Genomic DNA, 266,814 nt, shown 5'->3' on the forward strand with positions numbered 1-266,814 from the left:
AGGTGGAGCACAGAGGATGTTTAGAACTGTGAAACTACTCCACATGAAGTCTAATGGTAGATACATATCATTACATTTGTTCAAACCAACAGAATGCTCAACACCAAGAGTGAACCCTAGTGTAAACTTTAGATTTTGAGTGGTAATGATGTGTCAGTATAGAGTGATTTTAACAAATTTACCATACTGGTATTGGATATTCATATTGGGAGAGGTTGTGCATGTGTGGAGGCAGAAGGTAAATGGAAGCTCTTGATTTTCTGCTCAATTTCACTATGAATTTAAAACTATCTAAAAAATAAAGTCAGTTTTTTATAAAGTATGCTGCAGGAAATCCACATGTGATAAGAGGTAACTAAAGGCACTTACTTTTAGGTAGGGTGAAAAAGAAAGTACTAAGGCTGTTTTCTTGTGTCTAAAACAGAGGTGAGGATATTTGTCTTCACAGGGTTGCTCTGAAGTTGAAATAATGTATACATGAAAATACCTCTGGGCTGGGGCTGTAGCTCAGTGAGGTTGCGGGTAGAGCGCATACCTGGCATGTGTGAGGCACTGTGTTCAATTCTTAGCACCACATGCAAATAAATGAATAAAGTAAAGGTCTATTAACATCTAAAAAAATTTTTTTTAAAAAGAAAATGCCTCTTAAATTACTCTATCTCTTCTCATGTGACAAAATATGGAATAGTATCCATAATGTATTGGTAAGCCCCCTCAGGGACCCCTGCCAACTAGTATTCGGGCCCTGATGTAACTTCTATTCAACACTGAGTGTGGCCTGGAATCAGTGATTCCCTTAAGAATAAAATGCAGCAAAAGTGATGAGATGTCACTTTCAAAATTAGATTACAAAGAGACTAACTTTTATTTCCATCTCTACTCCTCTCTGAAATAAGCTGCCATGCTGTGAATGGCCTTATCAAAGAGATCCAGATGCAAGGGGCTGATAATCCAGCCAACAGCCTACAAGGACCTAAGTGAGTGAGGTCTCACAAGATGCAACTACAAGATATAATGTGTGTACACTGTGTGGTCCTCAAGTGCATACTGATTGGGATTTATCAGCTGTAAAAGACATTTTGGGGCTGACTGGGAAGATTTGAACATTGATTAGAATTAGATAAAATAAAAATGAATGAAATGGAAAGGTGGAGATCATTGACAGAAAAAAAGAAAAACAAGTCCAAAACAGCATGTGTATTATGATCTCATTTTGCAAAAAAAAAGCATTAATGTATTCAAGCTTAAAAGGAGATACAGCCTATTCTATAACCACATAGTTTCATTTCTAGATAAATATTCAAGAGAGAAATGAGTTTATATGTATGTCTACTAAAAAATATTTTCAAGAATGTTCAGAGCAATTTTATTCATTATAGACCAAATTGGAATCACCTTAAATGTTCCCCAAAGCCAGAAGAAGGGATAACTAAATTATGGTATATTCTAATAATAGAACACCACTACACAGCAGTGAAAAGACCAAATGCTGACAAGGATAAATCTCAGAAATACAATGCTGTGTGAAAGAAGACATATACAAAAGAGCACAGTACACACTGTAGCATCCTTTTATATGAAGTTCAAGAACAGGCAAATCTAAGATGATAGGCATCTGATGGTCCCACTTGATACTAACTGGAAAAGGGTATGAGGGAAATGTCTAGGTTGAAGATAAGGTCTTCTATCTTGATTTGGAAATGGTTACATTGATGGTAGATATACAGATAAAAATACAAAAAAAAACACAACTTGATATTTAATATTCGCGCACTTAAAACAACGGTTATATCTCACTTTGGACATCTTTCCTTTTTTTTTTCCTGCAGTGCTGGGAATCAAACCCAAGACCTTGCACATATTGGGTAAGTTCTCTGCCACTGCCACTGAGCTACAGGCCCAGTTTCTGTACATTTTTCTTCCTTTTTTTTTTTTTTTTTTGATACTGGGAATTGAACTCAGAATCTTTGAACTACTGAGCCCTGTCCGCAGCCCTTTTTGCATTTCATTTTGAGATAGGGTCTGCCTAAATTGCTGAGGCTGGCTTTGAACTTGCAAGCTCCTGCCTCAGCCTCCCCAGCCACTGGGATTACAGGCATGCACCACCAAACCCAACTTCCAGTACATTTTTCTTAAGAAAAATATTCAGGGGACTGGGGATGTAGTTTAGAGGTAGACTGTCTAGTATGTGGGAGGCCCTAGATCTCACCACTAAATAAAAGAAAAAGAAAAAAGATCCAGATGGATTACACTAAAACTGTGAATAGTAGTAATTTCTTAATGGTAGGAATATGACATTTTGATTTATTTTATTGCTTATCTGTATTTTTCTAATTTTTTACAATATATAGGCCCTGCATCTGTAATAATAGGTTTTTTATAAAAACTACATTCCAAATCCTTGATATTATTCATGATGCCTCAGGGTAAAGTCAAGAAATGTACTTACTGCATCATTCCTGAAGGAAAGAGGGGTGTGGTCACACATAACACAAAGGAATGAAGTGCTAATCACTGTGGCATCTGCTCTGGGGGACTTTTCAGGGGAAGTCCCAAGTCTTGAGTCTGGAGCATGTGGAAGGTCCCATTGGACCAGACTATCCCGCCCACACACTGTAATGGAAAGAACCCAGGAGGTAGAATCTGAAGATCTAGGTCTGAATCCAGATCCAACCCTAGATCCAACCAAATTGTGGTCTCTGGCAAGTCATTTAATCTCAGAAGAGGAAGGAACCTTTAAAGTTCCTTCTGTGGGTTAGTCATAGGGCAGGAGCTAAAACCCCAGACACTGACCTGTGCAGGTTCTTTCCACTACGTGCTGCTTCCCTGCCTTTTTTTTTTTTTTTTTTTTTGTACAGGGGTGCTTAACTGCTGAGCTATATCCCAGCCCCACTTCTTTTTGTCTATTCTGAGACAGGGTCTCACTAAGCTGCTTAGGGCCTTGCTAAATTGCTGAGGCTGGCCTCAAACTTGTGATCCTCCTGCCTCAGCCTCTTGGGTCTCTGGCATTATAGGTGTGGACCACCATTCCAGTCGCTTCACTGTTGATACTCCTCCCCCCAATAATAACTAGCTTTGATATAGCAACTTACTATTTTTTTTTTCTTTTTTTTGGTGGTGCTAGAGATTGAACCCAGGGCCTTGTACTTGCAAGGCAAGCACTCTACCAACGGAGCTATACCACAGTCCAGCAATTTACACTTTTGAAACGCAATGCTCCTGTTGAATACTCCCAGAACCTTGTGATAAATGAGCGTTGCTTTTTCCCCCTTTTTATTTTTTTCAAAGATAGCTTTAGCCGAGCATGGTGGTACTCGCCTGTGTTCCTAGAAACTCAAGAGGCTGAGGAAGGAGAATTGAAGTTCCAGGCCAGTCTCAGCAATGTAGGAGACCTTGTCTCAAATTTTAAAAAATAAATAAAAAGGTTTGCAGGTGTAGCTCAGTGGTAAAGTGCCCCTGAGTTCAACCCCCGGTACCAAATAAATACATAAATTTCAAAATAAACAAAGATATCTTGCTTGCTGTATTTATTTATCTGTTGTGGTGCTGGGATGGAACCCAGGGTCTTGTGAATGCTAGGGCAAGCACTCTGCCCCTGAACCACATCAGTCGTTCATTGGCACATCAGTGGTTTCTGAGATAATAAGTGGCTTGCCCACAACTAGTAAATGGTAGGATTAGGACTTGCCTTCTTGTCTTCAGACTCCAAATCCTGCCTTCTTCCCATGATACCAGGTGGCCTGTATAGATCCCTGATGCTTAACTGCCCTCTACTCACACAACACATGCCGGACCTCATTTGGAGCAGAGGCAGGAGGGCTCTGCACAGGGCATCCTTGATTAGCTAACATACCATACTGGGGCTGACCTCAGGTGGTTGAAGGAAGAACCCAGACTCCTTCTGGCTCTAGTACCCCAGATGCTTACAGGAATACAAACTTCCAAATCTGGGCAGCCACAAGGGGCAAGAGTCTTTCAGTTCCAGTTCCCAACCTGGTTCCAGGATGGCTGCCAGCTCTCTCTGTTCTAAGAATACCCTCCTTATTCATGATGGAGGGCCACAATTTTTTTTAATTAAAATACTTTTTATTTTTACAGACACATTTTGATTCATTGTACGCAAATGGGGTACAACTTTTCATTTCTATGGTTGTACACAATGTAGATTCACACCACTCATGTAATCATACATATATATAGGGTAATACTGTCTGTTTCCTTCTACTGTTTTTCCATCCCCACCCCTCCTACCCCTTTTTCCTCCACACCATCCAAGCTTCCTTCATTCTTCTCTTCCCCCCATCACCCCTCCTTATTATATATTGTCACACACTTATCAGAGAAAACATTTGGCTTTTGGTTGTTTGGGCTTGGCCTATTTCACTTAGCAAGATATTTTCCAACTTCATCTATTTACCAGCAAACGCCATAACTTTATTCTTCTTTATGGCTGAGTAATACTCCCTGTGTATATATGCCACAGTTTCTTTATCCATTTGTCAATTGAAGGACATCTAGGTTGGTTCCACAATCTAGCTATTGTGAATTGAGCTGCTATGAACATTGATATGGCTGCATCACTGTAGTATGCTGATTTTAAGTCCTTTGGGTATAAACCAAGGAGTGGGATAGCTGGGTCAAATGGTGGGTCCATTCCAAGTTTTCTGAGGAATCTCCATATTGCTTTCCTGAGTGAGAGCCACAATTTATCAGCCCACTTGCCTCCTCCCCAAGGCCCTGCTGCTTCCTCATCCATAGCATTTCTGCCTTTCCCTAATACTCCCTTCTCAGGACCCCAGGACTCATCACCCCTTGAAGTGGTGAGAAGCACAGCAAAAGGCAATGTTGGACCCAAGGGGCAGCAGCTATGAGCAGCTGACACTATGCCCTCTTTAATAATTCATTACTGGGGAGGCTGTAGGCACTATGCTCTCATTCTGAGTCAAAGATGGCTACCACAGCTCAGAGCCTTACACTGGGCGAGTCAGAGGTGAGGCAGAGGGCTGGTGGAGCAAGTAGAAGGTACCCAACTACCACGTCCATGCTGGTACCTCATCCCCTGCTCTTTGTTAGAAGGGCTCTGGTCTGGGTAAGAGGAATCACACACTGTAAAGAAACACACACTGCAGTGAACCAGAGAGGACGGATCATCAGAGAGCCTCAACCCCACTCAGTCCAGCTGTACATGCCAGGGTCAGCTTCATACCCCATGTCTCTGAGCTTTCTCTAGGATATACTCCTAAAGGATGCCCAAATCCCTTCTGTTCCAAGTTTATGGAAACCCTGGCACATTTCAGCTGCTCCCACTTGGGGAACTTTCCCCTAAAAGCTCTGTAATCTGACTCAAACGCTGCTGCCCCTATAGTTTTTTCTGCCCCAGCTTCCCTGACTAGCCTCTGAGGTTTACTCAGCTTATAAACCTGCAGGGGCGGGTAAGGAGGTGAACCAATCCCTTGAACGGTGCTATGATTCAGAATCCTAAAGTATTGGGTGTTTGGCAAAAGTGGTTCTTTGCCTCCAGGGAGGAGAAAGGGTAGTAAAGTGTAGCCAGCCTCCTTTCCCATCACCCTAGGGATTCTGCCTTCCATGCCACATGCTGAGGCAGCCCTAGAATTCTGCTCCTACCCCAGCCTGGTTCCCACTCCAACCCATTCTGTGGAATTGGAATCACATAACACATGCAATGGAGCCAGAGGGGAAACTGAAGTCTACGACTAAAACAAACACATATCAAGCACCTACTGTGTACCAGGAAGAGCCAGACTCGGGGCAAGTGAAGGATGACAGTCAAGCATCTCAGGTTTCTCACCTTCCCCTTCAAAAGGAAGAACTCCCAAGTCCACAGAGCAGTCACACTGTCTGTCCCAGAGCGGGTAAGTGTTAGGTCTTGAAGCCATAGCTGACTCCTCAGTCCCTCGAGGCCTGGTTGCAGGAAGGAGGGTGTAATCTTTCTGGGCACTGTCAGCAAGAAACTCTACAGATATATTTATAGCAAATGCTGCATCAGGAGATGGAGACTGAAAGTGCCTCAAGGCATCAAATAACACCATGGACCCAGAGGCAGGAGGCCAGGAAAAGAAGACTGATTGCAGCAGGAGAGACTGAGGTTTGATGTCGGAGGAACTTCCCCAGAGTAATATCTGGAGTTGGCAAAGGGGATTCCCTGTGGAAACTACTGCCAAATTTTCTCAGAAGAGTTAGACATCTTTTTTGGTCTGGTAGAACAGATATAAAGGAATGGCTGTGGTGATCTCTGTCTTCATGGTGCATGGATTTTTCAAATGCTAGGGCCACAAGCACAGGTGTATAGGTTATGCCATGCTGAGGAGGCAAACAGAGGCTGAAATTCAGCTCCATACCCTTAGGGCAAACTCCTGATGCAGAGCTGCATCAGTGCAGAAATTAGCCAGACAGACCAGCACAGGCCCTGCCAAGTATTCTGAGTCCTGACTACCTGGGAAGTCAGGGGACAAGGTGAGTAGAATCCAGGGAGAAGGGATAAGGGCTGCTTAGAAAGTCCTCTGGTTTGTATGCTAAAGTCCAGGGCCTGAACAGGCAAGTTAGGGCAAGGGTCCCAGGAATGTATCCATGCTAGAGGCCCCTCTTAGGATGCCCTGCCCAGATACTGTGAGGTCAGAGCCCAAAAAAGGAAACCTGAGGGACCTCTCTTAGGAAGGAAAAGGGTATATGTCCCAGGCAGGTCCCAGAGAGGAATGATCCTACCAGTCAACTCACACAAAGGGGCTTGGGAAAGGGCAGCTTAGGAAATCTAGATACTGGTCACCTGGCTGTAGATCTCAAGTTCCAACCTTCTCTGTAGCATATGGATATGTGGGCACGATCCTGTACACCTCAGATTCCCTCTGATAGGCTCAGAAAGAAATAATTGATATTTCTATTTTAAAGAAGGGGAGATGGTTTCTAACCATAGGTTCAGGCAGAGGGAGTAGAGGGAAGGAAGGAAAGCGGGGGAGCCAGGGACAATTGCTTCTCCTTTGGACACTCAAGCTGCCCCAAGGCCCAGAGGAGCTAGTCCATTAGCCGTGGTCAGCAGGGGGGTAGGGGAGGGAGGGGGAGCCTCTCTCCCTCCAGGTCTTATTGCCAAATGAAAGGCAAGGCTTTTGCTCCATTAGAGCCCCCAAACAAAAACTAAACAAAAAAACCTCCACACACATTGTGAACACTCACACAACCATTTTATCTCCTCTGAAGGGCTGAAGCTGAGTAACTTGGGCGTGTTGGCAGTAGGGGATCCTTGGATCCGCTAACTGGACCAAAAAGGGAGGGGAGGCAGCACCTTCACAAAGCACTTTTCAGGTTAAATCCAGTCCCAGGAAGAGCTGAGCGTGGCGAGTTGTGAGAATGGACTCTCCTACAATGTAGCTCCTTCTGGAATGGGGACAAACGGAGGGGCAGCTGGGCAGAGAGGGAGAAAGAGTATCCGGAGATCCTCAGGGAATGAGAAGGTTGAAAGATGGGGTCCTGGTCACCCGAGAGGAAGTGATCCGAGAGGGTTTAAAGAAGAGCTGGAAAAGGGAGAGTTCTAGTTGTGCTGAGGTGAAGTTGGAGACGCAGGTCTTTCAATCTCAGGCCTGCTACCTTGAGACCGTCTGTCGCCCCTGCTCTTTGGTATGGAGAAGGGTCCAGCCTGGGTGTTTGGGGTGAGGAGGAACCAATGAGAGGTTGGACCGCTGAGAAGGGTGCAGGGAGAGAGCCAACTGGGACTACACCCCTGCTCCCCCCCTCCCCCGCCAGAACTTGGGCTTGTCCTATTTGACGTGCCCGCCGGAGGGGCGGGAGGGGGTACTGACCCGAGAAGCTGTCCCTAGACTCTGCTCCAGCGGTCCAGTCCCGACTGGGACGTTGCCCGCTTAACCGGACGCCCCTTTAGACCAGGATGGAGGTAGGAATGATCTAGAGTCCGGGGATCAAGGGTGCCTCAAAGGAGCCCCACGGGGATGGGTATAGAGTATAGCCCGGAATCCCTTCCTGGGAGTCTGGAGGTGGGACTGCAGTTCCCGGAAAGAGGGAGTGGGATTCGTCCCAGGCTTCGGCGGGATCTGCACAGGGGCTGAGACCAGTTAGGGCAGCGCCTCCTGCTGGCAAGAGACCGGACCCCCGGTGGGTGCCGCCACCTGGAGGGCGTGTGCCGCCACCCGGTCAGCGAGCCCAGAAGGCGCTGCAACCAGTGGGGAAGGAGCCAACTCGCTTCGCCTTGCCCTTCCCCTTCGCGGGGTGCCAGGACCCAGGAAAAAGGGATGACACTAGAGACTCTCCGGGAGCAGGGCGCGTCGCGGCTGGACTCTCTCCAAATGAACCCGTCAGAAGCCCCAGGGTCTGGCTCTGGGAGGGGTGGATGGACTTGGCTCTCTTGGAGCCCTGAGAGGGCGCCTTGAAGCTTCGGCAAGCAAGCCGAGCACTATAGCATTCTTCCTTCTTGGTCCGTTCCTCGGCTGAAGTAGCGGTCGCGGCCGCCGCAGGGACCGCGGCGCCTTTCTTCCTAGGGCGCAGAAATGTGGGCGCTGAGCGCGCGAAGCAAGGTCGGGGACAGAAGAACCTTTCGCCTAAAGCTCAGGTGCCAGGGCAGACTTTGAACTACTCCCGCCCGTTTGCCTATGGCGGTGGGAGCTCCAGGGTCCCTACCCTTTCCCAGGAGGAGGTATAGGAAGACGTGTAGGGGGAGGGAGCGCGAGAGATCGGGACGGAAGGACAGTGGGAGGCACCCAGATGATCACAGAACAGGGATCTTAGAGAGACGGAAGTGGAAAGAGGCTGGACTGAAAGGCGAAGGGAGGCGGCGAGAAAGGGAGGGGGAAGGGAGGGAGGAGGAAAAGGGGAGGAACCAGGAGCGAGGGAAGGGAGCAGGCGGCTGAGTCGGGCGGGCGTGGGGCGAGGCCAAGCGTGCAGGCGGGAGCCAGTGTGCAGAGCGGCGGCTGGGTCCTGCTCCCGCCTCGGAGCCCCTGGCCCGGGGGAGGGGGAGAGGCCGCTAACTCGGTCTATGTCTTTTTCTGACTCCAGTGCAACCTTCCTGCTGAACGAGGTAACTACGGGGGGGCCCCCCTTCTCAGTGGGTGGGAGGAGAGCTCTGCTTCAAGCTAAGGAGAGGGCCCGCATTTAGGGGAGACTGCAGCATGAGGAGGGAGGAGGGAGGGGAATCAGAGGTGAGGCCAAGGATGAAAGGCCCACTGGGTAAGAGAAGAAGGGGCGGCCAGAGCACCCAAGTATTGGTACTGGAATGGGAGGAAGAATTGACTGGGGAGCTAGAAAGGGGGCTGGATTAGAAGACAGCCTCTCGCAAGTTCCCCTGCTGCCCACTCTAAGTTCCCTGGGGGCAGCCTACCAGCTAGAATGCTGCTGACCTCCATCTAGTTCAGAAGTCCTGCTCCTGCCTCAGTTTCTCCATTTGATGCCTGGGGATAGGTTATGCATAGATTAGATAAGCTGTAAGGCATTCTAGAGACTCTTAAGAACTCCAGCTCCTTAAACCTGGTTATTTCAGCTTTGCCTCTTAGGTCTTGCATCCATGATTAGGTTGGTATGAGAAATGGAGTAGGCAGGTAGGTGTGGGTGAGGTGAGAAATGAAAGGGGCATTGAGGAGCAATCTAGAGTATGGGGAGGTGGAAGGGAAGCTCTGAAGCACCAGAGGGACCCAGGGGATGGGTCCAGGTATAAGGAACTTGAACCCATCTCCTGGGGTTGGTTGGCATGTCAACTCATGCCTTAGGAGCAAACTTAGACATCATTGTCCCAGCTGGGAATGAAGGCAATAAGTGTGTGAAGAAGGACTACTACTAATGGCAGATCCACTGTTACCTACAGTCCCAGGACCCCATGTACCTGGGGAGAGTCCCAAAAGAAGAGACCAGGAGAGTAGGTTCAGGGATGGGAGAGAACCATAAGAACAATCTCCCAGGAGTGCACTGTTTCACACCTCTCTACCCTCTGGATGGAGAGAAGAAATCAAAGTGACAGAACAAAAAAGGAGATACAAGGAATAGTATGGAACTGGGAGAGGATACAAAAGTGAAAAGACAGTGTCTGGGAACTTCCAGTACAGGAAAACCAATAAATCACCCCAAACCTGCATAAGTCAGAGGGAATTGTGAAATCAGACTGCCTTCCCAAGTTGTGACCAGCACCCTCAGCCACAGGGACTCCTACAAAGTTGTCTGCCAACCCCAGCAGGAAGAAGATGCTGAGCAGGGCTGCAGTGGCTCACCCAAGGGTGTAGGCAGGCAAAAGACAATCTTAAGATGAGTCCCCTTCTCTTTTTCTTGCCAAGGGAATAAGAAATGATACAGGTGGGACGTTATATGATTCGTGGGGTCTTCCTCTCTCTCCCACGCACCGTGCCTTCTGCTATGGATCTCATCAAACGCATTACAGTTTTGGCATTCTGATTTCCCTCTAGCCCCCAAAGGTAAAGGGATGAATGCACAGATATCTGAACTCACTCTTCCAGGGACTGGAAACTGGGAATGGAAAAGACTGAATTTAGGCACAAGAGCATAGATTAAAGTGCATGTTTCAAGTGTAACTCAGGTCTAAGACATCCTCCTCTTGGGGTGCCCGGTGGTGAGAATTCAAATGAATAATTATGCTCAGGAAATGCAAAAAGGAGGAAACTTAAGTGGGTAGACCTTGGGGAAATTTCTTCAAGATAAGGGCTGCTCTCTCAAATCGCAGTGCTCCTTTGAATGAGACTGAGTGATGCAGAGCAGTATTGTGGCTAGAACCAAGATACTGCCCACCCTACCCGGGGTCTTTTGCAAAGCGGGAGACTTGCAGCTTCCTCCTCTCAACCCTAGTGTGCCACCTTTTGTCTCACCCACAACTATCCCCCTACCGCCACCCTCTGGTTTCTTCCCCTTTCTCTTTAGGCTCACCTAAAACAGCCCCTATCTGCCCCAATTCCCATAGATGCCTTGGCAATGCCTGGCACGATCCTTGGCAAGGAATTTAGGAAGGGAACCTCCATCCTGGCCGGGCTAGGATGAAATCTGCCCGCGCAACAGGTGTAACGGGGCCTACCCGGCTCCACGAAACTCCCCAATTCTCAAGGGTTGGACTACACCACCCTTTGCTGCAGCCCAGTACAGACGAGGCTGATCACCTATCTGCCTTGTGACAGGGGCTGCCTTCATGGCATGGGCCTGGGGTCGCCAAACCCATTTCTCCCCACTATTATTACGGGGTTTGCATTTGGAGTGTCACAGGGAGCGGAAACACTCCAAACACACAGCCGTCTCACCTGGGACCTCTTCCCGTCTGCCGCCCGACCCCCTCCCCCATCCCCGTTCCACCTCCCCGGCCTCTTCGGTGTCCCTCAGTCTTCGCATTTTCTCCCCCGACCCCCACACTTCCTCCCTCTGCCTCGACTGCTGCTTTCTTTCTCTCCAGCCTTCCCATCACCCCTGTTCTCTCCGGTCTCGGCTCAGGTCGCGTCTCCTCCCTGCCCGCGCCCCCTCCCCTCCCCCGCACCAGCCCTTTGTTTCCCCGCGGAGTAGTTCCTGGGTTGCTGAGCGTCTCAGTCTCCGCATCTCTCCTCGCCCCGCCTTCTCCTGCCCGGATCCGCCCCGCCGCAGCCTCTCCTGCCTCCCTCCCCGCCGCCCCTGCCCCAGAGGTGCTGGGGGACCCACCTTCCCCCGCTCGCGCCCGCCGCCTCCCGGGCCCAGTCCCCTGCTCCCCGGCCGCAGCGCCCCCGCCGCCCCCGCCTTCCCGGGAGGGGGTCAGGTGGGCGGGCACTATTGTTGTAGGAGCCGGCGCCAGATTCCTCAGCCGCGCTCGGGGTGGGACCGGCTGGGTTTGGGGGGTGGGGAGGGGGGGAGCGGTGATTTGAGCTCCGAGCAGCTGGTCTTCGCGGCTCGTTCCCTCCTTCGCGCTCTCTCGCTCTCCGCTGCCGCCCGCAGGGCTGCGGGGCTCGGTGGCATCTCGGGCGCGGCCCGCTGTCCTCGCCCCTGCCTCCGGGCCGCTCCCGCCCTCGGCGCCGCTCGCTTCCCCCACCCGGACTCCCCCATGTATGACGACTCCTACGTGCCCGGGTTTGAGGACTCGGAGGCGGTGAGTGCCCACGGGGAGGGTGGGGGTGGGGCAGTTGGGGTGACACCTCCTCCCCCTTCAACCCTTCCCCCAGTTCAGGACTTTGAGAAAACGCCTCAGTGGCGGGTCAGGGAGCGTAGTGGGGAGCTCTAGAAAAGTGGGGAGATGGGTTTTCATGCCAGGGGCTTCCAAGTGCCCCAGGCCTAGACCCAGGGGCATCTGATATGTGTGGAGGGGGCATTGGAGTGGGGGGAGACTTGAGCAGGTGGCTCCAAAGCCCAGGGCAGAAGGGGCAGAGGGAGAAAGACCTGGAGGCTGTGGTCACGGAGGCTTTAGAGAGGGAACACGCAATGTCTGGAGTTTCAAATTCTGGGTTTATGGGGTCTGAACATAGCAGGAGAGAAATTGGTGATCCTGGGCAGGGGGACACTCCAGACCACTGCCCCAAGTAAATGACAAATTGGGGAGTTAGGAGAACATCAGAGAGTCAGGTACTAGCTTCTTCAGAAAGAGGAATCCTAAAACTTGCGGAGCTTCATCATTCCCCTCTGCTCTCCATCTCTGCGAATTGCCTTATCTCCTTACCCTTCCTGTAGCCCAGTTTCTCTCCCAGGCTGAAATCTGGACACCCAGCACATGGGTGGCCCAGCTGACTGAGCCCCATCCGTTACTCAGCCCCCTGCGGAGGCTTCCTCAGAGCAGTGGGTGTCCTGAGCTCCTGCTCAGCATGGAAGGCCTGGAGGTGAGGCCAGAGGAGCTGAGGGCCTGGGGATGGAGAGGAAGCTCTTTGCTCAGAGAACCAGGCAACCAATAAATATTTAATTCTTCTCTTTGCTTTTATCTCCTGACCCACTGAGACAAATCAGCTCATTAGGCAGTGATTCCCGGAGCAGGAGCTCAGAGAACAGGGAGTATCCTGGAAAGATGAAGCAAGAGTGGGAAGCAGCCTCAGTCCCTTGGAGCTGCCAGCCTTCCCTCAAACATCCCACAAGAAGACCTTAGTAAAAGACCACTGGCTTGGAGGGGGCCTCTGATACGCATGAAGGGTTGAGCATCCCCAGGTCTGAAAGCACATTGAATCAAGTCTTCTCCCATCACTCACCACCAGCCCCAGGACAGATGATTGTTGCGACTCAGAACAGGCAACTGTCAGTCTTTTTCTGGGACTGAGCTCCTCCTGGGCCCAATTTTCCATGGGGCCTCTTGGGCTAATTACATTGCAGCTAGAGCATATGATTTTCAAGGCTCTGGTGGACACCTCTTTCTGACAGTTGAAGGGACAGCTGGTGTAGCCCAGGGTGCCAAGGTGAGCTTGAGAACAAACCTCTCTGTGGGGCTGCAGGGCCCTTAGGAGGTTCTTCCCATCCCTGGTGAGAAGGCAAGGGCTACTACAAGGAAAAAACTGACACTGACACATGGGTGGTATTTGAAGGAGCCTGCTGACCTATTGCTCCCTTACTGTCCCTTCTAGTTCCTGGATCACCCTCCCCCACTTTACTTCCCCTTGCCTGGCTCCTTGCTCTCCCTGAGGCCCCCTCTGAAGCAGTAGGAGGGAGATCAGGCTCTAAATAAATCCACCGGCTCATCTCCCTCCTCTCCTTCCCCCGTGCCAGGCAAGAGAGGAGCTGCAGCCTGCCCACACACTCACCAGGCAAGGGGGGCACCACCAGGGCACTGTGCCAACCCTGGCAGCTCCCAAGTACTGAGCCTCTGGCTGTTTTGGCATAGCAGGGAATGGGGAAAGTAAGACCCCACTATATACTTGACAGTACAGGCCTGACTTTCCCAAAGTGATACCATAGCATGAAAGATGAACAAGCCCTGAGGACTTGGGAAGCATGGAGAGGGGCTCCATTCTGAGCACAACTCATTAAATATTTAGGGAGAGATTCTGTCATTCCCTTCCCAGTGTGAGAGGCCAGCTAACTGAGATGCCCCAGATAGGGGTATTAAGATCCCTAAATTAGGCTGAAAGCCTGGGAAGCAGGGAATAAAAATGGAACTCTTCTCTCAGCACCATGCTGGGCATCTAGGAGGTCTCTATCTGACATATGCCAAGTGAGTGGTCATCCTGCCTTGCCTCCTGCCTCCTGCCCTTTTGGCCTCCGTCCACTCACTCAGCCAGCCATGTCTCACAGAGTTAGCACTTGTCTTCTAAGACCACTAGGAAGGAGGCCCCTCACACTATACAAAGGTTCTTTCTGAGGCTCAGCCTCTCATTACCCTGCCACCAACCCAGTCTTATTTTGTTTTCAGTAAATATGGAGAACAGCAGGTAAACTCCGCTCCTTTCAAATGAAAGGCTTTGCCCCTGTGCTGTCTCCACGCTTGGGGTCTACTGTAGACATTTGCCTTAGCTTAAGCTGTAGGCTCTTCACTGACACTGAGCTGACCAGCCCTCTTGTTCAAGGCAGTGATGAAGAAGGCAGATCAAATGGGCAGGTGCTTGATGTTGCCTTCTCCACTGCAAGTCTAGCCTCTGCTGGCTTCTGGAGGTGGCCATGCCCCATAGGCTTGAGGGAATGAATATTCCTCAGCCCAAGTATATCCTAAAACCTCTTCTCCCACACATTCCTGCATGAACCCTTTTATCTAAACTCCTCCCTTCTCTCTGCCACTGGCATCTCAGAATTGAGTAAAGTACCCCTTCAGACTTTTGCCTGTAGAGAGGGAAAACTGAGGTAGAAAACAAGATTTCATTTTCCCTAGACTTGTGAGGAAAACAGACATCCTAAATTCAACCACTTGATTCAAACTCTAACTTTTCTCATTTGTTTGAACACTGTGTTGAAGGTGGACTCTGCAATCCTTCAAATGCACCCTCACTGCTCAAAGATCCTTCCTATAGGAAGAACTCTGAGACTCCTTTCTCACATTACAAGAGATACCCTTGCACATCCCCAGGGTCCTGCACCTCAGCTGGGTTGCTTGGCACCAGTGTGGTCTTCCTCCAGGGCCTGATATCCCCCTGGGTCCAGAAAGGGGTGGGGAGATGTAGGCCAAGCAAGTGTGGCCCAGGTTTCCTGTGCCCAAGAAGATAGCTTTGTGTTATCCTCTTAGTCTGTATTATTTGATGCTCACACCTGGCCATTTGCCTCAGCAGGTATGAAGTGAAAGAAAGTGGGTGGTAGGGATAATAAAGGGGAGGAAGCTTCCAAGAGTTGACAGCTCAGTCTCCACAGGAGAAGAGCAAGGGCTTACCATTTGGGAGCCTTCAAAAACCTTGTTGGAGTAGGGAAGGTAGAACCTAAGAGGGCAAATGGCTACATCCTGACACTTAGGCTTGTGAGGTGGCAACCAGCATCTCTTGGTTGTTTCTGGCTGTACTCCTCTCAGGCATCTTAAGGGATGACGTCCAGGCTGCTTTGCAATGGTAGAGAAGAGAAAAAGGGAGGAAGGAGAAGTGATGCCTCTATACAAAGCTGCAGTGTTAATAGGCTGGGAGGGGAGAGGCCCTGATCTTTGCATATGTGGATCAGACCAGCTTCCTTATAGGTTCAGAGGCACGGTTCCTTCTCAGTGAATAGAAGAAACATGGGGGTCCAACCACCCACTGGGAGATAGAGAGACTGTGAGTAGCAGAGGCACCAGTATAGGGTTAAGAGGGTGCCTTTATGATGTCCTTCACACCTGAGCCCAGGGATCACAGCCTCTCTCCCATCCCAGGGTTCAGCCGACTCCTATACCAGCCGCCCATCTCTGGACTCAGACGTCTCCCTGGAAGAGGACCGGGAGAGTGCCCGGCGTGAAGTGGAGAGCCAGGCTCAACAGCAACTTGAGAGGGCCAAGGTATACTTTCTGGGCAGGAGGCCAGACTGGGCGGAAACCTGTACTGGGTCCTGGGTCCTGTGTCCTGCAGATTTAGGCAGGATGAACTTGAGTATGAGTGTGTGAGTGTGGGTGGGTGGGTGTGTGTGATGGGCAGAGGCTCAGGCTGACACCAAACTCCTTCACTGGAGCTTCCACCTTTCCCTGATGGTGTACGAAAACTGGAAGGGGTGCCTCTGAGGCGCCTCTCACTTGTACTGACTGCTGAATTCTTCAGCATAAACCTGTGGCATTTGCTGTGAGGACCAATGTCAGCTACTGTGGTGTACTGGACGAGGAGTGCCCAGTCCAGGGCTCTGGAGTCAACTTTGAGGCCAAAGATTTTCTGCACATTAAAGAGGTGATCAGCTCCCCTTCCCCAAAAAGCTTCTAGCATTTAATTTTCCTGCTTTTCCTCCAATACCTGTTACTTTAATTCTTAGTCTATAAATAAGAAATCCCAGACTCTTCCATTTTTACCTTTACACGCACACCTGTACACCCTTTACACCCTAGACCTGATCCTAAGGTCTTTACCCTTCTGAGATCTGGCTTCATTCTCAGTTTTTTTTTTAATATGTATTTTTTAGATGTTGATGGACTTTTATTTTATTCATTTATTTATATACAGTGCTGAGAATCGAACCCAGTGCTTCACATATACTAGGCAAGGGCTCTACCACTGAGCCACAACCCCAGACCCTCTTTTTTTAAAAAATATTTTTAGTCGTAGATGAACGCAATGTCTTTATTTTACTTTTTCTTTTTTTTTTTTTTAATGTGGTGCTGAGAATAGAACCTAGTGCTTTACACGTGCTAGGCAAGTGCTCTACCACTGAGCCACAGTCCCAGCCCTTGATCCTCAGTTTCTGTATCTGTAAAAGTTAGCATTCAGACTAGCTGCTGAGGTCCCCTGAGGACCACTGTAATGCTGCACTCTGAATTCCTGTGGCTTAACCCTGGCTGCCCTTCCTCCCACAACACCTTTTGTCACTGCCCCTGGTGCTACTTTCCTCAGACCAGATCAGCCTGGGGCCTGGGCTGGCTCCTCTCACTGCCCCTCTTGCTCCACTCCAGAAGTACAGCAATGACTGGTGGATCGGGCGGCTAGTGAAAGAGGGCGGGGACATCGCCTTCATCCCCAGCCCCCAGCGCCTGGAGAGCATCCGACTCAAACAGGAGCAGAAGGCCAGGTGAGAGCAGGCTGTAATTCAGTAAACACACACCTGAACACATGCACTTCACCCACGATACATGTCTCATGCACTACACGTGTATATCCCACCCCTCACAAATACACAGCTGTACATATTTACACCAGATTTACACATACACCCACAGATGCATGCTTAGCAGAGATACTCCATTTTCATAAGTAGATAATGTAGAACATACACAGGTACACATTTATATTCTTCTTCCTCCTTTTCTTCCCTCAGGAGATCCGGGAACCCTTCTAGCCTTAGTGACATTGGCAACCGACGTTCCCCTCCTCCGTCTCTAGGTAGTTTCCCCTAACCCACCCACCTTGGGTAGATGGGTAACTAAGACACAGGGGAAAAGAGGATCCTCCGCAGTGAACGTGTGGGAAGGGGCTGGTGGAAGGTTCAAGAGAACTGGGAGAAGCCCAGTCTCCCCTGGGGAAGGGAATACCATGCTTTCAGGCCCTTTTCCCTTCACCAACTTTAATCTTTTATTTCCTTTTCCAAAAAGCCAAGCAGAAGCAAAAGCAGGTGAGTCAAGAAAGGGAGATGGGCTGGGGGGCTCATGGCTATAGGGACACTTTTCTGGGCAGTCATTGTTGGAAGGGAAGAACAGAGGGGAGGGAATCCAGAACTTCTGACTATCCCCATCAGTCAGGCATAATGCTGGAGCCAGGGCCATAATTTTGTTTGACCTCCTGTTCATTCTGCAGGCAGAGCATATTCCCCCATATGATGTGGTGCCCTCCATGCGGCCTGTGGTGCTGGTGGGACCCTCTCTGAAAGGTTATGAGGTGAGAGGAAATCCCTAACCCCAAAGAGTCACCCCTAGCAATCCTACCATACACAGACCCCAGAGGAAGGAGAAGACTCTGGGACCATGTATGGGGATACTGCCTCTTTTCAAGACAGCTTGCATTAGTACTGTGCCCTCCCTGCAGGTCACAGATATGATGCAGAAGGCTCTCTTCGACTTCCTCAAACATAGATTTGATGGCAGGTAAGCTACCCTGACTTGGCCTGACCTGACCTGAGAACCAGGGAGAAGATCACTGACTACTTCCCCATGCCTAGAGCAACTCTCTAAAGGGAAAGCTAGAGAGCTGGGTAAGGAGAGGCTGAGGCTTTTTATGGTTAGAGGTTTGAAGCCAGCTGTGGTTTCCCACCCTACCCCAGGATCTCCATTACACGAGTTACAGCAGACCTCTCACTAGCAAAGAGATCTGTGCTTAACAATCCTGGCAAGAGAACCATCATCGAGCGCTCCTCCGCCCGTTCCAGCATTGGTGAGGAGTCCCCATCTCCTGCCTCTCTGTCCACTCTAGTACTAGTGAGAACCTTCCTTCTCCCTTTTCTCTTCCCCAAGTCCTTGTTTTTCTGCCCATCTCCTCTGCCTGCCCCAAGATAATCAGGAACCCACCCCCTTCCTCAATTCCCTGGTCCTCTGCCTGCATAGGCCTCTAGTTCCTTCTAGATCATCATTCGGGAGCCTTTAAATCCCTGGGAGTAAGTAGTGGGTGGATCCCCTGATGAGCACTGTGCTCCCCTCCTTAGCTGAAGTACAGAGTGAGATCGAGCGTATATTTGAGCTGGCCAAATCCCTGCAGCTAGTAGTGTTGGATGCTGACACCATCAATCACCCAGCACAGCTGGCCAAGACCTCACTGGCCCCCATCATCGTCTTTGTTAAAGTATCCTCACCTAAGGTAAGTCAACAGGGGGCTGGGGGAGGCCCAGAACTGCTTCCTTGGATGTGGCACACCTCTGCTTGGGCCCTACCTAGGGAACCAGAGTTCCCTTTTTCTGTTGCCCCTGAATACCACTCTTTGTGTTCCACCCTCCCCGCTTCAGGTACTCCAGCGGCTCATTCGCTCCCGTGGGAAATCACAGATGAAGCATCTGACAGTACAGATGATGGCGTATGATAAACTGGTTCAGTGCCCACCGGTGAGTGCCTGGGTCAGTGATTCCTATACCCACTCTTCCTGGGCAGCAGATGTGGTAGAGATGGACAGGGACTGCTGCCAAGAGGAAGCCAACATTCTCCCTTCACCCTCCCTCCCCAGGAATCATTTGATGTGATTCTGGATGAGAATCAGCTGGAGGATGCCTGTGAGCACCTGGCTGAATACCTAGAGGTTTATTGGCGAGCCACCCACCACCCAGCCCCTGGCACTGGACTTCTGGGCCCTCCCAGTGCCATCCCTGGACTTCAGGTAACCATTTCCAATGGGTAATCATTTCCGGATGTGCAGGCTAAGTCAGCCAAACACATACCCTTTCTGCTCAAAGGATCATCCTTGGCCTGCAGTTCAGAAGGCCAAGGGATTGTTGAGCTCTCAGCTCTACTTCTGCTTTGCACAAAGCGAGTGCACATGGACCAAAGAACTTCCTGGTTAGAGAGTAAATCAATGAGATGGGTAATCAAGGATTTGTTTTCTAGGGGTCAAGAGAAACATTATCTCCAGGAGGCTGAGGCAGGAGGATCGCAAGTTCGAGGCCAGCCTCAGCAACTTAGTGAGGCCCTAAACAACTTAGTGAGAACCTGTCTCAAAATAAAAAACACAGAGGGCTGGGGATGTGGCTCATTGGTAAAGCCCTGCTCTGGGTTCTTGGTTTAATTTCCAGTAGCAAAAAAAAAAAAAAAAAAAAAAACCAGAAAAAAAGGAAGGAAAACATCATTATCTCCAAACCCTCCTCCCAGTCAGTTTTGAAGGCAGAGCCTGAATTTTGCAGAGGTCAAAAGCTCCAATATTCTTTATCTGGCCTGGAAAAATATTCCAGTATGCTTCTTCCTCACACCAATTCCTCCTATACCTGGAAATTGAGTTGAGAGGAAGAATCTTCCACTCTGCCAGAGGTGGGAGGGAGGCAGAGGCCAGATCCCGTACTGCCTCACTTAAAGCTGTTGTGTGGCCCTCAGAACCAGCAGCTGCTGGGGGAGAGAGGTGAGGAGCACTCGCCCCTGGAGCGGGACAGCTTGATGCCCTCAGACGAGGCCAGCGAGAGCTCCCGCCAGGCTTGGACAGGATCTTCACAACGCAGCTCCCGCCACCTGGAGGAGGACTATGCAGATGCCTACCAGGACCTGTATCAGCCTCATCGCCAACACACCTCGGGGCTGCCCAGTGCTAATGGGCATGACCCCCAAGACCGGCTCCTAGCACAGGACTCGGAGCACAACCACAATGACCGGAACTGGCAGCGCAATAGGCCTTGGCCCAAGGATAGCTACTGATGGCCTCCTGCTGCCCTACCCTGGCAGGCACAGGCACAGCTGGCTGGGATGCCCACTCCAGGCAGGTTGGAGTTAGACTGGCATTAGGCTGCCACTAAGCTCAGCTCCCACAACCCCCTGCCCAGCCCCAGGGCTGCCTGTGGTCCCAAGGTTCTGGGAGAAGCAGGGGAACCCCTCACCTGGGCACAGTGACCCCCTAGGCTCCCATTCCAGGTACTAGCTGTGTTCTGCACCCCTGGCACCTTCCTTGCCTCCTGCACAAGAAGCTGCCCCACTGGGCAGTGCCCTCAGGCCAGGATCCCCTTAGCAGGGACCTTCCCATCAGGCTCAGGGGAGGGATGCCCCCTCATAGTGACAAGAGGGTGGGGCTGTGGGCAACATGGCACAAGGAAGAAACAAGATTCCCAAGCAGACAAGTCTTAACAGTCAAGGGACTGAGGAGTTGTGCTTTGGTCCAAGGGTCTCCATTCACCTCACTGCCACGCATCAGAAACCAGACAATCAAAGCCCAATAGGGTGGCACTTCCACCCATCAGCTGGAGTGGGGCATCCACATCCAAGACTAGAGCAGCAGGCAGGTGAGGCTGGGCCAGAGAAAGCCCTCCCAGCTGAGGCTCTTCGAGGAAAGGGCCCTCCTCACACCTCCAGGAAGCTTAGCATCTGACAGGACCAGGGATGAGAAGCATGGTCAAGCCAAAAGGCAGCAGAAGCCAACCTGGATTAGAAGTCTGGGGAGGGAGGAACAGCTTGGGGGCCTCCTTGCCTTTCTCATCCTGCCCTTGCATCCTGTCATTTCTATTCTCACCCTTCATGCCTCCTGGAAGGTGGGGGCTCCAAACTATTCCCTGACTCATAGCTGCTGCTTGTTAGGTTAGGGTTAGATGGGGAGACATAGGACACAGTGGACAGCCCCCAGAGGCCCTGGCTACCCTTGCCTTATGGCTCTAGTGTGTGATCTACAGAGCATGCTCCACAAGACCCTGTCCCATTTCACTGTCATCAATAAAACACCATACACAGTCCCTCAGGTGTGTATTCTATATCTGCTGGCTCAGGTGGCTCACCATGTGCTCCAGCTCTGACAGAAGTAGGTATTTTGTCCTCCCGCTCTCTCCAACCATCCATTGAATGGGAAGAAAAGGGCAGAGCTCCAGGAGACCCTGTGCTCCCAGGCATCCCCACCCTCTCATCCCCATGGTGTCTGGAGAGAGACACTTGGCAGCACTTGTTCTGAGAGGTGGGGAAGAGGCTTAGTCAAGTTTTCCACTGTCTCTGCCTCAGGCCAGAAAAGCCCTAAAAGTAGCTACACTTTGCCCAACTGAGGGGTAGAGTATTTTCATAAGAGGGGCATGGATGGGAACAGTGCCACCCCTCCTTCACTGTCCCCTCCCATGAGCAAATGTATCTAGTAACTGCGGATCCACAAAGGTACTATGACAAGGTGTCAGATGCATAGCGACAGGGTGCATCTGAGTGGTTCTAATTGCCTTACCTGCCCAATTTCATATGCTTTCTTTTTTTCCCTAGGTGGCATCCAGGCTAGGGCCACAAGTTACATGAGGTTCAAGCAGGAGAGGGGAGATGCATTATGATCCTGCTGTCATGGCTTGTCCATCTCCCCTCAAGTGCTATTTATGACTTAAGAGTATCAGCTGAGACCCTAGGTTTCCCACTGATGTGACTTTCATTTTCCCAAACAATCTGCTGTGCCCAATGTTGTCCCTCCTATCCTATGTATCAGGGAACCTAGGAGATGAGTTTGGTTAGAACTACACACAGCCTTAATATTCATTATTTATTCTCAGAACATACAAACTCATCTTCTCAGAGAATAGAAAACAGAAATTTCACTCAGTGACTTAAAGATGGACACAGCCAGCTCACCCTGTCCCCACATCTACTAAAAAAATTCCCTGGGGGAGGGATGCCTAGAGTGCACAGCACCCTTTGGCACAGGGCTGTGCACAGTACTAAAGGCTCTCGACTTGTTTTATATGCCAAATGGGAAAACAGCTGTCAAAATGACAGAGTCCAAGGTCCACAGTCCTCATGGTGCCAGATCCCCTGGGTCATCTAGGGCGACAGCATTGCTGCAGTGCACATGGTTACACTGTTGAGTCCTTGCAGAAGGAGGACCTACCCAGGCAGCCAGGTGTGTGTTCAGTCTTGGGGGTAGTGCCAGTAGGTTGCCCTATAACCTGGGAAGAGTTCATGGCCCAGTACAATCTGAAAGCCCCCCCAAGGGGCAAAGGTGGGCCTAAATCTGTGCTTTCCCTGCCTCCTACAGTATCCTGTCCTTTTATAGCCTCATTCAGGCCTCCAGACTTGAGGGTCTAAGTCAGGGAGTCTGACTGTTTCCAAAGCTCCCATAACCAAGACTGAATACCTGGAAAGAGGAATGTGAGGATCTTAAAGAACAGGCATCACGCAACTTCACAGCATGCCCTTAAACCCATGGGAGGAGTACTGTGTCAAGCAAAGATGGTCTCTTCTCGGCGCTTCTTGGTGAGGATGGTGCCTGGCTTATGCTGGGCATCTGGGTGGTTGGCTAGCTCTGGGGGACAGGAAGACACTGGGCTCTCCAGGATGGCTTGCTTCAGCTCGTAGAACACAGCCGAGTCCTCTTTGGTGAGGAAGGTGATGGCCACGCCACTCTTGCCTGCTCGACCCGTGCGGCCAATACGGTGGATATAATCTAAGGAGCAGGAGGAACATTGCCTTGGGACCAGGCCAGAAGCCCTGGTGAGCACTATCTGAAGCTCGTATTCTTAAAGGCATCCGGTTCCCTGTGAACCTCTATGGGCAGAGAATCCACTTTACCCTGCCCATATCTGATGCTCCCACAGAGCCTTCTGCTGTCTCCCCACTCCCACTGCTGACTGTTGTCATCCTACCACACCAAGCGTCACCTAGTCCCATTCTTTTCCATAACCCTGAGGACAGAACTGTTATCTCATGTGCCAGGATGACAAACCCAGATGAGCTAAGGGGCAAGACTTTTCTCATCAGGACAGGTATCCCCAGAATGGGAGCAGGGAGCTCCTCAGGATAGCATTAACCCTAAGGGAGGAGATATGGAGTCTCACCTTACACTGGACTGAAGCTGCCTTCCCCTCCACTTACCTTCAATATTTTTGGCCATATCATAGTTGACAACCATAGACACATCCTGGATGTCGATACCACGACCAGCCACATCTGTAGCCACCAAAATATCCTTGGCCCCAGCCTTGAGGTTGGACAGTGCAAATTCTCGCTGCTCCTGACCTTTTCCGCCATGCAGTGTACAAGCATTGTACTGTTGGAAGAATGGTAAGGTGGACAATAATGGGAATATGGGAAGACACAGAAATAAAGAGAATGGGGATGGAGGAGAAGGGTTGGGGACAGTAGCAGGTAGGAAAAGGGAAGGAGGCAAGAGAAAGAATGAGTACAATTGAAGGGGAGAATGAATAGGTGACTGAAAAAAGGGGTGGGAGAGAACAGGGTGTGGCAGAGACAGTAAGGTCAAAGGCAAAGCAATCTGGTGAGATGTAGAATCAGGTGAGAAGTTCTCCGAGAATTAGAAGGAGAGATTAGCATGGAAAGCAGGTTCAGGAAATTTAAAGGTGAAGAGTTGAGTGGTAAGGACACACTCTTTCCCACCAAGGGCAATGATTATCAATATTTGCCTCCTGACCCTATCATCTCCACTCCCAAACATACACAAACAACATGGACCCAACTCTATTTCACACCTTCAGACTCTGCTAAGGCTGTGTCTCAAAAACCTCTTTCTGCCCACACCCTACTTGGATGAAGACCCACAGTAGCTTTTGGCTGGTACTGCTAGAATGGACAGGGAGTCACAGCAACTGCCTTGGTTCTCCTCGAAACATCCTTTTCTCTTTGGTCCTGACTGGCTGAATACTAGAAAGGTTGAAGAACGAGTGAGAACTGAGAGCAGGTGCCTAGAGGACTCCTCCACCCCACTTCAGAAAGCAGCCATAGAACCTGCTCTCCCTTGCCAGACATACCCCCATCTTCTCCAGGGACTTGGCCAACACATCACAACCCTTCTTCTGATTGACAAAAATGATGATGGGTGGATCAAAGCCTTGTTCCAATATTGCCAGCAGCTTTTTCCTGGGGAAAAATGAGATGCATATTTCCTACTCCAAGTGAAACACCCAACCCTGATCTTTGAACACCAATTTCAGGCATTCTAAAGAAAACAAGCAGAACAATTGCTCAGCAGACACTGCACTAAAAGAAGTTCTCACAACTTTTCTCTTGCCACCAGTTTCCCCAGCTCAGCTGCCCCCATACCTCTTTTCTGACTCTGACATGAGGAAGACCTTCTGTTCCACACGCTCATGGGGCTTGCCTGCAGAGCCAATGTACACCACAGCAGGTCGCCGAAGATAGCTCCTGGCCAGACGCTCCACCGCTGGGGGCATGGTGGCCGTGAACATGACTGTCTATGAAAATAGGAGGCTCAGCCCTAGCCCCAGGCAGATATAATCACATATCCCATTGTCACCACTGGCTAAAGAATCTAAAATGAGTTCTACTATAAGTTCTACTGTAGAAATAAGTTCTACTGTAATGACAGCTTAGGAACAGTGTCCTTTGCCTTCCTATTTTTCCCAGTACCTGTTCATCCAGGCATTTTACATCCTACAATAACAAGAAGGGCTAGAGCATTTGCTACCTGTGGTCTAGATAGTAGCATGATTTTTTTTTTTAAATCATTTTTCCAGGACTAAGTTAAATAGCTCCATCCCTAAAGACTGTCAGAGGATTGTACCTAGGCATACCACATCATTCCAGAAACAGGTGCTCTGAACCCATCTAAGGCAAAAAGGGTCTAAGAGCAGGTATAGGAACTTGCCCAACCAGGGAAGCAGTCTTACTTGGCGGTACTTATGTTTTCCTGACTCAAAGTTGGCCAACATCTTCTCAGGGTCCTCAGCCTCATCCGTGTCTGGTTTTTGGTTGCTGACAGGCATGTGCTCCAGGATCTTCTGGACATCTGGCTCAAAGCCCATGTCAATCATCCTATCTGCTTCATCCAGAACCACATAGGTACAGCGGCTCAACACTAGGTAACGGTTCTCCAGCACATCAATCAGACGTCCCGGGGTAGCAATCACGATCTAGGGAGTACTGTGTAATTATATAGGGCCCCAGAAGGCAAACCCCTTCTTTTCTCTGATGTGAACTATCCACCCAGTTGGGTAATAGACCTCCAGTGCTAAAGGACTTGGATTTCAACCACCAGACAGGTTTGGCAGTTCATGGGAACTTTCATGAAATCATTTGTTGCTTTTGATTTTTTTTCAGGAATAAATGGAGTCTCTAAAGTAAGGGGTTAGACAGAAGGCAAAATCAGAAGGAACTTTCTATATAGGAGAGAGACTAAGGAGTATTTTGGAAGTGGCTCATGAAGAGATGACACTGAGAAGTCTATACATGACTCAATTCCTACAGAGTTTTAAAAGGCTCACTTCCCCTTTCCTGAGAGGAAGGTAACATGCAAAGTCAGTGACATGGGCTGGCAGAGTAATAGGAGCACAGGCTTTGGATATGAACCTCCATTATATCTCCTGCCAGCCTGCTGTGTGGAACTTCAGGCAATTTATTAACTCAAGTCTCAGCTTTATCTATAAAATGGAGATACCACTCTATACTCTCATATACTTGTGAGAATTAATAAGCTAATATTTATGCATTATGTGCAGTATGATCCAATGGTATGTAAGTTCTAAATAAGTAGTACATATACATAAACCAGGCCCTTTCTTCATTTTACTGCACATCTATTCCAGAAACTAGGACCAAATCCCCAAGAGAGGGAGCCTTCCCAAATAGCAGGTGGCTGCTGGCTAGGGAAACAAACCTCACAACCCATTCGCAGCCTGAAGCCCTGGTCTTCTCTGGAGATGCCACCAATGACAGCCACAGTGCGGATGCCAAGCGGTTTCCCAAACTTGATGGTCTCTTCCTCAATCTGCTGAGCCAACTCACGAGTAGGAGCCAGGATGATGGCATAAGGGCCCTGGTCTGACTCTTCGATCCTGTGGTAAATGGGGTGTCCCACAGCTTCATGAGCTTTGGTTCTTATTCAACCACAAACAGGAGCAAAACAAAATCACTTTTAAGGGTAGCTATGGGAATAGGGAGGCTAGTGGGAAAAAGATGTGGGGATCCCACTTAAAAATTAAAGACTCCAGAATAACAAATTTCTCTAAGGAATGATCCCTGCCAGCAACAAGCATACACTTCTTTGATATCACAATCCAATTATTCCCTCATATCCAACCCAGAATAAAGAAGGGAGTTTTTGATTATAGACTTAGAAAGACAACACTAGGGACTGGGATGTAGCTCACTTCTAGAGCACTTGCCTAGCACTTGCCTAGCACATGCGAGGCCCTGGGTTCAATCCCCAACACTGCAGAAACAAAACAAAAAACCAAAAAACCTCACCAAACATTCGTTTGCCATTTTCACTTCTCCTACCCAGCCAAACTCACTGCAACTGAAGCCAGCTGAACCTACCTGTCAATTTTGGGAAGTGTGGTGATCCACACCAGCAAAGGGATGAGGAAGGCTGCCGTTTTACCACTGCCAGTCTCAGCCACACCAATGATGTCACGATTCTGTAACCCAATGGGAATTGCCTGGCGCTGGATAGGTGTTGGTTCCTGCAGTGACCCAGAGAAAGAATATGGGTACAGGTACTACCTGGGCTACTGCTAACACAGTGGGCCTATGTGCCCGCACAATGTATTTGGGAGGACACAGAGTACCATTCAGAGGAAAGAGGGCACAAAAAGAAACACAATCCCTAAAATGGAAAATACTTCCACCAGAAAGTGACAGATAAGGTCATTTTGGTGCCCATGTGCAGAGAAAATACCAAATAATCAAGGAACAAAATTCTCTATTCACAAACTAAGATTGTATGCCCAGATTGTAGGAACATGGCACGTATCCTGGGCTAATCGTCCCTTCTTACCTTATAGCCACACTTATCAATGACCTCCAAGATGTGTGGGGGCAGAGAAGAGTCTTTCCAGGATCGGATGGGATTGGGGATTTTGCCACCTTTGGTGGTGATGCTATAGTCTTCACGGAAGATCCGCCAGTCCCTGTCTGTCATCTCATCTAATTTCTTCTGCGACCAGTGACGATCATCCCAGCGCTGTTTGGCTTCCTTCTTCCGAAGTTTGCGAAGTCTTGCTCTGGAGCAGAATGCAAGCAAGAATCAGTAACTTCTGCCTCCTTTCTGTAGAGACCCTGGACTCTGTCCAATAACCTTAACTACTCACTCCTCCTGCTCCTTTTCTTCCAACGTTCGCCTCTTCTCCATTAGGTCTCCATAGAAGCGTGACTGCTCTCGTTTCTGCTGCTTTAGGTCAATGCCTGCAATGAAGCCTCGCCCTAACAACTGCACCTGGTGGCGTTCTTTGTACCTAGAATTGAGACAAAGGAAGAAAAAATAGAAGGAGCTATTACAGCAGCAGGGGGTAAAGACAGACTGCCAATATGCATCAGTTCTCTAACCAGCATCTTTCCTTGCCCAAAGCTGGTTGAATACTATTCTACCAATTTCTCCGTATCAGTTTATCCTACTTCTACCTTTGTCATCGCCAGCTCTCTCTCTCTCTAGGGCTGCCTAGTGTCAAAGACAAAGTACTCAGGCCCAAAGTCACTCACAGGGGGTTGTAATCAATGGATGTGTCCTCAGATGCATCCCACTCAAAGACAAACTTTCGATCATTGAGATGCCTTGTTCGGCGCCGCTTTTTGATGCCACCCAGGTAACGTTCCTGCCCAGACAGCACAAAATCAGTCAACTTACCACATCCAGAGAACAGAATGGCCAAATAACCAAATTTCGTGTGTGTGTGTGTGTGTGTGTGTGTGTGTGTGTGTGTGTAAAGCCAAGGCCTGCACCTTAATAGCATGCAGTTCCTTGCTCTTATCCTTCTCTTCCCGGATCTTCTGCCGACCTTCCTCATCCTCATTTCCATTGGTCTCCCGCTCCATCCTCTCTCTGCGTTCCCGACGTTCCCGTTCCTGAGGGTCTTCTGCAGACCAAAGAAAGAAAAGTTGCAGAATTTAGTGGAAGAAAAAAGGAAAAGGAATGAAGGGAATCCAGATGACACAAAATGAGGAAAAAGAGGGGTAGACTTATGATACAAGGGAGATCGAATAAGATACTTTTCTCATAAATTTCCATCATCCTTCCCTCTTCCAAATTCTGGAGTAAACAGGTTTCTCTCTTTCTAAGTGACACCATAATCCCACACTTTCCACACAGCATAGAAAAACGAACCCAACATCTTCCTGCCCAAGTCTTGGAACTGTTTCCTTTTCTTCCTTTCTTCTTCAAGCATTCTCTGCCGCTCTTCCACCTCCTGCTGCCGTCGCTTTAGAGCTTCAGCTTCCCGCTCTGCTTTGGAAAGGAACTTAGGCTACAAAATAAATGGGAGGGTCTGGGGATGTGGCTCAGTGGTAGAGCATACCTGCCTATAACATGTGTGAGCTCCTGGTTTCAGTCCCCAGCACCACAAAAAATAAAATAAATAGGGAATTGTGATCTGGGAGCAGGGAATAATCACATTAGTGCTAGGAAGACTGCATGGAGACCCCCAAAATATTTGCAAAGGCATTAAACCTATTAAGGAAAATACAAATAGGCCTAGGACCTTGTTGTGGGCTGAACTATGTGCACCCCCAAATTCACATATTAAATCCCTAACCCCCAGTACCTCAGGATTTGTGTATTTAGAGACAGAGCCTTTAAAGAAGAAATCAAATTAAAATGAGGCAGCAGAATAGGTCCTAATCCAACAGGACTGGGGACCTTATAATAAAAAGAAGAAATTTGGACACATAGAGACACAGGGGCACATGTGCACAAAGAGACGACCATATTCCTGTGAATACAGCAGGAAAAAAATCTACAAGCCAGGAGAGAGACCTCAGAAGATATAACTCTACTGATATCCTACCCTTGGGCTTCTTTTTAAAATCTTTTTATTTGAGATTAGTGAAATTCCAGATTTTCTTCTCTTTTTTTTCCTTCTAGTTCTGTAGATTGAACACAAGTTCTCACATATGCTAGGCAAGTGCTCTACCAATGAGTTACATCTCCAGCCCTTTTATTTTATTTTTGAGACAGTATCTAAGTTACCCAGGCTGGCCTCAATCTTGTGATCTTCCTTTCTTGGTCTCTTAAGTAGCTGGGATTACTGGTGTGACCACCCAACCCAGCTTTGACGTAGGTCAAAATAATTTCTATTGTTAAAGCCACCCAGCACATGGTATTTTGTCATGTCAGTCAGAGTATACAAATAGAGACCCCCAAATTCTTACCTTAGCCTCAGCTTCTTCCTCAGCCTTTTTCTTGGCTAAAAGTTCCTCCAGAGATAGTGGCTGGGCCTGAAGATAAAACACAGGATTTCATTCCATAGAAGCTCTCTTCCATTGGACCAACAAAGCAGGGCTCAACTTTGGAGGAAGACAAAAAAATTAGTTCTTTTTTTTTACCTTAGGCTTCTTATCACCATGCTCATCATCTTCATCCTTTTTAGAGTCTCTGTCCTTCCGAGATTTAAAATCTTTTCCTCGGCCAGGAGATAAACTTTAAGGGAAAAGAACAAGAAAGGTCCATATTGCTGTCTTACTCTAGTCTTTTTGGATGAGGTACAGACTGAGCCCCAAGAAGAGGACAGAAGTTTCCCCACAACTCAACAAGACAGAAGATAGCCTGGCCCATGGTTATCTATCATGTCCTAAGGCTCTCTTAGTAGGCAAGGTCCCCTCTCTGCCTACTCTGAAATCTAACTATTGTCCTGTCTCAGCCCTATTCTACCTGAATCTCCTTTTCTAAGACCAGTGTCTTCTGGGAAGGGCCTTCTCTATTAATGTCAAAAATATTACCTCCAGTTCTGGAGGTATAGCTCAGTGGTAAATACTTGCCTAGCATGCAAGTATTTACATGGTTGCATGCCTAGCATGCAAGTAACCATTGAGCCACATCTCAAGCACCCCCCACCCCGTTTTAGGTGTTGATGGACCTTTTTATTTATTTATTTATATGTGGTACTGAGAATTAAACCCAATGCCTCACACATGCTAGACAAGCGCTCTACCACTGAGCTACAATCCCAGAGTAACAGCCCTTAATTTTTTTGAGATAGAGTCTCACTAAGTTCCTGAGGGCTTTGCTAAATTGCTGAGGCTGTCCTCAAACTTGCAATCCTCCTGCCTTAACTTCCCAAATTGCTGGCATTACAGGAGTGTACCACCATACCCAGTGACATTAAGTTCTTTTAACAAATATATGTTGTATATCCTGGGTAGGAAATTGAATGGTATACTAGAGCTATAGGAGTGTTTTGTAGACTGATAAACTTTTCAAACTAATTTCTAAGCATAAGTTGAGCCTCAAAATGTTGTGACTTTACTATTAAACTATTACTAACTCTCTAAAGAAAACACATACTTTCTTAGAAAGACAGTTCTGCAATACTGCCAACAAGATCTGCTATGAGAAATTAATTTTCCTATGAAGCTGAGCCAAAGGAAATGCAGAAAGGAAGAGATAAGAACACCCCCTAAAACCCACTCTCATTCCCTCAGGTACCTGGATCGCTTACGGTCCTTGTCTCGCCTGTGCCCATCCTTGTCTCGATCTCGGTCCTTCTTATTCCGATCTCGTTCCTTATCTCTTTCTCGTTCTTTGTGCCGTCGTTCTCTGGAAGACAGCAAATTTAAGAAATCACTTGATATTTCCATAGTACCTTACTTCACTATAGCCCTAATAAGGTTTTCATGCACTTTCCTCTCCAAAGTAATTTTCACAAATTGTGGAATGTATTTCCCAGGGCAGTAACAATGAAATTCAAAGAATATCTTACAGATAAGAGTTGCAATTCTAAGTAATAATGGCAATGACAGACCACAGACAACCATGCAAACATGTGAACTACCTTCCCTGATCATCTGGACCTTCATCTCTCAAGTTCCCCCTCAACTTGAGAGCTGAGTCACTGAGGAAAACTGAAAACACTTGCAGGTTCAACTGGAATGGCAGTACACTAATGTAGGAAAAGTAGATGCCTAATACCAGAGGCATTGAAGGAACCAAGAAAGAAGTTTGAAATGCATCTTCCCTTCTCATGTAACAAACATGCAAAGTCACTTTACCTCTCTGTAGATTTAGAACGGGATCGGGAGCGAGAGCGGCTGCCTCCTCGACGTCTATCCCTTGACCGATGCCGCTTCCTATCTTTAGATGGGGAGGACTTCCGGTCCCGGTCTCTATCCCGCTCTCTCTCAGGTGTCCGTGATCGCTTCCTTTCTTCCTTGGAAGGTGACGCATCTCGGTCCTTTTTATCAGCCAGTTCTCCTGCCATCTGTTGTAGGCAAAAGGAGGGCTTAATACACATAATTCACTCAATCTCAAAACAACTCTGAGGTAGATATACTAGTCTACTTACTTTACAGATGAAGAAATTGAAATTCAGAAGCATAAACTCACTTGACTGGGGACACAGGAGCAGTTTGGCTCCAGAAGTTCCCTCTTACTCACTGTACTGTACTGTCTCTCTGGGATTATTTTATTTTTTGAGGGGTACTGGGGATTGAACCCAGGGGTACTCAGCTACATCCCCAGTCCTTTTTATTTTTTATTTTGAGATAGGGTCTTGCTAAGTTGCCAGGCTGGCCTTGAACTTTGAGATTTTCCTGCCTCAGACTCCCCAGTAGCTGGGATTCCTTGAGTATAGCATATTTCTAGAGACTGCAAGAGTATTAAAATGTTAGTGAATGAACAGTGTACCAACAATTTCTAGAAATATCCTATATTGCTTATCTTAGTAGGACATTAGGTATGCTAGCCTGCCAGGATTAGTCTATAGATAGATAGATTGATATAGATATAGTTATAGATATAGATATATATCTAAGGGAGATAAATTACCTTGAGCTTAAAAGAGAAAAAGTTCAACTCTGAGATTTAGATTATAAACACCACAAAGAAAAACCTAAATTTAAAAGGAGAAGCAACTGTGCATGGTGGTGCATAATTCCAGCAACTCAGGAAACTGAGGCAAGAGGGTCACAAGTTCGAGGACAGTCTCAGCAAATTAGCAAGGCTCTAAGCAACTTAGTGAGACGCTTTCAAAAAAAAGGTGTGGGGGGTGGCTGGGGATGTGGCTCAGTGATCAAGCACCCCTGAGTTCAATCCCTGGTATCTAAATAAATAAATAAAAGGAGAAACAAAGGTGGGCACAATGTTGCATACCTCAAATCCCATCTACTAAGGAGGCTGAAGCAGAAGGATCACAAGTTAGAAGCAGTCTAGGAAACATAGTAAGACTCTGTCTCAAAGTAAATGAAAAAAGGTTTTGGGTTATAGCTCAGTGGTAGTGCCCCTGGGCTCAATTCCTAGTACCACTAAAAAAAATAAATAAATAAAATAAAAAAAATAATAATAATAAGAGAAAGAGAGAGAAATGATCACACTTATACATAGATTTTAAAAACTGTAGCTTCCCCAACTGGAGAAACTTGGTGAAGGGTACACAGGACCTCCATGCATTTTTTTTTCCAACTTCCCATGAATCTACAATTCATAGATTCAAAATTAAACATTAAAAAAAGTACCAAAAACTAGAAGTTCTAACTGATATTCCCTACACAGTTTCTCACAGCCTTGATCATCTATGTTATCCAGTCTCATGAAAAGTTTGAGTAGGAATTTGATCTGTTCCCCTCCTATCTGGGGAACGCTGAACACCATGCTATACTGTTCCTTTGACTATAAAATCCAATTCAGTCAGGAGCTAAAATGATGTCAAGTCTGAATTTGCTTCTACATCATCATCATCATCACCACCATAATCATCATCCCTAAGACTTGGGATACATTTCTCAGAACATATCCTCTAAATGGGCCAGCTGGAATATCAGTTTCCTAAGCTTTTGTGTACAATCCTCCTTTCCTATGCCATTTCTTGCCACATAGTCTTAAAAAAGGAAAATGTGTAAGAATGAGAAAACAAAAATGAACAAGTAGTACTTTCAAAAGGTGCAGACAACCCATTTTATCTTAAAGATAACTGTTCTATATGTGCAATCACACACACCATATAGAAATATTTACACTTCTTCCTTTAATAACTAAGAAAATCCAAAAGAAAGGATATAATCTCTATAAAGCATCCTGGGCCTTATTCATTCTTTCAACAAATATTCATTTAGTACCTACTGGGTGCCAGAAATTGTTCTAGATACTAGAGATAGAGTAGTAAACAACATAGATAGAACCCTGACTTCATAAAACTTAAATCCTAGTGTAGTAGAGAGAATTTCAAATAGTAGTAAGAGCTAATAAAGAGAATAAAACAGGGTGATATGATGGGGAGTCCCCCCTCTCCTGCCTTCCTGGGTACTGCAAATTGAACCCAGAGGTACTCTATAAGTTACATTCCCAGTCCTTTTTATTTTTTATTTTGAGACAGTTTCTAGTTAGGTTGCCCAAGCTGATCTAGAACTTTTGATCCTCCTGCCTCAGCCTCCTGAGTAGCTGGGATTATAGGTGTGTGCCACTGTACCAAATGGGAAAAATACTTTAGTAGATTGACATTTAAGCAGAAACCTGAATGATGGAAGAGAAAGAATCACACAAAGATCAGGGAAAAGAACTTTTAGATAGAAGAGACAGCAAGTACTAAGGCACTGGGGCAGGAACTAGACTTAAAAAGATTTGAGAGGCTGGGGTTGTGGCTCAGTAATAGAACACACTTCCCTAACACATGTGAGGCACTGGGTTTGATCCTTGGCACCACATAAAAATAAATAAATAAGGTTTAAAAAAAAAAAGGATTTGAGTGATTGACTGGGAATGAGCCTGGCAGGGAGGGGGGTAGTTGATTGGAGATGAGTCTAGTGAGGTAGGCAGGAGTAAATCATGAAAATGTGTTAGGACAGGGCAAAGAAACTTGAATTTCAAGTTAACTGCAATGGAACCTTAGAATGGCTTTAAGCAGGATGTGGTGAGATCCAATTTTACATTAGGAATTACTTTGGTAACTTACAAGACAATATATAGTTTTACATATAAAACCACTGAGAATGCTATTACAGTAGTCAGCCCTCTATATCCATCCAAGGTTCTATATCTGTGGATTCAACCAATCACAGATGGAAAACATTTTTTAAAAGTTACATGCTTGCGCGCGCGCACACACACACACACACACACACACACACACACACAGTAGAAAGAAGCAGCAGCCAGTAAGGAAAAAAAAAATTTTTAAGTAAACTGTAGCAATGCAGAAAAGGGGGGTGTGGTCAATTGTGTCAGGTACTACCCAAGTGGAGAAAGACTACAGGGTAAAGAAGCAACCAATACACTTGGAAAAATGGAAATCACTGGCAACCTTGACAAAAGCTGTTTCAATGGCAAGGAGGGAACAGAAAAGAAGCATGACTAGTGAATCTGGAAGAGGATGAGAAGTGACAATAAAAAGACAGTAAATATAGACAACTTTATTACAGATAATCAGGCCACCTCCGGCTATGCTTCCCAGCAACCTTCCACTTAAATCTCCACACCTTTGAGTTCCTCTGATCTTGTAGGGCAAAGGGCGGATTCTTTTCATTCACCGAAGTATTTATCAAGCATGTACCATAAGCATGGCTCTGTGCAAGGCGCTGTGTAAGTTACAAAGGAAATTCTGTCCACAGGAAGCTTTTAGAACAACAGAGGGCATAAGACATATACCAAGATGAAGGCTCAGATGAAGTATTACAGGAGTTCATTTGTAAAGGGGGATCTGGAAGGCTCCATTGGGTAAGTGGCTTTTGAGCCTTTACGTATATACAGAATTTGAAGATGTGTAATTGAGGGCGCGGAAAAGAAGCAATTCCCCTCAAAATAATGCAGGCGGTGCAGAGGCGGGAAGGTATGGACTGGTTTGTAAACGAGTTACAGTTTAGCTGGAGCACGGGCTACTCGAAACAAGAATAGGTCAGACTACGGGTATCACAGGCGCTGTGCCCATGGGCAAAGGTCTAGGCCCATAACATCGTCCAGAGACTAGGGGGTGAGACCTCAGCAGTCAATACTACCCCTGGGGCCCGCGCCCCTGCACTCCTGCCCGCCAGAGCTTCCCGGGCTTGTGCCCCTTCGCTGAAGCGTTCTTGCCCGCCTCGTCCCGGAAGCGGGAGCCACTAACGTGGCCCCCACTCTTGCCCTCTCTGCAGCAGCTAGTGGGGACAGCCTCCGCCGCCCGGGACTCACCACCCTGAGTGTGAACCGCCTAACGCGGCCTCAACGTCGCCGAGCCGTCGCCATCTTTCCCATTTCCTGGTTGCGAGGAGCACCCCGGCCGCGCGGCAAACTGGGAAGGCGAGTCCGCTGGTCTGCCCGGCTCAGGCAGACAGTGAGGTCTGGAACTACCAATTCCAGTATGCACAGCGCGCGCGCCGACCGAGCCGCGGGGTCTGCTGGGCAATGTGGTCCGCCAAACCTTTGAGTCTGCGGGAGTAAGAGATTTCTGTGAGCTAGTAGCCCACCGCGCAGTCTTCTTCGAATGTGCTGATCCTGTTAGAAACTACAGTTAATGACTATCATGACTGGTGCCTGAGGAATTTAGGGCTTTTTTAGTTAATGCTAGCACACGATGAAGTAACAGGAGTTGTGGAAAAGCAGAATTTACGAAAATTCTGCGAGATAATTCGTCCATGTTACAGAAATTATTAGTACACTTTACAAGACAAACTAAAGATTAGGTTACAGGAGTAGACTAGTATTTCACAATGTAACCCATTGTGTGGAACTACCCCAGGTTTAGGAGGATATTTTAGTAACCCTGATCCCGCAACAAGGTGAGTGCTGAACAACCCGTAATTAGGACAACTCAAAATGAGCCAACACAATGGACTCCAAAAGCCTCCAGAAAGGAGCTGGGGCACCTGTTTTCCCAACATTCCAGATAGGACCCTGGTTTCCTCATTTTCTTGCTCTTTGGGATCTGGATTATCTCATTATTGTTGCTTCTTCCTCCTAGTTCCCCCTACTTAAGTCCTCCACTGAGCTTTTTTTTACCCCAAATCATGCTCACTTTGGTCTCACAGGTTCAGAATTCCCGCCCCCTCTTTCACCCCAACAAGCGCATACAACATACAAGCACATAGTTGTCACTGCTAAGATGGTTGAGATAACTTACATTTTACAATATTGTAGCCTTTGCTCTTTCAAACCTGCATGACTGCAGGTCTGTTTTTTTCTCTTCGAGCATACTTAGACTTCTCAAGCAAGGTCTTAAGATAGATAACCTTGAGCATAACGCACAATGGACCAGAGTAACTCAAGGACACGCACACTTTCTGTTCTAGCCCAGAAGGAACAGAATGCAGTTTATCTATTAAGTCTAATACATGCAGTGAACACTAGAGGGCTCTCTACTCACAGAATGGAACGGCAGCGAAGAATCAGACCAAGGAAGCTAGAACCTGTATTTATTGAGAATCTTCTAAGTGCCCAACTCAGTGATGGACTCTTAACATGCCACACTTACTTTACTTATTATAGTTATTTACTTATTAGTTATTTTAACAGTATAACATGTGTATTATCTACATTTTTTACTTGTAACATTATGACCCAAAAGGATGAATTATGCTTTCAAAGTCCACATAGTTAAAAGAATGGCACCAGAATTCGACTCCAGATTCATTTACATTCAGAGTCCATTCTTTTTTCCCTATTTCCGGGGTACTATCTCCATTATCTTTAAAGATGAGGAAATTTAGACTCACAAAGGTGACAAAGATTGTACAAGTTCATGGTGATAGAATTCCCCCCTAGACTTGTGTACACATCTCACAACACATTTGAGACTTTGAACTTAAAGAATACTTGCTGTGGGGGGTGAGGGGGGCGGTGGCACAGTCCTGTAATCCCAGTGACTCAAGAGGCTGAGACAGGAGGATCGAAAGTTCAAGGCCAACCTCAGCAATTTAGGGAAGCCCCATGCAACTATCACAAAATAAAAAAATAAAAAGGGTTGAGGATGTACCTCAGTGATAAAGCGCCCCTGGTTTAAATCCCCAGTACCCCTCACACCCACACACACAAAAAAGAGTATGACTTGTTTATCTTACTTTGCTAATTCTATCACAAACATGCATCTCTGGAGATGGAGATAGGAGTAAAAAGCATTGGTGGTTTCTTATTTAGTTACAACATGGCTAGTAGTAAGGGGTCCATGGGAGCTAACAGTGAGACCTGGATTGAATCCTGATCAAATACTTACTAGCAGCATAATCTTGTGCATGTTATATGACACCTGTTTTTTCTCTCTTTACATTTATAAAATAGAGATAACAATACTTCTTGTCTCACAGGATAGGATAGCAGAGTGCATGTTCTAGAACCAGATTGCCTGGATTTGTGACCATGTTATACCACTTTCTAGCTGCATTACCATGGACACATTAACTAATCTCTTTGAAACTCAATGATTTTGCTGTAAAATGCAGTAGCTAGTACTTCAAAAGGTTAGCACAGGAATAAATCATAATTCAAAAGTACACCAACCCATAGCAAATGAATAGTAAATGTTAGCTGTGATAATTTATAAGGATAGATTTGATAATGTAGGTAAATCCCTTATGTGCTGAGCACATAAGTACACAGTAACTTTTTGGGGGGTGGTACCAGGGATTGAACTCAGTGACACTTAACCACTGAGCCACATCTCCAGCCCTATTTTGTATTTTATTTAGAGACAGTGTCTGAGTTACTTAGCACCTTGCTTTTGCTGAGGCAGCCTTTGAACTTGAGATCCTCCTGCCTCAGTCTCCCAAGCCATTGGGATTATAGGTGTGCCTCACCACACCTGGCCACAGTAACTTAATTTCTAGCATTATACTATGAAACTTGGAAAACAAGAGCTGTGAATCTTTGAGAGGAAGGAAAGACCCCTGAGCTACAATCAACAGGAACAGGAATTAAGTTTTTTTGGTTTGGGTTTGATTTGGCTTGGTACTAAAGATTGAACCCAGGCACTTACCCATTGAGCCACATCTCCAGCCCTTTTTTATCTTGCTAGGTTGCTAAGGCTGGCCTCAAACTTGCAATCCTCCTGCCTCAGCCTCCTGAGTCACTGGGATTATAAGTGTGCACCACTACACCCTGCAGGAACTGCAATTGAAAGGTCAATGACAGAGGCCACCTCTTCTTGAACTCAAGAAACTGGCACCTCAAAAGTCTACACCTGCTTTGGCTTAGTCTGTACATCTTCTGCTGGAGGTGGTATTTAGCTGCTTTCTCTCTCAAGATTTTGTAGAGCAGTGGTCCTTAAGGGGACATTTAGCAATAACTGGAGACAGTTTTGGTTATAACAATTGTCATCTAGTACCTGCTAGATGCCAGGGATGCTGTTAGACATCCCATCTGCATAGGATGGCCCCCTACCGGGAAAAAAAAAAAAAAAAAACATTTTCCATTCCAAAAATGTCATCAGTCAAAAGGTTAAGAATAAGAAACTCTGCTCTAGGACTAAGGAACTCTTCCTTGGCTTAAGAGGACTTGGGTGGGATTGGAGCTGGGAATGGAGGGAAATGAAGAAATTCTTTGTTAGAGGTGCTAGGAAACCATGGAGGCAGTCACTCTGCAACCCCCAGAAAGGGCTCCAGAAAAGTTTTTTCCTGATTATTAATTAATGACTGAGGAAACAGAAACAAACAACAACAAATAAAATAGAGTCAACTTATTATATGTTATATTTTTCATTAATAAATAGGTTTTCTTCTTTAAACACAGAACATATAACAGATTGAAACACTCCCCCCTCCCCCCGATTCCAAAGACAAGAGTCTATAAAACAAATGCCAGCTGTACTGCCCGAAGGGCAGGAAAAGTCTGGTGACCCCCACCCGGCCCTGCCCCTGCAGCACCACCACCCCCACACTCTTCAAGAGAAGGGGGTCTGGGGCTTCTCCCTTGGACCCTGGGGACTTAGGTGAGAAGCATGTGAATGTATGATGTCACCTCTCTATGAGGCTATGCAAAGATGAGGTTTCCTTCTCATCAGCTCTGACCAGCCCCTGCCCCTCTGATTTCATTGCAAAGCACCCGGGCTAAGCTCCCAAGAGAGCTGCCTCTTGGCTTCCCCACTCTTCATTCCTCTGCTTAGAGGGGAAGAGAAGAGCTCAGGGACCCCTCTCATCTCCCAGCCTGCATGGAAACACTGTGTGGAACAGGCATGATGCTGAAGTTGAGGCTCCTGTAGGCCCCCGAGTCCATGAGGCCAACATGCCACCCCAAACCCCCACATCTTTCCTTTCTCTGGAATGAGGGGCACTGGGGCAACTGTCCCCTGCAAACCTAGTGCCTGGCTTGGGGATGATGGTTCTTGCTCAGTGTCAGGTCCTCATGCCAGGCCTGGCTCCTTCCTCATCCCATTCCTTTCTCCTTCCAAGCCCTCACATTGGCCATCTGAAAACTCATGTCCAGTGTCCTAAATTGTCTCATCCTCCCTCTTCCCCGTGCCTCTGCACCCCAAGGGAGGAAGTGGGGGGTTGTCTCCCCCTTCCAACTCCCACTTCACATAATGGAACAGCTTTTGGCCTTTTCCTTCTTGAAGGTAGAAGAGATGAGTTCAGAGCGACTGGGGAGATGGAGTAGTCGCTTGGAGAGGCTTCTGACAGGGCTCTTCGGGGGCACTGGGTTGGGCTTGTTCAAACACACCATGGATGCCATCCGAAAGATGCTGTGGACACTCTTCTCTGAGGTGAAAGCTGAGCCTTCCAGGTAGATTTCTGCACCCAGCTGCTTTGCTATTGCACATCCCTGAGGGAGAGGGTGAGGTCATTAATACAGTGGTTCAAGATGATTGTGAGACACAGTGGCCTTCTATGTGCTACTCCCCAGGGTTATCCCAAATGGCACCCCATTGCCAGCCTCCTACCACCAGCCTAAGCCAGTTATTTATATATATATTTAGTTGTAGATGGACACAATACCTTTATTTTTCTTTATTTTTATGTGGTGCTGAGGATTGAATCCAGTGCCTCACATGTGTTAGGCAAGCACTCTAACACTGAGATACAACTCCAACCCCTAAGCCAGTTATTTTTGTGAAAGTGAAGCCTAACTGCTCATCAGAATCCCCTGAAACACGTTTTTTAAAAATTATTTTTTAGATGTCGATAGATCTTCATTTTATTCATTTATTTATATGTGGTGCTAAGAATTGAACCTAGTGCTTCGCACATTCTAGGTAAGTGCTCTACCATTGAACCACAACCCCAGCCCACCTGAAACACTTTTAAAACTATAGTGATCCTGGACCAAGTAAATAAGAATTTGGGGGGATAGTGTATAGGCATTTGGTTTTTGTTTATTATTTGTGTGGTGCTCATGCATGTGAAGCACATGCTGTACCACTGAGCTACATCCACAACCCCAGCATTGTATATATGTATGTATGTGTGTTCTTTGTGTGTGTGTGTGTGTGTATTTTTTGTGGGGGGTACCATGGATTGAACCCAGAGGCACTTAACTTCTGAACTACATCTCTAGCTCTTTTTATTTGCTTATTTTAAATTTTGAGACAAAGTCTCACTAAGTTGCTGAGGTTGGCTTTGAACTTTCGCTCTTCCTGCCTCAGCTTCCCAAGTCACTGGGATTATAGGTGTGCAGCACTGTGCCCAGCTAGCATTAGTATTTTTAAGAACTCTTCCAGATACTCTAATGGGAAACACTGGCTTAACAGAAATGATTTTATGTGTTAGAAATTATCCAGGATTCTCATTAAAAATGCAGATTTTCATGTCTTTTTCCCAAAGTGATTTTACAGGTATGGATGGAGACAGGAATTGAAGTACCTCTAATATTTTTTTAAAAAAAATTTTTAGTTGTCAATGGACCTTTATTTTATTTATTTATTAATTAATTTCTATATGTGGTGCTGAGGATCGAACCCAGGGCCTCACACATGCCAGGCAAGTGCTCCACCACTGAGCCACAACTCCAGCCCTCTAATCATTTTTTTTTTTCCCTTCATGGTACTACACTTCCATTGCAAGTGGTCTACAGAAAACAATCTTAAAAACCCACACAGGAATTGTTTACCCACTAACCTATAGCATACATCTGGGTAAACAGGCACCCAATACCCCAACCAGGTGATTATTTTGCTAATTACAGATTAAGCCCCTAACACAAATTCCCTCTTGCATAGTGAGAAAGTTTGAGCAAGGACCATGTATCAAGGCCTCTGCCTGTAGCCTTCCTCACCCCACCTTCCAGCTGGTACATACACAAGTGGGCGCACGCACACACACATACACACACACACCTGCTCATAGGAGATAGGTGCCTGCTTCTGGTGGGACAGCTCCATCAGTGTGCTCAGGTCTGTTCTCAGGTCTGTCTTGCAACCAATAAGCAAAACACGGGTGCTGGGACAATAATCTAAGATTTCCGTCCTCCACTGAGGTGCCAAGTGAAAAGAAGGTAAGGGGAAAGGGGAAGGAAGGAGAATCAGTGACAGATACTGGAAGAAGCCTGGTTGGCAAAACCACATACACCACTCAGATTATCACCAACCCAGTCCTCCCTCTGAGTCACAGCATCTCTGCTGCACTAATTACATCATCTTCCTGCCCATGAGGCCTTTGGTGGCACCAGAGTGCTGACCCAAGAGCCTGTCCCTTCAGTCAGCAACTCAGTCACCAAGGAGAACTTAGGGGCCAGTCTCCTCCCACTTCCTGCCAAGCAGAGAAGACATGGATCTATCCCCCAACCTCAAAGGGCCTCATAAGTCCAGAATACAGGTAAAAGACAACCAATCTCTTCCCAAGGGAAGGACATAATCCCAGAGTCTTCTAGGAAACTAAGCTAGTTCCCTAAGATTTCCTGGGACTCCTCAGTATAGGCAGATCTTGCCACCCAGACACAAGCATTTTCTATCACCACTTCAGCTTCACCACTTCACCAAACTGCCTAGCTTAGTGGGCTTGGCATCAAGGTCAATAGAAGCTACCTTCAAAAGATCCCATTCCTAACCCTCATATCACATCACCAGAAGGTTCATTGTCAGTCCTTTATTTTCTGAGTCTTCAACACCACTCTCCCTTGCTAGGCCTCTAGAAAAGCAGTATGGGATAGTGGAATGGTCAGAAGGCAGAGGGGTAAGGAGACCTAGGTTCTAGTCACAGAGCTGTAGCTAATGGTGTGATCCAGGCAAATCTCTCCTTTTCCTGGCCTCAGTTTCTTGATAGTGCATTAGAATAGAAGACAAAGTCCCCAAGATTCCTCCCAGTACTCTTGCTGGGTTCAAGGTTGTAGAGTTATCCACCTTACCTTCTTGAGGGCACTGTCCACTGTCTCTGGACGGCTGATGTCAAAGCATAGTAATACTGCATCTGAGTCGCTATAGCAGAGTGGGCGGACATTGTCATAGTAGGGAGATCCTGGTATAGGGGAGAAAGGGCTGATGGTGAGCCATGGTATTTTCCCTATGTATAGGCCTAAGCCCTATGTATAGGCATGCTGCCTGGAAGCTTGGAACCTGACCACCTGCCAGAAGGCTCTGTAAGAGTATTATCTTCCTTAGTCCTAAAAAAGGGAAAGAGGGCAAAATAAAAGGGATTGAAATATAATTTGACTCTCTCTGCATCTCCTACAGTGGGCTTAATTTAAGGTCTATTAGTTTTCTGAGTCCCAAAAGATGCTGCCAACCCCTGCAGAGGAACCAGGGCTTGTTTAAGGTCTCCTTGTGAGTCTGCTTGCTGCCCAACCTGTGCTCCCTTCCTCTGCCCCAGGGTCTTCTCAGTGAAGAAACAAACCTGACTGTTACATAACTGGCTTCCCTGTTTCTTTGCACAGGGTCAAAACTCTAGGAGTTGGATGGGGGAGAGCATCAAGGATTCAGCACCCCGCACCTCCACCCACCCAAATCAACTTACACTGAAAAGGGCAAAAAGGAAAGTTCTAACCCCTAGCCCTTAAGATCTCAGGGAGGTAATCTTAAAGACGACAACAGCACCAATAGCTGGGGACTTAGGGGCTGGAGCAAGGGTCCTTCATTGGATGGATAGGCAATGCAGATCCAGGGGTCTGATAGGGGTGAAAACTAGGAGCTAAGCCTTCCCCCCTCCACCCTGGGGAAGGAACTGTAGCGGATTTGGAACCCAGACAATCCGTGCTCAGAATAGCAAGCAGCCCCTCTCCCTGCACCACAATCGCCATGGAAACTAGGGGGAATCCAAGCTGGGGTTGGGGGAGTTGGTCATTTAAAAAATAATAATAAGTAAGGGGGAGTTAGGATAGCTGCCTGCTCCTTCAGCAATCCATCCAGTCCCTTTCTGAGGTGGGGTTCTGACCACCGCAGCACTGAGGAGAGGGAGCACTGAAGCACAGGGGAAGGGGGAGGAGGGGAGGTCTCCATTTTGGCTCAAGGGGTCCCCCTCCCCTAAGACCAGCAATTGAATAATGGGAACAGGTCACCCTGGCTCTAATGTGTGGAAGCCCCATTCCACACATTATCACCACTTCCTCCCCTTCTTATGGAAACCTAATTTGAAGGAGGGAGTCTGAGGATGACTGATAACCTTCATCCTTTTAGAAATCAGAGGGCAGGAGTGCAACACAGGATATAGAGACCACACTTGCTGATTTTCCATTATCTGGATGGGGATTCAAGGACTGCATTCTGACTGGGGGGGGCGGGGCAAGGGGAACGGGAGAGACGGTTTTTGGGCGGTGGTGTTGAAAAGAGATGAGATGCAGTAAGGTTCTGAGAAGATTGGGAGGTGGGAGGGTACAGCAGAATAAAAACCATATATCATGCAACTAGGCACATTCCAGTCTGATCCAGGTCAGCATAGCACAGACCAGGATAATCCCAACCCTGCCTCCCCACCTCTGGAACTGCAACTGAGGAAAGCATACCAGCTTGAGGAATTTTTGTTTGGGGAAAAATAAAGTCTCATTTTCTGTCTACCCATCTTCCCACCCCCAATCTTTTCAGACCTCAAAATTGGAAGATGGCAACAACAGTTTTTGGAGGAACAGGGCAGCATTCTTATTACAAATAATAGGAAACCCCTGGTGATTTATAGTTCCTCTTTAAACTCAGCCTGAATATGCCTTTTTCTTTTTTTTTTTTTTTTTTTTTTTTTTTGTCGAGGAGTGAATTTTATTTTCTTTCTTTGCTGAATTCTACTCTGCATTTTGACTCTGAGCCAGTCTATTAAAAAAGATTGGGGGTAAAAAGAAAGTGGGAAGGATGCAGAATCAAAGCAAAGGGTAGCCCAGCACTAAGGGATTGGGGTTGAAAGCCTGGGAAAACATTGTTTCCCACATTTTCAAAAGACAGATCATCTTCTACTTCACCCCAGAAACAGGTTAAATAGTCAGCGACAACCCCCTTCACCCTGCAGGCCACTATTCACAACATGACCAATGCCCTAGATTAAGCCATCTCCCCCACCCTCAAAGACATTGATGATGCATCGCTTCATCCCCAAGCCGCAGCAGTGTGACGAGTAGAGCTGAGCTGCGGCAGGCTGAGTGGTAGCCGGAGATGGAATGCAGGAGAGAAAATTGAGTCTGGGCAATATTCACTCCAAAGCAGGCTTGTCTTCCTGCCCTACCAACCTACCAGCACCCTCCCCTCCAGCAGCACTGCCTCCTGATCTAACTTTGCTCTGGGGAAGTAAAGGTTGTGTGCAAGGATGGGTAAGTGTGTGTGTGTGTGTGTGTGTGTGTGATAGAGTGAGAGAGAGAGAGAGAGAGAGAGAGAGAGAGAGAGAGAGAGAGAGAGAGAGAGAGAGAGAGAGAGAGAGAGAGAGAGTGTGAGTTAAGTAGCAGGGAGTAGAAATGGAGAAGCCCTGACTGCTACCCCCAGGAGTATTCATGGGCCACTTCGCCTCACCATCCCAGCCTCTGAAGGATGGAACTAGACCCAGAGAAGTGAGTGGCTTCTGGGGTTTATTCACATTGCACCCGTGGACCATTCAGCTGAGTTTACCAATGGCCCCCACTCACAATTAAGAAATCTCTAGCTCCCACCAAATGGGAAAATAATTTCTAAAAGACACAGCTGCAGACTACCAGTGGAAAGGGGCATTTGGAATCATAGCCTTACCTGATGTATCCCAGAGACTAAGCTCCACTCTCTGTTCCTCTGTCTCCAAACAAGCTGTGTAATTCTCAAACACTGTAGGCACATAAGTCTGTGAAAAGAGAGGAAGTATTCATACCTGAGCACCCCTGTCCTCAGAACCCTCCAGTTAGTGTTGGTTACAGAAAAGCCACTCACCACCCTCTGAGACACCAAAGTGTCAAGGGGATAAAGAACCAGAGGAGGGGATACATGGGGCAGGAGGGAACACGTGGGACAGAAGGAAAAGGACTATAGAGGCACAGGCACCTGGGTCCATGGAAATAAGAAATAGGGATGAGGGACCCCTTTTCCCAGCCAGGGGCAAGCCCCTCAATCTCCTAGATGGTTACACACACACACACACACACACACACTCCTCGCATCCCCAGATTTTTCTCCCAATTTCAGAGTCACAAGTCAATTCTGACCTCCTTCTTCTCCCCTCAAGCCCTTTGGCCCAGGTGAACAACAAAAAAGGGCAACTGAATCCTGCCTGCAGCCATACTCATGGAACATTTGAGGAGGGGTGAGAGGGTCGGCAAGTATTACCTCAAGAAGAAACCCCAGACTCTCCAGTGCCTTCAGGGACCAAGGAAAGGAGGGGATGTAATAGGTGAAGAGGTGAGGAGCCGGCGGGGCGGCAGAAGTGGGACAGGTCTCAGGGGAAGCCATGGCAGGGCAATCCTCCAGCCAGAAACCGCTGAGGGTGGAGCAGGCTGGGGGTGGGGAAGACGGCTCTCCTGAGCAGGTGGGAATCGACCCCGATGGGCGGACAGGGAGAAAGGCGGGCCGGCGGGCATCTCACCTCCGGATAGCAGTCCTTCGCTAGCACCTGTAACATCGCTGTCTTCCCACACTGCACATCTCCCACCAGCACGAGCTTACATCTGACCACCACTGGCTGAGGCGCCCGTCTCTCCTTCATAGTTGCAGCCTCCGAGGGACGTGGACTCAGATTCAGAAAGGAGCGGGTTGCGCCAGGCGTGCCCCAGCACACCAACTCAGCCGGATTCCCTGCCTTCCTCCAACTGAGGAGGAGAGCAGCACAGTTCCCTTATATCACCCTGGTTGAGCCAATCACAAGAGGAGGCGGACTCTGTCGAAGCCAATCCCTGGGGTGGGATCCCCTACAGCATCCAATGGTAAGAGGATCTGAATCAGTGCCCTCTTCCTCCCGTCCCTTTCTCTTAAAGCTGCATCGTTGCTTCCTCCTGAAAGGGGATTCCCACGCTGTTTTTTATTTGTATTAGGAGGAAGGAGGGGAGTTGAAGCAAAATTAAATAATCTGGAGTATCCACCAGATAACAAAAAACGTAAGCTAGCCACGGAAACAGAAAGTGAAATCAAGCTGGAGTTTTAGGGAATGTCCCAGGAGGAGAACAGGACCTGCCTAAATTATGGACAAGCAGCACCTGGGGTTGGCGGTGGGCAGGGGGATGGTCCCAGAGACCTCTAACTCTTGTTTCCTCTAATTCCTATCCAACCAGTTCCCGCTTCTGGCTTATCCTCCCTATATCAGCTCCTACTTTACCCTTTTAAAGTCTCTTCAGCAGATCCCCTTTTTAAAATCTCTCTTGCTTATCTCTTTTAAAGTCTCTTCCTCAGGAATCACTTCACCAAAAATGAACAAACAGGTCTGGGGTTGTGGCTCAGTGGAAGAGTGCTTGCCTAGCACGTGTGAGGCACTGGGTTCAATTCTTAGCACCACATGTGAATAAATAAAATAAAGGTCCATTGCCAATTTTAAAAAAAAGAAAACCTTAAAAAAAAAAAATGAACGAACAATACAGTTTCTGAACCAGAGATGGGCAGAGAAAAAGAGGGAGTCTGCAAGTGGGGGTGAAGAACAGGAAGAGAGCAAAAGGAAGTCATGCTCTGTTGGCCAGACAACCTCTCACCCCAGACCTAGCAGGAGCTGCTTAAAGTAGTTTGTTCTGCTGCATGGGTTCAGCTTCCTGGATGAATCAGATGCAGGTCCAGTTCCAGGTTGACACCAACTGATATTGACACACTAACGTCTGTTACCTGGGTAAAGTCCAGCCTGGAAGACTAGACCTGGAACTTTGGGACTAGAAGCTGGAGGGTAATCTAAGGTTAGGATGAGCTTCATCACTGCCTACCCACCCTGCCCCTCAGAGCACTTGCATCTCAGGGGTGTCTCTACTAGACAGAACTATGTATATACAAGGCTTGTGTAAATCCCTGACTATCCAGTAACCAAGGTTGTCCAAATAAGGCCTCCAAGGGATTAGGGATTGAAGGAAGGCCAACTTTGGGTAAATTTGAGAGCAATCCAGAGTCTGTCTTTAGATCTCTTCACCTGGACAAGTCTAGTGCCTCTGGAGCTTGCCCTGGGTCTTTGTTGTTTTGTTGTTGTTGTTGTTGTTGTTATTGTTGTTTGTTTGTTTTTGGTTTTGGTACCAGGGATTAAAATCAGGGGCAATTAACCATGGAGTCACATCCCCAGCTCTTTATATTTTTTATTGTGAGACAGGGTCTCCCTAAGTTGCTTAGGGCCTCACTAAGTTGTTGAGACTGGCTTCGAATTTGCAATCCTCCTGCCTCAGCTTCCTGGGCCTCTGGGATTACAGGCCGAGTGCCACCGTGCCCAGCAACATGACCTGGGTCTTATTCCATCTGAACTTTACTCTTAATTCACAACTGTTGCTGTCCAAGAATATTTTCCCTGCAATGGAATATTTAAAAGCCTTCCAAGACCCAAAGGGACAGATCTTTAAAAGTGAGATTTCCAGTGCTCACTGTGGACAGCAGAGAGTGGGGGTTATTTTGAAAATGTCGCCTAACCAGTGTCCTTCCATTCTACCCTGTGGTTTCCAAGTCCAAGCTGCTTAATGGAGGGCTCTTGGGCCAAGGCCCGCACTGCTCCTTGCCCATCTCCTGAGCCCCATCATTTTCAGGGATGGCAATCACCTGAGAGAAACTCTAGGATAGAAAAAGAGTTATCCAGGGGCTACCATTAGCTGGTTATCTTCCTCTTTGGCTCTGGAAGTTTCTTCCCTTGACCTTCCCCTCAGTCTTCAGATAATATTCTATCTATGGAATTTGTCCTCTTTTGGCCCTTTTACAGCATCCTGACAGCTTCTCTGAGCTGCCCATAAGTGTAGTTTGGGAGAGTTCCAGGACAGCTGCTTCACCTGGAGACCTTTCCCTCAGCCTGACCTTCTCTTTCTGTACCTGACTATTCCCCACCCTCTGTCTCATCTGCACTTGGTTCTGGAAACATCAGTAGGATACCTATGCATCATCCTCATAACCCTTCACTGGGTTCCCTCCAATTACAACCCCAAAGGTTTTAGCCCTCGCCTTCTGTCCTCTCCCAGCCTACCCCTCCACATACACCTTCCACCAGCCATTCCAAATAAACATTCAATACAAGTAAAAACTGTTCCTGCTATGCAGATAGCTTCCTCTAACTTCTAACAAGATTTCCATTCCTGATTTCCTCTGAGGTAGAAATTCTGGGAGCTGATGCCAACACTGACTTTTCCCTGGGTGGCTACATTTCAGGATCAGACAACAGAATGCCTGAGCAGTGACACAGAGTAGCCTCCGCCGTGGCTGAGTTTCAAGATATCCGAAGATATCTTGTGGGTCACATGTTTATGAGTCGTGATGGAAAAGGTGTGTGTGGAGGGTGGGTGTGTGCCAGGTCAGAAGGCTGTGTGGCAAGACAAAAAGAGGATGGAGCCAAAGTTCCCCAGATCTGGGTATTGGATTCAGCTCTGTCCTTAAGCTGTGCACCTTGGTGTGAGTCACTTCCCTCTCTGGGCTCTTATTTCCTTAAATGTGAAGTGAGGAGTTTAACTAGATAAGAATTTTTTAGATTTAGGTTCCCTGGCCCAACTTTATTTAAACCTCTTCCAAGTGTCTATTTAAAACTCTCTAAGATGGCTCTTTCCTATCAAGACCAGAAAAGTTTAAAACAAGGTTATACTTGAAAGGATTATGCCAAGGTGAAAAAAGCCAGTCACAAAATACTACATAGTGTATGATTCTTTTATATGAAACCTTCAGAATAGGCAAATCCAAAGAGACAGAAAGTAGATTAGTGATGGCCCAGGGCTGTAGGGTTGGAGGAATTGTACAGTTTAAATTGGTGAATTGTATGGAATGTGAATTATATTTTGATAAAGTTCTTACATTAAAAAATAAGATAATTCCAAATCATCTTTATAAAGTTTCTGTTAATTGTTTTTTTCCTTGTGGAAATGTTCAAACATTTAAAAAGAAAGAATAATGTGGTGAACCCCATGTACCCATCTCTCAGCTCCAACAATTATGAGTACAATCCTGATTCATCTCTTACCCCGACCCACTAGCTCCCCTACTTCTTCTATACTGAATGATTTTTAAATAATTTTTTATCTCTTTTTTTTTTCATATGAGGGATTAAACCAAGGTGCACTTAACCATTGAGCAACATCCCCAGCCCTTTTTATTTTTTTATTTTGAGACAGGGTCTTGTTAAGTTGCTTACGGCCTCACTGAGTTACTGAGGCTGGCCTTGAACTTGTGATCCTCCTGCCTCAGCCTCCCGTGCCACTGGCTTAAAACAAATTTTAGACAGATAGATATTACTTCATCCATATATATGTCAATATTCATCTTTAAAAGAAAAGGACTCTTTACTAACAACTACACACCATTATTACAGCTAAAAATAAATAGCTTATCTCTTCATATTGCCAAATACCCTGTCTGTGTTAAAATTTTTCTTTGCTATATATTGATGTATTCAAATAAGAATCTAAACAAGGTTAACACATTGAATTTAGTTGATATGGCTCTTATTTCATAGACTTTTTCTTTTTCTTCTTTGTGTGTGTGCATGTATGATTCTAGGGATAGAACCCAGGGGCTCTCTGTCACTGAGCAGCACAGCCTGACTTTTTTAGTTCTGATTTTGAGACAGGGTCTTACTAAGTTGCCCAGACTGGCCTGGAAACATGTGATCCTCCTGCCTCAGCCTCCCAGACGCTGGGGTTGCATGGGCATGTCGCCATGCTGGGCCTCATGGACCTTCATTCTATAGGTTCGACCTCCCTTTGTTGTTACTGTTGTTGTTTTCCTTGCCATTTATTTCTTGAAGAAACTAGGTTTTGTATTCTATAGTGTCTTCCATATTCTCGATTTTACTGATTATATTTCCAGTGGTGTTGTTTATACATATAAACTCTTAAAGATTAACATGAAGATGAAAAACAAAACTGGTTGAATCAGAATGGGGACATGCAGTGGGACTCACCCAGTTTCCACTCCCCTCCTTGGGTCCTTTCAAAGGACAAATCTCAGGGAACGCAGTTTAAAAACTGCTAAATCTGCCAGGCTCAGTGACACACACCTATAATCCCAGCTATTTGGGAAGCTGAAGCAGGAGTATCATAAATTTGAGGCCAGTCTGAGCAACTTAGTGAGAACCTTCTCAAAATTTAAAAAATAAGGATTGGGATATAGCTCAGTGTAGAGTGCCTCTGGGTTCAATCCCTACTACTATAAAAAATAAAAATAAAAACTACTAAGTCTCCATAATATCTTCTTTGCTGAATGTGATTGTGTGTGTGTGTGTGTGTGTGTGTGTGTGTGTGTGTGTGTACTCTGTGCTCAAAGCTCAGAACTGCCTTTTTTTTGTTTTGTTTTTTGTTTTTTGGTTCTGATTTCTCTGATAAGTTTCCTATCTAGGACAGTGGCATAATACACAAAGACATTCAGGATGCTAGCAAATTAAAATTCACTTTGACTCTTAGCAGAGAGTACACAACCCCAGTACTTTCTCTGCCTTGGAATGTTTGCTAAGACCTTCTAAGTACCCTGCCATGTTTGTCTCCCACAAATCTGGCAGGGCCCATCCCATTCTTCCCTTCCCTTAATATGGCTCAGGAGCTACACCCGCAGTGTACCTTCTCATGATCTCAAGAATCTCTGGTCCTTAGCACTTGGCAACATCTGACCTTTTGACTGCTGGTATTTAAGCTGGAGTAACCATTTAGAGTGCCAACTAAGTTGGTAAGACATACCCCTGCTTTCAGAGATTAGAGCTAAGAGGGTAGACCAGCAAGAGGTCTAGTGGAATGAGGATCAAGAACAACAGAAGTGCTGGGGGAAAGCAGATCTGGCTAAGTGATCACAGAAGAGGGTGCTGTCATATTGGGAGGTGCAAAGCATAGCCAAGGACTGAAGAATCAGTCCATTGACTGGAATGGACAATTCAGGATGGAGCATGGAACAGTTTGCCTGAGAACATAATTAGGAAGGGAAATCTGCTGCTAAAATACCATAAAAAGCAGTTCAAATACAAAAATACAGGAGTTTGTAGTTTAAAGAAATACAAATAAGTGTATCTATACATTGTTCTTGATTGTTAATACCCCATAGCCAAAGACCACTAGCAGACACCAATAGCTGAACAAAACTGACTCACTTCAACAAGAATACACACAACAGAACGGAGGCACATCCAGTAAAAAGGTATTAGGAAGGGCTTAGAATTTGAACTTAGGTTTGGTGATTTGGGAAGAGGTCAAATAAGTGAGACTTTGCTCTAGATTGGATGCTGTCAGAAAGTGGAATTTCTTACTAACCCTTATCTAGGAGGTAGAGAATGAAGCAAGACTAAAGTTTTGATTGGTAAAGAAGCAGCATTCCCTCAGATTAGCTAAAACAGGTGGGTGTGGACTGGGGTTATGGCTCAGTGGAAGAGCACTTGCCTGGCATGTGTGAGGCACTGGGTTCAATCCTCAGCACTACGTATAAATAAAATAAAGGTCAACTGACAACTAAGAAATATTTTTTAAAAAGATAGGTGGATGTTCAGTTATTTTTGTGATTTCAGCAACGTTCTTGTTTTTGTCTTTGTTCAGATGTGATTACAGCGAATTCTTGTTTTCATCTCAATCTATCCTGGTCCTAGAGTGGTCTTGCCCAATGATGGTATTCTGTGAAATGGCTTATCTTCAACAGGAGTAGACCAAAGCACCCATCACTGAAAGTGTCCCATGGGTTCCTGTCTCTCAGGGGCTGCCTTCGTCCTTCTCAGCTCCTCTTCTGTTTCTCTTCCCAGGAGTTTAGCATGTTACATCTGCTTAGAGAGAAGGGGGAAAATGAAGGCAAGAGGAGAATCTCCCAGGAAAACTTCTTAGAAGAAGTAGTATTATGGTAGAATACAAATCAAGAATAGGATATTGAGAGCTGGACCAGAGTATAGGGAATGTTCTAGAGGAATGGGATGACTTGGAAGAAAGAGATGGAGGTCTAGAGAAGAAGATCATTGTATGCAGTGGATGTGTGTATGTGAATAAATATAGATATAGGAGGAAAAAAGACAAAATCAACCTATCAAATAAATAATTTGAAAGCAAATAAAACAAAAATTTAAAAAATCAAGCCACCTGAGGTGGACTAAGAATTAAGAGGGACATATGGAAATGGCCAAGAATGGGACCACAGCAGAAACAGGGAGGTGAAGAGAGTGGTCCTAAAGCAGCCTGTGTTCTGTCTGGTTTGGGTTGGGCTTGTAGATGGGCGTGGAGGTAGCCAAAGGGAGTTCAGTCTAGTCCCCAGAGGGCAGGCACTTGGAAAGACCATGGTGTGCTCCTTCTTGCCTTCTTTTGCACCACCCAAGGCTTGATCAAGACCAAGGTGTGGTCTTGTTGGGTGATCAAAGGGGAGTTTTGGCACTAGGGAAATCCTCAAGAGGACCAACCTCAGGGACACAGGAATGAGCTGGGAAATTTTGCCAACCCTGGGCCAGTCCTCCAGTTTTCCAGGTCTAGCTACTTCCTCATACTCTGGTGTGCCAACTCTGTTACCCTCCTATTTTTCACCATCCACTACACCTTTACCAGGAATATTGCTTCCACTCTTTGGACTCCTCTGGGAGCTCCTTCTTGAACTGGCAAAGATGTGTGCTCAGTATAATTCTCCCCATCCTGCTCTTGCCCCTATGTTTCCTGCCTCCAAAAAATGAGGTAAGTACACTGTGGCAGAAAAATGACTGTAAGGAGTCTTCATTTTTCTGTTTCCAAATAGATTAGCCAGGTGTGGTGGCACATGCCTGTAATTCCCAGTGACCCAGGAGACTGAGGCAGGAGGATTGCAACTTCAAGGCCAGCCTCAGCAACTCAGTGAGGCCCTAAGCAACTTAGTGAGACCCTGTCTCAAAATCAAAACAAAACAAGAGCAGAGCACAAGAAGGTATGTAGATCATGTCTATCATTGGCTTAAGGTCTTCCTATGGGGTCAGGTCCACTTTGAATAAAATCCAGTTTCTTATTCTGGCTCGTAGAGCTATATATGACCTGCTCTAGCCCCAGCCTGCCCTCATCTTCTGTAGTTCTTCCTCTTTTCACTATGCTCCAGCCACATTGAACTTTCTTTTCTTTTTAAAATTTTATTCCAATTTATGATTTTTTTAAAAAAATTACTTTTTAATTTATTTACTTTTATGGTACTGGGGATTTAACCCCGAACCTCATGCATGCTGGGTAAGTGCTTTACCACTAAGCTACATCCCTAGTCCTATTTTTAATTTTTTAAAAAACAGGGTCTCCCAGTCTTCCAGGCTGTCCTGGAAATCCTTAGCTTCAAGCAATTCTCTGCCTCAGTCTCCTGAGTAGCTGGGACTACAGGTGATTGTCACCACACCTGGCTTATATTTTTATTTTAATTGATATATTAATTGGACATATTTATGGGGTATAGTGTGACATTTTCATACATGCACATAATGTATAATGATCAGGGTAATTGGCATATATATCACCTTAGACATTTATCATTTCTTTATGTTGTAGAACTTTTTTTCATTCCTCCAATAAAGACTTTCAAACTTTTCTGTCGACAAGTCAGTCAGAAATACCTGATAAATAGTGGGGCATGGTGACACACACCTGTAATCCCAGTGGCTGGGGAGACTGAGACAGGAGAATTGCAAGTTCGAGGCCAACCTCAACAACTTACCAAGACCTTGTCTCAAAATAAAAATTTTAAAAAGGGCTCAGGATGTGCTCCTGGGGTCAATCCCTGGTATCAAAAAAAAAAAAAAAAAAAAAAAAAAGAAAGAAAGAAAGAAAGACATGAAAATCATCACAATCCAAAACAACAGATACACATACACAGATATAGATATATGGATTATCATACTATGTCTATGTTTATAAATCTCCTAAAGTTTCCTAACACATTTGCTAAGTACAATGTACTCTCATATTTTCTACTTCATTAAAAAACAAAAAGCACTTGTCAGGACTCACTAAATTGATATTCCTGTCTACTCTGCTCTGGCAAACCAAATGTATACTCAGGGCCTTTTCCCTGGCTCTTCCCTCTGCCAGAATGCCTGTCTCTTTGATTGTCCCAAGCAGCACCTTTTAATCCTTTAGATCTCAGGTTAGTATCAACAGCCCAAAGAGGTCACCAAGACTGGAGCCACTTGATTCTTCTCTTTTGTGTGCTCAGTAAGGCCTTTATCATTGATGTTTTTCTGGTTTATATTTTTTTGTTCACTTATTTTCTGTTGATGGTCTTTCTCCCTCCAAGATGAACTCTGCAGGGACAGTGACCTTTTGGTATCATGCCTAGAACAGTGCCTGTGGTACAGAAGACCCTAAGTTACATTGGTAGAGCAAAGAAATGAGCTTTGTCCAGACTATTCATCTTGTCAGACCTTGGCCTTCTCCTCTATAATGTGTGGCATTGGATCATTCCCAAGAGCCCCTCTAGCTCTACTGACATTCCAGTTTTCTGGGACACATCAGAGCAGGCTCTCCATACTCCCAGAGTCAAGCCTGGGGGGCCTGGCAGAGGTGATCAGGCTCTTTACCCACAATCCTGCACACCAGCTGAGAACAGATACTGAGGAAGGGCCTTACATAGACCCAGAAAGAGAACAACTGATGGAAAGGCAGAACTGGAGGCAGCTGGACATAATGAAGACAACAGAGTTGGTGTACTTCCTGTGTGCTGAATGCTCTGCCTGAATTTTCTCACTCAATCTTCAGTCCTCTGAGGGTGGAAGAGGTGGTGTAGAATATCATGACGCATTCCACTCTGGAGGCAGCCGAGTTGGATTCAAAACCTGACTCCAACACTCACAGAGCTGCACAGGTTGAGATCTGGCACAGGCTTGAGCCACACTGCATGGTTTGAATCCTGGCTGTACCAGCTACTACTGTGTGACCTTGGATAAATCGCTTACCTCCCACTGAGCTTTCTCATGTCTCAGACGATGCCATTAATTACATTACCTCATGTCTTTTCAGCATGTCTCCAGGAAACTTTCCTGGGAATTAGAAATCTGAAGCAAATCAGGAGTCTCCACTTGGCCTCCCATTCCACGTGATTCCACGGGGCTCCTGGCCTTTGAGTACAGCTGGGGGTTGGAAGGTCTGAGTCCAGGGTCCAGCACTGACTACTTGAGACCTAAATAAGCCACAACCTCTGGGAGCCTCAGTTGCCTCATCAAGGACTTTGGATTTCCAGAGCCTGAGTTTCATCCAAAGCTGGGACGTTCTGATGCTGAGACTCTAGTCTCAGTCTCCACCATCCCAACACTTCTACTCCTCTGAAGAGCAAGTCACTTACCACAGAGAGCCCTGAACTCTGAACTGTTTTTTCTTTTTTCTCTTTCTCTTCCTCCCCCCCACTCCTCCTCTTTCTTCTCCTCCTTCTCCTCCTCCTTCTTTTTTGGCAGTGCTGGAGATCAACTCAGGCCTCAGGCATGCTAGACAAGTGCTCTACTACTGGACTAAATCCCCAGCCCTCTATATTTTTATTTTGATATAGGGTCTCACCAAGTTGTCCAAACTGGCGATCCTCTTGCCTCAGTCTCTCCAGTTGCTGGGATTACAAGGGTGTACTACCAGGTTCCAAGTCTATCATTCTTGAATCTCTCCTTTCCTCCTCCAGTTTCCTCCAGGTTGAATAATGAAAATCCCTTTTCCTTGCCCTCACAAGGCTAATTCTCATCTTTCCCGCCTCTCTCCCTCACCACCTCACCTTACCATCTGCTTCTTCTGACTCTAGCAGCACCAGGACCAGCACTATGACCCTGGCTAGGGTTTGAACTGAGTTGAACAAGAGGGCTGTCAAATAACCTTTTGTCCTGAAGGCCCCTAAGATGCAGGGAATAATAGCTCTGTTCTTGAGGCCTTTGTCCTTGCAAGGTGCTATGCAAAGTGCTCTTCTTGAGCAATTTCACTCAAATCCCCCTACAATCCTGTTTATTCAATACTATTTTACTGATGGTGATGCCTGAATATAATAGGGAGGGAACAGGGTCTTACATTCATCCCACTTCACAGCTCCTTCTTTGAATCAGTGCTCTGCAGTGGGTTGAGCCAAGAACCACAGGATAGAGTTGCTTTTTCTGAAGGGAGGGACAAATGCCCCCTTGAGGGGAGCTTCTGGAAACAAGATAACAATATAAAAAGGATAAAAGACCCAGAGGCACTAGCAAACACAGTGCACAGGTTCAGAACAGTGTTAAAAGCCAAATGTATGGGTCCTGAAGGAATGGGATATGCAGAATGTTGGGAGGTGGGTGGGGTAAGTCCGGGAATTTACAAGAGAAAGAATGTGCAGTGGCGGGTAGGCAGGGTTGAAGAACGGTCAGGGAGAGAAGTGTCTTGGCGCCCACGCCTGTGGAGAACCAAAAAGATCAGGAAGGTGCTAGTGTGAACACTGTGTTTATTTTATTTTTTCTAAAGTCTAAAAATAATAGAGAAAAGGAAACACACACACACTAACCTAACCAGAAGTGGGGAAAAGTGGTCACAGCGACAGCTGAGAAATTTGAGACAGGAATTTCAGGAACTGGGATAATTCAGTGACCTGAGCTTGGAAATTCCACCCCATGACGTGACCTAGCTCTTGAAGCTGCTGGCTTCCGATCAGAGTTAGGAGCACTTTCCAGCAACCCAGGAGGGGCAGAGAAGGAATGAGAGAGACTGAGTGAAAACAGAGGGCAGACCTGTCATGTCCAGGACTGGGGGTGCAAAGGATCCAGGGTGGGGTCCTTCATTTAGCCCACTCTCATAGTAATCGTAACCAGTACAACAAAAACAACCCTTTACTCAGTGTTCACCAGATGCCAATAATCTTGTAAAGTAGTATCATTCCTACTTTACAGTTGAGGACACAAGCCCTGAGAGGTTAAGAAATTTGCCTAGCCACTCTGGAAAGCAGTGTGGAGATTCCTCAGAAAACTTGGAATGGACCCACCATTTGACCCAGCTATCCCACTCCTTGGCCTATACCCAAAGGACTTAAAATCAGCATACTACAGAGATACAGCCACATCAATGTTCATAGCTGCTCAATTCACAATAGCCAGACTGTGGAACCAACCTAGATGCCCTTCAATCGATGAATGGATAAAGAAACTGTGGTGTATATATATATACAATGGAATATTACTCAGCTATAAAGAATAATAAAATTATGGTATTTGCAGGCAAATGGATGAAACTGAAGAATATCATGCTAAGTGAGATAAGCCAATCTCAAAAATCCAAAAGACGAATGATCTCACTGATAAGCGGATGATGACACATAATGGGGGGTGGGAGGGGGGCAAGAATGGAGGAAGGAAGGACTGTATAGAGGGAAAAGAGGGGTGGGAGGGGTGGGGGGAAGGAAAAAATAACAGAATGAATCAAACACCATTACCCTATGTAAATGTATGATTACACAAATGGTATGCTGTTACTCCATGTGCAATTAGAAACAACACGTATCCCATTTGTTTACAATAAAAATAATTTAAAAAAAAAGAAAAAGAAAAAAAGAAATTTGCCTAAGGTCTCACAGCTAACAAATGACAGCACTAGAAACCTTGCTGAAACCACAATCTCTGTTGAAGATCTGATGAAAGCTACATATCCAGCACCCAAGAAAAAAATAATAATGAACTTATATACACATTTCTTATTCAACTTCAGAGGGTTCAAAGAGGTAAGAAAAGTAGAGATAGTAGGGTCAATGTTATCTATCTCCAACCCTTATCCTCCATCCCATAGTCCAGTAAACAAAGCAATAGTGTACAAGGGGGATGGCTTATAGCAAATCTGTCTATCGCCCCTTGAAACCTCTCCTTTCCTGGAATAGGGGGTTTGCCCTCCCTGGTTTGAGAGTCCACTTTGGGGTGAGGTGGGGATAGCAGTGGCAGGTGGAAGGGGGCGTGTCAGGAATGCCATAATGGACTCTGGGGAGAAGCCGGCACTGTGCTATATTGGAGGACAACACTTTTCCCTCGCCCCCTCAGGGTATCCTTTTTGGGCTGAGATTTGGAACTGCCCAGCCTAGAAAAGATGAAGGCCTCCTCCCTTAATTAAATGCCCAGAGGTTGCTATGGAAACCAGAGCTTCCAAATCCTGACCAGACAATGGGGAGAGGAGCTGTCTCCAGCCTAGATAAGTGAAGCTTCAGGGGCCTTATTGGGGACAGGGATGGGGGCCAGGCGTTGAGAAAAAAAGGGGGTGTGCCAACCTAAGAGCTCAGCATCCCCTCTCCCTGGAAGTATGGGAAGGGGTGTCTGAGAACCCCAGGGTCTGTCAACCCTCCTGGAAAAGGAAAGGGAGTGGGGGTGAGTAGCTGGAGCCAGGCACTGCCCAGAACTGAACACTGCCTTTGTTCCCAGAGGAGAAAGCCAGCCAAGTTGGTAAACAAAGGGAAGAGGCCAGAGGGCAGACAGCAAAGCGATAAGGCCTGGAACTGCAAAGAACTGAGTAATGGAGCCTGAGAAAGGGAGGGGAAATATCTAGAGACCCAGTGACGGGCAGAGGTGGCAGCATGTTTGCATACATTGTCACCTGAGACACACGGGACACATGTGTGGCAGACAAGCACCTCTATAGAAACTCCATTTCTTGGGGACACTCAGGCCCGCTTCTCCTTTGTCCCCCACTTCTCTTCAGGAGCCCCCTTTCAGTTTCCATTGTTCTGAGTGTCCGTTTAGGGAAGGGTGAGGTGGTCCAATCTTCCCTTTAATAAGTTCCAACCCCCACAAGATGTTTTGGGTACTTCAGTGGGTCATGGGTTATGTTACCTCCCATGGAGAGGAAAATCTCAATTTTGGAAACATTACAATACCTATATTCATGCAATACTTATGTGCCAGGAACGGTGCTAAAGGCCATGGTCCTTCATTTAATGTCCCCTGCAACTCTGTGAGATAAAAATTATAGTCCTGTTCCTTTTTTTATGAGAGTGATAAATCTATAGGGAGTTAGGTACATGAGGCCAGGGTTTAAGCCAGGAAACAGCAGAGCTGGGATTTAAACTCAAGTTCATCTGACTCTTCCCATTTTTCCTATCTTTACTTCAAGAGCTTCTTGGAAACTTTTCTGAGCAAGCCCACTCTGTTCTTATCCCTTCATTCTCCCACTCAGTGCTACCTAAATACATCTATAGAAGCAGCTCCCAGTTTCTAAGCTGGTTATTTAAAGGGTTTATGTATAACTTGGTTGCTTGGAACCAAAAGACAATTTTCCCAGATTAAAAAAAAAAGAAGAAAGAAAGAAAGAAAGAAAGAAAGAAAGAAAGAAAGAAAGAAAGAAAGAAAGAAAGAAAGAAATGTTAAATGGGCCCAGAAAGATCACTTGATACAGAAGGTAGCCAACAGTAGTATGTGTAGTTCAGGACCACCCTAGACCCCTGACCATCATTAGCAACAATATTTCCTAGAGAAATACCTCTGGTTACATATGAGAAAGAAACCATCTTGTTCTCCTCCCTCATCCTGTAGATCTGTTTTTCATCCTGTGGAGTGGAGTGCAGGAGGATGGGAGGTTGGAAACCTGATTACTGATCCAAAGGAGCATTTCTTGAGAAGGGGGACCAGGGTGGAGAATGGTTAAGAAGTCACACCTCTGGAGCTGAAAGAACTATTTAAATGGCAAAGAGAAGACTTGAGGGCAAAGGGTATGAGCACTATGCTGTCTGCAAGTGTTAAAGGAGGAAGTTTCAGGGGCCAACCAGGACCAAAAAGGGACAGAGCAGATTTTTCTTCTGTAAGGAAGAACATTCTATTAAAATCTCCTCAAAAGTAGAATGGGCCTCTTGGGAAAGTAGTGAGTTCTCTGTTACTGGGAGAATTCAAGGAGAAGGAAGATGACTGACTACTGTGTGTATAGTAGAAGGAAAGAACCACTGGACCAGTGGACCTCTGAGAGCCATCTAAATTTATAAATCCATTTAGCAAAATGATATGGAGTATCTCTATGTGCCCAGCTCTATACCAGGAACAAAGATGAGGTCCTTAAGACTGGGATGTAATTCAGTGGTAGAGCACTTGCCTGGCATGCCTGAGGCCCTAGATTCCACCCTAGCACCATATACACAAAAGATGGAGTCCTTGCCCTCATGAGTTTACAGCTGAATAGGAGAATTAGATATTATATTATATTATATACAATTGAATGTATAACTTCAAGTTCTGATGAGGTTTTAAGGAAAATAATAAGAATCCACTATGAGGGACTATCAGAGGGATCTAATTTAGAGATTGGACCTGAGAGGGCCTCTCTGACAAACTGTGTGTGCATGGGGAAAGGGTGTTCAGAATAGAGGCAGCAACAAGAAAGAAAGTACCAGAGAAGGACAGGGCATTGTGGCTGGAAAATTGTGAATGAGGGAAGAACAGTGAGAAATGACAATAAGGGAGACAAGGGCTAGATTTCATAGACCACTGTATAGATAGAGTTACCCTGTTGCCCAATGTCCTGACCCTGTTGACCCTCTCCAGTGCTGACCCGGAGGCCATGGTATCCAGCAGCTCCTCCCAGTTGCAAGCCCTCACCATTTCTCATGGTTCCTCCCAATTCCTGGGACCTCCTTACTAGCAGGTGCTCTTTGTACCTCATCAGTGTCTTGGGAGGTGGAATGGTGGACTTTCCACCTGTCTTGTGGGCAGCCCAGCTTCAATTTTTAACCCTCGCAACTGCTTCTCAAGAAGTAGAGTAGTTTACTGGTGAAGAACTCACTCTAGAGTCAGACTGCCTGGCTCTGTCACTTACTTGCTGTTTGACCTCGCCAAGTTACTTCGAAAGTTTACCTGTGTCTAAAATGAGACTGATGAGCATGCCTATCCCCTAGCAGTATTGTTAGGTAATATTTGCCAAGTGCATAGAACAGTGCCTGACATATAGCAAGTACTATATATGTTAAATAAACTAAATCACTGGCAATAAATCATTGCATCATTTCCTGTTTCCCTGTCTCATCCCATGTTCTTGTAGTCCCATCTCTAGGGCTACAGCACGGAACCAGGTCCAAGCCTACTGCTCTCTCTCCTCACCCACTTTTCTGTCAAGACTGCCTCTGGCCACAAAATAATGCCTTAAAAAAGAGGACAGAACTGAGTTCGCCCCCAACCAACCCTCCTTACCCCCAAAATGAAAGATATTCCTAATGGTAGTCTGTTGTCAAATTCAGGTACCCTTGTGAGGGCCTCCTCCTTCTCACCCCTCCAGCTGTTTTCCAAGACTGAAAGTACTCTGCACTCACTAAATATATCACTAACCCACCTCCCACTCGGAGCCCCACTTCATAGGTCCTAGACCTGATCCCCAAGACTGAGTTTAATCTCCTCCTGCATGCTATCACCCTATGCTCATTACCAGTGTGGAACTTAAACTTGTGTGTGTAACCACCAGCTTTCTTGTCTCTGTCCTTGAGGGCAGCAGCTGTCTCCTGTTCTCTGTTGTACCCCAGAGCCTACATATGGCACTTTCCTCTCTAGCCTCATTTCTCATCAGTCCTCCTGGCATCTCTGAGCCAGCCATGTGGGCCTGCTGTCAGTTTTGCTGTCCTCTCTGCTCAGAGCCTTTACTGGTACTTTCCTCCTTGCCTCCAGTGTTTCCTTGCCTAGACAGCTTCTACTCCTCCAGGTCTCCGCTTACCTGTTACTTTCTTCAGGAAGACTCTCTGGGGCCCCTGGTCTAGGTAAGTTGCCCTCTTTTAGGATGTTCCAGCATCTGCATCTGCATTTCCTCCACTATGTTTTAAGCATCTTTTGTCTGTGCCTCCCACTAGTCTGTATGGGAGGATCACATTTATCTGATTTGCTACTCTATCCCCAGTGCTCAGGACAGGACCACCACATAAAAGACCTAAGAGGAGGCTGGGGATGTAACTCAGTGGTAGAGAACTTGCCTAGCATGTAGGAGGCCCTGGGTTCTGTATCCCCAGCACCAAAAGAACAACTGCAACTCCCCCCACCTGCAAACAAAGCAAAACAAAACAAAAATCAAAACAAAACCAACCTGTGTGTATGTTTAAGATATGCAATACCTCCCCCTCAAAAGAGGTTAAGAACCACTGTGTAGACATTCCATAGATACTTGTTTTTTTGGGTGTATCCATCCACAAATGGTTGATGCTCAATAAACACTTATTAAACGAATAAATAAGCTTCTCCCTCAGGTTACGGTGTTTTTCCATGATTTCCGTGCGTCAAGAATAATCTCAAAAGAAGCTTCAGCCCCTGACCCTGTGGCCCTATTACTCCCTTCTCAGTGCAGCCCACAGCTTAAGACCAACGCTTCGGTGGCTCTCAGACCCTGCCAGAATCCATCTCCCGCCCGAAATCCACCTACTGCGCTTTTGCAGCCTGTCAGCTGAAAATAATCCTTGTGAAAGCAGGGGGGTAGGACGCGAACAGGGAGGAAGTCCAGCAGAAGCTTTAATGAGGGAGACTCTGCCCCCTGCCGGCTGCCTGCTCCCCTTCAACACCTGGTAGAGAGCCAGGTGACTCAAAACCGAGGTCAGAGCCGCGAAGAGGAAAGGGAGGGCGGGCAGAGGACCGGTAGGGGTCGGCCCCCCGCTGGGCAATCTTTCCTTTGGCAAATTTTCTTTATCTTCCAAAATGTCCAGGGAAGCTTTGAAGGCCCCTCCGCTTCCTTCCCAAGGCCTGGGTCTTCCACTCCCAGGCTAGGAGCTTAGGAAGGCAGGGGTGTGAAGTGGGTGGAGACTCTTCTGGAGCTCCAGGGAGGTCCAGTCCTCCAGACTTGGCTTTCTCATCGATTTCTTTTCCCTGAGCCTGGTTACTGCCGACACCTTTGGATCCTCAGCCAATTCTCTGAATCGCCTACACTTGGCGGTGCGGCGTAGCAGCCTCCCCGCATTACCATGGAAACGAGCCTCTGCATCCATCCTAGAGCTGATTTGCGAAGCTATGAGAAGAATCTGGATTTCAGGAAGGGAATGAAGATGGATACAGAAAGGGCAAAAGGGGAACGTTCACCGAAATAAGAGAGACAGAGAAAGTCAGAGTGGTGGGAGGATTGCTTTACAAAGGTTATTAAATAACTTGTACCCTGTGAAGCCGGTCAGCTTCCTTGACAAGACAAAAATGCTGTATTCTCACGGGCCATCAGTCCATCCAAACTGACCAACCCTTCCCCACAGATCGTCATTCAGGAACCACATAATTTTGAGTTAACCCTCTAAAAATATCACTTTTCTCATCTGTAAAATAAAAATAATAGCAGCACTTACTTCACAAGGTTATTGTAAGAATCCCATGAGGTAATGCATATATAACACTTAACTCAGTGCTTAGCACAAAATGAGTGCTCAAAAATTTGGTTATTGAGTGCTCAAAAATTTGGTTATTTTTATACATGCTTATGTATCTGTATTTATTTTATTTCCTCTGCTAAATTGCCAGCCCCTCAACAATAATGCATTTCTATATTTTTTACAATTTTCTTTTCTCTCTTTCTTTCTTTTCCCACTGGTACTAGGGAGGTAAACCCAGAGGATCCTCCACCACCGAGTGACATCCCCAGCCCTTTATATTTTTTGAAATAGGGTTTTGCTAAGTTATCCAGGTTGGCCACAGAAGTTGTGATCAGCCTCTCAGGTAGTTGGAATCACAGGCATGTGCCACCATGTCCAGCTTGTTTACAATTTTCAAAATGCTTTTTTTTTTTCTTTTTCTTTCTTTTTTTTTGGTACCAAGAATTGAACAAACCCAGGGGTGCTTAACCACTGAGCCACATCCCCAGCTTTTAATTTTTTACAAAAATATTTTGTAGTTGTAGAAGGACACCATACTTTCTTTTAATTTTTTAATTTTTCTGTGGTGCTGAAGATCAAACCCAATGCCTCACACATGCTAGGCAAGCACTCTACCACTGAGCTACATTGCACCAACCCTTAATTTTTTATTTTGAGACAGGCCTGCACCACTGTGCCTGGCTCAAAGTGCTTTTTACACACATTCTCACATTTGTTAAGCTCCAGTCCTGAAAAATAGGGAAGGGATGATTCTCTTCACTTTGCAGATAAAGATTTATTGTGTTGGTTCAAAACTTGGTTCTGATCTTGTGCTAAAACACAGGATTTTGTTGAACTGTAATTCAGAGCCCTATCCACTCACTTCCATGTTGTGTGCCTCTGTGTCCAGCATGATATCACAAGCAGTCAGGACCTCAGTTTGATAACCCTGATTTCCTAGAGCAAGAGTTCTGTGAAGGACTAATCCTGAACTATGGGCATTTGGGTTGGACTATGATGGGAGTAAAAACTCTTAATTGAATCTATAATTTTAAAAAATTCCAAACCATGCGTGGTGGCACTCTCCTGTAATCCCAGCTGAGACAAGAGGATTCCAAGTTCAAGGCCAATCACGGCAACTTAGTAAGACCCTGACTCAAAATAAAATAAAAGGCACTGAGAGTGTAGCTCTGTCATAGAGGGCTACTGGGTTCAATCCCCAGTACTCTACCCTGACAAAAATTCTGGGTTGGGGGTATAGCTCAGTTGTGAGCACTTGCCTAGCATATACAAGGCCCTAGGTTCAATCTTCAGTATCCGCCTCAAAAAAAAAGAATTATTATAAGAAAATGTCATACTTAGTAGTGAAATGTTGAAAGCTTTCTCTTTGAGTAAATGGGAAGCAACAAAATGCCCACTATTGTCTATTTAATATTGTTTTACATTGTCCTAGAGATCCTAACCAATGTAAGAAGGCAAGAAAAGGAATAACAGGTTTGAGGAAAAACAGAAATTAACTCACCATTTTAGAGATGATATAATCGTGATATGGAAAATCTAGAGAAACCTACAAATAAAGTACATGGATTAAGAAGTGAGTTTAGGGGCTAGGATTGTGACTCAGTGATAGAGAACTTGCCTCACATGTGTTGGGGCACTGGATTTGATCCTCAGCACCACATAAATAAATAAAATAAAAAACATTGTGTTTGTCTACAACTAAAAAAATTAAAAAAAAAAAAAAGAAGTGAGTTTAGTAATACTGCTGAATCAGGCTGTGGGTATAGTTCAGTGGCAGAGTGCCTGCTTAGTATACACAAGGTCCTGGATTCAATCTCCAGCACCAAAAATACATAATAATTAATAATAATAAAAAGAAATACTGTTAAATACAAGATCAATTTTCAAAAAGTTCATTTCATTCTTACATGTTAGAAACAAAAATGTTTGAAAAAATGCCATTTATACTAGAATAAAATTATCAAATGCCTGAGAATAATTCTAACAAAATATGTTTAAGACCTCTGGCAGACTGGGGATATAGCTGAGTGGTAGGGTACTTGCCTAGCAGACATGAGGCCCTGGGTTTGATACCCAGAACTAACAAAAATAAAATAAAACAAAAGACCTGCATATAACAATATTAAGACAAAGAATAACCTAAATAAATTGATATATCATGTTCATGAATTGGAAGACTTCTTATAAAGTTCTCTTCAAACTCATCTAGAGATTGACTGCAATTCCCCATAAAATCCAAAAGGCTTGAAAACTGAAACTGATTTATAAATGTACATGGAGACTCAAAGACCAAGAATAACTAAGATGCTTTTCAAGAAGAACAAATGTAAGTTTCTTGGTCTAGCATATATTAACACTTATCATAAATCTATGATAAATAAATAAATAATTTATGAAGGGAAGGCAAATCCTGATTTGCCCTTTGTCATGTTTATTTGACATTTGGATACCCTCCTTTTGTGGTGTATCTATTTAACTTTTTTGCTCATTTTTATATTAGGTTGTATGCTTTTATTTAATTGTAGTAATTCATTTATTCATAAATCTATGACAGTGTGATATTGGTACAAAGATAAACAAGGTCAATGGAATAGAATAAAGAACCCAAACACAAATCCACACATATATGTACACTTTATTTATTTATTTTTGGGTACAGGGATTGAACCCAGGGGCACTTAAACCCTGAGCCACATCCCCAGCTCTTTTTATTTTTATTTTTTTTTATTTAGAGACAGGGTCTTGCTAAATTGCTAAGGCTGATTTCAGCTCACTATCCTCCTGCCTCAACCACCCAAGCTGATGGGATTACAGACGTACCACTGCATCCACCTGCTGGACACTTGATTTATGCCAAAGGAAAATATGCAAAGCAGTGAGGAAATATATAAAATTTCAATATCAAACATCAACTCCAGGTGAATTATAGATACAAATGTAAAAGGCAGAACAATGAAGTCTCTAGAAAATAAGGTAGGAACCTACCCTTATGACCTTAGGATAGGAAAAGACTTCTTATCAGTACAAGGAGGAGGGAGCTGAGGTGTAGCTCAATGGTTAAACACTTGCTTGGCAAGCATGAAACCCTGGGTTCAATTCCCAGTACCTAAAAAGAAGTGTGAAAAAGAAAAGATTAAATAGTATGATATGTGAATTAACACTTTTTATCAAAAATTTTAAAAAGTAAAAAGGTAAGCCATAGACTGGAAGAAGAAATTTGGAACATATGCTGATAGAGGACTTTCATCCAGATTATAAAATGAATTACTACAATTAAATAAAAGCATACAACCTAATATAAAAATGAGCAAAAAAGTTGAATAGATACACCACAAAAGGAGGATATCCAAATGTCAAATAAACATGACAAAGAGCAAATCAGGATTTGCCTTCCCTTCACACAATGCTTCTGCCAAAACTACCATCCATGACTTTCAGGATGTCTTATCCACCGTCATGCTATTTCACACCACATGTCATTTGATCAAGGAATTCACTTCCCTGAAAATGAAGTATGGCAATGGGCCAAGGCTTGTGAAATTACCTGGTCTTACCATGTTTCTCACCAATCTGAAGCAGCTGGTTTGATAAAACAATAGAATGGCCTTTTGAAGACTCTGTTACAGTGCCAGCTAGGTACTGTGACTTGCAGTACTGAGGCAAGATTCCTCCATAGGTTGTACAAATACTGTGAATAAACTTCCAATACATGATGCCTGGATTCATGGGTCCAGGAATCAAGGGACAGTTACAGGAGTGGTACCATTCACTATTACCTTTTGTACCCATTAGTAAAATTTTTGTATCCTGTTCCCCTGATCTCATGCTTTGCTGGCCTAGAGGTCTTCACTCCAAAATGAGGAATGCTTCTACCAGGAGATACAATGGTTCCACAGAACTGTCAGTTGAGATTGATGCCTGGTCACTTTGGGCCCTTCTTGACTTGGAATCAACAAACTAAGAAGGGAGTTATGAATTATTGATTGTAAAGGATGACTGATCCTGACTACCAAGGAGAAACTAGAATATTATTACACAATGGGGGTAAGTAAGAGTATGTCTGGATCACAGGAGATCCCTTAGGACATTTCTTAGCAAACGCTGTGACTAAGGTAAATGGGAATGAACAATGCAGGCAGGACTACTAATGGCCCAGTCCTTGAGGAATGAAGGTTTGGGTCACTCTTCCAGGTAAAGAACCATGATCTGCTGAGATTCTGACTAAAGATAAAAGGAACACAGAATAGGAATGGGAAAAGACAGTTGCAAATACCAGATACGATGATGTGACCAGTTAGAAAACTGAGGACTGTAATCATCATGAATATTTTTGTCTTGTTTTGTTAAGAATATGTTTGAATGTATATATAATAAGCAATTATCTTTAGGTTTTTCTTCTTTTATTCCCTTATCAAGTAACATAGATTATCAACTTGATATCCAATATTTAAGTATTGCTAACTTCATGTCATAATATTTGAACTAGGAGATAGTAAGAACAAACATCACTCAAGGACTTTAACCCCTACTGGGAAAGGAGTTAGGGTGTTTTTGGTTGTGTACAGGATAGGTGTATCATGTCAGGTAGAATTATGACCTTATTATTTTCTTTATTTGGAGATTAACTATGGTTTAAGGAGATTCATATGGGGATAAAGTTGACAAGGGTTGGGCTCATGATGGTTAATTTTGTGTCAACTTAACTGAGTGATGGAGTACTGGACATTTGGTCGAATATATTACGATGTTTATGAGGTTGATTCTAGATGAGATTAATATTTGAATTTATAGATTGAGTAAAGCATATAGTCCTCATGATGTGGATGGGCCTCATCCAGTCCTTGAAGACCTATAGACCAGAAAGACTGAGTGAGAGTGAACTATTCCTGACTGTTTGAACTAGTCTTTTCTGAGACATCAGTTCTTCTGAATCTTGAGCTGGTGACTTTCAGATTGAAGTTCTCCTAAGTCTCCAGTTTGCCAATTGCAGATCTTCTCAGTCTCCATAATCACATGAGTCAAATCCTTATATTAAATTCACACACACACACACACACACACACACACACACACACACACTTATTGGTTTTGTTTCTCTGGGGAACCCTAATGTGAGCATTATGTTTCACATTTAAAACAACTTTGAGGCACATTTTGCATATCTGATATAAAATCTATTAATTTCAAATATACAGTTAGATGACTTTTTAACCCAAATTTATGAAGTTGTTCAACATAACTCATGTTTTAGAACATTTCCATCACCCCAATATGATTTCTTATGCACACTTACTATTAATCTCCCCTCCCCCAGGCAGGAGATTATCTTAGTTCAAGTTACCATTACAGAATATCATAAACTGGGTGGCTTGAATAACAAACATTTATTTCTCACAGTTTTGTAGGCTGAAAAATCTAAGATTAAAGCCCTGACAGATCTGGTGTGCAAAAGGAAGTCTTCTAGTGTCTTTTCTCCCCCCAGTATTGGGAATTGAACCATAGGCACTCTACCACTGAGCTACATCTCCAGCACTTATTTTTAAAGATCTTTATTTTTTAATATTTTAAATTATTGATGTACCTTATTTTATTCATTTATTTGTATGTGGTGCTGAGAATTAAACCCAGTGCCTCACACATGCTAGGCAAGTGCTCTACCACTGAGCCACAACCCCAGCCCTCCAGCACTTTTAATTTTATCTTGAGTCAGGGTTTTGATAAGTTTCCCAGACTTGTCTGAAACTTGTGGTCCTCCTGCCTCGACCTCCCCAGTTGCTGGGATCACACCTGTACACCACCATACCCAGCTTCAGTCTTCTAGTATCTTTACAAGACTAAGAGAGACAGCTTGTAGTCTCTTTTCCTTCTAGAACACTTTCCATCATGGGAGCTTACCTTCACATTACTGTCTAAACCTTATTACAGCACAAAGTCTCCATCTCCTAATACCATCCTATTAAGGGTTAGGATTTCAATGGTAATCTACTTTCTGTCTTTACAGCCTGGCTTTTTCTGAAATTTCATATAAATGGTATGATACAGTGGGGTGCAGTGGTTCACGCCTGTGATCTCAGCTATTCAGGAGACTGAGGCAGGAGGATTGTGAGTTGGGAGCCAGCCTGGTCAACAAGGGGTAACCCCGCCTCAACAATATAAAACTAAAATAAATTGAATGATAGAATATGTGATTTTTTGAGGTTTTTCCACATTGTAGCATGTATCCACAGTCTGTTTCTTTTCATTTCTGAATAATATTCCAATGTATGGACATGGCATATTTTGTTTACCCATTCACATATTGATGGACAGTTAGGTTGTTTGTTTCCAGTTTTCCCAATTGGGCCTGCATGAGTGGTACATTTGAGAACACTCCTGTGCAAGTCTTTGTGTGAATGCATTTTTCTTTCAGGAAAAATTCCAAGAATGAATTGCTGGATCACATCATAAATTTACGTGGGTTTTGTTTATCATTTCGTTTGCATTTTTTTCCGCTGTGTTGGGATTCATACCCAAGCCCTTGTGTTTGATTTACTAACAAGCTACGTCCAAAACCCTAAATCTATGCCTTACATTCTGAGAAACTGCCAAACGGTAAATGGCTGCATCATTTTACTTTTCTACCAGTCATATAGTGTTCCTGTTTCTACACATTCCCTCCAAAATTTGTTATTATCTTCTTTATTATGGCCATTCTAAACAAACACAAAGATCTTTTAAAGTGCTCTGTTCAGAAATAAAAATAAATAAAATTTTAAAAATATAAAGTGCACTGTGGAAACTAAGGTTTTTGAAGGGTTGAAAGAACCCTCGCAAAAACTGACCGCGGTCCTCCACGTGGCAGGGGGCGCTCCAAGACAGGGCTCTTGTCCCAGCCTCTCACTCGGCTGTCTTAACGAGTTCTTTGTTGCTAGGAGACGAGACGCATTTTTCCGCTGGAAAGCCGGTGATCACAGACCGCCAGGGTTGCCTCAAGACTGAGAGCTAAGGTCTGGCTACCTTAGTTCCAGGGGCAGTTCCAGAAGGCGCCTTTCTAGGGAGCGTTTTCTTTGTACCCTAACGTAGGCCGAGGCCAGTCGCGGCTCCTTGCCTGGATCCAATCCCCGGCCTAGGCATGCCTAGGAAAGGGAAGAAGACCAAGACACCCCTGTCGGACGAAGAGCAGCTGCTTCTATTGCAGCAGAAGTTGCTGGCAGAAGAGGAAATGGCCAAGAAGAAAGAGAGGCTCCTCAGCCAGTTCTTGAAGGTGACGGCCTGCTGCATTATGTCCTGCCTAACCCCCTCCACTGGCCCTATCGCCTGGTCCCTGTCATCCTGGTGACTCGTTTTCTTTCCCTCCCCCACCTCCTCCGGAAATCCTGAGACCCAAATATACTTCGATTTCAGGCAACATTGTTTGGAAGGTGGGGAGTTCTCTGTGAAGCCTGTAGGAGTGCAGGTGGAATAGAGTTGGCAGTCTCAATTGAACCTCGGAACTAAGTCAGTAGATGGTGTTGGCTGTCTGAATTCAGCTATTTTAAATTCTGATATTCTCCCAGGAGATGGGTCATTATAAGCATCCTGCTCTGATGCTTGAGTGCCTCCCCTTCACTTAGTCTTGCTCTCCCTATAATGCCATCAGGCTGTTCTTGACTTGCTTTGGGCCCTCCCAAAACAAAAACACGACCCCCCTGAGTGTTAGCGGTAAAGAGCTTCAGTCCCTTAGAAAACACAGTAGGTAAGATGTCAGGTGACAAACTAAGAGTGATTTTGTTAATTGTACTGTGTCAGGGCAATAGGCCCTGATCTCCTAGAGGTGAATTCATTCCTTAACACAGGATAAGCTGGCCAAGGAGGAACAAAACAGTGCCCTGAACCTCAATAAGATTAACACACAGTGGAGAACTGTCCTTCGAGAAGTCAAGACTAAAGAGCTTCTTAAAGACATTGAGATCCTCAGTCAAACATTTGAACGAGTGGTGGATTGCAAGGACAGTGTCATCAAGGTAGGCATTCTTTCCAGAGAAACACTTTTGAGTATGGCTTCCTTGACTCTTTTCTGAATAGAATGGGCCCAGGGAATTAAACAGTCTTAAAGTCCTCGAAAGACACAGGCTATTGATAAAGGCAGGCTTTTGGCAATAATAGTTTTTTCTGAGATGAAAAATAAGAGCATAGAGTTTTCATTCATTCCTCTTCCTCCCTTAGAGGAGCCATTCTCCTTGGTAATCTACTGCCCCAAACCAGTACTATACAATACTGCAAGGTTGTTTTGTTTTGTTTTGTTACTAAGGATTGAACCATTGGGCTACATCCCCAACCCTTTTTATTTCTTATTTTGAGACAGGATCTCATTAAATTGCTGAGGGTCTCTGTTGAGGATGCCCCTTAAACTTGTGATCCCTCCTGCCTCAGCCTTCAAAGTTGTTGGAATTGCAGGCATGTGCCACCAAACTCAGCTACAGTATTAGAGTTATAAGGCATAGTATACATCACCCAGTGAATTGAACTTAGTCCCATGCCTTTATTCCAATATCAGAAGGCTTAGTTAGAGAGGGGAACTGACTTGCCCCAGGTCACATAGTCAGTGAGAAAACTAGGAGTATAGCATGGGTTTCTTGACTCCCACTCCAGTGCTTCATTCAACCAAATTGTTTGGCCTCTTTGATTTAACTTCAATAGTCCTGGAAAAGGTTGGGAAGATCTCCAGAGATAAGAAAATTTCTGTATTTCTAAGGAATTCAATCCGTTATACTTATGCTCCTGGGAGGTTCTTTCCCCCTCCCACATTTTTTACTGGTGCATTACAGTTGTGCATACTGATGGGACATATTTGTACATGAATACAATGCACAGTATAACAATATAATTTGGCCAGTATCACTCATCAGCACTTTTTCCCTCCTTCCTCATCTTGGAAGGTTCTTAATTCCATCCTATTTTCAAGGGATTTTTGCTTTATCTTTCTTTCCTTTTCTCTTATTTTGCAGTACCAAGGGCATTCTATCACTAAGCTACATCCCCAGCCATTTATATTTTTTTTATTTTTAGAAAGGGTCTTGCGGGTTGCCAAGGCTAGCCTTGAATTTGTGATCCTCCTGCCTCAGCCTTCTAAGTAGAAGGGATTACAGATGTTCCCACCATACCCAGCTTCTTCTTTTACCCTGCTTTTTAATCCTACCTCTGTTTACTGATTTCTTAGTTGTTTCCATGTCAAAAACAAAAACTCCACAGTAACAGAAAATATACACGGTATTCCTCTTCTAGAAAGCACACCTCTTATTCACAGCCTAATCATGGGGAAAATATTCTGCAGACCCTGGGGAGCTGCCAGAGATACATATTAAGAATCCTCAAATTTGCAGAAAAAAAAAATACATTAGACATTCTTACTCTGCCAGTGTATACATAATGGTTTTTTAAGTGGATTTTCCCAGGCACCTATTGGGAGTTACCAAATAATTCATGAGAAAAGAACCAGTGGTATTCATTAAGGATTTTTTTTTCATTAAGGAATGTTGGGCAGTTGGCCAGGTTACCCATGAGCCAATTATCTTCTTCCTACAAATAGCTTTGTAGCTTACGATTGCAGCCCTTTTCTTATGTAAGTCACACACTGCTAATATTAAGCATTTTCAGGGTAATTCCTGAGTAACCAAGATTGCACATATTAAATATACAATATGCAAATGTTAAGTGATCCTCATTAGCTGCCTCTACTTCATTTCCCATTTACCCTGTATCCCACAATAGCCACCCTTTTCTAGGAAATTGCACCGGTAAAGGTCACCAGTCCAGAATTCTGGCTACTTTTCATCATTTCTCCTCCTCTAATCTGACCTCCTCTAATCTGACCTTTCCATGGTATTGACACTCTTGTTCATGACATACATCTTAAAACTTTTTTTTTTTTTTTTTTTTTTTTTTTTGGTTTCCATACCATTCTGGCATTTCTCCTGCCTCTGGGGCATAGATATCCAGTATTCTTTGTGAATTCATCTTCCTTTCTCCCTCTCCTGAAATTTAACATTCCTTAGATCTCTGAGCCTGGTCATCTCACCCTTTAACCAGTCATCTAGGGCTTAGACAATCCGATTCATTACCCTGGCTTCAAATACCACTTAGCTCTTGGTGCCTCACAGGTCTCTAATACCAGCCTGGCTTTTTCTCTTGAGTTCCAAATTCTTATATTCAAACTTTTAGATATCTATTTCTGGCTGTTGCACTGTACTCACAACTGAACTCATGAGTTTTCCCTTCCCCTAACACTCTCATTTCTCCATTCTTTACAATCTGTCTTTAAACTTTCTATTGGGGTGGTTGGATTCTGGGAAAATCACCTTGCCCAGAGACCTGGGAATTGTCCTAGTTTCGTCTCCATCCCTGACCTCTGTAAACCTTCAGCTTAAGTATTTTTCAAAGCTATGCCCTGCTGTCCTTCTCCACCATCCTGCTGTTTAGACCTGAGTACCATCTCTCATCTGGACTACTGCAGAAGTTTCCTATCTTCCAGCATCATACACAACTGCTTTCAGATGATTCTCTATGCAAATACCAGGATTGTCTTCCTGAAGCAAAAATCTAATCCTGTTATTTCACTCCTTAAATCTTCTTAGTGGCTCACCTACTCTACAGGAAAAAAAATTCCAAGCTCCATGATAAGAACATCAAAACCCTTCATGATCTGTCCCCTGCCTATACCTTTCATATAGCTAGTTTTGTTTCTCACCTGTGTCTTCATACCTGCTGTTCTCTCTATCTGGAATTCTCTTTTCTCCACCTCCCCAGGTTTCCTGGCAAACTTTTACTCTTCCTTCAAGGGTTGATACAAATGAACATCTCTTCAGTGATGCCTTCCTCAATGCTCTTAATCAGATGTAGGCACTTGGTACTTTATATCCCTTGTCATGTAATAAATCATCAATTTCATGGCAATTCCCATGTCATATTGTGATTTTCTCCTTATTTTATATTTTCCCTACTAGACTGTAAGTTCCTGAAAGAACACTGAGCATATCTTTCCTCTCTGAATTATCATCATCTAGCACAATACTGGTACACAGTAGGGGTGCAGTGAACATTTGCTGAGTGAGCAGTAAGTCTTCTGTTATCAGAACCTATTTCACATATATTTTCATTCTAAACATAGAAGGTAAAAGCTAGCTCTCTATAGAGGCTGTAGTAATTTATAGTGAGTAGATTCAAAGTACATGAATCATGTGGATATGATTTAATTTGCTTTACTTTTTTGAAGGTTACACATTTATCATATACCAAATTCAAAAGATAAAAGCGTTATATAGAGAAAAATTCTATCAGTGCCTTTCAGCCACCCAGTGCCCCGCCCAATAATTCATTTCATGCATACATTTGTTATACAAAAGATAGTATTACATATTGTTCTGCACCTTGTTTAATAATATATCTTGGGGATTGTTTCATGGTTACTCATAAAAAGCTCCTTATTGTTTTTTATAACTGCATATTATTCTGCATTGTAATTTTTTATTTTTTTGTGTGTATGGTGCTCGGATCTTGAGCATGCTAGGCTAGTGCTTTACCACTGAGCACATCCCTAGCTGCTCTACCAAAGTTTAACATGTTACACTGTCCTCTCTATTTCCTGTATTTTGGATATAGAAGCTTGGAGATGTATTCTTCTATCAGAAAGTATATAATGTCTATCTTTCTGTGAGGCTTGTAGCTATTGGTGATCCATCAATTCATTGGGAATTACAAAACGCTGATTTTTCTAATAGTATTGTTCCTTTTTTCATTTATTAGTTTGAATATGTCTATAAAGAAATACTTCTCTTCAATTACTATTGAGTTACTCAGTTACCTCAATTACTATTGAGGTATAGTTTATATAGGAAAAGGCAGGATAAATGCTTAAACCCAGGGCCTTGCACATACTAGGCAAGCTCTATTACTGAGCTCTATTACCTCAGCCCTTTTCATTTATTTATTTTTATTTTAAAACAGTCTCAGTAAGTTCCCCAGGCTGCCCTAGAACTTGCTTTCCTCTTGTCTCAGCCTCCTGAGTAGCTGGAATTATAGGTGTGCATGACCATACCCAGCATTTTCTCTTCCTTTTATTTACTAGTTTAAAAAAAAAATGGTTTGTCTGGCATCCTCAGTGGTAACTGATTTTTTTTTAAAAAAGTATCTTTATGAACTCAAAATCAAACATATTTAATATTTTTAATCCAATGTTGTTCTTATCCTTACTAATGCTCAAACTACCCCCAACTTTTTTATTTTTTGCCAGTGGAATCATTCCAGTTATCTATTGCTACAAAACAAGCCACCCCTAAATTGGCGGCTTAAAACAATTTATTTTCATCTCCCATGATTCTCTTAGGTAGACTGAGCTCAGGGTGGTTCTTCTCAGCTTCTTTCAGGCAAGATAGTTGTCAGTCAGATGTCAGCTGGGGCTGTACTCAACTAGGCCCAATGAATAGATGTCCTAGATGGATGGTTCTTGATTCTGACTGTCAGATGGGAGTTCAACTATGCTGTTCACTGTTTTCCTGTGGCCCCTGTGTAAATTGGGCTTCTCACAGCATGACAACTAGGTTCTTGGAGGGAGCATTGTGAAGGGCAGGAAGCAGAATCTGTCAGGACACTTAAGGGTGATGCTTGAAACTGGTACAGTATCACTTCTACCATAATTTTTTTGATCCAGGGAGTCACAGAATCTGCCCAAATTGAAGATGATGGAAAAAGATACCACTTTTTGATGGCAAGGTCATATTAGGGAAAATTGTAAGATGGGAGATACTTTTGTGCTCTTGTCTGCAAAATATAATCTACTATAGTGAGCCACTTCATGATGGTTCCTGAGTCCTTATGACATGACTTTATTGGTTGTTGATAGCTTCTTCATTATCTTTTGTGATAGGATACCATAGGTTCAACTTATTTTCTGCATCAAACTTCAAAGTGGTCATTTCTCCAAAAATCCTGGTTCCTTGTAGTGGTGGCCTATCATTGGAAGTATTTGTTGTCCACAGTATACTGATTGACTTTGTGGGGTTCCTTGACATTATCCTTGCTTTATATTCAAGAATGAGTGGGCGTTGAATGTGGTAGCACATGCCTATATCCCAGCAGCTTGGGAGTCTGAGGCAGGAAGATAGCAAGTTCAAAGCCAGGCTCAGCAACATAGGCCCTAAGCAACTTAGCAAGACTCTGTCTCAAAACTAAAACATAAAAAAAGGGCTAGGGGGCTGGGGCTGTAGCTCAGTGGTAGAGTGCTTGCCTCCCACATGTGAGGCACTGGGTTCAATCCTCAGCACCACATAAAAATAAAATAAAAAGATATTGTGTCCATCTACAACTAAAAGATACTTTAAAAAAAAAAAAAAAAAAGGATTGGGGATGTCATTCAGTGGTTAAGTGCCCCTGTGTTCAATCCCTGCTACAAAAAAAAAAAAAAAAAAAGAGGGAGTAAGTGAGCCAGTACTTGTAAAGCCAGAGTCTGGGCATTAGGAACTGAGGTAAAAAATGCCATCATGCCATCCAGCTAGCCAGCTGAATACATTTTTATTTTCCCACACAGTTGCCACTTGAACAGAATGGTAACTTTATCTTTCCTGTCCAGTCTTTAGCTAAGGACCTATCAGAAGCTGAGGAGCAGTATGCTCATGCCCTGCGCAGCCACTTGCACAACGTTGACCAGCTCTTGGCCCTGCAGAGGTGCAGGCTCCGCCTCCTGGAGGAAAGTTACAACATGGAGCTGGAGGTCCTAACCAAGGAGTTTGAGACAGAAAGGTATGGCTCCTAAGAGAAGATGGGGAACTGAATCCAGGGGAGCAATTAGTCTGTATGAAGGAGCTGCTTGTAAGCAGCTGGCCAGTACCTGGAAGCATTTCACATTGATTATGACGTGACCCACAACAGAGAACATTCTGAGTTTGTTCTAAACAAATTTAGGTTCAGCCTTGCAGCCTTAGCTTTCCTTCCCCCTTCCCCCCACATACACACACACACATCCCTACACACACACCCTCTTACCACCACCTGGCATGGAAATGCCCTTTCCATTCACTTTCAGAATCCTACCCATCTCACAGCAGACAGGTTTGGGAGGGGGATTTCACTGTAACCTTTTGTACTTTTTATATTTGTATTATATGAATGTATTACCTATTCAAAAATCAAAATAAAATAATCTTATTATTTCTGGCCCTAAAAATGTAGAGCCCTCCCTTTCTCTGTTCTCTTTCAGTATCAAAGGATTTGTACCATTCATACAGTTTTATCACATACCGCTTTAAATTGTCATTATTGGTCCATATGCTACATGCATTGCATCAAGGACAGTGTCTTGTCTCCTATAGGAAGACAATTATTGACCAACACGAGGAAGAGATTCACTATCTACAAGATGTCTTCATGGCCATGGAGCAGAACTATATAGATTCTGAGTATGAAAGCAAGTTGGAGTTCCAGAGCATGTGGGATGATCTCAAAAACAAGGTATAGAGGGGGAATAGAGGGGGCAGGAACTGGCAGAAAAGTGAGAGAAAAACTGTTCAAGGCTACTAGAGATAGAATAGAGCCCTGTAATCAATAGTCAGTAAAAGTATAGTTGCTTCTACTGCTTTTTGTAATTTTGTAAAAATTGGTCAGGAAGGAAGATCATTCTAAAATATCAAGGGAATGTATTTTGGAGCTTAAAAAGCAACAAGGAGATCATCTGGCTTCCTCTCTGTGAACTGCAGATGAAGATACTAAGGACCAAAGAAATAAATGACCTGTTAGACTCATACTCCTGGTTTGTGGTAGAGCCAGAAAAATGAATGTAGGTTACCTGCCTCTCAGCCCAGAGTGCTTTCCATCATCTTGGAGATTGTAAACTTAACTACCTTATAGACCTAGGTTTAGATATGGGGTTCTTTTTGTTGTTATTCTGGGGGCTTTTATTTTTATTTTGGTACTGGGAATTGAACCCAGAACACTTTACCACTGAGCTATATCCTCAGCTCTTTTTATTATTTTGAGACAGGGTCTTGCTAAGTTGCAGAGATTGACATGGAACTTAAAATCCTCCTGCCTCAGCCTCCTAAGTCACTGGGATTAGAGGGCATGTGCCACTATGACTCCTGGTGGGGTTCTTGTTTTTATCTTTTTTTTTTTTTTCTTCTTTGGTACTGGGGATTGAACCCAGGGGCACTTAACCACTGAGCCGCATCCCCAGCCCTTTTTTTTGTATTTTATTTAGAGACAGGGTCTCACTGAGTTGCTTAGGGCCTTGCTAAGTTGCTGAAGCTGGCTTTGAACTCACCATCTTCCTGCCTCAGCCTCCCAAGCCTCTGGGATTACAGGCGTGCACTACCATGCCCAGCTCGTTTTTAATCTTATCACAATGTTTTATAAAAACTTTGAATGTTTTCTATATTTAAAATTGAAAATATTTCACATAAAAAAATCTAAATTTTCCTTCCCTTGAAAAATTTAAAGATGTGGTAGCAACACTTGGTCATGTTTCCAAATGGCAACATTCATGTGGAGTTGCAGGAGCTCACTACAGAGGAGCTCCTGCAACTACAGATCCCATTCAGCCCACAATACTTACTTATATTAGCTTCCTGGTCTTTGTAGGCATTTTGATTGGTGACTGCTGCACTGATTAATACTACTAACAGTTCAAAAGGTGAGGTTGCTGGTGAAATGAAGGGCATTAATAGCATAATTCTAAGTATGGGTATTTGGGGGGCATTTCCTAGAATTTAGAAGAGAAGCACTTTCTACGAATACAACTAGAGAACATAGTAGAAGATCTGTGGAGAAGGTTCCAGGATGCACTCAAGAATTACACTGATGCCACAGAGGATCGGAAGATTGCCTTTGAAACCTTAAAGGTGAAGGATGAGAAGAGCTCCAAAGAAATTGAAGCACAGATGAAAAAAATACAGAAACTACAGGTAGTATCACCATCCAAAAATGCTGCTTTAGTTACTCCATCATCCCCATTTTCCCTTTCCCCAATTCCCACTGGGTCTCATTAGTTGTCACTGTGTGGGAAAAGATGATACACTCTGATTTCAGTCCCCAAGCTCCCCTTTTCCTGTCTCACTGAAGGCCCTCCTCTGGTCAGGTTTTCCTCTGTCTACTCTGTCCAGGAGGCCATAAGTATTTCAAAAAGCAAAATCCTGATGCATAGTCGTGAGAGTGAAGATCAGAACCAGTACATCCGTAACGATAAGGAGTTGGTCCTTATACAACTGCGAAAACTTAAAGCTCAAAGGACGCAGGCCCGAGAGGTATCCCAGGAGAACTTAGTCAAACTCACGCTGGAAAGCAATGCTACCCTCAAGGCCCTAAGAAAGATCGTGGATAAGGTAATAAAGGGGAGAGGACAGTCAAAACAAAGCTGAGGGCGGGGGAGATAGCTCAGTTGGTAGAGTGCTTGCCTTGCAAGCACAAAGCCCTGGGTTCAATCCCCAGCACCAAAAAAAAAAAAGACAGGGAGGTTAAAGGAACTTAGGGTTCCTCCTTCTTCCTAAGCTTAGGTGAACTCTAGGTATACCTTTGTTATTCTGTTTCCTCACCTCGTACTTTTTTTTTTTTTTTGGTACTGGGGATCGAACTCAGGGCCTTGTGCTTGTGTGGCAAGCACTCTACCAGCTGAGCTATCTCTCCAGCCCGACCTCATACATTTTAAATGAAATAATTAATAACAGCTTAATTTAATAAAAATATGAAATACTTGGACCAATGCTTGGCACGTGGTAAGCACTAGGTATTAGATGTATTTCTTACTGTTGTCTCTCATTTTAATGAGACGTTTCGCTGGGTTCAAGCAGGGAACAAACTCCACTATCTCCCCTCCTCACCCTTTCCTAATGAAATCTATTCCTACTTCCAATAGGGTGAAAAGATCCTTAAACTTGCAGAAATATGTAGGAAATATGAAACAGAGGAAGAGAAAGTGCTGCCTTTTTATTCATCAGTATTGACTCCCAAGGTTCAGGAGGAGACTGAGGAACAAAACCCTGAAGAACTTACTATGGAGCTTGCCAGGGTAAAAGCTGGAGGATGATGGGCTTTGGGAGAGCATTTGCTAATGGGTCCTGAAGCACACCTTCTGTCTCTAACTCAATTCCCAGGTGATGGTCGACTACACAGGTATGGAGAATTTCTGGAAAAGGTACAATAAGGTGAAACTTGAGCAACTCAGCCTCCAACACAGACGAGCCCAGCTGTTGGAAATTAATGGGAAGCTGCGGGAGATGCTCAAACAGTACTTGGATGGCATCTCTGTGAGTGATGAAGTGTTGAGCCAGTTCAACCCACTCTTCATAGTCAACCATCAAAGCAACTTATCCCAGCCCTTGTCCACACCTGCAGCCCAGTCAGGTGACAAACCACCTTCAACTACTTATAATATCATTGAAGCAGCCCACATCATCTCCCACACCCTGTGATCCAAGGAGGACACTTCTTTCCAATTCCAAGAGATTTTTTTTTTTTTTTTTGAGACCTGAGTGCTTTGCTATTAAAAACTTCCATGGAGTTTATGAACTCCTTATATTTTTACTGTCTTGGACAGAGCAGTCCACTTTGAGGACCCTAGGAATACTGCCATCCCGGGAAGTGGAGAGAATAGGTAGGCAATGACTGGAGGATTACTGCTCAATGAAGCACAGCTCCTTGTGTCATGGCACCACGGGAGCCCATACCAATACCTTAAGGACCTAGAGGTCCTAGTGGACAGATCCTATGGGCAGGTCTTCGGGATAAATAAGGACAGCAAGAGGTGACCTAAGGTGGCCAATCACCACCTTGCCAGACAAGATTCAACTCCAGAGTGCCTTTTTATATCAGCCCTTCACTTCATTACCATTTATAAAAAGCAGCTTCAGAAAGTATCAGGTGAAGAATACAATGTTCTTTAAAAAGTACTATCATTTATTTCTTTTTACTTTTGTTTCGTTTTTCTTCCTTGAGCTTCTTTTTGGAGACTTTGGGTGTGTTGGCCTTTTTGTATAGGTGAAAACCAATGAGACCCAGGAGGCCTGGCACCATGGCCATGCCTACCAGAGGTAAAATGCCCTTCACCAGCTTTTGCCAGTAGTTGGCTCGGATCAGTGCAATCAGCTCCACGTCATACTGCAACACTGCATCCGCTGGAGAGGCAGAGGGGAGGTAAGGATTAGAATCTCTGTGCATTTTATCCAGGACTTTGAATGTGAATGAACAGGAAGGGCTGGCTACAGCAAAGCCAACTATGAAGCTGACGAGACTTAAATGTGGGGTTGAGTTTCCTTAGACAAAGGCAGAAGAGGGTTATAAGCTGAGTCTAGCAATAGTCATGTCGACCCCAACTACATGCTTGGCTTGAATTCAGTGAGGTCTTTGACAGCACAGAAAAACTTTGACAGCACAGGAGAATTAGGAATATGAGATATATAGGCTGTTCTCCATTTATAAAAGAACCCTCTATACTACCTATACCTATTTTCCAAAGAGCTATGTGGACAGAATCTTTGCAGAGTGAAATTAATTGGATTTAAAGTAGACAACTTTAAAATTCCACCAACCAATGAGCACACTCAATGTGATTATTCGAAAAACAGCTAGGTATGGTAGTACACACCTGTACACAGGAAGCTGAGGCAGGAGGACTGCAAGCTAGGGCCAACCTGGGCAACTTAATGAGACCCTGTCTCAAAATAAAAAATAAAAAAGGCTGGGGATGTGGGTGTAGCTCAGTGATAGAGTGCCCCTGGGTTTAGTCTCCATTCCATAAACAAACAAACAAATGGGGGCAGGTGGAAGAGGAGTGAATGGGAAGGGAGAGATATACAAAGAAGCAAGCAAGCAGTACTGTGAATTGGGAAGTAATATAACTTTGGCTAAAATAGTTTCTCTCTAGTCCCCCTACCCTCTTTCCAGGTCTTCCTCTAACTGGAACTAGGATAGGAATTATGTTCTCAATGCTTTGTGGAATAAAACATATTTTAGTTAATAGAACATTTGTTATAATCAAAAGCAAAATATATGTTTCTTGGAAAATCTGTCCAGTATCAGCTCTTCGAGAATAGACACAATAATGATTTATAAGAGTTTTTCAAGTTATGGGGGGCAGACTTGACTTTTTTTCTTTTGGCAGCACTAGGGGATTGAACCCAGAGCCTTAGCATTTGTGAAGCAAGCGCTCTACCAACTGAGCTATATCCCCAGCCCTAGACTTGGCTTTTAAAGGTTGCTTTTGGTCTGTTTTGTTTTGAGTTCCTTGACTATTCTGGGAATAGTAATACATGCAGCAGACCCATGTAGCTCAAGCAGGTATCTCTTCCCTAAAAAGATGCCAGCTGCCAGAGGTCTAGCCAGGTGGCCTTAATAGGTTATGTTTGTAATCTCTATTGGTGATATGAGCAGGGGGAAAAGTAGCCCTGCAGAAGGAGGCCCCAGCCACTCCTATCACTTCCAGCAAACTTGATCTGGACCTTCTCAAGCTCCAGACAAAAGTAAAAAAATAAAAAAAATAAAAAATAAATAATAATTTCTTGTAGGGACTGGGTATTTTGATGGCCTGAGAGAAAGGCCTACTCAGATTTACCTGGGACAGACGGTGGAAATCCCCGTTTTCCATAGGCCAAGTGGGAAGGGATGATTGCCCTTCGCTTCTCTCTGAGGGAAGGAATGTGAGTCACAGCCAGAGGTGGGAAAGTGGGCCAGTAGCCTCAGACCATCTGAAGCTATACCAGCAAAACCCTTTGTATATTCGCACCCAAAACATGAACTTTCCCACCTGTGTCCCTAACAGGGTGACCAGCAAAGGTGTCCATCTCCCCACAAACCTCAATTCCTCCAACAAAACCAACAGCCAGAGAGGTACAGATGGTTTAGATGCCCTCAGAAGACCTACTGACCTGGACCTGTCCAATGTGAAGCCACAGTCCTTTATCCCACATTCTACTAACTCCTGCAGGAGCAGGGTTGGCAGAGAAAACTTCTACCTAGGCAAAGGGGCTACCCACCCTCCCACACCCTCTACCCAGATACTCACCCTACACACATGTCTAGAAGGCTCTGCTCCAGACCTTGAGGAAGAAGACATAACTTACTGGAAGCTACTCACATTTCCCAAATCACCCAAGAGGAAGATCAAAGGTTCCCCTTGACTCAATTGAGCTTTTCTCCACTTCTCAAATTCCTGGCTTCCAATGGGATATGGGGCAAGAGAAGTATTAGAAGTGGAGCTTAAACCTTCGGAAGTAGCTGGAAGAGCCCTAGGGTCTTATTCACTCCAGGGGGTATTTCTTGGGCAACTTTGGGGTTGAAGAGGCTCAGAAAGGGCATAGGCTGGGAAGAGGTGAAATGAGAGGCACAGGTCACATACCTGGAATCACCTGCTTTTGGCCAAGTTCTATAACCAGAGGGTCTCTGGTCAGAGAGGTGTCAATAATGCGTCCATCTACCAAGGTGCCCTAGTGGGGAGAGAGCGTCAAGAGCACACACCTAGTACCTCTCTTTCCTAGCAGGCGGGCAACACACACCTGGACCGCAAGGTGGCGGCAACCCCCTTACAGCTGTAGTCCAGCATTACCCCCCGGGGCAAAAAGGAACAGGAAGTCCCAAAGGGCTGTCACTTATTAGAGACCTCTCCACCCTTCATTTCTCAGTGCCAGGGAGGAACTGGAGGAAAAACGCCAAGGGGAAATAGGCAGGGAAGAGGGGGCGCTCCTCCTCCTCCACGTGCTCTACGACCCCAGCGCCTGAGATTTTCTTTCCAAACTGCTTGCCACGTGTCCAAGCCAAAGCTGACGTGTTTCAGCAATGCCCCGCCCCTCCCAGGCCCCACCCCAGCCCCTTATGCCCCTCACCGTGTAATGTATGTGGAGCGTGTCTCCAAAAGCAGCGGGTTCCGCACACGGCTCGGGGGGCTCCACCTACGACCGGACTATAAGGGTCACGGATGCTCCTCCAAAGATCTAGTTCTCTCCCTTAGACCCAGCACCACCCAACTCATTTCCGCACTTCCTGTCCTCCCCACGCCCAGGTTCGTTTAAATCCTGGAGTTCCCCCACAGGTTCTGGCCCATCTCCTCACCAAAGTCTCCACTTGGAGGGTCCGGACAGGACTTTCGGTTTCGAACCCTGGCTCAGCCCTGCACACCGCCCCACTGAGCAGCAGCAGCAGCAGATGGAGAGGCAGGAATAAGGGACGCAGGGTCATGACTGGATGGGGGCAGGGCACTGGGGCACCAGGACAGGATATTCGAGTGGCGGCGACTAGGAGAGCGTTTCCTCCGCGCCCTGACCAGACTGGACGCGACCGGGCTTGTGGTGATGAGCAAGCTCCTCCTCTCGCAGTCCTTGCTCCACCTTGTCCCCACCTCCTGGAGGGAGGAGGCCGCAGGGAGCCCTCCCTAGCCTCTGAGACAGGGAGTTCGCATCCTGACCCATCTGTCCGTTAGCCGTTCTGTCCCATAGGAGGAATTGCTGCCACACCAGCAGTTGTCAAAGGTGGCGTCCCCCTCCCACCTCTGTACCTTCAGCTCCAATATCTGTAGCAGGGAGCTGTCCTATCCTCTTGCTCTCGGAAAGCTAACTGGAAAGCACAAGAAGCTATTTCCCTGTAAGAATGGAATGAATCCCTGATCTTCCCCTCTGATTACCATTTTTCTGCTTTCATCAACAATCTTCTCAAAAGAGCAGCACATACAACCCTTTTATGTTTGGGCAAGGGTTTCAGTCCTTAAAGAGGGTTTCAAATTATTTCAGGTGATCCTACCAGTATTCATTTGCATGATTTAAAGCTACTCAGGTTTTGGCACTTGGATTCTGCTCACTCAAAGACTATCGGTGAGCTCACATTCACCAAACTCTTGAGGCATTTCTTAGTCTGCTGCCTTTAGCATCATCTTTCTGGTATTTGGTGCAACTGAGCTCTTGACTGCATCTCCACTTGGATGTTCATGACTGAACACACCCAAGAAGTACTCATTCTTCCTCCTTCCACCCAACCTGCGACAACCTGTTTTCCTCCCAATCTCCTCTTTTTGATTGGGGCTCCATCCACATTCTCTGGTTCTTCTCTAATTGCCCACATCCAACCAGTCTCCTTTGGCTTCTCTCTCCAGTCTCTCCTGCTCTCTTTTTCATTCCCATTAAGATTTCATTCATTCATATTCATATTCATTTCATTCTCTCTCTCTCTCTCTCTCTCTCTCTCTCTCTCTCTCTCTCTGGAAAAAAAAACAGCAGGAGGGAATTTCTGGAGTGACTTGAGAGGGACATGAGTTAGATGGATGCAAACACTTGTCAAAACTTAAAACTCTATGCTTACAATCTGTGGATCTCATTTTATGCAAATTACATTGCAAAATTCTAAATACTGAACATATCCCACAAATCTACATTTATATGCCTCCCTTAAAGCTGCATATGGTCACAGGGATAGTGGGGGCACACCTATAATCCCAGGTACTAGGGAGGTTGAAGCAGGCATATCACAAATTCAAGGCCAGCCTGGGCAACTTAGTGTTAAGTCCCTACCTCAAAAAATAAAAAGGGGCTGGGTGAGGTGGCACATATGTAATCCCAGCAGCTTGGAAGGCTGAGGTAGGAGGATCATGATTTCAAAGCCAGCCTCAGCAATTGAGACCCTAAGCAACTCAGAGAGACTCTGAGAGGTCTCTGGGCGTATAATTCAGTGTTTAAGTGCCCCTGAGTTCAATTCCTGGTACCAAAAAAATAAAAATAAAAATGGCAACAGCCTAATGATAGAGTGCCACTGGAATCAAGTCCCATACTGAAAAAAAAAAAAAAAAGAAAAAAAGAAAAAAAGAAAAAACCTGGATATGACCGTCTGAAGTTCTTATTTATTAGTCACCAAGCTTATGTCTAATATAACATAAACAGAGGTGTTAAAAGTATTGTCTTGACCCAGGATCCCCCCCCAAAAAAAAGAAAGAAAAGAAAAAGAAAGTAAGTATTGTTTCAGACTTCCAAGAAAGCTCTTCAAAGGGAGTTAGCTAGGAAATGTATCATTGTATTCCTCTCCCTCCCACAAGGTCTTCCCTTCCTTCTTTCTGCTACCTGGAAGACAGATGAGATGAATTATGCTCTAGTAGCCATATCAGACCATTAGGTGATCATGAGGATCATGAAGATGAAATGTTCTCATGTCCTAGGATGATGAAGCAAAAAGATAAAGCCTGAAAACTGGAGAGTGACCATATCAGCCCCTGGATTGCCTACCATCAGACACCTTTCCCCAACCACCCCTTGGGGAATCACTGAACTCAGGGCCTCCCACAAGTATTCTACAACTGAGATGCATCCCCAAACCATCAAGCATCTTTAAACCGAGATATAAATATGTTTTTTATTTAAAAGTGGAATAAACCTCACTTCCAACCTCTCCCTACTTTAGACCATTCTGTACATTTTTGCTAGTTTGTCATGTCACCTGCCCACCAAAAACCTACTATGGTTCCACATTGCCCAGTGAATAAAATTCTGACTCCTTGACATGCCAATTAAAAACTTTTTGTCATCTAGCACTTATTTATTTTTCTCAGCTGGTCTTTTATCCTATTAAACTGAAAGCCTTTTAGAGACAGGAACCTCATGTTTCTCTTCTATATCCTCACTGCTTCTGTCTGACATACTATTGTTTACAAACTGAACCAAAACCTCTTCCTGCTCATGGACTGTGATCTGACATCAGATGAACCTACATAATGTGTTTCCATCTCTCTGTTTTAGCTCATGCTCTTCTCTTATCTGTCCAGTTCCCTATAGGTTAAGTTCAAGGACCTCCTTGGTGAAGCCTTGATTCTCTTAGTCAATAGTGACTTCTCCTATTTTTGAACTTCAGGTGTACACTTAGGGACATTTTTATATTTTCCCTTATGCTGCAGCTGTTTGTGCATGCCCCACTCCTCCAGTCCCTAGAGCTCCCAAGGTACCAGCTGCACAATAATCTCCAAATAACAGATTCTAGACAAACGTGTTCTTTTTCCTCCTTAGGTATTAGGAATTGAACCCAGGGTGTTTTATCACTAAGCTACATCCCTTGGTGTTTTTGTTTGTTTTTTGACACACACAGGGTCTAAGTTGCTGAGGCTGGACTCGAATTTGTAATCTTCCTAACTTGGTCTCCTGAGTCACTTGGAATTGCAGATGTGTGCCACCACACCCTGCACAAGTGTTTTATTTTGAAGTTATACTACAAAATAAGAAGAAACTATTAAAAATGAAGAACTAAACTAATATGTAAAAACTCTAAGTCAAATGTATATACCCTTAAGTTAAAAAAAAAAAAAGCAGGTAGAATAGCACATGTAACATGAGTGCATTCATATTTTAACCAAAATGTGTTGATACACATATTTTAAAAAGATACTGGAAGGATATACCCAAATAACAGGGTGGTTGGGTTTGAAGATAGGACTGGGAAGAGTAGACATCAAGTTTCACATTACTCTGTATTATTTGTTTTGTTTATTTGGAAGTACTGGGGATTGAACCTAGGGCCACACGCATGCTAGACAAACACTCTACCCGAGTTACATCCTCAACCTTTTTTGTTTTGAGACAGGTTCTTGCTAAATTTCCCAGTTTGGTCTCAAACTTGTGAACCTCCTGCCTCGGGCTCCAAAGTAGGTGGGATTACAGGCTCTATCACACACAGCTCTATTGTTTGATTTTATATGTTACTTTGATTGTAGAAATAATTTAATAAAATATTAAATGAATGAACAAGATAGATAACAATACAAGGGAATGTGTGGGAGGTGTTGACTGAACTATGCTAACAGAGCTAAAAGAACCAGGGTGAGAGAAGAAAAGAAAAAAGGCTGTAGTTAAAGAGGTCATGGGTAGCTTTGTGGAGGAGGTGAAACAGGCTAGATCTTGATGTGAGATTTTTTTTAATCAAGTAAGAAAGAGGGTAAAGGCAGAAGGGACAAGATTTTTGGGAAAAATTAATGGACCCGCTTGGCTAAAATAAGAGATTGGCCAGAGGAGTGAAGTAGTTGGAGAGGGAATTAAGTCGTGGAGGACCTTGAATGCCAGTCTAAGGCAGTAGGAACACTTTGAAAATTCCTGCTACATTGATTGAAATGGTGTCAGGAAAGTGGAAGGCTATTGTCTTGTCCAGGTTCTGTTTGAGAACCTGAATGTGAAGGGGGAGTGGGTATAGTAGAAGGGGGTAATAGTGGAAAAGAAAAGGAAAAAACTAAAACAGACAACAATATCCACCTGCAGAAGGCAGTACAAGCCCACCTGGGCCCAAGAGGGACCAAGGAAGGAGCCTTTTCCCTGGGTTAAGTTAGAAGAACCTGAAAGAGAAAGATGAGATGGTTCTGGGAAAGGTAGGGGAGCTCACTCAACCCTGACTGGAAGCATAACATAAATCAGAGAACCACTCCTAGAAAAGTTTCCTCCTTCAGAGGTGCCAGGAAACTCTTAATGTATCTGGTTTGTACACAGGTAGAACTGGTCAGCTGTGCATTGAAAGCCAGAGTTCTGCCTTGAGCGTCTCTATCCTACTATGTCTAGCTCAGAAGCCACACTGGATCCTCAACTAGGGCCCAGATACTCTCCTGCAGCTCACGGCCAAAGTGACACACATGAGCAGACATCACTTTCACACCTGACCCAATTTCCTCACTGCCTTCAGTGGTTTTGTTTCCTTTACCATACTCAAGGCTTCCATTTCCTCTGTCCTAACCCAAATCACCTTTCTCAGGAACTCAGGGTCATTCTTACCCACACCAGTAACCAGGGTCAGGCAACCCAATTAGAAAGAAAAACCTGCAGAGGAAGGAAGGCATCTGGATCCTGTCACTCCCCCAGTGACCACCATGATACTCCATTCCTTCAACTACTGAGTTAGAAAGTGAGAGAACTGGAAAGAAGCTGCTTAGCATTATTACAGCCTGCCCACATACACCACTTCCAACTCTATGCAGCAGCAAAGAACAGGGTATCCTCTACGGTTATTCTCCAAATGGCACATTATAGATCTCCCAAAGGATTCCAGAGCATCCCAAAAATAGATCCCTAAGTTCCTCCATGAGTCTAGAGGTCTGACCCATTTTAACACAGACCTAAAAACATGGAAAGTACTTGCCACCAAGCACAGTGGCACATGCCTACAATCCAGCAACTCAAGGCTGAGGCAGGAGGATCACAAGTTCAAGGGCAGCCTTGGCAACTTAACACAACTCTGTCTCAAAATTAAAAAGGGCTGGGAGTATAGCTCAGAGGTGGATCACTCCTGGACTCAATACCTAGTACTGGGGCAGATGGGGATAACAAAAAATAAAACTCATCAGCTTTCTAACTAATCTAGAAACTTGAACTGGCAGTGCTGAGTGCAGTGAATGCCCAGAGCCTTCAGACCTTGTACCTCATACTGTTTTCTTTTGTTGCAGTGCAGGGGATTGAGCCCAGGGTCTCACATGCTAGGTAAGTACCTTACAACTGAGTTACATCCCCAATCTCACTACCCCTATACTCTGGAATGAAGGGGACAGCTTTGTTCCCCAGGTTGAATTTCCTCATTCCATGTCCCCCCAAAACTGGATGGTTTAAGAAACTACCACAAGAGGGCTCTCCTCTAGCTTCTTCCTGGCATCTTGAGTATTTGGAACAGAAAGGAATAGGGCAATCTCTTCAAGTTGTTCAGGGGTGAAAAGACCCCCATTGCTATTCAGCTCAAGTGTGCTCATTGTCTGATGAGAAGTTATAGCTCTGGAAGTTTTCTATTTATTAACACACAAATAAAGCACTTGGGAAAAGTGCTCTTATTAGTAATCTGTCACCAAGCAGGAGAGCTTGGAGCAGCCTAAGAGGAAAGTGTCGTCTGATTTGTGTGTGAGTGGAAGGGGGGATACTGGAGAATGATGTCATCTAATTTTGAGGGTAAGTGGGTAATGCCTAAAGCTACAGAGTTGATACAGAGATATCTGGGTGGAGCAGTTTTAAGGGTTACATGTAGGCAGAAGCACTGGTCCTTTAGAGTGATAGCTTATTATTAACAGGAGAGAAGCTGAAAGGAAAACTGGCAGGGAAGGCAACCAAAAGGTAATTGAATACAAATTATATACTTCACACTGGTACTTGGGCTTTCAAGCTTATTATAGGTATAAATTCTGTCCTTTACCTACCACAGCAACCTGGGAAGACCGCTGTCCTCAAAGCTTAAGAAAGTATTGAGAATGAGGGAGGCCTGGCTGGCTTACTTAGCCTAAGAGTAGCTCCATCCCTTTCTTTGCCTGGAGCCAGACAACAGTACCAAGAGAGGAACACAGCAGTGGTGAGAGTGGGGTGGGAAAAAGTAAGCTTTTAGAATAGGTTGATTCCCTAAGACATTTGTGTGATCTCTGAATGGGACTTGGCATCCTGACAATAGGGAACCACAAGCTGGAAGCAGACTTGATATAGGGGCATTGACTCTAAGAAGAATCAAGTTCATTATGCTTCACATATATGCACCCTCCATGCTTATTCACTGCCAAAGTCCAGGCCTAGACATGTAGGGGGACTCCAACCTATGAATGAGGGGGTTCATGTTCAAACAGAAGCACCTGATGTGCAGGGCTGGGGAGATCTGAGAATGGAGGAAGTATGGAAGCTTCCAAGTTTTGGGCCCTCCAGTCACTGAAACCCATAAAGTCTACCAACAGGTGGTAAAAGTGGCTAATTTTAGAGTTATACCCTTTGTATCTAGAGGAGCAAAATCACAGAGGCTTCACACTTCAGTGCCAGATTCATTTGGACTCCCTACAATGAGATATGATGGGAGAGAAATAAGCAGTGTAGAGATGGAACTAAGTTCTTCCATAACCTCACTCTCCACCCATCAAGTGTACCATTCTCCCCTCTGCTAAGAGAAGCAGCAGTCTGGAGAGAGGGACCAGAACCAGAAAGAGAACTATCTTCACCATTAGCCCATTGCCCCACAGCTGCTGCACATTAAGGATGAAGGTCTGCTCCAAAGCTGCATAAAACAAGTTTAATTTCCAACCAGGGTCACAGTCATTGTGTTACCCCACATTTTGAGCAAGGATAGAGAAGGTGAGTTATTAAACATATACAGTCTACATTCCAAAGGAGGAGAAAAGAGAAAAACCAGTTCAGAACTGCAGTTACCACTATAACACCGCAAACAAACTTTGGAGTTTGGGGGGAGGGGAGTCCCCAGAAAGAAAACTGGAACATGGGAAAGCACAAAATTAAACCCACCCGAGGAGCCCAGGAGAGGGAGTGTCCAGAAATGAAATGAAATACCCAATCCTAAAAAAGCTATTAGGTGAATGGGAATGTAGAAAGGACCACCCCTGCTCAAGGACCTGGCAGTCAGGAATGCTACTGAGATCACTTACTGCCCCCTACTGGAAAGATCTGAAGCAGCATGAAGGCAATCTCCAAGGCTACTTCCTAATACCCTCAGTCCCAGATTGGTCCCTGGACCCCCTCAAACACAAGATGGGGATGAAGCCTAAAATGAGAAAAACATGTTTGGAACTGGCATCTAACTAGGGAGGGTCAGAAAAGGAGTGAGGCAGGAGGAGAGGCAAAGTCCTCTCCAACTGCAAAGATACACAGTAGGGAATCAGAAATAGGAAAAAAAAAAAACAAACAAACAAAAAACAAAAAACAAGGAAAAGAAAGACAAACAGGCATTAGTGGTGAATGCACTGAAAAGGGAAAGGAAAGTTCAGAGAGGGAAAGGCAACAGGGACAGCATAAGAAAAAAAACAGGAAATAGAGCAATGAAAAAGTATGGGGGGAATCATCTAGAGTGAGATAGTGAATGCATTTTAAAATGGAAAACAAAATGAAATACAACTTCCAACACCCCCACACACACCAAACACACATGTGCACACATGCGCACGTGCGCGCGCACACACACACACACACACACACACACACACACAAAGGCCTAGAGAGCAAGATACCTGCACACACCCACTGCATTTTAGGAAAGTAACACATCACTAAGTAACTGGCACTGAGGGAGACACCCCTAAAACCTCTTTCACAGTTCAATTTGGGTGGGGACAGGGGTAGTGATCTGCTTGCTGCAGAGAAAGAGGGCAAGAAGTCTGGCCCCATGGAGTGGGGCTTGGGACAGGCCTTCTGGGAAGGGGTCCCTCAGTCTCAGGGTTCAGGTCCTGAGTCCTGACCTTAGCAGAAAGGTTGCAGGCAGCTGTCTTAGAGCTCAGGGAGCAGCCAGCACACACAGGAGCCCACAAAACAGCCACAGCTTCACGGAATCTGCAGAAGTCAGGACTTCAGGGACAAGCACCCCCTGTAGACAAAATAGCAGCAGCTTCTGGACAACTACCTAATAATGGGGGATGGACCCTGAAAACCACTATATCCCATCGCATCAACAACCACCATTCAGAGTCCAATTTCCTCCAATTCAATCCCCAGGTCCATTTATGGGAAATAAGTGAGGACTGGGGAAAGCTGTTGGAATGAAGGGGAAGGGGAAAGCAAGGATAGTTTGAGGGCCTGGGAACAATACAAAATCTTCATCTTTTCGCTTGACCTGTATTAGAAAAAGAGAATTAGAGAATAGGGAGATTGACATTGAGGTCTGCTATGTCAACCCAACTCCATGGCTTCTCATTAGACTACCCAGTCAGTCCTGATCAGGCCAGCAGGACTACTAGGGTGAGAAAACTCCTGAAAAAGGACAAATTAAATAATCTGGGCCCCTGGATCAGAGGGTGGGGCACAGGAAGGCAGGAATAGGACTGATCCATGCCTCACCTCTTAATAACAAACAAGGAATGTAGGAACCCTGAAACCTTCCCCACCACAATGCACCCCACCCCTCTGTACCCTGGGTCCCAAACACACAGAAGCCTTGCTATCCCCACCTCCCCCTCAAGCTCCTGAGGAACAGATCTGAGGATAGTGGGGGAGGATTAAATACTCTGGGCTAACAGTGAGTAGGTTTCTCTTTCCTTCCCACTAATAAGGCAGAGCAGAATGGCATCTCCATGGGAACAGTCATCTAGAGATAAATGCCACCCCCTGTCCTAAGAAGGGTGGAGAGAGGGATAAAAGGAAGATGGTGGCAGAGAATCCATCATCTATCCTATCATCTAGGAACACCTACCTGCAGAGAGGAGAAGGATGAGTCCAAGATAGGCAGTCCTGCCTGAATGAAACCCTCCCACCTTCTTCCCTTTATTTCAGCAACAAGGAAGGGACAAATGACAGGCTCCACTGGGCAGTGTCCTGGCTGTAAGCCCTGAGCTGCATTCCACCCCTCCCTCTTTCCCTGTGAACCCCACATATATATCTCTCTATACATGTATATACAGGCGCACACATGCACGCACACACAGAGGCCCGTGCAATTTCCATGTAGAACAGGGAGAGGGTGTCAAAGGAAAGGAAGACAGGGAATAGGAGAGGGGTCTGTGGGAACAGGGAAGGGACTCAGATGCCAAGAGCACAGTAACCAGTGCCAAATGAACAAACAGAAAGAATACCCCACCCCACCTCCCAAAACCCAGAGAGTGAAGGGGGCACCCCATGAAACCATAACAACCTCGTTTTGTTTTAAATCCAGTAAATTGGAATGATTCATCATCAGGACAGTAATTGGGGACCGGTCATGTCGGTGGACAGGGAGAGGAGAGTCGGGGAGGCAAGGCTCTTGCTGGGCATGCGGACATGATACCCAGGGCCCTAGCCACACTTGCAATGGAAAGGAAAGGGTAGGGCTGGGATAGGGAAACAACAGGTATGTAAGGGGTGGGTGGGGCAGTCGGATAGGGCTGCCTGGCTCTCACTTCTTGTTTTTGAGCTGATTGGCCAGCCAGTCCAGGCCTTCATACAGCCCGTCCCCGCTGGTAGCACAGGTAGCCTGAATGTACCAGTTGCGGTGGCGTAGGGAATGCAGGCCCAGCTTGTCTGTGATCTCAGCAGCATTCATAGCATTCGGCAGATCCTGGAGTGCAAGGGAAAAACACACAAAGGAGACTCAGTATCTTTCAAAAGCTTCTAAAGCACCACCTACCTTTTCCTCCTCCTTCATTTTAGGAAACCCACACTTTAGATTCAGTCATCCTAGACCCCCAGATCCAAGGCACCAGGCAGTTATTCCACAGAGGAGTTAGAAACCAAACACAGAGCTAGAGGTAGAAGTGATTCAGACAAGATGAAAAATTAAGTCTGCCTGAAAACAGGAGTAAGAGCAGTTTCACTAAAGTTCAAAATAGAGAAAATGAAAGAAATATTTGAGATGATGTATCTACCACACTGAACCCTGAGGACTAAAATGTTGCTAAATAAACCTGGGTTTATTTAGGGGGAAAAGAGAGGCATAATTAAGCCAACTGCTTTTATTTTCCACACTTCCAAAATTGAGGGTATAGTCACAGGACTTCCCATACAATAATCTTCAAGGCCCCATGATTTCCACAGACCAGTTGCTCTCTCCCAAATTCAGGCATGAGGAGAAGTTTCACCTGTTTGTTTGCAAAGACAAGGAGCACAGCATCCCGGAGCTCATCCTCTGCCAGCATCCTCATCAACTCTTCCCGGGCCTCATTCACTCGCTCCCGATCATTGCTGTCAACCACGAATATCAAGCCTAGGGAGGCATAGCATGGGCTGCACAGATATGACAGATGCCCCACCCCCTGTGCCAAATAAGCAATACCCTCTTTATCCCCTTTGAATATCTGCTCCTTTTCTTTTTTCTCTACCCATGGGAGATGCAGCAGGGCAAGGGTTGGTTTCCCATAACCAAAAAAAGAACAGTCACACTCTGCTTATACCCAACCAACCCATTCCAGTCCTGAGCAGTTTATCTGTCATACCTTGAGTGTTCTGGAAGTAGTGTCTCCAGAGAGGCCGAATCTTGTCCTGGCCACCTACATCCCACACTGTGAAGCTGATATTCTTATACTCCACTGTTTCCACATTAAACCCTTTGGGGAAAAAACATGTAATAGTTACTTGGCCTCAAATACCAAGCCTGCAAATAATGTCTCAATGAGTTTGGTTGTTTCCCACCAGTCTTGCTCATGACACCAACAATGGAAAGCTAAACCTTCCTCAGACTTGATAGTCTGAAAGCCAATAAGAAGATTTAAGCCGAAGAGTCAAAGAGAATGAGGAGGTCTAGTCAGTAGGTTCATAGCTGCCTGGGAATGTAAGTCAACCTTCTCCAATCTCTCCTTCAGATTCTCTCTCCTACAAAGAAATGACTTAGCCCCACTCTTGTACTCTGGCCCCCAGTGTCTACCTCAGCTAAAATGTGGGGCTGAGAGGCAGTGTATAATGAAAATTGAGCTATAGTCCTGCAGCCCCAGTGCAGCACAAACTGACAGTGATGATCTGGAGCCCTGATCTATGTGGCAAAAGTTCTCCCTCCCATAGGCAGGCCTTAACCAGGAGCAGCCACTGAAGATCTAAACCAAAGCAATTTTAGGCCTCTGGCAGGAACATCAAAGCCCTTCACCTGCTTTCCAAACAACACAAAGAACAAACCAACTCTAGGGCCTGAGGGCAACTGCTGAATGCCAGGCTGTGGAAGTTCCCGCATCAGGGAGGGCCAGGATAGGTGGGCAAACGGCAGCACCAGCACCTGCTAGTAAGTTAAATAGTCATCCTTTTCTGAGGCCCACAAATCACATGGAATTGTCTGGGGAGAAGAGGCCAGGTAGGGGATCTAGGAAAAGACCCTGCCTCACATACAAGTGCCCTTACCAATGGTAGGAATGGTGGTGACAATCTCCCCCAGTTTTAGCTTGTATAGTATAGTAGTCTTCCCTGCAGCATCCAGGCCCACCATCAGGATGCGCATCTCCTTCTTTCCAATCAGGCTCTTGAGAAGGTTTCCAAAGATATTGCCCATGATCACAGCAGCTGCTTTCTGAGGATAGTGGAGCCCAAGTTGGAGCAGTGGCAGTCTGGTCCCTGGTAAGGAAGACTAGATCCTAGGCAAAAGAAATGCAAACTCATTACCACTACTTGTTTGTCAAGACTTTACATAAATGGAATTTGCCAAAATCATAATGGGAGTTCATTCATGATAAACTGGGATCCTGAGAGGACTATGAATACCAAAGCCTATTCAGATATATCCTGAGCCTCTGAGAGCAGAGACAAAGCATGGAACAAGCAGGATCCATACCCTTGCCAGTAATCTGTGTGACTCTGGGAAAGTTATTTCAACTTTCCAGATCTGCACCTGTAACTGTGGGGGTTCAATTTGATGATTTCTAAAAGTTCTTTCAGTTTTGACATTCTATACCAAACCCCAAGGCACTGCAAGATCATTTATGCCCCTCCTTCCCCCAACCTTACTAACACTTCTGGAAAGGGTGGGAGAGGAGGGAGTGGAATGAGGAGTGGCTCCCTGTGACTCCTGACAAGGTTCAGGCTTGTCAGGTTCTCAAAGTTTTGCTCTCAGTTCTCAAGAGATTCTGCTTCTTCCCTATATATTTTTGCAATTCCATCTTCCTTCTACACCAATGTAAATAAAGAAGAAATAAGAAAGACGCACTTCTAAGAGGCTAATTCTTTACACTCTGGACTATCTGCTGCTGAAGATATGCCCTACCCACACAATAGCATACTTAAAAGTGGGAGGTAGAGTGGAGACAGGCCATCCTCTCCTTAGTCAGGCAGATCTTAGGCTCTCTGTGGCCCATCCATAGAGCAGCCAGTGATTTTTTTTTTTTTCTTTTCTGCCTTCCTGGATATTGAACCCAGGGTCTTGCACATGCTAGGAAAATGCTCCTTCTACCACTAAGCCACAGTCCCAGTTCTAGAGTGGTTTTAAAATCAAAATCAGGCTGGGGATATGGCTCCCAACCACCCCCCACCAAATGAAACAAAACAAAACAAAAAACTCTCTTGGCTTCATAGCTGTTTTCAATAAAACCCAAAGTCGGTGCCATGTTTTACAAGGTCCTGCAAGATCTACACTCAGGCCCTAAGATTCATCATATCTCTTACCACTCTCCCCTTTGCTTGCTCTACTCCAATTCCCCGAACAATTTCCTGACTCAGAGCTTTTAAAAGAAAAAAAATTTTTTTGGTAGTTGGAGATAGACAGAATGCCTTTATTTTGTTTATCTTTATGCAGTGCTAAGGATCAAACTCAGTGCCTCACACGTGCCAGGCAAGTGCTCTGCCACTGAGCTACAGCCCCAGCCCAGGGCTTTTGTTTTTGCTATTCCCTCTGCCTAGAATGCTCCCCTACCATGTAACCTTCATGGATCACTCCCTTATTTCCTTCAGGTGTCTGTTTCAATGTCACCCATCAAAGAGGCCTCAAAAGGTCAACATACACACCACTCCCTTCCCCTTTTATCCTACTTTTCTTTATAACATTTATCACCATGTGACACATTATATAATGGTTTCTTGCAGTATTATTTCACTCCTCCTACTATATTGTCAGCTCCTTACATGTTCTGTGTCTAGTACCTAGAATAGTACATAGCACAATAATTGAATAACTGAACCAATTCCTAGGGTCTCTACCGACCTCACTGGCAGCTCACTCAGATTGGATTTTTATGTCTGGTATATAGTAGCACTTAACAACTACCTGCTGAAAGGATAACTAGGAACAGTAAGAACCACTGTGAAGATACAAAATGCCTACCTGCCCATTTTGGCCATTGCTACTAAAAGAATCAGATTCATTCATTCATCTCCCCTCTTCTTTACTGCCTTCCCTATGGCACAGGACAGCCATAGAAATGCATCTTTGAGACAATAATGAAATGGGGGTTCAGAACTGCCCATGTTAGCCAATTCTCTGTGCCTGCAGGAGACATGCATCAGTGGGCAGCTTATTCAGCAATCACCATATGCCAGCTACTGGCAATCTCTCATGGAGTCTGAGAACCAGAGAGACACATCACCCCCCAAACCCAGAAGGCGAAGGAACAGGTCACAACAGAGTGCATCCAAATTGAAGAATGTGAAAGATGGATGTTATGTTTTGTTTCTCTTATTGAATCGGCAGTAAATTCCAGACTAGTACAAAAAGTCAGATCAACATCCCCTGGAGACCAAAGTACTAGTTTGTCCAAAAAAACAGAAACAAGTGCCCATGGAGTGTTTCATCTTCAAAGGCTTCCCCAGACATCCACTAATGAGCCAGGCGTGGCACTCCTGTTAGATTCCCCAGATGAGCCCTGCCCCTGGCCCACAGGGCTTAACACCCAAGAGAGAGGGCCTGGTTCATCCTTAGGACTCAATCTCAGTTAAATGACCCACTAGCCATTATTCCTGCCCTTCTTGCTTCAACCCACCCAGTTAGATAGACTCCTGAGGATCCCTGAGGCAGGAGGGGACACCTGCCTAGCTAATTAGATCAACATTAGCAATTTATAGTAGTAGACTTCAAGTCTGCTACTATCACCTCCAGAAATACAAACCTTCTCCAAGTCTTTCTCATCTCAGGTGAGGTAACCTTATTTCAGCTCTAGATGATACTTTTGTTTTAAAGGTTTGGTTTCAGGTTTTGGTCCAGATTCTGAACTGAATTTATATCACATATATATTTGCTGTCCTTCATGATTGAATCTACTGCTGAGGAAAGGATTACCAACACAAGTATAGCAGTGACTGAAAAAGATATGAGCAGTCCATCCTTTGACCCATAACATGTGAACACTGCCCTTTAGTTTATTTCTTTGCTAAGCTGTCATGATGAAATATTGCTTTAAAAACTGACCTTACAGTTGCTTCTGTTTGTTTCCTTGCATGTCATATTAAGGTCCCTGAATGATGTGAACCACTACTGTGGTACTTACCACCTTCTACAGTTTTTTCCTTCCTTTATGGATATGCACATTTACTATCTCCTCAATTAAATTGTGTACTCCCAATTAGTAAGAACTACATTCCTTATCTTGGACCTGTCCTTGCCCCTAGTGTCAAACCCACTGTAAGAATTCAAGCACACTGGCTTATTTAAGTCTCATCTAAGGATATGTTTATAATTTCTTCAGCTCAGTAGTATTTGATTTCAGATGGTTGCTTAAATATTTTATCCATTCCCAGCCATTTTAAACACAGATCTGACCCCAGGACTAACTCAGGAACACCACAAAAGACTAGAAGGGTAGAACTGATGGGCTCTTCTCTTTGTCACTTAATATGCAATGGAGCTGGTTAATATATGATTAAATATCCAGTAGTTGCTAGGCATGGTGGTGCATGCCTGGTATCCCAAGCTCAGGAGGCTAAGGCAGGAAAATCACAAGTTCAAAGCCAGCCTCAGCAACTTAGTGAGACCCTGTCTCAAAATAAAAAATAAAAAGGGCTGGGGATATGGCTCAGTGACTAAGCACCCCTGGGTTCAATCCCTGGTACCAAAACAAAAACACTGCATGTGTGTGTGTGTCTCTCCAATAGCTAAGATGTGTTTCACCTTGGCCTTGAAATTAATGGACATAATGATTCTCTTTAAATATAATTAGGAGCTTGACTTAGCTGAGTTGTCCAAAGAGGATGCTGGCTTTCTTATCTTAACTTTCTCTGTCCCTGCTGCTTTATCACTGAGATGGTGGCAGCTTTCAGCTTTGTGCCATGAACACGAATTTTTGGCTACACAGCTAATTCTCACTTCCACCAAAATGCATTCCAAAAAAAAAAAAAAAAAAAAATATATATATATATATATATATATATATATATATGAAGCAGAATGGCAAAACACAAACAGACCCCATGTACTGTAGAGCATATACAGTTACTCCCTTTCACCACAGATGGTGAAACACAGGAGTTCACAGGGCAAAATGCCAGGGTTCCATGGGCTGTTGGAAACCAAGAATAGCAGTTAAAACTGAAGGTGAGTGGCTCAAGATGAAAAAATGGAATACAGTAATACTTCCATTAACAAAGAAGATATTTCAACATTCTATATTCCAATAAGAAACTTTGTTATCAGAGATAAAAATAAGCATAGGAGCTACAAAATTTGTTCCAGTATTATCTGTGTGGGGCACTGTAGGAATTCAATCAAGCAGATTTGCTGATTCAAAGCTCATCTGAGGATACTCCCACCTGAGAACCACTCACAACTCCCACTCCCATCCCACCCCCTCAGGAGAGGCAGGCTGTCACTATGGCTGGCTACTCAGTCATCTCAGTTTGTACATATTGCAGGAAAATGCCTGTCTCAATCTCCAGGCCACTCTGAGAGTTGCAGCCCTGTCTGCCATACACACTCCCCAAGCTGATTATAGTGACTAGTCGACTAGCCATGTGTTCTGAAACCCTTTTAAGGGGAGTCCTGATCTGGCACCACCAACCTCCTCTTCAAGGTTCAGGGAAAGGAAGACCAAACCCTCTGCTGTTGGGCAGGGTGCAGAAAAAGCAGTTATGTTCCCAGATAATTTTCAAATTGAGATATCATTAAAGATGGTATTTTTAGTACTGCTAACCAAACAAACAAATACGATTTAAGGAAACAAAAGCAGGGTATGTTTGTATTTAGTTTTGCAAGTACATCATCTGATTTATAATAAATAAACTCCCAGTTTTTGTCTCAAAATCAGAACACAAGAACTTCTAAGTTAGTATATCAGCAACTTCTATTGCATTCAAAGATTTCCCAAAGCTAAGAAATTATTTGTGATGTCAGCTTCTAACCACTCATCAAACATTTATTGAAGCCAAGCACATGCCTGTAATCCCAGCAGCTCAGGAGGCTGAGACAGGAAGATCCTAAGTTCAAATAAAACCTCAGCAACTTAGTGAGACCCTGTTCAAAATAAAAAATAAGAAGGGCTGAGGATGTGACTCAGTGGTTAAGAACCTCTGGGTTCAATCTCTGGTACAAAAAAATATATATATGGAGCGGGGAGTACTGAACTAGGGGTTACATGGAAGAAGACAGTTTCTGCCTTCATGAAACACAGTCTAATGGGAGAGAAAGACTACTAAGTAAAGAATTACAAAACAAAGAATAACAGAGGGGTAAGCACAAAGTTTTATGAGGACAGAAAACCAGAGTAGTTAATCAAGAATGAAAGGTAAAGGATGATTCCCAAACATTATTCTCAGGTCACAACTGAAATGACTGACTCCTGAAAAATAGGAAGTAATCACACAATAAAGATGGAATGAATGAGAGAAAATAGTGGGGGCAAAGGCATAGACTTGAGTTACAGATAGCCCTTTCCTTAGCCAAAACCTTGGATGAAGCACAGTGAGTAAATGAAAGTGATGAGGAATGGGTTGGAAAGAGAAGCAGGGGCTGGATCATGAAGGCCTTAAAAGTAGCATTGCATAACATGATCAAATATGTACTTTAGAAAGACCATTCTGGTATCAGTTTCAGAAGTAAATTAAAAGCGGGAAAGACCAGAGGGAGAGATCACTTGGAAGGTACAGAAATAAAATCTTAAGTTCTTAAAAAGAGGACAGATTTGAAACATCAAAACAGCAGAATCCACAGGATTTGATTACTGATTAATTGTAGGAAGGAAGAGTCAAAGATGATTCCTGGGTTTCCAGCTTAGATAACCATGCAGCTTTTTTCAGGAAGGAAATAAAAGAGGAATAGATCTGAAGGTAAAGATGCTTATTTTTAAATTCAACATTGATTTTGAAGTGATAAGGTATCCAGGAGACAAATTCCAGGCTGGGAATTTGAATGTCATTTGTGCAGATGGTAACTGAAGCCCTTAAGGGGAACCAAGATGACCCAGAATCACAGAAATTACTGGTTACCTACACAATAACCATTCTTCCCCTTCTTCCTTTTAACAGAACTCCTATTTTGTTCAGATGTTGGGGGACAGAAGCAGGATTATCAAGTGTACTTTAGCAGAGATGACCCTTCCTCAGACCTAGGGAATGAAAAGTAATCAGTATAATTGGGTTATAAATGGTCATGTGTTAATTCCAGCCAATAAAATATAAAAGACAGGTGCAGGTACACACCTGTAAACCCTGCTAAGGCAGAAGGAGCACAAGTTGGAAGCCATCCTGGGCAATTTAGTGAGACCCTATCTCAAAATTAAAAAAAAAAAAAAAAAGAGGTGAGGGTTAGATATGTAGCTCAGAGGTAGAGTACTGCTAGGTTCAATCCCCAGTACTGAGAGGGAAAAATATAAAACTGTAAGAGAAGAGCTGAGGGAATGGCTCAACAGGAGAATACTTGTGTAGCATGCCAGGTCCCTAGATTTGATTCCCCAGCACTTCAAAAATAAACAAACAAACAAACAAACAAACAAAAAGGAGCCCAGTTAAAAGTAAAATGCAACCAAGGAAAATGAAGTCAGCAACATCATAGACATACATGAAGAACACTGCAATGAGAGAGGGTAGGGCTGGGAGTGTGGTTGAGAGGTAAAACACTTGCCTAGCATGCTTGATACTCAGCACCAATTAATAAATTAATTAATAAAATAAAGATGGAGGGTAGATGGGCACAGTGGTACATACCTGTAATCCCAGCAACTTGGAAGACTGAGGCAGGAGGATCCTAAGTTTGAGGCCAGCCTCAACAACTTAGCAAGATTCTGACTTGAAATAAAAAAATAAAAAGGACGGGGCGTAGCGGTATATGCCTGTAATTCCAGCAGCTGAGAAGCTGAGGCAGGCTGCTTAGCAACTTTAGCAAGGACCTAAGCAATTTAGTAAGACCCTGTCTCAAAATAAAAAAATAAAAAGAATTGGAGATGAAGCCAAGTGTGGTGCATACCTATAATCCCAGCAGCTCAGGAAGCTAAGGCAAGAGGGTCACAAGTTCAAAGCCAGTCTCAGATTACACTCTATTTATGTATGATCTATCAAAATGTATAAATGCAGTCTACTGTCATTTACAACTAATTAGAACAAATAAAATTTAAAAATAAAAAAAAAAAAAAGACCTTTTAATACTGGAAGAGAACCCGACCCGGAAGGAAAAAAAAAAAAAAAAAAGGCAATCTCAGCAATTTAGCAAAGCCCTAGGCAACTTGGTGAGATCCTGTCTCAAAATAAAAATAAAAAGGGCTAGGGATGAGGCTCAGTGGTTAAGCACCTCTAGGCTCAATCCCTGTTACCAAAAAAATAAAAGTAAAAAGGGCTGGGTAGGTAGCACAGTGGTAGAGCACCCCTGAGTTCAATTCCCAATGGGGGCGGGGGGTAGGGAGGGGGAATGGAGGTCAAAGGCTATATAAAGGTCAAATTATATAAAGCCTGAAAGTTACTTACCAGGTAATCAATGATGACTCTGGTACAAATTAAAATACATCTAACTAGAGTTAGGCACAGTAGCACATACCTATAATACTCAGGAGGCTGAGGCAGGAGGATTACAGGTTTCAGGCCAGCCTGGGCAACTTAGACAGTTACAAAAAAAAAAAAGGGGGGGGGGGGGCGGGGGCTAGGGATATAGCTCACTGGTAGAGTGCTACTGGGTTCAACCCCCAGTACTGCAAAATACACACACACACACACACACACACACACAAATTTATTACTAAAATCAGGCCCCACATAACTCAAGTTTATGCTCAGGCCTTCTAGCTGGAAATAGACTTTTTTTTTTGGTATTAGAGATTGAACCCAGGGGCACTCAACTACTGAGCCACATCCCCAGCCCCTTATTGTATTTGATTTAGAGATAAGGTCTCACTGAGTTGCTTAGGGCCTCACTAAATTGCTGGGGCTGGCTTTGAACTCTTGATCCTCCTGCCCCAGCCTCCTGAGACACTGGGATTACAGGCTTGTGCCACTGTGTCTGGGGCCAGGAAACAGATTTAAAACAGAGTCCTAACTGGGCCTGGTGGCACATACCTGTAATCCTAGCTATTCAGGAGATTAACATAGGAGGATTACAAATTCGAAGTCAGCCTAAAATATTTAAACAAACCATGTCTCAAAAATTTTAAAAGGGCTGAGGATGTAGTTCAATGGCAGACTGCTTGCCTAGCATGTGTGAGGTCCTAAGTTCAAACCCCAATACCACCACTAAAAAAACAAAAGTATCCTAAAGAAGACTACTCCAGTGCATGAAAACCTGAAGGAGGTGATAGCTATCAAGTAAAGAAGGATTGTGAACCACTCTAGCTGACAGAAACCACGAATACCTGGGAGAGCCTGGTTTTTCCCATGGACAACACTCAGCAAGTAGGTCAGAACAGAGGATATATAGGTCTGTTTCAAAATACATGGACTAGGAAGATAAAACAGTAATCACATAAAAACTAGATTCATTTGTTTCCTAGGAATATTCTATGAAACTGCCCACTGACCAAAGTTTTCAGCTTGCCCTTTTCTTAGAATCTGACCAGTTTACAATAGCTGTATATCTTGATATTTATTCTGTGGATGCTTCAATGCATTTATATATAGCCTTGGATATATGGGAGACTATACTTTCCTAATTACAAAACTGATGAAAATCTATCAGTGACTCTGAGTAGTCAGCCTAAATCCCTTTAAACCTTTGCCCCCAATCTGGTCCCACAGAACTGATCAAGGCAGAGTTGACAGCAAACAGGTTAAAGAGGAAGACAGGATTTGGACAAGGTCAACCACTACAGAGCAGCCTAAGAATACAAAAGAATATAAACATGCCTACCTTGGGGAATAAAGAGCTACCTGTGATCCCTCTGCACCTCAAACACACTTCTACTCTTGGACTTACCAGGACATGATTTATTCACATTTATCTGAAACTCCCCAATGTGCCTCTAATGCCTTACAGGTCAGCTGGAGATAAATGATCCCAAGAAACAATGGATGGCTGGGCAGGGCTTGGGGTGGCCAGAGCCCTTCGGCCAATCATCTCAGGTTTCAAGAAGTTGTGTCTATTTTCTGTGTATGCCAAGTTAGGAAAAAGGTTGGATAGTCTTCCACTAAACTGTGAGTCCTTTACCTGCAGGGTCTATGCCTTATTCATGTTTCATGTGCCTAGCATACAGCACCATGACTGACCTGCAGCTAGTGACTGGACATCCTTGCAGGGGAGAACAATTCTACTAAGGATGGCAAAACATCTGTGGAGTCAAAGAAGACAGTATCCTTTACGTATGTGGTCCCTGGTTCTTTTCCTGTATTTGACAAACTGAACAAGTGGTTTCCGTGCTCTCAGAGCCCTCAGGTTCCTTGGATGGGATTCAGAGGCTGACTGGAAAAAGGAGGGGCTCTAATTATGCTCTCCCATCCCCACTAACACCAGAGCAGCTTCATTTTGTTTGTTTGCAGTACTGGCTATTGAACCCAAGGACACTCTCCCACTGAGACACATCCTCAGCCAGTTTATATTTGATTTTGAGATAGGGTCTCATTAAGTAGCCCAGGCTTATCTCAAATTTATGATCCTCCTTCTTTAGCCTCCGGAATAGCTGGGATTTCAGGGGTATACTGCCATACCCAGCTAACTTTTATCCATTTTATGTATTAGACTTCAAATAAGAGTTTATGTAAGGTAAAGTTTGAATGCTTTATTTTTTTAAAAAAGGACAAAAATCATTCCAACAGAAAGCAAACACTTCACAGCATGTTAAGTTCATGTCGAAGTTTAAACATTCATATCTAACACTTACACATAAGATAATAAAGGAAGGATTACACCAGGCTCTCACCAGCAAGAGCTAGAAAGTACCATAAGACCTGCCACACTAAGTCATCTCATCTTTCTTCATGAATATGGCGATAATGGCAGATTCCTGAAATCTTGAGCCATTTCCTTTCTAGTCCATATGGTGTGGCAGATTCTCTGCAGAAGTCCATGACAAAAGCCCTAACACATTCACAGATTTTACCTCAGTCAATTCTTTCTCAGACCACAATACAAAGCCTTTACACTTGTGAGACTCCTTCTAAATGTTTCCCATGTCTTTTAATTATCAAAAAGCTTTATTAGCACTTCACCTATATTTGCCACAGATGTTGGAGTGGTTGGTATGACAGAGAATTACACAGATATCACAATCTGTAGACCTTAAAACAATATATTGTGAAAGAGATACTCAGAGGCAGACATTTTAAAAAGGTATGACTAAATGAAAAGAGTGGCCCAGGAAATGGAAGATCCTGAAATAATGATTGAGACTTAAAACAAGGGGACCAAGGAATCTAAACCTCTGACACAGATCAATCAGGATGTTGAACCATTACCTCAGTCATGTTGACTTTTCTAACAAACATTATTAAGTTCCCACATCCTCACCCTACATCCAAGTTGATGGTACAGGGCCCTGCCTAACTTCAGCTTCACCTCCCACTCAGGCAGAAGAAGCTGCCTCTGTGAGGCTGATGCTGAAAAAAGATTTCACTGTTTATAAGCCTACAACCTGCATAAAAAGTCATGGTAACAATCATCCCTTTACACAGGCACCTTAGATGCCAAGATGTTCTTTTATAAATCTCTTCTCCTTTAAGGCAGCCCTGAGTGATCATGTTATTATTACTATTATGATGATCAATTATTCGTAGCAGCTAATGTTTGGTGCTTCATACAATAGTAAATGCTTTACATTTTTCATCCCATTTAATTTTCATGACAACCACATTAGGTAGGTACTACCACTGTCTTTACGGATAAGGAAAATGAAGCTAGGGGAGGACAAGTGCTTTTTACCAAAAACACGCAACTCAATAAAGAGTAGAGGCAGGATATCAACTCAATTTTATCTGATTCCAAGGGCCACTCTTACTATACCATCCTGCCTCTAAATTTACCTGAAAGTGAAATGATAAGGAGAGCTGAACAGTGATATGTTTTTTGTTTGTTTGTTTGATTTGGGTACTGTGGATTGAAACTAGAGGCACTTTACCACTGAGCTAAATCTCTAGCACCACCCCCTTTTTTTGAGACAGTCTCACTAAGTTGCTGAAGGCCTCATTAAACTGCTGAGACTGGCCTTGAACTCCTGATCCTCCTGTCCCTGCCTCAGCCTCCAATCACTGGAAATAGCTAATATTACAGGTGTGCATCACCCTGTTTAGCGAAACGTTTTGATTTTGACTCTCTCTTTCGGGTTTCTTAGCATCTGTTTCTAAGTTATACGAGGAAGCAGATTCCACAATTTCCCTCAGTTACATACTCAGTTTTAGCAAACCTGGTTTTAAAGAAGTTCCTCCTTTTAACCAATAAATCCCACCCTCTGTTCTAAGTCTATTTCCTTTTATTATAAGTCTAGTGGAAAAGAGAATAGGAAAGATGAACACACCTTATGTCCTTTTGTGAACTTAAGATTTCACTTTCACTCTTTCTAGACTGCTGTCGCTTTCCTTTATACTTGCATTCAGTATACCAGCTACCATTCACAGGTACCAATTCTGTGCCAGGTACTACATAACACACATGGGCCCCTCCTCTCCAGGATCCCAATTAACAGACAACACCACTTTGAAGAACTTTAGGTCTGATGGAGAGATCCCCTCTGCCCACAATGGGAAAGCAGGAAATTTGAAATTTCAGATAAACAATGACGTTGTGTTCTAATAATATTTTGAGGGTGGATCTTGGTTTCCATTATCGATGCCTGTTTTGTGCATCTTAGGAAGGCGGAAAGATCAAGTCTTTTAGTCAGCTATCTTCAAGCACTTTCAGTGACAGCCTAGCCATCTCCTTCCCTTTTCTTAAACTGTTGTTAGAAACCTTATTGAGCCAGGTGTGGTGACACATACCTGCAACCCAAACTACTCCCAACTACTAGGAAGGCTGACAGAGAAGGGTGGCAAGTTTGAAGTCAGCCTGAGCTGACACCCTGTTTCAAAATTAAAAATAAAAAGGGCTGGGGGTGTAGCTCAGTGGCAAAGCATCCCTGGGTTCAATTCCCAGTGCCACACAAAATAAACAGCTTTTAAAGACAGGCTATTCAAACTCAGATCCAATGCGCAAGGACCAGTCCTCTGGCCAGTTCCAGTCGTAACACTGCCCCAACAAACAGGCCCAAGATAAACTGGCAAGAAATACCTGCCTGTCTAGGGACAGGGAAGGAGGTATAAGGAGTCTAGATTCTGTCCTGTTGCACTGACCCAAGCAATCAGACTCCTGCAGCAGTCCTCCTCCCAATAAAATTTTTATGCCATAGACCAGGGATGACCCAATCCAACAGCAGCAGAGACAAGTTTTACATTACACTTCTCCCTCACCCTGATGACCTCACTATTTCTTCTTACTCCTGACCACATACCACACTCCTCCACCTCCATCACCACATTCCTCCTGGCATGGCCAAATGGAGACCGGCAGTAATACAACCCAGAAGGAAAGGAATTCCCCAAAAAAGAGGAGTGACCACTAGCTAATCAAGTGGCACGTTTTAACAGGGAACTTCACCTCCCCACCTCCCCCTCCTTCCCTTAAACGACTGTCGTAAGCAATGGTTCCATTCTCTGTTCCGGGAATCCTGGTACTTCCTAAAGAAAGAAAGCGGATTGGAAGACACAACTCAGGGCCAGCGGCAATATGCTCGCTCCTCCTGTGTGACCACCCCCGCTACGCCCGGGGGAGGAAGGCCCCACCTCTGTTCTCTAAGCAAGCTTGGATCCCCCTCCCCCTTCTACAGCCTCTCTATCCTCTACCCACCTGCTGCCCTCTTCCCAACCTTCAGCTCCCAAGACCCCAACGTGCAACCTCCACCAGAATAGTGTCCCTGGGGTGCCTCACCAGCCTGCCCAGTTGCTAACCTCCAGACCTCCTGCTTGCCCCATGATGCGGGCCGTGTGGGGGTGTAACGCCAACAAGGCTTTTCTCCAGTCTCCTATAGCTACGGTGGGGGAGGGAGAGGGAGAAAACAGCATTCCCTAGTCCCTCAACAGGAAAAAGAAAGAGAAAAAAGAAGGAGAGAAAGATGCTAACAGCCACACCGCCCCCGCATCACCTCTCTCCGGACGGCTTTCCTCCCCTCAACCCCCATCCCTTGAAAGTCCACCTCATGCAGGCTAGGAAAACCTAACTGCAGCCCAGGTGGCCCCCTTGTGAGAGGCGGATGACAAATCCGGTGCGTCCCCCGCCCCCATGCCAGCTTCGCGTCCTTCAAATGCGGGGGCAGGCGTGGGGCTGGCCCGACGCCCCTCTCCTAGCTCTCGGATGGGAAGAGCTACACCGCCCCATGTCAGGCAGTGCCGGGCGGAGCCGCACTATCTCTTCAGTCCCCAACCTGACCGAACCTCTTCTCTCTATAGGGACCCGCCTTCCCTCCCCAGCCCCTCACCTGTTCCAGCTCCCAGCTCTGCCGCTGCTACCGACGCCTCCGCCCCCGCAGGTTCCGTTCGGCTCTCGCTCTCTTCCCTCCGGCTCCCCAAGCCGACTTCAGCGCCGCTGCTCTCCTGGCCCGCTCCCCAGCTCCCTCCTTCTTCCCTCCACCTAGCACCGGAAGCCGCGACCGCGACAGGAGCTGTGCGGCGCACCCCCACCCCCAGCCCGGGATACTTCCCACCTCCACGATCGCGCGATAGCTGCCGTACCAAGCGGCAGTTCTCGCGAGATCGATCACCATGGCAGCGGCTGCAGCAGAGGCAGCCCAGCGCCGGAGCTTGAGTCTAGGTGGGGGCTGGGGTGGAGGCTGGAGGCTGCAGGTGGAGGAGGCGGGAGCTGGGAGCCAGGGAATGGGGATGCGACAGTGGGGACCGAGGTGAAACCCCTCACGCCCAGAGCCATGCCTAGAATCTGAGGACTGAGGTCACTTGCTGATTACACTGGAGACAGGTTGGGCCAAGAGGTACAGGGGCACCTTGAGCAAAGCTATAAATGGAATATGGGTGAGCAATCTTTGCTGCAGCCTGCTTTACTATGTCAGACTGCTTATTTCTTAGCCTGGGCTACCTTCATCCCCCTGACAGCTGCACTGTTGTTGCTCCTCATTATTCCTAAAACTTTATTACAGCAAGACCTGAATAAAGAGATCCTGTCCCACAAGGAAGAGGAGGGAGATGAATGAATTTAAAAGACTAAAGGAAACAACTGGATTCTAGGTCATTTAGGAAGCGGAAACTTGAAAGACAAAGGGCTGAAGACATATGCAGAGGTGTAGTCTGGGGAAATATATCTAGATGAATATGGATTTTAGCATTCTGAGGGAAAGTGAAGGACTTTGCACCCATGTTTCTCACTTCCTACCCATTCCCACTTGCCTCACACTTATTTCTGCACCTGTTCCACACATGCAGAGGTGCCTTGAAACAGTCATAGCTGTGCTAGAAGCTGCACTAGAAGAACACTAGTAATGCTAAGAACAGAAAGTACTTTAGGTGCCTTCTCATTTACAGTAGTGTAATGGAACACATGCCTCATCCTTCAAGTGTGAGCCAAAATTGTCATTCTTAGCTTTATGCCTTGTTTCTTGTCTTCATCCAAGAAGGCCTAGGCTAGTAGATAGCCTAATTATGTCTATCCTCTTGTCCCCATCGGCCCTGATTTACTCACTCACTAGACCCTTCTTATCCTAGTCTTGTTTTCCCAAGGAATAACATGACCCTAGAATGTGAAGCCAAGAAGACCCTAATTTAGAATGGTGAGAGATGAGATGGGTTAACAAGGATAATATGTCCTCCACCATTGCTGTTAAGGGTCTTTACCCTGCTAATTTCTGTGTTTATGGGCACAAGACTTTTTACAGAATTTAAGGACTACTACTAGAGTTATTACACACTACTAGAGTAGGTCCTGTGATACCCTCATATATTACCCTTTCTAGTAACAGAAATACTTACAAGTAACAGAAATTACTAGTAAAACCTCACCAGGTCATACCCCTATGCTAACCACCAAAATAATGCTTTACACCAACCCCTTCCCTGGTGTTCTAACCAGACCAATGTGCCTTGTGAGAGTCTGACAAGGAAATGGAAACTGTTGATAGATGTCTGCCCAAGACTTCAAATAATCTCAAGACTATGTCCCAGGTGTGATAGAAGGGTGGAAATGGTGACAACCTAATATAATTAGCAGCAAGCACCATGGTATTTGACTCAGGACTAATGAATGAGACTAGAAACTCTCCCAATTCATCTGTTCTTCACCTCTCTGGAGTCAGGAGAAGAAAATGTCTGTAGTAGCATAAGAGAGGACTGCCCAGGAAACAAACAGGAGCAGAGATAGGTGTGCTGCCTAGCTGGCAATTAGCTGACCACTACCACACCCCAACTTTCCAACCACTTGGTATAGGGTAAAGAAAGAGCTCATCCAGAGCTGAAAGAAGCCCAGAAGCCTTACCTACAGTTAATCAGTCTTTTTCCCCTCTCTGGATTCTAGTAAAAACTGAAATTGTAGTCCCCAGTTCTGTGGGTTGCATACTCCCACCCCATCTCTGACCCCAGGTCCGGGCCTGAGCCCAGCACATGTGCTGGAAATGGAGCAGGGAGGTGTAGGCCTTCCTGAAAAAATCCATTTGAAATGTGTCAAGGCTGTGATTTGGGGCTTACATTTGCCACAGAGTGTGTCTGATGAAAGAAGAGGGAAAGCTAGAAAAGGTACCAAAAGGACTACAGAAAGAAAAAGGAAAAAGCTGATGTATTCTTGCTGTGACTCCATTGGAAATTCTCCATCTTCTTCTTAAAAGTGAGAAATTCCCATTCTGGATATTCTTTTATCATTATTCTCTCTCATGTCCTATGCCCATTCTAGCCGCCTGCCTTCTCCTTTTCCTTTTCCCCCATAGATACAACAAATGCCTGAAGTAAGGGAGGGCTATCTCCTGGCATCACCGAACTAACAAATCCAGAATTGGCTGTGCTCAAATGGAAATTCAGGACATAAAACATTGCCATAAGGTTGGGGATCTCAGTGGTAGAGTGCTTGCCTAGCATGCATGAGGCCCTGGGTTCAATCCCCAGCACCACAAAAAAGGTAGAGAAAAGAAAAGTTGGACAGGTACCGTGGCACAAGCCTGAAATCCCAGTGGATTGGAAGGCTAAGGCAGAAGGATCGGAAGTTTGAGACCAGCCTCAGCAATTTAGTGAGACCCTGTCTTAAAATTTAAAAAATAAGCCAGGGCTGGGGATGTAGCTCAGTTGGTAGAGTGTTTGCCTCGCATGCATAAGACCCTGGGTTCATTCCCCAGCACCACAAAAAAATAATAGTAACAATAATCATAAGCCAGATGCAGTGGCACAAACCTATAATCCCAGCTTCTCAGGAGGCTGAGGCAGGAGAATCACAAGTTCAAAGTCAATCTCAGTTACTTAGGGAGGCCCTAAACAATTTAGCAAGACCTTGTCTCAAAATAAAAAAAAAAATAGGCCTGGGGATGTGGCTCAGTTGGTAGAGTGCCTGCCTCACAAGCAGAAGGCCCTGGGTTCAATCCCCAGCACCATAAATAAATAAATAAAAGGATTGAGATGTGGCTCAGTCATTAAGTGCCCCTGGGTTCAATTCATGGTATCAAAAAAATTTTTAATGAATAAATAAAAAGGGCTGAGGATGAAGCTTGATGGTAAAGTGCCTCTGGATTCAATTCATTCCCAGTATCCCCCCAAAAAAATTTAAGAAAGAAAAGGAAAAAAAAAGTTGTTATAAATGACTGCCCTATCTCAGCACTACTCAAAATTTCTTTGCTACCCTAGTGCTACTCTTATTTCATTATTAATTAATTAATTCATTAGTAATCTTATTGATTTGAAGGTAATTTGGGTAGCAGAAATATCTATTGCCTAGAGAAGTAGAGAGAACTATCTCTACATTCCCTGGCCAAGGACATGACCTTTGTTAGTCATTTGTAAACTTCTAAATGTGTAATGCATATCCCTTTTTAGCACTGATCATGGGAAGATAAGTTTATTTTCAAATACATTGGACTAGACATTCCCTGGTGGTATAGAGGTTAGGATTTGGCACTCTCAAAGGTATCAGGCTAGAAAAAGAAAGATTGGAACCAAATAATAATAATAATAATAACATTAATAATAATAATAATAATAATAATGGAATTATTTTGCTAAGATTAAATGCGAAAGAGTTCTGAAAAAGACCTGGCAGGGTGGTGTAAAATTTGTAACCCCAAGGACTCAAGAGGTTAAAACAGGAGGATTACAAGTTCCAGGCCAGCCTCAATACTTTGTGAGATCTTGCATCAAAATAAAAAATAAAAAGGGAGGGGGGATGTATCTTAGTGAGAAAGTACCCCTGGGTTCAACATCTAGTCGGCCAACACACCAAAAAAAAAAAAAAGAAAAAGAAAAAGAAAAAGAAAAGGACAAATGCATAGGCAATTAACTCAATGGGAGAGCATGCTGATTTTACTGGATTGGGATGGGGTGAGCATAGGAATCCCTTTTCTATGTTTCCCATCAGTCTTGCATCTACCTCCCAAATTCTCTGGTTTGAAGCCAAAGAAGAAAGTGCCTGCTCTTTTGGGTTCACTCAATGCTGAAACACTTTTAAGAATTTAAAACCCAGAGAAAAACTCATAATATAGGTAGAGGTCAACAAACTAGCCAGAGGACCAAATCAGTCCTGCAGCCTAATTTTGTGAATTAAGTTTTATTGAACTCAGTCATGCCCATTTATTTATGTATGATCTGTGGCTACTTTTTGCTCTATAACAGCAGATTTAAATAGTCAAGACAAAGATCATAATGTAGATAGCCCAATATGTTTACTATCTAGCCTTTTACAGGAAAAAAAAAATGCCAAACTTTGTTTTAGGCAGTGGTCAAGATAATATCTGGAGTTGAGGTACACAGAGAGTAAATAGGGTCTACATTTGGATCTCTAACCCCACCTAGAAGTAACCTCTACCCCTAGTTTCACAAACCAAAAGATGCCAACTAAGTTACTGAGGATCATTTAAAATCCTTTGTAGAATTCAGCAGGATGTGCATAAATAAAATCATTGAGTATAGGAGTGTAGGAGAATTCACCTGGAAAAGAAACTATGGACTAGGATCCCGACTGTGGCTAAATACATCACCATGTACATCCACCAATCAGGTAACTTAATTTATTTTAGTTTCAAACAGGAACCAAGAACAAGTCTCAGTACAATAAATTATCCATTCCCATCCCTCCTGCTACAGAAGGAAAAAGAGGCTCCAAAAGTCTTGGATAAACCCTTTCTTTGGAGGGTCCCCTTTAACATCTGAATGGAAGAAAACAACTTCTTTAAGGATCTAGACAGATAGCTTTTGGGGGATTTAGGAGTACTCTCCAGTACTCTCTTCCTTCCCCAAGACAAACCTCTCTACCCCTACTGTCTTCCATGACCCCACAAGAAAAGGTTCAGGCTGTGGTAGAGGAGTATGGGAAGGCCAATATGAGTGGTGATCCCTATCTAGACAGGTCTTAATGGCTCCATACAATGCTTGAGGCTATCTCTTAAGGGAAAGGAGTAGCCAAACCATAAGGATTCCCCAGCCAAAAGGAGTATGAATTAAGGAGGCCTGGAATTCAGTAGAGGGGAGCATTACAGTGCATTTCATCTTAGTCCATTCAGATATTTAAGGAGCAAAAGAGGGGCAAGTTTCCTCCAACCACCCTGCAATTGTGGGGGAAAGGCTGCACATCACAGATCCCGCCTGACCCCCACCACCCCCATTTCCAGGTAGATACTTTGGGCTTCCAGGGGGTCAAGATTGACCCTAGACAGAAATCAGAGCAAAGGGCTGAAAAGGTGCCCCTTCACAGCGTACCCTTACCTAGTGCTAAGGTGAGGCTGACCCTCACTTACACACGTTGACCCATTCTGTGACTTTGCACTCCTCACACAGCACATAGCAGCACCAGTGGAAACGGCAATGGCAGCGCTCAACTCGTGTCTGCCGGAGCACATTGTGCCCACGGCCACAGCATAAACTGCCACAGCCATCCAACAGGCGGCTGGTCTTGTTGCAGGCCCGGCCCCTTGTGCCTGGGGAGCCCACTGTGGGGTCTCGCTCACAAAAGTCAGGAGATTTTTCAAAGTAGACCAGCTCTCCTGAGAGGCGTCGAGGACGCAGGCGAGGTTGGAAGGCTCCAGAATTGCGGTTGTGGGTATCAATGAAGATGGCTCGACCCAATCGCTCCCTCAGTGCTGCCCCCACAGCCCGGAACTCTGGGGCCGCTCTCCAGCATGTCTTGAACTGGCAGCTGCCTGAAGTGCCATGGCACTTACATTTTTGCTTTAGGTTTTCAGTCACCACCTAGAGCATCAGAGACATAGAGGTGAAGGGGAGGGCAGCAAATGGACAGAGCACGTGGACACAGGAAAGGGAAGGAAACAGAAAACACAAGGGAGGAACAAATGAAATATCAGAAAAGATGGCATTTTAAAGTTAGCTAACAGCCCAATTCCCTCATCTTATAATTGAACTGAAACCAGAGCTATGTGATTGACCCATCTTGTTTGTTGTTGTTGTTGTTTGTGTGTAGGGGGGTATGTGGTACTGGGGATTGAATCCAGGAGTGCTCTACCACTGAGCTACATCCCCAGCTCTTTTTATTTTATTTTGAGGCAGTATCTTGCTAAGTTGCTTAGGCTGGTCTCAAACTTGTAATCCACCTGCCTAAGCTTCCTGAGTAACTGGGATACAGGGGTGTACTACCACACCTGGTTGGATTTGCCCATCTTTGATCACCAAATGGTAACAGAACCAAGACTCAACTCCAGTTTTCCAGTCCAGTGTTCTTTCCAGAGTAAGAATTGGTAAAATGGGGAGTGTAGCCCAGAGCTCCCCTCAGGTCTCTAGGGAAGGCAACTCTAATAACAGCCACCATGTAATAAGTCAAGGACTAGGCACTGTGTGGGGTCCACTATTTACTAGCTCAACTTTAAAGATGTTGTGACATGGTTATCATCAGGTTCCTTGAACAGATGCAGATCCAAGGCTGAGTGACTTACTGATGGCAAGTGGAGATCAGCTACTACACCTCATCCTATTACTCTGCTGGGCCTCTCATACTCTAGCCAGACCTTAAAAGCAAATGAGACCCAAGACAGGGCCTATACACATACCTGTCGTCCCACCCTGTTGTTGTGAATTCGCATCCGTGCCTGGATGTCCCGAGGAGCTTCCCTGGAATCCAAAAAATCCCGGGAAAACTTCTCTCCAAAGTCCATGTCATGGTTACAGCCACCCCATTCCCATGTGTCCTGGGGGCCAGGACTAGGGCCTGAGCCTGGGACAGGGCTGGGCATAGAGTGGGGAAAACTCTTGCCGCGGGACAGTGCCTGCAACTGCAGCAATTTGGCCCTCAGCCGATCCTGCTCACCACTGCTCTTCCAGCCACAGCCGCAGCTCACCAGCTTGCCCAGGCTGCAGGCAGTGGCAACAGCATGCATGACCCCAGCAGCCAGCATGGAAAAGGAGAAAGCACTCTCACGGAAACCTGGGGATGAGAAGGGTATAATGGTGGAGCTAAGGTTGACAGGCAACTGAGAGTGGGGAGGAAATAAACAGCCATCATCCAATTCCAAAATTTTCTAACTGAATTCTGACACTGCCATTTACCAGCTGAGTGATTGGGAGAAAGTTTAACAGGACAAGAAAGGAAACAGCACAAAGCTTGTTTCCTCATCTATAAAGGGAGACTGGTTGGTCAAGATGATCTCTGAGGCCCATTCTCGCTCTGATTTTCAGGTAAGGATAAAAGAGCCAGTATAGAGGGAGAGACCTCTGGGGTTGAGACTCCTCCTCTAGGAGGAGTCCCTGAGAAGGTGAGATGTGTTCATAAAGTTCTACACCTGAAAGTCTTAGAAATTCTCCAGCCCTGCAGGGAGCTTGAGTGGGGTGGGAGCAGACTTTGGGGTTCTTTCCCCCTGCCCCTGAATAATTATTTAAATCAGTCTTTTACCCAATCTACCCTCCATCATCCCATAAAAACCCCAAAGCACTGGAGCTATGGAGTTACTCTTCCCCTTCCCAGGTTCTAGTTGTATATTTGCCCTTCAAGACTGCCCTTTATGTTTATCCTAACCTGCTATTACCCTATAAAACACTGGGAGGGGGAGAGAGGCGGGGGTGATTTTCCCTAAGGCCCTCTTAAAAGGTTGGCCTCATTGTTATGTTTTGGGGGTCATGGAGGCTCAGGATGACAAGCCTTTTCCAGGCTTAGATAGATGTGCTCACCATTTGGGTGTCAAAGCCTTCCCCTAAACCAGGCTCTGAGGAGAAGGAAGAGTTCCTTACTTCATTTAGGCAGGGGCTCTCTGGAGCCCTAATAAGATGAAAGACAGCACCTTCTTAGAGGCCAGGTCTCTTGCCCTGGGATTCAGGGCTCCTGGGCCAGCCTCCTGATCCCCCAATCCCAATCCTCTAAGGGTGAAGCTGTTTGCACAAGTCTTGGGAATTCCCCTGCAGATGGCAGCTGCTTATTAACCCCATAGTCCCCAAAGCACTACCTTCACCCCAGGCTGAGCCCCCATGGATCTTTACACCTCAGGGAGTAAACTTCAGCAGGGCATGGATACGACAGTGAAGTCTCCCAGAGCATCCCTTCCAGATCCGGCCAGCAGTGACCTGTTCTCTGTCCCTCCAGGTTCCTCACCTGCTCAGGTGAGTGACACCTGTGCCCCCCACAGCACAGAGGAGGGGGCTGCTCCCTAGCTTCAAAGCCATCAGGGTCTTTGTTCCCAGCTTTGGCTCCTGGGAACTCCAGCAATTAGGGGAGCAGGTTTAACCCTTAAACGGTTGGGGGCGTCACCCCACCCCCGCTGGGGACACTGGCCTGGGCTTGTCCCGGTAGAGAGGGAGGGGAAAGAAAAATGGGGGAGAAAATGGGGGCAGTTTGAAGCTTCCAGGGCTGGGGGCATCTCTTGTTCACAGGTGCAACCCAGATTGAGCAGGGCAGAGGCAACAAAGGGGGGCCCTAGGGTAGGGAAGCAGGGCCCCAGCTGCCGTGCCAGCAGCGCACAGGTGGAAGTCAGGACTGCAGAGCCACAGACCGGTGGCCAGACCGGACTCAGCGCGGCTGGGGCGGGGGGCGGGGGGGAAATTCCCGGAGAGGCCCCTCCTGAAGCCATGTACGGGTCTCTTCCCGCCTCCGCTCGCCTCGTCCTGCCCCCCCAACCCCCCAGCTTAGGCTGCTGCACAGACCCGCCCGCCAAGCTCACCGCGCTTGAGGATGGCGCTGTGGTGCGGCAGGCGGCCGCCGCCCTCGAGCGCCGAGCAGTTCCAGCGCTGGTCGCGCAACTGGTGCTGACACTCGTGGACAGCGATGTGCAGACCCTGAAGGGCGGACGCTGTCACGTCGGGGCTGCGGAGGCACAGGCCTAGCTGCCTCTTGCTCAGACCCGACAGCGTCAAGCATACGGTGTTGGCCGTCAGCGGCGGCTCACCCGGCAGTTTCAGGCCCAGAATCTCATTGCTTAGAGCCCTAGGAACAGAAAAAAGGCGTCTGGGATCTGTGGGTCAGGTCGCACACCTACCCCAATTTCCCCCACGCCAGCTCGGTGCTTCTCTCATAGTCTGGAGGACAGGGGGATCTGCTCACCGACTGCATAAGGCCAGGAGTAGGAGACCCGCGAAGCCCGAAGGCGGAGGCCGAGGCCGGGGCTCCTCCAGCATGTCGAAGCCCGGAGGCTCCGATGCGCAGCTGATCAGCGCCTGAGGGACAGGGAGATTTGATGCGGGCTCTGAAATAAGGTTGCTCTTCACGGAACCGAAGGATGCCCTACTTCAATCTCTTAAGCCACCGGTTGATCTGGGAGACTTCACTAACCTTTTTCACCCCTCTCCAAACCAAACAATAAGAATCACCTCCTTGATTTTCTGAGTCCCTGAGTTCTGGAGCGCTTAAGAGAGAAAGAGTCCAGGCCACATAACGCAGGACTCACCCGAGGGCCCCTGGATCCCCGTCCAGTTAGACACAATGTCTGGTACACAGACACACTCACATGCAAACGCAGACAGACTGGCAAACACTTGCTCCACGACCTCACCCACTGCTCCCTCTGCTCCCTCTTCGAGGGCCCCAGAACTGGCTTCCCCGCCCTTATAGGGCTAGGGGGCGGGATCAGCAGGGGGTTCCCAACCACCTGGGGGTGGGGGCGTCGCCTCCAGGTGCCATCAATGGCAGGCAAGCTCCTTCAGAAAGGTCGAAGACCGAGCTTTCCACCCAGCTCTATCCCAGCAGCAGGGAAATAAGAGAGGCTCCAGGTGCAGCAAAGGAGAGGAGCGAAACCTGGTGCTCCCCAGCAAGGGATGGTGTGGCAAGCTAAGTCCTCTCCTCTGTCCCCCTTTTCCTAACTAAATGTTACCCTCCTCGGCCTGATACCCATCAGATCCCCAAAGGTCCCAGCCTCGGTCCCCACCCCTTTGCTTTCGCGTTCATTGCCCTCTAAATCTGGAAGCACTCCTTTATTCTGTCTTTATCTCTAGCAACATCTTTGGCTCTCTGCGTGTCTGTGCTCTTGTGGGTGGATGCGTGTCTGTCTGACTACCCGCATGCCTGTCTGGTCCGGGTGTGCGCGTCCCTGCCCTTCCTGCTTTCCCAGGTCCGATTACCTCCAGCGGTTCGAGTGCAGAGTCCGTGACCCACACGGTTGGGTCGCCTGGGCTCCGCTCGGGCTGCTTAAACCGTAGGGTGACTGAGACGGGTTCTGCCCCCTCGGCAGAGCCGCATTCTTCCAGGGCCGGGCCACTCCTCTTCGCCGCTTCCCCAGTGCCGCCGCGGCCGCCGGGAGGAAGGGAGGGAGGAAAAGAGGGAGTGATCGAAAGGGCTAGCGAGCGAGCGGGCGAGCAAAGAACCGGGGGCTCTGACTCTGCTCGAGCCGAACTGACGGGCGACTCTGCTAGGACTGACGAAGCTACCGCCCCTCCCCGAGCCCGGGGCATCCCCACCCCACCCCACCCCCTTGACCAGGGGAACGCCGCCGCTCCCCCTCTTCCCAGCGCGCACACACACCCTCTCCCCAGACGCCCAGGTTCGCGCTTGGTCCTCTTGAAAGAGGAGGTGGCCGGAGTTTCTCTCACCTACTATGGGGTCACTAAGGATGTATAGGGAGGGTGCCTGGCCCAGATTAGGGAGCCAGGACCCAGTTCACGTGACCAAATCTTTCATTTGTCTTTGCCTCAGTTTCTCCACCGACAGCGGGATGGCTGGGGAGAACGCTTTGACAACGGGAGGAGGGAGCTGGCTTCTCTTCTGGCTTTAGGCATTTGACAGTCACTTGTAGAGCCAACAACGTGAGCACACCGCAGGGCACTCAGAACCTGTAGAAAAACCCAGTGAGACCAAGCAGCTTGGCTCCTGCTCACCTCCCAGCCCTACCCGACTCCCTAGGGAGAGGTCAACATTGGCCTCAGAATTTGACCTTAGTCAAAAGGTTCAAATAGCCCCAATGATCTGTATCCTACACTACTATGCTTGCCTTTCCTTATAGGCATCCCTGCCTAAAGAGATCTCCTATCCTCCGGGATTCCTGGTTTTGCACTTAGGGAAGGCTGGATTCTTGCTCCAGGCTCCTAGACTTGCTTCACATGGGCTGAGGAGGGCTTTGGGATACCAAATTAGCTTCGCTCAAGGGCAACACAGAAAGAACCTGGTCTTGGGGTACACAGGCAAGGCAAAATACCTTAGGTAGCTCCAGCGGCAGTGAAGGGGTTAGGCGCCACCGCACTCCCGCCTGACTCACCCTAGTAGCTCTAACCACTGTGGACTATTTTTGCCAGAGAGGGGCCCCAGGCTTCCCAACCACCCCCAGCCCCTGCCAGACCGCAGCCTAAGGCACGGCTGGCCCTGTGCACCCAAGCACATTGACTCAGAGACCACCCCCCCAGTAAGCAGAAGCACAGGGTTGATACCCACAGCCACACACCTCTTCCTTGGTGGTGGCGGTGGCCGCTCTGCCAGGCAGCCAGCCTGGAGTTTTTGCTATTGCAGGTCCTGCCTTGTGCTGAAGGGGGCACTGCTGGCTAGGGGGCACAGCAGTCTGAGAGACATCAGGGACTTAAATCTGCTGGGATGTTACTGAGCACCTTTATGTGCCAGGTCCTGAACAGTCAGGGGAGGTGAGTGCCATAGCTCCTGATACTGGACAGCATGGACCACAAATGGTTGTTTTTCTTTGATTCCCCATCTCTGGGGTGGGGGAAAGGAGGCCAAGAGCTCCTGATCCTCCTTCTCATTTATAGGATAAGATCCAAACGTGTTACTGTTGAGGCCACCAGAATCTGAAAGCCCTATCTTGTAACTTCCATCCTTACACCTGGATTCAGTGATCCCCACCAGTGTCCTCATCTTTTTCCCTCCATGTCATACTGGGATTCCACCCAGGTCCCTGGAGGAGGAAGTAGATGAAGTTTCCTATGCCCCTTTTCTCCTGAAGGACATTTGTATTCTTCATGAGTCTCTGGTCTCCCTCAAGGTTTGGATTTTGTCTAATTTTAGTTTGTTTTGTTTTTGCCTTCTGATTCTGTCCTTTCAGGCTCCAGTCAGGTGACAAAATGAGGCTGGGGTCAGAACTACTGCCATAATTTTCAGTGATCAGGGCTCCTCAAGCTGGATGTTTCAAATCCAAAGATGCATACTCCTGCTCCCTCTCCTCACTGAAGCCCAGCTCTGGGATAGGAGGCCACAGGCAGGCTGACAGGGTGGCCTGAGCTGGCCCACAGTGCCCTCGGCCCGACCGGCTGGCCTGAGCACTGACCCGCAGGCAGCTAGAGGGCGGTGGGACAGGCGGGGCCTGGAGAGGGCTGCGGGTGCACACCCATTGCCTAATACCCCAAGCACGCAGCCAGCTCCAGGAAAGGGGAGGGGCGGGAACCAGAGAGACCTTGACAAGGGTTGGGGCTGTGACAGGAGGGGGTTAGTGGGGGGCTGTCATCTCTGCAGGGAGGGAGTGGGATCAAGCTGGTCCCCATTCCTCTCAATGAGAAGAGTTGAGGGCTGCTCTTCCCATCATGGGGATGAAGGGTGTAACAGAACAATGTGGGAAGAACACTGGGGCCCTGGAGGGCGGGGGTCAAAGAAAAAAGTGGGGGCCTCTCGAGATTGGGGGAATCGAGCAACTGAGGCGGTGGCTAAAGCTAGTCGCAGCTTCAGGAACCTCCTCCTCCTCCTCCCCCCATGTTTGCCTTGGCCCGGGGTCTCGGTGACTCATCTGTTGCTAAGCCGCTGATAGGGGCGGCCAGGCCTGGGGAACCCAAATTATAGGCCCGGGAGGGATGGATGCACCCGCGGTGGTGAGCTCAGCTGTGCTGCCTACTCTCCACCTCACACACATTCTGCTGCAGCACCGCAGGCCACCACCTGGAGGCACCAAAGCATCCACAGCCAGATTCTGCTGGTCTCTAGGGAAGCCCCCCACATTCGGCAGTTGGCCCCAACAAATCTTCAGGATTACCCTAGAGAGAATTTTACTCCCTTCTTTACATGGGAATGATGGATGGGATGAGTCTTCCCAGACTAAGAGGCAGTTGCCTGATGTTACTTCAAAGGAAGCAGACTCCTCTACCCACACATTCTCAACCCTGATCCCTTGCTTCTTTCCCAAATTCCAAGGTCAAAGCAAAGTTCCTCTCTCCTCCAACAGTTCTCCCCTATCCTTACTCCAGGAGGGTGGTTTGCTCCTGATTTTCCATTTCAATTTTTAAGTTATCTGTGGTTGGGTGGGGGATATGGCTCAGTGACATAGTGCTTATCTATCATGCTTGAAGCTCTGGATTTAATCCTCAGCATGTGCACACGTGCACAGGCACGCGCGCGCACGCGCGCGCGCGCGCACACACACACACACACACACACACACACACACAATGTTATCTGTGGCCAAAGACGATACAGAAGAAAAATAAGACAGGGTAAAGGAGATTGAAAATAGGATTCTATTTTATAAAAGGGGAGAGATGAGGGAAGTGAAGGAACAAAAGCATGAGATATCTAAGGAAGGGCATTTCAGAAGACAGGCAACCAGGTGTACAGACACTGAAAAGGTAGCATTCTTGATATTTTCAAGGAATCAGCAAGGAGGTCAATGTGGCTAGAGGAGAGGAATACACAAGGGAGAGAGTGGTAGGCAATGAAGTTGAGTACTAGGAAGGAATAGGGTTATCACATGGGGTCTTGTAGGCCACTGTAAAGATTTTGGCTTGATTCAAGTGAGATGGGGAGTGACTGGAAAACTTCTAGTGGGTAATGAACTTATTTTACTTCCTTTTTAGAAAGGATGGCCCCCTGGGCTGTGTGGAGAACAGACTGGGTGGGGGGGTTGTAGAAGCAGTGAGAACAATAGGAGGCTATTACCGGAATGCAAGCAAGAAGTGATGGTGACTCCTATCAGTGTGTAGCAGTATGGTTGTGAGATTGGGTAAGATTCTACATATATTTTGAAGATTGAAGGACAGAATTTGCTGATGGCTTAACTCAGAGTATAAGGTAGATTGAGTCAAGAATGACTCCAAGATTTTTGTCTTGAGCAGCTGAAAGGATGGAGTTGCCTTTACTGAGATGGAAGTGACTGAAGAAAGAGCAAGTTAGGGCAATGGAAGAATCAATAGTTCAGTTTTGCACAGGCATATTCTGAAATGCTTATTTAAATGATAGGTATGTAATTTCAGATTTTAGGACCAGAGATAAATATTAGGAAGTCTGCCAGGGGAGTTCATGAAAACTTAGAAGAAGATCAATTAAACCTGGGTGTATTCCAGTGTTTAGAAATTCAGTAAACAAGGAGGATCCAGGTAAGGAGACTGAAAGGGACACTACCAGTGAAACAGGAACAGTGTTTCAAAATCAAGTGAGAAGAAGGAAGAAGAAGTGGCCAGGCACAGTGGTGCACCTGTAATCCCAGCAGCTCAGGAAGCTGAGACAGGAGGATCATAAGTTCAAAGCCAACCTCAGCAACTCAGCAAGGTCCTGAGCAACTCAGTGAGACCCTGTCTCTAAACAAAACATTTAAAAGTTGGGTTTAATCCCTGGTACCAAAAGAAGAAGGAGGGGGGAGGGGAGGGGGAAGAGAAGGAGAAGGAGGAAGGAGAGGGAGAGGGAGAGGGAGAGGAAGAAGGAGAGAGAGAAGGAGAGGGTGTTCAGCAGTGTCTCTTATTCCAGGAAGGCTAATTAGGATGAGAACTAAGAATTGTCTATTGGGTAGGGCAACACAGACTTTCATTAATAGTTTTTTAAATAAACTTTAAAAATATTTTTTAGTTGTCAATGGACCTTTATTTCATTTACATGCGGTGCTGAGAATCGAACCCAGTGCATTAGGCATAGCTATGCAAGGGCTATACTGCTGAGCTACAACCCCAGCCCCACAGTAATAGTTTTGATAAGGAAGTATAGTGAGTTCAAAGGTGTGAATGGAGCTAGGGGCAGTGGCACGTACCTGCAATTCAGCTCCTCTGGAGGCTGAGGTAGGAGGATCACAAATTCAAGTCCAGCCTGGGGAATTTAGTGAGATTCTTCTCAACAAACAAACAAATAAACAAAAAAGGGCTGGGGATGTAGCTCAGTGGTAAAGAGCCTCTAGGTCCAATCCCTAGTGCCTAAAAAGAAGAAGAGAATTTTTAAAAAAGAGACCTTGGGCTGGGGATATAGTTCAGTTGGTAGAGAGATTGCTTCGCAAATATAAGGCCCTGGGTTCAATCCCCAGCACCACCATGAATTAAAGAGAGAGAGAGAGAGAGAGAGAGAGAGAGAGAGACCTTATAATGGGCTATGGGTGTGGTTCAGTAGAGCACTTTGCCTAGCATATAGGAGGCCCTGAGTTTCATCCCTAGCACTGCAAAGGTATAACTGGGGTAGAAAAAAATAAATTGATGCTAGCAATTAAAGCAACAATTTTAAGTTTTGCAGTAAAAGAAGAGAAATGGGGCAATCTTGGGCGATAATGTAGATCAAAGCATTTGAGTTTTTCAGATGGAAGATATTACAGTATGTTTCCATGTTTACAGGTGTATTCCAAAAGAGAGGTAAATTAATGATGCAAGAAAGAAAGAGGGGGCAATTGATAAAATATGATTTGATCAAAACAGTAATTTAAGCAGGCCATATACAGTGTGACTCAGACCTAAAGCCTTGCCTGCCTTTTCTCCCTCCTCCTGGGAAATGGAGGAATAAGGAATTACTCCTGGAATAGTGAAACAAAGGATACTGGCTCCTTTCCTGTCTTCCCACCTCTTAGCAACACTTATCATAGAAAGGGCTTTCCTGTCTTCCAGCCTCTTCCCACTCCCATCAGCTTGTATCAATCCACCAGACCAAAAGTTGTGACCCAGGCCCTAGTGGTGAGAAACCCCCAAGGATCAAAGGAATCCATGGTACATTGTCCATATACTTGAGTCATCTATGCCGGTGCTCTTTTAGATCTATGGAGGATGCTGAACCATTCTATCTTGTCCTGCAGGGATGAATCTTTGAAGAGGACTGTTATACTGAGGTGAGAAAAGGGTTTGGGAAGGACATTTCTTAAAAAAAAAAAAAAAAAAAAAAACTCTATCAGGCTTCATTTGGGTTAATAAATATCTCATTTAAATGTAAGTGACCTGGGAATATTAACTGTCTTTCAAGCATTTATTTACTCTTCAGGGTGACTGTCGCCTTAGAGAGAAAAATCTGATCATTTCTGGGACCTGAGACTTTTTAGAGTCAGATCTGGGTAAATTACTCATAAAGCATCCTAAAAAGCCAGACATGATAATGTGCACCTGTAATCCCTGCTATTTGGGAGACTGAGGCAAGAGGCTCTCAAGTTTGAGGACAGCCTAGACAACTTAGTGGGACCCTGTCTCAAAACAAAAAGAACTTGGATATAGCTCAGTAGTAGAGTGCCCCTGGGTTGGACTGGGTTCAACTCCCAGTACCAGGAAAGAAGAAAAAGAAGAAAGTTGCGGAGGGATGGAAAAAAAGATGACACAAAAGATAGGTAGGAAGGCTCTAAAAATCACTTTTACCTCTGTCAATTTTGAGAACCCCCCCCCCCCACCTCCTGCTATGGCTGTACACTGGCAAGCAGTGGGTAAGGTGGAAAGAGCATAAGCTTTGAGTCAACATGGTTTGGGTTTTAATCTGGCTGTACTGCTGATCACTTATTAGCTGTGACCTTGACAACTGCCTCCCTTATTGGTCCTCTGTAAAATGGGAGAGAGGAGAGAGGTAAAAGAAGAGATTTTTCTCTCCCTCCAGGAGCCACCTCTGAGTAGCACTGAGGCATGATAACCGGGCTGGCAGTGCCCCCTATGCTACAGATAGGGAACAGCAGCCACTCTTCAACAAAACAAGGATGGCCATGAAGTTGGGTTGATGTCCCTGGAGAGAAAAGTGTACTATTGTTAAGATGATCTTGGACACTCAAAGCACCACTGTGTGGTGAGAGCAGAAAGAACCAGAGTTTTAGGAGAAGATAGTAACTTGGCAGAAAAATCCAGAAAGAAGCAAACACGCAGAGGTCAAATTTCCTAATCTAGGTTCAGTTCAGTCAGCAGCCTTTTTCTTCCCAGTCCTCCCTTACCTTACCACCAGCACCTGATACTTACTCTACTGTCCATCCTTTCTTTTTCTTCTTTTTTCTCAGTATTGGAGGTTTAGCTCAATAGCACTCTACTATGAGCTACACCCTCAGCCCTTTTTATTTTTTATTTTGAGAACGGGGTCTCACTAAGTTGCCCACCCACACTGACCTCAAATTTGTGATCTTCTAGTCTCAGCCTCCCCAGCATCTGGGATTACTGGCATGTGCAGCCTCCATGGCTAGATCCACTGCCCACCCTTTCTGAGCCTACTCATCAAAGACTCAGTCATTCAGGCCTGGTTCATCTTCATACCCTCTTCACTGTAGGTTCAGCTTTCTCCTCCAATGATATTCACAGGTTGACACATACCACAAGGTGACACACCATATGATGACACAAGATACACAGGGCGACTGTGACACATCCACACATATGTAATCTTCCCAAGCACACACTCATCCACCCACCTTCAAACAGTGCCAGACACTCTGCATCCCTCAGTCAAGTGTCTGGGTTTCTCCTGTCATAGCGGCCACCTCCTTCCTGACACACTGTCCCAGGCAGCAACTATAACAAAAAGACTTGATGATCTCTTCTGATCTTCTTTAAATCCCCAAATTCTTTGGAAAGAGTTCCTAACCTCACTCCTAAGTACTAGGAGTTTCTGAACATACCGATACACAGGCGCACGCACCTTCAGAACACACTGTGCATTCTCACTTGCACTCACATTGTCACACACATGCAGCCGCTTGTGCTTTCCTTCTGGCTCACATGCACAACCTGTTGCTGCTTCAGGTTTCTCTCCACTTCCAGGCTCTGTTTGGTCAGCCCACCCCTAACCCAACCCCGGGATTTCCTTGACCACAGCTCCACCCACGCCCCTGTCTCCCCCTTTTCCTTCTTTGTCCAGTCGTTGGGGGTTCCTGGGTGGGAAAGAGTCTCCCTAGAGTCTCTGGCCAGAACCACAGGTTTCCTTCCTTCCGCCACTCAGGATGGGGGAGCGAAGGGACGCCGGCGGGGCGAGGGTGACGTCGAGGGGACAGCCCCACCACGCGTGGCGAGGCGGTCTGGGCTCCTGGGGGGCTCTCCCCAAGCACATTGTTGCCGCGCCCCCTGGCGGATGCAGGTCCCCGACGGGCTCCGGACGCGAAGAGGAGTGAGGCAGGCGCGCGTGGGAGGGCGTCCCAAGGGGAGGGGTCGGCTGACAGTGTAGGCCTGGAGGCGGGGGCCACCAGGCAGGGGGCGGGGGGTGAGCCCCGACGGCCAGCCTGTCAGCTCTTTGCTCAGACGGGCGGGAGCCACGGCTCCTCTTGCTGCCCATTGTCTGCGCCCCTGACCGGTGCGCCCTGGTGCCACAGTGCAGCCCTGCTGGGCAGCCTCCTCTCGTCACTCCAGCCAGCGCCGCAAGTATAAGAGGCGGTGCCGCCCTCCGTGGCCGCCTCAGCCCACCAGCCGGACCGCGAGCCATGCTGCCCGCCGACCGCCTCCAGGGTTGTTAAAGCCAGACTGCGAACTCTCGCCACCGCCGCCACCGCCGCGTCCGGTCCCACCGTCGCGGGCAGTAGCCAAAGCCGCCGCAACTGCAGCACAGAAGCGGCAAGGCCAGGCAGGCCATGGGGAGCTGGGCGCTGCTGCCCAGCTGGGTTTCTGCTACTCTTCTGCTGGTTCTGGCCGCTCTGCCCGCTGCCCTGGCTGCCAACAGCAGTGGCCGATGGTGGTAAGTGAGCTGGTGCGGGGTGGCCACTTGTTCTGGGGGACAAATGCAGGGGCCAGCCCTATCCAGCTCCTGTGCTCTGGAACCAGTCAGTCCAGAGATCGTTGCCCCGTTTCTGACTTTCTTCTGCCACACCAAAGGTTGCTCTAGCCCAGAGGTGCACCAGGAATTCCATTTCTTTTTCTTTTCATTTTTTTTTTCTTTTTTTTCTTTTTGGTACAAAGGATCAAACCCAGGGCCTCGGGCATTCTTAGGCAAACATTCTACCATTGAGCTGTATCATCAGCCCCAGAGATTCCATATCTGATGAAGTGAGGTCAATGATCTGCCCTCAGAGGCCCACTGTGTAACCCAGTAGGAAAGCCCAGTCATATCTGTGACAGCCATTCCCCTTTTGAGCCCCAGTTTTAACCTCACCCTGGTAGCTGCACTACAGATTTTCAAACATCTGAAGTCAAGGACTAGGTGTTAGCTTAGAAAGGAGTCCAGAAAGGGTGGGACTCTTGGGCATTTCACTCTTAGGCAAGGACTACGGGGCCAGGATTTCTTCCTTGGGTCTGACCAGAAGGAGGCTGGGAAAGTCAAGGTATTCTTGCAGTCTCCAGCTTCTCCATGACTCTTCTGTGCAGTCCCTGGACCTGCCCTAGGTCTATTAAACACCCAAAAGTCTGGATATCCAGTTCTTTAAAACAAGTAAGTTTGGGAGCACAGAGTCATTACCTTAAAATTGATCTCCTGCTGCTCTCTCCTGGCACATATCCCCAAAGGAGAGGGTGGGCTTCCTTCCACCACTTTATGGTTAGGGTGCAGGTCCCCTTCCCTAGTCTGAGCTCCCATTGTGCGTCCCACCAGGGGCATCGTGAACATAGCCTCCTCTACGAACCTGCTAACCGACTCCAAGAGTCTGCAGCTGGTGCTTGAGCCCAGTCTGCAACTGCTGAGCCGCAAGCAGCGGCGGTTGATCCGCCAGAACCCGGGGATCCTGCACAGCGTGAGCGGTGGGCTGCAGAGCGCAGTTCGGGAGTGCAAGTGGCAGTTCCGGAACCGCCGCTGGAACTGTCCCACTGCTCCGGGGCCCCACCTCTTCGGCAAGATCGTCAACCGAGGTGGGTGCCCAGGAAGGCGACGCTTCCGGGACCAGGGGAAATGCAGGGTCACCCCCAGGGCATAGGAGGGTGAATTCAGGGAGAATGTCCCAGGCACCGCAGGGTCACACAATCAACCTACCAAGCGCTTGACGCGGAGCGCCAGCTCCAGGCCAGACTCTACCCGGCGCTTTCCAGCCATACATCTTGGGCACCAAGCTTAACTTTGGCCACTGACCCAAAGAAAAGGAATTCCAGGCTGTGCACGCAGGCTGATCGTCGCCTTCCTCTATCTCGAAGTTCCTGGGAAGCTGCTCTCTGCTCGTGTGTGTCTTGCTTCATGCCCAGCAAAGTTTGCTAGCCAAAAACCGATTGTTTGGGCTGCGCAAAGGTTTTGACAATGCAGAATTCTTCCGCTCACTTCTTTTCTATTTTACTCTCTGGTGCTGCCCCACTTCCGCTCTAGAGCCAAAAGTGCTCTGAAGAGTCTCAGTCAGGCGCGATTACCAGCGTGTTAGTAGGTGCGTGCCCACGCATCTGCTTTCTCTGTGAGACCTAGAGATAAGGTTTCCAACACTACCGCTAGTCCATCTCTCAGGAATCCAAGGATGGAATATGGGGCGTGGAACTCCAGGTTCCAAGCCCTCCAAGGAGGGTGCTGGCCGGGCCACACGCGCCTTCTCATTGACTACTACTCTCTTCACCCACAGGCTGCCGGGAAACAGCGTTTATCTTCGCCATCACTTCCGCCGGGGTCACCCATTCGGTGGCGCGCTCCTGCTCAGAGGGCTCCATCGAATCTTGCACATGCGACTACCGGCGGCGCGGCCCTGGGGGTCCCGACTGGCACTGGGGGGGATGCAGCGACAACATTGATTTCGGCCGCCTCTTCGGCCGGGAGTTCGTGGACTCTGGGGAGAAGGGACGGGACCTGCGCTTCCTCATGAACCTTCATAACAACGAGGCGGGTCGCACGGTGAGTAGCTCTGAGAGGCTCCGCACCAGAAGGTGAATGGCCGGGCTACCCTGGGGCTCCGGAAGTAAGAGTCGGCGGTAAGGTGAGGACACGAGGGGAGGGCGTCCTGAGGGAGCAGGAGGCTTGGAAGGAAGCCGAAGAAGAGATAGTGGCTGAAGGCAAAGGAATTCTTAGGTTGAGAGCAGATAGAACGGAGGAGGATACAAGTTATACAACACATGGAATGGATTACCTACGGCCCCTCCTTTGCAGAGATTCAAAATATAAGGACGAGAGACCGAGAGAGACTCGCTGGTGTGGAGTTGAGTTTGGCCAAGTGTCCAAATCTCAGCGGGACATTTTGCGCCTTCCTTCCCCTGGGCTCCGCTAGGCCTTTGCTGAGGTCCCGACCGCGTCCGGGAGGGGGCGGTATCTGGAATAATGACTGACTGACAATGCCCTGGGACATCTTTTCTTCCTTCTTCTCCCCCCAGACAGTGTTCTCTGAGATGCGTCAGGAGTGCAAGTGCCACGGGATGTCTGGTTCGTGCACCGTGCGCACTTGCTGGATGCGGCTGCCCACGCTGCGTGCGGTGGGCGACGTGCTGCGCGACCGCTTCGACGGCGCATCACGCGTACTCTACGGCAACCGCGGCAGCAACCGCGCTTCACGGGCGGAGTTGCTGCGCCTTGAGCCTGAAGACCCCGCGCACAAGCCTCCTTCCCCTCACGATCTCGTCTACTTCGAGAAATCACCCAACTTCTGCACATACAGTGGACGCCTTGGTACAGCGGGCACTGCAGGACGCTCCTGCAATAGCTCATCGCCGGCGCTGGACGGCTGCGAGCTGCTCTGTTGTGGCCGGGGTCACCGCACACGCACGCAGCGCGTCACCGAGCGCTGCAACTGCACCTTCCACTGGTGCTGCCACGTCAGCTGCCGCAATTGCACTCACACGCGCGTACTGCACGAGTGTCTGTGAGGCGCTGCGCAGACTTGCCTCGGGAACGCTCTCCTCCAGACCTCCCCAGACAGATTCGCTGGCATTCAAGACCCTGACACTCGCCCGCTCCAATACCTCCAGTCACATTCCCCGTGGTTCATACGTGTCCCATCTCTCCCATCTCTTCCTACCTGGGGACTCCTCAAACCACTTGCGTGGGGCGGCATGAACCCTCTTGCCATCCTGATGGACCTGCCGCAACCAACCTACCTCCCTCTCCGCGGGAGACCCCTTGTTGCACTGCCCACTCCTTGGCCAGGAGGTGAGAAGGATTCGTCCCCTCCCCCACCCGGGGTCAGCTCCAGACGGTGTTGCCCTGCCTGTGCCACACCACACCAGCGTCCTCTCGCCCTCTTTCATTTCCCCTTTGTCCTCCCTATTCTCCTGCTCCCTACAGGCGCCTTACCACTCTCCAGCGAAGGGCGTAGACCTTGAACACACACCTGGGCATCAGGGCCGTTTTCCTCCCTGCTTCACTTGAAGCAAGGAGGTTCCAGGGTGAAAGGGCAGCTGTGGTGATGTGGAAGAAGAGGTTGGGGGGCAGCAGAAAGCCCCCATTCTCCCATCCTCTATGGTGGAGCCATTGAACAGCTGTGAGCCATGCCTCCCTCGGTCACCTCCTACCCTTTCCTGTCCTGCCTCCTCATCAGTGTGTAAATAATTTGCACTGAAACGTGGATACAAAGCCACGAATTTGGTTGTTGTAAATAAAACTATTTATTGTGCTGGGTTCCAGCCTGATTTGCAGAGACCACCTTCACCCCAACCCAATCCCTTTCCATTTTTCTCTCCTTTTGCCCTCCAACCTCTCCTGTTTCTCAAAGATGCCTTTGCCTACCGGAATCAGTATTTCCTTCCACTGTAGCTATTAGTGGCTCCTCGCCCCCACCAATGTAATATCTTCCTCTGCAGAATAAAATCTCTATTTTTATCAATGACTTGGTAGCTTTTCCTTGAATCCAGAACATGACATGGTTTGTGGTGTCCCCTTACCTTCCTCTTACTACTCCCAAGCTTGGGTGCTTACATCTCTTAAACAAATAGGGTACATTATTGGGGAACTAGTTTCCTGGACCTGCAAGAAGATCCTGAAATTCTGACCCTTGGATGACCCTAATGAGACCAGCTGGGACCCAGGTCTACTGAGAGAAGAAACTGGTCAGGAGCCTAAACATTCTTCAGGGTTCTTATTCCAGCAGCAACTCTCTTTGTGATATGGGCACGTGCATTCATTTGATGAATGGGGATTAAACAAACTCTGAGCCTGCTTTTCCTGCCTAGAAAACAGTTGAGTGATAGCTCTGAAAAGTAGAAAGAGAAATCCGAGCAGAAAGGATGTTGTTACCCCTGATGTAGAGTTCTAGTTCTCTGAATATTGTCTTTTGCTGGGACCCAGGGAAAGGGCAGTGGTGAAGCACTCTTTCTTCCACAAAGTAGGGAAATGCCTTCTTAGGACATTTATTTAGGTATAGTCCCAGCTATACCATGGACTCAGGAGCATCCAGGTTAACAGGTGGTTGGCTCTATTCCTGGACCCCAGGAATCAGAGTGATGGTGGGAGAGAAGAAAGAAGCAGGAGGCTTAGAATTCAAATGTGGACTAGGCTTAAACCAACATAACCAAAAGGAAACCAAGTGTGATCCATAACCAAATCATTAAGCTACCCATTCCCAGAGTCAGAATGAGAATTCTGTTACTAACAATTCCTACAGGCTACCTCTGTGGGTACATTCACTGGAGTCAGTGAATGCTAATCCTGCCCATAGTCCTAAACTTATGTTAACTCTACTCCTCTCCCTCTAGAGTTAACTTATATTAACTCTAATCCTGTCCCCAGGTTTAGGCCTAAGCCTAGCCTGAACCCTAACTTCAGACAAACACTAACCCTTCTAACCCTTCCTAAACTCTAATGTCTGTCTCTAATCTTAACTCCACCCTTCCAGGAAAGGACCAGAAGGGCAGCAGGAGCTAAGAAACACCCCACCCCCAAAGGGCAACAACTGGTCCCAGCCAACAGGAGAATTTCCCCCTCTCCCCAGGACTCCTTTGCTGTTGTCACTGCCTTCCACCTCTCCCTGGGTGTATGAACTCTGACCCTTGTTGGCCTTTGGGATGTGCGTGGGGGTAGGGAAGTGGATCCAGGACTCGCTCAACCCTGCAAGGACATCCCTTTCCCTTTCTCTTCGTTGGCTAAGCCAGCACCGTCTCAGTTCTGATGGGAAGCCTAGCAGGAACAATCAAAACCTTATTGATCCTGAATAGGAGTCACCTGAAAGACCCTGGGTTTCCAGTAAAGAATACCTTTTGCTTTCTCCACCTCTGTTGCCTTGACCATTAAACAGGAAAGGTTATTGTTACTTATTCTGCAGGGAGGATATGAGGTCAGATGAGATCATGTACACGAAGGCTTCCGTCATTTGAGACTTACTGACACCTCTTCTGTAGTGGGTATATACCAAATGCTGGTGATATAGTGATTTACAAGCCATACTTCCGGCTTAGCGGAGTTTACAGTCCAGCCAGAGAATCAAACACATCAACAGATACTGTCAGTATAAAAGCCAGGGGCGGGGGAGGGGGCGGCGGGTAAGTGCAATGAAGGCTCAGTGAAGTGTAAAGTCTTCTGCATGTACACGAAGCTTAAGGACAGACTCCCATACAAAGGTCCTCAGCATGGAGGCCCTTTCTTCCTGAAGCTGAAAAGTGAAGAATATTCTGGGAATTATAGAACAGGGCTGGGCCCTAAGAGGACACACACTAATAAAAGGAAAAAAAAAGCTCTTAGAAGGGCTGGGGGTCCAGTTCAGTGGTAAGGTGGCATGCATGCTTGAAGTCCTGGATTCTATTCCCAGCTTGGGGTAGGGAGGCAAGTAAAAGGAGTGCAGGGTCTGCAAAGCACGGCACAGGAGCTAATTACTTGTTATTATGATCTGTGATCTCACTCAGGGCTAGAGTGGGTAGATCCTGGGGCAAAAACAGCTGTGCCTAGAAAGAGTCTCAGAAAGGTCTCAGGGCTAAGTGGTTCAGGGCAGTGGCCACAGGATAGTGTCATCAGGAATGTGCCTGATGCTCTGGCTCCCACCCACCTCTGATCTTCAGGTGCCACACATCCAAGGGGATCTGAGGCTGGCAGGGACCCTGGATACAAGGTTGGCCTCAGAAAGTGAGGGAGGTACTAGTTCTGAAATATCCTCAGGGGAGTGGAAAAGCTGAGAGGACTGAGACAGCAGTTCTGCACAGTCCCTGGGGGGTCAGCAAACCAGCACCCGCACACACCCTGCCACACGCACCCTGGAAAAACCCTGTCAGTGGGGCTGCAAATACCCTAGGGTCCAGTCCACTCCCCCCACCCCCTGTCCCAGGCTGGCTCAGTCCTCTTCTCCAGGCCAGAGAGAGAAAAATAACAAAATGAGGAGAAAATAAGCTGTTTGGCTGTGGTGTGAGCAGGAATATCCATGCAGAGCTGCCCACCACTCACCCTTACTCACTCTTTCCACACCCAGCTGGGGCGCCCAGCATGAGACAGACCACCCTCCTGCCCCCTCCCCCGTCTGGGCTAAAAGCAGACGCTGGTGAGGAGCAGCAGGTTATAAATATGCCCAGGGAACTGCCGCCAACTCTCTCCCTTGTCATCCCCTGGGAGGGGGTAGGGTGGGGTGGCTCTAAGGAGGAGCTAGGGCTGCCCTGTTCCCTGAGGCCCAAAAGGAAGTGGGGCTTCCAACAGCCTACTGCCTTTTTTTTTTTTTTTTCCCCTTGCCTTTCCAGGTGAAGAAAACATTGCTACTCAGCATAGATATTTGCTCCTGGATATTTGCTCATCTCCTCAGAAATGGAGTTCCCTGGCCATGGTTGAAAGTTTGGTATAGAAGGGCCCAAAGCCACTCACTCCATGTCAGGGTGCAGCCCAGTGCCACTTTCTCTTCTTCACACTCAGTTACTCTCAGCAAAACAAAAGGTCATTCATTCATTCAACAGGCATTTACTGAGGACCTGTCAAATACCAGGTCCGTACACAGGCATACCTGCAGGAACAAGCTCGTGTGTACACTCACAGTCACCCCTACTCCTGTGTGTTCATATCAATTCCAGTCCTACCAGCCAGGAGGTCCTGACTTTAACCTGGCAGCCTCTTTGGGGAAGGTAAAGCTTCAGGCTCTAGGATCTGCTTCAGAGTAGGTTTTGTGGGGGCTGGGGAAGAGCGGCTGAGAACAGGGCTCCTAAATTACATGCCTGTCTTCGCTACTTCCCTGACAAATGAGGAGGTGCTTTCTCCCCTCCCTGTCCCATCTTCTTCCCAAGTAGGTGCCATGTGAGGAAGGATCATTCTGTGGGATGCCGAGGGTACCAGCCCAGGTGGCCAGTCTCCTGCCTCTTGCCACCTAGGTGCCCAACTGGGCAAGAGGGGGCAGTGCCACCCTGCAAAGAAGCTTCCAGCTCTTCTCCCCCAGGCTTGAGCCCCTCCCTTTTCCCTCTCCCTATTAATCCTCGGAAGTGAAGGGGCCGTCCCTGGCAGCCCCTCAACCCTATTGTGGCCCCTCGCCCTCCTCGGCTGGCGTCTAATTAACTCCTCCTGCCCCTGGTTTTGTGTGCCCCCCTTACCCCACCTTGTCGGCCCCGCCCCTCCGCTCGTCCTGCTCCCCACCACACGGACATTCCAGCCAGGCCGGGCCAGTATGCCAGGGCAACCAGGGCCGGACCGAGGCCTAATCCCCCTGCCGCCTGGCCCGGCTGGGGGAGCCCCACTCACCTCCCCGCTCTCTGGGGGCTGCTCGGCTCTGCTGTGTCGGAGACACACAATTGGGACAAAGACGCAGCCCCCAGGGGGCTAACTCAGCCTTCACGCCCAGGTTGTGCGGCATTTGGGGAGTTTAATGAATTGTCCATCACGCCTTTCAGGGCCCGCCCGTCAGCCTGGATTAATCTTCGGAGCCCTGGTGGGGTAGGAGACACTAAGCCTGTATTTATTACTCTCCCATTGTCACTAATTGAGGTAATTATCTGTGACTCTGGCCTGACCAACAATGCCGCATTCACTCCCTGGGACCTCGATGGGCCTGGCTCCCACTCTCAGCTCTAACTCTCCCTCCCATCCTCTCCCAAACCCGCCCAAGGGCTAAGAAGGGCCCTGGAGCATGTTGGGAAAGTGGACAATGTCCCACAATGCTCCACCTTCAGCCAGTTCTCCCACAGCCAACACCATGATGGAGTTGTGTCTAAGGAAAGGCCTAATCATCTAAAATAGGTCCCCTGTGTCAGAAGACAGGATTGGCTGGCAGAGTCTTGTGACAAGAGGACCATGTTTCTGAAGTTTGGTTTTCTAAAGTCTCCAACTCCTCATTTCTGGATAGGTTTGGATCTAGCCTCATGGTCTTGTAGCCTCCAGAGCTTTAGGTGTTAGGAGGCTCTAGCATATACCAGACCTACTCTGTGGAGGTTCCTAAACCTACCAGACTGGCAGAGTGACTGTGGATATATGATGGGATAGGTTGGGAGAGAGAACAGGAAAGGGCAAGACTGGGAACTGAGAAGAAAGGCAAGAGAAGCCTTTGAGGGAAGGAGCATTCAAGGGTCACTGCTGTGGCAACACTACTGTGGCCACGCAGCAACCTCAAGGAGAAACTTGAATTTGGATGTGTGAGCAGCACCAAAGAGTAGATGTCATGTGGAGATGGCTTCCCAGGTCAAGGGGATTGGCCCTAGTGAACAGGTGTATGTGTGTATGTTCATGTGTGTGACACATGCACAAGAGAAGAAGGGAAGATCAGTACAGGACTAGACTATGAGGTTCTTGAGGCAAGAACGGTATTTTGGTCACTTGCTTTTTCAAGACCTTAACATTGTACATAGTACATAGTTGCACAGTCAAAAGAATGGTTGGATAGATGATAGCTGATACATGATTGAGGTTGAAGTCTGTCAGCGCTCTCTCTCTCTCTCTCTCTCTTTCTCTCTTTCTCTCCTCTCTCTCTCTTTTTACCAGGGATTAAACCCAAGGGGCACTTAACCACTGATTCACATCCCTAACCCTTTTTAGTTTTTATTTTGAGACAGGCTCTAAGTTGCTTAGGCCCTCCCTAAGTTGTTGAGGCTGGCTTTGAACTTGTGATTCTCTTGCCTCAGCATCCAAAACTGCTAAGACTACAGGTGTGTGCCACTATGCCCAGTTTGTCAGCTCTTTTCTGTGACTGCACTCAATTTTTTCATTTTCTTAGGACTAGCTGGAAGGAGGTGTCTAGACCATTCCTGGATAATTCTTAGTCGGGGCTTCACCAGTTGAAACACTGACTCTAGCAGAACCAAGAGCTATAGTTAGAACAGCGCCACCTTGTGGAGTCTGGTGGGAGAGTTCCTGGGGAGACCCCAGTGAAGGAGGATCCTGTCCCAGGAGCTGGAAGGTGGTGGAGGAGAAACAGTAGGTAGAAGCCATCACTTTTCTTATATACCTGATGCTACATCATCTTGCCAGTGTTCCTCTGGCACAGTTTTATCATCTGTTCCATCCTTATGTCAGTATTTTCTGAGCACCTGTTCCATACCAAGCTTATAGGGGATACAGAATTAAATCCATACCTCAGATAAATGTATGATTACACAAATGGTACTTCATGTACAGAGAAACAAGATATATCTCATTTGTTTACAATAAAAATTAATTTAAAAAAAGAATTAAATCCAAGGCAGGACTCTTGAGTAACTCATGTTCCAGCAGAGAATTCCACAAGGTATTAAGACTAAAAGGGTCATAATCAAGCATCAGGAAAAATTTTATTGGTGTTGAGGAGGCACTAGGACATTCCCAGCTCAAAACCTCTATCCCTCACCGCTCCTCAGTTCCTCTCACTAGGAACTAAAGTTCAAATGTTTTTGTTTTGTTTGTTTTGAGACAGGGTCTCACTATATTGGCAAACTGGCTTCAGACTCCCAGGCTCAAGTGATCCTCCAGCCAGGACTAAAGTTGTGCACTACCACGCCTGGTTAAAAGTCAAATGTTTTACCTTTGCTTTCAAAAGTCATTTCATGATTTGATTCCCACACATCTCTCCAGGACCCTACTTCTCTGAAACTCTGTATTCCCCAGTGCTTTTGTTCCCTGTGAAAGTCATGTGTTTTTCCATACTCTGGAATGCACCCCTTTCCCATCTCCCTGTTGAAACTTGTCTCAAATTTTCTTTCCTCCATGAAGACTGATTTCCCTTGGCAGAGTGTCCTTGCCTGTTCCTGAAGCACCTTGCGGGTGGAACTTTCACTACTGGCACAGACAGGCCATCCCATTGGTGGTTATTTGCGGATACTACTCCCTCACCAGGTTTCCAGTTTCCTGAGAACATGGGCTCTGTGTTTTCTTCATCTTGACATCCTTTGCAGTATTAAGCTATACAAAATATGCCTTCATTAAATGATTCATAAATGATGAATGGATGGGTACATGGATGAATACACAGATGCATGGATAGATGGATATAGAGAGATGGCCATATGGATGATAGGTGAGTTGGTGGATAGATGGGTAAATGGATGGGTGGAATACATAGATGGATGGATGGATGGATGGATGGATGGATGGATGGATGGATGGATGGATGGGTGGATGGGTGCATAGGTGGAACATACATCCACAAAAGAATTCATGTGCCATAGGATTCAAGGAAGAGAGCTTACTCTATGTCATGCAAAGGCAAGGACAGCATCTAGACGGAACTTTCTTTCACTATGCACTCTCAGTAATTTGTATCCTGGAAGCCCGGATATGTTCTCACTCCTCATAAGTCCTAGTCTAGTAGCTGCTTCTTCCTTCATGCCCTGTCTCATGAGGAATGCCTTCATGAAGCTTTATTATGCCATCTTTCTGTGAGTCTTCACACATACACCATAGAATGTGGGCTCCCTGAAGGTAGGAAATGTGCCTGAGTCTCTCCTGTATCGCTAGCATGTGCATTTAGTGGGCAAGTGAACAAATGAATAACATTGACCCTATACTCCATAGATACATTCTGCATACTTCTCATGTCCTCATGTTCAATTTTCTCTCCTGATCCTTTCCTCACACACATACATGTTCACATTCCTGACTCTGATAGTCTCTGCAGTCCCAGAGTTATGTCCTGGTTCTTGGTTTCCATTACCCATCTCTGGATGGTCTCAGGAAGTCCCAGGGACTTTCCTGGGTCTGAAAGGAGGAGAAGGTGCTTGGTTCTTCCAAAGTCTTATTAACTGAGGCAGAAAGGTCTTCAGAGGGAAGAGCCTGGCTATTGGGAGGGTCACAGGGAACCACACTAATTTGCTTCAAACTAACCACGTCCTCCTGTATCTGCTGTTCCTACTCATGAACAGTGAGGCAGTACTAAGGTGGGGGGTGGTTGTGGCCTCCATCACAAGGCTGGCTGACTGGCAGACACAGCCGAATTTAGAAGTCATTTTCACAGCAGGGAGCCTTCAGCCTCCCACCCACAGGGCCCTGCAGGGCCAGCATGAGATATGGCTTACCAGGAGCTGGCCCCAGACCTGCAGTCACTCCTCCACCTCTCTTTCTCCATTTTCCCCCAGAACTTTGGCAACTGGTGCTAACTCTATCCATAGGCAAAGATGGAGGAAGTTCTGAGAGAATTTCCTTAACCACTTATGTGTTCCCAGTGCACCATTGGCTCCATTCAAGGAGCTGTTTGAATCCACCCCAGTGCTCCTTTTGTTTTTTGTACTGGAAATTGAACCCAGGAGTACTTAACCACTGAGCCACATCCCCAACCCTTTTTATTTTTTATTTTGAGTCAGGGTCTGGCTTAGTTGCCTAGGCTGGCTTTGAACTTTTGATCCTCTTGCCTCAGCCTCCCAAGTCACTGGGATTACAGGAATGTGTCACCATGCCCAACTCCAGTGCTCCTTTTCATGTGTCCTCTGCTACCCCCTTCTCCTCCTCTTTTACTTCTACTTCTTTCCCCCATTCTTTTGTTTGACAGTCCAGCACAAATGAAATAGTGCTAAAGAAGGAATAGAGCTAATACTTATATATTACTAGATACCATGCATTGTTCTAAGTACCATGCATATTGAATCATTTAATCCTTTCAACAACCCTATAAGAAAAGTGCTTTTAATAACTACTCTCTGACTTTTTTTTTGTTTGTTTGTTTGTTTGTTTGTTTGTTTTTGGGACCAGGGATGGAACCCAGGGGTTCAACCCCAGCCTTTTTTTTTTTTTTTTTTTTTTTTTTTTTTTTTTTTGAGACAGTTGTTTAAGGTCTTGCTAAATTGCTGAGGTGGCTTTGAACTTTCGATCCTCCTGCCTCAGCCTCCTGAGCTGCTGCAATTACAGGCGTGCACCACCACACCTGGCAATAACCTCTTTTTTTATAACTGAAGACACTGAGGCACAGAGACATTGAGTATCTTGCCCAATGTCACACAGCTAGAATGAGGTAGAGGCAAGGTTTAAATATAGGCTGCCCGGACCCAAAGTCCAAGTCCTAAACATGCTACCTTAGTTCCCCAATAATGGTATCAGTGTGGGTCAGCGTTTAGAAATAGACTATTGCATGTTCACCCTCAAATGAGCTCAGGCAGTATAGCCCACTCCCCCATGGACAGCCTCTCCACTATGACACGCAGCTCACCTCTTCTACCTATCTCAGGATCCTGGAACCCCTGGTTGTAGCAAATTCCAGGTAGCTGCTCTCACTTCTGCAGTGGGTTTCCCTGCTTTCCCTCCTAGCCTGAATCCTATCCTTTTCCCAAGCCCAAGGCTCCAATGCTCAGTAAACAGTCGTTAGAATTGGCAACAGTTACAATTGCAATGGGAGTGAGACAGATCTCAGCAACCTTTAATCTCTGCCCAAGGTGGTATGGCCCTCCTCCCCACTTCCTTCACCCGCTCCTTCCAGAACTACTTGAAATCTGCAAGTAAGGGTTCAAGGCAGGCACTGGGGTGGACCTTCCTCGGGAGCTCAAACCAATGCTCTCCCCTCAGGTTCGGAAATCTCGAGAGGAGAGACCCTCATTCACTAAACTAGGGTCAGTTTCCGAGTTTAGGGTCGCCTAGCGTCCTACTGGCAGCCCTGCCCCCTCCAAGTCTTGCCCAGAGTGACGTCGAGATAATTGGAGACTAAAACCAGAAGTGGTTTGAGAGCGGGGCTGGGGACCTGAACGCAGAGCGGAGCTTGGGTTGGCGGGACTCGATGGGAGTCAGGACAGAGGCGGGGCCGGGGGCCGGCCAGGACCTGGCGACTGAGTCTGGGCGAAGCCCCCGCGCCTGCCTAGCCGACGGCTAAATTTACCCAGGCTGACTCAGCCCTTGCCCGGAATGGGGGGTGGGGGGAGTGCTCCTAGGCAGTGGGAAGAGCTAGCAGGGTGGGGTGGGGGGCGAGGAAGAGAGAGTCCTTGGTGGGGAAGATGGGTGGGCCTGGAGCTTCCACCAAAGAAAGGAGTCCTCCTCCCCCTCACAGCGAGCGGGAAGGAGCAGAGCAGCCCTGGGAGAGGGTGTGGAGAAAGGGTCAGTGAAAGGAAGATGCCAGAACTGGATAAAGGGAAGCTTAGATTTATTGAGCGCCAACTGTGTGCCAGGCACTGTGCAAGGCGCTTTACATACATTACCGCATTAAATCCTCACAACAACCCTGCGAGGTAGGTGTTTATAAACCCCCATTTGACAGATGAGGAAACTGAGGCTCAGGGAGGTGAAGTGATTTGGCCAAGCTCACATGGCTAGTAAATGGCAAAGACAGAGGAGGTGTCCAGGATCGGAGAGAAAATAAAGGTTTCAGTGTCTGAGTTCCAAGCCACTTGGCGTGGGTGAGTACAAAGAGGGGCTCGGCGTGCTCCAGTGGTCTGGGAAGCCGGAGGCCTGCTCCCGGCCCCGCACAGCTGGAGGTGGCAAGGCAGGGGACAGGCGCGCGGTAACTAGGGATCAGATAAACCTGCAATGCCCGGATAGGGGGGGCCTCAGGAAGTAGCAACCGGGGAAATCCGCGACCTGCGCGCGCCCCATAGTGGCTACGGTGAGTATCACGCCCCACCCTACAGTCAGTGAGAACAGCTTCCTTTTTCCTTGCCTGGAGGGTTTCTTGAAGAGGCAAAGATGCAGAAATTCTCAGGGTTCTGTCAGGTGGACTATACCACCTGGATGAGAAATCGTAGTAATGCTTCAGTGCATCACTAAGGGACATGGGGGTAGAGGAAAAGGGGAAGGCCTACAGAGGTCCCAAGCTGATTCATTGGCTACCTTCCCTCCCCAGCTTGGACCATCACAGGCCAGGGACAGTAACAGGATCACAATCCTGCCTTGCTTTGGGGAGCTCTCATTTAAACCAGGAAGACCAGGATAGGAGCCCCTCGCTCACTCAGTTCTGCAAATTCTAGACAGTCTCCTGAATTGAGGATGAGTGAAGGTGACACTTGGATTCTGTTAACCTATTCCCAATGCTCTTTCCTGGCTTGTTGAGATGATAAGATAGAGGCCTCCTAAAGATCCCCAAATTCCCGAGATGGAAAGATGAACCATAGAACTCCCTCATTTTAAAAACTAGGAGCCCTGGGGAGGGGAAGTGACAGGTCTAAGTCAACTGGCAAATCAATGGCAGAGTTGGGGCTATAAGTCAAGACCTGTGACACCAATATGAGTCCTTTTCCAGCTTTGCTGGTTGCTTCTGGACTCATTCCTCCTCTGCCAAGGACCCCTCTATCACCTGGCCATTTTGTCCCTAGATTCTTCCTGCCCAGAGGTCCTGCCCTGACATTGCCTCCCTATAATTGCCATCATTCCTGCCCTCTTGCCTGCCTGGCTAGGCCTCTCTGTTCAGCTCCACACCTTGTGCATCAGCCCCTGCTGAAGATCTAAAGGTGTGCCCTGCATACAATACGCATTAAATCTACTGCTCACCCTCACCTCTTCTGAAACAATCATAAAAGGCCACATGCTCCCTTTCCTTTCATTTCTATTTCAAGTATGGGAAGTGACCTGGGTAGGGAAACAAGGAGAAGAAAAGCAGAGGAAGTCTGTGGGGAAGAAGGGGGACCAGTGGGTCAGAGGATACAAATACACGAAGGAGTCTCTCACTGCCTCTCCCTATTTCCCTGTGGGGTACCCTTGGCATCCCTCGCCCCAAAGAGGGCCTGCCCAGTTTGGTTGATGACATCTAGAATTTCCCGGATACTATCGCTCAACTCGGCTGTCTTCCCGCCTTCCCGTGGCCCGTCGTTCCCAACCAACGGCAGGGTCCTCTCATTCCGCCAGGAGGCGCCCGGGACTTCTGTGTCGCTTCCATCAGAGGAACCGCTATGGACGCTGAGCTCTTCAGCTTCGTCCGAGTCCGAGTCTGGGGCGGTATGGCGGCGGATGCGGGACACGGCTTCCCGCAGGGCCCCGGCATAGGGCCCAGGGGTCCGCGCCCAGCCCCCTCCCGCGCGCCGTGGGACCACTTCCACTTCCGAGCCCTTTGCGCTCCCGCCTCCCGGAGCTGCTGGGCCTAAGGTTGGGTGCTCTGAGCTACCTGGCTGCGTGGGGGCGTCCTGCAGGTTTACTTCTCCGACCGGGAGCCCCAGGATGCGCGAGGCGCGCTCCTCCAGGGAAGATTCCCCAGTCTTCCCGTCCTCAGTTTCACACCCGCGCCTCACGCCCAGCTGGTGTAAAAGGAGACTGCTCAATAGCGGTTTCTGGTCGCTGGAGAGAAAGACCGCGGACCCCTTGCTCTCCTCCTTGCATGGCTTGGGTTGCCTGGGAGCATCTCCCACAACGCATGGCTCCCCAGAGGGCAAAAGCTGCACCTTTTGGGCTCGAGGGGTCGGAACATACTGGGACCGTATCACCACACACGTGGCGTCAATGACAAAGACACCTTCTCTTCTAGCGGGGCCCCGAGAACTGCGGGGCAGGGTGTGGGCGCGGCGGGTCGCCTTCCAACCCTCCAAGGTGGATCCTGTTCCCTCTCTATAACCCAGACACTCTCTCCATCCGGTGCCTCCTGGAGCCCAGGGTCTGGGGAGGGTCTGGCTATGCCGGGGTGGCTGCTTTTTAGGGGAAGGAATCCAGCATTTGGGCAGCCAGATATGTTCTCGTCCCTCTTTCCCTTCCCTCGAGCCCTTGTGGTGGTACTTGGACCTGGGAGCTGGACGTGGGGGGCTGGGAGACGCAGTTGCCGACCTCGCAGGAGCTATCTCCGTGCCTGGGCTACCAGTAGCTTTGGCTTGGGAGTGGTGGTCACTCCCACTGTTCAGGCCAGCAGCAGCTAGGTCCAGGCTTTTCTCCGTAGCCCCCTTGACGGACTCCGGCCTCGCTCTGGTCGCTCCACAGCCTGGAGATCCCCCTAAGAGACCCCGCCCCTGTCGGAGACCCCAAGCCCCTAGGACGTCCCGGTAGATTCGAGGATCTAGCCTCTTCTTTGTGCGCCCTCCCTCTGTCCTGGCCGGGGTTAGAGTTGGGGCTGATGAGACGGGCGCCTGGGAGAACTCGGGACCTCGCTTGGTTCCCAAGGTCCTGTGGGGGCCTTCGTAACAAGGTGGAGCCACGTAGGGTGGCGGCCGGTCCCAGCGGCGTCGTGGGGCCGTACCTGCGGCGCCTCTCAGCAGCAGGTGAGTCTCGTAGCTGGGGGGCCCTGGCCTACGACCTCCCCAGGGCCCCGCCCCCGCCGCCCCCGAGTCGCTCTGCGGTTGCGCGGATGGACGAGCTCTCCCCACCTGCCCCAGGCGCCCGGGTCGAGAGGGAACTGGGAGCCCTGCAGGTTGGGCCACCCGAGGAACGTTTCGGGCATCCGGGCGCGGCTGACCCACGGGGCTTCGTCGGACCCCACCAGCTTTGCGCCTTTTTCGCTCGGTCTCCTTCGCCTCCCGCTCCTGCGACGCCGCTTTCCTTTTCTCTTGCTCCCGGGCTCGGGCCTCGGCCGGAGGCCCCGCCCGCCAGTTGGTTGCCTCCTGCAGCACCCTGGAGGCCCAGGGACGGCGGGGCGGCGGCTCGGGGGATCCCGGGCTTGGCCTACACCTGGGACAATGAGCAGGAACCCAGGTGAGCAGTTTGTGGGGGAAGGGAGCCGAGGTCCAGGGAACTGGGAACACTGGAGACTGTTTGGGGCAGCCACGTGAAGGGGTATGTATGAGTGTGTGCGCGTGTGCACGTGCGTATATGTTAGGACTGAAGTCGAAGTGGGACTCCTCGCCATCTCTCCATGCACACTTTAACAGCGCCTGCCCCATTTCACCTCCTGCCCTTTCTCACGCCCACACCTGTCCCCCGAAACAACGCTGAATGAGTCAGGCCCGAGCCCTCGAGGGGTGGGGGAGGGAAGCGCGGGAAAGAGAGTGGGGGCCAGCAGTGTTCACTTGTGCCTGCGGGGAGGTCCGGACCCCAATTCCCGCCCCACCACTTGCTTCCCCTCACCCCTCCTTCACTCACGTGCGATTCTGGGGCCCGCGAGCCCAGTGGCTGGCCTGAAAGTCCATGGGCTGTCGAGAAGGGGCGCGGCGACTATAATGACAGGAAATAGTCTTCACTTCGATCACCAACAGCTTGGACTTCTGCACCCAGAGGCAGCTGCCTGACTCCTCATCCTGGAGCTCCCGGGGGCTGTCGGGCCCCTCGGAGAATAGCGGGCCATCCAGCATCCTGCCCCACCCCACCCCGGCCCCCCACCCTCCCACCCGCCCCTGGAGCCCCCTCCCAGCCCAGGGAGCCGGCGCCCACTGCAGAGCGGCGGGCCCAGGGACTGGGAACTATATATACCCAGGCACACGTGTGTGCCTGTCTGTGTGTGTGCGCGCGCATGTGACACAGCGCGGACGGCTCAGCGCTACCTCCCCCATGTACACGGCCGCCCCCTGGGGCCCAGGATTGGACGCCCCTTCCCACTGCTCTGGTCCCCCAAGCCTGATGGGACCCGCAGTGTGGGTGGAGGAGGGACTTCTGATTCCTACCACGTTGACAGTGCCCCCCTCTCCTGTCCCATTTCTTCAACCTTCCTGCTGTTTTAACCCTTTATTCTTCTGCTTGTCAGATTGCCAGACCACTAGGGCTCTACCCGGGACTTCCTGCCTCGGACTTATTTCCCCAACAGGGAATGATGAGAATGGAACTCAAGGTCTCTGCCTGCCACTCTCTGCTGGTTTCCATGGGGTTGGGGTGCAGGAGGGGCTGGCCCACGGCTGTGGGGGCTATTTTTAGCGGCAGTGGCATTCGGGTGCAGAGATGAGATGAGTAACCAGCTCCCAAGCAGTGGAGAGAGGAGGCGGTGGCTTTCAGGAAGCTTTTGTGTGATCCTGGGAGAGAGCTATTCCCCCAAGCTCAGAAAGGGTGACCCCTACATCCTTAACCCTCACTTTTTCAGTGCTGCAGAGGGGCTGCTGGTATAGCAGGACATACTCTATTTTGGCCATCTAAGCTGTTCCACCACTCCCACTCTAGATATTTGTCCTTGGACACAAATGGAGCCACCCCATCCAGCAGCAGATACTTTCCCCAAGTACAGAAGCCAGAATTTTGGGGTTACACTGTTCTGTGCCCATAAGAGCTCTGCCCAGCCTTATGGAGGACAGAATAGAGTGCTTATGCACTTGTACCCTTAGTGACAGGGATGGAGGAGGAATGGTGTGCTCCCCTGGCAAAACAAATCCCCTAGCAACTGCAATAAAAGTGGCCTGTATTTCCCAGTGTAGGGCTCCCCCTCACCACTACCACAATTCCTAGTTCTCTCAACCCTATCTGAAGTGGAGCTCATTTTTTGGACTCATTCTGTCCTAGGAGGTTGCTGCTTACATCCATATTCCCTCCCCCTAAGCCTATACCAGGTGTCCCGATTCACCATGGTAATGTTGGTGGCAGCACAGCCCACGCCAACCCTTACATGCAGAGACTTAGCAACATTGCCTGGCAACCATGGCAGCAGCTCCAGTGGAGGGGAGGGTTGCAGAGAGGGGGAAAAGAGTGTGTATGGCAGTGGTTCCTAAGGAACAAGGAACAATTTGCCTCTTCTGAGAGGAAAAGGTTAGAAGTCTGTGGCGCTCCCTTATCCTTCCCTCAGTTCCATCCTCAGATTCTGAGACTGATTGGTTGGATTTTAGAGGGAAATAGGAAAAGCAGGAGATCCCAATTTGTTTTCTGCTAAAGGACATGGAGCCCTTTGGGTACAGATCATACCTTTTAAGGTAATAGGAGTGAGAAGGGTTGCATGGCAGAGATGGGACTTACCACTGAGAAACAGCACAAAACTTAGACCCCTTGCTCCCTAACATGGACCCTTAGAGAGAACTCAAACAGCCCCTGTCCCATCTACGTCCCCCCTCCCCCTCCTGATTCCATGCACATACCAGCTACACTGATGGCTCTGCTTGAAGGTGCTTCTTTCCACTCTGGATCCCACCAGAGTCCCAAGGCTTTTTAAAGTTCTTGCCTCCTCCCCAGACATATCTTTGTTAATGAAGGGAATGTGACATAAGGAGACATCTGTCCTTTCCACCATGCATCCACTCCCACATACATAAACATATTCTAATTCTAATAACTTGGAAGCCTTCCTCCCCCAAGTTTGAGAATGTGCTGCCAGAGCTGTGAAGAGGTGAGCACAGAAGCAGGGGCACAGCCACAATGCAGCACTGCAAGCTGAACCCTGACAGGTATCTTGATGCTTTTCTCTGTGTTCCATCAGGAATCCTGGTTTGAAGAAAGTATGGCAAGGCTGGGGGTTCATCAGAAGAGTTAGACACAGTGGAAGGAGGCCCAAGGAATTACCCTGAAATTGATCCTGGTTTGGATGGGAAATTGTATCCTACTGGCAAGGGAATGGTGAAATGGCACCCAGAATCTGGCTCATATCCCGTAGTCTGGCAGTTATTGTGGTGTCTGATGCTGACTACTGTTTCAGTCCATATAATTTCAGCATAGGGAGTGGGTCTGATGGGGTGACCATTAGTCCTGCTGTTCCCTTACCCACTACTATTTAGCTCAGTGTATGTGTGCACGTGCGTGTGTGTGAACACTCATGCATGAGCACTACCAGGGATTGAAACTAGGGCCAAACATGCTAGGCAAGTTTTCTACCACTGTCTAGCTCATTCTTACCTTTTAATTTCAAGGATAGTGCCAGGCCAGCAAATTTCAAACATAGTCCAAACTTCCTTAGGAAAAGTTGCTGATGTTGTAGATCTCTCTGCCCAAAGAAGATCTGTCTATTTTCTGGAGATCTATCACTGTTATGAGATCTTCCTGGGGTCCCAGCTATAGTCCAGGCAGAGGAGAAAGTGAGATAATAAGGGAATAGGGTGGGCAACAGTTGTGAAAGGAGAATTACAGAGGTAGTAAGTTTTGTGTAGTGATTAAAAAAAAAAAAAAAAAGGCATTAAACCTAGATCCAGACCATTTGGATTCAAATTCTAATTTTACTTTTCACTAGCTTATGGTCTTGAGTCAGTTAGTCTCTCTATGCCTCACTTTTTAAAAATCTATCAAAACTGGGATAATATCTAGTAGTAGTATCTGAAGACTAAATGTTAATACAGTAGACCATCCCTAATCAAAAAACTTGAAATCTGAAGTACTTCAAAAACCAAAACACATAGTCTCAAGCATTTTGGTAAGGGATACTTAACCTGTATAGGTAAAGCACTGAGAATGATATGTAGTATGCAGTTATACATGTATGTGTGTTGTTATTACTATTGTTATTAGTGATGAGTTGAAGGGGCCATATGAAATAGAAAGGCTGGAGAAAGTGTCTATCAAGTGTAGAAATCAAACACTGCAATAACATGAGATTCTTGTCATTTAATTAGCTTTGCCGTGAAAAGCAATAACCTTGGCTAACCACTTTGTCCTCCTCCACCACCTAACCATCTCCCTTCATGTGCATACAGCACAAGAACCCAAAATCTTCCTCCCCACAATCATCCCCACTTGGATCACTGGAAGAAATGACACTAAATGGACTCAGCCTCCTCCATACAGCATGAACTAGGATGAATAAAAATATGAAGAGTTTGGTTGTGCTATTAGCTTAGGGTAGAGTCAGAACAGAGACAGAGTCAAACAAGAGTGAGGTCTAGGGATCTCTTAGAGATCAGTATTTGCCTGAGGAGCACAGAGCCCAAAGTATACCCAAAAGGGGGCAATGTCTAAGAGAACAGAGGCTGGGACTGGCTAAGTTAAAAGCTTTTCTCAAGAGTAAATGTGAAGGTGAGGGCAGCTAAAAATCCTTTCTTCTTTCCCCATGTCTCCCCTAGCTCTCAGAGAGGGTAGGGGGCTCTGAATAGAGAACAGTCATTTCTTTCATCAGGCAGCAAGTGAAGTATATCCCCTGATGCTGCCTGACCCCTTCCTCCTGCTCAGGGCTTCTTCTCTCCACCTGTGAGCACCAGGGCTTGCAGGATGTCAGATAGTGATACAATTCCCTTGACCACATCATTCTCATCCACCACTACCAGTCGGTGAACCTGGCACAGAACAAGAAAAATTAATGCTTACTGCCAGCCTCAGTTAGGGTGAGCCCCTTAACCCCTATTCTCCTTGCTAAACCACAACTCCCAAGGCTACCTCCCTCAGCTCCTTTGGAGTCACTGGCCTCCCTACCTCTGCTTCCACCAGCCTGTTGATGATGGTCTCTAGAGTTTCATGCAGGTAGCACTTGAGAACACCCTCAAAATAGTGTGATCGGTGTTGAAGAGCTTTGGTCACAGACACATCCAGGTTGTTGTAGGTCTTTTCTGCTGCCAGATTCTGGGGAGGGAAAGGAAGGGCTTGCAGGGAAGCAAGGGAACCAGTCCTTAAATCTTGGTCACACCCAACCTCACCATAGGGATTTAGGGCAATTGGCAGCCATGTCCACAAGCCATACACAGATCCACTCAATTTCTTTTCAAATAGGATTTGAAAGCTTGGAAGTTTCTAAGACCCAGGTCACAGAAGAGACTCCCTTCTTCTCCCTTTCCACATTCAATATCCCTCCCCTTCCCGACACCCCAACCTCTCCACAATCACTCACGATAACATCAAACTTGGAGTAGATGTCCACCACACGCCCTAGGGAGATAGAGGCAGCTCAGAAAGGAGATCTGGCATCCAAGGCTCTCCCTACCCAAAGAACTGCCCCACCGAGTTGAACCGAAGGGAAAGCAGATTTTCTCCAGCTACCTGACCCCCATAGCCCTCCCTCTCCTTTCCTAATCTCACCTTTCTCATCCACCACAGGCAGGGCTGAGACTCGATGCTGTACAAAGATGCCCAGAGCCACATATACGGGGGTGGTAGTACGGACCATAGCAATATTGGCATAGGTGCCAATCTGCAGCTCTTCCAAAGACTTAGACATGAACTCTGGCTTGGGGAACTCAGTGATCTGAGGAAAGAACCACTGGCTTGACTTTAAAGGCCCCCCAAACCACCCATAGATACCCCTCCAACCCAGCACATAAGAAATAAGAACTGGGTTGAGGATCACTTACAAATAATTTGAGGAACTTCAGGATGCGCTTGTGAGTAAGAATGTACAAGGTGTTGCCTGATTCTGGGTCAATAACTGGCAGCCTGTGGATCTTGTTTTGAATTAATGAAGAGACAGCATCAAACAAGCTGTGAGAAGGTAGGGAGTAATGATAAGTCCATACTTCTAAGATTGAGTTACATAAATCTGTTAAGAGTATTTGTAAACAGGGAAAACTGGTGGTTAGGGGAGGTTGGTAGCTTAGACCAGACTGGGGGTGGGGAGCTGGGGGCGGGGATAGAGTGAGAGTGAGAGAGAGGGAGAGAGAGAGAGAGAGAGAGAGAGAGAGATAGGGATAGAGAGAGAGAGTGTGTGTGTGTGTGTGTGTGTGTGTGTGTGTGTGTGTGTATGTTAGGAGGAGTATCTTTTCTCCCCCTCCCTGGATCTTTGGGTGGTTAGGGTTTTAGTTATGTTGATGGCAAGGCTGTTCCTCTGTTTGGATACATGGATAGCAGGTACTCACCTGGCATTTGGAGAAATACAGACAAGTGGCTTAAAGGAGTCCTGTAGGTACACCTCTGAAGGGAAAAGAGACAGTTCACAAAATACTGCCATAGAAAAAGCATTTTCTATAGGAAACCCTCCATCCCTTCATCCTTTTACAACCCCCAATGCTCCATATACCTCTCCAGGTTTCTATCTTGTGTTCTTCTAGCTCATAGATCTGTACCTAGAAGCAAAAGCAACAGAACTTGAGACTTGATCTCCCTCTTTATTTTGTGGCTTGCATGTAGGAAAATACATGAGAATGAGGGACTTTGGGCAAGGAAATTGGTTTTGGTCTTTGGGCTAAGGTTACTTACCAAGGCTGACTTATAGTAGCGATGTAAGATATTGATGAAATCTGTGATGGTCAGCATGCCTAAAGGTCAAGACAAGAGCCTTCGGCACTGCTCGAAGATTCTCTCCCTGCCCAGCATAAGATGCCACTAATACTGTGTTCTAGAAACTTTTGCTTACCCACAAAACTTTGCTTCTTACTATCCCACAATGGGGCAGCACGTACACCATTAGTCACCAAAGCAAAGAAAGCTTTCTTCACCTGTAGCCAAGACAGTAACAATCATAAAGGGAAATTAGCAGGGTACAGGACTGCTAGAAAAAAGAGGGGCTGGTACTCTGGGGAAAACAAGAGACTAATTCCATAGAAGGGAGAGGCCATTACCCTTAAGATGAGATAGGATGAGAGGTATTGAACCAGAGGCTCCAAGGAAGGGGGAAGGGAAAAGAAGATTCCACCCACCTGCAGAGAAGTATCAAATACAACCAATTTGGAGCTCGTGGGAATCAGGTCATAGCAGCGATGAGACTTCATGAAGGAAGTATACACGCTATTATTGGATTCTGGAGTCTCTGCATAGGGTGGGATAGTTAATAGCTTTCTTCCATGCAACAACTCCCCATCAAAAGAGACAGTAAACAAAACAGTATTCTAGTTTCTCAAACAGTTAAAGCATTTTTTCAAAAATAAGGCTCCCTATTCTGTTTTGTTCCTATCATTCCCAGAAAACCTAAATGAACCCCTTAGAAACTGTTTTATCCCAGGTAAGACTGTATTTATTGGCTCCTTAGGTAAAAGAAGGATGATTAAAACAAAGTCTATGATATCTCTCATTAACCTGTTCTAGACAAATTTTTTTCTCATCCTTAACTCTAAAATTTCCTTCCATATATTTAGCAAACTTTCATTTGTTGTCTTTTCTCAATAAAGATGAAACACCAAGTAAGCTTTTAAAATTCTTCCAAGACATGCAGATGGCAGAGTCACGGTATAAGTTGGACCACTCTTAGCAACACTAAGTTGGAGCCCAGTGCTCAGTCACCCTGAGAGTCCATTCTGGAATTATCTTGTGAATCAGAAATCATCCCACCAACTCTAAACAAATAGAAAAGTCTGGCTAGGTTTACCTCCATTCTTGTGATTATTATTATTATTATTATATTTTGGGGGGGTGGGTCCTGGGGATTGAACCCAGGGGCACTTTATGACTAAGTACATTCCCAGCTTTTTTTTATTTTTAATTTTGAGACAAGGTCTCACTAAGTTACTTAGGGCCTTGCTTAATTGCTGAGGCTGGTGTTGAACTTGCAATTATCCTGACTCAGTCACTTGGATTAAGGCATGTGCCACCGTGCCTGGCTCATCCTGTAATTTTAATTGCTTGCTCAAAACGGGAGAAGTAACCCCTCAAAATAGCAGCCCAAATGTGCTATGTACTAGGCTATGTGTACTTAAACATATTACATCACTTAATTCTTGCAACAAATCTGTTAAGTATTGTCCTCTTGTTTCAGATGAGAAAACAGATGTAGAGCAGTTAAAAAAAAAAAAAAAAACATCAAAATCACACCATTAGAAAGTGGCAAGAAAGACTCAGGTCAGATCTACCTGATTCCAAAGTTCATGCTTATAAATTCTAAGTCAGTTTTTGTTTGTTTGTTTGTTGCTGGGGATTGAACACAGGATCTCTGTTCATACTAAAATGTGCTCTACCACTGAACCACACCCCTACCCCTTCCCCTAGCTTGCTTTTCAATATTTAATTTTTCACCAAAGTTACCCAGGCACACACTTTGAAGAGTCAAATAGCTTTGCTAGTTTTGTTATGAGAAACTGCTGTACCAGGCACCCACCTCCCTGTACCACCCCTCCACAGAGATTTATCTTTTTTAGCTGATTATTTTGGTATTTATTTCTATCTCCTTAAATTATATACATTGTGACTTTCTGATTCTTTTCATTTTTGGTCTTTGTCTACTATCTTCCTAACAAGGAAGATGAGAATTTTTAGTTTTCCTTCCTACCAGGACTCCATCACAAACATGTGCCTTCCATCTCAATTCTTCCAGGAGTTAAACTCTAATGTTGGTTACATTAGTACTTAAACCATTTTGGCTAAATATCCATTATCAGAGCTAAATCAAAATCTGATTTTGCTTTCTTTCACAATTTTGTTTTCCCTGGAGTTAATAATGGTTTTATCCTTGTTTGTTTAATTTTCTATATACAGTACTTATAATTTGATCTCCAAAATTCTTCACAGATTGTTAAAATTTCCTTTCAAGAAATCCAGAAGCATTAGATAACATCAATTTAAACTATCCAAAGAAGTCTCTCTGAAGTCTTCTGACCTGTTCAAATCTGGACTGGTTTGCCTGGTGTGTACTGCTGCCATCCTGGGATCTTCCTTCATCACCATCCAGGGGGCCTTTTACATCTCCTCTATTGGCACTCCTGTTTCCTGTATCTCATGTTTTCATCTTTTCTGATTACTCCCTTGTTTTGGTGGAGCACATCTTCCAGTGGCTTCCTGAGAAAGGATGCATGGGAGGTAAAATGTTTTGAGAACTTGCAGCCTGTTGGTATCATTATTCTACCCTCATCCTTCCTTGGTTTATAAATTGGCTGGATATAGAATTCTAGGTTGGAGTTTATTTTCCTGAAGAATGTTGAAGGCACTGCTTCATTGCCTGTTAGCTGCTAGTATTGTTGAGAGTCCCAGGTAATTCTGATTCTTGTATGTTACTTGATTTTTTTTTCCCCCCTCTGGAAACTTGCAAGATCTTCTCTGTTTTCAATGTTCTGAAGTCTCGTGATGATTGTTTCAGCAGGTTTTATCCACTGTGCTGAACATTCAATGTATTTATTCAGTTGGAAAACTAATTTCTTTTAGTTCTCAGAAATGTTCTTGAATTTTTTTTATTTCTTTCTGTGTTGCCACTTTTCCCTCCAAGTCCTATTATTTAGATACTGGACCATCTAGACTGAGTCTTTCAGGTCTGTCTGGGTTTTTGTTTGCTTTTGTGACTTCTTGTTTTTTATTTTTTTGTTTGTTTGTTTTTTGTGAGTTATAGTTGTATATGGACAGAATGCCTTTATTTTATTTGTTATGTGGTGCTAAGGATCAAACCCAGTGCCTCACATGTGCTAGGCAAAAGCTCTACCGGAGTCATGCCTCAGCCCCCAACTTTTTGTTTTTAAAATATCTCTCCTATTTTCTGCTTCCTTGATTTCTTTTGCAATGCTTTTGCAATGCCCTAGGGATTGAACCTAAGGCTTTCCCTATGTTAAGCAAGTGCTCTACCACTGAGCCACATCCCCAGCCCAGTTTCCATGATGTTTAACTATATTCTGGAAGAATTCCTCTCCTGGATTTTCCAGATCTCCTATTTATTTTTGTTTTTGTTTTGCTTTGGTACCAGAGATTGAACCATTATCTCCAGTCCTTTTTATTTTTTACTTTAAGAAAGGGCCTTGCTAAGTTGTTCAAGGCCTTGCTAAGTTGCTGTAGCTGGCTTTGAACTTGTGATTCTCCTGCTTTAGCCTCCCAAATCACTGGGATTACAGGTGTGTGCCACTGCACCCGATTCCATATTTGTTTTTAAGTTTGGGTTATTATATATTTAATTTATCAGAGTTCCATTTTGTTTTCTGAAAATTTCTGTTTTTTTTTAAAAAAATATATTTCTTGTACTTGTTTCCTGGTAGAAATATATTCATTTAGCCTAAGTATATATATAGATGTTATTATTAAAGTTTTCTTTTCTTTTCTGTGCATTGACTTTTCCTGCAGTTGCTTTTTTTTTTTCCTTTTTGTTTCCTTATGATCTATGTGGGATGGCAAGTGATTTGTATCACTCTTTTCACTTCCTTTAGATGTTTGGTAATTCTTAGTTTAATTTTATTCACTCATCCATCCATTCATTCATTCTATGGTACTGGGAATTTAACCCAGGGACCCTCTACCCCTGAGCTACACTTCCAGCCCTTTTTTGAGACAGGGTCTCTTTAAGGTGCCTAGGTTGATCTCAAACTTGTGATCCTCCTGCCTCAGCCTCCCGAGTTGCTGGGTATTATGGTTTAGGTATTAGGTGTCTCCCAAAGGCTCATGTGTGAGATAATACAGGAAAGTTTAGAGGTGAAATGGTAGTGAGATCTTTAACCCAATCGGTACATTAATCCTGATAGGAAGGTAGGGTATGGCTGGAAAAGGTGGGTCATTGGAGGGCATGCCTTTGGTATATATTTTGTGAGGTCAACTTAATCTCTCTGCTTCCTGGTGCTGTGTTTCCAGCTGCTTTCCCCTGCTACACACTTCTGCCATGATGTTCTGCCTCATCTCAAGGAATAGAGTTAGTCATTTATGGACTAAGACCTCTGAAATCATGAGTCCCAAAATAAACTCTTCCTCCTCTAATTATTCTTGTCAGGTCTTTTGAAAGTATTGAAAAAGTTGACTAGAACACTGGAATTGTAGGTATGGACCATTGGGCATGGCTGCTGGTAACTCCTGGTTTAAACAAGTATTCAAATCATATCTATTTCCTCCTCACCCAAATCTCTCTCTCACACACACACACATACACACACATATGCACACATATAAATGTTAAGCAAGTGCTTATATATATACATATACATATACATATATTTTTTGGAGAGGTCCAGATCATATTATAAGAAGGAAGGATTAAAAACTGGATGCTCAAAGTGTGTAAGTCTTCTGACTGTGAACCATTTAAATAGGGATCATTCAATACTTACATTTTTAGGGCCTTCCCCTCAAGGGGATTCTGGAGAGGAGAGCTATTCAATTTCAAGCTTGCGGGGGCGAAGTCTTTTCTGTCAGTATTCTAGAAGCTGAATCTCCAGGGGAAAGAGGGCTGAAGGGTCAATCCCCAGGGCAGTTCAGTTTAGGCTACTGTTTTCAGTATAGTACCTCAGCTCTCACCTGCACCTCAGTCTTTCTCCTGACCCCCCGGTCTTTGCCAGAGTGGAGACAGGGAGTTGTCCAGTCATACTCAGTAGGTAGAATCTTGGGATCTGTTTGCTTCTTAGGCCTTTGATGATTCTTAACTTTGCCCGCTGCTCAAATTCAGTCTTCTCATATCAGCCAAGTCACTCAACATTCTTCCATCTGCTTTCCAGCTTCCAAAAATTCATTGCTATTCTTCTCCCCTGTTCTGACAGTTTGTACCTTTTTTAAAAAATTCCTTTCTGATGGTTTTATGGCGGGGTTTGTGAAGGATATATATATTCGATCTATCATCTTTAACTGGAAGCCATCTATTGTTTTTCAAACATGAGAACTCACAGACACCCAAGATGTACTTCTAGATACCAGTTGAAAATACACTGCATCAAGAGTTAAACACTACCATTTTAGGCCACAGACCTACACACATATTGAATTTGGCTTTCCAGTGTTTAAAAAAATAATTTAAATTACTTGCTCAATTTAAAAATACTGGAGTTTTACATAAAAACCCCAATTCCCAGTTTCTTTCCAATATCAAAAGATCTGGCAAAAATAGGTAGAGAGCCAGGTGCGGAGGCACACACCTGTAATCCCAGCAGCTTGGGAGGCTGAGACAGGAAGATTGCCAATTCAAAGCCAGCCTCAGCAAAAGCAAGGTGCTAAGCAACTCAGTGAGACCCTGTCTCTAAAGTACAAAATAGGGCTGGGGATGTGGCTCAGTAGTTAAGTGACCCCAAGTTCCATCCCCAGCAACCCCCACCACCCCAAAAAAAGGTAGATAGTTGGTGCCTCCTTTTAAATGTGAAGAAAGGTTTATAGATTGTTCTAGTCATAGTCTGTTTTACTGCTAGGTCCATGTAGATAATAGTTTCTAGCTCCTGCCTTGATGCTACTGTGAATGTACTCAGATACCATGTGATAATACTCGATTTTTTTTTTTTTTTTTTTGGTACTGGGGATTGAACTCAGGGGGGTACTTGACCACTGAGCCACATCCCCAGCCCTATTTTGTATTTTATTTTGAGACAGGTCTCACTGAGTTGCTTAGTGTCCTGCTTTTGCTGAGGCTGGCTTTGATCTCCTCCTGCCTCAGCCTTCTGAGGTACTGGGGTTAGACATGTGCCACTGCACCTGGCTGACAATACTCAATTATGAAGAATCATTTAGATAATCCAATCATAAAATAAAAACAAAAAGTTTTTAAATTTTTTTTTTGGTGGTATTCAGTATCAAACCTAGGGCTCTGTACATGCTAGGTAAGCACTCTACCACTGAACTACTTCCCTAGCCTGACAAATTTTAAATTCTTGTCAAGAACTCATAGACTTGCAGGCTCACAATATGATACAATATACTACCTCTTGAAATTTGTACTCAGCTCCTATTTTAATCCTCTGGAAAAGTGTGTACCCCCCAATGCCATAAACGTATCCTATGAAGACCTAGGAGTGTTCCTGGGAAAAACTGTTTACTAGAGATGTCTGTCAGTTATGCCTCTTTCTAGATGGCCTAGAGTTGGAACATCCATTTTAAACAGGTATTTGGGAATGCATTAGAACTGTCTTCTCCTTCACTCTGGATTTTAGAGGCATAGTGCTTCTACTTCCAGATAAATTCTAAGGACCTCTGAGGTCTTTCCATAGTTTCATGTGTACACTTGAAGGCTCTGTGAGCTTTCTTGGTGACAAAATCCTTGGGGCATTGTTTCTGGACTACTCAAAAATTACCAGAGACTTCAAAAGCATGGCTAGGCAGCTGAGTTGCCTATGCCAGTTTTCCTTGTATCTCAGAAGTTTTTCCCAAGTGGTTTAATAACTGAAGGTATTAATTCTCTCCACTCTGTCCTAGATTTATTCCTGGGTGATCTTGCCAAACAACTATTTCTGATTTGTGTGGTTTGGCGCATTATCTGGCTCAGTTTTGATTTCTCTAGAGGGAACCCTAGGAGATGCAAAACCAGTGTGAAGATAAGTTAGAGTCAAACTAGGGTTTTCATGTTCAGCCTCCTCTGTTCAGTTTATCTCAAAGTAAACTTACCTTGAGGATGCTCATTTTCCAGAGCAGGGGAGCTATCTGAAGTCATCTAGAAAGACAAGAGAAACACAGACGCAATTTAACCTAGGTTCCATTCATTTTAACCTAGCAACATTAGGAAAAAGGCTTGTAAACTAATGATTTCCTTTAAAGCACTCCAAGAACCTTCATAAATACTATTTCATTTAATTTTCACAACAACCCTAAGGTGAATACTATTATTATCCTATTTTCACACAGTAAGAAACTGAGAGTCAAGAGACATTAATCAGCCTGCCAAAGGTCACCTGGTTGGTTAGGGGTAAAGTAGAGAATTGAACCCATCATCTGTCTGGTTTGAAAGTTCATCTGCTTATATGCTACTCTGCCTATGAATCATTAGGTCTTAAAAACTAAGAATAGGGCTGGGATTGTGGCTCAGTGGTAGCATGCCTGCCTAGCATGTGTAAGGCCCTGGGTTTGATCTTCAGCACCACATAAAAATAAAAGTATTGTGTCTACCTACAACTAAAAAAAATTGTGAAAAAAAAAAAAAACCCTATGACTAAAAAAATCTGAACTTAGGACTAGCCTTTCAAGACTCTCACAGATCAACTTAATTAAAATATAGATGCTGGGCTAGGGTTTTGGCTCAGTGGTACCAGTGCCTATCTAGTATGTGTGAGACACTGGGTTCAATTCTTGGTACCACATGTAAATAAATAAATAAAATAAAGATCCATTAATAACTAAAAAAAATTTTTTTTTTTTTAAATAGATGCTGCTGGTCATAGTAACACATACTTGGAATCCCAGCTACTCTGGAAGCTGAGGCAGGAGGATCACAAGTTTAAGGTCAAACTAGGTAACTTAGTGACACTCTATCTCAAGACATAATAAAATGGGCGGGGGATGCAGCTCAGTAGTACAGTGCTTGCCTAGCATGTATGAGGCCCTGGGTTCAATCCCAGTACCTCAAACAAAAACAAAAACAAAAAAAAAAATCATGGATGCCAGAGAGATAACACAGCTCTTCCCCAAACATTCATTAAGCATAGTTGTGGGCACTGGAATCACAGACATATTCCTTACCATTGATAGAAGGCCATATCTGGGGAGATCCTCATAGCTGTCAGTTAGACAGCCAAAGCCTGAATAACTGAGGAGTGGATGAAGAGCATGAATGTTCTAAAACTGGAGACTTGAGTCCTCTCAGCACTCTTGTAAGTCAAAGGGGATGCTGGATTTCCAAGTTTCATTTTCCAAGACAGTGTCAGATTAGAGAGTGCTCTGAATACAGACAAACCTTTACAACCATCTCTGTGCTCCCTCAAGTGGGAATGTTTGGGAATTTCATTGTTATGTAGGAACCCAGGAGGGATTCTGAAAATCAACTGGCATCAACAGTTTTGGCTCCATATTTTTTGGGTAATATCCCCAAACAAACTTAAATCCGTACTTCACGTCCATAACTTTTTTAGTAACATGAAGTTAAAGCTTTGGCTTGAACCTCAGAACCTGGCTGGCAAACAGGAGCAAGTTGGCAGAACAGCCCTAAACTTCCCTCCTGCAATGTGCTGGAGGTTGGGGGAGGGAAGAGAATAAACTCCCTCACTTCTATCTGGGTTGCTAAAACTATCAGCTTGGCCTGGGCATTTTTGGCAAGGCCATCGGAACAACAGCTTCATCACTTAAAAGTGGACAGGGCTGTTCTATAGCAAAGATACACACATGATATACACAGCCTCACAAAGATCTATACAAAGGTACAAAAATAGCTACTCCTGTAAATTACTGCATTCATCATATGATACTTACACACTGCACTGTTATAGTTATTTTTTTCATTATCTATTCAAACAGATTATAAATTCCTGGAAGCCTACAACTATCTTATACTTTGTATCCCCCATCACTTAGCATGGTATACTGGATATCATTCACAATTTTTTTTAATTCTCTAGTAATGATATGAACAGAGAGACCTAAGACTAAGTTATATATAGAGAGAAGAAATATACAGCTTAATGGAAATATAGATAACAATATAAGAGAGTAAGACAATTGAATATATGACCTTATTTTTCAGCCTGTTTCTCCACACAAGAGGCAGATTTACTCCTTTCTACTTTTAATAATGAGGGAAACTAGGAAGATACCACTATATTCCACAAGTACAAAATTTTACAGACACAGGTTAGATCTCACACACAATTTCTTCCAAACTCCTTATCCACATTTCCAATTATCTTGACAATTGATATCACAAAGACTCCTAAAATTATCTTGACATAGACATCACAAAGACTCCTAAAAATGCTTCAATACAAAACAGAATATTATCCCTTCAATCCTCTTACTCTTACTTGATTACTAGGTGCCTAGAACTGTAGTTGATTCCCCTACTGTACTTAACATGTAGAACTCAAGGTGCTAAGCTACTATGTTAGAAATGTCTCATATCATGCCAGGTACAGTGGCATATGCCTGTAATCCCAGCTACTTAGAAGGCTAAAGCAAGAGGTTCACAAGATCAAGGCAAGCCCCAGCATCTTAGTGAGACTGTCTCTTTTTTAAAAAATATTTTTAGTTGTAGATGGACATATCTTTATTTTTTATTTTTTTATGTGGTGCTGAGAATCAAACCCAGTGCCCCACACATGCTAGGCAAGCATTCTACCACTGAGCCACAAACCCAGGCCAAAACTGTCTTTAAAAAGTTTTTTTTAAAAAAAGCTTTATATCCATCTCTCTTACACTTTCACAGTCTTACCTTAAGCTTTTACCTCACAATTCCTCAACAGTCTCTAACCTGGTCTTCTTCCCCCAAATCTATCTCCTCTTTGATTTATCTTTTGTACTTTCACCAAGTTCTCTCACCAAAGCATCTCTAGTTTGAAAGGAATTTTCATCTCCAGCAATCAGAAACTCATTACTTTCTCTAGTGGTTCCATTCATTGACAGAAAGCTGTTAAGAACATTTCCTGCAAAGCACCCTCATCCCTTGCGCATACATCTTCCACAGGTCCTCTTATTAAAAAACAAAATTCAAACTTAGCATGATATGCAATACCTTCAATATGATTTTAGCCTACTCTTTTAGTCTTTTCTCATACTGTGACAAAAATTCAGAGCCCCAGTAACATCAAACCACCATCTCACCTCTAATTATTCTCTGTGTACCCAATTTCTATGTCCTTGCTCAATTTGAATGCCCTCCTCTAGGTCCAGTGTAATTTCTTCCTCATCTACACTTGTACAGTTTTTAGTTTAGGTCTTGATGATGACACAGTCTACGTCAAATAATAGCTGTTTCTGGTTTGCCCTCACCCCCACTCCAGTTAGGCCAAGCACTTTCAAAGCAAGAATTTTCCTTTTCTTCTTTTTAAAAACAATTTCTATATCTAGAACCTAATCCAGTACATAGAGCATGAGGGATAAATTAGAAAATTCATTATAAAATGCTTTGTAAACCATAACTTATTATCAGTAAATTAAAAATGATACATCATTTTGAATTTAATGGAATCAGACTATTCTTGCTCAAAATTCTTATTCTAGAAACTGACTCCCTTACCTGGGTGCCCAGCTGCATATCACTTTACCACTTTGGTCTGTTTTCTTCTTTAGAATCTAAGGGACACCACCTCTCTGCAGGCAGAGAAAGGGGGTGGCAAAGAATTACTCTGGGCAAATAACTAACTGATCCAAAGAAAGTGAACCTGCCGTCCAGTCCTTCCACAACAACAGTAGTGGCTGATTAAAAACCAAGCTGAGAAATTATTCTGTCTGACAGATTAAAAACTCTGGGGAGCAGGAAGTGAATGGGGGGTGGGTTTCTAGAGTGCTGGAGAAAGGATACTGAGAGTGAGGTGGGTCCAAACATGGAGCAGGAAACCTGCAGCATCCATGGGAGGGCAACAGGGACTTGTCACAATTGGTCTTTGCCTGACCATCAAGAATGAGCTATGTTGGGGCTGCAGTTGCAGCTCAGTGGTAAAGCGGATGCCTAGCATATGTGAGGCACTGGGTTCCATCTCAGCACCACATAAAAATCAATAAATAAAATAAAGGTATTGTGTTCATCTACAACTAAAAAAAAAAAAAAAAAAAAAAAAAAAAAAAAAGAATGAGCTATGTCAACACTTCAGCTTGAGTCGCAAAGCAGGACATGACCTAAACTTGTCCAAGGGACATGGCGGCCTAGAACACTCAAAGAGTTCTTCCTTCAAGAAAAACCTCAATTCTTAGTCAATAAAGGAATGGAACCTCGCTGGATACAGTACAAGTCTTTCAGATCTCCCTCCTGCTAGAGATTTTAGGAATCAATCAGACAATCCGGGTCCAGGACTATCTGCAAGCATGGGTCAACCATCAGTAAGGCCAGATCATAATCCTGCTCTCTCATGTAAATTTTTGAAAGGTCTTGAGCTGCTAAGAGGCAAGAAGAGGCTTGAGATAGCCATAGCGTATGTGGGTTCTAAGAAAGGAAGCCAGGAATCAACGCTCGCTCGGGTCGAGGGTACCGCGGACGAACGGAAGGTAGGCGCGGGCGTGGCCCAGTCTTAGAAAATACGCCCAGCAAAGGACCAGAGGGGCAGCGTCACGCAACAGGACAGACACCAGGCTACTTCTTGTTTGGCACACACCAGCGCCAGCCCCTGCCCGCCTCCTAAACTAGGGGGGGTCTCAGGCTCCACAGCGCCCCCCGCCGCCCTCCTGCGCTCCTCACCGTCTCCATCGCAAGAGGCACCGGCTAGATCCTTTCACTTTAGGAAGCTCGCTCGGGGCACGCCCCGCCCCATGTCCGGTGCCGCGACGCCACTTCCGTCTACGTCACGGCAGGACGTAAGCCCAGCGCGGGAGGCGGGGAATCCACCCTTCCGGTGGTGGCCTGGCCTGGATAACTGCCCTCCCCCCGGGTCCTCGCGGACCTCCCGTATCCGGCTGACGGCGAGGGTCACGGAACGGAGCCGCTTATATTTAAAATGTTCTTTTTTTATTTGTCGTTTAAAAACAAACTTGGAAGAAGCAAAATCCAAAACTTGCCCTTTGCCTCTCGCAACATAAATTATGTACAGTTCAGAATGATCGCTGATACAAAACATGCCAAGGACGGGGCGCTGGGGGTGAAGGGAGAGAGGGCTCTTTAAAAAAGGGAACCATTTCATCCGTTGTTACGAAGGACCAACCTTGCTGTACAGGATACACACAACACAAAATAAAGTCTTCACGGGATTCACACTTGTCAGCGATTTATTTTTTTTTAAAAAGGGGGAGGGTCCTGGAGGTGAGGGTAGAAGGCGGTAAAGGGAAAAACTGAAAATTGAGTATGTGCAAGTGTAAACCAACCCAAAATACAAACGGGGGGAGTGGGGTGGGGAGGGAATTCTGATGCAATTATACAGGCAGGGTACTTAAAAAAACCAACAACCAAAATTCCAACCTTGCAGCTTGGGTCTGAGTTATAGTTTATATAAAAATTAAAAACTGTATAAGGTTTCTTCACTAAATTCTACAGGACTATCGGATACCTAGCATATGCTTACAAAGTCTGCCCCATCCCCTTTGCCCAATCTTAAGGCCCAAGCCCCGACCAGAGTATGACTGAAGCCAATCTCCCCCTCCCTATAGCCTAGACCTTTTTGCTCTCAGAAAAAGAGCGACTAAGGGCTGTGACTCTGGGGGCAGCAGCCCAGTCTCCCCACTGTCTGATGTAATTACAGTGATTCCTGTGGCAGTGGGGGGTGTTATTCTCTTAAACATTTGCAGCTTGAAACAGTTGAGGAAGCAGCTTTAAAAAAAAAAAAAAAAAAAAAAAAAAAAAAAGGAAAAAAGAAAAAGAAATCTCCCTACCCCCATCAATCCACAACCCCCCAAATTCAAAACAAAACAAAACAAACCTAAAATCACAACAGCAACCGTGCTCCCCCTCCAGCAGGCCCGCCCATCTGCCACCACCAAGCCCACCCCTACACTCCAGACATCTGATTCTTGAAAATATTAATTACAAAATGCCCTTTGCCCACAGCCCCTAGGAGAGAACTGCATATAAGTTTCATCTTCATTCCCATGGCTCCCCAAGAGAGAAGGATCTGGGGCTTCACCCACCCCCTACCTACCCCTACCCCCAGGAAGAGGTTCAACTGCAGCACAAGCTTGGGCAGAAAGGGGAAGGAAAGGGAGGCAGGGAACCCATCACCCTCTGGCTCCCCCTGGGGCCAGCTCACTTTTGTGCGTTATAACATAGTCCAACATAGTCCAACTATACAACCGGGAGGGGGGCGGCCCAGCCTCTCTCTCTACCCTCACCTTACAGCAGTCACAGCCAGGGGGTGGGGAGGGGGGGTGAGGAAAAGGGCGGTAGGTTGGGTAATGGAGGGGGCCCCCCCACAAGGGGAGCACCATGTGTCCGCCCCACACCCCCCTACCATTTATAAACTGGTTTTGTAAAAAGAAAATAGATATATTTATATAGAATATATAAAGCACAAAAATTAGTAGTTTTACATTTGCTCTCCCCGGGGGTGGGGGGAGAGGGGAGGGTTCTCACCTCCAGCCGGCTCCCCCATGCCCCACAAGACTATGTACAATCCCAAGTATAAATAGATAAATACCCCCCACCCTCCCCGCGCTGACACTAAGCTCCCCACCCCCACATCACCACCCCTTCCCACCAGACCAGCAGCAGTTTGGTGACTGAGGGAAAGTGGGAGCTCCGGGCCACACCCTGCCTCACTGGGTATGGGCATGCCACTCAGGGATAGCCCTCACCCTGCCCCCCACCCACCCATCCAGGGGCTGGAGGGCAAATGGGCTCATGATGAGGTTGGGAAAACAGGAGGGAGACATCCTGGTCCTAGGTTTAGCACACCCCTCCTGCCCCATGTCCAGATGGAGAAGGAAGTCCTAGAGCAACTAGGGCCAGTCATCCCCAATCTTCATCACCATTTGCCTCAACCACCATCCCATGCCCATAATTAAAAACAAAGATGGATTTTTTGTTGTTGTTTTTCTTCCTCCTCCTACCCCCTTTCCACCCACTCAGAAGAGGGCAGTGAGGTGGGGGAGAGGGTTGGGGCAGTAGGGGGCTTGGAGAGGGTCTCACATTTCAAAACAGCAAAAAATCCAACACTTAAATGAGGTAGGTGTGGGTGCGGGGTCTCCTTGCCCGGCTTGCCCAGCTTGCCCTCCTGGGTAGCTGGGCGCCTCTTTCCCGTTCATGTTGCATTTGTCAGAGTGGAAAACAAGGAAACACAACCCATAGAGAGACAGATACACAGAGGAGAAGAGGGAGACAGAGACAGATAGAGAGGGAAGGAGATGGGGGCGAGGGTGGGGGCAGGACCCGGCAGGCAGGGCCAGGTGTGGGACCCGGCCTTTGGGATTGTCAAGCTTAATCAAGTCTCTTTGCAGCCTTGAGTTGGGCCGGAGAGGTCAGTGGGAGCAGCAGGGCTGTGAGGCCCGGCCACACATCTTCCTCCCCACTCCCTGCTGCCTCCCAGATGCTTCTGGGTAGTTCCCGGCCCATATCCCCCTCAAACCTGAGATGCCCAATGGCTGCTTCTGTCTGGCCCCTCCTGGAGCTGGGGGCAGAGATGCCAGCCTGAGGGTCAGTGGCGGGGAAGAGGGTTGTCCCTGGTGCCCAGAATGGGCTTAGCCTAAGGGCCCTCTGCCCCAGCCTCCTGCTCCAGGGGCTCCGGTCAGTCGGCAGCCCCTGCCCTGGGTCCTGGCTCTGGCTGCTACCTCTCTTCCCCCTCATCCCTTTCAGGGAAGAGGTTGTGGGTGGGGGGACTCCCCTGCCTGGTAGCCTCAAAGCTTCTTAGTTCATCCATTTCCGACAATTCCAGGCTCCACAGTGACAGGGGATCTTGTGCTGATCGTCCTCAAAATCAAACTGATAGTCATAGGTCAGCTGGAAAGAGAAGAAGGCAAAATCAAAATTTACTCCCAGAGGAAGGGGGTGCTGGCTGAGATCTGATTTGTGGGTCACGGCCTTGAAACCCAGCTCCTAAGGAATAGCAGAGAAGGGGAAGAGAGGGAGGAGCTGCTTTGTCACTCACTTAGGATGCTTCCTCTCACCTCCTCTCCTTTGGGGATTCGCCGGCTAGAGATGATAATGATTTTGTCCTCCTTGTCAAATGTCACGACTTCTGCCACACAGTTAGGGGCACAGGAATGGTTAATGTACCTGGGCAGTGGGACAGAGTCAGTGATGCCAGGCAACTACTTGAGTAGAGATAATTTTGGTTCATTGTTGACCTATGCTCAGAGGGTCCCCTCCAAAGACCCCTAAATCCCTCCTTCATCTCTCACCTGGCAGGGCCTCCAGTCAATGTAGCATCAATAACATGTTCATTGTTTATTCGGAACATGTAGATGCCTCGATTCTAGAAAGACACAGGTTGCAGAAGGGACAAGATTATTAGATAGCAGATTCAGGTTGCAGACTTATCTACTATGTTCCTCATTTCTCCTGCCCTTCCCCTTTTTCCCATCAGCTTTCCACCTGCCCTCTATACCTGAACCTCCCATACTTAAACCTCCCTGGTTCCTTGGCTGAGTGTGGACCATGTACCACAAAGGTCCCTCAGTCAGTCCATACCTGTTCTTCATATATTTTCTCCCGCCGGTTGGCCACCTCATTGCGAATGATGGTGCCAATGTACTCAATGACCATGGTGTGCTTTTCTAGGTCCTTGGCTGCATAGAGCCCCAGGCCCTGGATACGGGAGCGAGCCAGATACACATTGTTCTTCCACTCGGTGCGCAGGCGCCGGTACTGAGATGACTTCGAGTGCACAAACTGCTTGCTGTACGGGGTGTTGGTTTCGCCTGTGAAGGTGCTCTGATATGCCTTAGACATGCTGGTGCTGTTCAGGGTATGGGGCCTGGGAGGTGATACAGTCCATGACAAGACAGCTCTCCTACAGACCAAGTACACACTACCCACCTCCTCCCTGGGGTGTGCAACACACCAGTTAGGGCATGTGGTCCTGGCAAGCACTGGAAGTGCTGCCTGGGAATGGAGTGGAGGCACCTGGGTCTCAGTTATGGAGAGGCAGCAACTAGCTAAGGGGACCCTTCTTACACCCTGGATGGCACAGCCCAAGACAGGGGATGGGGATGGAGGAGAGGGGCACCAATTCCCCTACACTGAGCCTGCTCTACCATCTCTTCTCTTGCTAACATCCTCTTGCCAAACCATATGCAAGGCCCAGACTCCTCTAGGAGATCTTCCCCAAGCAGTCCAGGCCTAGAATTTAAGCTGATGGTTTGCTCAAATGTCTTTTGAGTTCCACCTCCTGTACATGCTGGGGCCATGTCTACCACATGGGCTGGATGTGGGCTGGATTTTTAAAATTGGCTGTAAATTCGCAGCCTAAAGGTAATACCCTTGCCTTTCTTCAGACTGTCCCATTCTCTGACATAGCATCTGGCTCTCTACAGATGGCTCAGTGCAGGGGAATGACTGCTGCCTGGCAGGATGCCTTTTCACCACCCTAGGACACCAGTCAATTCTTGCCCATCCCAGAGCAGTGGTTTTCAAACATTTGGGTTTTTTGGTTTTTGTTTTTTTGGTGGAATTTTTTTCTTTATTTTTCTTTAACAAAATGTTAACTAACTCCAATCTACGAAGTAGGTGAGGATGCAGCTCTTCTGGTTGAATCCAATTTGGGGAAAGCGGAATTATGCATGGGGAGGGCCAAGTTCTGCCCCTCAGTTTACATGTTCCATGGCATTCTGGAACACATACACTCATAGTTTGAAAACCACTGTTGTAGAGCATCAAGGACTAGGGCTGACTAGGGGTAGAGTCTCTGACGCTCTACGACAGCCTACGAGCTGCCAAAGGTCTTTAAGAAATTCCTGCTACCATAGATTCTGCCTCCCTCTACCCAAGGACCAAGGTCAGGCTACTGTGGTACACAGAAAGAACAGGGACCCACAAGTCAAGAAATAAGGGTCTGGTCCCAGCTGTGTGACCTTTATCTAGTCACGTAGTCTTTCTGGGCGTCAGTTTTCTCAGCTGTAAAATGGGGGTCATACCACCTGCCCTACCTACCTCATAAGGTTGTTGTGAGGATCAAATGAGATAATGGATGTGAAAACGCTTTGAAAAAAAAAGTATAAAGTGCTATACAAATGTAAGGTTTTATTATTTTTCTATTATATTTCTAATTATTTTTGATACCAACTCAGCCTTGGAAAGGGAAGGTGACCCTAGTGCTCATGGGGTGTCTGAGATTTGGGAGAATCATAGGCCCCCCTGGAAGCAAAAGAGGAAAAGGAAGAAGTGACCAGGTCCCTTATATATTTCATAACATTTCACCATTGTCTACCCAGAACCTCCCCAGCAGTCATTCCCAGGGTGCCCAAGATGACTGTTCCACCTCAGGTCAACCCATAATACCTGAACAGATTGGTGGGGAGGAGAGGGATACCCTAATAATAGCTTCCTTTAATCAGAAGGTCTAAGAACGAATCCCCCAGTTTCTCCAAGGGAGCTCTGATTTTCATCCCAAACCCTCATAATGTGGCCAGAAACTCTCTACCAACACACCCATAGCCCATGGCCCCAGTCCCATAAGCTCACCGTTTGTAGTGTGTGAGGATTTTAGGCTCCGATCGGGCACAGCCAGTGGGGTTGATCATGAGTGGCAGCTCCATCAGGGGGTGGCGCCCATAGCGGAATAAATAGTTTTGACAGCTTTCCACCCCAGGCAGCTGTGGGCACAGGTAGTGCTCGCCTTAACCTGAGATCCTTTGCAGCAGGGTCAATGTTCTCAGTGCCATAGCCCCCAGCTCCCAGCCCCTTGCTTACTGATTCAGCTATGCGAAGCACGGCATGCACCGTCAGCCCAAAGAGTTCCTCGCCTTTCAGGTACTCAGGGAAGAGTCGCAGCATATCAGCCTCTTTTCTCATGGCAGCCACTGGCTCAATGATGCGATTCCACACAGCTAGAAGTAGAGAAAGAAAAGCAGCCCTTAGAGGAAACCTCTGCTCACTGACCTCCAGTCCTTAACCCCATTCCTGAGTTGTAGTTGTTTTCTATGGCCTTCACACCTTCCTGTTACAAAGGTGTGTGAGTCTTTAGGACCCCCTCCTGGCCTTCTAGTAACATTCTCTCTTAAGAAACCAGGAGAGACTGGGGATATAGTTTAGTGGTACAGTACTTGCCTTGCATGCATGAGGCCCTGAGTTTGATTCCCAGCACTACCAAAAAAAGTCAGGAATCAACTCCAGATAGGAATTACAGTTTGGAGTACAGAAACAAACAGTTCAGGTTCTAGTGCACTGGCCATGAGACCTTAAACAAATATGTAAGTTTCTCTGTGAGACTCTTTCTTTCCTTCCTTCTTTCTCTTCCTTTTCCTTCCCCCCAGTCCCTCCCTCCCTCCTTTTCTTCCTTTCTCTTTTGTGGTGCTGAGGATTGAACCCAAAACCTCATACATGCTAGGCAAATGATCTACCACCAGAACTTCATCCCTAGCCTACAAATCTATTTACCTCATAGGGATGCACAAGCAAAATAATCTACATAAATCACTTAGTATGTGGCACACCATACATGCTCAATAAAGGGTAGTACCTGCTCTTGTTATTTTCATCATTAACACAAAAACTAAGATCAAAATAATTTTATATAGAGAAAAACACAAGGAACTTAGATCAGGTTGGGTGAACCAGATGATGGGGTCTCAGAACTAAATCCTTTAGTTCCACTGAGGATAGGAAAAGCTAGAATATGTGAGATTAGAAAAATATTTTCAATTACGAAGGAACTGAAAATAACTGAAAGAGTATGAAATACTTTTAAGAGAGGTGGGGGAGGATCACTCACATAGAGGATGAAGATCCTCTTATTGATATTGTAAAGTGACCTCTGTGAGAAACTTACCCAATTCAATATTACCATTTCAAAAACTGAATGCTCACCCTGGGGAGAGGCATCAGTGAAGACCAGGTCTTCCAAGCCCTGCTCCATGACTTTGATTACAAACTCAGGCCGCCCATTGTTCTCTCCAATGGAGCACCGGTAGCAGCAGCGGCGATTGTTAGTGCGAAGGCTCCAGTAGATGCGCGTGGCCTCATAGCCCACAGGATAGAGGGCAGTGGCACTGTGGAAGTCAGCCATCTGGTGAGGGAGCAGCTGTCCAATGGCATGGAACACAAGGCCCCCAACACGGAACATGTGCAGCCGCTCTCCCCGCTGGATGATGCTGGCGATCTGCTTCACCTCATCGCGCTCAATGTACACCCGCCGGAAGACAGCAAATGAGCTGAGCTCCTGCTCACAGGGCCCCTTGATCTTGTGCATAGGACACAGCATGGTCTTGTCCTTGAAGAACATGCACTTGGCGCGGATGGCACAGGCAAAATGGTAGACATTGGGGCAACGCATGCGATTGCAGCTGCTGGTGGCACCAGTTCGCTGGCACAGGGAGCACTTGGTTAGTAGTCCTCGGTGCAGGGCAACTTCCACATTCATCAGTGCCCCACCCTGGGTCTCATACACTTCTGTGGACCACAGAGCACAGTTGAGATGTACCCACAGGTCCAGGTCCAGGTTTAGCAGCCGAGCAGGACCATCAGTGGCCCCATCCCCCTCCTCATGACAGAAGCAGCAGCGCCGCATGTCACGGGGCACCTTGTCAGGCCGCAAGGCTGTGCCAAGTTGTTCCATAAACTCTGCCACTTCCCGTTCATCATCCTGTCGTCCACTGCCCTTCTGGATGGTTAGCAGCAGCCGCAGCCGCTTCCAGCGCACCCCTTTCCACTTCTTGAGGCGAGGAGAACGGGAATCTTCACCTTCTTCAGGGGGCCGGGCTCGGGGCTTAGGCCGGACTGATTCAGGGGATGAGGCCAGTGGCAAGGGTGAGGGCACTGGTGGGTCAGCTGAGGGTTCAGTTGCAAGTTCAACCAGGGGCTCAGCAGGGGGACTGGCAGGGGAGGGTGCCAAGGGGGATGGGGGTGGGGAGGGTTCTTCAGGAGGTGGAGCAGAAAGCTGTCGCACATCCAGATTGGAGACATTGTAGGTATAGCTGTGCTGGGTGGCCAGCTCTGGAGCGGGGTTCTCCTATAAGAGAATGCCCTGGATAATCAGTGCCAGCTACTCGGCTAACTGGCCCTCTATTTCTTCTCTAAAGCCCTCTGCCTTCTTTGCCCTGGGCAGCACCTTTTTCCTATGGTCACCCCTTTTTCTCTCTTGACCCACCTGTTTCAAAAGGCTCAAGATGTCTAGCTGGCTCTTAAGGGTGTAGCCAGGCAACACTGCGTCAAACTGCTTCAGCCAATCAGGGCCAGCATCTGGACTCTTGATGCCCAAACCCTTTTCTTTCCCACCTGTAGGAAGGAATAAGTCAGAGCCTCTACCAAAACCCTTTTCCTCTAGTCCCAAGGCACTTTCCTGCCCCACTTACCAGGGCCCTCAGCTTCCACCTTCTTAGGCTCAATGCCTGCTCGGGCAGGACTCTCTGGAAACAGCACCTCATAGGAGTTGGGAATCTTCATGCTTAGCAGCTCTGCCACTGCCACCATCACACCATTAAGATTCTGCCACAGAAAAAGGGATGGGAGAGACATATTAGCAGAGCATCCTAAAGCATGAGTCCTGGGTGGGTGGGGACAAGTCAGTGCTGTCTGTTCCACTCCAGCTCTTCTCAAAAACCTCCTTTACAGCACCCTTTCCCAAACTGTCGCAGGCACTTACAGCGGTTCTGCAAGAAGGGAACATTAACTGAGTTTAGGAAGTGATGCCCATATGTACCCACAACCTGGAGATTCATCCCATGTGTGCAAATTAAAGAACCTGAGAGGTCTTCTAGTAAAGAAACTGGGTACTGTTGTTTTAACTGCGTTTTCCAATTTTTTTTTTTTTTTTTTTTTTTTTTTTGCCCATATAAACCCTGCTAACATTCAAAATACAGCAAACAAAGTTCCACCAAATTTGAGTAAGGAAATGAAGACTTGTGTCACTTTAGCATTTATCACACAAAACACACTCTGTTGGCTTGTTGGTCTTTACCACTAGATGATAAGCTCTGGAAGGCAGGGACTATGCTTCATTTACCCTCATCCCACAACCTCTTGCCCATCCTTTCACACATGGCAGATATATAAAACAGATTTTTTAGTGATCAGATATATTTATCCAGACAAGCAAAGGGACTGCCCTCTCAGCAAGGTCCTTTTGGCCTCAGGGCACCCCCAGGACACACCTTGGCTGCAGCAGCAGAGACTGTCAGCATGACTGACACCTCACTTCCTTTGCTCTTTTCCCAAGTTGTGGCAGGCAGCTTTCCAGGAACCTCCAGGTCAAGGGTTCCATAAGGTTTGGTATCTGGGAAGACTGAATGAGAAAGGAACTTGTGTAGACTCAGTTATCTTCCTCAGCCACCCACTCCTGCCAGCTTCTTCCAAGCATGCCAAGCCAGGCCTGACTCATCTTCAGAGTAGTACATACCTGGGATGCTAGACCGAGGAATGATTGGGATGACAGGAGAGAGGGCCCGATCATCCTGCTCCCACCGGCCTGAGCCCAGCTGAGGGAAACGAGGGGCCTCCTCCCCCAGGATGCTCTCGGGGGATGAAGCCGGCACAATGCTGTCAGGAGAATCACTGTCCTCGTCACTCTCCATCCTGTACGTCAAACACAGACAACTACTGGTACAGCCCTGTAGACTCTCCCTCACAAATCTAGATATCTGCTACTGGCCAAAGAAAACTGAGGCAAGCTATACCCCATTCAATTCTCAGTTCCAATCTCACCTGACATCCTCGGTCTGATTGTGGGGCGGGGTGGGCAAGGCGGCCAGCAGGTCTACATTTTTCACCTCTGAAACATCTGTGGGTAGGGAGAAGAAAAGTCAAGAGTGAGAGTGTCCAGAATAGATGGTGTTTTCTCCCTGATACTTCATACTTAAGTAGCATGAGATCTTAGCTTAGTTATGATTAACCATGAACTCACCTGTCAGTTTGGGGCAGATGAGCTATATATATTGAGCCTTTCCTATATGCTAGACCCTGAACTTTAGGTACACTCTTTTTTTTTTTTTTTTTTTAAGTTGTTGATGGATCTTTATTTTTATTTACTTATAATGTAGTACTGAGAATTGAACCCAGTGCCCTCACAGATGTGAGGCAAGCACTCTGCCAGAGCTACCCAGCCCCAGGTACACTCTTTATTTCATCTTTTTCTTCTTTCTTCCCCCCCCCCCCCCCCCCAATACTGGAGATTGAACTCAGGGATTTGCACATGTTAGGCAATAAGTACTCCACTCCTGAGGTATACCCCCTGTCCTTTATTTTGTTCCTGGGGATTGAACCCAGAGGCACTTTACCATTGAGCCATGTCCCCAGCCCTTTTTATTTTTTATTTTGAGACAGGGTCTCACTAAATAGCTTAGAGCCTCGATAAATTGCTAAGGCTGGCCTTGAACGTGTGATCCTCCTGCTTCAGCCTCCCCAGTTGCTGGAATTATGGGAATGTGCCACTGCACCCTGCAACCCTAGTCCTTTTAAAAAACTTATTTTGAGACAGGGTCTCTTGTTAGATTAATATTATAATATTCCATTTATAGGAAGGAAATGGGGGCTCCCACAAGGAAATTTGGCTGAAGTAACACAATAAATACAGGTACCAGTGTTCAATTCTAGTTTGGACTACAGCTCCACACCCAGGAAAAACTGCACTGTTTCTTCTATACAAAGATTCATTCAAACTCTCCCTGTCAACAACCTCCCGTTGCCTTTGCTCCATACTCCAGAAGCCCATTCTTGTCCCTAACAAATCTATCCTGAAGAGGCCCTTCCCACCCAGGCCTCCTATCACGTAAGCTCATAGGGCAGTGTGTAACCTACTTGTTTTCTTAAATTGTGTGGCAGAGCACAATAATAACTGCTTAAACCCCAGCCACTGAATCCCGGCAGGTAAGAGAAGTCAACTCTTCACTTACCCCTCAGTGCTCCTTCAGTGTCCCGGGCAGAGGCTGTGTCTTTGGGGTGCTCCCCCAGCTCTTCAGAGGGAGTGACACCGTTTACCATCTTCTGCTGCACCGATGGGGGTGGGGTGGGGGGCAGCGACGAGGGTGGTGTCGGCGGGTTACTCAGGTTATTCTGGGGGGTGGGGTGGTGTTGTGTGCAAGATGGCATAGGGAGACTGCTGTAATCTCCTGGCCCCATACTACATCAGTAAGTATTTCCCTAAGTATTTCATCCCCACCCCCACCTCCCCAAGAACTTCATTATTCCCAAAAGGCAATGCCACTTTTCTGACCTTGGTAAGCAGCTGGGAATAGTAGTCAGGGCTGCTGGACAGTGCCCCACTTCCAAAGGCCCCTCTCAGCTGGCTCTGCCCACTGACTGGGCAGCCACTACCAAAGGGAGCAAAGAGGCTAAAATTGGCAGTGATGGTGGGTTCAGTCAGGGGCAGCAGGGACAGCTCCTACAAGGGGCAAGATAAAAAAGTTGGAGAACTAAAGAATTTGTACCTGTCATTGCACGCTGGGGGACAGCGTTCTGGAGTGGGACCAAGGGACTGGTTCCTGGGAGAAGGGGGTGTCACCTGTTTCAGCTGTTTCAGCAAGGCCTCATTGGCCCTGACCCCGTCCTCCTTCCGCAACTTCTTTCGGGAGCTCACCAACCTGTCGCTTGCTTTCTGTACCCGCTTGGGTTTTGGTGTCAAAGGTTTCCTTGCTGCTGCATCCTAAGCCAGATAAGTTCTGTGAAGACTGCTGTCCTTATCTTTTCTATCTGACCCAAATGGTCTCACTCTTGCACCTCCCACCTCCATTCCAGGCCCCAATGTCTGCTCAACTCTAGCTGGAATACACTCACCTCCTTGTTGCTGGGAGCACCCTGTAGTTTCTGTTCCAGCCCTGCCAGTTTGCTGTCAATGTGCCCGTTGATCTCAGCTCGCAGCCCCTCAGGTCCCCGCCCAGCACCAAGTTGCACATTCTTTGCTCGTAGAAGCTTCTGCAAGAGCAGATGCCCTGCCTCTGAGCGGGAGCCTGCCAGCAGGAGGTGGTTGCTGGTACCTGGTGTCCCTACTGGCTCCCCATTGGTCTCCCTCTTCACTGCCTGGGCTCCCAGGGCACATGGCTCTTCCCGAGGTTCCTGCTTGATGCTGAGTTGGGGTGGCTCAGGTACCACCTGTCCATTCACCTGTTCCAGATGCCCAGGTACCAGGTTGCTCTGCTCTGGCTTCTGGGTTTCTGCTAGGTTGTCTGGGGGATCCCAAGGTCCCTTGCCAAAGAAGGCATCCGCAAGCTGGGCGGTAGCAGGTGAAACCCTCTCAGGAGGCAGCTCTGAGGTTGGCCCCTGGGGCTTTGAGGTCCCTGAATGGGTAGGGGTGAGCTGGGCACTGGGGGAAGGTAATTGTGAAGATCTCTTTGGCTCTTGGGGACTGGATGGTGGAGGTGTGGGATGGACAGGGCCAAGTACTGGTCCTGTGGATAAGGCTCCTTGTGGGGTAGGGAGCCGGGGTGGGCCCTGAGGTCGAGGTCCTGCCCCTAGCTCCTGGAGGGGGCCTGTCTGGGATCCAGGGAAGCCCCCAGGTTGAGGTTGGCAGCCCAAGAGGCCCTGGAGGGGAGAAGGTTGGGTCCCAGGCTCCTGGTAGGGTGGAGTCTGGCGTACCGCCTGACTCTGCTGCAGCTGCCGCTGCATGAGGAGGGCCTGTAGCTGCTGCTGCTGCTGAGGACTCAAGTGCCGCAGCTGGGGGTTTTTGGCCAGAACTCCTTGGAGCTGTGCTCGAAGTTGACCCACTGTAGGCATGACTCCAACCCCAGGCAGACCCTGCCCAGACTGGGGTCCGGGTCCTGCTTTGGAGGGCTGTGGCCCTATATTATTCTGCATGGGTCTCTCTAACCCAAGGGGCTGTTGGGGCCCCAGAAGGTTCTGAGTCATGGGCACGGGCTGCTCCCCTAAGGAAACAGAAGTTTGGCCCAGCAGGTGGGGCACAGATGAGGCCTCAGAGGATGGTCCACTGCCTAGTTGTCCATGACTTCCTGCACCTGCTGTGGGCAGCAAGTTAACTTGCTGCTGAGGTTGTCCTGGGAGCCTCAGAGGTGGCTGCAGCTGCAGAGAGTTGGGCTGAGCCTGGGCCTGGGGTTGGACCAGCAGGAGTTGTGAGTCCCCAGAGAGGGAGGGCTTTATCTCCCCTGGTTCAGCAGTCAATGACTCAGGTGTAGTCCCTATTCCTAATGGCCCTCCCTGATGTATTGAGGGACCTTCAGTGACCTCTGAAGGAGGAAGAGTTGTCTCTACAATGTTCTGCTCCTTGCCCGTCAGGAGGAGTGTTGGGCCCAGGGCTCCGGTGCTCGAAAAATGTTGAAGAGGTTTGGCTGGCATGCCAGGGCCAAGTGTCACCTGCTGCTGCTGTTGTTGCTGAGGAGATAATAAAGTTCGATTCTGGTTCAAAAGGCCCATCTGCTGCTGCTGCTGCTGCTGTTGCTGCTGCTGCTGTTGCTGCTGCTGTTGCTGTTGCTGCTGCTGCTGCTGCTGCTGCTGTTGCAGCTGCTGCAACTGCTGTTGTTGTAGCTGTTGCTGCTGTTGAAGCTGTTGCTGCTGCTGCTGTTGAAGCTGTTGCTGCTGCTGTTGTTGAAGCTGCTGCTGTTGTTGCTGTTGTTGCTGAAGCTGCTGCTGCTGTTGAAGCTGCTGTTGCTGTTGTTGAAGCTGTTGCTGCTGAAGCTGTTGCTGCTGTAAGGAGCCCAGGGGCTGAGTACTCAGTTTGGGCTGACCAGCATGTGATATCAGGCCCTGCTGAAGATGGGAAAGCCCTGCCATGGATCCCTGCTGTTGGTGCTGTTGCTGTTGTTGTTGTTGTTGCTGTTGCTGCTGCTGCTGCTGTTGCTGTTGGGCTGTGACCAGCCGGTGTCCCATAAGGCCATGACCCTGCTGTGCCAGCTGGGGGGAACTCAGCACCCGGGACTGGGTCATAAGCACCTGTCTATGAGGGCCCTGAGGACCTAAAGATGCAGGGTGCTGCTGCTGCAACACTGCCACCTGGGAAGGACCTAGCATGCCCTGGGACCCCTGGGGTGGTTGTGGAGACAACTGCTGCACCAGGAGGCCCTGGTGGTTGCTAGGAGGCAGAAGACCCTGGGGCTTGGGACCCAGAGTCTGGTTTGCCTGTACCCCAGGACCCTGCTGCTGTTGCTGCTGAATTGACACCTGACCTAAAAGGTGTTGTTGCTGTTGTTGTTGCTGTTGCTGCTGCTGCTGCTGTAGTTTCTGGGCCAGTTGCATGCGTTGCTGCTGCAGTTGCAGCTGCCTTTCCTGTAAAAGCCTCGAGTCCGGTCCTAGACTTCGGAGAGCAAGGTTGCCAGGGAAGAAGCCCCCTGAGGGGCCAGCCAAGGATCCAGCCCCACCAGAATGCGGCTGTTGTTGCTGCTGAGCCAGGGCTGTGTTGAGGAATGGGCCACTAGGCTGTCCAGGTAGTGCCATACCCCCAGGAGGCAGGCGAAGACCTCCAGCTTGCCCACCCGGGGGCCCTTGTGGTGGCTGCAACCCATGGCCAGGGAGCAGCTGGCCAGGGAGCTTGGTGAGTAGCCGAGGACTCTGAGAAGGGCTGAGAGCTAGCACAGCTGAGTGCTGTTGCTGTTGCTGCTGCTGCTGCTGCTGTTGCTGTTGCTGCTGCTGCTGCTGCTGTTGTTTGTTTCTATATTCTGCCATGAGATTAGTATGCTCCTTCTGCTGTTTACGAACCTAAAAAGAAAGGTAGGAAAGGTCAGCCTGGAACCTGCCCACCCATGCCATCCCTTATTCCTGGCTTTGGGATGACAAACTTAAGTTTGTTTTCCCCACCTGATCCAGCTGTTTCTGGATCTTGCTCTGCTGCTCTGTAACCAGTTTGAGCTTCTCAGCATCAGCTTCTGGGAATTCACGGCCAGCCTTTTTGGCAGTGCGCTGTTTGGCACACAGAGCCTTCCGGGACTTGCGGTGCACACCAATCTGCTCCTCAAGCAACTTCAATTGCATCTGTAGGAGCTGCTGGGTATGGAAGAGCCACTCCTCATACTGCCGCTGATCAGCCTCATCTAAGAGAAGAAGTGGCAAGTCAGGACCACAATCCCTCTCTCCTAGTCCCTAACCACTTCCTTATACTCTCCTCTTCTGTCTCATACTCACTGATTACTCCCTGGGCAAAAGTGGGTGGGTTGGGACGAGGCTGGGAGGGGTCACTGGCATTCCGCTCCTGTGATGAGAAAGACTGCTAAAAGGTCACTGTTCCACACAAGGCCCTAAGAAAGGTGGCTCAATGTGCATAGCACACAAATTGCTACCCCAACCTCCAGTTTCTGACAACTTACCTGGCCACTCCCAGGTGCCACATGGTTCTGCAGATCACTGCCAGGTCCCCCAGAGAGCCTCTGGGCTAGCAGTGACACTTGCTGCCTAGAGTCCATCAAAGTACAGAGGATTAAGTGTTGATGAAAGGCAAAGAAGTAAGACAAATAGGAAAATGGGGCCAAGAAAGGGAAGGGTGTAACTGGGAAAGAAAAGGGTCAGCCCCAAGTCTTACCTGTTCATACCAGGTGCCACCCCAATGCTGCCCTGAGCCATCACTTTCTTGATGCCTTTCAAAGCTACCATCTTGGCCTTTGCAATGGGATCAATGATGTCTTCTGCAGCAAATTTGTCCAGGTCTAGAGAAGGAATAACCAAATGAACTAGGCTTTGGAGTCAATGCTTCATACATTGTATGACTGCTATTTGTTTTAACACCATGACCTACACCAAGCCATGAAGAACATGGCAGTTGGGCAAAGACGACTGAGATAAGAAACAGCTCTGTTATTCAGAGAACATGTGGTCCAGCTTTTACCTACACAGTACTAGCAAAAGGAACTTGGTAAATATTTGTTGAGTCAATAGATCAATGTCACTTCACCTGTCTAAACCTCAGTTTACCTCTGTTTGAGAGACCACAATCCCTATTCTGCCTATATCATGGAGATGTGGCAAGAACACGAGTACACGTTATGACCTGGAAAGTTATCTTCAAAAGTAGTATTCTTAGGGCAAGAACAACTCAAGAACCCAACATGTGGGCACTGTGGCAAAGTCCTAGAAGTTAAGAGCAGTTTGGGACACAAAAAAGCATCATCTAAAACCAACTTTCCTGCCAATCTAGGAATGCTGGGTTTAAAAAGGTGAAATAAATAACCACCTATAACTCAAATTTTCCAACCCAAATTTTCTCAGCTACTTAGGAGGCTGAGACAGGAAGATCAAAAGTTCAAGACCGGCCTAGGCAACTAAGCAACATCCTGTCATAAAATGAAATAAAAAGGGCTGGGAATATAGCTCAGTGATAGAGTACTTGCCTAGTATTACCCCCAAAAGAAAAAAACCTCAAATCTTTCTAAAACCCTGTTCTTTACAAATTTCCATTGTTCAGAAAACTTAACTGATCCCCAACTTTCTAAAGAACTAACCAAACTCATTGTCCTGGAACTCTGAGGCAGTTAAAAGGAGTACTGGTATTTATTCATATCCAACTCTGCTAGCTGCTGTATAATCACAGACAAGTTACTTAACTTCCTTGCCTGTTTCCTCTTCTGTAATGAGACAATAACAGTACCTATTTAGTGAGTCTGTTGTGATGAAGAAATAAGACAATGAGTGTAAAGCTCTCAACATACTATTTGGTAAATAATTATTACTCAATAAATGTTGTTATAAGTTGAGGTTTCTTTCAATATGGCTCCTCCTCTTACCTCTCTCCAAAATTATGGTAGTGCCTGCTCACTCATCTCACTGTTCTCCAAACATCCCAGATAGGTTTTCCTGTCACTACAGCTTTACTCTTTTTACCTGGATTGCTTTTTCTTATACCACTTCTCTACAAGTTCTAAACTTTCAGCCTCACAACAGTACCATAAAGTCTTTGCTAATTAGACTTCATTCATGCATTTATTCCATTCATTCATTTTACATCTGAATGCCTGCTAGAAGTCAGAACTCTTCCCTCCCTTAAAAGCTATAGTGCTTCTGCCTACACAAGTATGGTATTTTGCCGAAGTTCTGTATCCAATCTTCCTTAACTAAGGCTTATCTTAGGTTGCTAGCCTCAGTGCCCATTTGGTGATAACAATGATCACCCCTGAATAACTCAACCATGCCAGCAGCTAAGGTTACCTGTATCTGGGAAAAAGCTGTTAGCCAGCTGCTGCTGCATCACCAGCTGCTGAGGCTTCATGCACATGGAAGGTGGCATGGTGCCCATGGGCTTCTGTGCTAGCACTGGCTGAGGGCTCTGCTGGGGCACCAAGCCTGTTTGCCCTCCATGCTGCCCACTTAGCATATGCCCTTGGTTGGACCCCATGGTCATGGATGGGGCCAGGCGCTGCTGGAGGGCATGAGCTGGTGTCTGGGTGGGTATCAGTGGTTGGCTCAAGCCTGGCTGTCGGGCACCTGCAAGACCCAGGGCAAGCTGCTGTTGGGACCCAGCCAAATTAGAAGACCCCTCATGTGGCAAAGGCATGGCCTGGGCAGGGCCTGGTGTGGACAGGAGGGGATGTTGTTGTTGTTGTTGTTGTTGTTGTTGTTGCTGCTGCTGCTGCTGCTGTTGTTGGGCAGGCTGTAGCTGTGCAGAAAGCTGCTGTTTCTTCTGCAGCTCCTTCTTCTCATGCTCCAAAAGGTCCTCAATGAGCAGGGGCAACTCACTGGCTACCAGCGAGCTCTCCATCTTGTCCAGTTCATCCCCTGATGTTGCATGTCCGCCAGGCAAGGTCAGGGCCCCACTCTCTAGCTCAAACTTTTCCAGCAGGGAGGATCCTCCTGGGCCACTCAGGGGGCTAGTGGTTAGCAGATGAGCTGATGGTCCTCCTGTGGCCCCAAAGGGGACCTTCTCGACTGCATGCCCACTGCTGGAAAATGGTCCTGTGCCCATCCGGGTGTCCCGGCTACCCATGACACTCTGTCCTGGCTTCAGTCCTAGGCCAAGGGAAGTTGCAGATGCTGACTCTCCTTTGGGGGCAGTAATGGTGAACTGGCAAGGCGAAGGATGGCGCCCACCCTCCTCCACCTTGGGCTTCACCTCAGGAAGTACAGATGCCATACGGGGTTCAGATGCATCAGTGGCAGGGGTAGGGCGCTCCTCAGGGCCAAGGGACCCTGGCTCAACCCCCCGTAGCAGGGCCTCCCGCTCAGCCTTCTCATTTGCTGACTCCACTAGCCTTAGATGCTCATTAAAGATGTCCTTCTTGTCCCCTGTATCCAGCTCAGGGTCAGTATATGCCAGTAGGTCAAACTCATCTCCATTGAGCAAGTCATCCAGGTGGGGATCATTGGTCTCCAGGTTTTCCAGGGTGCCCAGCTCATCATCACCCTTGGCCACATCCACACCCAGACCCAAGTGAGCAAGCTCTTCATCATCCTCTAAGGCCTTATGGGCATCAAAATCGTCATCTAGCTCAGAATCCTCACAGGGTAACTTCCCAGTTTCTAGGGCCAGAGGAGGGGGACGGACAAGCTCAGTGCTTGAGGCGGGCCGGCTGACTAGCTCCAAACCAGCTGGCAGAGCAGGACCCTTGGTGTGGGTCACTGGATGAAGGCTATTGTTCAATTCAGGGACTGGCAGAGCAGAAGGTTTCTGTGGGGGAAGACCTGATATCGCCAGGCCTCGAAGTCCTTCAGGTGCCAGTCGATGGGGGTCCTCATTTACAGGGTAAAAACGGGGCCTCTGAGGGGGGCCCTGACCAGGAAATGGAGCCCCTCCAGGTCCTAGTCCTTTCTGTACATTGTGCCGCAACTCAATGAACTGGGCAGGACCAGCTGGACCAGGTACTGGCTCAGCAGGACCTGGTAGGCGGGTGGGAATTCCCGCCAAGGGAGAACCTAGTGCTTGGCGACCAAGTTCAGGTCCAGGAGTTGATGGAAAGCGAGTAGACATGGCAAGTCTCATGGAGGCTGCTGTTGTTGCCTGCTGCTGCTGCTGCTGCTGCTGCTGCTGCCACAGTTGCTGCTGCTGTTGCTGCTGTAAGGGCAGGGACGCAGGATAGGGCGCTCGCTGATAGAAGGCCTGGGAGCCTCCCACCAGTTGCCTGGAAGAATATGCAACAGTCAGTGAGAGGCAATCAGGACGGAGAGCTAGAACAGGACTTATTAGCACAGTAAGGAAGGATAAAATTAAAGTAGTGAAGGGGATGGAATGATGAAAAAGAGTAAAGATACTGGAGAACTGATGAAAAATCAGAGAACATATAATGGCAGTAAAATCTGTCCCTTTGGTTTACTCCCAGGAAACCTCTTAGAGCCTCACCGGCTGTTCATGTCCATAGAAGAAGGTGTGGCTGGTGGAGGTGGCCGGGACAGTCGTTCATCACTAGGGAAGGCCCCAGGCCCCAGGATGGGACCACCTAGCTTGCTCGGAGGTAACCCCACAAGGCTGCTCTTGTCCTAGAAGAGAGAAGTAGATGAAATTGGAGGCACCTTCACTTCCCTGACCCAACCACCCCATGCACTTTATTTACCTGGGTCGCAGTAAAAGGGGTCTGGCCTCGACTCAGTTGCTCAAAGGCAGGGCTGCTGGGCTCAGCACCCCAGCTGCCTGGGGGTCCTGCTGCACCTGCAGCTGCAGCAGCTGTTTCCTTCTCCTGCCTCAGGGTATTGCGCTGAATCTGCTGTCTAATCAGCAGCTCCCGTAGTCGCTGGCGCTATACAGAAAACAGAAAAAGAATGAACCCATTCTATTCCAATCGTGGGGCTGACAGAGAGAATAGAGATAGGCAGGAGCTGGGGACAGAGCTCAGCTCTAGGATGTCCACTCACCTGCCGCTGCTTCTCCAGTTCTGTCTGGCTGAGGTTGGACATGCCTGGGTCCTGGGTACCTGGGAGTTCAGGTGCCACCAAAGAGCTACTCATTGCAGACCCTGGGTCTTCTCGCTTTTCAACTGGAGAGGTGATGCCTGCCCGTTGTGAGGCTCCATGGGACAGGTAGGAGAGGGATCCGTCGGGCGCAGGTGGTGGCAGAACTGATGCAGGGCGTAGTGGGGACAGCCCATAGCCCTCCCCTGTGGACCCACTGTTGGGCCCTAGAGGGCTGCCTGATGGATGGAAGTTCCCGGTGGCTACTGCGTAGTTTGTGCTTTGTGGCTTGCCCAAGGTGGGGCCGGGCCCAAAATGGCTGTTGATCCCATGGGGTGGAGGGAGACCAGGCTGAGGGACAGGGGGCTTTAGGGAAGGCTCCCCTACTGCCTGAGGGAAAGTGAAACGCATAGGAGAGGGGGTGCCCACAAATGCACCCGTTCCAGGGGAACGGGCGAAATTGGGGGGCTGTCCACTTGGGACCTTGGCATGGAGTTCACCTGCTGGCCCTGAGGGCAGGGCTGCTGGGAAGCCCCCAGCCCCCAGAGGAGTGTGAGCTAGAGGCCCAGCCTTAAAGGCAACTTCAGGGGGCTGGGGTCGGGGTGGCTTATGCAATGGGGCAAATGGGTCACGGGATTGAGGGCGTGAGGGTGGACGAGAATAAGGGTCAGGGGATTGGAAGCGAGGGGTAACAGGGGATGGGCAGAAAGCCTCAGCAGACAAAGGACGAGGAGTTAATGGGGACTGGGAGCTAGACTGGGACTGAGGACTGGCAGGCACTCGGGAGAAAGGGTCAGAGGGCAGTGAGCGAGGGGGCAGGGCACAGCAGCTCTCAGGAGGTGGGGGCTGGGGTCGAGGAGTCAATGGGGGCTGGGCATAGGGATCAGGGTAGGGAGCAGGGCGAAAGATGTCTGGGTGGCTGGGAGGAGAAGGGGCCAAAGCCTGAGAAGTGGGTGGCTCCTGAGGCCGTAGGCCCAGACCCGGGCTCTGGGGCTCTACCTGAGATGCCCGAGGCGTCAGGGGGGCTTTGAAGACATCAGGTGCCTTCAACTCCAGGCCACCCAGGTGGGGGCCTGAGGAGGGTGAGTCAACAAAGCCCAGATTTGGAGGCCCATAGCTGGGAGAGGATGCCCCAAGTTCTTCTTTCTTCACCTCTAGGGTCTTCCGGGACTCCCCAAAGGGTGGGGGCGAAAGCAAGGGCTCAGAAGCCTTGCCTCCCACTACCCCTGGGCTCTCAGGCACAGCCAGGTTGTCCAGTGAGGGGCAGCGGGGCTTGAGGAAGGGGTCAGGCGTGGAGGGCTGATGTCGGGGGGTGCCAGGTGGTGTAGTGTGGAATTCTCCTGGCTGGCCAGTCCCAGGACGAGATGAGGCACCCAACATCGGGGGCTGCGCAGGGGCCCCAGTTGGACTTGGATAGGGGGGATAGGTGGGTGGTGCCACAGGGAAGCGGGGCTCCAGGGTGTAGGCAGGGGCCAGTCCAAAGGGGTCCTGCGAAGGCACTTGGGCAGGCACCTGGGGCGGGAGCTTGAGGAAGAGCTCACCGGGCGAGTCGGGGCCGGGCACCGTGCCCGCTGGTGGCTTCAGGAACCCGTCCGCAGAGGTAGACAAGCCAGCGGGGGTAGTGGGACTGCCAATGAAAATGGTGGGGGCCGCAGCAGGGGGCGGACTGCCCAGTGCCCCTGGCTGAGGGGGAATGCGGAGATGAAGGGCCGGTCGATCAGTCTTACGGGCTATGTCGCCCACCTTGGTCTGCTTGTTGATCTGGCTCTCAGCCTGCTACAGGGAGAGACCAGGCACAGAGCAGTCAGGCTGCTGTAAGCAGGCCCCATGACCCTAAATGGGCCATCTACTATGGGACTTCAATAACTTGGCCCAGCCCAGCCCCAACTCACCTTCTGCACCTTGTTGATGCGGTGAGCCGCTCGGTTATCTTTGGCCTTTTGCTGAGGGACATAGGACACAACATAGGGCCTAGCACTCAGTCTCAAACCTAATCCTTATCCCTCATGATGTTACTCACACTTCCTACCCATAAGCTGGTCCCTCCTGGCCCAGCTTCTTTAGGGATAGGAAATGGAAAGACCTAAAGCAAATGTCCCAGAGATACCTCCCTCCACCTCAATTCCAAGGCTGACCCATGCTCCTTTCTGTCTCACCAGGTAGGGAGCTTTGTCAGCAGCTGGAACCTTTCTCCAAAGCTTCATGATTTGTTTGCAACGGCTAGACCAATCTGGAGAGCAAAGGGATTGTGTCAGACACTTAGCAGGTGACCCCTCCACCTGCCAGGCTGCCAAGTTGTTTCCCTTGCCCTCAACCCACAGGTACCTGGGTAATCTTGCTTGAGATTAGGAAAGTTAATGTTGGCATAGAGCACAGGTGAGATGGTAGAGAGCTGGCCCAACTCCTCATCCTTCTCCCAGCGCTGCAGACTCCGCTGGTTATAGGAGAGCCCGTCGCCCTCACCCTCTGTGGTGGGAGTGGTGGGGGTGGAGGGGGTGGTGCCCCCTGAGCCTGTCCAAGGGCTGTCTGGCTCACCGGGTTCTGGGCTAAAGAAGCCCCCGCGCTCCCTGGGGCGCAGGGGCAGAGAGTCACAGGGGGCAGGGATGCCAAGTCCCGCCCCAGGCCACTGCCCTGCCCCAACAGAGAAGGGACATTAACAAGGAAGTAAGAGGAGCAGGGGAAGTGTTGCTATAGTGACCCAGGAGTTCAAGGCAAGGTATGGACCTAGTTAGAGGGAAAGGATAATGGGAACTGCCCACAGAGATTAAGCATAGATACCAACCTAGAATCTAAGAATGGGGACTGGCAGAGGCCCGGATAGGATTCCATTGGGCTGCTGGAAGGGAGATTGACCAAAGGGAGTCCACCTACAAGAGGGACAGGATCAGAGGAAAGGAAGTGATTGACCTACTCTGGGGGTAAACTTGGCTATCCCTTGGCCACTCCCTACTCTGTATCACCTTGGAGAAAGGGCCTCTGCAGAGGTGTACGGCTGCCTTCAAGGCCAGGGGTTCCACAGCCTAGATGCTGCTCTCGTTCAGAACCCAGGACATCTTTGAAGAGCTGCTGCAGATCCTTGGACTCCATCTTGGGCAGTTCTGTGGGGGAATGATAAAGGATGCTGCTAAGGAGGAAGGGAAGGCTCACCACAGGTCAATAAATGGTTATGACCAGAGAGGGTGCCCAGGACTTCCCACCAGAGAAGATGCACAGATCATTCCACCGGTGGGACTTTTGAAAACAATCATTATAAGCCTCACCTTCCGTAGGAATCCTGTCTAAGTCAGAACTAAGCATCCCTTCACCTGGGGTGCCTGGTTTCTCAGGGTCACTGGGCACTGGGGATGCCTTTACACCCCCATCCTCAGGTCCTGCAATTGTCAGGAGAAACCCATCAGCCAAGGTCACGGAGATATGAAGGTACCACACTGGCTATCCCGAACCACAGAATAGTATGGAATAATTTCCAGCCTCCAACCCTGACGGTGCTCAAGGGCAGACCCAACTGACAGGAACAAAGGCAATAGAGGACAGAGTCCACTCAGCAGCCCTTACCTGGTGTATCAGCCATGCCCTCGGGGCCGCGGGATTCTTCATCTACAACATCTGGACCATCGTCTCCTAAAAGTAATAGGCCCCACTCCAATCAGAGATGCCCTATACCAGAATGGGTCTCCAGCTTCACCAGCCAGGGCCCTTGGTCCACCATTAGCTGCTGGAGGCTAGCCCTTCCCCAGCAGACAACCTCTAGCTCCTAAGCAAAATGCAAGGTGGATCCCCTCAGGCCATTTCACTCCCAAAGAACTAACCTTTCTGTGAAGTGGTAAGCTCCTTCCTATCTGAGCCTCCATCCCCACGGGCTTTTGAGGTTCCTAGCCCAAAGGTTGGCCGGCCTACCCCAACTGCAAAAAGGGCCTTCCGGCTCAGGTCCAGCAGCTCCTTCCCAAAAAAGGCTTCCTGTAATAGGAGTCAGAATAAACAGGCTCTTGATGCCTTATATGTGCAGATATCTCCCTCGCCCTCTCAGAGCCTGAGACTCACCTGCAGGTAAACAGGGAACATATCCTCTAGTTTGCTCTTCTTGCGCCCTCGCCGCTGCTGTTTCTTCTTCTCATCCCCATCAGCAAGGCTCTGTTCCATGGAGCCCTCTGCAGGTAGATCAGCAGGCATCACTGGGGACAGAATGGGAAAGCTCTGGCTCTCTGGGATCACTGGGTATCCTGTATTCAACTGGGCTAAAAGACACTTTCTGCCTACTCTCTCCCCTAAAATCAAATGGGTCCATCACCCTCTTGGCCCTTGCAGTGAGTCCCCACCCGGGCCTCCCTAGCACTTTCCTGTGGGTGTTGTGATCCCCACCTTCTCCCAGGCCCCACTGGTGCCCTCACCCGTCTCACCCTCGTCGGGCTGCCCATCCCCACTCAACACCTCCGCCTGTGCAGCAGGCCCCTTTTTCACGCGTGTGTGGGATTTCCGTTGTCGCACCATGAAACCACCAATGCCTAAGAGGAGGTGAAGCTGAGGATAAGTAGCCGCTGGATCTGGTAAACTGCCCTCCCCGTCCCACTTCCCTATCCCAGGGCCTTACCCGGTCGATAGGGTTTGCGCTTGCGTTTTTTGCTTTCTTCAGTCTCTTCTTTGCCAGGCTCCATGTCAGGGCTTGCAGGGCCCTCTAGTTTAATTTCACACTCCATGTGCTCCACACCACCTGCATGTGGTGACAGAAGAGATGAAGGAAGATCAGAGGCATGGGCCCTTTTACCCTTGTTACCCTGCCCCAGAGCCTAGTACCTTGCCACAGAGCCACCTAGATAAAACCAACAGCGCTGAAAGGTGACTTGGAGTAGCAATGTGGCCCCCACTCAATAGCCCAACTCCCACACATGCTCCCTGAGATTTCTGGCCCAACCTTCACCCTTGAGCAGCTCGTCGGTGTCCAGGTCCCCATCCTTCTTGTCATCAGGGCCAAGGGCATCAGAGGGCTCAGAACCCTCCAGCCCTGCCTCGCCTGGGAGGCCCAGACGGCCTCGCCTCTGGCGCCGCTTGTGCAGTGGCGACATGGTCAGGTTACGCAGCACAGCCATGCCTGTTTCTGTCAGCCACACACCCTCGAAGCGAAAGTACTGGGGCTCTGCACAAGGGGGAAGAGTGTGTGAGCTGTGGGCAGAAGCCCAAGGGAAACCAGAACTCCAAGTTTCAACCTATGTCTCCAGCTGAGACAAAAGTAGTGACAGACAAAAAGTCTACCCTGGGGTCTGAGGGCTGGGAAAAAAGGCCAACAAGGACCACTGATTGAAGCCTGAGTTCTGTCAGTGACCCAGGGGAATCAGAGAGGAGACTGCCATTGCAGAAGCCTGACTCTGCTCAGACTTAACCCCAGTTTCACCAAATAGATTCTCTTAGCAGTCAAGGGGCCAGAAGGACCCCTACTTGCTGACTGCCAACACACAGTGCCCCAGATACCAGAAGTGGAATGCCCATCACAATGGAGATGGCCCCAGACCCCTTCACTGAGGAAGAAAGAGTTGTGCACTCTGGAGATAAAATTCTGGAAGTAAAGATAGGTCATGTTTCCTGGTGAAAGTCCAACAAACTACAGGCACTTTGGTTCTAGTCATAACTTTGCCACTAACTTACTAGGTGACCTTGGGCAGGTCACTCAACCTCCCTGGATCACTTCTCTTAAAATGAGAAGATGAAATTGGGGGGTTGGAGCTAAATTATATGATGTTTAAGGTTTCATCCGGCTTTGGCATGCAAAATCTCTGGAACTCACCTGGCTCTTTCACCTTCATAGGCACCAACTCTGGAGGGGCAACAGGCACTGTGAAGGGAAGGACCAAGCAGGCAGCTTGGGCACTGTTCTAAAACAATGCACCCATACCTTGTCTTCTCCTTCCCCTCCCAGCAACTATACTCACCCACAGGCTTTACCACATAGGGCTGGCAGGAGACACAATCAAAGCCCTCATCAGCTGCCTGCTCTACATCATCCTCAGTGAGGAGACTCTGGCAACGAGCATGCATCCACCTGGGAGAACAGAGACAAGACAGGAGTAATGAGAGTAAAAGCAATGTCAGGCTGACAACAGAGAAGTAGGACCAATACAAGGGGAAAGGGATGCTCTCACCGTTCACAATGGCGGCACTGAATTAACAGGTCCTCTTCAACATATGGTGCATGACAGATAGGACAGGTCACCAGGCTGGCACAGGGCCCACAGTGTGTATAGCTATTCTGCCATTCACAGTGGAAGCCAGGGGAAGCGGCCCCACACTGCATACAAGACACACACCTGATGGGATAGAAAAATAGACCCTTAACACCTAACCTACTCAAGTCAGTCAAAGGCACCCAATCAGAGAACCAAATAAGCAGCATGCCCCCTAAAAACAGCCTCTGTCATGTATGCAACATTACATCCAGTCTAACATCTAAGGCTCATATGCCCCACTGTCTCAAGTCAAGCTCCCCAGAAGACCCAAGTCTCCTTACCACTTGCACTTCCAGCCACCCTTGGGCACGGTGAGCAGTGGGGGGTCCAGGCAGTATGTGTGGTAGCTAATGTCACAGTCATCACAAAGCAGCAGACGTGAAGGGTCAGAGGCCTGGCCACACACCTCACACACGATACACTCTACACAACGCCAGCCCTTTAGCAGCATCACCTTGGTGATCTAGTATAAAAGAGGAGGACTTAAATTGGTGGGGCTGGAGGAACCCCAGTACATAAGTCAGACTTCCATTTGAGCACAGAAAGGCTTATACAGAGCACCCTTACCCCTGAAAACAGGGGCTCTAAACAGGCTTCCAGGGATCTCTGCCACTCACAGAACAGCCTCACCAGTTACTACCTCACTATAAGTATGGAACAGCAATCTTTTACTACCCAAGCCCCCTGAGAAAAATCACAGGCAGAATTAGGTTGTATTTCCCTCAATTTTCCTTGAATATTTAAAACCAGTTACTGAACTAAGTTAGTGGTGACTATGGATTAAAACATAAATTAATATTATTGAAAACCTAAAAATGACTATTCACACTTAGGTCAAAACACTGCTTTCTCTTTGCAGATACATCCTTATGGTTTGATTTTATAGTACAATTCCAGACTACACCAAGTTTTATACTAGTAAAGTTATCATTGTTTATATAATGGGCCAAATTATGTCACCAAGTTTTGGTCTACCACAAAAAAACTATAAAGTCTGTCATAATTTCCAAAAAGATTTTTCACCAAAATAAGTTTAATAGCCACTGGTGACTGATGAACGACTTCCAGAAAATGGTCACTTTAAGAGGTAGTGGGGCCACAGCAGGAGACTAGGGTAAGAAAGAACTGACCCTGTTCCCCTGTCCGTACCTCTTGGGTCCTGAACTCACCTTGCTGTTGACACAGTAAGGGTGATAGCACTGAGAGCACTGGGAACAGGCCAGGAGATGACCCTCTGCCCCCCGACCAAAGCTGCCACACACCACACACATGTCCTGTAGAAACACAGTAGTCTCAATGTCCAAGCCCATCTCCTTATCCTGTCTAGTCCCAGCTAACTAGTAGAACACCTAACCTGAGAGCAAGGAGCCAGGAAATCAGAAGCCCACTCTACATTATTATGACACTTACAGGCCCACCTTGGGACTCCAGCTCCTCCTATTCAACCTATAGGAACTATTCCTCCCTAGGATCAGGTAACTTGAGTTTATAGTCTGGCATGGGTAAAAGTAAGAAAAAATTACAGGAAGGTAAAATGGAATAAAGACTAGTCAGGTAAGAGTCACATATGTGACAAAATTCTGTCAGCTTCAAGATTTTTCAGGTGAGAACATATATAAGCTCCCTAAACAATAAGCTTTGACAAGGCAAATACCATTTCTGCCTTTCTTACTGCTATATGGGATTAATTCATTTTCATTTTCCAGTTACTTTCTTATTATTCCCTGCAATATGTACCTGGTTTCCCCTATCTCACCAAAACGCGCGCGAGTGCACACACACACACACACACACTCTCTCTCTCTCTCTCTCTGCTGGGAATGGGACTATTATAAGTATAGTACCTGCATTAGAACAAATTTGTCTGTGTTGGAAAAAAGAACCACAGTATTTTGCATGGTGTCATCATCTTCTTCCTCCTCCTCCTTGCTGGGAGAGCTATCAATATCAGCCACCTTATAGGCAGAGAGTTGTGGAAAGTGAGGAAGATAAGTCTGCCCCAAATAAGGTTTGCCTCTTTTGCACTGGGGAAGGAGGTGTGAACCCTTGACTAAATGAAGGCCAGATGCCAGATCTAAGAGGAAGAATAACATCCCAACTCCCAGCATGGGCCTCAGCTCAATGGCAAGAATATCAGAGCCTGGGGGCCAAGTGGACAGAAGTACAGACCAGCCAGACAACCTCAGGCTAGTAGGCAGATAGGTGGGCATGCAGGGGACTGGCCTGATACAAAGGGTGTTTAATTCTGAAGGGACCATGTGAAGCATGCTTGGGGAATGGGAGGCCTCTCCTTACTACCAGAGTCTCAATGGAAGAAGTGGTTGATTTTAGCCGGGCCCGCCCTCTCCCACGTCCTCCATGTGCTCCTCCTCGAGGCCGGCGTCTTCCTGGGAAACTACTGCTACGACCCTGAGTGAGGGAAGAGGACAATTACAAGAGAAAGTCAAGGACTAGTGTATTGGCTCCACAGGCTCAGAGAGAAGAAAAGAGACAAATGACAGAGTATGACTAGTAATAAAGCCCAGGAGTCCCACCTACAGCAGGGAAAAGTCAAGCTCCAAATATCAATAAGGAAGTAGCTCTGAACCAAATGCATTATCCTCTTTCAAGAAAGTGACCAACATGGTCCAAGGAGATAAAATAGGAACTTGAAAGACCCAAGTTTCTGATCCCAGTTCTATTACTAAATGACCATGAACCTGGGTAAATCATCTGCTCACTCTATATATCAGTATTCTCCGTAGTAAAATATGCAGTTGGACTAAAGACTCTCTACAAGTCTGGGATTCAATAAGCCAAGTATGAAGGTTATCAGTGGCAAATGACTACCTCTCACAGTATTGTGACCTTGACCACATACAGTGGCTAGATAGCTTCTCACCTGTTTGATTCGAGAACGGGCTGGGGAGCTGCGCCGCCGCCCCTTGTCCCCCTCAGCTTTGCCTCCGCTGATAGCTGTCCCAGCATCACACAATAGTGAGTCATCAGTCTCTGGCAGTGAGTCGGTACAGAGTCGCAGGGAGCCCTCATCTCGGACTGGACTAACATCTGTAGATACCCCCAGCTCCATGGACAAGGAGCCACCCCCCTCAGGGTCAGGAGAACCCAGCAGGGGCTCTGAGCCAGGAAAACTGGCACTGGCATCGCCCTGGCTCAGATTAGAGATCTCATTAACAATGTCAGATTTGATGAGAGTGGGTGGTATAGGGGCCACTGGTGCACGGAGCTCCTCCTGCTCTTCACAGGGTGATCCCTGCCCTGCCTGCTTGCATTCTGGGCCATAGACCTCCATAGGGGTCACAGGGGCCAGCTCCTCGGGGTCCAGGAGCACAGGGGAACCTTTAGGTTCACTAGCCAAACTGGCAGGGGTCTGTCCAGCCTCTGGCTGTGAACCAGGAGCATCAGTCCCATCCAGAGGTGCTGTGTCTTCCCCCAAACCAGAGAAGTCATCTAGAGCTGGGGCAGGGCTGGGCGCAGGGCAGGAAAGATCCCCCATGGGAGAAGGGAGAGGACTGGTGGCACTGGGTTCCAAGGCTGGGCACTCAGGTTCTGGGCCTTTCTCAGTCTCCATCTCATGCAACTCAGTCTCATCTGAGACATCCATTGCCTTTCCCATCGGACTCAATGGGGAGGGAATGGACAGTGGCAGAGCAGGAGGGGAGCACCGGGAAGGAGGGGAGTCTGGGGGAGGCAGGGGATGCTGAAGAAGTGGAGAACACTGTGGAGCAAGAGGTTCCATCAAGATGGGAGAAGCAGGTCCCATTGGAGATCCTGGAGATGGGGGAAGGATCATTGGGGGAACAGGCTCAGGGTCAGTGCAGTTAGCTTCCGGTGGAGGGCTGATGGGTGTCTCTAGGATGGGGGCAGCCAATGGCGACTCAGAGTCACTGTCCCCTTTGGCACCAAAGGGGTACTCTAACTCCCCCAAAGGAGACAGGGCTGGTGGGGCCGCAGCTGGGATAATGGGTGAGAGTGGAGGAGGAAGAGGATCTGGGGGGAAGAAAAAAAGAGGAGCTCTTAGATTAGATGTGCCATAAAGAATTAAGACTGTCCCAGAGTAAGGGGGCACTAACCTCCCCTTACCTGGTGGCATCAGTTGAGGTGACAAGGATGGCTCCCCAGATGGGGACATGGGCAGCTCCTCGGGTAGAGGGGATAAAGGTGGTTCCCCAGGCTCAGACAGGGCCGGCTCTCCAAGCAAGGGGGACAAGGGAGGCTCCCCAGGTGGGGGAAACAAGGGCAACTCCTCAGGTGCGGGGCACAGGCCTGGCTCCTTGGGAGGCTCTTCAGGCTGAGGGGATCGGCATGGTTCCTCAAGCTGGGGGCTTAGGCATGGTTCCTCAGGCATAGGTGACAGGCGGGGCTCCTCAGGCTGGAGGGTCAGTAATTCCTCAGGCCGAGGGGATAAGCATGGTTCCTTAGTCATAGGGGATAGGTGTAGTTTCTCAGGCTGAGAGGATAGACATGACTCCTCAAGCACAGGGGACAAGCATGGCTCCTCAGGCTGTGGGAACAGGTGCAGCTCCTCAGGCTGTGGGAACAGGTGCAGCTCCTCAGGCTGGGGATAGAGTCTCGGCTCCTCAGGCTGCGGGGACAGGTGCAGCTTCTCAGACTGGGAGGAAAGTTGGGGCTCCTCAGGCTGGGGGGACAGGTGTGGCTCCTCAGGCTGGGGACACAGTCTCAGCTCCTCAGGCAGTGGCGACAGAGGTGACTCCTCCAGCGGCAGAGACATGAGCGAGTCCTCCGGTGGTGGAGAAGCAGATAAGTCTTCAGGTGGTGGAGATGTGGGAGAGTCCTCAGGTGGTGGGGACAGGCGTGAAGCCTCAGGTGGAGGTGATGTGGGGGACTCCTCAGGCGGTGGGGACAAGGGAGATTCCTCAGGTGGTGGGGACAGGCGTGACACCTCAGGTAGTGGGGATAAATGTGATACCTCAGGCAGTGGGGACAAGCATGATACCTCAGGTGGAGGGGACATAGGTGAGTCTTCAGGTGGTGGAGACATGGGTGAGTCCTCAGGGGGTGGAGACAGGCGTGATGCCTCAGGAGGTGGAGACAAGGGAGACTCCTCAGGTGGAGGGGACAAGGGAGACTCTTCAAATGGTGGGAACAGACGAGACGCCTCAGGTGGTGGAGACATGGGTGACTCCTCAGGTGGAGGGGACATGGGTGACTCCTCAGGTGGTGGAGACAGGCGAGATGCCTCAGGTGGCGGGGAACTGGGCAATTCCTCAGGTGGGGGTGACAGGGGAGACTCCTCAAATGGTGGAGACAGGGGTGATGCTTCAGGCGGTGGGGACAAGGGTGTCTCAAGAGAGGGAGATGGGGGTGATGCCTCTGGTGGAGAGAAGGGCGACTCCTCCAGTGGAGAAAAAGGTGATGATTCAGGTGGGGGAGACAGAGGAGATTCTTCAGGCGGTGGGGAAAGGGGTGATTCCTCAGGTGGAGAGGACAGGCGTGACACCTCAGGCGGTGGGGATGCAGGTGATTCCTCAGGTGGTGGGGACAGGCGTGAGGCTTCAGGAGGCGGGGACGTGGGTGATTCCTCAGGTGGTGGGGACAGGGGCGACTCCTCAGGTGGGGGCAGCAGTGGCATCTCCTCATTTAGGGAGGCCTCCAACCGGGGCTCAAGTTGGGCCCCTGCTCTCCCTGCAGACACAACATACAATACTCCCACCTAGCTCAGATCTACTGCAGAGGAAATATTTAAGGCAAAGGAAAATCTGTCTCTTACCACAGAATAAAAGGGGATTCATTTCAGGGACCCTCAAACCCTACTCACCTAGTGGTTTGGCTTCACATTGCAGGGGCCCCGATTCCTTGGGTTGCATAGAGGTCACGTGCCCACCCTTTGGCTGCCCTTGGCATGCAATGCACAGAGCATCGGGCTCATCAGTGGGGATATCGCCAGGCTCTGGGGGTGAAAATCTGCAGAGGGTACAGGGGAGCAGGCACTGTGGCTCTCACCAGCTAACAATTCCTAGAAAGTACACTGGGGTGATGCATGAATACTGTGGATTGCACTGCCCCCTTTAGGGCTCCCCTCTAAAAGTCCAAGCTTTAACATGACCCCTGCCAAAAAATCTCAATCTTTCTGACCACCCACCAATCTCAATCTCAGCCAGTTCACACCACTTACCTGCTACAGACAGGAGAATGCTGCTCAGCAACAGAACTGATAGGTTGACCTCCCTGGGCTTTATGACAGCGGTGACAGAGTGAGTAGTTTTCAAACCACTCAGAGTTGGGATTCAGCTCTGCTGAGCCTGCTCCACAGGCCCGGCATACCCGGCATGCCTAGAAGAAGGGAGTGGGCAAAACAGGCATTGGTCAGGCTGACAGGACCAGTCACCATAGGGAAACTGGTGATGCTGTAGAGGCAGAATCAAGAAACACTCACCTTACACTTCCAAGAGTGAGCAGGCAATTCCTCCATGGGTGGTTTTAAGCAGAAGGTATGGTATCCTTTGTCACAAGTCTCACAGACCAACATCTTAGAGTCATTCCCAGGTTTCCTGCAGGGGTGCAGGGCACATTACAGGGTCCTCTCTGCCCTCATTTTCAACCTTAGCCTGTGTTGTGCTTCCCTCTTACTTTCTTAGTCTTACCTGCAGGCTTGGCACACTTTGCATTCAGGGCACTGCCAGCCAGCACGCTTGCGGGGAGTCAAAGCAGTATCCAAGCAGGCCCCATGATAGTGATGCCCGCAGCTGGTACAAAAGAACAGGTCACATAACTCCCCTGGTCCCTCACATACTGCGCAGCGAGCCTCCTCTGCAGAGGGAAGAGACAGACAGCACAGGTCAGCTGCAGATTCCTTGCCAAGTACATAACAAGTATTCCATGGACACTGAATAAATGAATAACAAATAGTTATGCTGGCATATTTGCCAGGCACTATTCTAGGCACTGTGGACACCATGGAAAATGAGACAAGCAAATACCCTACGCTCACAAAGTTCACACATATTTTAGTGGGGCAGACTGACTATGTATAATTACAGATTTGAGAAGTGCTCTGCAGAGTACCAAAATCTGAGGAACACTTGGCCCCTCATTTGCTCTCTGTCCAAAGGATAAGACTTCTCACCCAGATGTACAGCCCCCTCACTGTGCTCTGGGCAAAGCAGCTGCAGTGTTTTCATGGATAAGAAGGAACCACTGGCAGTCGCACAGGGGAAGTGGTAAAGCCGTGGACATCCAGGAGAACGGCAAGGGATGGAGGCACCGAGCCTGGTGCAGTGGGAGCAACGCTGCAAGGAAGAACACCAAGTCTCAGACCAACCAGCTTTCTCCAGAGGAGCAGTTTTAGGTACTAACTTTGCCCCAGTATGTCCACTGTACTTCTCATTCTACCCTAACTCTCAGAAGCCCATCAGCCATTCTCACCCTCTCCAAGCCCAGCCCTGCTTTCCCCTCTGCAATCCCTTGGCTTCAGTTCTACCTGTGAGATCCCTGAGAAGATGGCCTTGTCCACACCACATAGTTCTGGGCCCTCTTGCCCCCATACGCCTGCTGACCATGCAGCACACCAATGGTGTGCCCAGAAGGACCCTTTACAGGTGGGAAGAGGTAAACAAAAAGGAAAGAGTTAACAAGATGACTGCTGGCTTAGGACTACCCACCCTTTACTTGGTTTTCTGCCCTACTCCCCCTCACTTACCTCCAGGTTCTCCTAGGTGGGCAGGTGTAAGGCCCTCAGGGAAACCAATCTGTGATAGATCCTCACTGGGAAGCACTGACTCACTGGGCCCTGGGTTCCCCCCAGGTAACGCCACTGGAGACCGGGGCCAATCAAATGGCAACTCAAAGCGCCGGAGCTCCCGCTGCCCATGCAGACTTGGCTCCCCGCAGTTACAGAGAGCACAGCGCCGCACTGGACCCCCACTGTGGACACACAAGCATCAGCACCATGCCAGGTTCCTGCCACCCAATGAATTAGCATGTCCATGCTTCCCAAATACTCATTTTTCTAAATCCTCCTTCTTAAAACCCCAAACTCTCAAATCAAATTCTTAAGAGCCCTTACATCCTCGTTTCTCCCAAATGAGTTACCTGCAGTCCTGGGGTGGTTCCTGAAGTCTGGGACTCGCAGAACTGGGGACAGACACCTCCACCACATGTGGGTTGGGAAGGTCTGGCTCAGCGGCACCTGGCTCCTCGGAGGCTGCAGGTTCATCAGCTGAATGAACAGAAAGAGCGGAACGCGTATTTAATACTAAGTCCACTTGCCAGACTGTGAGATTATCCAAAACCCACGCTGGACCACAGATTGGCATTTTGATTTTTGTCTCAAAGAACAAAGTCCTTCAATTAGCTGTCTATTACACAGATTTAATTCATGTCCTTGTGCCAAGACCAGAAATACAAGGTTGCCATGAAGAGCTAAAAGTTTTCAGCAAACCCAAAACTTGCCTACTCACCTGCCGGTTCTGAATCTTTATCCTCACCAGGCGGCTTCTGGCTGTCCATCCCTCTCTCCGACGGGGCAGGGCCCTCTCGGGGAGACCTGTTGGTGTCAAGTGATAACTGTATATCCAGTAAGTCTCCCCTATAAGCCCTTGCCCAAAAATCCTAGGAGAAAGTCAGCTAATGGTCTCCAGACCCTACAGATATCAGAACCAAGTCTTACCTACAAACTCCCACATTAATGACAAGGAAAATCATTCTTCTTAACCCTTATCCCACTTTCTCCCCAGATAAACACATACTCTCTTCTCTCACTCTGAACTCTCAGGGGATCTACTCCATTTTCCCATTTCTAACCTCCTCTAACCTCCTCTGGATATTAATCCAGAGCAATAATATCTAACTGGAAGCACATCCAATTTACATTTGGTATTAGCCTTTGCCTTATCTGAGTCCCTGACTTCTCATGGGCCCTATCCCCTGGCCTTTTTCCTCAGGTCTCAAGTCAGCCATCATCCTAGAGGTCTGTCAGGGCCAACTTAAGGGTAATTATGACCCTAAAGTTTGAGTCCAACCAAAATCCCTCTCCCAGAGTCAGAGTCCTTGGGTCTTGCAAGCGATAGAGCACTGAAGTCTAGCTATGGATGGATCTCTCCCACCTCCAATAGTCTCAACCAGGACAACTCAATCCCAACGGAAGAAACCCCAATATCCACCCAAATGCTGCTGAGACCCGCCCCTGCCCTTGTCCTAACTAAACCCTGGGTCTCACCCAACCTGAAGGCCTCAGGTCGTTGCCCTTAGCAACGCCAACTGCCCTTCCTCCTCAGATGCTCCCAGTAGTTAACAGAAGTGGGCCTGAAGAGTTACTGAGCATGTGTAGCCAGGTCTGAGGCTAAGCATGCTGGGAGTTGTAGTCTCAGGAAGCACACTGCCACTTGGAGGAGGTCTAAATGGGGCAGGACATAGCAGAGCAGTTTCCTTCCTCTTCCGTCAAAGAGGGTTTCCACACACACTGGGGTGGTGGGGGGGGGGGGCATAAGTAACGGTCCCTGGTCTCCATTCCCCCTTCTAAAATATAAGATATGCCAGCCTGTACCAGAGCCATACAAAACACACTAAAGTTATACCACCACCACCCCAAAAAAAGTTGAGACACACCTTTGAGCATATTTTCTTCTACCTCGGAGGGAATTAAGCATAGTACAAAAACTCACAGGAGTAAAGAATAAGAAGAATTACAAAGATGAAAAACAGGAAAAGGACCCTACAGAAGAAAGTTGAAAGGGACAGGTACCAGCAGTTGTTAGTGAAAAGGGTAGACCATTCTCTTAATCAGAGATTAAGAGATGTGATAAGGGAGTCCTAAAAAAGAACTGCATATAACAAGAGTCTGAGAAATTTATCTCCCACCTTTTTCACTCCTCTTTTTTAACAAAAGTGACCACACCAAACTTAGTAAGAACCACCCTGTCCTCTCAAATTGGAAGACAAATCCCCCAGTCAATAGCTGAGGGTTCAATGACAGGAACTCTCAAAGGTGCTTAAGATTGGGAAATCAATTCCCTAATTACCAGAGTTGTCCGTCCCTCTTTTCCTAAGCCATGTCACGGGAAAGAAGGTTATTTTACTTTCCCCCACCACTCAGAATCTCTCTGATAGGTAATGTAAAGGATCACCTGATGCCTGTCATCTCCATTCCCAAAGCATCTTTCTTTCACAAACCTGCTACACAACCACACCTGAAAAGAAAGCAGGGTGGGTAATCTGGCTGGCTCACAGGAAAGTTGCTCAGGAACTTAAAGGGGTCATTAGAAGCCACCTATGGGAAGTGGAGTTGGAGGTCAGGGCACCACCCAATATATTCAGTCCCCCTTCCAATATATTCAGTTATTCTAGGCCTAGACATATTGAGAAGTCCAAGAGGGCCTCAAAGTTTCCTAAACTTTTGTATCTCACTATATCTTACTACTATGGCCCAAAGCTCCTCCACTACCTCTGCTCTCAACATTGAAGCCGAAGGAGTCACACACAGGAAGAAATAAAAACAAGTGATAATACAGTGGGTAGGAGGAGGACCGCCTCACACAAGGCCACAGGGACAAATTCCTCTGCCCTCCCCCGAGCACAGCCCTCTCAGGCTAGTACAGTTGGCAATGTTCAAGAAGGTACAGAAACCACCTTCGGCCAGTCTTGAGGAACAAAATACCAATGTCCTCCACAGTCATAGTTCCATTCATGGAGCTATGGAAGATGAGAGATTAAGAAGCAAAATGCAGAGTGTTCTCTAAGTTGTACCAAAAGGAATCTAGGGGCACATCCAAGAAGCTTAAACCCTCAACCCCTACTTCCCCATCCCTGCCATCCAGCATCTGCACCCCAATACTAAGTTCCACAACCTTCAAGCCTTTGAACACATCTAAATAAAGGCACAGGTTCTCCCATCCCATCAATCACAGCCAATAAACAGACATACATATACACCAAGGGGTTTCCCTAAATCTAAAGTGGGACAGTTCCTAGCAGGCTTCCTCTGACCTAGGAAGTAAAACTATGCTGATACCCCCTTAATGCTATGCCCAAAACAAACATCAAGAAAAGCAGGGATTTATCTCAACCTACTATCCTCTCTGCCTTCATCCCAGACCAATAGCTTTCACTGTTTTCCCAGTCAAGAGGGAAATAGAGGCTTGGAGAGGTGAAAGGCTGAAGCAGGTCCTTGAGAGAACAACTCTTCAGTAGGACTCAGGACTTCCTGGTTCCCAGCCTGAGAATCAAACCACACCTCTCTCCACCCCCATTTGGGTCAGCCCTCCAGGAAAGGCTCAAATGGCAACATTGGCCCTGCAGACCCTCCACAATGTCCCTGGGTCACCCTAGGGGTTGCCACACCTAAGAGAAGCCACTGCTAACTTCCCACCTGAGGAAGTTGTTTGGGGATAGTTGATAGGAGGAACCCTTCACAGAAAGCAGGAGCAGAGATCACAGCTGACAGCTTACCTCACTCCACCACCGCCTGTGCCACCTCTCACCCCACAGAAATTATTCAGGGCAAAACCCCTACTTTCTGCTTTCTAAGACCAGACTCAAGGAGATCCAGTATATATGTATGTTGGAGGGGGTTGAGTGAGGGAGCAAAATGCCCTAGCCAAAAGCCTGCTGAGCAGCATGACAGGTGTAAGAGGGGCTGTCCTTGCCTGGAGTTCAGAGTCAGAGGCGCAAGGCTCATGCTGCACCCTCCTGCACATGCATATACACCCCTTCTCCCCAGCGCCACTTGCCAGGGCTCGAAACACTGGCTCCCAGAAGAAAAGAGTTCAAATCAAATCATTTCTCCTCCAAAGAGGTACAGGCCATCCTATTCTGCAAAACTGGGAGAGGATCAGAGGACCAGTTAGCAGGTAGCATTCCCTAGCCAGAAAAGGGTTGCAGAGGTCTGGGAGGAGCCTGCAGGACTGGCCAGGGACTCATGGGCAGCTAGATCTCCACACCAGGTCCAGAGAAAGCAAGAGACAAAAGCCATTTTTTTTGCAGCCCACATTCGCAGGAAACAAATCTCCATGGCCTCCTCTATAATCCCCTGGAGATTATGTCCATCCCGAGAGTAGGGGAGGCAAAGCAGGCTAAGACAGCAGTAGGCCTAGCGGGGGTCACTTTGCCAGACAGGGGTAGTTTAAAGTTGAAGAGCAGGGCCAGAGCTGTCTCCAGTCCCTCCTCCTTTTTCCCCAGTCACCCCTTCATCTCACTAGTCAGTATCCACATACTGTCCCCTTTACCTAGGGAAAGACCTTTGAAGGACCTAGGACTCCTTGACTTTTTCAGAGATTGCTTTGGGTGACTGGCTGAGTAGGAACAACCTTAAAGTCCAATCTGGCAGTAAGTCCGACCTGGCAGAGGCACCCTACCCCCATCCCAAGTTGTTCTGTCCCAAGACCCACAGGAACACTTCGGGGAGAAGCAGCAGGCTGGGACTGGTGCTGGCATCAGGGCCTGGGTCCTAATTTCGTGGAACTCCCCCCAACACAAAAACAAACAAGCAGAAAGGCTATCTGGGCAGGTTCCCAAACTCCCTGTTTCCCTGAACCCCAGTCTTTAAAGAGGCACACCCCAAGACACCAGCCAGGCCTCGGTTGTGCCCTGACGACTGGCTCAGGTTCCCCTGACAGACCCTGCCAAAAGAACCCTCCCCAGCTCTGGCACCCCCTTCTCCAACCTAAGGCCAGCACAGGCCAAGATAGTCCATCTGGCTGTGCCCCCAGTCCAACCCTTTCTGGGCCCTGGCCGGGCGGACTTCACTCACCTCTTCACAGGGCGATCCAGAAATCCTCATCCGAGAACATGGCCAGAGCCCGGGCCGCTCCCCGACCTCCAACCGCCAGAGCGATCACAGTCGCCCCCCGCACGGGGGGGCTTAGAGGGGCCAAGAACGGTAAATCCAGGTCGGAGTGGCCACCCTCCCCACCCCCCAAAAAAAAGCAAGAAGCCAAAGGGGGGGTTCTCTGCCTCAGGTTCCAGCAGTTTAGGTTTCCATGGACAGCCCCAGGGCGGTGAATCCCGAGCGGACACAAAGAGAGCACCGGTGGCTTTGATCTTGGGCAAGAAGGCTTCGCATCCGCGTCGCCGGGCGGCCTCTCAGTCCTAGGGCCCGGCCAGGGGCCCGGCCAGCGCCCCGGCCGCCCGCGCCGGGCTCGGGCGGAACGTCGAGGCTCTCCAGATGGAACGTCGAGGCGCCTCCCCAGCAGCCCGGAAGGAATGCCGCGCCGCCCCGCGCCGGGCCCGGATGGAACGTGAGACCCTCACAGCAGCGCTGAGCCCCTCTCCCCGCCCGGCCGGCGCCCCGGGGCCGCGCGAGCTACCGCGACGCGGAGCCGGCGGGGCCGCGGGACTGAACCTGACACACACCCAGCGCCGGGCTCCTCGACCCCGAGCGCTCGCCTCCGGCGGCTTCAAGCCCCCCACCTTCTGCTCCCCCCGGGGAAGGGAGGAGGGTAGGTGGGCGAGGAAGAGGAAGGGGCGGGCGGTGCGAGCCCTCTGCCCGCTCCCCTCCGGCCGCTCCAGGCCCTGCGATCGCCTCCCTTCCCCTCTGGCCTCCGGAGCTGCCCCGCCCCCGGCCTGGTCGGCTCCGGTCGGCGGCACCCCCTCGACCCCCAGTTGGCTGTGATCGCAGGGAGCCTAGAGGTGCATGGCCCAACCCCGGCTCCCGGCGCCAAGGGGTCAGGAAACTGAGCGGAAAGTGGGGAACGAGGCAGCCATTTGCAACCGGAGAGGAAAGTAGTGCAGCGCGGCGCCGCTCCGCCTCCACCCCCCCCCCTCCGCCTCCTGTTCGGCCGGTAGGGTGGTTCCTGCGAAGGGGCTATTTCCTGGCCCGAGTTTTGGGCAGCAGTCGCGGAGATTCGTGAAGCCTCCGGTGTGGGATCCTTCGGGACCTTATGCCCGGGGAACCCCACTCAAGAACGGGAGAAAGGAGAAGATGCGGCCCTATTTTGTGTTGGAGCGGGGCGGCGTAGGGATACGGCCCTCTCGGAGGAAAGGCTGTGACTCTGCAGTTCTACGCACACGCTACGGGATCCCTCCGCCAGAGGTTAACCCCGACTGCGCCGAACCGGCTGCTGTGCAGACACGTGGGAATGAAGCCCCCCTGCTCGTCGCTCCAGCTCTGGAGCTGCCTTCTTTACCTTCTGAACTTTGAAACTGGAATTCTGACTACTTTCTAATTCCATTCCTTTGCTGTCGTTGGTTTCTGAAACTGCAGCTGCCCCCTCGCCTTGGCCAGGGGCAATCTTTCCCGAGAGGGGGATGGAAGAAGAGCCAGGAGATTGGCCGCTGCTCTGCATCCTGGGAACTGGAGTCCGCAAATGGAGAAAGTGAGGCACGGCGCCTGGAGCTGCAAAGGGTGTGTTCTTGCCACGTTTGGGGGCCCAAAGAACTCTGGACGATACTTAGTCTTGCCTTCTGGCTCCCAGACCCCTTCAAGAGGAAGGACGGTCAGTGCCCTCACAGTCGCCACACACACCACTTCCCCATCAAAACATCAATATAGAACTTCCCTTCCTTTTCAGAGTGCCCTTACCCCAAACTCTAGTATCTCCGAATCTTCAGGACCTCTGGTCCCTTTTTTTTTTTTTTTTTTTTTTTTTTTTTTTTTTTTAAGGTAAAGTAAGGTAGCCTCGCTAGTACCTGGCAGGAGTACTGTGACTCTGAAAAAGATTCCAGAGCACACTCCTGTTGGGCACTCCCACCCCAAGTCTGGATGAGAGGAAGCAATAGGAGTGACTTACTGCATGAGCGGTACACTTGGGGTAGGTAGGAGACAAACTAACCTTGTGTGGATACTTTATATCTTCTTAGTTATTCCTCACCTGCATTATGAGTTACACGGAACTATCTCCATATTACAGATGAAAATATTGAGGCTAAAAGAGATAAAATTGCCCAAGGACTCACATCTAGTAAGAAGTTGAGCTGATTCAAACCAAAGGCCATGTTTTCCCTAAGATTAAAAACATTTTGTGTATGTGTATTTATTTAGCTGTTTTGAGGATCGAAGGGGAAGGGTGGACACTACAACTGACTTACATCTCCAGCCCTTTAATTTTTTATTTTGAGACTGGGTCTTCATAAATTTCCCAGACTGGTCTAGAACTTGATGTCCTCCTGCCTCAGCCTCCTGAGTATTGTTTTGTTTTTAAAGGAAAAGTGGAGAAAGGCAAGCAGAGTAGTTCCAAGACTAGTTTTATGGGAGTTTACAAATGGACCACCGTGCTATATGATATGTTAACTATTAGCCACATTTAGCTACTGAGCATTTTGAAATGAAGGTAGCATAATTGAGGAACTTTTTATTTTAATTAAATTAAATTTATAAAGCCATATGTGACTCGGGACTTCCATATAAGTCATGGAGACTTGGCCATGGTTATAGGAGGCATCAGGATGAGATATGTCCTCCAGTAACTAATTACACACTGAAGTCATGTTCTCTGCTCTAACCAAGTGCATTTCAGAAAAAAACAAAACTGAAAACCTGGGGCTGGAGTTTTGGCTCCGTGGTAGAGCACTCGCCTAACACATGTGAGGCACTGGGTTTGATTCTTAGCACCACATAAATAAATAAAGGTATTGTGTCCATCTACAATTAAAATATTTTTTTAAAAAATGAAAACTTGGGCTGGGGAGATAGCTCAGTTGGTAGAGTGCTCGCCTCACAAGCACAAAGCTCTGAGTTCAATCTCCAGCACCGCAAAAAAAAAATAAAATAAAATATTAAAAATAAAAACTTAGCAATGACCCCATAGCTTCCCCACTGTGGTAAGTTAACTAAGAGATAGAAGTAGGAAAATGGAAGGCGCCTCTCTATTTCTGTACTCAGAGGCAGGGAAAGGCAAACCCTCACCAATAATAGCAATAATAACAGTGACTGATAGCCACCATTTTTTTAATTTTTATTTTTCTTCTTTTCCCTTGTACTGGGGATTGAATCCAAGGGCATTTAACCTCCATGAACGACATCCCCAGCTTTCTTTCTTTTTTTTTGAGACAGGGTCTCACTAAGTTGCTGAGGATGCCTTTGAACTTGGGATCCTCCTGCCTTAGCCTTCCAAGCTCCTGAAATTACAGGTATGGGCCACTGCAACCAGCTGATAGCCATCATTTCTTAAGGGCTTCTTATATGTATGATGAACTATTCTAAGCATTATGTATATTACCTCGTTTAAGTCTCATCTCAATGCTCCAAAACAGATTTAACCACACTTTGTAAGAAACTGAGGCTCAGAGAAGGTTAAGTGACTGCCTAAGGTCACAATGCTAAATGGAGAAGCTAATAACCACTAATAACTCAAGGTTTTCAGGCCCTGAGATTGCTTATTGATAAACATCTAGAAAAAATCTTAGATGTTTATAAAGTCTATCCCAGGCTTCTTGCAAATGGCAGTGGTAGGCTCCTGTAATAAGAATCCCTGCCAGATGTGCAAAAGGACCTAATTGTAATATGGAGAAAGGATGATGATAGTCTTGAGAAAACCTCCCAAGTCACTCAGATTGCTCTTTGGGATGGATATATATATATATATATATATATACACACACACACCCAGAACCCTTATTTCTTTTTAGTTTATATCAGAGAAGCAAAAACAAGATTTTAAAAAAACAGTATGACAAACATCATTTCCAACCATAAGCCTAGCGCCACATACTGACAAGGTCCTGGCTAAAAATTCTCACCTAGCTGGGCATGATGGTGCACATTTGTAATACCATCAACTCAGGAGACTAGAGCAAGAGGATCACAGATTTGAGCCCAACCCGGACAACTTGGTGAGACCCTGTCTCAAAAAATAGCCAGGCCTGGTGACACACACCCTTAATTCCAGCAACTTGGGAGTCTAAGGCAGGAGAATTATAAATTCAAGACCACAGTCAGCAAAAATAAAAAAGGGCTGAGGATGTGGCTCAGTGTTAAAACACCTTTGGGTTCAATCCCCAATACCAAAAATAATATTTAAAAAAAAAAAAAAGTTAGGAATATGACTCAGTAGATGTAGTTCAGAGTGCCCTGGGTTCAATCCCCGTACCACGCAAAAAATAAATAAATATCACACCTAGATTTTTTTCCACCCCCCTACCCTCACCAAGTAAGTGCACTGGGGTACTTCAGCATCCCCCAATTTGCAGAAAAGATCTTTGTCCTCCCTGTAAATTTATGACACCATTCATATTACCCACTTTGTTGGAGAGGACTGGGCCAATTAGGCTCTTGGGCTGTGAGAAAGAGAGTCAAGAAAAATAGAGGCAGCAGGGTAGGGTGGTGCACCCCTCCAATCCCAGCTCTGGGAGGTTGAGGCAGGAGGATCACAAATTCAAAGCCAGCCTCAGTAACTTAGCAAGGCCCTAAGCAACTTCTCAAGACTGTGTCTCAAAATAAAAAATAAAATAAAGGGCTGGGAATGTGGCTTAGTGGTTACACACTCTTGGGTTCAATCCCTGGGACTGAAAATAGAAAAATTAATTTTTAAAAATCAAGACAAAGAGACCCAAACCTTTCTAGCTGAAATATCCATCCTCCTTCTGAGGTGGTGAGTTGTTGAAAAAGGACAGAAACAATATCCTTTGATAGCTAAAATATGTAGCATTCCTCCAAAAGTGTGAAAGCTACAAAAAGTCAATGAACATGAAAAGAGCAAAGAATGCCTATTGTAATGAAAGGGACTAGGGACAGAGAAACCGATATGCACCAGGAGCATTATTTCTTACTTTTCTCCTCAACTTTCTTGGGGAATCAAAATCTTCAAAATCTTCACAACACTTTTGGTCTCTGCCTTCATTTTTACATAACAAGGAGTGAGGAAGTTCTATTTCCCCAGAACCTACCAGGAGTTCTCAGCAAGTGCCAAGGCCCCAGGGACAACAGCTAGGTCAGCATATGGCAGCTGGCCACTAGAGGGTGGTGTTTCTGTAGGTAAGTGAATGTTAAGAGCCTACATACTTGGATGGGTGGAGCAACCAACAATACTGTAGAGGGAGAACCTAGCAAATAGCAAGGTGAGAAAAGCAGGTGGTAAGTCTTAGGGTAATGGTCCTTAATAAATGAGGAGTAAAGAGTAGGAATGAAGTAGGAGGAAATATTCCCCACCTTGGAAAAAGAGATCCTGGCCCTGAGCTCTCCTAAGATATAGAAAAGTCAACAACAAAAGATTTCTCAGTTTATTTGCACATATACATTGTCACAGCAGGGAACCAACTCTTCTTCAGGAGTCCCCAGCTCTTCTTGCCCAAAACCTATACAGGAGGATGGGTCCTGGATAAACAATGCCCAGCACTCATATACCTACCCCACAGGTTCTAACAGAATTCATTTAGAAAAAAATGGGGCTACAGAGGTCAGTGCACATGAAACATCCTTGCCCCTTTGTAAACATTGACACCCAGGCCACTGTAGCCCGTGGAAAGTGTGCAAACATGAGGTACCACACTGTGTGCCCAGAGAGCTAGGAATAGCTGGCAGCTACCCATGAATTCCAGAGGGTCTGCCCCCCAATGGAACCCAGCAAGTGCTAGAGGCAGAAACAAGGGAGTTACCCCACACCCGAGGGCTCACATGAGACAACATCTTTGTTCTTGCCCATAGGAATTCTCCACACGAGCAATCTCCTGGATGACTTTTGTGAAGATGCCTTGAGTCAGCTATAAGGAATAGGTATTCGTGGCAAAAGTCAGTTCGGTGCCATTACCACCCAGCTCTGAGGTAAACACCCCACTCCTCTACTATACCCACCCCCCCAAGCAATGAATAAGAAAGAAAATGCTACCCCCACCACCTTCCTAGTCTTCAGGCCCAGCACCTGAGTCTCTCGAGCAGATGACTCCATAAATGTCGCACCCCAGGACTCTGCTAATTTCTTCCCTTCAACTGCCTGCACCTCTCTGAAAGTAAATTTGGAACATAAAGATGTAAGATAGCAATGTACCCAAGTTCTCTGCAAAATCTTCAGAATCTAGACTTCTCTATACTTCCCATCTCCCCAAAGTTTGAGACAAAGGTTGAGGAAAGAGAAAATACAGGTAAACAAAGGAATGATCAGTGAATCTAGGACTGAGACTTGAAATACCTAACTGTGGTTTTTGCGATAGAAGGGTTATCTTCTCTTACCCCTCTAGTTAGAAATGAAGAGAGGTAAAAATGGTTTATTTGAGTCAGTGGCAGGGCTAGGACTAGAGCCTCGCTGATTTCTAGTCAGCTCACTTTCCTTTACCCTAAGCAGTAGAGGCTTACATACCTGTTTGGAGAGAGATCTGCCTTGTTCCCCACTAGCACCACTGGCAGCCTGTGAGGAGATGGCAGTGACTGTAGGATTCCTGCTCATTCGCTACGGACCCCAACCACCTTTACTTCAAGGCTTGACAAATCCCCATCAGACCAGGTATGGTCTATGTCCCAGTCTCCTCTCTAACTTAAACAATTCACCCCTCTGCTCCTCTAACTCCCTTGTGCCCACTTACCGGGTTTTCCCATGCCCTTCATGTAGCTTTTGGTACAGACTTTCAATGACTTGGAAGCTTTAAACACAAGAAATGGAGCTATAATCTTAGTTTTGAGACAGTCTTCAGGTCCTCCCAAGTACCCCACAATCTTGATTACTTACCTATGTAAAGAGGTGACAGAATACACAAGGACATAACCATGGACCCCAATGATGAATGAATAGGGCAGAATGCTGTACTCATCCTAACAAGAAATAGAAACATTAGTACCTAGATCCACATCACTCTGATGGCAAAGGCCGGTGGGACAGTGTCCAGTGTCCTCCTTGGAGCACTCCCCACTCCAGTCACTTCTATTCAAAAAGTTATGGAACAGCTCTAAGGGGCCCTAAACAATGTTAGAAGCTAAAATGCTTTTCATACAATACTATGGTACACATGAACCATGAAGACTTTACCAGACTTTATCTCCTAGGGCTGAACTACCACATTTGAATACCCTGCCCCAACTGGTACCTGCCCTGCTGTGTCCACCAGGTGTAGGTGAAACTCATCTTTGCCAAGAGTCACTATCTTGCTGTAAGCTGAAAAGAAAAGAAAACTTGACTGTGAGGTGCCTTGTAGAGCCAGTAATATGTACCCCCATACATTCTTAATTCTGGAGGTGACATAGATGGACCAGGTCCAGGGAGCTAGCCAGGAAACTAAAGTGACATGCTAGGACTCTTACTGTCCATATCTACACTATTCTGGACATAGTACCTTGCAAATCCATACTCTGTCCACCCACAGAACAAGATTGCAAGAGGAGATTGGATTTAACAACTAAATAAAGGAGCCCCTTTGCAACAGGAAAATCCCAAATTATGGAGTTGGATGAGGCACCCTAGCCCTCCAGGTTATATCCCCTTCACACCAAAGGACAAACTACTCACTGTTCTCCACTGTAGGATCGTAGCTTTCCAAGAATTCGCCTTTCACAAATTGATGTGCCAAAGATGTCTTCCCTGTAAGGTGCAGAAATAGTTGTCTTCAAATCATCCACCCACATTCACATTCTCTGTCCTTTAGGACTGTGGCTCAGGACCAAATAGCACCCCAAATCAGTACCCTCGTCTGTGAGTGCCCCAAGGAAGGCTTTCTCTTAGCCTACCCTCACCATCTTCTGGCCTTGTCTCTTCTCTTTGGCTATTGGGTGCAGACAGCATCGGGCCAGAATGCCTTTCCCGCCGCCTTTCCCTACCCCACCTCACTCCTGGGAAGATCTGATATTCCCTAAGATCAAGTTCTCACCGCCCCAGGACACCTGCGACTATTTGCCTCATGCAGACAGTGCCCACGCCTTCAAATCCCGATCCCCATCTCTACTCCCAGGGTAATGAAGACCACTCAGATGGTCCTGTAGTCAAGTCCACATTAACCTTTACAAGCTACGGCTTCCTGCAGCCCTCAACACACGAATCTTGCTTCCTCCATTCCTCGCTCTACACTCGGTCCGGGGTCAAGTTCCCGGGACTGCGCGCCTCTTCTGGCCACAAAGAGGCCGTACGTCCCTGTTCTCTGCAGGGCGGATACTCACCTACAGAGCGGTATCCCAGGATGACCACCTTCCTGTAGCGAACCAACGGCATGGCAGGAACCCGCCCCGAGGGGCTTTCCGAACTGCGGGCCGATAGAGCCCGAAGAAGAGGTCTGGATGAGGCAGGTACGGCAACCGGTGCAAGAAAGTCGTCACCCTAAAGCTTCCAGGAGCAAGCTAAAGAAAAACCAAAACAAGCGCCGCGCCCGAAGTCGGCCACGTGATCACAACACAGCAAGGCTAACGCGAGGGAGCCGGGTGCCGGGGGAACTACAGAACCTTAAGGCTCTTGGCTCCGCCCCCCAGACCTCTCATCATTGGTCTATTAGAATGGATAAGGGCGGGGCCGCCCGGCGAAAGGGAAGGGTGGGCCTCACGTGGAGCGGGAGAACAGGGAGCTGCGCATGCGTGGACTTGAACCGGTTCATTCATAAAGAAACAGAATGGAACACGGGGTCCTAAAGGTATTTGCGCTTTGTAGCCTGGCAGAAGGGACTATGAAGTATCATAGATGGAAAATATCCATTGTGCTTAAGCCGGAGTTTCTAATCAAAAGATTCTAGGCCTCCCTTTTGCAAGGTCTCTGGGGTCCTTGGCTAAGAAAGAAAAGCCAAAGTTCATGTGTATTTTCTCCACTTTCCTCAACCTGCAAACCCAGATCTTTTGTTTTTAGGGTTCCCCAGTCCTCCAGGATTTTTCTTTTTCAGGTTCTGGGATGGAACCTAGGGGCTTGGAACTGCAATTCTTGTTCTTGGAAAATTTGCAAGAATGTGTGACCTCTAGTTTGAGTTTTCATCGTCGTCGTCATCATAACCAGTGCATTCATTATTCAGCGAATATTTATTGGGCATATACTACCAGTTCCAGACATTGCTCCTGCTTTGGGGTAGATGAACATAACAGACAAGGTCTCTGTTCTCACAAAACTTAAAATGTATCGAAGAGAGGGGCTGGGTTTGTAGATCAGTGGCCCTGGATTCAGTTCCCAGCACAGAAAAAAAAAAAAAAAAAAAAATTATTGAGGGAGAAACAAACATATAGATAAAAAATATCAGTATTAAGTGCTATAAAAGGTGGTGTGATAAGAAATTACCACTTTGGATTAGTGATACTTCCTCTTAGAGGAGGTCCCTCTTAAACTGATATCTGAATGGCAACAAGGAGTTAATTAGCAGAATATTCCAAAAGAAGAATCCATAATGCTAAGGTGCTAAAATGGAAATAAATTCTGTCAATTCCAGGAAGATCAGGGGAAGATCAATTAACCTAAAGCATAAGAAGTTTAAGAGGAAGGTAGAGACCAAGCAACATAAAAAAGTCTGAGATAATTCTAAATACCTAAAGATGTTAAAACTGGTTTATAAATGATATCATCAAAACTATTTCTAGGGCTAAGGATATAATTCAGTGGTAGAGCTCATGTTTAGAATACATGAGACTCTGGGTTCCATCCCAGCACACACACATACAAACACACACACACACACACACACACACACACACACACACACACACACATCCCAAAAATAAAAAGCCTTTCTAAAAGATCACCCTGTCTCTGGAGATACTGGAGTTTGAGGGGGATAGGAGCAAGAAAGAAGATGGGGATATCAGCTAAGAGACTGTTACCTGTAGTCAAGGTGAGAGATGAGTTTGGCTTGGCTAGAATGCTAGTGATGAATATGTTTGGAAGCTGAGGTCAAGTGACTTGTTGAATTAATGGACATGGGTAAGGGAGAGGGAGTAGTATGTACGTAGTGCATTTTATTATTATCTCAATATTTGCAACAACCCTAATACTGATAATTGTTATAATTCATGTGTTTATCAATATATAAATGTTGAGCCAGGCAGGATGGCAACACACCTGTTCAGCTATTTCAGAGACTGAGGTGGAGAGGATGGCTTGAGCCCATGAATAGCAAGTTCCCATCTAAAAAAAATAAAAAGTGTAAACACACACACACGCACACACCTGTAATTCCAGCTACTCAGGAGGCTGAGGCAGGAGGACAGCAAGTTTAAAACCAGCCTAGGAAATTTAACAAGACCCTCCAGAAAAAGATAAAAGGAAGAGGAGGAGGAGGGGGGGGGAGGACTTGTCATTTTCCATTTGTAATACTTTTTTTTTAAGAAATATAGACTTTTATAGACTAGATATAGACTTTAAAAAACCATTTCCCAACCTGGCCTCAGGAAAAGATCCAAATACCTTTTGCTACTGGATAAAAAAGAAGTTTTTTGCAGACTAGCAATTTTATGTTGGATTTTAAGCATGAATAAGGCTGATAGTGACTCCAGATTGGGTCCTCAGCACTGTAGGACAGAACAGAGAACTGAATTCTGTTAGATGGAATTAAAAACAGATTCATGGAACTGTGGTTGTGGCTCAGTAGTGGAGCATTTGCATAGTATGTGTGAGGCACTGGGTTCTATCCTCAGCACACATAAAAATAAAGGTATAAAAACACAAAAAATTTATTTAAAATATTAAAAAAAAAAAACAAAAACAGATTCATCTCCTACCTTTTGCCAAGACTCTTACTGTGTTTTGCATTCTGTAGATGGAGAAAAAATAAAAAGTACCTGTAAGGTATTTTTACCTCCAGATTCACTCTTCAATCTTTTTCAACTCAATTTGTGTCCATACCTTTCCCTCTGACTCTCAGTGGAGCGGAAACAAAAGGAAGCACTCACAGGAGATTAGATGGAGGGCCGAGGATACAGCTCAGTTGGTAGAGTGATTGCCTCGAAAGCGCAAGGCCCTGGGTTCAACCCCTAGCACCACCAAAAAAAAAAAAAAAAAAAAGGAGATTAGATGGAGAGAGGAGAGTGACCCTGTCCCCCTCCTCTTGAGGAAGTCCTCTATCATCAGCTCTCTCCTTCTGGTTTTCAGTAACCCCCTGCCCTCTCTCCTTATGCCCACAGTAGCGATGTAGTGATGGTCTGTGTTACACACCTTGGGTTACTATTCTACCCCACCATGGCTTTCCTATACTCTGTCCACACCTTTGTAAATATTCTCTCCATTAACTCATCTACAGCCTCTCTTGCTGTGAATCAGGGAGAAATGAAAGAGCTCAGATAAAGAATTTTCTCCTTTTGTGACTTTTTCTGTTTACATATGGAGAGAGTATCTCAGCAGATTGTCTCCTTGAACAAAACTGTACCATATGACCATCTCTAGCTATAAGGGAGTCCAGAAATTTTATCATTTCCCTTTTTAAACTCTACAGTGAAGGAAGACAAAATATTAAGTAGTTGGAAATAAATATTTAGGGCTGATGAGTGTGGTAGTACATGCCTGTAATCCCAGTAACTTGAGGGACTGAGGCAGGAGCATCACAAGTTGGAGGTCAACCAGGGCAAAAGTGAGACCCTCAGTAATTTAGCAGCACCCTTTCTCAAAATAAAAATAAATAAATAAAAAGGACTGGGGATGTAACTCAGTGTTAAAGAGCCCAGGGTTCAAGTCCTCATATAAAAAAAAAAAAAAAAAAAAAAAAAAAAAAAAAAGAAAAAGAAAGAAAGAAAGAAAGAAAGAAAGAAAGAAAGAAAGAAAGAAAGAAAGAAAGAAAGAAAAGGGAAGGGAAGGGAAGGGAAGGGAAGGGAAGGGAAGGGAAGGGAAGGGAAGGGAAGGGAAGGGAAGGGAAGGGAAGGAAAGGAAAGGAAAGAAGTGCTTAGGGCTGGGATGTAGCTCACTAGTAAAGTATTTAACTGGTATGCACATAAGCCCTGGTTTCAGTCTCCAGCACAAAGATAAAGAAAAAAAATGTTTAGTGAGTCAATATACAAAACCTATATAACTTTAGGACCAAGGTTTTCACTTGTTAAATATTTGTTCATAAGTCTGCAGGTATAGTTCATTGGTAGAGTGTATGCTTAGCATGAGAGAGAAATAAATATTTGTTCATTAAATATCACTTTTTTTGGTACTAGGGATTGAACCCAGGAGTGCATTACCACTGAGCCACATCCCTAACCCTTTTAATTTTTTTTTTTTAATTTTGAGACAGGTTCCCACTAATTTGCTTAGGGTTTTGCTAAATTACTTTCTTTCTTTTTAAAATCTTTTAGTTGTAGGTGGACACAATACTTTTACTTTATGTGGTGCTGAGGATTGAACCCAGGGTCTCACACATGCTAAGCAAGCATGCTACCACTGAGCCACAACCCTAGTTCACTGAATTACATTCAATCCTCCTACCAATTAAGTGGCTGGGATTACAGGTGTGACCCACCATACCCAGTTAATCAGTTACTTTTTAAATAATGCATAAACGGTTACTAGGTAAAGATTACAGTACACTAAGATCGCCAGTACAGGATCAAAATAAAGGAAGCCAATTACCCTAATGTTAGGTAAATAAGCTTACAATGATATTGTTAGTGATAACACCATAAATTGCTATGTCTCAAACAACTGAGACAAAATAAAGATTAAAAAATTCCCAGAAAAATGTTTTAAGTATCTCTGTAAAAAGTGAAAACATCTGCCAGGTACAGTGATGCACACCTGTAATTCTAGCAACTCTGAGGCCAAGGCAGAAGGATTGAGGCCAACCTCAGCAACTCAAGAGAGACCCTAAGCAACTTAGTGAAACAGAATAAAAAAAATAAAAGAGCCGGAATTGTAGCTCAGAGGTAAAATGCCCCTGTTCAATCCTCCCTCCGCCCCTGCAAAAAGGAAGAATGAACATATCTATATAATGTTTGCACCAAAATTATGTTGCACTTTGTCTCCAGTGAATTCTATTGCACAGGGACTCAGAGTTTCTTGGCTTTCCATAGTTATGGGTTCACTACCTTGCTGATAATTATTGCAACATAATAAACAGGATCAAAACTTGGTAGCTTAAAAAAAATTTAAGTTGGGCATGGTTGTGCAGGCTTGTAAACCCAGCAGTTGGGGAGGCTGAGGCAGGATGACCGCAAGTTCAAAGCCAGCCTCAGCAAAACTGAAGTGGTAAGCAACTCTATGAGACCCTGTCTCTAAAAAAATACAAATAGGGCTGGGGATGTGGCTCAGTGGTCAAGTGCCCATGAGTTTGATCCCTGGTAACCAAAAAATAAAAATAAAAAATAAAAAAACTTAGTAGCTTAAACAACAATGTATTATCTCTCAGAAATCTGTGGGTCAAACTGGTCATTCTTCTATTCCCTCTTCTGGAATCATTCAATCATTCATGTGGCAAAATTCAGCTGGATGCTCCACCAAAAGTGGAAAGTCTAAAAAGACCTCACTCACCAGTCATGGGACTTGGTGCTAGCTGTCACCTGTGCCAGTCTCTCTCTCTCTTTCCATGTGTTTGGATCTCAACACTTCATGAGCCAGCTTCCCTTCATGGAGACCGAAGCATGCAAGAAGGCAAAGTCAGAAACCATCTGGCCTTGTGAGCCCTAGGTTCTTTTTTTTTTTTTTTTTTTTTTTTGTAATTTTGTTTTTAGCTGTAGATGGACATAATACCTTTATCTTACTTATTCATTTTTGTGGGGTGCTGAGGATCTAACAAAGTACTTCATGCCAGTCAAGCACTCTACCACTGAGCCATAACCCCAGCCCCATCTCTTAGGTTCTTGAACCTGCTTAACAATTTGACTTCTGCCACATGTTATTAGTCTGAGCAAATCAGAAGTTCATCCCAGATCCAAAGCAGTGGAAATAGAATCTATTTCTTGATAAGAACTGCAAAATATTGTGACTATTTTTCAACATACCACAGAGTGTCTTTCTGTTGGTTAAGGCAAGAAGTCCAAGCTGACCAGGCACAGTGATGCACACCTGTAATCCTAGAGGCTCAGGAGCTTGAGGCAGGAGAATTGTAAGTTCCAAGTTAGCCTCAGCAACTTAGTGAGGCCCTAAGCAACTTAGAGCACCCATGGATTCACTTCTGGGTACAAAAAAAAAAAAAAAAAAGTCTAAGCTGGAATTCTCCATTTCTTCATTTCTCCAGCATCCTAGGTTTCCACAGCTGTAGCTGAACCTTACAACTCCAACCTGACCATACCTAGAGCACTCTGTGCCTTCATGGTAGACAATGAGGCCATCTATGACATCTGTTGCCAGAAACCTTGACATTGAGCACCCAACCTACACTGACCTAAACTTGCCTATTCTGTCATTGTAGACACTTGAACATCAAGAACTTATTTGGCTACAATTACAGAAACTCCAGTTACTATAGCTTAGACAAATATACTTTTCTCTCACATAACAAAGCTGGAGGTAACATTAGTCCTGTTGCTCTGTGATGTCTGGTCTGGCATCTCTGCAGTTCTCTTTAATCTTTTCTCATGCTTATCACCATGGTCAAAAAGATGATTTTACCTTCAGGTAAAAGGTAGAATCAGTTCAAAGGAGATTTGAATGATCATATTCATATTTAAGATAAATATTTTCATATTCATTTTATGAAAAAAGGTTTTTATTCATCTTATGAAAAAAAGTTTGAATAAAACTATTCTTGAAATATAAGAATGGGAGATCCAAGATGGTGGACTACAGGGAGGCTGCATTCCTTGTCCCTCCGTAACTCGGGTTTCAAGCAGAGGATATCTATTTCTCAGTGAGGCAGTCTTTACTGCTTATCGATCCCTTGCTATTTACCTCATTTGTTCACTGCAATCACCTGCAGTCTGCCAGCATATTGACTACTTTTTGAGTACAGTTTCCTCACTGACTGGTGCCTATCATTCTCCATTTGCCTATTTGCCTGCCTCTTGCCTGCCCGTTGCCTGCCTTTCACCTATTCATCACCCACTGCCTGAGGTCCACCTGCTGATCGTCCACTGGTAGTGTGCAAACCAATCACAGACCACCAATGGAATGCCAGCTGCCTGCTCTTGCCTGTAAGTCCACTGTAACAATACCCGCAGGTTTGGTTACATGTGGCTGCCACCATTTTGAGACAACAGCCAGGACCTGCACGACCTCCAGCTGGACTGACTGAGCCGTGTCTCCAGGACCCCTCAGCCTGACTGACCACACTCTACATCCAGGACCCCTCAACCAGACTGACCCCACCCCACCTCCAGGACCCCCAGTCAATCACGCCCACAAACTGAGCTGCACCTCCCCATTTGCCAACACATTTGCAAGCCAGAGCAGCCATCTTTGATTATCCTGGAAGCGGAAGTTTCCATCTTTAGATAGGGCAAATCCCATCCTGACACGCCTGATGGAGACTGGAAGCTCATTGTCAGGTACCTCTCATGCATCAGGCTACTGAAGACTAGGAGGTTTGAATACTATATGACTGTTAAAGTGTAGATTTTTTTCTTTTTCTTTTTCCCCCATTTTGAAAATTTTTAACTTTTTATTTCTTTATATTTCTTGCTCTATTTTCCTTTTCTTTACCTGTTTCATCAGCCTCTTTCTCCCTTTTCTCATGCTAACAACCAACTTCTTTTGATTACATGTTCACACTTCCTATGATCGAGAGTTTCTATATACTCTTTTCTTATCCCATTAACAGTTACATCCTACATCCCTCCCCATCCTCTTCGTCCTCCATTAGAAACTGCAGACCTTATTGCAAATCCATTTGTTACACTGTGGATAATAATTGAACTCATCCTCTCTGTTTATTATGACAGTATTGTTAATGTCTTCATAGGGGCTATTGGTTTAGGGCTGCATATTTTCTATACTGGGGGCTGATAATATTGATCTTCCCCTTAAAGAAGAGGTTTTGGAAACCTATAGAGTCACTATAAGCCTATGGGGGAAACTGCAATACCCCAGATCTGCACTGCTAGAGGGGAAGATATGTGAACAACATGAAAAAACAAGGGAAGAAAATGTTCCAAACAAACCTAGATTTTATATTAATAGAATCCAGTGACAGCATGGTAGAAGAAATGTCAGAAAAGGAGTTCAAAATATACATAATTAAAATGATTCATGAAGCAAAGGATGAGATAAGAGAACAAATGCAGGCAATGAATGATCACTCCAATAAGCAGTTGAAATAGCAACTGTAGGAAGCAAAAGATCATTTCAACAAAGAGAGATTCTCAAAAAAAAAAAAAAAAATCAAACAAATCCTTGAAATGAAGGAAACAATGAACCAAATAAAAAACTCAATGGAAAGCATCACCAACTTAATAGATCACTTGGAAGACAGAACCTCAGACAATGAAGACAAAATATTTAATCTTGAAAACAAAGTTGACCAAACAGAAAATGATAAGAAATCATGAACAGAATCTCCAAGAACTATGGGACATCATGAAAAGACCAAATTTAAGAATTATCAGGATTGAGGAAGGCACAGAGATACAAACAAAAGGAATGAACAACCTATTCAATGAAATAATATCAGAAAATTTCCCAAACCTGAAGAATGAAATGGAAAATCAAATACAAGAGACTTACAGAACACCAAATGCACAAAATCACAACAGATCCACACCAAGGCACATTATAATGAAAATGCCTAACATTCAAAATAAAGATAGGTTTTTGAAGGCTGCAAGAGAAAAGCATTAGATTACATATAGGAGGAAACCAACACATATATCAGCAGATTTCTCAGCCCAGACCCTAAAAGCTAGAAGGGCCTGGAACAACATATTTCAAGCTCTGAAAGAACATTGTTGCCAACTAAGAATCCTATACCCAGCAAAACTAACCTTCAAATTCGAAGACGAATTAAATCTTTCCATGCAAAAGTTAAAAGAATTTACAAATAGAAAGCCTGCACTACAGAACATTCTCAACAAAATATTCCATGAGGAGGAAATGAAAAACAACAATGTAGGTTAGCAAAGAGAGGAACTACCTTAAAGGAAAAACCAATCTAAGGAGAAACCAAGTCAAGTTAAAAACCAAAAATAAGCCCAAATGACTGGGAATACAAATCATATCTCAATAACAACTCTGAATGTTAATGGCCTAAACTCATCAACCAGAAGACATAAAACTGGCAGACTGGATTAAAAAGAAAGACCCAACAAGAGATTCATCTCATAGGAAAGGACATCCATAAACTAAACATGGAAGGATGGGAAAAAAACTACCATGCACATGGACTCAGAAAAGAAGTGGGGGTTTCCATCCTTATATCAGATAAAGTGTACTTCAAGCCAAAGTTAGTCAGAAGGGATAAAGAAGGACATTTCATACTGCTAAAGGGAACCATAAATCAGGAAGACATAATGATTGTATTTATGCCCAAACAATGGCTCATCCATGTACATCAAATAAATCCTTCTCAATTTCAGGAATCAATAGACCACAACACAATAATTCTGGGTGACTTCAACACACCACTGTCACCACTGGATAGATCTTCCAAACAAAAACTAAACAAAGAAACCATAGAACTCAATAACACAATCAATAACTTAGACTTAGCAAACATATATAGAATATCCCATCAATCAACGAATGAATACACTTCCTTCCCAGCAGCACATGGATCCTTCTCTAAAATAGACCATATATTAGGCCACAAAGCAGTCCTTAGGAAATGCAAAAAAATAGAGATATTACCCTGTGTTCTATCAGATCATAATGGAATGAAATTAGAAATCAATGACAAAATAAAAACAGAAATTACTCCAACCCCTGGAGACTAAATAATATGCTATTGAATGAAGCACGGATAACAGAAAACATCAGGGAGGAGATAAAAAAATTCTTGGAGGTACATGAGAATGACGATACAACATATCAAAATCTCCAGACACTATGAAAGTAGTACTAAGAGGAAAATTCATTGCATGGAGCGCATTCAAGAAAAGAATAAAAAGTCAACAACTAAATGACACAACATTACATCTCAAAGCCCTAGAAAGAGAACAGTACACCAAAAGTAGTAGAAGACATGAAATAATTAAAATCAGAGCTGAAAGAAACAATTCAAAAAATTGACAAAACAAAAAGTTGGTTCTTCAGTAACTCCAAGACAGCTGGTGTGCACCTTCCCGCAACAGTAACACTGCTGTTCAAACAGTTAAGTTGTTTAAATCCCACCATCAGCTTTAAACCAGATACTACACCAGCCCTGGCTTATACGTCCTGTGAGGACAGGATAGGCACCGCTCAGCACAGTCCCCTCTTCCGAGGAGATGCCAGCCCACAGCAGTGAGGACTCCCACTTGGTACGCCTCGTGACAGAGACAGTGACAAGGATGCAGGCCAAACAAATGCCCCACTCATCTCAGGATCACAGGGAAGAAAGCAGCCCAGCAGAGGCAATGGCTATGCTTTCCACATTCCACCCTTGACCCCTTGGCCAGGAGCTCTTCCTTTTTCTCCACCCCACTTTTCCCCTCCTGCTCTGCTCAGGCCTTGTGGCCACTAGCCCTGGTGGGTGTAGCTGCAGAGACGGAAGCATTAATAACAGCCTTGGATGATAAAATGGCAAGTCAGGTGGTTCCTAGCTCCAGTTCGCAGGGCAAAGACCATCAGAGGTCCACCACACTGGCTCTCCTTTCTCCCTGGCATCAGGTGACATTGCTCTAGGCGCTAGCAAGTGACATGAGCAGGAGGTGAGAGACAGGCTCCCTCCAAGCCTGGCCATCAAACTCCCCTCTGCACCTCCTGTTCTGACCCAGGGCCAGAAGCCACGTCCAGCTGGTGACTCAGACCTGGGAGTCAGCGGGGCTGCAGGCAGGACAGTGGGTTCCCAGAGCACTCGCCTCCACACTCCTGAGCCAAAGCACCTGCCTCTGGAGGGTTGTGCCCGTGCACGTGGGGGTGCTTACGGACAAGTCGGTCCTGACCTGAGCAGGATCCTGGGTCACTCTGAAATTCTCCTCAATTTTCTAATGCAGTGCTTTTCAAACTCTGGACAAGGGTTGCTTTTCTATTTTCATTTTTTAAATTTCAAACCTACTGTGGGTTGATAATAATTTTGTAAAGTATTATTAAGATAAAGTATTATTAAAATGAAAAAAAAGATATCCAAAAAAAAGTTGGTTCTTTGAAAAAGTAAACAAAATAGATAAATGCTTAACCACACTAACAAAGAGGAGAGAGAAAATTCAAATTATTAAAATTCGTGATGAAAAAGGAAATATCATGACAGACATCACTGAGATACAGAACATAATAAGGAGCTGCTTTGAAAATCTATACTCCAACAGAATAGGAATATTGAAGACATCGACAAATTTCTAGAGACATATGATCCTCCCAAACTGAACCAAGAGGACATACACAATTTAAACAGATCAATATCAAGCAATGAAATAGAAGAAGCCATCAAAAGTCTACCAAACAAGAAAAGCCCAGGACCAAACAGATTCTCAGCCAAGTTCTACAAGACCTTCAAAGAACTCATTCCAATATTCCTCAAAGTATTTCAGGAAATAGAAAAGGAGGGAACCCTTCCAAACTCATTCTATGAAGCTAGTATCACTCTGATACCAAAACCAGACAAAGACACATCAAGGAAAGAAAATTTTAGACTGATATCTCTGATGAATATAGAACAAAAATTCTTAACAAAATTCTGGCAAATCACATAAAATATCATATTAAGAAGATAGTGCACCATGATCAAGTGGGGTTCTTCCTGGGGATGCAAGATTGGTTCAACATCCAGAAATCAATAAATGTAATTCATCACATCAATAGACTTAAGGTTAAGAATCATAAGGTTATTTCAATAGACACAGAGAAAGTGTTCAGCAAAATACAACATCCCTTCATGCTCAAAACACTAGAAAAAATAGGAATAGTAGGTACATACGTCAACATTGTAAAGGCTATTTATGCTAAGCCCACGGCCAACATCATTTTTTTTTTAAATTTATTTTTATCGTAAACAAACAGGATACATGTTGTTTCTGTTTGTACATGGAGTAACAGCATACCATTTGCATAATCATACCATTTACATAGGGTAATGATGTTTGATTCATTCTGTTATTTTTTCCTCCCCCCCACCCCTCCCACCCCTCTTTTCCCTCTATACAGTCCCTCCTTCCTCCATTCTTGCCCCCCTCCCTCCCCTCATTATGTGTCATCATCCGCTTATCAGTGAGATCATTCGCCTTTTGGATTTGAGATTGGCTTATCTCACTTAGCATGATATTCTCCAATTTCATCCATTTGCCTGCAAATGCCATAATTTTATCATTCTTTATGGCTGAATAATATTCCATTGTATATATATACCACAGTTTCTTTATCCATTCATCAATTGAAGGACATCTAGGTTGGTTCCACAGTCTGGCTATTGTGAATTGAGCAACTGTGAACATTGATGTGGCTGTATCTCTGAAGTATGCTGATCTTAAGTCCTTTTGGTATAGGCCGAGGAGTGGGATAGCTGGGTCAAATGGTGGGTCCATTCCAAATTTTCTAAGGAATCTCCACACTGCTTTCCAGAGTGGCTGCACTAATTTGCAGCCCCACCAGCAATGTATGAGTGTACCTTTCTCCCCACATCCTCTCCAACACCTATTGTTGCTTGTATTCTTGATAATCGCCATTCTAATTGGGGCGAGATGGAATCTTAGTGTAGTTTTGATTTGCATTTTATTACAAAAGATGGTGAACATTTTTCATATGTTTGTTGATTGCTTGTAGATCTTCTTCTGTGAAGTGTCTGTTCATATCCTTAGCCCATTTGTTGATTGGGTTATTTGTATTCTTTGTGCAGAGTTTTTTGAGTTCTTTATATATTCTGGAAAATTAGTGCTCTATTGGAAGTATGAGTGGTAAAGATATTCTCCCACTCTGTAGGCTCTCTCTTCACATTGCTGATAGTTTCCTTTGCTGAGAGAAAGCTATTTAGTTTGAATCTGTCCCAGTTATTGATTCTTGCTTTTATTTCTTGTGGATTTCCATATGGATTTCCAGTTTTCCCAGCACTATTTGTTGAAGAGGCTATCTTTTCTCCATTGCATATTTTGGGCACCTTTGTCTAGTATGAGAAAATTGTATTTATTTGGGTTTGTGTCCGTGTCCTCTATTCTGTACCATTGATCTATCTGTCTATTTTGGTGCCAATACCATGCTGTTTTTGTTACTATTGCTTTGTAGTATAGTTGAAGTTCTGGTATTGCAATATCCCCTGTTTCATTCTTCCTGCTAAGGATTGCTTTAGCTATTCTGGGTTTCTTATTCTTCCAGATGAATTTCATGATTGCTTGCTCTATTTCTGTAAGGTACATCATTGGGATTTTAATTGGAATTGCATTGAATCTGTATAGCACTTTTGGTAGTATGGCCATTTTGACAATATTAATTCTGCCTATCCAAGAACATGGGAGATCTTTCCATCTTCTAAGGTCTTCCTCAATTTCTTTCTTCAATGTTTTGTAGTTTTCATTGTAGAGATCTTTTAGCTCTTTGGTTAGATTGATACCCAAGTATTTTATTTTTTTGAGGCTATTGCAAATGGAGTTGTTTTCCTCCTTTCCCCTTCAGATGTTTCGTTGCTTGCGTATAAAAATGCTTTAGATTTATGCGTGTTGATTTTATAGCCTGCTATTTTGCTGAATTCATTGATGAGGTCTAGAAGTTTTCTGGAGGACGTTTTTGGATCCCCTAAATATAGAATCATGTCATCAGCAAATAGTGACAGCTTAAGTTCCTCTTTTCCTATTAGTATCCCTTTAATTTCTTTAGTCTGCCTAATTGTTCTGGCTACAGTTTTGAGGACAATGTTGAATAGAAGTGGTGAAAGAGGACATACATGTCTTGTTCTATTTTTAAAGGGAATGGTTCAGTTTTTCTCCATTAAGGATTATGTTGGCCATGGGCTTAGCATAAATAGCCTTTACAATGTTCAGGTATGTTCCTACTATCCCTATTTTTTCTAGTGTTTTGAGCATGAAGGGGTGTTGTATTTTGTCGAACGCTTTTTCTGTGTCAATTGAAATAACCATATGATTCTGATCCTTAAGTCTTTTGACATGATGGATTACGTTTATTGATTTACGGAAGTTAAACCATCCTTGCATTCCAGGGATGAACCCCACTTGATCGTGGTGCACAATTTTCTTAATATGTTTTTGGATACGGTTTGCCAATATTTTGTTAAGGATCTTTGCATCTATATTCATCAAGGATATTGGTCTAAAATGTTCTTTCCTTGATTTGTCTTTTCCTGGTTTGGGTATGAGGGTGATATTAGCTTCATAGAATGAGTTCGGTAGGGTACCCTCCTTTTCTATTTCCTGGAATACTTTGAGAAGTATTGGAATGAGTTCTTCTTTGAAGATCTTGTAGAACTTGGCTGAGAATCCGTCTGGTCCTGGGCTTTTCTTGGATGGTAGATTTTTAATGACTTCTTCTATTTCATTGCTTGATATTGATCTATTTAAATTGTGTATGTCCTCTTGGTTCAGTTTGGGAAGAGCATATGTCTCTAGAAATTTGTCAATGTCTTCGGTATTTTATATTTTTTGGAATACAGATATTCAAAGTAGCTTCTCATTATGTTCTGTATCTCAGTGATGTCTGTCATGATATTTCCTTTTTCATCACGAATTTTAGTAATTTGAGTTTTCTCTCTCCTTCTCTTTGTTAGTGTGGCTAAGGGTTTGTTTATTTTGTTTACTTTCTCAAAGAACCAACTTTTTGTTTTGTCAATTTTTTGAATTGTTTCTTCTGTTTCAATTTCATTGATATCAGCTCTGATTTTAATTATTTCCTGTCTTCTACTACTTTTGCTGTTATTCTGTTCTTCTTTTTCTAGGGCTTTAAGCTGTAATGTTAGGTCATTTAGTTGTTGACTTTTCATTCTTTTCTGGAATGTGCTCCATGCAATGAATTTTCCTCTTAGTACCGCTTTCATAGTGTCCCAGAGATTTTGATATGTTGTATGGTCATTCTCATTGACCTCTAAGAATTTTTTTATCTCCTCCCTGATATTTTCTGTTATCAATGTTTCATTCAATAGCATATTATTTAGTCTCCAGGTGTTGGAATAATTTCTGTTTTTTATTTTGTCATTGATTTCTAGTCTCAGTCCATTATGATCTGATAGAACACAAGGCAGTATCTCTATTTTTTGCATTTCCTAAGGGCTGCTTTGTGGCATAACATATGGTATATTTTCGAGAAGGTTCCATGTGCTGCTGAGAAGAAAGTGAATCTGCTCATTGATGGATGGAATATTCTATATATGTCTATTAAGTCTAGGTTGTTGATTGTGTTATTGAGTTCTATGGTTTCTTTGTTTAGTTTTTGTTTGGAAGATCTATCTAGTGGTGACAGCAGTGCGTTAAAGTCACCCAGAATTATTGTGTTGTGGTCTATGTGATTTCTGAAATTGAGAAGGATTTGTTTGATGTACAGGGATGCACCATTGTTTGGGGCATAAATATTTACTATTGTTTGTCTTCCTGATTTATGGTTCCCTTAAGCAGTATGAAATGTCCTTCTTTATCCCTTCTGACCAACTTTGGCTTGAAGTCCACTTTATCTGATATAAGGATGGAAACTCCCGCTTTTTTACTGAGTCCATGTGCATGGTAGGTTTTTTCCCCATCCTTTCACCTTTAGTTTGTGGATGTCTTTTTCTATGAGATGAGTCTCTTGCAGGAAGCATATTGTTGGGTCTTTCTTTTTAATCCATTCTGCCAGTCTATGCCTTTTGATTGATGAGTTTAGGCCATTAATGTTCAGGATTATTATTGAGATATGATTTATATTCCCAGTCATTTGGCTGAATTTTGGTTTTTAAGGTGGCTTGTTTCTCCTTTGAGTGGTTTTTCTCTAAGGTAGTTCCTCCCTTTGCTGACCTACATTTGGATCATTTTCTTCCCTTGTTTTTTCATGTTGTTCATGTATCTTCCCCTCTAGCAGTGCAGATCTGGGGTATTGCAGATTTCCCCCTATAGGCTTATAGTGACCCTACAGGTTTCCAAAACCCTTTCTTTAAGGGGACATCAATATTAGCAGTGCCCAATTCAGACACTATGTAATCCTAGACCAAATAGCCCCTATGAGGACAATAAAAAAAAATTGTCATAATAAACAGAATGAGTTCAAATATTATCTTTGGTAAAACAAACAGATTTGCAATAAGGTCTGCAGTTTCTAATGGAGGACAAAGAGGATGCAGAGGGATGTAGAATGTGACTGTTAATGGGATAAGAAAGGAATATACAGAAGTTCTAGATAATAGAAAGGGTGAGAGTGTAATCAAAAGAAATTGGATGTTAGCATGCAAAAAAGGGAGAGAGAGAGACTCTGAGGGAACAGGTAAACAAAAGGAAAAGAGAGCAAGAAAAGTAAAGAAATAAAAACTTAAACTTTATCAATAAGGAGAAAAAAATATCTACAGTATAACAGTCATATAGTAATGAAACCTCTCAGAGTTCAGTGGCCTGATGCATGAGGGGTACCTGACAATGAGCTTCAAGCCTTCAGCAGGCGTCTCAGGATGGGTTTTGCCCCACCTAAAGATTGGAGCTAAGGCTTCCAGGATTATCCAAGATGGCCCTTCTGGCTTCAAAATGTGGTGGCAAATGGGGAGCTGCAGCTCAGGGTGTGGCCGTGGTCAGCTGGAGGTCCTGGAGGTGGAATGGGGTTGGTCAGGCAGGGGTCCTGGAGGTCCGGTGTGTTTGGTGTGGTTGTGGGATCCTGGAGGACGGTTGGAATCAGTTGGTCTGGGGTCCCGGTGATAGGGCGCAGTCAGTTGGTCTGGGGGTCCTGGCGGCAGGGAGCAGTCAGTCGATGTGAGGGCCCCAGAGGCAGGGAGTGATTGGTTTGGCAGAGGGATCCTGGAGACCGGGCTCAGTCAGTCCGGCCAGGGGTCCTACAGAGCCTGGCTGTTGTCTCAAAATGGCGGCAGCCACGTGTAATCAAACCTGCAGGTACTGTAACAGAGAACTTCCAGGCAACAGCAGGCAGCTGGTGCTCCACTGGCGGTCGGCGATCAGTTTGCTGACTGTTGTCGAACGATCAGGAGGTGAATCTCATGCGTTGGGTGATGGATAGGTGTAAGGCAGGTGATGGACAGGTGAGAAGCAGGCAAATGGCAGATGATAGGCGCCTGACAGTGAGCAATCTGCACTCAAAAAAGGCATCAATATGCTGGCAGACTGCAGTTGATCACAGCAGACAAATGGGGTAAACGGCAGGGTATCAATAAGCAGCAAAAACTGCCTTACCAAGAAACAGATACCCTCTTGAAACTGGAGTTACGGAGTGACAAGAAATGCAGTCTCCCTCTAGTCCACCATCTTGGATCTCCCCCAACATCATTCTTAATGGAGAAAAACTGAAAGCATTCCCTTTAAAAACTGGAACAAGACAGTGGTGCCCTCTTTTACCACTTCTATTCAACGTTGTCCTTGAAATACTAGCCAGAGCAATTAGACAGACCAAAGAACTTAAAGGGATATGAATAGGGAACTCAAGCTGTCACTAATTGTGATGACATGATTCTATATTTAGAGGATCCAAAAACTCCACCAGAAAACTTCTAGACCTAATAAATAAATTCAGCAAAATAGCAGGATATAAAATCAACACGCATAAATCTAAAGCATTTTTATTCATAAGTGATAAAACATCTGAAAGGGAAATGAGGAAAACAACTCTGTTCACAAAAGCCTCAAAAAAATTAAAATACCTGGGAATCAGTCTAACCAAAGAGGTGAAAGATCTCTATAATGACAACTACAAAACATTAAACAAAGAAATTGAAGAAGACCTTAAAAGATGGAAAGATCTCCTGTGATCTTGGATAGGCAGAATTAGTTTTATCAAAATGGCCATACTTCCAAAGGTGCTATACAGATTTAACGTAATTCCAATTAAAACCCAATGACATTTCTCACAGAAATAATGAAAGTATCATGAAATCATCTGGAAGAACAAAAGACCCAAAATAGACAAAGCAATCCTGGGCAGGAACAGTGATGCAGGAGGTATTACAATACCAGACCTTAAACTCTGCTATAGAGCAATAGTAACAAAAACAGCATGGTATTATCACTGAAATAGATAGGGAACCAAAGGTACAGTATAGAAGACACAGAGACATATTTACATAAGTACAGTTATCTCATATGCCAAAAACACAATGGAGAATATAGCTTCTTCAACAAATGATGCTGGTAAAACTGGAAATCCATATGCAATAAAATTAAATTAAACCCTTATCTCTCACCCTGTACAAAACTCATCTCAAAATGGATCAAGGATCTAGGAATTAGTCCCGAGACCCTTCACCAAATAGAAGAAAAAGTAGGCCTGTATCTCCATCACCTTGGCTTAGGACCAGACTTCCTTAACAAGATCCCCATAGCACAAAAAATAAAAGCAAGAATCAATAAATGGGATAGATTCAAACTAAATAGCTTTTTCTCAGCAAAGGAAACAATCAATAATGTGAAAAAAGAGCCCACAGAGTGGGAGAAAATCTTTTCCACACACACTTCAGATATTCTCCAACTTCATCCATTTCCCAGCAAGTGCCATAATTTCATTCTTCTTTATGACTGAGTAATATTCCATTGTGTTTGTATACCATAGTTTCTTTATCCATTCATCAACTGAAGGGCATCTCAGTTGGTTCCACAATCTACCTATTGTGAATTGAGTTGCTATGAACATTGATGTGGCTGCATCACTGTAGTATGCTGATTCTAAGTCCTTTGGGTATAAACTGAGGAGTGGGATAGCTGGGTCAAATGGTGGGTCCATTCCAAGTGTTCTGAGGAATCTCCATACTGTTTTCCAGACTGGCTGCACCAATTTACAACTCCACCAGCAATGTATGAGTGTGCCTTTTTCCCCACATCCATGCCAACACTCATTATTGCTTGTGTTTTTGATAATGGCCATCCTAATTGGAGTTAGATGAAATCTTTGGATGGTTTTAATTTGCATTTCTCTAATTACTAGGGATGATGAGCACTTTTTCATATATTTGTTGATCACCTGTGTATCTTCTGTGAAGTGTCTGTCCAGTTCCTTAGCCCATTTATTGATTGGATTCTTTGTTTTTTTGGTGTAAAGTTTTTTAAGTTCTTTATAAACTTTGGAGATTAGTGTTCTGTCTGAAGTATGTGTAGAAAATATTTTCTCCCATTCTGTAGGCTCTTTTTCACATTATTGTTTCCTTCGCTGAGAAAAAGCTTTTTAGTTTGAATCTACCCCATTTATTGATTCTTGCTTTTATTTTTTGCATGATGGGGGTCTTGTTAAGGAAGTCTGGTCCCAAGCCAAGGTGATGGAGATTCAGGCCTACTTTTTCTTCTATTTGGTGAAGGGTCTTGGGACTAATTCCTAGATCCTTGATCCATTTTGAGTTGAGTTTTGTACAGGGTGAGAGATGGGGGTTTAACTGCATATGAATTTCCAGTTTTACCAGCACCATTTGTTGAAGAGGCTATCTTTAATAATAATTAAACAATTATCATAATTCTTATGCATTCGTTTGTCCCTCCTGATATCCACTCTACTCTCTTCCACCCTACATTCTATTTCCAGGCCTTGATAGACTGTATTAATGCCCCCTTGACTTGCACTTAGTTTGGCTATAGGAAGCATTGGTCAGACACTGAAAGGAAGAAAAGGTTGAAATATTTATTTATTATCCTCATTCCTCAGCTGGGCTGTGTGTGGGTATGTGCCCGCACACACCCTGCTAGGGATTTTATCCACCAGTTATCTACCACTGAGCTACATCCCCAGTCTTTTTAATTTTTTTTGTTTTGAGATAAGGTCTCACTAAATTGCCTGGCCTGGGCTCAAACTTTTGATCCTCCTGCCTGAGCATTGTAAGTAGTTGAGATTAGAGGTATGCACCACTGTGCCTGGCTGGGCCACTCTTGACTTGGCTATGCTCCTCAACCAGAGGCCACAGACCTTGCTAGGTGACCCTCTCCTTCATCAGTGTTCTCTGGGTTTTCATATTCCACCCTTCCTTTAGGCCTAGGGGTAGTAATTGCTCCCACTGATGTCACTCAGAATGCTTCATCACTCCTTTTGGTACCTCTTCACACTGTCCACAACTTTATGAACAGTCCATTCATTATGTTCTACTCAATTCCCTCATTTGAGTGTGCCATCTATTTCCTCTAAGGACTCTAAAAGACATAGTAGGGGAAATTGTTGAATGAAAGATTAGAAGGCAAAATTACATACTCACATCACAGTAGAACTAGAAGTATAGAAGAAGAAACCTTCCTAATGAGAGAAAAAGAGAGAGAGAACTATCTAAAAGAATAAGAGAGGTTTTCACCAGGTAATTGAAAAGGTGCTAGGGAAAAAAAAGCAAAATTCTAAGGGAAGCATAAAAACAGAGCTTCTGGAAATGTAGAGTGGATCCTGTATCTGGAGCATTTTCTGAATATGGCCTATGTGTGAAAAGTCAGGTGGGAGCCAGGCACAGTGGCACATGCCTGTAATTCTAGCAACTAAAGAGGCTGAGCAAAAGGACAAATAAATTTATACCAGTCTCAGCAACTTAATTAGACCCTGTCCCAAAATAAAAAGTAAAAAGGGGCTGGGGATATAGCTCAGTGGTAAAGTGCCCCTGGGTTCAATTCCTCGTAAAAAAGAAGAGAAGGAGAAGAAGGAGGAGGAGGAGGAGGAGGAGGAAGAAAAGAAAGAAAAATATCAAAAATATTTAGCATGGTACAAGGCCTATTAGTATTTGCAGGGCTTAGTAAATGTTCGTTGGAGTTGTCTCTGTTCTGAATCTGGAGGAGATGCCTTGTCCCTTCATGTATTAATTTGCCTTTTTTCCATTCTCTGAGGGGCACTTCATTAGGACCTCTGGTATCTCACACAAAGTAATTTCCTCAAGGTTACATAGCTGGTGAATAAGAATCAAATAGAAAATACAGTCCTATTATAGGTTCAGTGAAAAGCAGTCAGTGTGCAAGTAACAACCACTTGTATAATTCTTTTTTTTTTTTTTTTTTTTTTTTTTTTTTTTTTTTGACCAGGGATTGAACTCAGGGGCACTTAATCACTGAGCCACATCCAAAGCCCTTTTTATTTTTTATTTTGAGACAGGGTCTCACTAAGTTGCTTAGGGCCCCACTAAATTGCTAAGGCTGGCTTCGAACTTGCAATCATCCTACCTCAGGCTCCTGAGCCACTGGAATTATTGGTGTGCACTACCACACCTGGTCACTAGTATGATTCTTGATCCTCCCCAAAAGCCTCTCAAGGGTTTGTAAACCTTGGGGTAGAGTCCTTGAAAGATGAACGAAATCTACCACCTCACCACACCAGAGAAGCCCCTCCATCTTTAAATAATTCTAACAGTTACGGAAAATCATGCAATTCAAGAATACTCCATCCTGACTAGTTTATGGAAGGATAGGAGGCTGTGTGCTTTGGGCTTGCTGTATCCAGAAGAAGTTGGGTGACTTAGGTTCCAGTTTAGTAAGGAAAGAGATCAGTCATATCTGTTCTCAAAGATTCTATGAGATAACCATAGGCAAGCTTGGATTAGAACAAGGAAGGGATATGTGTGGAGGAAATGGTTTTAATCCCAGTTCAAATGTTGAGTGGAATCCCAACTGCTGCAGCTGCTGAAGGATTAACCAGCTGTTCCTGGGGCAGCTGCAATGTTCAATGTTCAGCCCAGACCTGGCTCTCATCTCAGGGTGATAACTCTGCCTCAGCTTGTGGTCATCAGCTCCAAGGTAAACCAAGATTCTGTTCAAAGGATCACTGGAAAGCAAAAGAAAATGGCAAAGAAAGAGTTCCAAGTTCTGGTTTGAAATCAGACAACTGTGTTCTTAGGTTATGTGGTCTAGAGAAAAGACATTGAGAGACAGTTTAGATTTAGGTTTCTGAGAAAAGCAGAGCCAGGACAAGGTATATTGGCTTCAATTCTGTTGTGTTCCTATCCTATTCTATCCCACCCTAACCTGCTCCAGTTTCCTGACACTGTCTCATCTGCTCCCATAACACACTTTGTGTGGGAGTGGGAGCATTTCCTAGAGGTTGAAAGTGAAGCAGGGGCATTCAGATGATCATATGAGAACCAATCTACTTTGGGATAAAGACGGTCCAAAGACTCCTGTCCGCCAGGCACAGTGGCTCACAACTGTAATCCTCGCGACTCGGGGCTGAGTCAAGAGGATCACAAGTTCCAGGCCAGCCTCAGCAACTTAGCAAGACCTGAAGCAACTTAGTGAGACCCTGTTTCAAAATAAAAAGGTTTGTGGATGTGGCTCAGTGGTTAAGCACCCCTGGGTTTAATCCCTGTTACCAAAAATAAAAATAGTAAAATACAAGTTTAATTATTCCCCTCAACAGTGTTATTCCCCTGCTTCAAATTCTACAATTGTGTTTCATTTTCAGAACAAAATTTAAAATCTTTAAATAGGTCCCATCTCCCTCTAGCTAGATTGAACCTCTTGATGCTTCTCAGCTTCATCTCAGTCATGCTCTTCAACTATACAGGCCTTTGCACATACTATTTCTTCTGCTTGGACAACTTGACTCTTCCTTCAGATATCAGCTTAAATATTTCTATCAATCCCTTTCACTACATTCAACAACCTCCAAGCAATTTGTGCTTGTCTTATAAGATAAACTATAAGAATCATGAGGGGAAGGGATTGTGTCCACACCCACCTTTACTGGTCTATTCCCACCTTATAGCATAACACATGGCACATCTTAGGTAGACACTCAGTAAATCCTTATTGAATTAAAGGTACCCCTCTCCTGGAGATTCTCATTTACATACATCAACCAAGTCACATACAAAGATAATAACAGGGAGAGGAGGGTTTGAGTGTGCTAATTGGCCACAAAAATCCCCCGCAGGGAAATAGACCCTGACTACCCATAGCTTTCTTTCCCACAGACAGCTGCCTCAATCTCCCAGCCTGAGAAGAACACTTCTCCAATATAACACAGATTATAAAAGCACAGTCAGGGATAAACATGTCAAGTTTTACATCAGAAATGCTCATTTTTCAAGAAGAGATGATTATTTTCATTAATAATGAAAGACCCTATCTTACACTGGACTCTTCTTCCTTTGAAATATTTCGGAGCCAGAACTGGGCATGGTGGCACATACCTGTAAACCCAGCAACTAGGGAAGCTGAGGCAGGACAATCATGAGTTCAAAGCCAGCCTCAGCAAAAACGAGGGGCTAAGCAACTTAGTGAGACCACATCTCTTAATAAAGTACAAAAGAAGGCTGGGGGTGTGGTTCAGTGGTAGCATTGGCTGAGTTCAATCCCTCATACTCCCCCCAAAAAAAGCGGGGCTGGGGATGTGACTCAGTGGTGAAGCAACCCCCTGGGTTCAATTCCTAGCACCAAAAAAAAAAAAAAAAAAAAAAAAAAAAAAAAAAAAGATTTCTGGAAGTTAGTCTTAGTCTTGTTGGGCTATCATAACAAAATATTGCCAACAGGGTGACTTAATTTACAGCTATTTATTTTCTCAAAGTTCTGGATGCCACTAGTCCAAGAACAAGGTTCTAGCTGATTCAACTTCTAATGGGGGCTTAGACAGCCACTTTCTGACTATGGCTTGTAGACAGCCACCTTCTCACATACATTCTCACACAGACTTTCATGTGTGTATGTGGAGAGAGGGAGAAAGAGATGGGGTGGGGAAACTTCTGGTATCTCATAAGGGCACTAATCCTAGGATCAAGGCCTCACCTTTATGACCTTAGTTAACCTGAATTACTTCCTTAGAGGCCCTCCCATCTCCAAGTGTGGCCACACTGCAAGGCAGGGCTTCAAAGTCTGAATATGGGGGCAGGGAGTGCACAAATATTCAGTACACTACAGATCTCAATCTCTCTTCTCTTTCTCTAATCCAAAAAGAACTGGGGGGGGGGGGGGTCCTCTTATACTTTCTGGGGGGTCTTCTTATACTTTCTGTGCTGGTTGTACCAGTCTCCCTTGAATTCCTATCAGAAACCAAAAATGTATTTCCTTAACTAGATGACCAGATAGCTCCTAGTGAGAGGTCAGACCCAGTGCGGAGGAAGAAAAGCCAATGAGAATGAGAGAGAAATAACAGAAGCTAGGAGAACTTTATATTGTGATTTAACAAAGGGAATGAACAGAGTAAACCACAGCATAAGGGCCCACATAGTTGCACTCATCTATCAGAGTAGTTTTATTTCTCATCTACTCCTGCTTCATTTTACCACAATTACTGTGGTAACCTGGGCTAGTGAATTAAAGCTCTGCCTCAGTTTCCTCATCTGTAATACCATCTCAGAGGACAGTTGCAAGGACTAACCAGAATGCAGGTAAAGTGCTAAAACATGGCCTGACATGTGTTAAGTTCTCAGTAAACATTAGCTACATATTGTTACACTTTCCAGTTTTCTGCTCTCAGAAGGCTACCTATCTTCATCCCAGATTCCAAGACCTTGCACATGATGTTCCTCCTGTCTGGAATGCCCTTTCCAGCCTTGTCCACCTACACAAGCATCAATGCTCTATTCAGGCCTTCCTTTCATCACAAGGCCTTCTCTATACCACTGTTACATTGATTGCCAGTCCAGCTCATCCCAATTAAGTAACAATGTTGCTTTAGTAGTTAAACATTTTATACCTTTATATGTCTACTTTTCCAGGAAAGAAGTTGTTTCTTAATCTTTTTGTTTTTCGGGTGCCTAACACTGTGTTACACTGTAGATGTTCTGCAAACACTGCTTGAAGAAAGGAATGGATTTAAAAGGGTTACCTTGAACCTTTAAACTGTGGTTCTAATTTTTATTTTCCAGTAGGCAGAGGTCTTGCCAGGGTTATTACAAAATGCTCAGTAAATTTTCAAAACAAGATTGTTTTTAATTATACTTTAGTTCTAAAACAAACCCAAATCTGTCACACAGCACCTTCTGAAGAAAGGAGTGTCATAAAATCAAATAAGTGTAGGTATAACTCAACCCTGAAAAATTTGCATTGATAATGCTTCTTAAGTGAAGTGGTAAGGAGAGAAATAGCAAAAAGCAGCAAAAGCTGTGAGAAATAGATGTAAAGAATGGAAAACATTTGCTGAGTGTCTATTTCACATCAGATACAAACTTATCAACAATCCTGTTAGGGATGTAGCATTATCCCCAGGTCTATCTGACTCCCCAGGAAGGGTCTTACCCTACTTTGTTGATGGAAAGAGGTGTTGCAATTAGAAGGTGTTGGGTGGGTGAGTATGCCCACCTGCTTCCTGGAGATGCAGCACTTAACTTGCTTAAGGACATGTCTTTTTTTTTTTTTTTTTTTTTTTTTTTTTTTGAGAGAGAGCGAGAGAGCTGGGAGGAACTTCAAGGGAACAAGGATAATAAGGGGTTAAAAGTTGAGGATAAGAGTGAACCTCAGGTCTGGAAAGTCACCTACAGGATGTAGCTTAAAGGAAACCAATAAGTGTCCCTTGTCCCAAAAGACCACCCTGTATAACTTATTAAAATGCTAGGAATGATTATCATTGTGGTTTTACGGCCTTATTTTCAGCAAGGCTTTTGGATATATGCATTAACTGAGAAGTATAGGTATAACTCAACCCTGAAAAATTTGCATTGATAATGCTTTGATAATTTGCATTGATAATGCTCACCGACATGGAAAGATGAATGTTTATCAGATTAATCATCACATGGGTGACATGACAGAATGACACCAAAATCTGATAGAAGGAACAAAGGCAGTTTTAGAAAGAAAGTAAGAAAGGTCCACAGCTTTGGGTGTGTATCTGAGGTCAGGAAAAGAGTGGGTGGCAACAGGCATCTGGTGTGGATTAAGAGAATTGGTGAGTGGAAGGATACTAAAGGTAAACATCTCACTGCCAAAGATTACCTTCATCAAGCACTACTCGGAACTCTATTTGCTTTTACCTTCTTGACTAGTAAACTCAAGGGTCACAAGGGTGGGGGACATGAGGGGGCCAATTCAATGTGTAGGGGAGTCCAGACTACTATGGATATATGACTACTATACCTCCAGCTTCCAGGAATCACAGAGCTTAAACTATGCACTAGGGAGGCAAAGTGCCACTATGTTTGGAAGAACTTTCCTAAATGGAAGCAAGGGGGTCCCTGGGCAGCTCCTGACACATATGGCTCAACCCTGGCAGCTTAACAAGCCCCACCTACCATCTCTGCCTCCTGAGAGAGGGATCCTTTGTGAAGTCCAGTAGACACAACCTTATAATGTAGTTCTTTCCTTTGGTGTAGAAGAGAACCATTTTCAGGCATAAGCCTAGATTCTCCTAAAGGCCACCAGAGGGCGGTATACAGCAGGACCCTCAGAGGCTTAGATTCTGAAGACCAATCTACTTAGCAGCATAGCTGCTATATATAGGCAGGCCCCTCCCCCAGCCCAAGTATCTACCGCCCCTGACTATCCCTCAGATACTGCCCTTCCAGAACAGTCCAATTTCTCCTGAGCTTTCATTTATACTTCAGGCGCCCCTGCCGCCTCTGATTCCAGGTGTCTACTGTGTTGGAACTCAAAGGTTCCCAAAATACCTGGGACACAGAAGCAGAGCAGTAATAGAAGAGGAGGAAGGGTGATGGAAGAAACCAGCAGAAACAACAAGGGCTGGTGATGAAGAAGGGAAGTAAGGTTGTAATATGTATATGCCCTTTCCTGGGGAGCATGTCCACCCCCCACCCACCAACCACAGGCCAATTCTATTCTCTGCAGTCCTTCAGTAAGGAAAGGTTTCAGATCTTCCTCCAGGTTCTTTCATTAGGCTACAATTATGTGTGAGCTGCAAGTTCTTAGCCAGTGATTCCCACAAGTCATCAGATGGCCCAGAGATACCCCAGAAAAGTAAGAGGAGGGAAAGAAAAGAAAGAAAGAAGAGAAAAAAAGAAAACAGAAAAAAGCAGGAAAATGAAAAAGCAACCTTCAGAGATTGCCACCATAATAGGATGGGAACCAGGCTGATTCATGGTAGCCTAAAACAACAGGCATGACTCTTCTGGTCTGGGTTTTTTTTTTTTTTTTTGGTTGGGGGGGCGGGGGGGGGCAGTACCAGGGATTGAACTCAGGGGCACTCGACCACTGAGCCACACTCCCCAGCACTGTTTTGTATTTTATTTAGAGACAGGGTTTCACTGAGTTGCTTAGTGCCTCGCTTTTGCTGAGGCTGGCTTTGAACTCTTGATCCTCCTGCCTTAGCCTCCCGAGACACTGGGATTACTGGAGTGCGCCACCGCGCCTGGCTCTGCTGGTCTTTTTTCGCTGGTGCATTGGGACACGCCTCTGAAAGGAGGAATAGGGTCCCAAAGATGCTGCTGAGGAAGGAGGCAGAGCCAGAAGTAAGGTTGGTCTCTTTTCTCTCCCCCCTCTCTCTCCCTCGCCCTCCTTCTCTCTTTCTCTGGAGTTGAATTACCCTCTGAATGGAGGTGTTTTCCAATAAACTCCTGAAAGTCTTCCCTTTATTAGCCCACCTGCAGGAAAATGAGGGAGGTCAGATTGGCTAGCTGTGTCACACTGTGTTAAAGCAATGTTGTAGCCCGAAGGCAGCCTCATCTTGGCTGGCTGGGCAAGCAGATCGTTATATTACAATTTATAAATAGTAAATAAAATAAAATTATCGGTGGGGCTGAGGCACTGGGGAAGAAGAGGCTAAACAGTCCTCGTTAAGTGTACCCACCTTCAACCCCACCTATCGAGGACCAGAAATCACCTCCTTTCTGTTGAAAGTTGGTCCTAAAGCAGGCAGTTCCATATAGCCCCCTTTCTCCCTTACCCTCCCACCCTCCCAATCGGCATCGCTTGTTGCCCACATCCCCAGATCTCAGCCAGCACGATAGGGTTTCATCAAGCGTCTCAAGGTTTCTATGCCTGGGGCGCTCAGCCCAGCAGCTCCTCTGCCAAGCGATAGAGGAGGCGCGAGTACCAATGCATGCCAGTCGGCTGGACTGCACCACCGGGGAGCAGCGCCCCCAGAGCGTGCAGCAGGCGCAAGGGAGCAAAGGCGCGGTGAGCCCACTGGTGACTCTCCAAAACCGCGTAGCAGGAGGCCAGGACGTCATTGACCAGCACTGTCCCATGAGCAGTAAGTGGCGCGAACACCCCCACGGCTTCCTCTCGCGCCACGCGGGCCACGCGCGCCGGCCGAAGCGCGTCCCCGCCAGGCGCGAGCACTGAGTCCCCAGCGCGTAACCGGCGCGCGAACACCGGTGCAAAGTCGCCCGGCGCCGGCGCCGGCCCTCTAGCAGCGAACACTAGGTGCCAGGGCGTAAGCAACAGTTTTCGCGGAGGCCTCTCGGTCTCAACCGCCACGAACGAGGCCCGGCGCTGCAAGTCCCGGTCCAGGAAGAGAAGCACCGGCGTGGGCACCACCCGGCCTGTGGCGTCCGCTGCCAGCACCCAGTCTCCGCCATGCAGTTCCCGCAGCCCCTTCCGCTCGCCGCTCCGCAGGCGCACGGTGGCATTTCCCGGAAAACAGCCGCCGGCCCGGACGGCCAGTGAGTTATCTGCAAGGAAAAAACACGGATAGGGCTGAAACAAGACTAGTGGCTCCAGAAAGGTGGTAGATTTTCAAAAATATGGGTCTAGCCCAATGCAGACCTCACCCAGTTCTGGATGGTACAATTTCCCACGGATCTGTCCCCAATCTGGGCAGAAGTGGAAAGGGTGGTTTACAACACTAATTCCCAGTTGGTCTCCCCTAGGGTAGCAACAGGACTATTATAGATTAATGGGGACATCTTTAGGCGGACCTTACCACCCCCCACCTACTGTACCAGCTTTGACAGACACGTGGACATGGTTTCGGGACTCGTAGTAGACCCAGTCGAAGCCGGCTTCCACTGCCAGGCGAGCCAGCAAACCATACTTATTGCGGTCGCGGTCAGAGGTGGTGATGTCCAGGGCACGACCTTCGTAGTGGAGTGAATCCTGAGCATGGTGGCCATCCTCATCCCAGCCTTCCGTCACTCGTAGGCGCACTCCAGGCCACATGTTCATCACTGCAATGGCCAGCGCGTTCACCCGCTCCTTACAACGCTGGCAGGGAGTAAAGGAGTTAGTCTCCCCACTACCACTATCATTACAACTGGGGTGAAAAGATTTGAATACGAGCGTTAATTCTTTGTTCTCAGGCCCCACTCCATTCCATCCCAGTTTTTGAGTGTCCTGGGCAAGTGAGGATTTGAACAGGTGTAGTGGTCAATCTGCACTCCTTTGCCAGGGCATCGTCAGGGAACTGTGGGGTCATTGCTGAGGTTAAGAGGGGACGCCCATACCTAGCTCTTTCCCTATTTTAAATGGCTGCCCTTCGCCCCTATTTGTTCTGGGACCTCAGCCCGACCTAAGTTGAGAGGGTGGGTGGAAGTTTGGTTAGGAAGGGCCTAGCTCCCCAAGAGGAGCCCCTGTTTGAGCCTGGTCCCCGCCCCAGGCCCTGGCTGCCCTCCCTCCGCCTGATTCATCTTTTGTTTCATTGCCTCCCCTGGCCTTCCCTGGCACTGGGCATCGCTTCCTTCCTTCCTTCCTTCCTCCTCCTCCTTTCAGCCCCTAGCATTAACCCTTTCGTGGTCTGGGTGCCCCCCACAGAGGTGCCCAAGAGAAACCGTGCAGGATCAAGGCTGCAGGAAAAAGGGTTGGGTGGCGGGGGCCGCTGGAAGTACAATGGCCATTCTCCAGGATGACTTAACTGAGCGAGAATCCCGGGCCGAGGCCGGGAACGCGCCTGGAGAAGCGGACTCAGCAGCTCCAGCCACAAAGGAGCTTTTCAGCCGCCCCGGCTCCGAGAGAGGAAAGGGCAGAAAGCCGCGCCTCCCATCCCTGCTCTGGCCCGCCAGGTCCCCTCCCCCAGCGTGACCAGTCCTCCCAGTTCCAGCTAAGGATCCGCCAGCCTACAGAGCTTTAAACTCTCCTCAATCTCTGTGCAGAGATGCTCGTGGGAGTAGCACCTGAGAATACCCGGCGCTGCCCTTGCACGGATCTGGGGGGCCCCCTGCAGGGTGGAGTGAAGAGGAGGAAAAGGAGCAGCGGCTGGAAGTCTGCACCCGGGGGAGTGAGGCCACAGTTATCTTGGCCTCTCCTGTCTGGGAGCTGGAGACCTTGGCGCGCACCATAGCACGGACACCGCGGGAGGAGCGCAGAGGACAGTTTCCTTTTCTTCTTTCCTCTTAGACACCTCATCGCAGGCTTGGTTTTCTCCTAAACTGCCAGGGGGATCCACCCCACTCTCCCATTCTTCTCTAGTCATCTCCACCTCTGCAACTGTAGGGTTGGGGATGTGAAGGGAGAGAGAACAGGAAAAGCAGTAGCTCCTTCCAACTTCTTGTCGTTTTGTCCCCTAAGGAGGCCCTGACCTGCGGGGGCAGCAGCCCAGTGCAGAGCCAACTCAATGGAAGCCTTTTGCAGCCAGGGTGTGGGAGATAAGCAGGACTGAGGGGGTTCCCAGGCCTGTCAGAGGCCCTCCTGAGCGTGTCCCTTGTTCTGCCTCCTCTGCTGCAGGTGGCAGCCAGAGTAAAGGGTCATAATGTCCCATGACCAAGGAGGGAAAAAAGGAATAGTCCCTTCTCTGGATAGGAAAAAGGCTTTCAGTACAGGAGCAAGAAGAAATTCTTTTTCCCCTTGACAGGTTTTCCTAACAAAGTAACCTGGAAAACTATGGCAATTAATCGGAGGAAATCCGTACCCCTCCCTCTCCCCCCACCTCCCTACTCCATACACAATTAGGTGGTGTAATGGAAAGTGTATAGGACTTGGAATCAGGAGTCCTGAATTCTAGTCCCAGCAATGCCAGTAATTAGTTGTGAGACTTTGATTAAACTGCTTTTCCTCCTGGGACCCAGCTCTCAGATTTAAAGTGAGGAGTCGGGGTAGGAGGTTGGAGGAATGTGATTTCCAAGTTTCCTTTGAGTTCTGGTATTATCACTTGCCAGAGGTGGTTCTTCTCTTCCAAGGTATAGCACATATCATCAAGGTTGGTTCAGCATCAGTCCACAGGAGATGCTCACTAATGGTGGTTTAATTAATTCTTTAATTTGAAGGAAAGCCTCTGAGCTAAACTGAGCTTGGGAAACCCAGAGGACATTTGATACTCAGGTGAGCCCATCTGTTCTTTTCACTGAGGACTGCTTTTTACCCCAAGACTGCCATTTAGACTCTAGAATAGCTTTGTCCTTCTTCTAGGAAACCTCTCCTATCCCAAAGACAATTCCTGCCCAGTCCCTTCTTAGGTATATGGCCTGGTGACCTGATTCTTGGCTACCCCGTTCACAGCCCCCTTCAGTCTCTTTGCTCAGAAACCTTTTCCACAATCAGGTTAGGAGCCAGTCTAAGGGGTAGAGCCTTCTGTCTGCTGCCCAGCCAGCTCCTGGCCCCCAGCTCACCCCAGCCCTTCCTGCCTGGCTCGGTGGCTGACCCCCGGTCCACGCCTCAGCCATTTCCCGTCTCGCCTGCCGCCATCCTCCTTTCCCCGCCCTCCCTGCCTCTCCCAGCTTCACTCTCACTAGTCAACCCCTCCTCTCCCTCCCCATCCCAGCCTCTCCCTGTTGGGATACCTCTAACCACTCTCCAGCCAGCCAGGTTCTTACTTTAAAGGGGATTGACTAGGGGAGGTCTCTTCTTTAAGACTAAGGTCTCTGTAGATGAAGCCTGGTTCACTCTCCCAAGTTGCCATAGGAAAACTGAGAAGTTGGGGATGCCCTTGCGCAGGTGGACAGAGGCCCTCCTTACCTCCGTCATCAGGCGGTCGGCGCCACTGTTCTCCTCATCCTTGAAGATAATGTCGGGATTGTAGTTGGGCACGAGGTCCCGAAAGCGCTCGGAACCCCTTACCACCCTTCCCTCCGCTGGCCCACTGGCTCCCAGGGTCCGCTCCGGCACGCTGGGCACAAATTGCTTGTAGAGCAGAGGCACAAGCTGCTTGCGCACGTAGCGGCGCCTGCCAACAGGTCCACGGCCTGGCCCACAGCTCTGGGCAGGTAATGCCAAAAGTGCCAAGCAGCACAGGGGCAACAGACTGACCGGCAGCGCCATAGGTGCAGCAGGCTTGGGTCAAAAGGGAGCGTTCTAGTCCTCACTCGCTCTCCTGTCAGTTGGGCATCTCCACAGGCATAAGCGAGCACAACAGGCAGAGCTGCCCCCAGATTGTCCTAGAGCTCCTGTGGCTTTGCGCACCTGGCTGTCGCTGGGTCTGCCCAAAGGTCCTGGGGGGCTGGGGTAGTCTGGAACCTGCTACTGATGGACCACCATGGCAGGGAAGGGGGGTCGTGGGTGAATGCCAGCCCGACCAGTCTCTGCTGCCCAACTCCTGTGCTGCCAGAATGCCCGGACTCCGCCTTAAGTAGCCCCGCCCCCCGCCCCCCTGCCAGGACCGTCCCGCCCCCTCCCACCCCGGCGGGGGATCTAACCGGTCACCACTGTTCCATTTCGCAACTGAAGTGTGTCCCATCCTGGAAACCATGCAGGCACCTGCCTAGGAAATCCTTGTAGCTTTACAGTCCTTGGCTGCCTGGATAAGCATCCTTCTACCTCCAAGCCTAAATTTGGAACTAAACCATTCTCTGATGCTTGAATTGGTCTTTGCTCTCCCAAAGCCTACCCTGGCAGGCCATGCCCTCTGCTGTCATCCAGGAAGTATGAGTTCCAATTTCTGCTCAAGGCCAGCCAAGCCCTTTGGGCATACAACCAGAGCCTCCCTTCTCTGTGCTTCTCCCCAGACCTCCCCCCATTTTTCTTTTCACACTTAGCAGTGACCAGGAATGGGAGGAACGGATCCCAGGGACCATTTTCCCTAGTAACTTTATAGTCTTCCAGTGGGAACTCCCCCCAAATCAGGAACAGAGCCTGGTATTTATACTTCTGTTTAGGACTTCCAACTTTTGTGCCTTCTCATTTTTCAAACGAATAACTTGCGATTTGAAGTTGCTGATGGGCAGTGGACACTTAACAGAAGTCCCAGTCTGCAGAAGGCTAATGATCATTCCCCTTCACCTTCCAGGTAGGCACTTCTGTAGCCTCAGTTCTCTTTGGAACTCTACTTCAAGCTACTCAGGTCTCATCTCAGAGGCACTTCACCCACCTATTTCTAACATTTATAAATCCCTTCCTCTAAGAAATCTTTCCTGATGTTCCAATATTGCCCATCTGCATTCCCATAAGAGGCAGCAATTGACTGCTATGCTAGTAAAGTGTTAGAATATCTGCTATCCTTCTGGACAAAGCATTTAAGTACAAACTTATCAGGTATCTCCAAGGTTAAGTAGTTAGCTTACAGTAGGGTGCTCAGCAAGCATTTGTGAAATCTAGACTTTTTTTTTAATCCAATACTCACCCTCCCCTCACCCAGCTCCATGGCTGGCACTCACACCAACTTTGTGTATGTTAGAAAAAAAGCAACCCTTCCTCAAAGCATTTGATTTTCAATTATAAGAAAATGGTCATGGAGGCTGGGGTGTAAGTCAGTGGTATAGCACCTGCCTAGCAATATGTGAGGCTGTGAAGGGATTTGCTCCCAAGTACTAAGATAGATAAATAGAGACACAGAGAGAAAAAGTGGTACATTTCTGTAATCCCAGCTACTTGGAAGACTGAGGCAGAAGGATCACAAATTTGAGGCCAATCTGGGTAACGTAGTGACACCCCATCTCAAAATAAAAAAAAATAAATAAAAAGGGATGGGGATGTAACTCAGTGGTAGAGTGCTCTTGGGTTCAATCCAGGAAGAAAAAAAAAAAAGTTATAACTACATATGCATCTACTGTGAGGTAAACAGCGGTCCTATAAATTATGCAGTAAACAATCTGTATAAACCTAAGCAGAAATTTTGTCCCTAACTCCCAACATAGCAAGGAGACTTCAAGGAAATGAGAGCCTCTACAAAGATGAAATTAGGTTCTTCTTTGAAGTAGAAATCAAAACTCTGTCAGGGCTAGACTCAGTGGTGCAAGCTTGTAATCCCAGCACCTCCAGAGGCTGAGGCAGGAGGATCGCAAGTTCAAAGCCAGGCTCAGCAAAAGTGAGGCACTAAGCAACTCAGTGAGACCCTTTCTCTAAATAAAATACAAAATAGGTCTGGGGATGTTACTCAGTGGCCAACTGCCCCTGAGTTCAATCCTTAGTACCAAAACCAAACAAAAAACCCTGTCAGGGGCTGGGGTTGTGGCTCAGTAGTAGAGCACTTGCCTAGCATGTGTGAGGAACTGGGTTCGATCCTCAGCACATTAAAAAAAATAATTAAAACAAAGGTTAAAAAAAAAAGCCTGTCATTTTTTTGGGAGGGGAGGGGTACTGAGGATTGAACTCAGGAGCAATTTACCACTGAGCTACATCTCAGCCCTTTTTATTTTTTCAGACAGGATCTCACTAAATTGGTTAGGGCCACGCTAAGTTGCTGAGGTTGACCTCGAACTTGCAATCCTTCTGTCTTAGTCTCCCAAACCTAGTGGAATTACAGGCATGTGCCACTGCTCCTGGCAGTCAGTCACTTCTTTTAGTCTATACCAACTGTGACATCAGGGAGGACAGGACTGAAAGTTGAGTATATAGAGGAGGTTATCTTATTCCTGTGCCCATGTCCTACAACCCCCAATTCCAAAGGTACAGAAACAAGGTCATGGGTATAAGGAAGAGCGGGGGACCAGCCAGTTTTAAGCAAAACAAAGGGAAAAGAAGCTTCCCACTGCCCAACTATATGGTCTAATACTAGATCTATGTGCCCAAAGGACACTGAGAATACAGATAGAAGGGAAGGAAAAGGATGGTGGTAAGATCCGTATCTCAGATGGTAGGCTTAGGACTGGTGGGAGCAAGGCTGTTCAAATAGACACAGAGACAGGCTCTTTTAAAAAACCAAGGTGTTGGGGAGGATGTGGGGAGAAAGGTACACTCATACATTGCTGGTGCAAATTAGTGCAGCCACTCTGGAAAGCAGTGTGGAGATTCCTTAGAAAACTTGGAATGGAACCACCATTTGACCCAGCTATCCCACTCCTTGGCCTATACCCAAAGGACTTAAAATCAGCATACTACAGAGATACAGCCACATCAATGTTCATAGCTGCTCAATTCACAATAGCCAGATTGTGGAACCAACCTAGATGTCCTTCAATTGATGAATGGATAAAGAAACTGTGGTATATATATATACAATGGAATATTATTCAGCCATAAAGAATGATAAAATTATGGCATTTGCAGGCAAATGGATGAAATTGGAGAATATCATGCTAAGTGAGATAAGCCAATCTCAAAAAACCAAAGGACGAATGATCTCGCTGATAAGTGGATGACGACACATAATGGGGGGTGGGAGGGGTTAGTGTCAGGGTTAGAGCTAGGGTTAGGGAGGGGGGCAAGAATGGAGGAAGGAAGGACTGTATAGAGGGAAAAGAGGGATGGGAGGGGTGGGGGGAAGGGAAAAAATAACAGAATGAATCAAACAACATTACCCTATGTAAATTTATGATTTACACAAATGGTATGCCTTTACGCCATGTACAGAGAAACAACATGTATCCCATTTGTTTACAAAAAAAATTAAAAAATAAAAAAAATTAAAAAAAACAAAGCAAACCCTGGGATCAACTTTATTGCTGATGGGTGCAGCCTCTTCCACCCAATGCCCCCATTTTCTCCAGTGGTCCAAAGTCCCTCTAGGATAGCACAGTGCTTAGGCTTGCTGGAACAGAGGCAAGGGAGACAACCTGCCTCTCAAGTCTGCCCCTGGCCCAGTCCCTCCCACCCCCACCCAACCCTATTGCACATCAAATCATGTAAACATGACTATGGGCATGGCCCGGAACAGCAGTGAGGCAGATTGATGTGTAAACAGATTTGGGACCAGGAGCCAGATCCAGTCAACCAGCCCACCCAACGCTGAGGCCACAGTTAGTCTGGAAAAGCAGGTGCCTGGTCCCAAACTCTGGCTCAGATTATGCAACAGTGCAGATGGCTCAGCTCCCCTCTGCCACCCACCCTTTCAGATTCCAGGTCCTGAGGTCCAACCACCCTTGGGCTCCCCTACAGGCCTAGGCAGCAGATGGCAGTGTCCAGTTTTCTCCCTCCCATCCCCAGCTGGAGGTCACTGGTGCTGGGTCTTCCTGGATGTCCGGGGAAAACCAGAGACAGGCAGCGGTAGTCTATCCAGCCCTGGAGGAGTGGGGGAGGTAGGCAATCAGAAGGACAGCTTAGGTCTAGTCCCTCAAGGATAAGACAACCAGGGTACAGAATGGGTGGATGAGATATGTTACATAGAAAACAAGAAGCAAGCCCTCCCCCAACAGGAATGACTCCTGGTCTAGAGCCCTATCATATAACCACCCTACCAGCCTGCACCTCCCACGCCTTCTTACCAAAGGCCCGGATCAGCTCTGCCCGCACAGCTGCAGTGAAGGTCTTCACCAGACAGAGTGTGGTGAGGCCAGCGAAGGATGCATTGTAGAGGAACACGATGTAGAAATTACCCAGCCAGTTGAAGCGTCCAAAGTCACCCAGCAGGTCAAAGCGAGTGAGCCCTGAAGTACAAAAGCCAGGATGAGAAGGGGGCTTCTCAACCCCTCTCTCGTTGAAAGCCCAACTTTGTTGCCTCCTGGTGGCCATATCTCAATACTGCAATTGACAGTTTGGCCTCTCCTATGCATGTATTACTACCACCTCCCAAGCCCCATTCCAAGGCCAGCTCAGGGCTGTTGAAGGAAGTTGCCAGCAGCTAAGCTTGCTCTAACATCTCTGCTGGAGTCTGGTTTATTCTTCTCCAATGGGGCCTCTCTGGCTTCAGGTGTCCCTAGGAGCTCCCAGGCCTGCAATTTGTTTCTAGGCTAAAAATCTACTAGCTGGTCACCAAGTCTTCTTTAGTACAAAGAGCAGTGGGGTAGCTAAGGGCTTAGACTATGATCAGACTGCTTTGGGTTATATCCCCAAAACTTCTATGTCCCATGTGCTCCAGAACAAGCTCCTTAAACTGTGCCTCATTTTCCTCAACTGTAAAACAAAGAAAAGAATGCAATTATAAGAAATAAACAAGACGACACACATAAAGCCCTATATGTGCCATACACTAACACTTAATAGGCTCTTAAAAATATTATCATAAATTGGAACCTCCTACTTAAATACTCTTACCTGCATCCAAAAGAACTAATTGGTGGACCCACAAGCCTTCTTTCCTACTAAAATCCCATGTCATAAATATAAATGGTACAGTGTAGAGTACAAACCCTAATCCACAAATCCCAAATCTGAAATCCTCCAAAATCCAACTGTTGGAGCATTTTGTTTGTTTTTGTGGTACCAGGGATTGAACACAAAGGTGCCCTACCACTGAGCCACATTCCCAGTCCTTTATTTTTTTATTTTGAGATAGGGTCTTGCTAGTTACTGAGGCTAGTCTTGAATTTGCAATTCTTCTGCCTCAGCCTCCCAAACTGCTGGAACTACAGTTGTGCCCAGCTGTTGAAGCACTCTGGATTTATATTAGGAATGCTTGACCAGTAAAATCCATGTAAATATACCAAAACAAAAAATTCAAAATCTAAAACACTCCCAGTTCCAAGCATTTCAGATAAGGGATACTCAACCCATGTAAGCTTAAAAACAAAATAGAAACTGGGTGGGGAAGCACATGCCTTTAATTTCCCTGGTACCCCCTCCCCCATCCCCCCAAAAAGAGCTGACTGAAATACAAAATCATTATACACTATACTCTAGAGGGTAATGTGGTAATGGTGTGGAACAGAAACAGGGATTGTTACCTCTGCAGCTCCCATACTATTCTGGGTGAACAAGTTACACTTCTGAACTTTTTTTTTGGTATTGGGTATTGAAACCAGGGGTACTTATCTCCAGCCCCTTTTATATTTATTTAGAGACTGGGTCTCACTGAGTTGCTTAGTGCTTCATTAATCTGCTGAGGCTGGCTTTACTTGTAATCCTCCTGCCTCAGCCTCCCCAGCCACTGGGATTACAAGTATGCACCACCATGCCCAGCACTTTTGAACTTCTATACTAGTTATTTCTAGACCAAAGCTCTAAAGGCAGGAAAAGGACTGAGGATATTTTTTTGTCACCCCAGTATGTGAATAAAGCCACTGGTTTGGGGTTTAGGAGACAAGGGTTCTAGCTAGCTGTATAACTCTGGGTCAATTCATTAGATTCTTTGTGCCTCATTTTTTGCATGAGAATCTGTGAGGGTGATTGAACTCAGGATCTCATGCTTGTGAAGGAAAATGTTTATCAAATGATCTACCCAGAAGGAAGACTTAGGGAAACGCAGTGCTTCCCCACCAAAAAGTGGAAGTATATGGGAGAAGGCAGTGGAGTATAGCGAATATTTAAAAAACAAAAAGCTTTGAGCCAGGCATGGCAGCACACACCTGTAATCCAAGTGGCTCAGGAAGCTGAGGCAGGAGGATCATGAGTTCAAGGTCAGCCTCAGCAACTTAGTGAGGCCCCAGTCCTTTTTATTTTTTATATTAGGCCCTTGTCTCAAAATAAAAAATAAAAAGGGCTGAGATGTGGCTCAGTAGTAGAGCACCCCTGGATTAAATCCCCTGTAGCAAAAAAAAAAAAAAAAAGAGTACTCTAAAGTTTAGCATAGGCACTTTATAGAGCCTTGTTTTTCCCATCTATATAACAGGGTAATAATCTTCTCATAGTTTTGTTATGGGAATTAGAAAAAAATACACATATATTTTAAAAACAAATTATATATATATATATATTATTTTATATATAAAACATATATATATTTGCTAACATCAGTAGGTACTGAAAAACAGGCCACTTCCCTTATCTCCTTTTGCTACTTACCCAGGGTTCGAGAGAAGACAGGGAGTGCTGAGCTTAGGACCAGGAGACAGACACAGTTCCCAATTATCTGGGTGGTAGCAGGGAAAGAGAAGCAAAGGTAGCAGAGCTGCCAGCACTAGTAACCCACCCATGCCCGCAGGAAGCTTCCCCTCCTCTTTTCCAGCTACCTGAGTCATGGCTGTGTCATGCCATCTGGGTCGCAGGCCCCCAAAAAGTGGAGAGCTGTAGAAACCCACAACCGAGGACACCATCAGGTAACTGTCACTAGGTTAGGGAAGAAATGACCAGCTTTCAAGGATTAATGAATTATTGATCTCAAATAGACATCACTCTCCCAGCCCTCTTGTTTATTTGTTTAATTGATTTGTTTGGTACTGGGAATTAAAACCAGAGATGCTCTACCACTAAGCTACAACTTCAGCCCTTTTTATTTTTTATTTTGGGATGTGTTTCACTAAGTTGCTGAGGCTGGCCTTGAATCCACAATCCTTTTACCTCAGCCTCCCAAGTGACTGGATTTACAGGCGTGAGACACCATGCCTTGATCACATCAAGTCTTTTCTTTCTTTCTGATCCCAAGGTTGGTGAAGACTTACACTCTACTGCATCACTCTCTCCCAGACCCCACAGAGATAGTCCCAGAGGAATTCTGTCTAGAGTCCCAGGAGACAGATTTGAGGAACAAGGCAATGGCAAGTTCAAGAAGGATACAAGATAAGTACAACCTGGATGATGGCACCGAAGGAGCCCAGCTTGGAGAAGGAGACCTGGCCCAGGGAGGCACCCTATGTGGTAGAGTAGGATCACTGAGATGTGTTCCCTCATCAGCACCATCCCATACCCAGCCTTTCCTTTGTCCTCAGCTTCTGCCCCTCTCCCCAAACTTTCTTGAGCATTTCCCAAAAGGCACAGTAGAAGGGCGGTCAATACCTGCATGCCTCGTGGCATGGCAGCCTCATCAATGAGCAGCTCCAGGATGTGGATGGCCACAATGAGCACAGACAGACCCTGTGTGAAGCAAGGTCACAGACTCCCATTCCTGCCCTAGCCCACATTTGTGTCCAGAGTTCAATGGTAAGAGCAGAGACTCTAGTCTAACATTTTCAGTTTCCAAGCCTATATCTGCTTCCAATTAGTTGTAGAAGACCTCCTCAAGGGTATTATTAGCAACAGAGCACATCTGAGGATATTATCAGACACAGTGCTTCCAGATAGGATTGCAAGAAGGCTAACTAGAAAAAAAGTGACTATGGAACTATGGAGCTGAGAGTGTAGCTCAGTGGTAAAGCATTTGCCTAGCCTACCATGTGTGAGACCCCGAGTTAGATTCCCAGCACTGCAAAAAAAAAAAAAAAAAAAAAAAAAAAGGTAGGTCTTTCTCTAATTCTAAGTCTAGTGGGAGGAATGGATTAGATTTTAACCCTTCTTCTGATTCCAGGACAAACCTGCACAACTACTCAATGGCTCTGATTCAGGACAAGTTACTTCTGTTTCTTTTTTCTTTCCATTTTTTCCCTTTTTTGGTACTAGGGATTGAACCCAGGGGCTCTTTACCACTGAGATATACCCCTAGCCCTTTTTTATTTTTTTCTTTAGTTTGAGACAGGATCTTGCTAAGTTTCTGAGGATGGCCTCAAACTTGTGATCCTCCTGCCTCAGCCTCCTGAGTCACTGAGATTACAGATGTGCAACACAGTACCTGGATGGCTGCTTCTGTTTCTTCATCCAGAAAATGGGGACTGATATTTCAGTACAGGGAAGGACACAAAGTAAGCTCTCACACTAGAGGCAGTGGTGCACACCTGTAATCCCAGCAACTTGGGAGGCTCAGGCAGGAGGATCCCAAGTTCAATGCCAGACTCAGAACTCAGCCAGGTCCTCAGCAATTTAGTAAGACCTGTCTCAAAATAAAAAATAAAAAGGGGTGGGGATATAGCTCAGTGGTAAAGTGCCCCTGGGTTAAATTCCTAGTACAAAAAAAAAAAAAAAAAAAAAAAAACAAACAAAAAAACCACTTAGTGACAACTATTATTATTGATGATAACCAGGTCCTTGCATCTCTTTGTGCCCTCTGAGGGAACTAAAGTACTCAAGGGCCCACTCTCCATTCCCACCAACACTAGTATACCCACTGTGAGCACCAGCAAGCACAGCATGGCTAGGGGGTAGCCCAGGTTCCGCTGCCAGGCTGATGCCTTCCGCCGCTTCTCTGTGTAGATAAGTAAGGGAGGCTGTTAGCAAGTACTCAAAACAAGTAGTTGCTATTGTTGGAGAAACCCAAGTATTCCCAGCCCTACCAACATACATACCCAACAGGACCCTCTGTGTCTGCAGAGCCAGGACCTGTCTGTGCAGCAGCTCCATGTCTAAAGGCAGCCAGCAGGAGGTGGGATCTGAGGGCAGAGAAGACCATGCTGCCCCCCCGTCCTGCAGTCCCTGCCCAAGCCAAGACTACTACCTAAGTTAGGGAGAATTACAACTCACTACAGATCCTACGGGTCAGAGCTGCCTCCTCAAAGGCTGAGCAGTACAGCTGTTCTTCCAGGTCTTCCAGCAACTGAGGGCACAGTAAAGGGAAGAACAGTCAAAGGCTCCCTGATGGAGAGCTCCAGGAAAACCTTGTTCATCCCAGGGCTCTACAGTCCCAGACCTTCTCCTAACCCTCATTCACTACCCTGTGGCCAGCAAGTTTGTCCAATTCCTCCCAGTTGCTTTGAGTTCTGCCTTGCATGTCAGGTGACCAGCTCCAGATGATAGGGGTAAATGATGCAGAAGCCAACAAAGACTGTGGCCCTTTGCAGGTTGTGCAGTGAAACAAGATTGTTTCATTGTTTGGCCCCAGCTTTGTGAGAGTTAAGCTTTTCACCATTAAGAGGCAAGAGTACTACATACCCGGGGCTTAACCAGCAGCTTCCCAGTGACTGAGAACATGCGGGCAAGACCTAGTGGAGTACACACTGTGGGGACAAGAACCAGTTATCTGTCAGACCCTTATCTACACCCCTCTAACTCTCCTCCCACCCCACCCCCAATCCCTCTCCTTCCACCCTGGCTGTTCTGGCCCAAAGACCCTACCATTACTTTCCAGATCCTGCATACTTACCCAGGAGTAGCAGGACCCCAAGGAAGGAGATGCAGGAGTAGAGATAGGGGAGATAGTACTCCCAGAAGTCTAAAGATAAAAAAGTCATGTTAGTTCATCTCTTTTCTCCTTACTGGGAGTTGATAGGCCTCAAGAGTATAGACAAGGACATGAAACAAATGCTCACAGATTAGACAATAAATGCAAATGAGGAGAGCTGGCCCAGCATTAGAAGAGTGAGTAGAGGGGACTATAATAAACTGAATATCCTAAGCCCTATCTAAAGGGCAAAAATGCTCTTTAGCCTCAGTCACCAGGGACTAGTGTAGCCAGATTCTCCCCCTTGTCAAGCAAAGTCAGATATCTGGATAACAGGAAACCTACCAATTTAAAAATGTTAGCAATTGATTCACTTGTTTTTTAAAATTACTGCATGGGTATTGTTATACTGTGTATATGTATGAATATGTAACAACAAATCCCACCATTATGTACAACAATACTGCACCAGTTTAAAAAAAAAAAATGTGGAAAAAAAAGGCCCAGTGGAACATTTCTGCAGATTGGATGTAGCCAAAAGTCCATTGGTTTGAAACTTCTGTCTAAAGAAGGCAGTGCCAATCTTCTTCACTGTAGAGGGATATAGTTGTTCCAAGGCACAGGTACATCAGCCAACTGAAAAGCCAGTTCACTGGGAAGTGGGGGGAAGAAGCTGGGTCTCTCACCATACAGAGACTCCCTGCTGGCCTTGTTGTTGTCCACAATGGCTGATGCCACCCATACCATGCCCAGCACCAGAAGAGTGAGAAGCATTAACATCACCACTGTCTCGTAGACTCTGCCCAGGACACCCTATAGGAGAAAGCAGCATGTAAAATAGCGGAGGGTCAACATCAGGACATGTGAGAAAGGAGACATCAGAAATCGCTGCTGGGCTTGGGGAACCAAGAGAGACAGCAATGTGTTTCACTCTTATTATAAGTTGCTTTGTACTCCCACTCCCCAGTCCAGGGTCACCCTGTATTCTGAGCATACTTCATTTACAAGTTCCCTCCCCAGATCAATTCCTCATCTTTGTCTGCCATGAGAGGATGAACTCTGAAGTCTGTATTATACAAATCTCTGCTCTCTGGCGTTTGGTTCTGCTTGCCCAATGGAAGAGTCAGCAGGAGAGTAGAAGGTAGTTGGGAAAACAGTTCAGGGACTTTTTCCCATGTTTTCTCCCATCTTTGGCACCATGCTTTTAATATAGGCTGTGACATTAAGACAGGAGTTCCTCTGCTGAGTCGCCTCACATTCCCAACTTTAACTATCTAGAAACTATTTCCTCCCTTTGCTCCCATAAGGCCTGAGGTTGTAATGACTTTCTATGGTCAATACAGCCTCAGACTAGTTGGTTGCCTTAATTCTAAACTAAACCTCTGAAAACAGTCTTCATTAAAGAATCTTTGGCTGACATCAATTGAGTGAAATTCTGCTTTCTGCCTGAATTGACTGCTATATCCCCTACTCACCTTTCTGGAGCCAGCAAAGCCCTCAGACTCAGTGAAGAAGTATGCAAAGGGCATGAGGAATATGAGGGACAGGTTGGAGAAGAGAAAAACAAGGTTCCAAAGGCCTAGAGCCAAAAAGGAAAAGCAGATGTAGTCAGTAAGGGGAGCAACACACAGGGAACTGGCCATGTAGTGGGGCAGGAAAGGGGCAACATATAACTGATTAGCCCAAGGTTGCCTGTGTCTGCCTCTCTGCCCCACTCCCAGTCCCACGTTGTAGCCTGCAGTCTCGCACCATGGATGAGGGAGCCATTGAGCCACTGGATGTAGTAGTTCCGTGGCAGTGAGAGCAGCACCTCGTTGCTGATGATGGAAAAGGGCAGGAGCAGGACAGCACCCAGGGCAACCGCCAGGGTAAAGGTACACAGCTCAAGCCTGGGCAGAGGAGGAGACAGTGTCATTGCTTAGTTCCCCATTCACTGACCTGTGCCCAAGAGTCCCATTTTTCCCAAAGGGCACCTGTGGCTTCTAGAACCAGCTGTAGCAATGAGACACCTAGGGAAGGAGCTGTTCAACTGGGGCTCTATTTATTGCCACCCCACCCTAGCTCTTTACCTCCAGGGAAGCCTTGGAACTTGGAATGGGCATAACCTCAGGCATTCAAGGGCACCTAATCACCTTCCACGTCATTTCCGTAGGCTGTTCCCAGGAACATGGTACTCCTGTACATGCCTATAGGGTGTGCCACATGCGATGCCAAAGCTAAGGATATGGCTTCTCTTTTCTGCTAAGGGATGTGGATTTCTGGACTAATCTCTTTCAGCCTAGAAAAGAGCAGGGTCACCCCACATGGCTCTGCCTTGCAAGAAGGTACTAGTGCAAAGGTGGATAAAGGAAAGCTAAAATCCAGCTTAAGAGCCAAGGCCTGTGCCCCAAGCTACATCAGCCCCACCCTACATCAGCTAAAATGCTTTTATTTAGCTGGTTCATCAAGAGAAAAAAGCAAAGTAGAGAGTTGCTAACCCAGGAGTCTACTCTAGTTTTCTCTGTATATGCTAGTGAATACAAGTAGTCTACAGTGAGGGTCTTCCTCTCAGAAGCAAGCATTCTCTCTCCTCAGGGGTTTCCATCTTCCCTATACCTTGCTGCTTCCATCAGCTGCACTCCCCACTCTTACTCCTCACCACTGGCCACTAGGAGGTGAAGCCAAGCTGGAGCCAGTTCTTGTGACTCAGGCCCCAACCAATAGTTTCTGGCCATGAGACTCTCAGAAGATCCTGGCCTAACCAGGGAGACAGGAACAGCAGCTTTTCTAAGCGTCCCTAGGGTGCGGTAAAGCCGGAAGAAGCCAGAAATGGGATGGAAGCAGGAACTCTTTCCATTGGGTGTTTACCCATGATCTAGGGGCCCCCTAGATCAGCTCCTAAAGGTCACTGATGTCAGGTGCTGAAGCAGTGACTTACGCAATCTTGTTGACTGTGGCATCTTCATCATCCACTGCAAGAGACAGAGACATGGAGAAGAGGTAGGACATCAGTGGGCAGCTCTTGTAGCTAAAAAGGTTAAAATATGTCCCCTGCCCCCTCCCTACTCCATAAATGGAGGTAGATTTTGATTTTTTTTTTTTTTTTTTTTTTTTGGTAACCTAAGGGTACTTAACCACTGAGCCAGATTCCCAGCCCTTTTTATATTTTATTTAAAGACAGGGTTTCACTAAGTTGCTTATGGCCTCACTAAATTGCTGAGTCTGGCCTTGAACTTGAAATCCTCCTGCCTCAGTTTCCCAAACCACTGGGATTACAGGCATGTGCCACTATGCTGGCAAGGTTTTTTTTCAATTGTTTTTGGTACCAGGGATCAAACCTAGAGGGACTTAACCACTGAGTCACATCCCCAGCCCTTTTTAAATTTTTTTATTTTGAGACAAGGTCTTGCTAAGTTGCTTACAATCTCTCTAAACTGCTGTGGCTGGCCTTGAACTTGCGATCCTCCTGCCTTAGCCAGAGTCACTGAATTACAGGCTTGTGCCACCATTCCCGGACTGGAAAGGAGGTTCTAAAGGAGACCCTCAACACTCTGAATATCACGACCTATTATCCAGCTAAGGTGGCAGCTTAAAGTTCAATGTTCTCAGGTAGAGAGAATATATACCAGAAATTCCCCTACTTTTCCCTCTTCCCCAAAATCTCTTCCATCACAGGACTTTTCCCTCTTCCCCAAAATCTCTTCCATCACAGGTTCCTCTATGTAAACTCAAGATACAATAAACAACTGATCTGTGAGGCTGGTTACATCAGTGGTTTCATGAGGGAAAGAGAAATAAGAGAAGAGAGAAGGGGAGGTTCATAAAGTCCCCTGGGGAATTACACTATGGCAGCTGCTTTGTTGGGTGGTAGCTAATCCTGAGGGGAAAAAAGGCTGAGGCCAGGGACTGAGGTAAGTGTGTCCCTCTTTCGAATCACATGTCTACAGGAAGGAAAGTTACAGCCTGAGTACCCTTAGCTTCTCTATAATGACAAAGGCTACCATCACCAGGTCCTGGAGCCCCAGTGTTTAGGGAGGTCTTTGGTCCTGAGTGTGGGAGAACAAGGGGAGATGACACAGCATGTGCCCATGGTAACATTCATCCTGCCATTGCCCACTTCAGGTTCAGGAAGGGTCCTCATTTGTTCTGCATGATGACAGTGGACAAGAAAGACATTGTTATGTCTATTTTGTGAGAAACTAAGGACTAGGAAAGCTACATGACTTGCCCAGCAGCTTGCAGACACTTCCAGTTAGACTTCCCACTATATCACCTTGACCCTGCCTGTGAAGGGAGTATGAAGAGTCAATGTTTCCAGAATAGCCCAGCACAGCCACCTCTGCTTTCCCAGCAGGGACTATCGCCCATTCCCCTAAGGCTGACTCCATGGTGACAGGAACTCTGGCAGAAGAAAGGGAAGTTGCAGATACCTGTGGTGAACTCAGCAGGCTTCTTGAAGCGTGTCAGGAAGATGTGGCAGAGGATGTAGAGTGTTGCAAACAGAAGTATTGAGATCTGTGGCAGAAAGTGAGCTGGGATGAGAAGTTCTAATCTCGATACATTCCACAGACCCAACAGTCTCCCTTAATTCTTTGGGGTCATACTTCCTGGTATACTTTTTCACTGATACTTCCTTTTAAGTCAGAGATTCAGGGGGCTCTAAAATGGACCAGAGAGAAGCTGTCCCATGCACCAGAAAACAGCACCATGCTCTGCCCTACAAGAACCTCAGAGAAAATATCTAGCCCAACCCTGATTGGCAAACAGGCAAAAACAAAAAACAAAAAACAAACTCCTAGGGATACACACACACACACACACACACACACACACATCTACAACAGTCCACAAGTAGAGGGAATATACTTTGAGCACATTACTGGAAATAGAAACAGGTTTGAAGAGAGGAAGATGTATACATTGATTTGGCACTCCACTCTTAACCCACTCCAGCTGGTATCATGAGCCAACAAGTTCCAGGAGAGTATGTAGGAATCATGTTTATAAATCAAGATGGAATTCAGACTCTTTGTTTACTCAGGGGTCCTGAAAGATTAAATCTGCTCTCCACCAAACCAGAGTCTCATTTAATCTAAGAGTAGGCTTTAGTTGGGGCCTAACATCTACATGGTTTCTAAAGCCAGGATCAGCAGCTTTAAGTGGTAAATTCCTGGAATCTACCTGAAGTGACTTCCAACACCAGGGCCTCTGAAGGAGTATCCCACACCCTGAGTAGCTGGATCTCCAACTCACAGTTATGGAAGAACTTGGCCAGGTTAATCAGTACATGCATTGCATCCCTACCCTATCCCAAGTCAGCTGCCATTGCCCAGAGGAGGAGCCACTGGTTAGCTTGGATTCACAATCAAGGTCAGAGAGTTCCAAGAGGTTACTGCATTTGTGGGAGGCAAAGACATGATCAGTCTCATGGGTCTGCCAGTCCCCAAGAGAAGCAGATTCTACAGTGAATCTGCATACAGCTGTCTACACAAGGAGAGAAGAGATCTAAAAGAGCTACTGGTCTAGGACAAAGTTGTAACTTTTGACATTAGGGAGTCAGAATAGAAGGAGACACTCAGATTGTAGCTGCAGGGTTTTTGCAGCCTAGTGCCCTGCCCTGGGCTTGCGTAATAGCCAGGAAGGTAGGAGGGCTCAAAAGGTCAGGCTGGAGTTCCACGCAGTTCTGGCAGAGGCTAGGTTGTTTTCTATTCTCAAGATGGGAGCCAGGTGGGGGAGGTACCAGAAGCCTTTAGGCTGCCCTTGGCCAGCACTGATGCCCTCAGCTAATGACACTAAAGGATGGGGGAGATATCCAGGAGGCTGTTTCTGGTCCAAGGTCTCATCCCTCCCTGTTCTCCAGGAATGTGGGCCTCTGGCCCTACACTGTCTCAAGGTTTAAGCATGCCTCCACAATATGTCCAATACCACCATGCAAGAAACACACAGAGAGGTTTTTGTTTGTTTTTTAAAGGGTGGCCACTTTTTTGTTTGTTTTTAATACATTTTTGTTGTGAATGGACCTTTATTTATTTATTTATATGCAGTGCTGAGGATTGAACCAAGGGCATCACACATGCCAGGCAAGTGCTCTACCACTGAGCCACAACCCCAGCCCCAAGGGAGGCTTCTAGAAAGTAGATTTCTATTGGAGTCACACACACAGACTGATGTACTTCCTACTTTTCAGTCCTTGGGAATAAGAGCAGACCTAGTTGTATCTTGGTTCACTTTACCCTTTTTCCAATCTGAGGATGTCAAGGATGGCCTAGAGTGCAGCCTGGGAAAAAATTACTCCATCAGTATCCATCACCCCGACTCACTAACACGTCTTTCTGTGCCTCCAAACCTTTCCGTTTTCAGTATTATTTGGTAACAAGGGATACCCTGGAGACCTCTGGGAAAGAAACAGAGAAAGGTGAGAATTCAAAGCAGGCCTAGGGAAGATACAATTCTCTAAACTCCACTGGGTGTCCCTAGCCCCAAAGTAAAGAGTACATGGCTGTGTGGAAAGTTCAGTGGCAATGAGAAGTAGGGAACAGCGGCCAGATACGCTCAAGAGAACCGAGGGAACCCCTCACAAGGGTAATTCCTGAATGGCTGGGAAGCTGAGAATCCAGCCTTGCAGGGTTTCAAAGAAACACCATTGGGGGCTGCCAGGATTGCATGCATGTAGTCCCAGCCACTCGGAGACTGAGGCAGAAGAATGGCATGTCAGCCTGGACAACTTAGAACTTAGCAAGACCCTGTCTCAAAATAAAAAGGACAGGGGATGTAGGTCGGTAATAGAGAGCTTGACGGTATGCAGGAGGCCCTGGGTTCAATCCCCAGTACAAATGAAAAGAGAAAGGTGGAGAGGAGGCTCGGGAAAATGAAGAACAAAAGAAAAGAAATACCAATTAAGGGGCTGAGGGTGTAACCAGTGAGCGGTAGAGCATGTGCTTGGTATGCCCTGTATTCAATTCCCAGCACAGGCGCGCGCACGCACACACCAAACAAAAACAAAAACACCAATGTGGGGAGAAAAGAGGGGAAACGTTTCACACCTCAGAATCAAACCCAGTAAGCGTCACTTCTTTCAAAGTAGGAGAGGATCTATCAAGTCCCCCATTCCTCCTACGGGCCGCCACTACACCTCCCAAGTCTTTCCTGGAATCTAACTCAATGTAACGAGGTCTCCCCTGCATTCATCCTCAGCTGGGGTTGCCCTCCGCCCAGTTTGAGGATACGCAAATTAACCATCCCTGAATCAAACCCATTCCTTTCCATCAAACTAGGCAGACACGCCAGACGTTCAGCATCCGAAGACCCACCACCGTTTTGAAACGCCAGCACCGTAGGAGAAAAGGAGGGGGTTGGGGGAGGGGCATGCAGGAGGAACGGAAACCGACCGGCTTTGTTTACCGCACAGCTCACCCCGACTAGGGGTCCACCAGCCGGGCACTGGCCCTTGTGTCTCGCTCGCATCCTCCGTCGCCCGTTCCTGGTCCAAGCAGGCTCTGAGGGAGCTCTGAGCCCAGATGGTCGCACTCCGACCCGAACTTCTCGCTCTCCCACAACACCCTTAGCCCTTCCACCTTGTTTCTACGCCCTCCTGCCCAGGTCCCGCACTCACGATGCACTCGCGGACCCTCTCGTGAAATAGCTGCTCCCGCACGGATAGCACTTCGTAGTCAGCTGCTTCCATACTCTGTTCAGCATGACTGGAGCAGGGGGTGTCTCCGGGCCCGGGGAGGACGAGCGGGGGATAAGGCCGCCGCCGCCAAGCACCCGGACCCAGCCTATGAGCCTTTCCCCACTGCCTGTGACGGAAACTCGGGGTAATCTGGGGCTCAGATTCAGTCGTCGGGATGCCCCGCCCTTAAAGGGGCAGGCACTAGCCCGCCTCGTTTTAAAGGGCCCCGGCCCCTCTTTGCTCCCTTCCCTTTAAGATCCGGCTACGGTCACGTTTCTACGCAAACCATCCGGCTAAGAGGAAGCGCCAAGTTTAGTCCTATCTTTTTAAGAGACTGAGTGACGACACAAGTGATAGGCGGGCTCATTCCAAGGAGTGGAACTCACTGGCTATTGGGGAGCTGCTGCTCACAGCTTGGAGAGCGCTGATAGGTTCATCTGTGGAAGGAGGCAGGATCTTTGGGGCCTACCTAAACTCAGGCCAAAACTGAGCAACAGTCTCACCTACAACTGTTGAGAAGAGAAGGTTCCTGATTTCAGTAGCGGCCAAGATTGTAGGGGTTTTTGGTTGTTTTTTTGTTTTTACTGGGGATTGAACCCAGCGGCGCCTTAGCACTGAACTACATCCCCAGCCCTTTTTACTTTTTCTTTTGAGACAAGGTCTCACCAACTGGCTTAGGGCCTCGCAAATTTGCTGCTGATGGCTTCGAACTTGTGACCCTCAATTTTGTGAGTCCGCTGGGATTACAGGCGTGCCCCTACCACGTCCGGGCTAAGATTTTTAGAGATGATTTAAAGTGTATAGAGGATGTACGTAGATTATGCCCAAATATTCATTTTATATGAAGAACTTGAGCATCCTCAGATTCGAGAATTTATGGGGTGAGATCCTGGAACTAATCTCCTGCAGACATGGAGAGACAATTATGAACAAATGTATTTGTGTATATATTTGTGTATTTGGAAGAGCTTGCAGCTAGTCTGGGGAGAGGAGACTCTGGAACTAAACCTTTCTTTTCAGGTATTTATTTCAACTATGAGAAGCAGTATTCTTTAATGATAGTATTAAAAATCACAAGTTCAAGGCCAGCCTCAGCAGTTTAGTGAGGCCCTAAGCAACCTAATAAGACTCTGTCTTAAAAATTAAAAATGTTTTTAAAAGGTTGGGGCCAGGCTCCATGGTGCATGCCTGTAATTCCAACTTCTTGGTAGGCTGAGACAGGAGGATCACGAGTTCAAAGCCAGCCTCAGCAACCTAGCAAAGCCGTAAGCAACTTAGTGATACCCTGTCTCTAAGTCAAATATTAAAAAAAAAAAAAAAAACCGCTGGGGGATATAGCTCAGTGGTAAAGCTGCCTGGAGTTAAATCTCCAGTATTCTCCAACCACCACCAATTTTTTTTTTCCGTTGTAAATGAACACATACCTTTATTTTATTTATTTTTATGTGGTGATGAGGATCAAACCCAGTTCACGCATTCGAGGCAAGTGCTCTACTGCTGAGTCACAGCCCCAGTCCACCAAATTTTTTTACTTGGCTTTCTGCTGGTTGTGGTGGCCCACGTTTGTAATACCCACAACTAGGAAGGCTGAGACAGGAGAATCACAAGTTCAAAGCTAACCTGGTCAGTTTAGCAAGACCCTGTCTCAAAATAAAAAATAAAGGGGACTATGGTAGTAGCTCAGTGGAAAAGCATCCCTAGGTTCCATCCTCAGTACCAGCAGAAAAAAAAGTAATTTCACTTGCTTCAAATAAACTTACAAGGCCCTCACAGTTTACAAAATGGTGGCCTTTGGGCTGCATTAGACAGACTTTTAGTTTGGCTTCGTCTTTTTAACAAATTTGAACCAATATTTAAAAATTAAAGCTAGGTGTAGTGGAGCACACTTGTAATGCCAGCGATTTGGGAGCTGAGGCAGGAGGATCACCAATATAAGAACAGCCTCAGCAATTTAGAAGGCTGTAAGCTACTTAGTAAGACCCTGTCTCAAAATAAAAAATAAAAATAAAAAGAGCTGGGGATGTAGTTCAGTTTTAAAGCACCTGGATTCAATCCCCAGTACCAAAAAAATAAATATAAATAAATAAATAAATAAAAAGGGCTGGGGAACTAGTTTAGTGGTAAAGTGCCCCTGGGTTCAATCCCCATTACCCACAAAAATAAAAAATGAAAAAATGAAGAGATGGAGAGATGGTGGTATAGGACTGTAATCCCAGAAATTTGAGAGGTTGAAGCAGGAGGATCATAAGATGGAGGCTGGCCTTGGCAATTTAGGGTGACCTGCCTAAAATAAAAAGGGCTACAGATGTAACTCAGTGGTAGAGCACCCCTGGATCCAATCCCCAGTACTGTAAATAATAATAAATAAAAACAAGAGATGCCTTTCTTAAAATTCAAATTATCTCTTATTGAGGCCCTAAGCAATTTATGGAGACCTGTCTCAAAAATAAAAAAAAAAAAAAAATTTAGAAAAGAACTGGGGATGTGACTCAGTGGTAAAGCACCTCTGGGTTAAATCCCTGGTGCCCCTTCCCCAAAACAAATTCAGATATCTGTTCCTTTTTTTAAGGGGGAATACCATGGATTGAACTTGGGGGCACTTGACCACTGAGCCACATCCACAGTACTATTTTGTATTTTATTTAGAGAGAGGGTCTCACTGAGTTTAGCACCTCGAATTTGATGAGACTGGCTTTGAACTCACGATCCTCCTGCCTCAGCCTCCTGAACTGCTGGGATTACCAGCATGGGCCACTGCACCTGGTTTGATATCTATCCCTTAAACAGAGATCTGGATCTGGCAGAGCTGGGTAATAAGGACCAGAGATGGAGCAAGATGTGTTTCAGTTTTACCACCCCCTCCATTACTCAATTTTACATCTCACCACTTTTCCCATTTACATTGCCCAGCTGTGTATATGAGTTTGTGACCCTTGAATCAAGCCCCTGTCTAGTGTAACTTGGATTTATCCTCACCCTGGGCCTCTGTTGATTCCTAGTGGACCATGCCAAATTCTTTCCCCCACCCCAGGACTCTGGATTTGCTGTTTTCTCTGTCCAAGAGAGCTCTCCTCTCTTCTTCCCTTCTTCCCCAGTTCACTTTAGGCTGGCTCCAATAGCCTTCAGGTTGAGTTTAAATGTTCCTGCTCAAAGGGGTCTCCCCGGCCACTACCTTATATAAAGCAACCTAATTTTGTCATTATTTGTCACATAATTATATTAACTTTTGACTTTCCCCCATATAGACTTCTGGAGTAGGGGTAGACTTCTCCCAAGGAAAAATCATATTTATCTTGAATTGGATGATTTCCTGAGCTTTTAACCAGGTGCATAATGCAAATAAATACTCAAATATTTGCAAATGTAGTGAGAAGCCCAGCATGATGGCACACACCTGTAATCTCAGCAGCTTGGGAGGCTGATATAAGAGAATTGCAAGTTAAAGCCCTCCTTAGCAACATAGCGAGACACCCTGCCTCTAAATGAGAAAAAAACTAAAAAAGTTTGGCGATGTTGCTCAATGGTTAAGCACCCTGGGGTTCAATCCCCAGTACTAAAAAATAAAAACAAACAAACTGAAAAACGTAGTGAGAAAACATGGCAGACATTGCTAATAATCAGAAGGGCTGGCTTCTGGTTCTAGCAGTACGTCATTTGTGCTGCATTTTACCTCATTTCACCTTCAGATTGGTTCCAAATCTATTAATTTCATGTTAATAGTCTTTTGCAGTTTAATGAAGTGCTGTGGCCTGACTTGTCATGGACAATAATATCTGATTTTTTTTTTTTTTTTGGTATTGGGGTTTGAACCCAGGGAAGGACACTTTACCATTGCACTCTATTCCCAGTCCTTTTTATGTTTTTTTAATTTTGAGACAAGATCTTGCTAAGTTGCTTAAGGCCTTGCTAAACTGCTGAGGCTGGCCTCAAATTTGCAAGCCTCCTGCTTCACTCTCCCAAATTGCTGGAATTGTAGGCATGCACCACCACACTTGGTTTTATCTGAATCTTACAACAACTGATAACATGAATTCTATTTAAAGACATTTTCTAGAATGTACCGATGTAAACGACTGAAGTGAACTTTGAAAGGCAAAATATCATTATATGAATCAGTTCAGAACTGCATAGTACAAGCCAAGTTCAAGCTCAGAACAGGGAGGAAGAATCTAGAAGACCTAGAGAAGAGCTGGGGTGCTGGGGATGGGGTTGTGGCTCAGTGGTAGAGCACTTGCCTAGCACACATGAGGCCCTGGATTCAAATCTCAGCATCACATAAAAAAATAAAATAAAGGTATTGTTTCCACCTACAACTAAAAATAATTTTTACAAAGGGGGAGGGACTGGGATAAATTCCCAATACCATACCAAAAAAATGTAAAACTTAAACTTCAAGCTTGAGAACCCCAATGTAATAGTGGTCCATTTTATGCTTTGAGTATAGGCCCTTGCTGCTCTAAAATGGATGTGTTTTTTTCTCTCTTTCCTAATCTTCTCCCTGATCTTGCCTCCCTAATCTAAGGAAGGATTCCTTTTGAATCACCTCTTTAAAAATTCTGCTCCCCCTGATGGGCAGAATCACAGCCTCTGGGACAGGAATCCCCTGTGGTGTTGTTTTGCTAGGAAAGCATTAAAATTTATTTTTCTTGGGCTGGGGTTGTGGCTCAGTGGTAGAGTGTTTGCCTTGTGCGTGTGAGGCACTGGGTTTGATCCTCTGCACCACATAAAAATACATAAAGATAAAAAACATAGATATATTTAAAAATTTTATTTTTCCTTTTTCTCAAAACTGTGTCCTCATTATTGAATTGGCATTAGGGGTAAGGACCAAGCTTTCAGTAACACTAACACACTCCAATCTGAATCTAAAGGGTTCACTGTTCTGCCCCTTCTTGTAGGACAACTTTTGCAATTCAGAATGGTTTAGACTTATTACTGAGTGGAATAGACAGAAGATCCAGGACTACTCATTCCCAAAGGTGATTGGGACAAGGCAGGGGTAGAAGGATTAAGATAAACTGCCTTTTTCTTCTTTTGGAGGGGGGATTACTGGGGAATGAACACAGGGGCGCTCTACCACTGAGCTACATTCACAACCTTTATTTTTTATTTTGAGACAGGGTCACACTAAGTTGCTGAGGCTGGCCTCTAATTTGTGATCTTCCTGCCTCCCTTGGGAGTCACTGGGATTATAGGCCCGGGCCACCATACATAGTGCCTTTTTCTTTAAATGAAGATTTCAGAAACTGTCCATTCAAAATACAGATTACTTTCATTTTCTCTTTGCTTTCCTATATGTCCTAATTTTCCCACAGAAAACACGATAAGTGCTAGACATGGTATTCACTCCTGTAATCCAAGCAACTCTGGAGGCTGAGGCAGGAGGATCACAAATTTGAGGTCAGTTTCAGCAATTTAGTGAGACCATAAGCACATTAGGGAGATCCTGTCTCAAAAAGAAAAAATAAAAAAGGCTGGGGATGAATCACAGTGGTAAAGCGCCCCTGGAATCAATCCCTAATACCAAACCAAACAAAGCAAAACAATAACAACACTAATAATAACAATGACAACACAATAAGTATAGAAAAATTTACTCTAAGAATACTTTCAGTGTGGGGGTTTGTTCCCAGAACTTCCTGGTCTTTGAGCTTATTCAGCTCTGAGGTGAAAATATTATAGGTAAAAACTGTTTTCTTTCTCTCTGGTAGAAACAGGACCAATTCCTAGAAACAGACTGTCAATTTTGGAATTGCCTTCTTCTCTGGGGTACAGGGAAACCAGAAATTCCCCTAGCAAGGTCTCCTAGGATCTGAGAACTTTTCTTGTGAATGGGTTTTGGAAAAAGGGGAGAAGAGTTTAATAGATTTAAAAGAGTCTATTCCCTTGTCCCTATCTGTCTCTGACCCCCCCCCGCCCCCCCGCCAAATATTTGAGAGAATAGTCATAATGTCTCAAGTCCCACTGACTGGCAGCAGGAAAAATCGTGAAATCTTGAATTCTGGAGATGAATGGGGATCTTAGAGGTCATCATGTCTACCTGTTTGCCCTTTAAGACATGGATAATACAGTGGTCCACTGTTGATCCCAGCTAATTATTAGTGTTCTTCCCCATTGTCTGCTATGCTCTCTGAGAGTTACAGGAAT

General features: G+C 46.5%; 14 protein-coding genes and 1 long non-coding RNA gene across 36 annotated transcripts; 3 read left to right on the plus strand and 12 right to left on the minus strand.

Annotated features, from left to right (window-relative positions):
• The first annotated feature begins 7,804 nt into the window (after nt 1–7,804).
• On the plus strand, nt 7,805–21,309 carry CACNB3 (calcium voltage-gated channel auxiliary subunit beta 3). Of its 4 annotated transcripts, none has more exons than XM_079139573.1 (13): nt 7,805–7,903; nt 15,707–15,829; nt 16,086–16,208; nt 16,925–17,040; nt 17,287–17,351; nt 17,561–17,580; nt 17,763–17,843; nt 17,991–18,049; nt 18,226–18,335; nt 18,604–18,755; nt 18,901–18,996; nt 19,116–19,265; nt 19,973–21,309. In XM_079139573.1, exons 1-13 carry the CDS (start codon nt 7,898–7,900, stop codon nt 20,285–20,287), a joined length of 1,416 nt encoding a protein of 471 aa, XP_078995699.1. In that variant the 5' UTR covers nt 7,805–7,897; the 3' UTR covers nt 20,288–21,309. The 4 variants fall into 4 exon arrangements, with proteins under 4 accessions (XP_078995699.1, XP_078995698.1, XP_078995697.1 ...); XM_079139572.1 differs by lacking the exon at nt 7,805–7,903 and adding an exon at nt 8,876–9,040; XM_079139571.1 differs by lacking the exons at nt 7,805–7,903; nt 19,973–21,309 and adding exons at nt 11,362–12,061; nt 19,493–19,782.
• Nucleotides 21,310–21,753: 444 nt separating this feature from the next.
• Nucleotides 21,754–35,732, minus strand: DDX23 (DEAD-box helicase 23). The gene is made up of 17 exons (XM_079139562.1): nt 35,598–35,732; nt 31,493–31,701; nt 30,930–31,040; nt 29,831–29,924; nt 29,657–29,722; nt 28,614–28,752; nt 28,232–28,365; nt 27,992–28,104; nt 27,604–27,747; nt 27,291–27,516; nt 26,831–26,976; nt 26,169–26,346; nt 25,183–25,425; nt 24,596–24,747; nt 24,304–24,412; nt 23,411–23,585; nt 21,754–22,982 (listed from the first exon to the last, which is right to left on the minus strand). Exons 2-17 carry the CDS (start codon nt 31,699–31,701, stop codon nt 22,759–22,761), a joined length of 2,463 nt encoding a protein of 820 aa, XP_078995688.1. The 5' UTR covers nt 35,598–35,732; the 3' UTR covers nt 21,754–22,758.
• A 3,322-nt stretch (nt 35,733–39,054) lies between these two features.
• Nucleotides 39,055–46,520, minus strand: RND1 (Rho family GTPase 1). 2 transcript variants are annotated; one of them, XM_079139646.1, is made up of 5 exons: nt 46,283–46,519; nt 45,460–45,547; nt 42,672–42,781; nt 41,665–41,799; nt 39,058–40,154 (listed from the first exon to the last, which is right to left on the minus strand). In XM_079139646.1, the coding sequence occupies exons 1-5, from the start codon at nt 46,400–46,402 to the stop codon at nt 39,909–39,911; spliced, it is 699 nt and encodes a 232-aa protein (XP_078995772.1). In that variant the 5' UTR covers nt 46,403–46,519; the 3' UTR covers nt 39,058–39,908. The 2 variants fall into 2 exon arrangements, with proteins under 2 accessions (XP_078995773.1, XP_078995772.1); XM_079139647.1 differs by lacking the exon at nt 41,665–41,799 and having other exon boundaries at nt 39,055–40,154; nt 46,283–46,520.
• Nucleotides 46,521–71,124: 24,604 nt separating this feature from the next.
• On the plus strand, nt 71,125–81,522 carry DRC2 (dynein regulatory complex subunit 2). 3 transcript variants are annotated; one of them, XM_079139611.1, is made up of 8 exons: nt 71,125–71,257; nt 71,829–71,996; nt 77,597–77,766; nt 78,336–78,474; nt 79,725–79,922; nt 80,121–80,339; nt 80,870–81,022; nt 81,108–81,522. In XM_079139611.1, the coding sequence occupies exons 1-8, from the start codon at nt 71,126–71,128 to the stop codon at nt 81,423–81,425; spliced, it is 1,497 nt and encodes a 498-aa protein (XP_078995737.1). In that variant the 5' UTR covers nt 71,125; the 3' UTR covers nt 81,426–81,522. The 3 variants fall into 3 exon arrangements, with proteins under 3 accessions (XP_078995737.1, XP_078995738.1, XP_078995739.1); XM_079139612.1 differs by lacking the exon at nt 80,121–80,339; XM_079139613.1 differs by lacking the exons at nt 80,870–81,022; nt 81,108–81,522 and having other exon boundaries at nt 80,096–80,299.
• A 366-nt stretch (nt 81,523–81,888) lies between these two features.
• On the minus strand, nt 81,889–85,602 carry FKBP11 (FKBP prolyl isomerase 11). The gene is made up of 6 exons (XM_079139649.1): nt 85,057–85,602; nt 84,831–84,896; nt 84,347–84,434; nt 84,014–84,047; nt 83,564–83,634; nt 81,889–82,127 (listed from the first exon to the last, which is right to left on the minus strand). The coding sequence occupies exons 1-6, from the start codon at nt 85,180–85,182 to the stop codon at nt 81,910–81,912; spliced, it is 603 nt and encodes a 200-aa protein (XP_078995775.1). The 5' UTR covers nt 85,183–85,602; the 3' UTR covers nt 81,889–81,909.
• A 6,356-nt stretch (nt 85,603–91,958) lies between these two features.
• Nucleotides 91,959–110,346, minus strand: ARF3 (ARF GTPase 3). 2 transcript variants are annotated; one of them, XM_079139651.1, is made up of 6 exons: nt 110,135–110,346; nt 102,705–102,823; nt 96,708–96,937; nt 95,816–95,926; nt 95,462–95,586; nt 91,959–94,941 (listed from the first exon to the last, which is right to left on the minus strand). In XM_079139651.1, exons 3-6 carry the CDS (start codon nt 96,853–96,855, stop codon nt 94,780–94,782), a joined length of 546 nt encoding a protein of 181 aa, XP_078995777.1. In that variant the 5' UTR covers nt 96,856–96,937; nt 102,705–102,823; nt 110,135–110,346; the 3' UTR covers nt 91,959–94,779. The 2 variants fall into 2 exon arrangements, with proteins under 2 accessions (XP_078995777.1, XP_078995776.1); XM_079139650.1 differs by lacking the exon at nt 102,705–102,823 and having other exon boundaries at nt 110,135–110,345.
• Nucleotides 110,347–114,855: 4,509 nt separating this feature from the next.
• On the minus strand, nt 114,856–120,609 carry WNT10B (Wnt family member 10B). Of its 3 annotated transcripts, none has more exons than XM_079139634.1 (5): nt 120,339–120,609; nt 119,326–119,438; nt 118,946–119,208; nt 116,849–117,222; nt 114,856–116,036 (listed from the first exon to the last, which is right to left on the minus strand). In XM_079139634.1, exons 2-5 carry the CDS (start codon nt 119,397–119,399, stop codon nt 115,578–115,580), a joined length of 1,170 nt encoding a protein of 389 aa, XP_078995760.1. In that variant the 5' UTR covers nt 119,400–119,438; nt 120,339–120,609; the 3' UTR covers nt 114,856–115,577. The 3 variants fall into 3 exon arrangements, with proteins under 3 accessions (XP_078995760.1, XP_078995758.1, XP_078995759.1); XM_079139632.1 differs by lacking the exon at nt 120,339–120,609 and adding an exon at nt 119,669–119,785; XM_079139633.1 differs by lacking the exon at nt 120,339–120,609 and adding an exon at nt 119,729–119,760.
• An 8,290-nt stretch (nt 120,610–128,899) lies between these two features.
• Nucleotides 128,900–132,023, plus strand: WNT1 (Wnt family member 1; the record flags this gene model as incomplete). Its single annotated transcript, XM_079139635.1, has 4 exons — nt 128,900–129,003; nt 129,853–130,106; nt 130,796–131,061; nt 131,535–132,023. The coding sequence occupies 4 exons, from the start codon at nt 128,900–128,902 to the stop codon at nt 132,021–132,023; spliced, it is 1,113 nt and encodes a 370-aa protein (XP_078995761.1).
• A 10,543-nt stretch (nt 132,024–142,566) lies between these two features.
• On the minus strand, nt 142,567–149,607 carry DDN (dendrin). Of its 3 annotated transcripts, none has more exons than XM_079139559.1 (3): nt 148,326–149,607; nt 146,419–146,589; nt 142,567–146,007 (listed from the first exon to the last, which is right to left on the minus strand). In XM_079139559.1, the coding sequence occupies exons 1-3, from the start codon at nt 148,703–148,705 to the stop codon at nt 144,087–144,089; spliced, it is 2,472 nt and encodes an 823-aa protein (XP_078995685.1). In that variant the 5' UTR covers nt 148,706–149,607; the 3' UTR covers nt 142,567–144,086. The 3 variants fall into 3 exon arrangements, with proteins under 3 accessions (XP_078995685.1, XP_078995687.1, XP_078995686.1); XM_079139561.1 differs by having other exon boundaries at nt 146,419–146,600; XM_079139560.1 differs by lacking the exon at nt 148,326–149,607 and having other exon boundaries at nt 146,419–146,628.
• A 469-nt stretch (nt 149,608–150,076) lies between these two features.
• PRKAG1 (protein kinase AMP-activated non-catalytic subunit gamma 1) lies at nt 150,077–164,097 on the minus strand. 3 transcript variants are annotated; one of them, XM_079139641.1, is made up of 13 exons: nt 163,994–164,063; nt 162,839–162,912; nt 159,286–159,331; nt 152,733–152,842; nt 152,450–152,531; nt 152,293–152,351; nt 152,114–152,159; nt 151,953–152,007; nt 151,452–151,578; nt 151,180–151,345; nt 150,992–151,029; nt 150,580–150,726; nt 150,077–150,443 (listed from the first exon to the last, which is right to left on the minus strand). In XM_079139641.1, the coding sequence occupies exons 2-13, from the start codon at nt 162,854–162,856 to the stop codon at nt 150,336–150,338; spliced, it is 1,002 nt and encodes a 333-aa protein (XP_078995767.1). In that variant the 5' UTR covers nt 162,857–162,912; nt 163,994–164,063; the 3' UTR covers nt 150,077–150,335. The 3 variants fall into 3 exon arrangements, with proteins under 3 accessions (XP_078995767.1, XP_078995769.1, XP_078995768.1); XM_079139643.1 differs by lacking the exon at nt 162,839–162,912 and adding an exon at nt 154,622–154,800 and having other exon boundaries at nt 163,994–164,012; XM_079139642.1 differs by lacking the exon at nt 162,839–162,912 and having other exon boundaries at nt 163,994–164,097.
• A 402-nt stretch (nt 164,098–164,499) lies between these two features.
• Nucleotides 164,500–205,662, minus strand: KMT2D (lysine methyltransferase 2D). Of its 8 annotated transcripts, none has more exons than XM_079139488.1 (56): nt 202,997–205,662; nt 198,711–198,796; nt 198,343–198,469; nt 197,951–198,174; nt 197,732–197,841; nt 197,378–197,540; nt 196,896–197,061; nt 196,688–196,802; nt 196,427–196,584; nt 196,070–196,215; nt 194,374–195,936; nt 193,172–194,280; nt 192,586–192,699; nt 192,135–192,245; nt 191,460–191,564; nt 190,572–190,753; nt 190,207–190,371; nt 189,997–190,106; nt 189,852–189,899; nt 188,991–189,206; nt 188,664–188,783; nt 188,464–188,577; nt 188,117–188,247; nt 187,885–188,032; nt 187,631–187,696; nt 187,336–187,446; nt 187,036–187,173; nt 186,858–186,942; nt 186,401–186,642; nt 186,232–186,305; nt 185,968–186,018; nt 184,040–185,851; nt 183,742–183,924; nt 183,531–183,667; nt 181,406–183,312; nt 179,787–179,910; nt 179,575–179,659; nt 179,393–179,459; nt 179,069–179,301; nt 176,102–178,969; nt 175,830–175,970; nt 175,542–175,709; nt 175,222–175,381; nt 174,035–174,110; nt 173,730–173,905; nt 173,485–173,615; nt 172,687–172,819; nt 172,482–172,609; nt 171,203–172,343; nt 170,087–170,223; nt 169,859–169,989; nt 169,328–169,375; nt 167,867–168,152; nt 167,578–167,651; nt 167,344–167,452; nt 164,500–167,176 (listed from the first exon to the last, which is right to left on the minus strand). In XM_079139488.1, exons 2-56 carry the CDS (start codon nt 198,757–198,759, stop codon nt 167,084–167,086), a joined length of 16,809 nt encoding a protein of 5,602 aa, XP_078995614.1. In that variant the 5' UTR covers nt 198,760–198,796; nt 202,997–205,662; the 3' UTR covers nt 164,500–167,083. The 8 variants fall into 8 exon arrangements, with proteins under 8 accessions (XP_078995614.1, XP_078995619.1, XP_078995618.1 ...); XM_079139493.1 differs by having other exon boundaries at nt 184,040–185,758; nt 188,985–189,206; XM_079139492.1 differs by having other exon boundaries at nt 175,222–175,312; nt 188,985–189,206.
• A 2,725-nt stretch (nt 205,663–208,387) lies between these two features.
• RHEBL1 (RHEB like 1) lies at nt 208,388–211,544 on the minus strand. The gene is made up of 8 exons (XM_079140118.1): nt 211,259–211,544; nt 210,615–210,686; nt 210,196–210,263; nt 209,841–209,923; nt 209,698–209,754; nt 209,475–209,522; nt 209,040–209,121; nt 208,388–208,881 (listed from the first exon to the last, which is right to left on the minus strand). The coding sequence occupies exons 1-8, from the start codon at nt 211,308–211,310 to the stop codon at nt 208,792–208,794; spliced, it is 552 nt and encodes a 183-aa protein (XP_078996244.1). The 5' UTR covers nt 211,311–211,544; the 3' UTR covers nt 208,388–208,791.
• A 26,601-nt stretch (nt 211,545–238,145) lies between these two features.
• On the minus strand, nt 238,146–238,859 carry LOC306661394. The gene is made up of 2 exons (XR_013763870.1): nt 238,518–238,859; nt 238,146–238,419 (listed from the first exon to the last, which is right to left on the minus strand). It is a non-coding gene; the product is annotated as an uncharacterized lncRNA (long non-coding RNA).
• A 44-nt stretch (nt 238,860–238,903) lies between these two features.
• On the minus strand, nt 238,904–243,415 carry DHH (desert hedgehog signaling molecule). The gene is made up of 3 exons (XM_079140452.1): nt 242,822–243,415; nt 239,878–240,139; nt 238,904–239,607 (listed from the first exon to the last, which is right to left on the minus strand). Exons 1-3 carry the CDS (start codon nt 243,122–243,124, stop codon nt 238,982–238,984), a joined length of 1,191 nt encoding a protein of 396 aa, XP_078996578.1. The 5' UTR covers nt 243,125–243,415; the 3' UTR covers nt 238,904–238,981.
• Nucleotides 243,416–246,642: 3,227 nt separating this feature from the next.
• On the minus strand, nt 246,643–260,933 carry LMBR1L (limb development membrane protein 1 like). Of its 2 annotated transcripts, XM_079143040.1 has the most exons (18): nt 260,608–260,933; nt 257,426–257,510; nt 255,934–255,967; nt 254,766–254,905; nt 254,492–254,595; nt 253,703–253,829; nt 252,999–253,067; nt 252,788–252,852; nt 252,380–252,452; nt 252,205–252,288; nt 252,024–252,104; nt 251,698–251,792; nt 250,826–250,903; nt 250,607–250,680; nt 250,063–250,153; nt 249,896–249,962; nt 247,441–247,602; nt 246,643–247,237 (listed from the first exon to the last, which is right to left on the minus strand). In XM_079143040.1, exons 1-18 carry the CDS (start codon nt 260,677–260,679, stop codon nt 247,170–247,172), a joined length of 1,569 nt encoding a protein of 522 aa, XP_078999166.1. In that variant the 5' UTR covers nt 260,680–260,933; the 3' UTR covers nt 246,643–247,169. The 2 variants fall into 2 exon arrangements, with proteins under 2 accessions (XP_078999166.1, XP_078999167.1); XM_079143041.1 differs by lacking the exon at nt 251,698–251,792 and having other exon boundaries at nt 252,028–252,104; nt 260,608–260,930.
• Between the last annotated feature and the right edge of the window lie 5,881 nt (nt 260,934–266,814).

This window comes from Sciurus vulgaris (genome assembly GCF_902686455.1).
Source record: "Sciurus vulgaris genome assembly, chromosome: 5".
Lineage (NCBI taxonomy): Eukaryota > Metazoa > Chordata > Mammalia > Rodentia > Sciuridae > Sciurus > Sciurus vulgaris.

Bases quoted from the DNA above. Each gene is read 5' to 3' on its own strand.
- CACNB3 (XM_079139570.1), top strand. From the start codon at position 12,017: ATGTATGACGACTCCTACGTGCCCGGGTTTGAGGACTCGGAGGCG. The intron at 18,050-18,225 runs GTAAGCTACCCT...ACCCTACCCCAG, and splicing joins AAACATAGATTTGATGGCAG to GATCTCCATTACACGAGTTA. The intron at 18,336-18,603 runs GTGAGGAGTCCC...TCCCCTCCTTAG, and splicing joins CTCCGCCCGTTCCAGCATTG to CTGAAGTACAGAGTGAGATC.
- DDX23 (XM_079139562.1), bottom strand. From the start codon at position 31,701: ATGGCAGGAGAACTGGCTGATAAAAAGGACCGAGATGCGTCACCTTCC. The intron at 29,723-29,830 runs GTAAAAAAAAAG...TTTTATCTTCAG, and splicing joins ATGGTGATAAGAAGCCTAAG to GCCCAGCCACTATCTCTGGA. The intron at 27,748-27,991 runs GTGAGTGACTTT...TCTCAATTCTAG, and splicing joins TCCATTGATTACAACCCCCT to GTACAAAGAACGCCACCAGG.
- RND1 (XM_079139646.1), bottom strand. From the start codon at position 46,402: ATGAAGGAGAGACGGGCGCCTCAGCCAGTGGTGGTCAGATGTAAGCTC. The intron at 45,548-46,282 runs GTGAGATGCCCG...CTCTTTTCACAG, and splicing joins CGAAGGACTGCTATCCGGAG to ACTTATGTGCCTACAGTGTT. The intron at 42,782-45,459 runs GTAAGGCTATGA...CCCCTATACCAG, and splicing joins TAGTCTCTGGGATACATCAG to GATCTCCCTACTATGACAAT.
- DRC2 (XM_079139611.1), top strand. From the start codon at position 71,126: ATGCCTAGGAAAGGGAAGAAGACCAAGACACCCCTGTCGGACGAAGAG. The intron at 71,997-77,596 runs GTAGGCATTCTT...TTTCCTGTCCAG, and splicing joins GCAAGGACAGTGTCATCAAG to TCTTTAGCTAAGGACCTATC. The intron at 77,767-78,335 runs GTATGGCTCCTA...TGTCTCCTATAG, and splicing joins AAGGAGTTTGAGACAGAAAG to GAAGACAATTATTGACCAAC.
- FKBP11 (XM_079139649.1), bottom strand. From the start codon at position 85,182: ATGACCCTGCGTCCCTTATTCCTGCCTCTCCATCTGCTGCTGCTGCTG. The intron at 84,435-84,830 runs GTGAGGGGCATA...TCTCCCCACTAG, and splicing joins CGCTCCACATACATTACACG to GGCACCTTGGTAGATGGACG. The intron at 84,048-84,346 runs GTATGTGACCTG...TTCTTCCTCAAG, and splicing joins CCAAAAGCAGGTGATTCCAG to GTCTGGAGCAGAGCCTTCTA.
- ARF3 (XM_079139651.1), bottom strand. From the start codon at position 96,855: ATGGGCAATATCTTTGGAAACCTTCTCAAGAGCCTGATTGGAAAGAAG. The intron at 95,587-95,815 runs GTATGACAGATA...ATGCCTCCCTAG, and splicing joins CTACTTCCAGAACACTCAAG to GCTTGATATTCGTGGTTGAC. The intron at 94,942-95,461 runs GTGAAACTTCTC...CTTGCACTCCAG, and splicing joins TTGTCTTTGCAAACAAACAG to GATCTGCCGAATGCTATGAA.
- WNT10B (XM_079139634.1), bottom strand. From the start codon at position 119,399: ATGCTGGAGGAGCCCCGGCCTCGGCCTCCGCCTTCGGGCTTCGCGGGT. The intron at 117,223-118,945 runs GTGAGCTTGGCG...TCTCATCCCCAG, and splicing joins CAGCGCCATCCTCAAGCGCG to GTTTCCGTGAGAGTGCTTTC. The intron at 116,037-116,848 runs GTATGTGTATAG...CTGATGCTCTAG, and splicing joins ACAACAGGGTGGGACGACAG to GTGGTGACTGAAAACCTAAA.
- DDN (XM_079139559.1), bottom strand. From the start codon at position 148,705: ATGAACCCCCAGCCTTGCCATACTTTCTTCAAACCAGGATTCCTGATG. The intron at 146,590-148,325 runs GTATGTGCATGG...GGGGCCCGACAG, and splicing joins CAGAGCCATCAGTGTAGCTG to CCCCCGGGAGCTCCAGGATG. The intron at 146,008-146,418 runs GTGAGTGAAGGA...TCATTGTCCCAG, and splicing joins CGCGGGCCCCAGAATCGCAC to GTGTAGGCCAAGCCCGGGAT.
- PRKAG1 (XM_079139641.1), bottom strand. The intron at 152,532-152,732 runs GTGGGTGGAATC...TCTTGGCTACAG, and splicing joins TATTTGATACTTCTCTGCAG to GTGAAGAAAGCTTTCTTTGC. The intron at 152,008-152,113 runs GTATATGGAGCA...TTTTCCCTTCAG, and splicing joins CAAGATAGAAACCTGGAGAG to AGGTGTACCTACAGGACTCC.
- KMT2D (XM_079139486.1), bottom strand. From the start codon at position 198,759: ATGGACAGCCAGAAGCCGCCTGGTGAGGATAAAGATTCAGAACCGGCA. The intron at 196,585-196,687 runs GTGAGTGTTTCT...CCCTTCTTCTAG, and splicing joins CTCACTCTTGGAAGTGTAAG to GCATGCCGGGTATGCCGGGC. The intron at 183,925-184,039 runs GTGAGTGGACAT...TTTTCTGTATAG, and splicing joins AACTGGAGAAGCAGCGGCAG to CGCCAGCGACTACGGGAGCT.
- RHEBL1 (XM_079140118.1), bottom strand. From the start codon at position 211,310: ATGCCGTTGGTTCGCTACAGGAAGGTGGTCATCCTGGGATACCGCTCT. The intron at 210,687-211,258 runs GTGAGTATCCGC...TGCACCTTACAG, and splicing joins CCTGGGATACCGCTCTGTAG to GGAAGACATCTTTGGCACAT. The intron at 210,264-210,614 runs GTGAGTAGTTTG...TTTTCTTTTCAG, and splicing joins CGATCCTACAGTGGAGAACA to CTTACAGCAAGATAGTGACT.
- DHH (XM_079140452.1), bottom strand. From the start codon at position 243,124: ATGGCGCTGCCGGTCAGTCTGTTGCCCCTGTGCTGCTTGGCACTTTTG. The intron at 240,140-242,821 runs GTAAGGAGGGCC...ACTCCCTGCCAG, and splicing joins CCGACCGCCTGATGACGGAG to CGTTGTAAGGAGCGGGTGAA. The intron at 239,608-239,877 runs GTACAGTAGGTG...TTTTCCTTGCAG, and splicing joins CCACGTGTCTGTCAAAGCTG to ATAACTCACTGGCCGTCCGG.
- LMBR1L (XM_079143040.1), bottom strand. From the start codon at position 260,679: ATGGAAGCAGCTGACTACGAAGTGCTATCCGTGCGGGAGCAGCTATTT. The intron at 250,154-250,606 runs GTATCCTTCTTG...ACCTAGTGACAG, and splicing joins ATCCAGGTTGTACTTATCTT to TTACCTGATGGTGTCCTCGG. The intron at 247,603-249,895 runs GTAAGTAGCAAA...TTTGTACTTCAG, and splicing joins TGTCTTCTCTCGAACCCTGG to GGCTCACTCGCTTTGACCTG.